Source organism: Desmodus rotundus, chromosome 9, assembly GCF_022682495.2.
Source record: "Desmodus rotundus isolate HL8 chromosome 9, HLdesRot8A.1, whole genome shotgun sequence".
NCBI lineage: Eukaryota > Metazoa > Chordata > Mammalia > Chiroptera > Phyllostomidae > Desmodus > Desmodus rotundus.
Window position 1 is genome coordinate 42,787,220 of NC_071395.1, and position 228,517 is coordinate 43,015,736.

Here is a 228,517-nt window from a genome sequence, read left to right on the forward strand (position 1 = left end):
GATCTTTCCAGAGCACAGAAAAGAGGCTGCCTAGAGGCTCGGGCCTTCACACTCAGAATAAGGCTTTCTCCCTCACTCCTTTCATGTCTTGACTCAAGGTCTTCTTCGCAGCGAGGCCTTCCCTGGCTGCCCCATTCAAAATTTCCATGACCCGCCATGTCTCCATCTCAACAAAATGTATTCTACTTATTTGTCTTGCCTCGCACCTGCCTGCTCCACTAGACCGAGAGCGCCACAGCGCCAGAGATTTTTGTCTGGTCCGTGCTGCAGCATCTGCGCCTGGGGCACAGTAGCCAGTCAATAAATATTTGCTAATAAATAGCACTAGGTACGCTTAGCAGAAAAGGCAGCCACGGTCCAGGCCCCTGAGCCCCGCCGACAAGACCCGTAATCACCCGACCAGGGATGAAAACGACTCCCAGGCCCACCCTTGGCTGCCTCTGGTCAACTTCAGTTACAGCCTCACACACAGCCTGTGGTCCTCACTTCCAAGTCTCGGGGCCCGTTGTCATCCATACCACCACCTTCCCGTCCCATCCCCCAACCTCCCACCGCCGCCATCACTGCCGCCGCCATCACTACCGCCGCAGTGGCGCCCGCTCTGCGCAAGCTCAGCGACGTGAAGACGCCCAGCGTCAGAAGACGAAGACCCCAGTGCGTTGGCGCAGGACCGTCCCAGACAGAAAAGGGAGGTGCGTCGGCTGCCAGTGCTGTTCCTGGCCCCGCCCACCTTCCCTGGTCCTGGGCGGACGCGCATGTGCGCTGGGAGCGGAAGGGCCGTCGGGCGCGTGCACTAGGCCGGACGGGCGGCGGAAGCGGGAGAAGCTGTTCCAGTGGGGGGGTAGTAAGGGAGTAGGCGAGTGCGCGCGCCGCGGGGGCGCGGGCGGAGTGTGTGTGGGGAGTGGGGGGAGGCCAGTGCGGGCGGGCGCGCGCACGAGGCTTAACCTCCCTCGTTGGCGGCGGCTGCGGCTTCTTTGTTTCGTGAGGTGACGAGACGCCTACTCTGCCCCCAACCCAGCAAGGAGGGGCGGGGGCGGTGTCGGGAACGCGACGGTGCAACCGACTCCCGGTAAGGAACGTGGGCGGCGGGGGGAGCGCGGCGCAGAGTTTGGGAGGACGGTTTGAATGGAGCCGGGGCGCCGAGGGGGGAGGGGGCCGCCGGCGCCCGGAGCGGGGCTGGGGTACGGCGGCGCCCGAGGGTCAAGAAGCCCGGCCGGCACCGCGCGCGGGGAAAGCTGAAGTGTAGCGAGGCCGCGGCAACTACAGTATCCGCGGGCCGGCGGGGTGGGGGCCGGTGCCGCGTGGAGGCCGCGCGACACCCGCGCGCGCTCTCGCTGGGTTCGCCGGACAAAGCGTGCCGCCCCCTCTGCGGGTCAGGGGCCCGGCTTCGATCGCAGTCTCCGCTAAGGCTACAACAATAGCCAGGCGTCGGGAATTTTCTGGCTACGTTATAACGGGTCCAACCCGAATGCTATCTTTTTGGGGAGGCTGCAGTCGTCGCTCAGTAGGAAAAATCCCTGATGTGTGCATTGTTGCCTGGACACGAGCATTCGCAGCCCCCTTGGGTTAGCCGACCTAAAATTTTATTTTAAAAATCACATATTCTTGATTTTCAAGGAAATGTAAATAACTTGCACCATTCTTTGCAAGTAGTGACTTAAAAATGTTTGCCCTGATTCTGGGCGTCGGCAGCAAGTGGGGTAGTAGTACTGGGGTAACTGTTGTTGAAAGCATTGTTTTTGTTGTGCATCCTTTTTCCTTCCTGCCAACCGATTTTCCAGATTAAGGTTTTTATTTAAAACGTGGACCTTTCAGGGGAGTGTTTTGTGCCAGTCTTGAAGACACTGGTCTTCATCCCCGTCCCCCGTCCCCCCTCCCCCCCGACCCCGGGTGAATTCTTGGGGAAGTAGGGAATAAGTGTAAGAACCACTTCCCAGGAATTTGAAACAAGTTTTCAGTTTGAATTGACGGACAGGATTAGTGTTTCATTCGTTGCTCTGTCACTGAGCTGTGGGACTTTAAGTAGATAGTTTAATCTCTCTGAACCTCTTAGTTACCTCCTTTGTGAAATGGGATAATGTTACAGATGGAGCTGATGAAAGCCTGTAAAATTGTCCCTGGCAAGTGGGAAGCAGTGTTACTGTCTGGTCCCATCTCCTCCTTCATTGCGGAGCAGATATCCATTGAGTCCATACTGGGTGTCAGATGGCTTGGGGTTGGATCCCCTGAGGAGCCTCTCCTATATTTGAAGTTACATGTAGTAAATGTGGGAACAGCTTCCCTTGGCCTATCACTTAATCCTCACAACTCTTTCTGTGAGAGGAATGCAGTGGATGGCCAGGAGAGGTGTGAGCCAAAGATTAGGAAGGCTGCATGGAAGAAGGGCTTTTACTCAGAATCAGGGGGGATGTCCAGTCTTATATTTTGACTTAGATTTGTTCCCTCTGCTACAATGGCACATTGCCTCTATCCTCTCCTGTGTAGAAGTTAACCCCAGTTGTAATTACACATTTGTTCTCTGAGGGCCATCAGAACAGGGATGGTGTCTCCCACAGTTCCTTGGGCCTGGCACATGGTAGACCCTTAGCAAACATTTGTGCAGTGAATGAAGGGCCCTTGGGGGGATTGGGTGAACATGTGTGTGAAGTGCTTGACACAGGACTGGGGTGGTTATAAGCAATAAACATTAGTTGCTATTGGGTTTTAACGTTCCAGGCCATTGTTTCCCAAACCTCATTCCCCTGGGAAAGGAGGGTGTGTGTTGGGGGGGGGGGATGGGGGGTGGTTAGTGTAGGGTGGTGGTGAGGAATGCTGGTTCTAGAATCAGACCTTCTGGATTCACACCCAGCTCTCTAAATTTTAACTTGACCCCGTGCAAGGTACATACCAGTGGGTTCCCCAACTTGTGAAACAAGTGTGACAGCGATGCCACCTCCAACAGTGGTTGTGAGGGTTGAATGAAATAACATCAGGATCTGTTTAACACACCTGCAGCACCTGGCATGAATGGTTATGTGTTTTCCTAATTTGTTTTAAAATCAATGCATACATACTTGTGAAAATAACAAATGTTTCTCCATGTGCCATCTAAAATCATTTTGTGTTCAACTATTCAGGAGATTTTTATTATTAGGTGTCTTTTAAAAACAACAACAACTTTATTTATTTATTTTTAGAGAGGGGGGTAGGAAGGGAGAAAGAAAGGGATTGGTGTGAGAGAGAAACATCAATCAGTGTCCTCTCCTGCACACCCCAGCTAGGAACCTAACCAGCAACCCAGGCATGTGCCCTGACCAGCGATTGAACCGCCGACCTTTTAGTTTGTGGGATGATGCCCAACCAACTGAGTCACACCAGCCAGGGCTCTTCAGGAGATTTTGATCTTGCAAGTTTTTGAGTCAGGCGTGGAAGGTGACATCAAAGTTGTTACATCATCAGTGTAGTGGTCTCCAGACTTTCTGTCTGTGAAAGCAAACATACACATTTTTATTTACATACCTTTGCCACTCCTTGTGGACCCATGAAACACTGGGAGGTAACCCTAGAGCAGATATGTGAGGGCAGGAGGAATTAGATATTTTGGGTGAATGTCTGGTGAGAACAACATTCTCCTGGTGAAGAAACACGTCCAGGGTATTTCCTCACCAGGGACTGTCCTGTCATCCACCCTGGTTTTGACTCCTGGTTTTGCCACTTTCCTTGGTGCCTCAGAGAAATGGAAGTGATAGTGCCTGATACATAATAAGTCTTCTGATGTGCTAGCTGATTTTGGCCTAGGTCATCATCCCTCGGCTGCCATGGCACAGAGAGACCCATTCACATTAACAATGGACTGGCCCTGACTGGTATGACTCAGTGGGGTTGGGCGCTGTCTCACAAACCGAGAGGTCACCTGTTTGATTCCCAGTCAGGGCACATGCCTGGGTTGCAGGGCAAGTCCCCAGTTGGGAGCGTGCGAGAAGCAACCAGTCAATGTTTCTCTCCCTCTCTCAATCTCTTTCCCTCTCTCTAAAAATTAATAAAATCTTTAAAAAGTGCAACAAATTTAGACTGAACACAATGTGAATGGCGCCCCCTGGAGTTGTGCAAGAAGCGGCTCAAGAGGGACCCATTCACACCAACCACAGACAGACAACAGTGTGAGTAGGAGTTGTGCAAGAAGTGGCCCAGTCACTCACTCCCCATTATATAGCAAACAAACGTGCATTGAGTGTCTGCCACAAGCCAGGCGCTGCTGGGGGCTGGCGATTCAGTAGGGAACAGGCAGACAAAGGCCCTGTTCTGGTTCTCTCATACCCATCTCCTTATTTGCAAAGGGGTACAGTAATAGTACCCAACCTGTAGAATTGCTGTAAGGACTAAACAACAACAACAACAGAATGACGTATAAGTTGCTTAGAAGGGTTGGTACATAGTGCTAAACAATTGGTAGCTGTTGTCATTTATTAGGATTCCTACAACATCTTGGTGGGTACAGAATATATTTTGGCCCAATTGTAATTGTTTTCAAGGTGGTAACAAAGGAATCAACCCCTCCATTTTTTCTTAATATTTAAAAATGGTATACTTTTCAATTTTACCATAAGGCATTGGGAAAAGGGGGAAGCATGTTTGGTGGCATGGCTTTTGACAAATATCAAACATTTATTGTTCATTCCACATATTTTCTCATACCTTGTAACATTGATTGGAACACTTTCAGAGCAAATTGAAATTTTCAGAAAAAATAGAGTTTAAGGGATGTGGGAAACCTACTGTAAAAGGGAAGTAACAGCTAGGGAAATATGAGGGGGATGTCTGAGGGGGAACAGGTGAGAACTGAGTCTGAGACCAGATGGAGAGCCGGCCTCGCTGTCAAATTTATAGATAGCCTCCCAAAGAAATATTAGGCTAATGAATATGATTAGTGATATCTTGGTTGAAGTTTTCTGTTAGTTGCATGTTGCTGTTAATTTTTCAGGATATGATTTTGATGGGAATGAAAGTGAAATTCAGCCTGTATTCATCTGTCTATACCTGGGCCCGGAGGGAAGCACCACGTGTAGCTGGGTTTGTGGGGAGATGAGATTTCACAGGGCAGGGGCTTTCTTTAGAAGACAGGTACATGTTACCGGGGTTAAACTTGTCCTGGCCCCTTCCTGGCTTTTGCACTCCCGAGTGGTTTCCAGAGCTTTGCTTTGGGACTTTGCTAAAGGAACATGTCTTCATTTTTGCACATGGACAGTTGTCACCGGGAGCAGCCTGAGTTTGGCTCTGTGTGAAGTTCACCAGCTGTGAGTGTGATAAAGGAGGATTGACCCTGTTTTTAGTAGTAATGGCCTTTAAAATGGTTCCTTGGGCTGGTTTAAGTTCTCCTTTAACCGGTAGGTTGCACCCCGCTGGCTCAGGAAGCAGGTGGCCGAGTGGCAGTTGCTGCTTCACCTGTTACAGTGGGAGTCTCAAGGAGGCAGGGTTTAATGTGTGCCACCCTGACTTGCCCTGAGAGTTCCAGTAAAGTGGCACAGTGGATGGTCTCACTGTCCTAATGGCGATGCTGAAGCACAGCAGGCTGCTTGCTACACCCTGGGAGCTGTATCTGGCCCTGGTGACGGCCGAGTGTGTTTCCGACCACAGCTTGGACTTCTGGCACTTCGAGCACCCTTGCACAGCCCCCCAGAACACCCCCTGCACAGCTTTGCCTGTCAGGGGGCTTTTCTTTACCTTCACTCTACACCCTTACAGGCTCTCTTCCTCCTATACCTTCTGATCCTCAGTCAGATAGGCGTGATGCAGGACTCTACTCCCTGCATAACTTTGGGCAAATGACTTAACCTCTCTGAGTATGCAATCCCCTGTTCCTCTCATAGTCTCTTCAGTTGTCAGTACTGAACCAAGGGGAAGCGAGTTGGGCCTGAGTTTAGCCAAGCATGTCTCTAGGGCTGGACAGCGCCAAATAAGGGGTGCCTTTTACATTTCAAATGGCGTGTGTGAGCTAAGGCCCTGCTGGTCTCCTTGATCATCCTTGACTCTTCTTACCCCCACATCTGTTCCATTAGCATGTCCAGAGAAATCTTCTAAAAGCATCATCAGATTGTGTCACTGCCCTGCCCAGAACATTCTAGTGGTTTCCTATTCTACCTAGACTAGACTCCTACCTCCTCACCATTTCCCCCAAGGCCTGTGAGTTACTCTCTCCACCCATCTCAGACCTCTCTGCCACACCCCCATCACCTGCTCCACTCCTGCAAGGTCCCACCTGCAGTGCCTCTGCACTTGTTTGTCCCTCTGCCCATAGAGAGCTACGTGGTTCCCCTCGCACTTCAGGTCTCTGCTCAGATACGTCCTTATTACTGAGACCATCCCTGGCCACCTTGATTTAAAGAGTACCTCCGATTAGCTTGAGTGTTAACTCTGATTACATTTTAATACCACTTTCACCTCCTATGTGATGTCATTTCATATTTGTGTGCTTGTCTCTATCTCTCAGTTGTCATTTCCACCAGACAGGGACTGTTTCTGCTGGATGCACAGTGCCTGGAACCCTGCTTAGCCCAGAGTCGGTTGGTACTAGGGTGGCTAGGAGGGTTTGTCCCAAGTGATCCTCAGCAGATGTAAGTGCCACACCTCCCCACCCACTCTTGCACTTTCTCATCTCCTTTTTAGGGGGACTTCTCTACAGCCCTCTCCACCAATCATGTGTTTTGCGCAGTGTTGAGTATATAGCAGGCCATAGCAGACCCAGCAGTGAGTCATGACCTCCATCCAGACCTGACCAGCCCTTAACTGGAGCAGGTTCAGGAAAGATTTGTAAAGCTTGATGTAGTTACTTGATGTACATTTGTGTTGGGCCAAGCTGTGCCTCTGGGTCATGGTCAAAAGACTAAAAAACACACATCTAGTATCTAGATAGGAGAGTGTTTGTATTTTTTTTTTAATTTATTTATTTTTAGAGCAAGGGGAAGGGAGGGAGAAAGAGAGGGAGAGAAACATCAATGTGTGGTTGCCTCTCACAAGCCCCCAACTGGGGACCTGGCCCACAACCTAGGCATGTGCCCTGACTGGGAATCAAACTGGTGATCCTCTGGTTCACATGCCGGCCCTCAGTCCACTGAGCCACACCAGCCAGGGCTGTATTCTTGAAGTATAGACATGACACCTCCCTGACAGATTAGAGTGTGAACCCTCTCGGGACAGAAAGCTAACCTGGCTGTCACATCTTCTGACATGTTATATATGGGTAGCTCTTCAGTGGTTTTCAAGTGAATGAAAAAACTTTTTGCCCTGCCTGGTGTGGCTTGGTTGGGCATCGTCCTGCAAACCAAAGGGTCACCGGTTCGATTCCCAGTCAGAGCACCTGACTGGGTTGCAGGTTCAGTCCCCTGGGGTGTGTATGGAGGGCCGCCAGTTGGTGTTTCTCATGTGGACGGTTCTTGCCTTTTCTCCCTCCCTCCCCCTCTCTCAAAAATCAAAAATAAAAAAGGTAAAAAATAAAGCTTCATACACTTTAAAAAACTTTTTAAAGGAGGAAGGGTAGATTCCAATGAATAAAATGATACATAATAACCAGTGCTAAAAATAACACCGGTAGGTAACAGCCTACCTTTTAGGTAGAACTAAGAAGATACTGTAATCGATCATGACATGACTTTTCCTTTCTGAAATGTATTCCCTTTTAAATGTAGGGCAAAGTTTTGCTACTTAATTGTTTTGCACGGAAAATGCTACTGGACGCACAGTGATGGGGAAGCCCAGTTCCAGAAATAAGCCATTTCCACAGGATCCTTAAGACCACAGATGCCCCTCCCCTTAACATCCTTCCAGGTTCCTGGACTAGAGCGCCCTTCACCATGAGGTCAGGTGTGGAGGGTTTTTCTCAGTGGATTACCAGGAGGGAAATGTTTTGTATTTTGAATGTAATGTGTGGGGCTGGTCTTGCCCAGCTCCCACTGATGGGTGTGAGCACCCTGCTATGACTTGACTGCAGTGTTGTATCTGCTGATGAAATACATCTGTGAACAACTTTCTCCACACCAAAAAAATAAACAGACCAAAAAAAATAGCAGATATCCTGAGCCAACCTGAAACATAATGCTGTTTTTCTGGCAAGATGAAAAAAAAACACCCCCAAAACAACAACAGCAAAACCCCCATAATTGAAGCAGGCAGATTATGGGGTGGGGATGGGGGTCCGGATTGCCTGTTAGCAGCAGGTCCTGCCACAGTGCCTGGCCTCCCGGGCCCTTTTATTTACAAGACAAAAAGCAAGGGTGTTAGGAAAGAAGAAACTAGACCTTTAATCCTCCAGCAGTCTGGTTCCACATTTGAATGGCAACAGCCTTTCTATTTTATTAAATTTTGATGAAGTTGAAAGTAGGTGGAAAATAATGCAGTCTTCAACCCTTTCATCTTTCTCTTTTATTTCCACAAAGGTACTTCCTGGGCATCTTTTCTGGGTATTTAGTTCCCAAGTATTTTTCTCATGTAGTTTTTTTCCCTTAAGAAGTGTTTTTTTAAAACTTGGTTACAAAAGTAATAGGTGGTTATTGTGAAAAACAAACACAAAGAAAGAAAACACCAGAAAACTCTGATGTGAAAAATGTTAGTTTCCCGTCATACGCCTCCAGAGAGAGTTGGTGCTTGCTGTTGACAGTTTGGTGTATGTTGGCTTCTATGCTCAGACTAACATGCATGTACAGTATGGGGTCAACCGCCCCCCACTCCCTGTACAGTCAAAAATCCACAGGTACCTTAAATTGTTTTTATTTTATTGAGCCTAGAGAAGAGGGGAAGGGAAGAAGAAAGAGGGGGAGAGAAACATCGATGTGAGAGAGACACATCAATCGGTGTCCTCTCGTACATGTCCCATTTGGGGACTGAACCAGCAACCTAGGCATGTGCCCTGAGTGGGAATTGAACTGGCGACCTTTTGCTTTGCCCTACCAACTGAGCCACACCATTCAGGGCTCCACGTGTAACTTTTGACTCCTCCAAAACTTAACTGCTAATGGCTTACTGATAACATAAGTAGTCAATTAACATGCATGTTGTATGTTATATGTATTATATATTGCATTATAATAAAATAACAGTGAAAAGGAAATGCTATTAAGAAAAGTATACAGAAGAGAAACTACATTTACAGTATTTATTGAAAAAAAGTTGCAGCCCTGACCAGTGGGGCTCAGTTGTTTGGGTGTCATCCTCCAAGACAAAAGGTTGCTGGTTTGATTTCTGGTCAGGGCACATTTCTAGGGTACGGGTTTGGTCCCCAGTTCAGGCGTCTAGGAGAGGCAACCATTCGAGGTTTCTCTCCCTCTCTTTCTCCCTCCCTTTTCCTTCTTTCTATTTAACAAAACTAAACGAACAAACAAAACTGCGTAGAAGCAGACCTTCATGGTCCACACCATGTTCTTCAGGGGTCAGCTGTGTCACTCCTGCCAAAGCAGTGCTCCGACCAAGCACTTTGACCTCCTTTCCCTGCTTCGTTTTGGACCATCCTCTGTGTCCCTGTGCACGGAGCTACCTTGTTCACTTTTAGTGGTGCCACCACTTCTGCAGCATGTATTGTGAGGGATCCTGATTGTTGGGCAGTTGGGGTCTTCTCAGAGAAATCGAGGTGATATGATCAAGTCACTTCTAGACACTTTGGCTCGGGGAAAATCTGGGAACCCGTTTTCATCTTGTGGCTTTTGAACGTCTTAGCTTTCAGCTTTTTGATTCTTGCACAAGTAGTTTTACTTTTCATCACATTCCTTCGGCTGCCTACTTGGATTCCCAGGCTCTTTGCCCTCCTGTGGAGCCCAAAATGCACCAACCCATGGGCCCTGCACATCTCCATTAGGTTCCCAGATACATATGACAGTGGTTTTGACACTTTTGGCCCTTGTGTCCCTTTGTCTTTTTTCTCATCTGCTTAGTGGTGCTGTCTGGTTTGAAATGGGTTTCAGTGTGTGTGAAGTTGCTCTCACTTTCCCAACCCAGACACCAAGTGACTTGTCAGAGAGGGGCTCGTTGTGGCCGTCCAGGCAGTGCCCTGGAAGCCACCTGAAACCCCCAAGGCCTTAGGATGGCCTTGGGGACCCAAGGAATTTGCTGGAATAGCCAACTGTTTAGTTTCCTATCTATATATAGGGCAGGGGTGTTTGGTAGTGAGGGAAGAGGGAACACCATCTCACCTGGCAGATTCTGGCCCCCCTGGATAGGCTTTTCCCTGGAGTACCCCTTTCCATATTCTTTGCAGCTCTCAGCAGGAACAGGCCCACCGCTGCCCCTTAGGAAGGGTTGGCTAGCTAAAAGGAACTTGATAAGGGCAAAGCACATTGCTTTTGTGGCAGCGGGAACCGAGAGGGCAAGGGAGAATTTGCAACAGCTGGAATCCTGCCCATTGATTGCCAGGCCGGACCTTGTTTGCGCAGGGCTGTGCTGGTCTTCAGGCAGCCACTGCTCCTCCAGTTCAGCAAAGCTTCCTTGTGTGGCCTCTGCTTTGGGGGGGGGGAGCAAGCCTGTTGTCCTGAGCACTGAAGGACGGGAGCATTAATCAATGTTTGTCCTGTAGGGAGGCTAAATTTAGGAAGCAAATTCTCCTGAATTTTTTTAAATTATATTTTATTGATTATGCTATTAGAGTTGTCCTGATTTTTTCCCCCTTTGCCCCCCCCACACACACCCAGTACCCCCCACTCTAAGGCATTTCTCCCACCATTGTTCATGTCCATGGATCATTCAGATAAGTTCTTTGATTACTCCATTTCCTGTTCTGTACTTCACATCCCCATGGCTACTCTGTAACTACCTATTTGTACTTCTTAATCCTCTCACCTCTTCACCCACTCCCCCACACCCTCTTCCCATCTGGCAACCATCAAAACTCTCCATATCCATGATTCTGTCTCGTTTGCTTAGTTTGTTTTTCAGATTCAATTGTTGACGGATTTGCATTTATTGCCATTTTATTGTTCATAGTTTTGATCTTCTTTTTCTTAAATAAGTACCTTTAACATTTCACATAATGTTTGGTGATGATGAACTCCTTTAGTTTTTTCTTGTCTGGGAAGGTCTTTGTCTGCCCTTTGATTCTAAACGACAGCTTTGCTGGGTAGAGCAATCTTGGCTGTAGGTCCTGGATTTTCATGACAGTATTTCTTGCCAGTCCTTTCTAGCCTGCAAAGTTTCTTTTGAGAAATCAGCCGACAGTCTTATGGGAATTTCCCTGTAGGTAAGTAACTTCTCTTGCTGCTTTTAAGATTCTCTCTTTATCTTCAACCTTCGGCATTTTAATTATGATGTTTCTTGGAGTGGGCCTCTTTGCACCCATCTTGTTCGGGACTCTTTATGCTTCCTGGTCTTGCATGTCTATTTCCTTCACCAAATTAGGAAAATTTTCTTTCATTATGTTTTCAAATAGATTTCTAATTTCTTGCTCTTTCTCTTCTCCTTTGAGTAGTTAGTTATTATGTGACTAGAAGAAGTGTGCCCTTTGTGTGGGCTGAGTACACCTTCCTCTTGTAGTTGAGCCTTGGTCGCTGTTGGCAGATCAGTGGGAGGAATTTACCCAGGCCAGTCAGCTGTAAGGACTGGCTGTGACCACTGACCACCAAACTCCGCCCTCCATGGAGGGTCAGCTCTGCAGGGGCACGGTGGTCGTTCTCTGATGTGGTCTGTAGCTGTCCACTGGCTGCGCTGGCCCTGGGGTTTCTGGGGTGGTGCAGGGCAAGGTCACCCCCCACCTGTGTTTTGCTCGGGGCTGCCCTTCCTGAGCTATAAAGCAATCTGAGATGGCTACTAGTTGTGCTGGGCTTCGAGATTCCTAGGCAAAGCCAAGCTGTGAAACTAGGCTGGATGCTGCTAGTGCCCGGCCTGGGGCTCATTGAGGCCAGCTGTTGCCTGTTTGAGAGGATTTAGGGAGTTGTGAAGCAAGAGCCAAGACCAGCCATTCATATTGAAAGGCAGCTTGGGTGAGGCCCTTAAGTTGGGTGGGGCGGAGTCTCTGGGGATCTCCAAGGTGGGTCAAACATTGTTAGCCAGGTTGATAGAATCTCAGATATGGCACCAGGCTACCAGCTCTGTCGGCGGAAGGCTCAGCAAAGGGATGATAGCATCTGCGTGCCCCAATGCCAGACACTTCAGTCTCTGCCTGTATAGCTTTGGTGCCCTTCAAGCCGCCAGCCCAGTGCTGGAGCCAGCGGGAGTGAGTCTGAGTAGGTGAGTCCATGTATGAGTTCTGTAAGAGGGACTGCTTGGGCTCCAGAAGTTTCTTCCCCTGACTCAACCCCCACTGGTATTGCAGCCAGAAGTTTTGGGGACTCCTCTTCCTGACCCTGGAACCCTGAGCTGGGGAGCCTGGTGTGCGCCTGGGACTCCTCATTCCCATGATATCCCTCCTGAATTTTCATTGACCACATGTGGGTTGAGGAACCAGTGCGTCCTATGCCTGCGTCCCTCCTACTAGTCTGGATGGATGTAGTTTCTTTAATTACATAGTTGTCAGACTTCCAATCATCTTGATTTCTGTTGTTCCTGAGTGATGGTTGTTCTACATTTTAGTTGTAATTTTGATGTGATTGTGGGAGGTGAGCCATGTCTGCCTATGTCATCATTTTGGCCTGAAGTCCTCCAGCATAATTACTTATTTTGTGGCTAGTTTACTCATCTCTGTATGGGAAAGGAGGGTGGAAGAACTTAATCTGTGTGACATTTCTAGGACAGTAGTGACAGGGAGTAAGCACCTGCTCAGTAAATGTTAGGACCCTTGATTTCACCAGCAGTGTGGTAGCACTTCCTGCCTGTATGTGCCTTGCATGTGATGCTGGCTGTGACCCCTGAGGCACTGGTCTCAGCTCCAGCCTACAGAAGAAGAAACAGTCTCAGAGAAGTTAAGTCACTTATCCAGCATCGTGCAGTTAATAGGTGATAGAGTCCATGCTCAGAGTCTGAGTTGCCCAGTGACCTTGGCCTTGTGACTGCATTTCGTCCACTGACCTACTGTGGGTCCCTGAGCCTCAGGGACCCCTCTGTCAGTGGGACCAGTGAAAGTCCTTTTGTAGGTAAAACTAGGTCTTTACCACAACACTGGCCCACAGTTCTGCCTCCCTCTCTGGCTGGATCTTCCTTCTTGTGATTTCTCTGTGACAGATACATCCTCAGCAGTTGTAAATCACAAGGGGCGGGGATAAGTCCCAGTCCCCTTGGATATTAAAGTATCCCTTCCCTTTCTCTACCCCATGTCCTTGAGGTAGTAGAGGAAGACCTGTTTTTTCTGCTCACACTTCTGCCATTTCAACCTTAGCTACGAGGTCAGAGTAATCCCAGCCCAGAATCCTGGTAAAGTGTGTCCTCAGTCTTTGTTCTGCACCGCATTCGGTACCACCTAGAATTAAACACTCATTTGAAGGAAAAAGAAAAAGACCAGCAGCAGCAAGTGTTGATGCAGATGTAGAGGAACTGGAAGGCTCACCACTGCTCAGGGGAGGCTGGTGTGTAGAATTGTGGTCCCAACTTGGAAAACTGGCAATTCTACCAAAGCTAAATTTGTGCCTGCCTTATCGTCAGTTCCACTCCTGGAAACCCGAGAAAAATGAGCACGCATGTACCCCAGGTGACTTTGTTCATAGCAGATTTATTCACGCCAGCCTAAACCCGGTAGCATGACGTCCTGTACGGGACAGATAAAGAAGAACGAATGCTATAACCCAGCAACGTGGGTGGCCCTTCCAGATGAGCAAAAGGACACTGCTGTGTGATTTGCTCTTCAGATGCAAATCACTGACAGATGCAGTTCAGTAACAAGTGAAACTAATCTTCAGTGAGAGTCAGGACAGTGGTTCTGCCTGGGAGGGTGGCTTCCACTGGGAAAGGAGTTGAGGGCACCTGGAATGTTGGAAATGCTATGTCTGATCCAGGATTCATCCAGATGTGTACCTACAGTCGGAGTACTTTAGGTATGGTACAGCTGATTACAGGTAAATGAAATAAAAGGCCCCTGCTCAGTACTATACTGTGGACCAGAGAACAGCTCCAGGTTCTGTTTTCCTGGTCTCTCTACCACGACGGAGCTTGTCCACACGTGGCACCAGCATCCTGATTGGTCTCCTTGGTGTTTGACAGAGTCTTACCCACTGTGCCACTTGGAATGGTTTTGCACTTTTTTGGGTCCCCATTACTGGCACTCCCCACGTGTCTGAGCTTTCCACTCCTCAAGTGAGTTTGCTGATGGTGGCTCCGTGCATTTGTCTGCTTCATTGCAGCCTGCCTTGTCAGAGGTGGCAGCTTCTGAAGCAAATACCATTTTATTTTTTTATTTTTAAAGATTTATTTATTTACTTATTTTTAGAGAGAGGGGAAGGGAGGGAGAAAGAAAGGGAAAGAAACATCAATGTGTGATTGATTGCCTCTTGTGCACATGCCCCCAAATGGGGACCTGGCCTGTAGCCCAGGCACATGCCCTGACTGGGAATCTAACCTGGCGATCTTTTGATTCACAGGCTGGCTGGCACTCAACCCACTGAGCCACACCAGCCAGGGCGCAAATACCATTTTAAAAAGTGTGTTGTGAAACCCTGTGCTTCTCAAAAGTGAATGTTACCATATTTTGGCACAAAAGTCTCTATTTTATTTTTTGATGCCTTCCAGTATCTGGTGGGTGCTGTGTGTTGTCATTGCTCCGTGGAGGCAGTTAATTCCTGGAGGTACCATGTCTTTTGATGGAAAGAAGAGGAAAGAAGGTCTGATGCTAAGTGTAAACTACCTTTAGAAGGGCCATCATTGCAAAGGCATTTACCAGTGTTTGCTTGTCAGCACGCCTGCCTTTAGGTAGGGAGGTGATGTCCCCTAGGTGGCACGGGTTCTATTTCAGTTGGCTTAGAAAAGAGACCTCCAAGTGAGAAGGAAACCCTGAGCTGACAGATGCCGCAGGATTCCTTAGGGATTTGCAGGACTCCTTTTTACTTCCCACTTCACTGTAGTGTTCTGTTGGCCTGAGAGGGCCTGTGGACAGGAAGGGGCCAAAGAAGAGCCCTGGGCAGCCATCACCTTTTGCCCAGTCATGTCCATGTCAGTGTTGCCTGGCTTCCCACCTGAAAAGTGTGACTGCAGGTGTGTCCTCCCCGTAGACAAACACCTGGCTGGAGGTTTCAGGCTCCAGAATCAGCATTTTAACAAACTAGATACAGAATGCAGACTGCTGTCAGGTGGCAGAGACTGGGGCTGTGGCTCAGGATCAAACATGATCCTGCTTCTGTGGCAGAAAGTGTAAACATGCACACAGAGCTGAATCAGGTCAGAGTTTGCTTCCAAAGGAATCTGCCTTGAATGTATATATATATTTTTTGTTTGTTTTTAAAAGTTGGGTTTGTTTTTCCCCTGAGCTTCTTGGGTTTGGATTTGTGGGGAAGGGATAGTGAGCAGACACTTAGTCTGCAGCATTGTTGCACAGTGGATTAAAATCCATCATTGAGGCTCCTTGAGCTTTGGGGGAAATCTGGGGTGCCCAGAAGACGGAGGGGCATTTTCTCGCATGTTAGGGTCTGTTCATGGTCAGGCTGGTGTGCTGGCCACTGGTTTCTGACCTGCCAAAGTTCCTGATCCTCTCTGCTCTAATTATTTGGTCATGAAACTGGCATAAAGACGTTTGGGCTTTTGATCTCTTATCAAGGAAGATACCTCCGTTTTTCAAATTAAACCTTTTTTTAATCAAGAGAATTAAAAATGTTCATGAACTTCCTAACAGAATTTATCCCTTAGAACCAGAAGTGCCCAGTAATGTCTAGGGACAATAAGACTCATTGTAAAAAACACCAACAAAAAGTCCACAGAAACAAAAACTAGATTTGTGACATGCCAACAGGATAGGGGCTTTTCAGTAATTCTGGATGCACAAATGAGAGAATGGGGTGGGACCACTAGAGCTCCTGAGGTTTTGAACACTGTTACATGGTAAAAATGGTCATAGGTATGATTATATGAAGAGAAGCTTGCCTCCAGTGTGCTGAGTGATTCTGTTGAGAGAGTTTGTGTGTGTGTCTGGACGTAGAACAGCCTAGACGAAGGGAGGCACTGAAGTGAGCCAGGGTCCCAGAGAGCACCAGAGCAGCTCTCCGTCCTAAGAAAGACCCACCCTGGATGTCTCAGGTTCATCATCACCACTTTGGGGGTTCTGAGGGAGCCTCCCAGCCCTCCCTCCTTACACACCTCCTCCTGCACTGGGTTGGGAAGGATAAGGAGGACAGAGTTGCTTCTTTCTCTCTGTAGGACCAGCAAGCACTTATTCTGTGTCTGGTGGGATGATGGGTGATTTTAAGCTTCTGTATGCCTTTTGTGTTTTCCAGATTTCACCACTGAGACTTTATTACTCCATCATGATGAAAGAGGTTAATAAAGAAAGTGTTATTTAAGGCTATATAACCACATAAAAGATTAAGAGTTACCTGAAAATTGAACTCTTATTGTAGAAAGCATTTATAAAATGTATCAGTTCATGGTCCTATCTGAGCAAGCATAATTTATCGGTATCATTGAATTTTTTTTTAAGATTAAAAAAATAAATTTTTAGAGAGGGGGGGAAGGAGGGAGAGAGGTACAGAAAACATCAATGTGTGGTTGCCTCTAGCGTTCCCCCCACCGGGGACCTGGCCCACAACCCAGGCATGTGCCCTGGCTGGGAATCAAACTGGCGACCCTTTGGTTTGCAGGCCGGCCCTCAGTCCACTGAGCCACACCAGCCAGGGCTGGATTTTTTTTTTTTTTTTTTTTTTTTAGCTTATTTGTGGACTTGCTGGAGGCCCTGGGTCGTAGTTCTGGGTGTCATTTTTTAGTTGACAAAAATATTTGTCAAACCAGACACTTGATTATTACTCTCAAAGTATTTGAGATGGCAGAGTGCCATTATTTATGTAATACTTTTTTTAAATGAACCTACTTTTTAAACTTAAATTCACTTATTTTAAAGGAAACTTGGTCTTGCCTTAAATGGAAAACCACTATTACTTGCCATGAATATTTGTTTTTGTTGAATTTATGAGGGTCCGGTCACATGCTGTTGCTGGCAAAGGCTTTGAGCCTTAGTCACGCTCTCCTTTTTGTTACATTGGAAGGCGAGCAAGCATTAGAGTGGTGTGAAGAGCGGATCAGCACCACCCTTTGTTGTAATCAGAAAGATGGCAAGAGGAGCAAAGCCCCCACCTCCTGAGTCCTACCCCTTCCTCAGGGGATTTTTATGATTTTGTGTATGGCCTCCTCCCAGAGCAATGGAGGGGAAAGGTCTGGGTAACAGGGGCTTGCATGTCAAAGGCACCATCTCCCTGTCAGATGTGTGCTTCTGATGTGACTCTGATCCACCCAGCCAATAGCCATGACCCCAGACTGACTCTGACTTCTTTCTGGCAGGAGACCACTGTTTGAAGCTCCTGTGAAGATGTCCACTCCAGACCCACCCCTGGGTGGAACTCCTCGGCCAGGCCCTTCCCCAGGCCCAGGCCCCTCCCCGGGAGCCATGCTGGGCCCTAGCCCTGGTCCCTCCCCTGGCTCTGCCCACAGCATGATGGGGCCCAGTCCGGGCCCTCCATCAGCAGGACACCCCATCCCAAGCCAGGGGCCTGGAGGGTACCCTCAGGACAACATGCACCAGATGCACAAGGTAGGAAGTCCCAGGCCCACTGCCCTGACTGGCTGGGTTCACTTGATCAGAGGCGGGGGAGGGGGGTGAGCCATTTATCCTGGCCCCTGCTGTGAGCTGGCAGTCACCATTCCACTTTTAATCCCTTGCTCTTGCCTGGCGCCCTGGTCTGGTTGTCTCCTTGCCTTTCAACCACTGGTCTCCTAGGTGGTCACCCTCTACTGGTTGGCATTATTTTATGTATCTGCTTGACATCTAAATAGCTGTTAGGACCTGTCTTGGACCTAGGCCACTTGGTCATGTTGGCAATTCTGCAAATGGCCTGGTGTTTTCAGTGACATTGAACTCTCAGGCAGTGCTTTGCTGTGCTACCTCCTCCTGTCCCCCCCTTGCTGATCCTGCCTTGTCATTACCCTTCTTGTAGCCAATGGAGTCCATGCATGAGAAGGGCATGTCGGATGACCCTCGCTACAACCAGATGAAGGGCATGGGGATACGGACAGGGGGCCACGCAGGGATGGGGCCTCCGCCAAGCCCCATGGACCAGCACTCCCAAGGTAGTGTTTTGTTTCCTTCTTTCCTCGTGTTTGTCACCTGCCAGGAGTCCTGAGGTCATTTTCCTGTTCGGGTCCCCACAGGTAGACAGGGAGCACACAGGACAATGGGAAACACCCTTGGAGGGCTGTTGAGCTTGGGCTTGGCTGGTGCCCTGTTCATGCTGTCTGTCTCCGAGCAGCCCCAGGACAGCGAGTACTGGTGGGAATGAACTGTGTTCAGTGCCAGGTGTGAGACGGCGGCTCTGGTGCCACCTGGGAGTGTGTTAGAAATGCAGAATCCTGGGCCCTGCCCCAAAACAGTGGGGTTCAGAATTTTGGGAGTTGGGCCCAGGCTGTGCTTAAGCAAGTGCTCAGAATGGCTTTTTCAGGCATTTGAGAAGTGATGGAACAGTTAACTTCTTGTCCCTGGGGCAGGAAGCTCAGGAGCTCCCCAGGTAACAGAACTGAGGGAGTGGGCCTGGCCAGGGCCAGGGGCAGGAGGCCAGGACCAGAGAACGCCTAGGCCTGTGTAACCTCTTGGTGTGAACTATCAGCAACTTACTGAAAGGTGGTTGCTGATACCGAACAAAATTGATCACACTGGCTGCCAGCGTGTGCCCTCTGAGTGCCTCATGTTTGAATCACAAGAATGAAAAAGTTTGGCCATCCCACGTCTCAGGGTGGGTGCCAGTAGGAGCTTGTGGGGAAGGTTACTGTCTTTGCCTTAAAAATCACTGGATGTGTACTGCCAAGTGACCACTCAAATCTGCATTCCCTGCAGGTTACCCCTCACCACTGGGTGGCTCTGAGCATGCTTCTAGTCCGGTTCCAGCCAGTGGCCCGTCCTCTGGCCCACAGATGTCATCTGGACCAGGAGGGGCCCCACTGGATGGTGCTGACCCCCAGGCTTTGGGACAGCAGAACCGGGGCCCGACACCGTTTAACCAGAACCAACTGCACCAGCTCAGAGCTCAGATCATGGCCTATAAGATGCTGGCCCGGGGGCAGCCCCTGCCTGACCACCTGCAGATGGCGGTGCAGGGCAAGCGGCCGATGCCTGGGATGCAGCAGCAGGTGCCAACACTACCTCCACCCTCTGTGTCTGCAACAGGACCCGGCCCTGGCCCTGGGCCTGGCCCTGGGCCTGGCCCGGGACCAGCACCTCCAAATTACAGCAGGCCCCACGGTAAGGCCCACCATTGCCAGCCCTTGGGGAAGGGAGGGGTCTCTCAGCACACTGACCAAGTGGGGGCAGCAGTGTCAGGCAGACCTGCTGGTCACAGGTTTCCCCTTGGGACTGACACAGCACCTGGTACTCAGGGTGCTCAGACAGGCAGGCAAAGCTCCTGTCAAGGTAAATGTTCTTTCTCCACCCCTGGCTGGTGTGGCTCAGTGGATTGAGGTTATTTCTAATCTGGCGGACCAAAGGGTTTCCAGTTTGATTCCCAGTCTAGGGCACATGCCTGGGTAGCAGGCCAGGTCCCCGGTGGGGGCACGTGAGAGGCAACTGCATATTGATGTTTCTCTCCCTCTTTCTGCTTCCCTTCCCCTCTTTCTAAAAATAAGAAAATAAAAATCTTAAAAAAAAAATGTTCTTTCCCCAGCTCCCTGTCTCCCCCTTGATGCCCACACAGAGGAGCCTGTTGTTGGGTGTGTTCCCTGGAGACAGGGCTACCCACTAGGGTGGGTGCAGGATGAACACAGGACACATTTTATCCTATTATTTGTCTCTCTGTGTGTGTAGGTATGGGAGGGCCCAACATGCCCCCCCCAGGACCCTCAGGTGTGCCCCCCGGGATGCCAGGCCAACCTCCTGGAGGGCCTCCCAAGCCCTGGCCTGAAGGTGAGTTCCCTCTGTCTTGGTGCCATGTCTGTAGCCTGACTCCCATCATGAGCTTACGCGGTGCAAAGACGGGGGGGTGTGCCTTACCAGAGAGAGAGAGGGCCAAAGACAAGCCCTCATTTCTTCTCCTGTCTTTATTGTGTCTTATCTGGCCCTGGTTATTTTCTGAAGGTTTAGGTTGGTTCCACTCCATGATTTCTGCCCACCCTTGTCCTGTGGGTCACAGAGATTCTGGGGCCTCTTAAGAAGAGAAGGATGTGAATGAACGAGTCCACTGTGACTCCAGTGGGAGGCCACAGGGAGGCACAGCTGTATACACAACCCTTTAGGACATGGTGCCTCTAAGCCTGGAGTTCACAACTGAGCTCCTTCCCTCCTAGAATACCCCCTCAACACTGTGGGAGGCCAGCAGGATGACAGGGCAGCTCGGGGTTCTGTCCCCTCGCTGTGTGCAGCCTCTCTTCCTTCTGTTAAATGTAGAGGTCAGCAAGTATTTGAGGGTCCTTCTGTTGAGTGGAAGCAGTAGACAAAATGGACTCAGTTCCTATTCCAATAGAGCCTGAGGTTTAGTGATGGGCATGAATGAGCTAATCGCTTAAATCAGATTTTGTCTGAGCCTTGGTAGGTGGAAGTTAGGAAAATGCTGTGCAGAAAGACCGAACTTTGATTCGGCATTTGGGTCAGTACAAGGCTTCAGGAAAGGGCATATAGGCCAAGATCAGGAAGAGGCTTAAACTATAAGGCAGGAGAGAGCAGACCCCTGAGTGAGAAGCTGTTTGCCATGCCAGTTGCAGTGAGATGTGGGAAGATGGGGGAGGTGTGGCCTGCATAGTTTGTACCCAGGGCAGTGAGCACCAAGCAGGCTTTTTATTTCCACTTCGAATTGACCTGCAACTAAATGCTGTACCCTTGCTACTTGACTCCACAGGACCCATGGCAAATGCTGCTGCCCCCACGAGCACACCTCAGAAGCTGATCCCCCCTCAGCCCACTGGCCGTCCTTCACCTGCGCCCCCCGCTGTCCCGCCTGCCGCTTCTCCCGTGATGCCACCCCAGACGCAGTCGCCAGGTCAACCAGCCCAGCCTGCACCAATGGTACCGCTGCACCAGAAGCAGAGCCGCATCACCCCCATCCAGAAACCCCGGGGCCTGGACCCTGTGGAGATTCTGCAGGAGCGGGAGTACAGGTGAGGGTGCTGCTGTGCTTCAGGCCACCCCAGCCGAGTCTGCCCTGACGCACACTGGTGTGGTTCGCAGTTCCAAAGGCTCGTGGGGTATGCCACCGGAAATCTCCCTCCGCTTCTGTCTCCAGGTTCCCTGGTTGCTGTGTATCCTTCCAGAAAAATGCTGTGCGTATGCAAGTAGACAGGTACAGGCAGCCATATATTGTCTCCAAATGGTTCATGATATATTCCGTGTTCCTCCTGTAGGAACATACTGTAGGGATCTTCCCCTGTCTGTCCCAAAGGAGCTTTTTGTTTTTCCGGTTGCACATAATTCTGCTTGTTAAAGATACCGTCATTTATTCAGCCAGTCCCCTGGCTGGGTGGACTTGAGGTTATTTCTAATCTGGCATTAAGACAGTGCCATAATAAATATACTTGTGTGTTTGTTTCTCATTTCACACATACGCACATATGTCAGAATAAATCCCTGAAAGTGGCATTGCTTGTGTACGGGGATGCACAAGGAGAATCTTGTAGATTCTTCAAAACTGCCCTTTGCAGAGATCATTCAGGTGTATGTTGGAATGAAAGTACCTGTTTCTCCTCGCCAACACTGTGTATTCAACTTCTGGTTCATCAACCCCTCCCACTACAAACAGACAAAAAGAAAACCCCGCGGGCTCTGCAGTGGGTCCTGCTCACATGTCACTAGTTGCTGGCTGCTTTGCCGAGGCCTCCTGGGTGCCAGATGCCATGGAGGATGCCTGGCACATAGCCTGTGTGATGGGGGCACCTGAGATTCACTCCCTGAGCACCTTGCACTTCCTGTTTCCCCACTGCATTTAGAACCTGCTCAGGGCAGGCCTCCCTTGGTGAGTGTGAGCTCCGTGAAAGGAGACTGTGCCTCATTCACTGTACGTTCCCAGAAGCATTAGTAAACCTTTGCCTGATGACCATCTCTAGAGTGCATCCCAGCCATAACATGCCTTGGAGCTCCAGCCTGTGTGGCCAGCTTGAAGATAACCTGTCCAGATACCTTCACGTTCCCCTGCTTTTCCCTTCTGTCTCTCTTCCCATGTACCCACTGTCCAGCAGCTCACTGGGCCACGGACACTGCAGCCCCTGGCTCTTGCTTGTCCTCCCTCATCCCCCTTTGTATAGGTGGTGCATGACCCCTTAACACATCATCTCATCTCAGCACCCTCCCCCCCACCGCCACTGTTAACTGCCACCTGGTCTGCACCTCTTCCCTGGGGCCTCCCTGCTTTCACACTTGGCTGTGCATTCTGTTTCCCACACAGCAGTTGGAAGTCTCTTTTTATAGTTTACTTATATCAGCTCTGTTCCGCAGGTTAAAACCTGCCATTGGTTTCCATTTATACATTCAGTAAACTTCTTTCTGTTTAGCCCATGCCCCGTGCTCTGTCCTCACCTACCCACCCCCTCTCCTTGTTCCAATTTCTGTTTATTTAACAAGTTAGGCTTATTTCTGCCTTAGGGCCTTTTTATAGGCAGTACATGACTCCTTGTGCTCACTTAGGTCTCATTGCTGAGGTCATCTCGTCATAGAGGCCCTGCCCACCTCCTCACCTCCAGCCCTTTCCTCAGAGAATTTGCCAATCTCTGGAATTAACATAGATGTTTAATTTTCTAACTCCTTTATGACCTGTCTTCCTAATAAGGCTGTGGGCACAAAGAAGGTGCTCAATGACTAGTGTGAAAGACCGAGTAAGGGGATTATCCCATCTGAACTTCAGACCCAGCCTGCAGGGATGCTCTGAGGCATCTCCCAGTTTATCGATGAGGGCACTGCGGCTCCCAGGCTAAGTAGGTTCCCAGGGCTGGGAAGGAGACCTGGCCTGCCTGACTCCAGAGGCTGGCTCACGCCACTGCAGTGCTGTCAGTCAGCTGTGCCCTGTCTGGTTTCCTGTTTGCTGTAGCTCTGAGTACTCCGTGGCTGTCTTCCTCTGTGTGTTGTGGCTGGCATCTGTTTTTGAGCCATCTGCTGCCTCATGACCTGGCATCTTCCTCCCACAAAGGATGGATTCTTCTGAGGCTCCAGCTTTAAAGAAGGGCATAGGAGGGCCCCTCTGTAGTCCTCTCATTGCCTGCCCCTTTTTCTGTTTTTGCACCCCAGGCTGCAGGCTCGCATAGCTCACCGAATTCAGGAACTTGAAAACCTACCCGGGTCACTGGCCGGGGATTTGCGAACCAAAGCAACCATTGAGCTCAAGGCCCTCAGGCTGCTGAACTTCCAGAGGCAGGTGGGTGCAGGCGCAGGCCTGGAGCTTTAGAAAAAGAGCCCTTTCTGCCAAAGCTAATCCTTAGATTCAAACAACTGCTTGCTGGGCAATTATTAAATGTTCCTCGACCATTGAAAGCAGCAGTGCCCATCCACACTTGATAGCTCACTGTTCCCTCCTTCCCCTCCAGGACCTGCACAGTGGCGGCACATTGGGTATTCTTGGTATGAATAAGCGTGGGTCGTCTTACGTGGCAATTACCAGCTTAAAGCAGGAAATTTAAATAGGTCAATATCTGAGGGTGCTGGACTTTTGAACTAGCTATGGGACATATTTTGTATGTGGTTGAGTGAAAACAGAGCTGGAGACCCTCAGGTAATAAGAGGACCTTCTGGGGTGTTCAGAAGCAGCTGTCTCCTGACCTGTGCTTGCCCCACCCTCATGCAGTTATCAGACATTCTCACACACACTTATTTGTGCTTATGGCATTTAGCGAGGACCCTTCAGGAGGTAGCAGCCCTCTGCGTAACTTGTATGGTGTAGTTTTTCATTCTGTGTGGACATAACCAAGATGTGCCCATGTTTCTCCTCTTCCTTCCTGAAGCTGCGGCAGGAGGTGGTGGTGTGTATGAGGAGGGACACAGCCCTCGAGACAGCCCTCAATGCCAAGGCCTACAAGCGCAGCAAGCGGCAGTCTCTGCGCGAGGCCCGCATCACTGAGAAGCTGGAGAAGCAGCAGAAGATCGAGCAGGAGCGCAAGCGCCGGCAGAAGCACCAGGTGCGTCCTCAGCAGCTGCACTGCTTGCCCTGCTGGCCCATCTGTGTACCTAGGTCCTTACAGCTTGCACATTGTTGAGTCTTGTTCTGTGTCTAAACACACTGTTTCTCTTTTCTGTTCATGATAATGGTATTCTAGGCACTAAAAATACATTACTGGACATAACTGAGTGGTAGGAGAAGATGGACCACAATCTGAAGGGCATGTAACATGTTGGGAGGTGATAAGGTGTAAAGAAACACAAAGCATCCTTTGAGAGCCATGGGGAGCTCTTGACTCAGGATGATTGGGGAAGTGTTTTCTGAGGAGGTGAGATCTGAGCAGAGCCCTGTGGACATGAGGGCAAAGAGCTTTCCAGGTGGACCGGGAGGTGCAAACACCCTGGGGCTGATAGGTGCTGTGTGTTCTGTAAAAAGCAAGGATCCATGTGGAGCAAGGGGAAGGACAGGAGGCGGGGACAGGGAGGGAATGGTCAGAGCATGCAGGGCCTTGTGGGCCGAGCGGACAAATTGGACCACTGCTCTGGGTGAGGGGGGAGCCGTGGAGCCTCCTGAGCAGGGAAGGGACTGACCCACGTTAGGGTTTACAGGGTCAGTCAAGGAGACCAGAATCTTTCTTCACGTAGGATTTGGGATGATTGTCTTTATTGTTCACTCATTTTTTCTGAAGCTTTCCTCCAGTCAGTGTCTATTACTGGTATAGTTTAAAATAACAGAAAAAGTCAATGCTCAGTGTAGACCACTGTTGGCGTTTTGGTATATATGCCATTCCAGTCTTCTTCTGTATACATTTAGTAATCAAACACTGGGATGGGCATTCTTGTTCTTGAATTTTTGGCCAATCTCCGCTATTTCCTTTAAAAAAAAAAAATCCTAGCAGTACAATAACTTGGTGGAAGGTCAGGAGCGTTTTGAAGTGGTTAACATTCACACCAGCTTATCTTGGCAAGGTTGCCGAGTCTGTTGTGTACACAGGAGGGCCTTTCCAACTACAGCCCCCAGCGCTGAGCTCCATCCTTACACAGAGAACACAGAACCTCGTAGGCAAACAGTTACGGTGTAGTTTGATTATGTTGTCTTGGTTTTAAACAAGCTGCCTTTAAAGTTTTGTGTCTCCCTGGGAAGTGTTGCAGCGACTCCTATTGAGTAGCCAATCTTGTCTCGTGTGTCCCTGTAGGAATACCTCAATAGCATTCTTCAGCATGCCAAGGATTTCAAAGAATATCACCGATCCGTCACAGGCAAAATTCAGAAACTAACAAAGGCAGTGGCCACGTACCATGCCAACACAGAACGGGAACAGAAGAAGGAAAATGAAAGAATCGAGAAGGAGAGGATGCGGAGGCTCATGGTAAAATTCTGCATTTGGGGCCGTTTATCCCTTTGTGTGCACTGGTGTTGCAGGGATGGGGAATCCATCACGATGCATTACACTGAGGCATTCTGCTGCTCAGAGTTAGAGGTGGAACAAAGAGAAACAGAGGGCTTGGGTTTGAGGGTCTGAAAGAACTGGCCTCATACTGGACCTGGTCACACCAACCATTAGACTGACTGCATGACCTTATTCAGGTAGCTGGCTGCTCTTAGGTCCTCCAGAAAGTGAAGGTGGCAGCCTCTCCTGGCTGTGAGCCACCAGTGGTACAATCCGGAGTCCTCGCCCCCTTCCTGTGTTTCTGCCCATTTATTTCCGGATGATTCTCTATTTGGGCAGATATTGACAGGCATTAGTGTGTGTACAGGGGCCACAGTATTAAAGACAAGGACACAGCCCCTGCCGTCATGGGCTCCCTGCCAGCCCTAGAGAGAGAGATGCCCAAGTAAGACAGTTTTGGGTGATTGAAAGTACACTTAAGAGAATGAAGCAGGACAAGGATGAGACTGAGTGGGTGGTACCAGAAGGGTGGGAATAACCCACAAATGTGGAAATTTGGAGGAAGTGTCTCCTAGGGATAGAGGAATCAATGTCAAGGGCCTGAGGTGGGAAAAAGGCAATTGCAAGGCACAGCAAGTAGCCCCTGGAAGAGAATGGTGTGGGGGAGGCATGAAGTCAGAGTCCCAAAGGCAGGTCACATGGGGCCTTGCAGGCCAAAGGGAGGGCGTGGTTTTACCTCTGAACATGAGGGGGAATCACAGATTATAAGCTGGGGTGATATGATCTGATTTATTCTTTTCTTTTAAAGATTTTATTTATTTATTTTTTAAAGAGGAGAGGGAGAGAGAAAGAGAGGGAGAGAAACATCAGTGTGTGGTTGCCTCTCGCGTGCCCCCCACTGGGGACCCAGTCTGCAACCCAGGCATGTGCTCTGACTGGGAATCGAACCAGCAATCCCCTGAATCACAGGCTGACACTCAGCCACTGAGCCACACCAGCCAGGGCTGGTTTATTCTTAGAAAGCCAGGAGGGGCTTGTGTCAGAGGGTCTGTGGGAGAGATATTGCATGGACCAGGTAGAAGAGAGGGTTTGGATTTGGGGCATGTTGTGAACAGAGGGGACAGAACTTGATAGTAGACTTTATAAATAGCTCTGGAGAGGACCGTGTCTGTCCAGCAGTTTTCTGCAGGGCATAGCTCTGGGTGAGAGTTGGGGAAATACTGAAGGCAGAGGTGATAGTTGTGTGAAAGGCCTGTATACAGCAGTGCTGGGTGTGACTAAGAGCTGCCTAAATGTGAGTCTGGTTGCTAGTTAACAGTAACTCCCAGCGGACTTCTTGACTCTGGTTTGCCTGTTCTGAGTGCTGATGGATGAGCAGGCCTCACAAGCAAACACCATAACGACACGCTTTTGCAGGCAGAAGATGAGGAAGGGTACCGCAAGCTCATTGACCAGAAGAAGGACAAGCGCTTGGCCTACCTCTTACAGCAGACAGATGAGTATGTGGCTAACCTCACCGAGCTGGTACGGCAGCACAAGGCCGCCCAGGTCGCCAAGGAGAAAAAGAAGAAGAAGAAAAAGAAGGTATGCTGGGGACTGGAGTGGCTTTCTTGGTGTGTGCTGCCTCAGCCTCCCCATCAGGGAGTGACTGTATCTTTCTTTACTTCCAGAAGGCAGAAAATGCAGAAGGACAGACACCTGCAATAGGACCTGATGGTGAGGTGAGGAACTAGGGGTTTCTTTTTGTGGAAATATCAGTGCAGCTCTGGAGCTTAGATCTGTTTCATTCTTTATTATTATTTTTTTCTTTAAGCTGTAAAACTGTATATCATAATGATAAGAAACCATATATGTCCCCTGCCACCATCCCACCCTCTCCTTGATCCTATACCGAGAGGAAACATCGTTAAATATTAGGTGTTTTCTTAGAAATCTTTTCTTATGCACATGCCACATTATTTATTTTTCACTTTTTACTTTAATGTAATTTTTGATTCCCAAGTGGTCCAAGAACAGCAAATATGTGTGTACTCATCACCCAGATTCCCTGTCTTCATATGTCATCATTTTCCCCTAAATCATTTGAGCATCAGATGCAGACATGGTGGCCCTCTTCCTCCATGTGTTTCAGTGTGTATTTCTTAAAAATGTGGTCGCTCTTTTCTGTAACTGTACAATTATCAAAAACCAGAAATGAACATGGATGCAATACTGTGATCTAATCCACAGCCCTTATGAAGGTCTCTCCAGTTGTCTCCCTAGTGTCCTTCACAGCAACGGCAAACCCTGGTTCACATGTTGCACTCAGTGGTAATCCCTTTTCTCTTTGATCTTAAATAGTTCCTCACTTTTTCTTTGCTTTTTATGACCTTGGAATTTGAAGGGAGCATAGGCCAGGTGTTTCCTACAGTGGCCTTCAATTTGGGTTTGACTGGTGTTTCCCTGTGATTAGATCAGGTTACGTGTTTCGGCAGGAAGACCCTGAAGTGATGCTCTACTCTTGGTGCATCACACTGGGAGTGTGTGGCACAGATTTGTTCCATCACGGGTGCTGTTGACCTTGATCCTTGATCTCTTGGTGTTGGCCAAGGCATCCCTGCTGTGGAGTTAATGTTTTTCCTTTTGTGATTAAGTGCCATGTGAGGAGATACTTGAGACTATGTACACATAATTGTAATTTCAAACACTTCCACCCAACGAATTCAACATCCATTATTTCTGCCTGTATCTGTTTTTGCTTCAGTGGTTATGAAATGGTAATTTTTTCCACATCATTCCTTCTCTCTTTTTTAGTTGGCTTTGTGCAGGAACGAAAGGCTTTTTCTTCTTTCCCATTTGGCCCATGAAACATAGCGCCATCTCATGGATTCTTACTGTATTTTTCGGACCATAAGACGCACCTAGGTTTTACAGGAGGAAAACAGAAAAAATATTTTTGAAGCAAAAAATGTGGTAAAATATTTAATAATATAAATAACAATATTTCACCGATGTAAATGTAAGCTACATGCTGACTATAAAACGCACCCCCATTTCCTCCCAAATTTGGGGGGGGAGTGCATTTTATAGTCTGAAAAATACGGTACTTAGTGTAAGGGATTACTTAGTTTAATCCTTCATTATCAATATTTATTTTCATGCTCAAATTGTTTCAGTTTGGGCCAGTAGGAGTCCCTTCAAATTTCTGCATCCTTTTGATGTGTCCCCACTGTTCTTGGGGCCTCCTGACTTCTTTGTACACCAAAATGGTCAGGCTCATCTTCTGCTTGCCTGAGCCCTGGAGTTGGTCATTTCCCCCAGGAGCCCTGGTTTCTTTCCTCGAAAAGGAATATCTTAAAATTAAAATCTAGGAGTGCGCATTGCTCCTTGGTGTCATTGCTTCTAGGCCTTCTCACCAAACAGATGTGGAAATAGGTGTATGTGTGTGTACACCCGTCTTGCTCTTCATGTATATGCATAGTAAACACCTTGAGGTCACACTGATACCACCAGTTCTAATCCAATGCCATGGTGTTATTTCTATCCTCGCTTTCCATATAGAAAACAGCAAAAACCTGGCTCCCATTAGCCATGATACCTTTCCCTATTTGCTCAATCCTAGAATAACTGGATGTACATTCAGAACTGCTAATGCATCCCCCTCTGTAAAAGGAACCTCCTAAGTAGAAGTCAGTGTGTGTTTGGAGTTCTTCATCCCAAGTCTGTTCTCCAAATATTATGTGCAGAAGTTTCTTGAATGAGTTCTCCCTTTGTGCCCGTCAGTGTGACTTCCCCCACCCTGTTGGTTTTACTTATTTACTCATTGTTGATTTAGTTAGGTTGTGAAACACTGGCTTGTTCCAAAAGTCAGAACTGTACAAAGTGGCCCACTCAGAGAGGGCTTGCTCTCCCCACATACCCATCTTTCCACAACATTCCTGCCCACCTCCTGAAAGCACCCATTCTGATGTACCACACTCATTTGGGAGAAAGATGTGTAACCGTGAGATGTATAAATAAGAAGCATTATCTTTACTGCCTCCCCTGACCCCTTCTTATCCCACTTCCCAGAGGGAAATCAGGAGTAATTGTTGGAGTGTTTGCTCCTTGTCTCTTCTGTACATGAGCCACTGACCGGATGGTTTTCTTTTTCTCACCTCACATTGTATCTCAGACAGTCTTCCCCGTGTTAGCTCATGGACACTTACCCTATTCTTTCTAATGCTGCTGAAATGTAATACTTCTTACAGAAAAAATTTTAGTGATAACATGAAAAGTAGAAGCCCAGGCTTGCATATTGATACCTGGTTGATGTTTTCTCTATACTTCCTGAAATCTTTATGCTTATCCTCTTTGTGTTATTTTGGGACTATTTGGGTCAATCTAGACATTTAGTTAGGCTTTTCCCACTTAGCCAAAAATCTTGTGTCACTTTCCATATCAAGTCATTAGCTCCGTTTTCATTTTATTGCATTGACATGTTAGAATCTATTTCATCATTCAGATTGATAGGTCTTTTGTTTGCTTCCCATTTGAAGCTATTATATTACAAAGATCCTGCACTGAGAAACTGTTTTTACCTCCTTCCCAATTGATAGTGATTTCCGTTGTTTCCTTTTTTCCTGTTGCACATGTTGCTGCAATGAGCCTCCTTGTGTGTTACCTTTGATGCTCTCTTAGCTTGGGCTGTCATAACAAAACACCATAGCACCGTAGCCTGTGTGGCTTAAATAACAAACATTTATGTTCTCACAGTTCTGGAGGCTGGAAATGCAAGATCGGGTGCAGCAAGGTTGGTTCCTTGTGAGGGCTCTCTTCCTGGTCTCTTTTGTAACAGAAGCATCACTCACTGGTGGCTGTGAATTGTCCTTTTTCCCAGCCAGTGGTTCTCAACCTTGACTGTACATCGGTATCACCAGGGGAGTTTTTATAAAACTTTAGAGCAATTAAGTTAGAATTACCTGGGTGGGTAGGTGCAGGCATCAGCATCGTTAAGTGTTCCCAAGGAGCACTCGTGGTGAAAGTCACCAATTGGGGGTTTGTGCCTCGGGTTGGTTCACCACTCACCCCCCCTTACAAAGGTGGGCCGGTTTGAGGGTGAGGTTGTCATGTGCACAGAGACTGATCTCTCTCTACTGTATGGATGGTGTTGTGGCGAGCGTAGCACTTTGAAGAAAGGAGAGGAGGATACAAATACCTGGAAGATCCTGTTAATAAAATTTAATTGAGTAAATTTGAAGATCTAATTGGTTTTAGGAGAAAAGGCATACAACTGTAATTGAATAACAATAAATTTTTTTTTAAAAAGATCTAATTGGTTTTATTTAATGATTCATGAGTTGGGTAGCAGCTCATCTAGCAAATGGGGGTTATGCAAGATGATAGGTTTTCATAGAAATGAAGATGAATCAGAAAAGTCATCAAGAGAAAGATGAAAACTTACTGAAATAGAGTTTAGGTGATGGTAGCTTCTCATTAGGTTTTAATTGGCTAGATTTGTTAATGTGCAAGAGGAATACCGTTCTCCTGCTGGGTAGTAAAGTGGATGCACTTTGTGTTGGGGCGTGCAAGGCAGCTCTCTTTCTGTTGGGTTTGTAATTGACTTCCTGTTTGGGGTAATTGGCTTAGAGTGGTAGAGCACAAGAGCTCCCTCTACAGGCCTTCCCACCTCCAAGTTTAGTTCAATTGAATTGGATCCAATTTAGTTGATCCAATTTTTTGTTTATTAATTTTCACAATGCAAAGGTTTACACTAAGAAATTCATTCTTATTTTGAATTCTTTCTCCAGGAAATTTGAAGGGGGAACTGTTCAACTAAAGTTGACATCTTAAAATGAGAAATCAAAGAATTTCATATTTGTTGCTAAGAAGTAGTTATTATATTTTTCAAATATTCCAGTTGGCGACTTAACTAAAAAGAATGTGGACCTTTGGTGAAGTAGCAAATAGAGTATAAATGGAAAAAATCAAGGGCCAGAAGAATGTGATTAGGACAATCATTTGTGTAAAAGTGAGGAGAAACCAGTTCTTGTTTCTGATGCATGGAATTGATCTGGAAGGATGCCTGAGAAACTGATAGCGTTGGGCATCTGTGACGAGAGAAACTGTCGGGCTCTGGGACAGGAGATCAGGGAGAATCCACTCTGTATTATTTTGAATTTTGAACTATGTGAATATATTACCCATTTGAAAATGAAAACAAGTATGTCAGTTACCTCAAAGAAACTGTTATTGTCAATGGGTTCTATATTTTCTTGAGTTATTAATATACAGGTAACCCATTTCACAGCCACTGGCCTTGGTGGTGTGCCATTTTTGGGGTATGGAGTTGGGAGCGCACTTCCCCAGTTGGCCATGGTTAGTGAACATCTGAGGTGAGTCGCCCATGTGGCTTTTTTTCAGCCTCTGGATGAGACCAGCCAAATGAGTGACCTGCCTGTGAAAGTGATCCATGTGGAGAGCGGGAAGATCCTCACAGGCACGGATGCCCCCAAAGCCGGGCAGCTGGAGGCCTGGCTCGAGATGAACCCGGGGTGAGTCGGGCCTTGAGTTCCAGATCCAGATGCAGCCAAGACCGTGAGTCAGCCTCGTTCCGTGGGAGCGGCTGGCAGCTGGGGATGATTTTGCTTTCATTCGGAAATAGCTAGTTTGCTGGGGTGAGTCATGCTGGTCTGGGGGAGATTTATGTTAAAACACTAATGTTTTTTCTAGGTATGAAGTTGCTCCAAGATCTGATAGTGAAGAAAGTGGCTCAGAAGAAGAGGAGGAGGTAAGAGTCCGTTTCCTTCTCTCAAGGCCCTTGGAGCTCTGTAGCGGTGACCTCTGTCCCTTGTGCCTCAGTCACCTCTGCATGCTGTGACCCTCTCCCACTCTGCGTGGGTGTCATGTGGGATGAGATGGACAGAGGACAGCCTAGGCCCCAGTCCTGAGGGGAAGTGGGTGCTTTGGAGACACGCTATCCAATACAGTAGCCTCTAACTGCACATGATTTTTAATTTCAACTTTATCAAATTAATTAGAATTTAAAACTTGGGAAGGATAACTCAGAGGGAGCAAGGGGTGGAGTTTCTGAAAGCAGCGTTCATTTCACACAGGGAGCATCCCGCAGGGTGTTCTTCACTCCCCCTTCAGCTGGGTGAGTGTCTTAAAAGGCTTTCAGGTGCCTTAAAAAGCTTTGCCACCTCCATATGTTTTTTAAAAAGGAAATTTTAATGGGCATTTTTTTAATTGCTTTTAAGACTGAACATTGTGGTGGGTGTTAACTGATCATTTAGGTTTCTTCTGTGAATGGTTTGATTCATTTGCTTATTTCTGATCAGTTGAGTATTTTTAAACTGAATTTTTAAGCACTCTTTTATATTTATCCCAGTCTGAAATCAGCTCACTGTTCCCCTAAATATATCTTTTCCTTTGTCCTGCTTTTACTCCCTTTACTCTCCTCCTCCTTACCACTTAGGTCCTCTGGAATGTATTTGGTGTAGGGTATCGGGTGGAGCTCTTGACTGCCCCTCACCCCGACCCCAGCAGTACTAAGTAAATAGGCATACTATAAAGGCTGTCCCTTCTTATTGACTGGTGATATTTTTAAAAAATGGTATAGTTTTTATATCCATTCGAGTCCTTTTAGGGCTACCTGTTCAGTTTCTTTTAACATTCTAATGGTTCTTCAACCAGTGTAATATTTTGTTGTAATTTTTTAACAGCTTTATGGAGGTGTAATTTACATACCATAAAAATGTGCCCATAGTGGGTGTACAATTCAGTAATTTTTAGTGAATTTACGGAGCTGTCCCATTATTGCTGCATACTAGCTTTAGAATGTTTTCCGTCCCCCAAAAATGCTCCCTCCTGTTTGTTTTTAGCTTCTTCCTGCTCCCTCCTCCAGACCCAGGAGACCACTGATGTACTTTCTGTCTCCATAGGTTTGCCTCTTCTGCATATTTCGTATAAGTGGAGTCGTATAACATGTAGTATTTTGTGTCTGGCTCTTTTCAGTTAGCAGGTTGATCCATGTTCTGTGTGTCAAGAGGCCTTTATTTTTTTACTTCTGAGTCACATTTCATTGAACACGTGTGCCGTATTTGTTTGCCCTTTCACCAGTGAGGCATTCGTGTTTCCATCCCTTGCTATTACGAGTAATGTTGCCGTGAACATTTCTGCACACGTGTATGTGTGGACATGTGTTTTCATTTCTCTTGGGTAGACAACCTAGGAGTGGCATTGCTGGGTCTCGTGGTAAGTTTATGTTTATCTTTTTAAGAAACTGCCTAACTAGAAACTGTCTTCTAGTTTGCAGGCCAGCACTCGGTCCACTGAACCACACCAGCCAGGGCTATTCTTAAATATTTTATACTTCTTGTTGTTGTTATGAATAGAATTTTAATTGAGTTTTTAGGTATTTTGTTGCCATTATAAAAAAATTGAATTTTTTATGTTGATGTTTTAAAATGTTGATCTTTTAGCCTATGAACTTGCTAAACTTCTATTGTTCTGATAGTTTTGTTTTGCAATTTCTTTTTTCCTGCCTTATTGCACTGGTTGAATAGAAATGTCAAAAGCAGACATCCTTGTCTTTTTTCCAGTCTTAGGTGTAATGCATTTAGTCTGTCAGTGCTGTTTGGTGTTAGCTGCAGGTTTTTTATAGATGCTCTTTATCAAATTGAGTAAATATTCTTCTAATCCTAGTTTATTGAAATTTTTATCATGAATGGGTTTGATTTTGTCTTCTCCTTTTTCTGTCATTAAGTTTGATTGTCTGGTTTTTATCTGTTATCTACTAATATGCTTTTATATAAATTGATTTTTGGATATTAATTCAACCTTGTATTCCTGGGATGAGTTCTGCTTTGTCCTGGTATACAGTCTTCTCTGTATATTGCAGTGTTGCTAACATTTTGTTGAGGTCTTTGGGGTCTGTATTCATGAAGGATATTGGTCTGTAGTTTTCTAGTGATATATCTGTGTGTTTTTGATAGTTAGATTAACATTGGCCTTATAGAATGGGTTGGAAAATGTTCACTCCTCTGCTTTCTGGAAGAGTTTGTGAATAATTGGTATTATTCTTAAAATATTTAATAGAATTTTCCATTTGAGCCTTTTCATTGTGAAAAAATTCTTGGTTACTAATTCAATTAGCTGTTACAGGTTTTATTCAGATTTGTTAACCTCGTTTTTTTTTTTTCGTCTGACACATGTCACTAACCTGGTGGCTTCCCATGCCACAGCACGGCCAGAGTCAGTGAACAAGGTCAGCAGTTGTTCTTCGAGGACTCTAGCACGCTATTAAGTGAACAAAGGTTTATCTATGTCTTGAGTCAGTTTTAATAATTTATGTCTTTCTAGCAGTTTGTCCATTTCATGTTAGTTTGTTGGCATAAAGTGATTTATAATAGTTCCTTATTAACATTTCTGTGGGGTTGGTAGTGATATCTCTTTCATTGCTCATTTTGGTAATTTAATAATTTGCCTTTTATTTTGTTTGCTGGTCTATCTAAGCTTTACATTATTCATTTTAGACTCTTTTTTTTTAAAGATTTTATTTCTTTTTAAAGAGGGGAACAGAGGGAGAAAGAGAGGGGGAGAAACATTAGTGTATGGTTGCTTCTCACACTCCCCCTTACTGGGGCCTTGGCCCACAACCCAGGTGTGTGCTCCGACCAGGACTGGACCCGGCAACCCTCTGGTTCGCAAGCTGGCACTCAGTCTACTGAGGCACACCAGCCAGGGCAGAGACTTTTTTCTGGTATAGGTGTTTAAAGGTGTAAATTTTCTTCTTAGCACTGATTAAGTTGCAGTTCATACATTTTGATATGTTGTTTTTGTGTTTATTCAGTTCAAAATATTTTCTAATTTCTTGTGATTTTTTTTGACCCCCTGGGTCATTTAGAAGTGTGTTATTAAATTTTAAAAATTTGAGAATTTCCCAGATTTTTAAAAATTTCTTACATCTCCTCAGGAAACACTGAGCGTCTATTACACCCTATGGAGAACCTCAATCTTAGGTCGCAGAGTTAAGAGCTCCCGGTTTTGATCTCATAAGCTCTCTTTGAAATGACCTGTTTTTTATTTGAGAAGACACTTTGTATGATTTCAATTCTTTCACATTTGCTGAGGCTAATTGTATAGTTTAGCATTCTGGGGACCGTTTCATGTTCACGTGGAAAGGATGCTGCAGTCTGTGGGTGGAGTGCTGGTGTGGCAGTTTGGCAGTTACACTGAGTTGGTGGGTAGTGTTGTTCCGGTCACGTGTATCTGCTGATTTTTCTCTGATTGTTCTGTGAGTTGTTAAGAATGAAGTAGTAAAATCTCCAGCTGTTTTTGTTGAATTGTCTGTTTCTCCTTTAAATTCTGTCAGTTTTTTCTTCATATATTTTGATGCTGTGTTGACAGGTATACGAAGGGGGGCCCCCAAAACAGGATTATTTATTAAAAAATTGTGTACTTTCTCTTTCACATTTAAACTTCAGTCACCTTCAAAGTACTCTCCGTTTGATGCAATACACCTATTGAGTTGTTTTTTCCACTGCTCAGAACAGTTTTTGAACCCATCGATTTTTATACCATCCAGTGCTTCTGCCATTTTTTATTTCACCTCTTCCACATCAGCAAAACATTTCCCTTTGAGAACTTTTTTCAACTGGGAAAACAAAAAAAGTTGCTCAGCATGAGTTTGGGTGAATTGGGAGAGTGGAGCAAGGGGGTCATACTGTTTTTGTTCAAAAACTGCTGGACACTCAATGTGGTGCGGGCGTTGCCCTTGTAAATCACCCGTGATGAAATGGGCAAACACGTTGAAAGAGTCTTCCAAAAAAATCACTGAAGCCTAATGCAGCCTGTCACAACAACGACAGCTGGCACACTGATACAGTTGTGTTCCTAGAACACTGACCTAGCGGGGCAGCCTATAATACAAGGGGTCCGCCTTCCGAAAGATAATTCCTGGTTTTTTGGGAGGTCCCCTCTTGTATTTAATTATTAATATACTTAACATTCTATCATAAAATACGTCTTTGTCTATAGTAATATTTTTTGTTTTAAAATTTATTTTGTTGCATATTAGTGTGGTCACTCCACCTTTCTTATAATTACTGTTTGCATAGTGTAAATGTTTTTGTTATGTTACTTTAAAGCTATCTGTTCATTTGAATCTGGAATAGCGGAGTTAGATCTTGCTTTTTTTATCTAGGATGCCAGTGTCTGCCTTTTAAGTTTTATACTGTTCACGTTAATTTATAGATATGATTTTGTTTACGTTTGCCATTTTGCTATTTCTTTGTCTCCTGTCTTTTTTTCTCTACTTCTCCTTTACTGCCTTCTTTTGGGTTAACTATTTTTTAGTGTAGCATTTTATTTCTTCTGTAGTTTTTAATTGTTGTTAAACTTTTTTTAGTTTTTTTTTAAATCACTTGAAGATATGTTTATTGATTTTCGAGAAGCAGGAGGGGAGAGAGAGAGAGAAACATTGATTGGTTGCTTCCTGTATGTGCCCCAACTGGGGATTGAACCCGCAACCTAGGTATGTGCCCTGGCCTGGAATTGTGCTTGCAACCTTTTGGTGTATGGGACGATGGTTCAACCAACTGAGCCACTGGTCAGGGCTGGGAAGGTATTTCTTTATTTGTCACAAATTCATTTTGGAAAGATAATTTAGCAGGACATAGAATTATTTGTTTGACAGCCTTTTTCCTTTTGAATGTCTTTCTCCTACTTTTTGGCTTCTTGTTTTAGACGAGGATTAGCTACTAATTGTATTGATGCTACTCTACTTTACCTGATAATTTGTTTTTCTCTTCTTTGCTTTTAAGATTTTCTATTTGTCTTTGGCTTTAGCAGTTTGTGAAACCTGTCTTTGTATTTATATTCTTTGGTGTTTGTTCAGCTTGTCTGGGTAGTTTTGCGTTTTCAATCAAATTTAGGGAGTTTTTCATTACTGTCTTCTATTGCGATTTTTTTTTTTTTTTATTCATTTGAGAAACAGAGAGAGAGAGAAAAACATCATTTGTTGTTCCACTTATTTCTGCATTCATTGGTTGCTTCTTGTATGGGCTCTGACTGGGGATCGAGTCCGCAACTTTGATGTACCGGGACAGTGCTCTAACCAACTGAACTATTTCTTGATTCATTGTCCTTAAAGATGATTTCCTTTAGTATATTTCCTGGACATATTTATAGTAGCTTTGAAGTACTTATGTTGGTTTCTTCAAAGTTATAATTCTAAGTCCAACATCTGGGAATAGAGACATGTTCAGTTGCTTTTCCTTGAGTACTTACCACACTTGCTCCTTTTTCTGGTACTGTAATGTTCAGTGGAAGCCTATTTTAGCCACTTTAGATTCTGACTTTTTCCCTGGAAATGATTGTTTTGATAGTATTGTTTGTTTGCTTGTTTAGTAATTTACATGGACTAAATCTGTGGAATTGTTTCCCTCTCAGTGGGCGCTGCCTTTGGTGTCTCTGCTCAGTTTATTGTTCTGGTTTTATTCTCACTTTTATTTTTAATCCTGGTTCTCAAGCAGTGGGACGTGTTTCTTCGTAATTCAGTAGTCACCCAGCGGTGGGGCAGAGATCGTGCTCACACACCTAGAGCCAGGAAGGCTTTTATTTTCTGCTCAGCCATTTCTTGTTTCCTCAGCACATGGGCACAGCTTCGGCCACTAATAGCTTTCCCCAACCACAGCTGAAGGCCTCACCCCCACCAGCAGTACCACTGGTGTGGGCGCCACCCACTGCCATAAAGCGACTGAGTCCCCATCAGCCTCAGCGGCCAGGCCTCGCGACCTGCCCGCCCTGGCAGAACCTTCATGATGGAGCTGGGGGGTGGGGGGGGTGGAAGTAGTCCCACGTAAGAACACTACCATTTCCCACGCTTCTTACCCGAAGGGCAGCGGTTTTTTAAGCATTAATACTTCTCAGTCTCAGAGAGATCTGAAATGGTTGCTCTCTCCAATTTTGTTCAGCTTAAAGAGAGGATTGTTGGAAGAGAGGATTTCCTGACAACCTCACTCAGACTTAGCCAAAAGTCTCACCCATATTTTAATTTCAGATATGATAATATCAGTTAGGGTAAGTCTACCAGTTATGTGGGGGGCGTTTGACCCAAAACATTTGTGCTGTTATCACCTATTTATAATAAAATCATATTGCATGCACCAAGAGAAATCTCACTGGATTTTTACTGAAATTATTTTGCAGATTAGTTCAATGTATTTTTTTTAGTTTTATAGCAGTTCCATTATACAGAAGATAATGACTGGGACTCTGTATGAGTTATATGGTAACAGAAAGACGGTTTACTATTGGCAAATGCATTCATGTATATTTTTTTAATATGTCATGCAAAATCCCTTCATTATCTCAGTAAATGCTGAAAAATCACTTTCATGAAACAACATTTATACTTAACTTACAGGTTTATAGAAAACCTCTGTCTGTCATCACCAGTATTATTTGAACATATTTTAGGCATTTTAAGGCATATCACTAAAGTTAGAAGGAAATCAAGAGGAGCAAATATTGAAAATTGACTAGTAAATGTTTTATACTGAAGCCAGACCTATGTGGCTCAGTTGGTTGGGCATCGTCCTGCAAAATGTAAGGTCACTGGTTCAATTCCCAGTCAGGGTACACGCCTGGGTTGTGGGTTTGGTACTCTGTCACAGCGTGTATGGGTGGCAACTGATCGATGTTTCTCACATTGATGTTTCTCTCCCTCTCTTTCTCCCTTCCTTCCCCTCTCTCTGAAAATAAGTAAATCTTTTCAAAAAATGTTTTATATTGAGGAAAATCCTAGAGATTCCAGTGTAAAACGTCTTGAATAGGTTAGACAAGGAATAAATGTGTAGAATACATGGTGTGATGGGGGCGGGGGCGTGAAGAATCTCTTAGTAGTAACTAAAGTACAGAGTACCCTGAGTTAGCCTTGAAAAGAAGTGTCTGGACTCTGCTGGGATAACTAAAAATAAAATACTGGTCAATTAAAAAAAGAGGCATGATACATTCCAAAAGTGTGTTTCCCCCCTTTAATCCCTGTGCCTGTCCCTATGGGATATCTTGAGGTGACACAGCCTTGTCTTTTGGTAGGAGGAGGAGGAGGAACAGCCACAGCCAGCGCAGCCTCCCACCCTGCCTGTGGAGGAGAAGAAGAAGATTCCAGATCCAGACAGTGATGACGTCTCTGAGGTGGACGCCCGGCACATCATTGAGTAAGGCTTCCTACCACGCTTCCCGGCTTCTCCCTGGACAGCACTCACATGGGCCAGCTGGCAGCCTCTGTGAGACTGCAGATGGCAGTCCAGTCTTGCCTTCCACCTCACTCTTCCCTGGATTAGCATTTGCTGCCTTGTCTATCCTTGGAGTGTCCGTCTTCAGTTTTGCTTGTCTTGGGGCTCGGGTCTCAGACAGAAAGGGCTGGTCCAGAGTCTTGTGTCAGAGTGCGTCGTCACAAATACAAATGTGTGTCCTCACCCGCCAACTCTGTCTTCTTCCAGGAATGCCAAGCAAGATGTCGACGATGAGTATGGTGTGTCCCAGGCCCTCGCTCGTGGCCTGCAGTCCTATTATGCTGTGGCCCATGCTGTCACCGAGAGGGTGGATAAGCAGTCAGCGCTTATGGTCAATGGTGTCCTCAAACAGTACCAGGTGAGGCTGGAGGGGGCCGTGCCTACATAGCAGTCTCGGCAGGTCAGTTCCCAGCTTGTGGGAGGCTGCTGAAGTTGGGCAGACTTCACGTTGGGCCAAGTTCACGTTCTACTCCTTGTCTCTGGTACCTCACTCTTTCTCTCTTAAGTCTCAGTTTCCCCCTCTGTAAAGTAGAAACATGATCTGTTAAGTCAGCCAGCAGGAGGGAATGAAACGGTACAATATATCGGTATCTGCTGGGTGCTTGATCTGTGCAAGGCAGGGTAGCATCATGTTCTGCACTGTTAGCTTCTGAATCCCCAGCAACTCTGAAGTAGGCACTCTTAGCCTCCGCATTTTACAGGGCGAGGGGGGTGCAACTGAGGAACAGAGAGGTGCAGTGATCCCTTAAAATCTCACAGCGTGGGAGTGGTCAGACCAGTACCCGACCCATGTTTTCTACAGAGAGCTCTGTGCAGCATGGGAGTGGGAGCTTAACTGTCTGGAGCCCGCAACCCTGGCTCTTCCGTCTGCGAAGGTGAAGTGTGAAGTGGCACTGGCACTAAAGCTCTTTCCTGGAACAGCCAAGAGTCAGTGCTTCCACAGTGAAAATTTCTTTTTCTCTGGCCCCTTATCCAAGCTCATTTATAAGCTCCCAAGAGGCAGCTGGTTTATCTCCAAAGAACACGTTTCCCTGATTTTCCATTTGGTTGTGGCCCCTCTACCCCAACTTCCCATGAAAGAAATCTCAGAACCTCCATGCCAATATCAAGGTCCAAAGAGGAGAAGCCTGTGACCAATGGACATTTCCAGTGGTATCCAGGGGTACCCAGGGCTGCAGGCTCCAGTGGCCAGTGTAATCAAAGGAATCAGAGCTTGGCCAAAAGTTACTTCCTTAATCTCTTATGACAATTTCCAAGTTTTTCTTTATAATATACTTTATATTCCATTTGAAAAAGTCTTTTATTTAATTACCTGTATTGTGGAAATTGTCCAAGCTTTGGAAAGCTCTCAGTTAATCTGGATACAGTGGTTGGGCAGTCATTGGCTGTGTGGTGGATTCATCAGCAGGTTCCCCTGAAGCCCTAATGATCCCCCAAATCGAGTGTCACATCGCTGTGGGCAGGTTTGTCCCAGTGTGATACATGGCTTGGTGTCAGGCAGTGACAGATGGACCTTGTAATGAACTGAAGTACAGATGTGCATCTGGAAAGGCAACTTAATATTCTGTACATACGTTATTAACACAGCAACCCTGTGCCTTCCCAGGGACGGTTGCCTAGGATGAGGCTAGAGGAAAAAGGAGTGGGGCGATTGGGAGCAAAACACTGGTGCTCAGGGCATTTGGTGGCTAGGGCCGCTCTTGCTCCTGGTTGTGCTAGAGGCCCGGAAGTACGGGTAGGGCTCTCCGACCTGACCTGGGCCTCAGTGCGGGCTACCCCTCTGCTTGCAGATCAAGGGCTTGGAGTGGCTGGTGTCCCTGTACAACAACAACCTGAACGGCATCCTGGCCGACGAGATGGGCCTGGGAAAGACCATCCAAACCATCGCGCTCATCACGTACCTCATGGAGCACAAGCGCATCAATGGGCCCTTCCTCATCATCGTACCTCTCTCGTAAGTGCACCCGCCCCTGGAGGCCTGGGAGCAGCTGACGCGGGCACCCTGCTGCCTGGCTTCAGTGGCACCCCAGGCTTCATTCAGACACCTGTGTGCCAGTTTATTCAGGCTTCCCTAACAAGGTACCATAGCCTTGTGGCTTAAACAACAGGCATTGTTTTCCCAGGGCCATAAGCGTGAGAACAAGGCATCAGCAGGGCTGGTTTCTTCTGAGGCCTCTCGCTCAGCCTTGCAGGTGACCATCTCCTCCCTGTGTCCTCACACTGTCTTCCCTCTTTGTTGCTTATATCCTAATTGCGATTAGGGCCTGTCCTAATGACCTTGTTTGAACTTCATTACTTCTTCAGAAACCCTTTCTTCAAATACAGCCACATTCTGAGGTTTTAGCATTGAGGACTTCAACACTTGGCTATTAGGGAGACACAACCCGGCCCCTAACAGCCTGCCCGTGGTTTCCAAGGGCAGGCTAGGAAAGGAACGGGTGACAGTGTTAGTTCATTGTCTCAATTGGGGAAGCTCTCACAGGATGTTCTTAAGGTTCTTTTCAAGCCCACAACCAGCAAATTTCACACGAGGAAACTAAAGATCCTCCTGTTAGAAGTCTGGAGTGGAGCCGTTGAGCAGACACTGTTTCCATCCACTACCAGTGGCACTGGAGCCCTGTCAGTCCCATCCCCACCCTGGTGACACTGATGCTCAGGGGTAGTGGGGGACCCGGGTACCCAGACAGCATCCTGAGGAGGCTCTCACTGTCCTCTTCCTCCTCGCAGACACCCTTCTGGGTCCATGATTCCGCCTGCCACTCTGGGCAGCCCTCTTCCCAACTCAGCCCATGTCACAAAGTGTCTCACCTGCCCCAGGGTGTTTCCAAAAGCCCTAGGGCTCCCTGTCATTGACCCAGCTCAGGTCACATGTCAGGCACCAGTCCAATGGGCCGGGGTGGTGGATGGTCTGCTCCATTGCCAGGCTTACTATGCTCTTGGCCTGGCCCTGGAGGGGCACCCTTTGTCTTGAGCCCAGTGCTCAGTGGGGTCCATGTCATCATCAGGTCAGTGGATGAAAGGAAGAATGGGAAGCCAAGTGCTTGTGCCCACCTGCCTTCAAGATAGCCAGGCCTCCAGGGGCCACACACCCATGGGTGGGGATACCAGAACCCCACAAAAATTTAACCTGGAGAAATTTATTTCTTCTTTCTGCCTTCCCTTCCTCAAGATGGTATAAAACGGGCCACCTTGGCAGGCTTCATGGAGAGGAATGTTTCCAGTGCAGTAGGAGGTCCCAGGCTGGCAGATGGTCTTGGCGTCCTCCTTTGTGGTCATCCCCACCTTGCTTCTCAGATTCCCACTGCACTTGCCTGTGCACCGTCTCCCAGCCCTCCATGGCTGCAGTCCACTCTCTCTGTTTGTTCCCCCGAGGTGTAAGTTAATCTTCGCAGAGCTTTCTCCAACGTGCTGCTCTGCAGCCTGTTTTTTTAACTTCTCGTTTTAAAATTATTTCAGCCCTGGCCAGGTGGCTGAGTTGATTGGAGTGTCGTCAGTGCACCAAAGGGTTGTGAGTTCAGTCCCTGATTAGGGCACATACCCATGTTGCAGGTCTGATCCCTCGTTGGGGTGCATATGGGAGGCAACTGATTAATGTTTCTCTCTCTCTCTCTCTCTCTCTCTCTCTCTCTCTTTCTCTCTCTCTCCCCCCCTCTCCCCACCCCCTTCCTCTCTTTCTAAAAATCAATGAACATACTCTCAGGTGAAGAAAAAATTAAAATTATTTCAGACTTACAGCGATTGCAAAAATAGTGTGAAGAATTCCTATACATCTTTCACCTGGCCTCCCAAATCATGCATAACCCCAGGACAGTCAACACCAGGAAGGCCACAATGACTTAATATTGTTCATGAGTCTAGAGACCTTAGTCAAGTATCTATTTCCCCAGTAATAATCTTTTTCTCTGGTCGCGAATCCCACTTTTCATTTTGCTGTGGCATGTCTGTGACAGTTCCCCAGTCCACATTTGTCCTTTATAATCCTGACACTTGAATTCTGGTCAGGCTCTTCTTCACATTGTGTGTGTTTGTGTGATGTGCCTATTTCTGAAATTCGGGCAAGAATTCCCCAAGAGGGGTGCTGTGCCCGTTTGGGGTCCTCGTGTCAGGAGTCACAAGGAAAGGGGAACTTTAGTCTTGGCTATGTGCTGCTTTGTAAGGAAGAACTATCCCTTCTGCTCCATTTATTTGTTCATGTAATTCTTTATATCACCATGGGTTCTATTACCATAGGAGCCCAGATTGGACACTGTTGTTATTTATTTTATTTCTTAAATTGTCCCAGGTTTGGTCTGGGGAGACCGTACCAGTAGGCTTTAACATGTCCCTGTCATTGTGTTGTGGTGGTTGGTTTACTTTAGGATACTTTCAGGTTTATGAAAATGATGTGAAGATACTACAGCGAGCTCCTGGATGCCCTCCCCCCATCTGCCCCGGTGTCAGTAATATCGCACATGGCTGTGTTCCCTTTGTCACAACTCAGGAGCCCGCCCTGGCACACCACTAGACACTGGACGCCCGACTTCATTTGTATGGCCCTGGTTTTTCCCTGGTGCCTGGTTTCTATTCCAGGACCCTATATTACCTTTAGTCGTCACGTGCCCCTAGCCTTCCCTGGTCTATGACTGTTCCTCAAATTATCCATATCGTTGGTGACCTTGATGGTTTTAAGGAGGACTGCTGAGGTGTTTTGTAGGGTATCCCTCTGTCTGGGTCTGCCTGGTGATTTTTCCTCATGCTTACATGGGACAAAGGACTATGGGTCAAGTGCCCCTCTCGTCACATCATGTCAAGGACAGTTACTGTCAACATGACTTCTCGATGTTGACATTGTCCCAATCACCTGGTGTGAGGGTGGATGCTTGTCAGCTGTCTGCTGTGAGGTTTCTCTTTTTTTCTCCTTTCCACACTGTATTCTGGGGAAAAGTCACTGTGCTCACCCCATACGCAAGGGGTGGACAGTTCAGCCCCACCTCCTTGAGGGGAAATAGATACGTAAGTTATTTGGAGTTCTTCTGTACAGATTTCTTCTCTCCCAGTTGTTAATTTATTTAGTCACTTCTTGTCAGTGTGGACTCATGGATATTTAGTTTATATTTTGGGCTATACTCCAATGCTAGTTTACTTAGTCCCTCTGAGTATTCCAGCTGTGGCTATCGGCAGCTCTTTCAGTTTGCTCTTCTGTCCCCCATCACTGTGAGGTGTTTTGAGCAATTTGATTTTTGGCAACCAAAGATGCTCCAAGCTCAGCTTGTATATTTTCCACCCATGCCTGGCATCAGCCTGGTTTAACTTAATAAAGAATGGAATTAGAAGCCAAGACCTGGGTGCTAGGTGTGTTTCCTTCTTCTGGGGTGTCCTTACTTCTAGCCCCTCTCTGTGGACATCACTAGGAAATATGCGTACGTGTACTAAGCCTTATATGCACACACATGCACGTCACTGCTCTGTCTAGTCACCTGTATGTATTAAACTAAACATACGCATACTGTAGTCTCCGATTCTTGGCTAGGACCCCAGGGTTCATTCTAGGGTTTTTGTTTGTTTGTTCCCAGTGTACATATATAGTACTTTCACAATAGTTAACCATGAGAGCCAACTCTACCGCGTAGAGTGCTGGGTTTAGATCCAGGTCCTTTTGTCTTTAGGCCTACAGCTTCCAGTTAAAACCCTTTTTCCGAGGTTAAGTCGGCTCCTTTTCCCCATTCCCTTCAGTGGGGTTATACCGTGTGTTGATCTTCAGCCTTTTATAGTATGTTCTACCCAGACAAGGTGCAGACTGTCAAATGTCGTCTCTTCCAAGCCAGAAGAGCTATCTGTGCCCTAGAGAATGTTATAGACTTTGGGCATTCAGCTGTCCCATCTACCGGTTGGCATGTGCAGCTCTCTACTGTGAGTTTGTTTGTCCTGCCTTCCTCTTGACCTCTGTCTTGCGTCTGTGTCCTCATACCCCCTCCTGCTACATGTGCTCCTCATACCTCAGGCTTTACTTTTCAGCTTCTGTCTCTTAGACTGTCCCCCACTGTTCCCTGCAACAGAAGCCTGACCTCAGTGACTGGACCAGGGTGATCTTGCTGATCCTCAGTAAGGTGAAGTCCAGAGCCAGGCCATCAGGGTGGGCCCGGTGGCTTTAACATGGCATCCCAGGCCCAGGCTCCTACAGTTTTCTGTTCGGTCATCCTTAGCATGTGACTTGTGCTATCAGGCTTCTTACCTCATGGTTGCAAAATGATTGCCCTGTTTCCATCATCTCATCTCCGTTCCCAACATAATGAGCATGGCAAAAGACAACAGGAACATGTGGCATCTGAGTCTCCCCACTCTCCACTATCCTTCAGGAGCCTCCCCAGCTTTCAACCCAGTAACTGGAGCTTTCATTTTATTGTCTTCTGACCGTGTCCACCTGGTTGGCCCTGAATGCGCCAGGGAGCCTGGGTTTAAGGCAGAGATAGCACCACCCTCGTGGAGCTTCTTGGAGAGAGAAGTTGGATGAACTGCGAGCAGTCTACCACTCGGCCTGTCTCTATAGGCCACCCAGTCTAGACTTTCTGCGTGGGTTCCCTCCCCCACCGAAAACTAGGTGTCTCAGTGTTTCTCTGAGAACTTGCCACCTTGTGAATTTGGCTTTATTGTTGCTGTCACCCTCTCATGAAGCTCTCTCTTATGATCCCAAGTGACATGCCTCCTTACCAACCTTCTCCCAGCCCCCACATTCAGTCACTGCCAGCCTCTCTCTTTTCCCCCTTTTCTTGGCTTTGGGCATCCCATGAAGAAGCAGCTACAAGTTCTCACTCCCACGCTGCTCCCACTCCTCCAGTCCTCCACCTGAACCCAGCATGGTCACTTGCTTATCATCGTCTTTTGTGTCTTGCTGGGCAGTTTTTTGTGAGGTGACATAAAGCTACAGGTGGTTTCTCTCATATTCCCAGGCCTCCATAGCCTGACCTCTAGCACGGTTCTGAAACGAAGCATCGTGAGTCTGCATTTTTCCTGGGAGCAGATTTGCAGCACATGGCTTATTCTCACAGAGGGCTGTGACCCCACATCAGTGACAGAGAACTGGTCTGTAAGGTCCAACTCTGGGTTTCGCCCTCTTTGGCCTCCTGGCTCCAGCCCAGGCTGACCCAGGCTCCTCCCTGTCCCTGTATCCACCGCCACACTGTGCCTGTTTTTCCTCACTTGGCCACCTTTGGAGACATTTGGTTACTCTGCCAGCTCTGAATCTCAGCCACGGTGGCCTCTCTCCGCAGTGTGCATTGGTATGAACAGAGAGCTGTTGTTGACCGAACTAGAACCTGACTGTTTCTTTCTTGTTTCCGTCAGGACACTGTCAAACTGGGCGTACGAATTTGACAAGTGGGCTCCCTCTGTGGTGAAGGTGTCCTACAAGGTATGTCACCAGCTGAGCAGGTAGACATTGGTGAGGGCAGGGTAGGAGACTAGGGAATGCAGATAAATGAATAGGAAAGTGAACTCGCAATTTAAGTGAAGTTATGGACTAGTTTGTGGGTGACATTGATGCAGTCCCTTGAAAATTTTGTTATTTTCACCTGAGCTTTGATTAAAACTCAGTCATGTACGATGACTTACCTAGATCAGTTCCCCCTGTGAAGTAGGGATTAATGTGCTTGTTGTCATGCTGGGGAAACTGATGCAGACAGGGCCTTATGCGGCCACTTAGTGGCGGAGCCAGATTATGCCTGGCCACTGGGCTCGTCACCCTGTGCTGTGAGGCTGTTTGCCCATCACGGGGAGGAGAACATGTTGGCAGCAGGGACAGCGTGTGCAGGGAAAACTTAGCACATTTGAGGAGTTAAAAGTAGTTCTGGCAAAAGCTTATGGGATCCAGTGAAGAGTCTGTGTGGATTGTGAGCCTGGAGAATGCTAGGGCCCTGGTCACATGGTTCAGGAGTTTGGACCTGGGAGAGGGACTGGGCAGATTTGCTCATTGCAAATAGGCTGGAGCCGCCTACAGGGAGTGATCTTAGTGCCTGGCACTCAGATGAGAGCTTTTTAGGGGGGGCCCTGGTTTCCAGCTTGGAGGCCTGAGCTGGGACCCAGGAAGAGTTTGGGAGCTTATTGGCCACTGGCATTGATGGTGGTGCAGGCAGCAAGCCTCCCAGAAGGCCTGGGCTACCAACAGGCCACAAGCCTTTCTTTGCTCCCTACAGTTGGCACTCAGCATGTTGGGGTTGAAGGGCAGGAGCCAGCAGCCTCACCCAGCTCTCCTGCCTTATCAGGGTGCTGTGGCCTGGCCCCCACGTCTCCTGGAAGCTGATGTGTGTGTGTCATCTGTTTTTCACAGGGCTCTCCAGCGGCCAGGCGGGCTTTCGTTCCGCAGCTCCGGAGTGGCAAGTTCAATGTCTTGCTAACGACATACGAGTACATCATTAAAGACAAGCACATCCTTGCCAAGGTAGCGTGTCCTCATGTAAAAGACCAGGCCCAGGCTCTCAGTACTGTCAGGGAGCCTGTGTCCTGTCTGTCTAGGTATGTCACACTTGTCATGTGTATGTCACACTTCCCATCTTCTCAAAGCCCCTTGTAAGTAATTTTTCACTGATTCCCCTGCACGTGTGTCTAGACATCTGCTGTGTGTGTGTGAAAGGTCTTGGTCGAGGTGACCTTGGATTTGCCTCTCTGTTCCCAGGTTGGCCCAGGGTTAGGTCCAAAGACAGGGTTGTCTACCCAGCACATGAGCTGGCTCCTCATGGGGCTTTTGGCCAAAGACCTGGTCGCACAAGATGCCTCCTGACCCTGTTGCCTGCCTACATTGTCCCTGGTAGGGCCACGGAGAAGCCAGCCTTGTCTTTACCTGTCTCTAGAGGCCTTTGCCCTCCCTCCCTGCCAGCACAGCCACGTGAAACAACCCATGATGCTCTCTGAGGCCCTGTGTGGTCCATCAGCTTTGGGCTGCTGGGCTGGGTTGCGCAGTGGTGGCTGTGCAGGTCTCTTAGCTGATGTAGTTGTGAAGGCAGCTCTAGTTAGGCCATAGTGAATTACTGAGAACATCCTGTGACCCTGATGTAAAACAGACACTCTCCCTTGCATGTAAAAAGCTTGTTTCCTGTTTGAAAAGGGATGGAGGCTGAAGATTATGCATCATTATCAAGGTTATCTCATCAGTAACCCATCCAGTAGAGTGAAGTAGAAGGTAGAGCAGTGGTGGAGGAAGTGTTTACAAGTTACCACGCCTCTGGGGCTTGGTCAGAGTGATGATACTGGGTACCTGATAAGGCGTCTGAAAGGCCCAGAGAACAGATGCCCAGTGTGCCTGTCACCCTCTGACTCAGTACAAAGCCATCTGTGTTTATCTGACAGTGGCTTTAATTAACAAACACTCTGCAACGGGGGTTCCTCGTGAGAGAAAGCTGCTGCGCCACTCCCCCAGCCAGATCTGCCTCCAACACAGCACTGCCTCACTCTGGCCGCAGTGTGTCCCCGGGGCGGCTAAAGCACAGGGCGGCCACGCACTGCTAGAATCAACTGCTAGCCCGTACCCACCAGATGCGTAGCCACCAGCAGGCTCTGCGGTGCAGCCTCGACCCCCAGGCTCATGCTCTGTACCTGCCTGTGTCGCTCTTGCCTTTGGAGACACAGCCTGCTGATTGGAAAATGCACTCATTACTGCACCACGTCCTCTCCCAGTGGGGCCACTTTGATCTGTGATGGGTGTGTTTGGGGATTATTCTATGCTGCATATCACATACATAATTTGAGGGGGAAACCAGAGTACTTTTGTGCAGCTTGCTGTTTTTAGCCAACATCAGGTTACAGGCATGTCTCCCTGTCCGTCCTCACCTCCTGCTTTATAAAGGCATGTTGTATGTCTGTCTCTCAGTGAGCTGCCCCCTTGTCAAGACATTGTCATGCCCACATTCTCTACCTCGATGGGCTCTTCCGCCTGGAGCCCTCTTGCCTACTGGCTGTGAGAGTGCGCTCTGCTGAGGGCAGCCCCGCAGCCTGTCTTCCTCTCAACACTTGCTGTTGGGCCTACAGATCCGATGGAAGTACATGATTGTGGATGAAGGCCACCGCATGAAGAACCACCACTGCAAGCTGACGCAGGTCCTCAATACACACTACGTGGCCCCCCGCCGCCTGCTGCTGACAGGCACACCGCTGCAGAACAAGCTCCCTGAGCTCTGGGCGCTCCTCAACTTTCTGCTGCCCACCATCTTCAAAAGCTGTAGCACCTTTGAGCAGTGGTTCAATGCGCCTTTTGCCATGACCGGAGAAAAGGTGTGTGGGTCCAGCCTTGTGGTGGTGGGGTGGGGCAGGGCACCATGGTTGTGGGCCATCCTCAAGGAGCTGGATGTGCTTTGAGTGCCCACCACAGTGGGATGGGATTGTGCTAGGTCCATGTCTTCATAGAATAAGGTAGCCTTGACCCTGAGGCTGGAGGAGCCATGAGAGCCCCAGAGAAGAGCAGTGATCGAGAGGGTGAACTCTGGGGAAACAGCTGGGGCTTCCCTGACCCTGAGGCCCAGACACAGGGCACAGTGAGGACTGTGGCCTTTGAGGCAGCTGTAGGGCCAGAGCAAGGGTGTCCAGACACAGCTGGAGGGCCTAAGGGGCTTTTTGTCCCTTTAAGGAGTTTAGGTTTCACCCTAAGGGTAGTAGGAAGCTCAAAAGTTTGTAGTCATAGGAGCAACATGGCCAGATTCTGTGCATTCTGTTTTTAAAGAGCTGTGTGGCTGGTGTACCTCAAGGTCTGTATGGCTGCGGTGGCATCGTCAGTCTGAAAACCAAACTGTGGCATGTGGCTGTTGGGGACCAGGTCTTCATCATTTGATGAACTCCCCACCTGGCGCTAGAGTGAGCCACCCAGCTGTTGGGGTTTGAGCTGTGTTTGTGGGCCAGCTGCATTTTTTGTTGAAGGAATAGGGTCAACTATAGAGGGTAATGAGGAGTGTCACTGCCCTCTAGTTCCTGACAATGAGGTTTTCCTTAGACAGGTGCAGGGCAGCTGGGGCCGCCCCATCATGTGTGCGGGGGCCTCTGCTGGCATCATCTACGAGGTGCCCCATCCTTGGCACCAGCTTAGGCTGAAGCCCTTGTGAAGGAGAAACTGAAGCCTTGTCAAGAGTCCCGGGGCCCCCAGCCCAAGAGCTGAGGAGCAAATGCTCTAGTTTCATTTATTTTTAAGTTGAGCGAAAACTTTGCCGGGAGATTTTTTAGGAGACCCATATATGAAAAATTCAGGTGTCACCTTATTTTTCACTTTGTAAAAATCTTTAAAGATTTAACGTTTTACCAGAGTAGCAGTCGCCCTGAGAGCAGTTCTTCTTCCCCTCCATCCCATCCCAGCTGAGATGGATCATCTCGTTAACACCGAATGTTTTCTGAATGTGGCCCCCATGGTGCCACTTAGTTTTCATTTGGATGTGCTGGTTGGCTTCCAAGCACTTGAGTTGGTATTACTTTGGGGAAAACACTCTCAGCATGAGGAGGATTTTTATTTTCTTCGAGTTTGTCTTTAGTTCCTACATTTTCGGCCATGAATGTAGTGCCACAGTGTGCTGCTGTGTCCCTCTTTATAAGACCTACAGAACATGGTACTCTGGGGCCTTTGGTTCCATGACCTGGCATTTCTAGGGAAGGAATCAGATACTAGCTGTTTTCCAAAGGAAGAGGGTTCCTTGCCAAGCCCCATAAAACAGGAGGCAGTCTGAAAAGGACGGGCTAGTGCTCAGGGCGAATCCAGGTGACCCTGTGTACCCCTCCCCATTCCCTGGCCCCTGCTTTGGAAGTGATGCTTGGTTTTCATGTCCCATGCACATCAGGTGGACCTGAACGAGGAGGAGACCATTCTCATCATTCGGCGTCTCCACAAAGTGCTACGGCCCTTCCTGCTCCGGCGGCTCAAGAAGGAGGTCGAAGCTCAGTTGCCTGAAAAGGTAACAGGAGGGTTTTATGTACCAGAAACCACAGTGCAGCATCGTGCGGGGCTTCCCCAGGGTGGGCCTGCTGAGGTGGCTTTCCAGTCATCCCTGGCCTGTGGTCTCATGGTCCTGGCCTTGCCCTGGCATTCTAGAGTTGATCCATCCTACGGACGGCCACTTACCCCTCTGGGCCGCTAAAGTGGAAGGCAGGGGTATCAGGTTAGAGTACAGAATCCCTCCTGCTGTCAGCAGGCCAGATGCCTGGGCAGGTCCTGCCCGACCATGTCACGAGAGCATGGAGGCCACGGGCTCTCTGGGTTGAGCTGCTCCCCACTGTGACATGTGCCTGAATTCTTGCTCAGGGAACCCGTACCACAGTGGTCCTCAGGGCCCCTCTGTTCCTCCATGATAGGGCTGGGGGTTCCTGGCCATAGTCATCCCTTTAGTCATACTTACACTGTGTTTGCTGGCCAACTATGGAGAGGCCTTCAGAAGGTGGCCAAGTGTGTCTCCAAACAACAGGGAGCAGCCCGTCATTTCCCCAGAAGGCCGGAGCCGGCTCTCATTAGGCTGCTGTGAGCCGCATGCTCCTCTCTCCACTGCCCAGGTGGCTGTGGAGCAATCACTGGTTAGTCCCGGAGCCGGAATCAGGCTTGTTCCTGCCGGAACCTTGAGCACTGAGAGTGGGAAAGAGAGGGATGGAAGCAGAGGCTGTAGGGGCGAGAGCAGCCCAGATCTCCCCCTCCGGGTTTCTCTGCCCTGGTGCATATACCATAGTCCATGACTTCCCTCGTGCCCCCAGCTGTTGGGGCTCTTCAGTGTGACCCCTTGTGTACCTAGATCAAAACACACATCCCAGGCCCAGAATGCTGCCAAGAAGCATCCTGCCTCAGAGACAGATGGGCCAGGGCAGTGGGGAGGGAGTAGGCTCAGAGCCCCCGGGCCCCCATTGATGGTGTCTGTGCCCCTTGCAGGTGGAATACGTCATCAAATGCGACATGTCGGCTCTGCAGCGTGTGCTGTACCGGCACATGCAGGCCAAGGGCGTGCTGCTGACCGATGGCTCCGAGAAGGACAAGAAGGTTGGCCTGGCCCCACATCCCCACCTAGGTGTTCGGGGGGTGGGTTTGGGACACCCGGGTGTGTGGGGCCTGAGCACACTCTGACCAGTGGGCCTTCCACCTCCTTGGAGCTTATTGTTGTGGTCAAGGCCTCATCTGGCAGTGATCTGCAGGGTACTGCAGAGCTATTGTTTAAGTCACAGCTGGTGTGAACAGGCTTAGTCAGTAATTCCGTGAGAGCAGAGGCTCGTGGCCCATTTCTGGAGCACACTTAGTTCTCCAAGACCCTCCCAAGTCACCTGTTGTCTTCTGTCCTCTCTACTGATAAAAATGTTAGCCCCACAGGGGTGACCGTCAGCAGCATGGGGCCCAGCACTAACTCCTGCAGAGTTAGACTGTCCTGGTGAGCCCCACCTTTCCAGCTGGGAAAAAGCTGCCTCAACGGTGATGACCACTTAGTCCCTTCACCTTGTTAACAAGTGGCATTGAACTAGAGACATAGGACTAGGGGTTGGGCAGGCTGCTGCCTTCTGGGATCTCTCTGAGGTCCCAGTGCCCACCTCCCCCAGCTCCCCTCACCAGAACTGAAATTATCCCCCCAGGTCTCTTGATTCTGCCACTAGTTCCTCCAGCTCAGCCCTGCCTCCCCATTTCCTTCTCTAGATGTTTTATTCGGGCCCTTTTTTTCCTGAGCTGTGGTAGCAGCTTGTTTCCTGGTCTATTTCTGTCCCATAGCATCCACTCATCCCTGAATCCTTCCTCCCCCCTGGAGCCAGAGACCCTCCTAAGTCAGGCCCATCTAGCTGCAGCCCCCCAGGGACTTGCCATAATGACCAGAGTGAAGCTGGCCTCGAGAGTGCTTGTGATTCAACCTCAGCTCTGTCACTCTTACTTCCCTTCCACCTCCCCAGTGCGCCAGGCAATCTCTGCAACCCCCAGAGCTGGCTTCAAGCCTCTGAGCCCCCACAGGAGCCAGCTCCTCACTTCTGATTTCTCTTCCACAAGCCATACCTGCCCCTAAAGCTTCTCCTTCCACAGTGCCCTTTCTACCACCCACCCCGGGACAAGAGCCAATCTATGAGACTCTCCTTCCTCTGCAGGGCAAAGGCGGCACCAAAACCCTGATGAACACCATCATGCAGCTGAGGAAGATCTGTAACCACCCGTACATGTTTCAGCACATCGAGGTGAGCCCACCCTGGCCCTGCCCTGAGCACTGTCACTGGGGACAGCAAGCCCAGCTGAACCCCTACACAGAGCTAGATTGCTTCTCCCTGAAACATTTTTTAAAAAGTAGTTTACTGTATTTTGAATAGGAGTGCCTATAGATTTGATTGTTGATTTTCATTTTGAAAGTGTTTATGGAAAAGAATCTGAACAGTGTAGGAAAATAAGTGATAGAAATGGGAGCCCCTGAAAGCCCACCCTCGGATAACCATGGAGTGTTAGGAAACTCTTCTTTGGGTTGTTTTCCACCTGTTGGGGTCACACTGTCTGTGTTCATTGACACACTAGCGTTTCCCCCTCAGTGACATTTGGTGCTGTCCTGGGTCATTGCCTCGACTCAGAGCAGCGTTTCTCTTCTTAAAGTCACTGGGTCATAACCGTTTGGGCCATGGGGCCCTTTGAGAATTGGGATTCCTGCTTCTGGAGAGCACACATATGTTCATGTTTTTTGGCATAACGTCTCAGGGTTGTTGGAATACCCCGGATGCCCCCAGGGTTTCGTTTCAGCGCTGTCAGGGTGGTCTCAGGCACACGATGTCCCTGTGTGACCATTTTTGTTGTTAAGAATGTTACCTCCTGGCTTCCTTTCCTTCATTAGAACATGAAGGAATGGACATCGTGGGATAGAAAAGTTTGCCATCTGTGTGTGGCCTCAGAGCCACTGTGAGCAATCCCTGAGCACTAGTGTGAGGGATCAGAGGTGTGCTGGGCAGCCTGTTTCTGTCCCCCTCCCCCATTGAATTCTCTCTCATTCCATTGCAGGAGTCCTTTTCCGAGCACCTGGGGTTTACCGGCGGCATTGTCCAAGGGTGAGACACTTCCCAGCTGCATGGGGTGGGCAGGCGGGCCACCAGGTGGTGCTTCTCACATGTTTTGTTGGCTTTATTGCATTGGTCCAATTTCAAAGGCACTATATTCATGGCAGGAAATTTAGGAACTATAGACAAACTCAAAGAAGAAAATAAAAATCCTCCTCATGTTGAGAGTTGCCCACCATTAATCCCCAGAGGCAGAAATTCTAAGGCTGGCCTGCTTTCCTGGCCTCACTCTGCCACCTCCCTCCGTGCTCTGTGAACCTTCACAGCTTTCTTAACCGCTTGGAGCCTCAACTCGAGGTTCTCTATACAGTGTGCTACCTGCCATGCTGTGGCTGTGTTTCTCTGTAGCATTGTTTATGAAGGGCAGCCCAGGCTTTTTTAAGCCCCTGGTGTTAGACATGGAAGCTGCCTCTGCATTTCACCATTGCCAACAGCCTTGCTAAAAACATTGTTACAGCTAAAGCCACCATTGTTTGTCTGGAATACTAAGCCACTTCTAAGAGCCACATCAAAGAGCGAAAAGGTCTTTTTGAGGTGCATTTTTTATTTCACATTGCGTAATGGTGTCCCACAGATGTGGGTTTGAGTCCTGGCCTGGGCATAGCGGCAGCCATGTTGAACTGTCCCCCCTCAGCCTCAGTTTCCACATCTGCAAACCGGGGTTTGTAGACCAGAGTGACTGAGAGGAGCTGCAGTGGCCCTTAGCCCTGCCTGTGACTCGCTGTGGGCCCTCTACAAATGCGGATGTTGTACGTGGTTCTTGAACAAAATGGATACGTTGTTGCAGCCTAATTAACAATAGCAGCTCTTCTCACTCTTGCAAGTACGTGGTCACCTTTGACCAAGGATGACTTGAGTTTTAGTTGGGTTGAAATGTCTTTGCTAAATCTTCATGGGCTTTGGGGGTCTGCCCAGGAAGCCACTTCTGTGCCCTTGACCCTGATGGCCAGCCCATGTAGGCTGGTTCAAGTCAGCCTGGAGATGGGAGTGTGCCTCCTCCTTTTCCCACCTGCAAGGTACCGTGGTTAACATTGTATATATTCTTCCCGCCTCCCTCCACTGACCAGGCTGGACCTATACCGAGCCTCAGGGAAATTTGAGCTCCTCGATAGAATTTTGCCCAAACTTCGTGCCACCAACCATAAAGTGCTGCTCTTCTGTCAAATGACCTCCCTCATGACGATCATGGAAGATTATTTTGCATATCGTGGCTTTAAATACCTCAGGCTTGATGGTGAGTATGACTGAGAGATATTGTTAAGGGGGCTCATGCACAGCTACCAAAGCTTCTGGTCAGCATGCCCTCCCATGCAAGGCAGGGCAAGGCCCAAAGACTCTTAAGTGTATGTACTGGCAGGAGTGAGCACAGCACCATGCTCGATTAAACAGGGCTCTGGAAGCATTGTGTCTAGATCCAGAGCCAGTGGCCTAGGAGGCTGGCTGGGTCTTGTTGAAATGTTGTTAAGGGGTACCCAGCAGTGTTCTTTTGGTTGGAAGTGACAGAAACTCATACCATGTGTGCTTAGGGAAAAAAGCCTTGATAGACTCATAACTGAACCCCAAATGTTATCTTGCTTCAGGCATTGCTTAATCCAGGTTTCCAGATTATATTGCAGGGGTTTTTCTGGAGTCTGTGGCTCCTTTATCCTCAGGCATCCTCTCCAGGTTTCCCTTCCCCCTGCCTTGCATCGTGAACAGGGGTAGCCCTTCATTTCCCCAGAAGTCCAGGGCCGGCTCTCATTAGGCTGCTGTGAGCCGCATGCCCCTCTCTCTACTGCCCAGGTGGTTGTGGAGCAATCACTGGTCAGTCCTGGAGCTGGAATCAGGCTCGTCCCTCCGGGAACCTTGAACACTGAGAATGGGAAAGAGAGGGAGAGAAACATGCTGTAGGGGCGAGAGCAGCAAGAACCCCAGGGAACAGCACTTGGCTGTGACTGCATTGTCTCATAAGAAGTCCTGCATTTCTGCCTTTTTCCCACCACGAGGAAGCTAGGGTCAGGAGTGGGCTGAGTGAGGTGCCGACAGCCTGCAGGACATGTTGTTTGACGTGTCAACTAAGCCGGGGGAGGGGGCAGTGCCAGAGGGAGTTGCCCTACTCTGGTAGATGGTGGGAGGGGACGGGGGTCATGAGAAAAATGAACTTGGGAGGCACTGGAGTGGACGTGGTTAAGCAGCTATCTTCATTCCCCACACTGCTTCTCAGAACCTTTGAGTGCATTGCCAAATCCGTCTCCATGGCCAGATGCCCCAGACCTCTGTACTCCTGTTTTGTCTTTCACTGTGCATCTGTGGGACTCTGGTTGCTGGGCTGGTCATCTGTTGGCCTCTGCCCTCCCTGCCTCCACCCAGAACTGCCCTGAATCTTGCCTTTTCTCATCCTGTTCTTGAAACTCTTTCCCCAGGCAACCTTTAAGAACACAAATCTGATCGTATGTCTCACTTCGCCCCTCCCTCTGTGCCTTGGCCTCTCCAGCGGCTTCCCCATCCTTTGGGAGAGGAAGAGGCCGTAGGAGAGGCCTCTTCCCCTAGGAGAGGCCGTATTTGGAGAGTGTATTCCCACCCCCGCAGTGCCCATCCACCTGCTCCCTTTTTCCCTTTTCCCCTTAACATGGGTCCTCTCCCTAAGGGTGAGGATTTGTGGGTTAGGCATGGTTCATCCCTAGTACCTCTCCTGGTCATGGCCACACAGGAGGAAAATCTGGTAGAGAAGGAAGGGTGGGCTCAGTGACACATTGAAAAATTGAACCTTCCACCATGGGAATAGTAAGAGTGAGGGCACAGGCCTAGCGTCTGGGAAGTCAGCCCCTCCTCTAGGCCTGTCCCTGCCCCACCTCAGATCTGGTGCAGCTGTGGGCACATCTGGACCCCAGACTCTAGTGGGCAGTGGGCCTTTGGTCTGTTCATTGGAGCATGTAGGTGAGTGGCAAGAAGTGTTTAATTTTTGTTTCATCACCAAAAATGACTCCTGAATTCGCCAAGGCACCTCTGCTCTGAGCTGGCAGCAATCTGAGGAGCTTGGATGCCTCTCTGACACTCATGATGTTGAGGATCTTGTCCTAGCTCATCCCCTGAGAGTCCCTATAACTCTGAGAAGGGGAAGCGTGTCCTGCCCAAAGGGAAACAAGTCCCTGATATAAGGTGCCTGTGTGCTTGCCTGCAGGAGGTTCTCTCTGTGAACAAGAAATCCCATTGCAGTAGGGTTGAAGGCAGGCTCTTGGCCTTTGTTCAGTTGCTTGTTCCCATGTTTGGGGGGTGCAGTGTTACCAACATTAGCTGGGTGGGCAGGGGTTGGTGGTAACAGCAGCACTGACAGGGCACCCTTGTTGCCTGGGTGTTGCCAGGGCTCAAGCCCGGACTTGCATCCCCGTTTTATACGAAGGAGGCACAGCCGTCCCTTTGGGACTTAGTCTCACCTTTGGGGTTGGGGAGAGTGACATTCAGTCCTGTCACTGTAAATCCAAGATACTGATTGCAACTCAGGGCCACGAGTTGAGCTAGTGTGGCTGTGGCTTAGGTGGCCCCTGTGGGCCACGTGTGGGTGTGATCTCTGGTCTCCAAAACAGGTGTCCCTGTCTCTCTCTCCTCACTACCACCCATCTCCCCTCCCAGTCACCCCACTAACCCTGTTCTCCTCATACCCGGCAGGAACCACAAAAGCAGAGGATCGAGGCATGCTGCTGAAAACCTTCAATGAGCCTGGCTCCGAGTACTTTATCTTCCTGCTCAGCACCCGGGCCGGGGGGCTCGGCCTGAACCTCCAGTCGGCTGACACTGTGATCATTTTTGACAGTGATTGGAACCCCCACCAGGTAAAAGCCGCTGGCACCCTGTGGGGAGAGGCTTGAGGCCACCGGCATGAGCGCTACCAGCCTCCTTGACATATCCCGACCGAGGAGCCACAGCACCTGCAGCTCCCGAGGCCCTTGGAAAGAAGCCCAGAGAGTATTCTTTTCCTCGGTTTCTCAAACCAAATGTAGATTTTTGTTCTGATTGTGACAAAAATATGTTCCATTGTCATGTATGTTAAACATCTTGGTATAACACAAACATGGAAAGGAAGTGGAAAAGGCCTCAATCCTATCAGCTGTCACTAATCGTCACTGTTTTTTTAATTGATTTTTATAGAAAGAGAGAAATGTGGATTTGTTGTTTCATTTATTTATGCACTCATTGGTTGTATGTGCCCTGACCGGGGATTAAACCTGCAACCTTGTCACTTCAGGACGACAGTCTAACCACCTGAGCTACCCGGCCAGTGCTGTCATCTAAGCTGTTAGTGGTGCGAGTCCTGCCAGGCTCTGTTCCAAGTGACCACTCACTAACTCATGCTTTGCAAAACATTTGGTATATTTTACGTACTTTATGTACCACTGCTCTGTTTCTTACCCATGTACCCTCGGTGGGGGGCATGCCACACAGATACAAGGATATGGTATTTTGTAGATACAAGGGTTTTAAAGTACCTAACTTTTTCCCATGTTTTGTTGTAAAAGTAACTTTTTACAAATGCAGATAGTAGTAACTCAAAAAGTAACGCAGAGTTTCTTTTGCTTCCCACCGCCCCACTCTGCTCTGGGAGCATGCCAGCATCTGATCTAGCTGTGTGGTCTCTTTTTTGCAAAAATGTAGCGTGTTCCAGGACACGTCCTTTCCCTCCAGCAGCTGATATGTTTTGCTTGTGTGAGCACACTGGGTCCCTGGCCAGCCATTAATCCGCTGCTGGCTGTCCCAGCACATGGTGGCCCTGAGGCTTCTAATTCAGACTGCAGTCACCAGGTGTCTGGGTTCTGTTTCTTGGCATGACCAGTGGCCCCTCCCAGGGGTCCCTGTTACTCCTCTCTCAGCACAGCAGCCGGGTCAGCCCTGAGTGGTGGGGTTGCCTGGTCCATGGGTTTGTCCTCTACATGATATGTTTATTTCTGCCCGAGTGGCCTCCAGAAGGCTCCCTAGGTTTTTCTCCCCCTGTCGGGGTGTGAGTATGGCCTTACCACGTCCTGGCGGCACCCATTATCAGCATATAAACGGTAGCCCAGCTGGTGGACAAATGCCCTGGGTGTTTGCTGCTGCCCCTTCCTGTGGTCAGCTTGGGGAGTAGTTCCTGCCTGACCTTGATGACTGGCAGTTTCCCAAGAGGTGGTTGGGGTGTGCCACTCCTGTCAGCAGGACCCCTCTCCTCCCACTGTCACACTGGAAGGCATCAGAAGCCACTAAACTCACTGCAGGGCTTGGAAGCTGTCATCACATGGTGGCACTGCCAGGAAGTGTGCTGGCCAAGCCAGGAGGCCAAGTGATGGACATGGGGCATTCCTGTCTCCAACTGGGTGTGGCCTCTGCTGCTTCCATTGGATGCGGATTTCGAGTTCAGCCCCACATAGCACCAGCCCTCTAGCATGGGATTTCGTGGGAGCCTTCCTGGTTCTGTGCTAGGGGTGATGATACAAATAGCATTGGCAGTTATAGCTCTCACTTTATCGGAGCTTGCTCCACACAGGCACTGGGCTGAGCACCTGGTGCTCATTCTCTTCTCCCACCCACACAATAGCCAGAGAGAAGGGTTCCTGTCAACAGAGTGAGTCCCAAGTTTAGAGAGGTTGGGGTTGGGCCTTGTTACACAGGAAGGAAGTGCTAGGGACCACAACCAAAGCAGGCATTGCCAACATGCTATCCAGCTTTGCCCCCATCCTGTAAATGATGCCCTCATCACGATACAGCCACGCTGAGCACAAGGGCCCTCCTGGAGTAGGCAAGGGGACCTGTGCGGCTGTTACAACAGCCGCTTGGGAATATAACCACCCCAGGGGTTGTCCTCCAAAACTATGCAGTCTTCCTGAGTATTTCTCGAATCTCACTAAGGTAGAAAGTGACACTTCTGCAGGAACTCATGGTGAAATCGTCCTGGCACAGGCTCCACGTCCTGTACCTGAACTCCTCACCATGCAACTGCTGGCTGGGGCTGATAGGATGGCCAGGCAGGAGGCAGGCATTCAATAATCAAGAAGGCCCCTACCTCTCTCGATGGCTTCACCAGGTCAACATCCCCTGACAACTCTAAAGAGCTTGCTTGGGAATGACCATTGTCTATTCCCTAGGACCTGCAAGCGCAGGACCGAGCCCACCGCATCGGGCAGCAGAACGAGGTGCGTGTGCTCCGCCTCTGCACGGTCAACAGTGTAGAGGAGAAGATTCTGGCCGCGGCCAAGTACAAGCTCAACGTCGACCAGAAGGTGATCCAGGCCGGCATGTTTGACCAGAAGTCCTCCAGCCACGAGAGGCGCGCCTTCCTGCAAGCCATCCTGGAGCACGAGGAACAGGATGAGGTGAGGGCAGCGCCAGCCCCGACCCCCTCCCCGGCGTGAGTGGTGAATGCATGAGCGGCTTTCATTTTTGTTTTTTTACCTTTTTTGCACTCTTATTTTTTTTGCATCCCTTTGGAGTAAAGGGAGTGTGGGCTGAAAGGAAAGAGGATGAGTACTTGCTTTTTCTTTGAAGTGGTTTTTTTTTTCTAAACTGCTGGTGAAAGATGCCGGATTGACAGCCCTGGAGACTGAAGTCCTCTATTTATCCACAGAGCAGACACTGCAGCACGGGCAGCGGCAGTGCCAGCTTCGCCCACACTGCCCCTCCGCCAGCGGGCGTCAACCCCGACTTGGAGGAGCCACCTCTAAAGGTGAGAGGGGTAGTTCAGTCTCCATGCCCATTCAATCCTCGGCTTCTCGGCTGAGATGGCCAGCAAGAGCCCTGATCCCACGGAGCGTGCGTGTGCGTGTGCGTGTGTGCCTTTCGCTGCCGTGTGGGTCCCCATCCACCGCAGCCGGACTGGGACCACCAGCTCATTTCCCATGGACGCCGCCGCTCGCCTCCGAGCCCGGCCGCCGCCCACCCTGGCCTCTCCGCCCTCACACTAATCATGTGAAATCTTGTAGGAAGAAGACGAAGTGCCTGATGACGAGACTGTGAATCAGATGATTGCTCGGCACGAAGAGGAGTTTGACCTGTTCATGGTAAGCACACAGGTTGGGGTAGAGGTGGTGTTTCCACCTTGCGCACCTTCAAGGAGCTCAGTTTGCCACCCACGGGAAGCTGGCAGCCTGGAGGGGTTTGCACACTGCACCCTGATGACCTCAAACAGAGCAAAACGTCTGTGTCAGCAGTGTCCCTGGAGGGTAATGGAGCCGGGGGTGGCTCCACAGTGCCTCCTAACTGACCCATCTTCTATGTCCTAAGTGAGTTGGAGGGGATAGTGGGACACAACCCAATCCTCTTATCATTTGTGACCCTCAGTCCCCAAATGCCTGTCCTCCTTGAGGCTCCCTTTCAGAGGGCTGGCAGGGACCTTGATCCCTGATACCTCTTGCTCCTGGGTGGGCAGCATGGAATTAGATGGGGCTCTTGGCCCTGGCAGGCCTTGCACCCCCCTGGCAAAGCTATACCTTGAAGCTGTCACCCCATTTGGGTCCCCCTTGTAGGACCTTCCTATCCTTTCCAGTTTCCTCTACCTCTAAAGCAGAGCTCCTAGCCAGAGCCTGAGGTAGGAGCCAGGCCACATTGGCCACAGCAGTGCCCAGAGCTGCTGTTCAATTACTATTGCAGTATTGGTCCCTGGGGCAAAGAAGCAGTCCCTTGTGAACATGCCCCCTTGAGTGTCCCACTGGCTCTTCCTGTGGTGACACTTCTCTCCCTCGGTTTCCCCCCTCTCCCTGCCCCCCAGCGCATGGACCTGGACCGCAGGCGTGAGGAAGCCCGCAACCCCAAGCGGAAGCCTCGCCTGATGGAGGAGGATGAGCTCCCCTCGTGGATCATCAAGGACGACGCTGAGGTGGAACGGCTGACCTGTGAGGAGGAAGAGGAGAAGATGTTTGGCCGTGGCTCCCGCCACCGCAAGGAGGTGGACTACAGCGACTCGTTGACTGAGAAGCAATGGCTCAAGGTACATGCCAGAGAGGGCCGGTGAGGGGCATGGCTGGGGGAGGAGAGGCTCAGCTGCTGTGACTTGGCTTTTGTCTGAAACCTGAGCAGGTTCCCTTCGGCCTTTCTTGGTTTTCATTCATGACTGCAACACTTCTACAGTAGGGTCAGGTTTATTCAGGTCCTCCTGACCAGATGCAGGAAGGAGCACCAATGCCAGCTCAAAACTCACTACTGGGTGTAATTGGCTTTTTCGGGTGTCAGCGTGTACCCCTTCGTGCAATTAAAGTAAAACATTGCCGATCACAGAATGATGCAGGTCTCCTGGGTGTCTGTTCATGGGAAACACAGTGAGAGATTAGTGAGCATCCAGTCTCCCTGCATGGTGGCGGGAAGTGCTGACAGGTCAGGCAGCCCTGCTTTGGACACATCACCCCCATACCACGTCACCCCTGGGGCCTGGACTCCTGGCCAGGCTGGGAGGAGGGAACAAGCTTCTCGTGAGACTGGCAGCCACAGCTGCTCATAGAAGTGACATGAGCACTTGTTTTCAGCAGGCAGCATCCCGCCCTTGTAGTTGCAGCTGCAAAATGCTCAGTTAGGGCCCCAGCCCAGGGCCCACTGCATCTACCCTGGGGTTGTGGGAATAAATCAGACCTCTCCCCATGTTCGGGGGCTCTGATTGCAGGGGTGACAATTAAAAATCCAACCTGGAAGTTGTTTCATACAAACGCCTCTGAAGCAGCACTTTCCAGAAGTAGATGGTGGCTTTTGCTGCACCCGGCTGAGTGCCACAGCCCAAAATGAGAGATGCTGCCCCTAGTCACACACCCCGCAGTTTCCCTGGATTAACTGAGACCTGGTTTCTGCCTGGGAGCTCAGATGACTCCAGACTTGCAAACTTGCCCACCAAGCTGTGTGTGAGGGGGGCTGTTGAATCATGCCAGGAAACCAGGTGAACCTTCGTGTGGCACGGGTGGAGTTCCTGTTTTCTGGCCCAGGGCTCCAGGGCCAGTAAGCAAACCCCTGACGCGGGAACTTGGGCCCAGTTACAGATCCGTAACAGCCTTTATGGAGCATCACATTTTTCAGACAGTCAGTGGGTGCCTTTTGCCCATATGCTAATAGTGTTCTGTACACGTCTCTTTTTTTTTTTTTTGAGGTGTAATTTATATACTGTAGAATTCACCCATTTAAGATGTGCGTGTCAGTGGTTGTCACTCTATTTACAGTCATGCAGCTGTCGTCATAAATCCGTTTTAGAATAGTCTCATCATCCCAAAAAGGACCCTTCCCTCTCTCACTGTCTCTCCTTTTCTTCACTCCTGCAGCCCTTGACGGTCACCCTATTCTGCACATTTCGTATAAATTGAATCTTGAAACATGTGATCTTCTGGTGTCTGGCTTCTGTAACTAGGCAAAATATTTTCATGGTTTACCCATGATGTAGCACATATTATTTCTTTCCAAGCTGAATAATATTTTATTTTATTGAATGGATATACCACATCTTGTTTATCCATTCTCAGTTGATGGACATTTGGGTTGTTTCCACTTTTTGGCTGTTGTGAGTAGTGCTGCTGTGAACATCTGTACGAGTTTTGGGGAGAACATATGTTTTGATTTCTCTCAGGTACATACCTAGAAGTGGAATTGCGAAATCAAATGGTAATTCTGTGTTGAAGCTTCTGAGGAATTGCCCAACTTTCCCAGAGCAGCCGCACCATTGTACATTCCCACCAGTGGAATATGCGAAAATTTCTCCGCATCCTTGTTAATACTTATTATCTGTCTTTTTTATTTTAGCCATTCTAATGGTATAAAGTACTACCTCTTCGTGGTTTTGAATTCCGTTTCTCTGGTAGCTAATGGCCTCGAGCATCTTTTCTTGTGCTTATTGGCCACTTGCATACCTTTTACACAGGTCTCCCTGTCTGATGTGTGATTCGCAAATACTTTCCCCTTTCTGTTGGCCATCTTCTTTATGATGTTCTTTGGAGCACAAAAGTTTTTAATTTCGATGCAGTCCAGTTTATCTATTTTTCTCTTACTGCATTTCCTTTGGTATCATGCCTGAGAATCAGTCCATCACCAAACGTAAGATCACAAAGATTCACCCCTGTGTTTTCTTTCAATAATTTTAGAGTTTCAGCTTTTACACTTATGTCCATGGTCCTCTTTAAGTTCAGTTTTGTATATGGCAGTAAGTCAGGGTCCAGCTTCCTGCATTTTCATGCAGCTGTCTAGTTGGCCCATTACTGTTTGTTGAGAAGAATATTCTTTCCCCGTCGAACACGTACCTTTTTGTTTGTCATACTCAATAAAATTTACATTAATAAAAAACACATTTGCCCAAAACGGGCACTCTCCTCTCTTAGTGGTGGGTGTGTAACTGGCACCATTTTTTTTGACAGCCACTCTGATGCCATATGTGCCCAAATTCTTCAGAATGTTCCTGGCTCTTGCCTTGCTGCCCATTGGACCAGAGATCCTGACATTAGGTAGTGCTTGGGCTGCTCTAACAATTACCACAAACTTGGTGGCTTAAAATAATACTAATTGATTTTCTCACAGTCCCGGAGGGCAAGGAGCCTGAAATCCAGGTGTTAGAAGGACCCTCTTCCCCCCGAAGGCTCTAGGGAAGGATCCTTCTTTGCCACTCGCAGTTTGTGGAGGCCCTGGCATTCCTTGGTTTGTGGCCATATCCTTCCACTTTCTGCCTCTGTCTTTACGTGCCTCTTCCCTGTGTGTCTCTCCATGGCCCTATCTGTCTCTCCTGAGGTCACTGTCTTTGGACTTGGGGCCCACCCTAACACAGGGTGAACTCATCTCAGTCAATTCTTGTGTAATTCTGTCTGCAAAGATCATAAATCTGTTTCCAAATAAGATCACAATCTGAGGTTCTGGATGGCTCTGAATTTTGGGGGACACTATTTAACCCCGCCCCCCAGGCTCGCAGTACACGCCCTCGCCGACCTTCTTTCCATCCCTCCTGCCTGACACACTCCCTCCATGCTGTTCCTTTGACTTGGATGCCTTTACCTCCCCCCACTCTTTAGTTCCCAGCTTCAGTGCCACCTTCTCTAGAAACCTCCCCCACCCCTAAGCAGGACACGTCTGCTTCACAGTCACAGCACCACTCACCCTTCTCCTGGCACTCGATACAGTCATCACTGCATTTGTGGGAAGTCCGTCGGATTAGGGTCCACCTGGCTCCGTTCAGTGCTGTGTCCTCAGTGCCCAACCCTTTGCCCAGCCAATAGTCACAGCTGATAAATAAGAGACAAGTGACCAGCACATCCTGTTGGATCCAGGCCCCAGTCCCTTTTTTGATTCCAAGCTCCCCTGGAAACCTGGCTTCCCTTCTCTTTTTTTTTTCAGGGAAATGTCCAGATTACTTAACCATTCGGAATGAATAAATCAGGATCGTTTTCAAGTTAATATTGTTCATGTTCATGTCCTTCAGCTCAGCAGTTTCATTTCCAGGATTCTATATAAAAAAGACATATTAGTCACAGCATTATGTAGAATAGCCACGCCCACCCTAAATAATGGATATCACCCAAATGCCCACGAACAAGTAAGGCCCTTTGTGCAATGAAATACTAAACAGGCATTAAAAATTATGTTGCAGAAAAACGGCAGGAAATATATCCAGGATGTAGTAAGCAAAATCATGAGTCATGGTGTGGTACGTGGATACAGTTCCTGCTCTCTTGGCCGTGCACATGTACGTGGGAAGGGCAGGGAGACCCTGGAGCTGGGTGTGGTGGTGGCTGCTCACGAAGTGAAGGTACCTCATGCCACTGAACTGTGCACTTAAAATCTGTTGTACACTGCACTTTTAAAAAAAGGTGCAGCGGGTCCAGAGCACACGTGTTAATTTAACAGTGTCACTTCTGGGTGGAGGGATTACAGGAGTCCATTCCATGGGCTCCACACAGTGAAGACTGACTCTTTAAAGTACAACTCTCTGTTTGTGAAGGACAGGCACGGGTGGGGTGCACTCTAGGGAGGCAGGGCCAGCCTTTCCTGGCCTTTCAGAGCCTGCGTGAGCCTCGGTGTGTGTGCTGCCCCAGCCAGACCCCACGGGTTTGGGCCGCGGCCTCTACTTGTCAACCTCGGTGCTGGCTGTCCTATTTTACCACTATTGACCCTGAAGGCCATCGAGGAGGGCACGCTGGAGGAGATCGAAGAGGAGGTCCGGCAGAAGAAATCATCGCGGAAACGCAAGCGGGACAGCGACGCCGGCTCCTCCACCCCAACCACCAGTACCCGCAGCCGCGACAAAGATGAGGAGAGCAAGAAGCAAAAGAAGCGTGGGCGGCCACCCGCTGAGAAGCTCTCCCCCAACCCACCAAACCTCACCAAGAAGATGAAGAAGATCGTGGATGCTGTAATCAAATATAAGGACAGGTAAGCTGAGGAATGGGGTGGATGGATGGATGGATGCTGGGAGTCCTCGGAGGTGCCTTGCCTGGCCATCCATGTGCCTGTGAGCCAGCCCATTATTGGCCCAGCCATTCTACAAACATTGATTGGATCCCTGTGTTGCAATGCCTTGCCCTCGAGGAACTTAGGTTCTGGGACCAGGAGGCACACAGGTGGTGTCGGCATGAGGAGGGGGAACTAAAAGCGTGGTGGGAGTGTAGGGGATGAGTACTCCAGCAGAGGCCACAGCGGGTGGAAAGGTCCTGGGATGAGGGGTGGCTGGCGGGTTTGAGGTTAGTGACGGGGCAAGGTGGCAGGAGAGGGATGCCTATCTCACTGCCACTGCACTGTGGTGGGGGCCAGAGTTGCTAGAACAGGGAGGGTGTGACTTTCCTTCTGTAGGCTTCCCCACCCTCACTCACTGTCCCCATAGTACGTGACAAGCAAGCCCAGTTTTCACGCTGGGCCATTGCATGTCAGCCACTTGTTGCCCCGACTGCTTCAGGCACCGCAGCCCCGGTCCTCAGAGGCACCAAATAGGAGATAGTACGTGCTTTCAGCTGCAGTGGATCTGTTTGTGGATCACAAGTACCGTTTAAATAACAGTAAGAAAATAAAGGTTCTCCTGCAGCCCTCCAAGGAGATGTGCACCTTCTGCCAGCACAGGGCGGGCTGTGTGGAGCTGCAGATTGTGGCCAAGGACACGAGGCCTGCACCTTGCCCAGAACTCAGCTGTGCTTCTGCTCCCCGATGCCTTATTTCACTTTCTGGTGCATACCGGCAGATATGGCTGTCCCCATAACAGAAGGGTATGCTGCTTGATTTTATCACACTGCTTTGCAGTTAGCCCTGAAGCAGAGTAAGGGTGAATTTTTATCTGTAGAAGGGAAAAGTGTTGAGCTGTTAGCTCTTGGTGCATCATTTGGAGAGACATTTACCAAGTGTGAAATTTGGGGGGTTGTTGACAATTGTGGTATCCAAATAAAGGGTACAGAAACACACTGACCTTAAAAAAGAATCTTACTATCAAAGAGGAACAAATGACGAACTAAAAAAGAGGCACATGTGAGTTCCAACTGCTGGACCTAAATGTAATTAGTGTCAGTATTAAGAAGAAAATATTACTTCTCAATACTAACATTACTTCTCTAATTAAAATGTTAATTTGCAATCTTGACCTTTGAGGCAAGTTCCACAAAGAAAAATGCAGAAGGTAAAATATGTCATGCGGAAAAATCCAATGGAAACAGTAGACCCCAGTGTTTTTTTCCTTAATGATGTTCTTGGGAGAGAAACTTAAAATTACCAAAATGTAGAAGAACCTGGAAGGCCAGCGGGACAAGATGGACTTTACAAAAGTCATGCTGGTCTTTCTGATATCCATGTGGAGAAGAACCTTGACACACCGTACACGTGTATTAATTTGAAATGGATAATAGATGTAAATGTGTAAGGTAGAACAAAGTTCTAGAAGAGGGCATGGGAGAAAATCTGCATGGCCTGGAAGCAGGCATTGACTTCCTCAACAGGACAGCAAGTCCACTACCCATAAAAGACTTCACTAAGCCCTGTCTGGTGTGACTCAGTGGATTGAACACTGGACTGCAAACCAAAGGGTCACCAGTTCAATTCCTAGCCAGGGCACATGCCTGGGTTGCGGGCCAGGTCCCCAGTAGGGTACATGGGAGAGGCAACCACACATTGATGTTTCTCTCAGTCTCTCCTTCCCTTTCCCTCTCGTTAAAAAAAAAAAGACTTCACTAAAAGTAGGAACAACTGTTCATCAAAAGACTCGCTCCCAAAGGCCGTGGAAACTCCTACCACAGACTGGGAAGAGAACACTCAGTTTTAAAATGGGCAGAAGGCACGAACACTCGGGCTCATTGCATCGACATCTGATGAGAGTCAAATGCCTCTGCACACTCCACAGGCTGGCTGCAGCTCCTTCAGGTGCTGACAAAGATGTCGAGCAGTTGGACCTCACACACTGCCCAGGGGAGCGTGCAGCAATTTGGTAGTGTCTTCTAAAGCTCAACATAAAGATGAGGTTTCTGACCCAGAACTCCAGCCCTAGTTGTAAACTCAAGAGAGGTGGGTGCATGTCCACTGAAAGAAAGACTTGTACGTCCACAGCAGCTTTGACACTAACTGCCCCGAACAGAGCAGCCTAGTGTCCATCCCCAGAAGAATGTGTTGATCGTGGCCCAGTCATACAGCAGAAGTCTGACAGCCACAATACCACTGCTCCTTGGAAGAATCTTGTATTTTGTTGAGTGAAAGAAGACAGACACTAACGAGTTCCTGTAGTGCGCTTCAGTTATATGAAGTTCAGTTATATGAAGAAAATGTTCATCAAGGTATATACATATACATCTTAAGTATATATACTTTAAGTATATGCACTTCCCTGTATAGGTTATATACCTCAGTTTAAAAAAACAAAACACTTGGAGCCCTGGCTGGTGTGGCTGAGTGGATTGAGCACCAGCCTGCAAACCAAAAGGTCACCAGTTCAGTTCCCAGTCAGGGCACATGCCTGTGTTGCAGGCTGGGTCTCCAGTGGGGGCTGCACAAGAGGCAACCATACATTGATGTTTCTCTCCCTCTCTCCTTCTCTTCCTTTCCCTTCTCTCTATAAATAAATAAAATCATATTTAAATAAAAATAAATAAATATCACTTGGAAATAGCAACCTGAACTTGTTAATGAGGTGTTAGATGTTTTCAAACTAAAAAAAAAAGGTCAAATATCAGTCCACTTTCTTACTCACTCTATAACTTACTGGAAAACTTTTGTTAGCCTCATATTTAGCTGTATATCATGTGCCAAAAAATGGCTTCTCCACTTGCTGCAAACTGTTGTTCTCCCAGCCTGTGTAAGGTTGGCTGGGACATCAGGCAATAAACAAAAACTAGCTTTCAGAGATCAGTGACCCCTTGTCAAGACTGTTCCATTGCAGAGCGCTGAGATCCTGGAGGGGGTCCTGAGGGCCTGTTCGATGAGAACACCACACTGGACTCACAGAGCGGCCCTCTGGATGCTGGCAGGCCCACGTGGCAGGACCCTTTGTTGGAGGGTGTGGTGCCTGGTTTACATATCATCTCCCGTCCTTGTGCGGATAGTGTCACAGAACTGGCAGTTCTCCACTGGACAGGGAAGAACTATTGGGAGATACAAGGGGGATGGCAAATATGAACATTAAAGGAAGCTTCCGTGTCCTGGTTCGCGGTTGATGCCAGGCCGTCCACTTGCTGTTTTTGCTGGTGGTCACACAGGAAGAGATCAGGTGGGCATGTAAACTCAGGAAAACAGCCACGTTTTCCTGGTTGAAAAGTTACCTCATCTGGCAGATACTTTCAAAGATGATGTTTGGCTCCAAAGTTGACCTATTTAATGTATATTTCTGGTGTTCTTAAACTGAATTTGAAACCATGGGGAAAACAACAATGTGGGTCACCCTCTTGTGAGTTTAAGTGGCAGTCCATGGACTATCCTCACTCACTCCTGTCACCATCTGCAGAGTTCCAGGGTCCTCAAGACCACCCTCAAGCTGGATGATTTTCTAGAAAACTCAGAACTCTCTGAAAGCTGTTACACTCCTGGTTATAGTTTATACGGCAAAAGGATACAGATTAAAATCAGCTAACGGAAGAGTGGCATGGAGCAGCACCTTGGAGAGGTACACGCCTCGAGTGTGCTGTTGTCCTCTCCCCACGGAGTCGCGGACGGCACCGGCGGTGTTATGAAACCGTGCGCGCAGAGCACTGCCAACCAGGGAATCCTTGGTGTCTAGAGCTTTTACTGGAGTTTGGTCACATACACACGACCAGCTGTCCGTGTGGCTGACATGTCTCCAGCTCCTCTGTATCGAACTGATACCATGTGATCCAGCACCCTTCCCCTAAGTCACTTAGACTGTCTGGGCCCATGGTACCCATCAGGCAGGACACTGGAGGGTTGAGAGATTGCCTCTCAGCAGCCAAGGGCAAAGGCCAGGCTTCTCTCCAGGCAGGGTTACATTTTCTGCAACTACATGTCACACATTGGGAGGTGCGAAAGGACTGGTCACCATGCCATGCCAAAGCACTGGGGTGGAATAAAATTGAAGGTTGCCTAACTTGCACTTGCTGTGTCTCAAACTTCCAATTGTTCCATTCCAGAAGAGAAAATGAAACATTTGGATTTTTTTTAAAGTTGGTTTCCAGTACCCTATTATCAGCTAAATTCTATATTGGAGTTGAATCTGGAGCCTGGGGAGAGAATGAACTGTTACAACTTGGTTCTTCCTAGACACCAAAGAATGATTTCAGGACATTGTCAGCATTTGAATTCAGAGTCGGGAGGATGTGGTGCTGCTGTTACTGTCCTGAGTGACCACAGGTGGGAGCCAGGGTCACGCTTTGATGTGGTGACTCAGTGGACAGCCTTTGCTGCATGTCTGAGCAGGGCCACCCTTCCATCACTGGCATCGCTCCAAGTGTTGCTTCTCGTGGTTCATTTCAAGATTTCCCCAGTCATATTTACATAGCAGTGCAGTCTGGTATGATATTCCCTTCATATCTACACCCTCGCCCATATGAAGGTGATGTCCTATCTTGGAAGCTTTGCTTCCTTCACGTGTGTTCAGATTCAGGCCTTGCCCCTCCCTCCCAAGGCCCTATGTGCCCTGTGAGTGGCACTTCTGGACTTGTGTGGCATCTGGCCTTCATAGCCACAGCGGTCCTCGGTCGGGTCATGTTGAAAATGCACTTTGCGCTGTAGGGCTGCCATGGGGAAAAGCTTGGAGAGTGTACAGTACCGTGCCTTTGACCTGCACTGGCACAGGCCGCCCCAGGGCCCACCAGGCGAAGAGGAGGGAACGAGTGTCACAGGCAGAGGCCTGGAGGCCAAGCGCACAGGTTTCCCAGAATCAGAGGAAGCTGAGGGGCCCCCACAGGGCCCAAATCAGCGAGCAGGGCCTCGTAGGTGCCTTCTCCTTAGTGACTGGAAATCTCAAATGGCATCAAAGAACCCACTGGTCAACAGCCAGAATTGAAATCTGAATTAGGTTGGAATTAGGAGTGTGTACTTCATTGTAACATAATACATAAGTAAGTTAGGCACAGGCTCCTGGGTCAGGTTGTGATCTTGTCGCGGGCAGTCGTTTCTTGATCCCTCAGAGGCATTCAGGCGCTGTCTGCAAATGACAGTCAGCAGGCACGTGCTCAGGGGCCCACCCTTTGGGCCTTGGGAAAGGCTTCTGAGAAGTGCTTTTGCTAGAGGCAGGCAGGCTCCAGAGGGCCCCACAGAACCTTTTCTGTGCTCCCCAGGCCGCAGTAGCTGTAGGGGAGTGTCACATCGATCTGGTTTCAACATGTATCTCTCTGCCTCAGTTTCTGTTGCAGCACAAAAGTTGGAGTCCCTACGTGGGGTTATGGAGACCCCCAGCGCAGGTGAAGAATGGCCTCAGCCAGATCTGTGGGGGCACCCTCTGCCCAGGGCTTGAAGGCACTTTTCCTCTGCCCTTGCACCTCCTTGATTAGAATCAAAAAGAAGGTGGCTCTTCAGAAGGGTTATAGCTTGATTTTCAAGAAAAACAGGGACAAGGTAACAAGCCCCAGGGAAGGTTGTCGGGTTGATGCATTCTCTAGGAGAGGTCACTACAGATGACTCCCAACACCCTTGAGACAGGGTGGGAACCCTACCCTGAGGGGGCAGAGAGGCCCCTGGCTTCTCTAGCCCAGCCTTTGGAAGGACACGTGGCCCTTCATCTCAGAATGGGTGTGCTCTGGACGGAGGAGGTGGCTCTCTGCCTGCAGATCCAGCGTGGGGTCAGCACTGTGTGCTTGGCTCCCAGCCCAGAGTCTCACATGAGAGGCACCGAAGAGACGTCTTGAGAAACATGCTGACCCCATCGTCGAGCCCCGGGCCAGCCTGCGTGTGGGTGTAGGCCAGGCTAAAGGCCCAGTGGGGCTCAGGGCCACAGGAGGGTTGGCCGGGTGGCCTTACGGAGCTGTGCTGAGGTTCTGAGCCTGCCACAGAATATGTTGGAACCTACTCCACCTGCCTTATTTATCAGACTGCTTCCATCCCCAAGCTTCACTCCCTGCTGGTGATTGCCGTGGTGGAGACAGATCAGGCAGATCAAAACAGGGCAGCAGGTTTAGTGGGGTCTGGCAACTAGAATTACACAGAGCTCCAGACAGGACAGGGACAGGCACCTGGACTCCGGAAACAAGTAGATTTGGGTGAGCTGGTCGAACCTTGACCCCCTCCCCTCTGCCTCCCTTGGAGTCCTGGCCACGTGAGAACCTTGTAAAGTGCGCGCTGCAGTTCGGCAGGCAGTGCTCTCGTGTGTGCCGGGCGGACAGAACGGGGTGTTCGTGAAAACAAGATAGTAAACAGGTAACACAGGAAAGAAAGACAGAATGAGGAAAAAGAAAAGCGGAGGAAAGTGATAGGTCTGAAGATAAGGTAGAGTAAGTGAGAAATCATTTTAAAAAATAGGTAAAATTTAAAGTTAAGCCAAGAAACAGCTAGGTAAAAGAATGGAAAGCTGAATTGAGAAATGTTGGACTTCCAAGGTGAAACTAGTTAGATTTGTAAGTGAACTAAGGTTAAAAATTACCAGGAGGGAAGGAAGAAAGTGGATATGAGGGTCTCCAGGTAGGAGTGGAGATGGGGTCCACAGCTCTGCACTGCAGCAGCAGTTTTCCAGCCTGCTGGCCCCCAGACACACCCCCACCCTTGCTCTGGAGAGACCCGAGGACCCCCGGGGTTCTCAGTGCCCAGTGTGGGGACCCTGCAGTCTTGAGGCCTCCTCTACCATGGACTTGCTTAGCACTCTGGGGAGCCGCTGACACTAAGTAATTCAGAAAAGCAAGCACACTTCTTGAGGTGGTGGTCCCTCAGCCCTGCAGAAGGTGGCCTTGGGCCTCCTGCACTTGCAACACCAACTCTGTCCACCTCTGAGAAATGCTGTCTGCAGTGCCGTAAACTGGTCGTGGGTGCTCTGTTCTTATCCTGGTCACCCACAGCTAATGCCTCCTGACCACATGATGCAGCAGAACAGCCCAGTGCCAGCCCTCGTGGCGCTCACGGTCTGCTTGAGGAAGCTGGCACGTGCACACGGAGAACGTGCCACGCCGAGGAGCTTGCCTGGATTATGATCCAGGTCTGCCACCTGCTCTGTGACCGGGGCCCTCTGCCTCTCCTCTAAGCTCAGGGTCTTGCTTCCAAGATGAGGTGTCAAACTAAGTGGTTTCCCCGATTGGGCTACTTGGCTGGGGGGGGGACAAAGGGGAGTTGGGGTTTTGTTTTTTTTAATGAGATTTGGAATTTGTTATTGAATTGTAGTAAGAGACATGTGCCCCTCCAGATGTGTCATTGGCTCGTTTGAAAGTGTCAGCTCATCAGAAATGTTGGCTGATTAGACACTTAGTCACCATTGGAACCTACAGCCAGTGTGGCCTTCAGCACGCGGACCCTGCACTGAAGCTCCCCTCGCCCTCTCTCTGCACTGAAGAGTGCTGGGAACGCCAGGCAACGGCCCACACCGTTCCCATTGGTAGATTCCTTAGTGAACATCAATTCCCTCTCACTCATGCTTAGCCAGAACTTTTTCTGTGTCACAGATCTGTAAATTCAATCCTGAGATTCATCTTTTAGGGTTGGATGGATGCCCAGCAGGTGGAGGCTCTTGGTAAATGGATCTGCCCCAGATTTCTTTCTTGTCTAATCTTCAGGATGTCCTTAACTTGGTAATGTGTCCAAAAATTGAGCCTAGGAAATAATTCTGTACTAGTACAGTTGTCTTTTAATGTGTTTAATTATATCATTTTCAAATTTTGTTTATGGAATACCCTTCTGAAAATCTGTTTCAGATAAATGTTTTGCCAAATCAGGTTTGAAAATACTGAGTGGTTCATATCCAGGACCCTTGCTGGCTCAGTTCACTGATTGAGGGTCAAAAGAGAAAATGGTCTCAGGGCTAGAAGATGTCATGGAGAGATGTCATAGGAAAATTGTCTGAACCGGACTCTAGGAGGGAGAGCAGGGCTGAGGGAGTCCTTCCAGGCAGATTGGGACTGCTTCGATGCTTGGCAAGTAGGACTTGTCTTGAGCATCATCTTTGATTGATTGCTTATGCCTGCCTGAGACCATGGGAGCTCAAAGGATAGTGCTGTGATCCATCTTTGATGTCTGTCCCATCAAAAGATGCAGAAGTAAGGGCATCAAGTAGTATGTTACCAACCCTGTTAACATTCTGTTGTTTTCACACCAGGGGTCAGCAAAGCAAATCTGCAAATCAGAAGAAAAAAGAATACGGCCTACCACCTGTGTATGGGTAGGCTGTGAATTAACGTTTTTTAGATGATTTTGAGAAAAGACTCTCTCATGATGTGAAATTATATGAAACTCAAATTGTTTATAAATGAAGTTTTATTAGAACATAGGCAAAGCCCATCTGCCTATGTAGACTCTGGCTGCTTCTGTGTAACAATGGCAGAGTTGAGTAATTGTGACAGATGTGGTATGGCCCACAGCCTAAATATGTACAGTGACTGTTTACAGAAAAGATTTGTTGACCCTTGATTTAGAGCAGCATATGGTAAAGGGTGGTAGAGTCCCTGATTTAGCCTAGGGGACTTCTTCTCAAGTCCTGCCTCCAGCTTTCTGTGCGTCCGTAGCCAGCTTTCATAGCCTCTCTGGCCTTTCCATCTGTTTAGCAAGGGCTACAGATGGATGACTCCTTAGATACTGCAGGCCCATGGTTCTGTCCTTTCAGGGCACTGTTCTCTTCTGATTTCTCTTTCTCTTCCGTGTGCTGTAATTTTATTTTAAGGCGAAACCCAATAATACACTCCAGGGGATGTGGCAGTTCAGACTTTGTGGCTTCTATATGTCAGGCACCCAATTCTGACCTCAGGCAGAGTGGGGATTCCTTTGGCCTAGAGGCCATGGAGGAGTAAGTGAAGACTAGTTCTTGGGACCTAAGGTCATCAGGCACCTCTCTGCTCTGCTCCCACAGTTCTCACAGCTGAACTGTGGCTATTACAAGTGACTGCTGCTTCCCCAGCTACTGGTAGGAAATGCAAGGGAAGAGCTGTGATTGGCTGTTTGTGAGGTTGGTCCCACCTGAGTCCTGAGAGAGGCTGGGGCTTGATGATGGTCAGCCCCACCAGAACCCCGAGGTGGCAGCGGGGAGGCACTTCTCCCCTGAGAGGTAGACACTGGGCAGGTTAAATAATACGGGTCCCCACTAGGGCTGTTTGGGCTCTAAGGAGAAGGGTTTGTAAAATTAGGCAAGGCTTTGGTCCCTCTCAGCCCCTCCTGCATATTGTGACCTGTTGTGATGGGGACTGGGCAGTGGCGAGATTGGGGAAAGTCTGCTCTGAGCACCGCCATCTAGAGACAGTACCATCATCGTCATCCTCGTAGTCATATGTCGTGTCAGTAAACAGCCAAGTTGCTGTTGCTGAACCAGGAGGCACCCTGAGCTGGAGGCATTCGGGCTGTGGCAGGCGCTTCCTTCCTTTGTGTCTGAATTGGGGTTACGGGGCTGCTCCTGACAGCCTCAGGATTCCTCCAGGCTCCTTCGTTTCCATCCGCACCCCTGCCTGCAGACGTTTTTCAGAGCAGGTCTCTGGATGGGAGGCTGGTGTGGTGTGCTCGTGTGCAGTGTGCCTCCCGGTAGCTGCGCCCAGTCTTTTATGTAACAGGATGGTGTACAAGTGACCACGCAGGGTGGGCAGTGGTGAGGTGCCCTAGTTAGAGGTGACCTTCTTAAGACCCGGGTGTAAGCCCTGCCCTAACACTTTCACCCTGAACACTCTCTTCTCCATTCATCGGGTGTTTATTGAGCATCTGCTGTGTACTAGGCTTTGTGCCGGCTGCCAAAGCCAGAGTGGTGACCAAACTACGCAATGTGTCTGTCCACATGGCTCATGTTCTGGTTGTAGTCAGGTGGGTGGTAACTTATGTGGACAGAAACTACGTAGGGTAACTGGCTTCTTACTTAATAACGTAAAAAGGTGAAGACACTGAAGCTTCTAGAAGAAGATGCAGTACTTCTGTGACCTTGGAGTAGGCAGAGATTTCTCTAACAGGCCAAGGAGAAGTACCAAATATAAAAGGAAATACTGGTTAATTAGACTTGGAATAAAACTAAAATCCATTCACCACAAGACCATCCAGGGAGTAAGAAGACACACCATAGACTGGAGAAGGGGGTCGCAATAAACGTGTCCCACAGAGTACTTCGGGTGAAGGAAAAACGTGAACTGGTGTGCCTGAAAGGCTGTCGGCCAATCAGTGCCCCTGTGAAAAGGTGCCCGTCTTCAGCTCATCAAGGAAATGTGAATCAAAACCACAGGGAAATGGCCGTTCTCACCTAAGGTGCAGGACACCTACATTGAGGAGGGGCGACGGAGCAAGTGTAGCTGCACGGAACCAGGACGGCTCACCTGCTGCTGGAGGTGTGGACACAGCCTGAGTGTCCCCCGCCCTGGGACCAAGCACTTCTGCCCTCAGGTAAATTCCCGAGAGAAACGCGAGCCAACCAGTGGGACACGTGTCCACAGCCACTTGTTTTGTGTAGGAGCCAAAAGCAGACACAGCCTGAGTGCCCCTCAATAGCAGATGGACGAGTGGACCGTGGGGGTTGCCTACGCTGGGGCACAAAGCAGTTGTCTCAATGGGCTACTGCTACACGCGCCACAGGGATCGATCTCTTGGAAGGCACTGAGGTGTGCTGCCGTCCCTGGGAGCTCCCCCACCCTGTGTGATCCTGTAACATCACGTTCAAGAAGAGGCCAAGCTCAGCCATTGTCCAAGGTCAGGGAGGCTCACAGGAGCCTCGGGCACCTCGGAGAGTCAAGCGCTGAAGATTTGTACCTGTGTCTCACAGCTCAAGCCTCCTTTGTGAGTAAGAGATGTGGGGCCAAGTTGGACAGGTGTCAGAACACTCAGAGGAGAAGGTGACATTTGTGCTGAGGTGAGGGCGGGAGCCTGGGTTTCTTGGGGGAACAGTGGCATTGTGGGGCCGGAGATGGGTGTGAGGGTGCTGACATCAGAGGCCATGGACAGCGCATCCTGGGAGACGTTGGGTTTATTCCTGGGAGATGGGGAGCTGTGGGGTGCCCACCTCTAATAAAGAGATGAGGAGGGTTGGTGAGCCAGCCTGGATAGCTTGTGGCCCCTGGTGTGTGGGGGCGGGGGGCTCTCCAGGGCACTGCGGAACAATTAAAATCTTACATCAGTGGCTTTCCAAGAGGCCTTGGTTGTCTGAGAAATGACAGTTTTACAAGTCCCCTGTGGTCCTGGCACCTCTGCCTCCCTCACACCCAGATTGAGGCCATCTGCACTGAGAGCTGGTTGTAGCCGAGAAGCGTTGTCAGGCCAGGTGGCTGGGTGGGCCTTCATTCCTCGAAGACTCAATTCCCCCAAAGTTGTATAGGAGGAGGCTTTGTTTCTTTGCTCTCGAACAGTTTCTTCGGCTGACAGAGGAGAGGGTTTTACAACGAAACTTTGCTGTATTACAGCACTGGAGTTCTGCCTCTGGAGCTTCCTGGAGGGTCACATGGACCCCTGAAGCTGACCACCTGTGAGCGTGTCCCAGACAATGAGGCGCGTGGCCAGGCCCCCCTAGCCCTGGCATTGCAAGCAGAGTTTTTTTAGGCTGGGAGTCTGTGCCTTTTAGTGGGTTGTGAAATGAATTTTGTGGGTCCCAACTGGTATTTCTCAGTGGGATAGAGTAGAAATTGGAGTCCATTGCACTTCACAAGGGAAATTATATTGCTCCACAGGGTTTGTTATTTTACGCCTGTGGCCCGAGTCCTGGGTCGGAGTGTAAAATGCAGTGCTCCCCGGCGCCGTGCCAGGATGTAGGATGACACTGCTGGGAGGAGGGAGGGTTTTTTGGTGTTCCAACCAGTTGCCTGTGGCCAAACCACCCACCAGCCTGTTGGTGAGAGAAAGGAAGCCTGTGCCTCCAGGGACAGGCTCCCAGACTGGGAATGACAGCCTCAAAGTGGCGTGCCCGCCCTTGTCTGTGACAGCTGGACCTAGCACAGGGTGGGATGTGCTGAAAGGAGGAAAGCAGGAGGTGTGCCGCTTGCCGGTGTCCCCATGAAACACTGGGAAGGAAGGCAAGGTGCCAGGTGGGCAGTGCCCAGCCAAGGCAGGCTGAACTTCTGCCTCAGTTCCCTCATCACAGCCATTAGATTAACAGGGTGTGGTGAGGACCCGTGTTCAAGTATGTCTGTCCCAGAGCAAGGACCAAGTGACCGTTGTCCGAGACAGCCGGTGCAGGCCCCACCTTTCGGGTCAGAAGCCCACTTCGTGATGCATAAAAACCCCGAGTGGGCAGAGGGCCTCCAGGGTTCCCAACTGGGAACAACCTCGGGTAGGCAGTCCGGACCTCGCTGCTGCTTATGGCCGTTATGAAATTGGGGCGTCCAGCTGCTGTCTTCCAGTGTAGTAAACAAGACTGGAGTGGAGTGGAGTGCTATATAGACTGCGGGACGGAGTGGGTGGGCTGCTCTGTCCTTTGAGAATTCTATTGAAAAGAAAAGCGAAGCCGAAGGGGCCCAGGCTGCTGGTAGCACTGGCCTGAATTGGTGGTCTCTGAGAAGTGACCGAGAAGCCTGAGTGGTAATGCAGCCAGAGGAGTGGGGGCAGCAGAGCGGGTCACACGTTTCAGCAGCAGGACCTGGGCGAAACCACGATGTGGGTGCCTGGGTAAAGGCAGGGGACCTGGAGAATAGGATCGCCACAGGGTCACCAGATCCCTGGACGGTGGCCCTGGGCCCCTGCTACCTGTTGGAGACCCTGTGAGACCCCTGTGGCAGGTTAGTTTCCTGAGACAGATCCGCCATTCACAAGGAATACAGCGAGGGAGACTGGCATTAGTGGGCATTGTTTTCTCCCTAGTCTTTGAGTCCTTGAGGTGCCTGTCCACTCCCTCCTCAGGCGGGCCCCAGGAGAGATGTGGCCTCTGGCTCTGTCCCTAGCACAGAGCCAGACCTGTGGGCCCAGTACACAGGTTCCTCCGAAAGAGACCCAGCAATGGGTGCAAGGAGGCCCGGCCACCTATTGTGGCCACACACGCACTCCCTTCCTCTGTTCCGTTGTGAAAACAGGTGCTTTCTCAGTGGGAAGAACTAGGAAACAGCTTTTGTCTTTCACTAACGTCTTGCTGCAGGACATCTTTTCTCTTGGGTTTTTGCTAAATTCTCTGAAGTTTCCTGCTCCTGAGTGCTGCCTGCAAGAGACGCCTGACACACTTGCAAAAAATTATCTCCCCCTGAGAATGCTGGTGCTCCCAGCACAAGCAGCTGCCCTTCGCATGGTGTGCAGTCGCAATCTTCCCAGTGCCGCCGCTTTTGCCTTTAGAGGCGCATGGGCTGATGGGGTCAGGGAAGTTGGTCGAACACAATCTTGATTGAAATGCATCCCTGGCCTCTCCATACATGGTTGCTTCTCAGGAATGTTCCAGAACTCTCAAGACAGCACGTGTACAGAAAATAATTCCTGAGTCGGATTTGACTTTCTCTCCCTCTCTGTCATCAGAGATAAAAGATAAGAAACAGTGGGGTGCCGGGCTCCCCCAGTTGGCAGGGCCTGTGAGTGATGCCCGCTGTGTCCCCTTACAGTAGTAGCGGACGGCAGCTCAGCGAGGTGTTCATCCAGCTGCCCTCCCGCAAGGAGCTGCCTGAGTACTATGAGCTCATCCGCAAACCTGTGGACTTCAAGAAGATTAAGGTAACCCCAGAGTGGGGGAGGAGCTATCTCACAGGGCCTGATCATTGGCTCTTGGGGTTCCTCATGTCCTCGAGTGTCCTGAGGGTGTGTCACCAGGGCTCCTTCATGGTTGCCTACAGCTCAGGCCACAGTCGTACAGCCTCTGTGTTCAGTGGGTCTGGGCTTCCGAGTCTACACAGAGGGGCCCAGAGTACGGCTGTGACCTTGTTATGCAGAGGGACTTCCAGCCCCAAGGTCTCCAGGCACAAGGTGGAGTCACGGGATAAGGTGTTCTTTGGCCTCCTGCAGGAGCGCATCCGCAACCACAAGTACCGCAGCCTCAACGACTTGGAGAAGGACGTCATGCTGCTGTGCCAGAACGCGCAGACCTTCAACCTGGAAGGCTCCCTGGTGAGGAGGCGCCCATTCCCACCTGGGCCGCCTTCACAGCTGGCCCCAAACCTCATGCCCCTTGCTCCCTTTTGAATTGACTACTTTAAACATAATTCCCAGCAACTTGGAGTATTTTACTAATTACAAAAGCACTATATGTTCATTACTGAAAAAAGGGCAGAAAATAAAGACAAGTAAAGTAGAAAAAGTAGCCTCAGTCTCATCCGTCTAGGATGGTCCTGTGAACAGTTCGTGTATATTTTAGGATTTCATTTTGAATTCAGTAGGGGACTCCCTTGAAAGGAATCTTGTGGATGTGTCCTTTCCTGTGATGAAAGGACACAGCACAGTCTCAGTGTAGCAGTCTCCCCAGGGTGTTTGGGACAGGTGCCTCCTGAGGAGGTCTGTCTGGAAATGTTCCATGACCTGGATGTTCTCCGGCACCGATGAGGAAAGGACTGTTGAGATGTCCCTCTGTCCCACGTGGGCTGCTCTGGCCAGAGCTGGAGCTGGGCTGGGCTGGGCTGGGTGGACAGCCCCCCACTGGACCCCAGCCCACTTGATCCCCATGTGTTTCTGCCCAGATCTACGAAGACTCCATTGTCCTGCAGTCCGTTTTCACCAGCGTGCGGCAGAAAATAGAGAAAGAGGATGACAGTGAAGGCGAGGAAAGTGAGGAGGAAGAGGAGGGCGAGGAGGAAGGCTCAGAGTCTGAGTGTGAGTCCTAGGGTGCCTGGGTGGGGGTGGCTGTGGCTTCCCAGGTTGGTCAGAATCTCAGGATTCACACCCGCCTGAGAGAACCAGTGGCCTTGCAGCCCACCCAGCTCAGGAGGCGCTGTGCTCTCCCAAGCTCATGTCTTCTTTTCCCCCTTCTCTGGTCCCCATCCCAGCCCGCTCAGTCAAAGTGAAGATCAAGCTGGGCCGGAAGGAGAAGGCACAGGATCGGCTGAAGGGGGGCCGGCGGCGGCCAAGCCGCGGGTCCCGGGCCAAGCCAGTGGTGAGTGACGATGACAGTGAGGAGGAGCAGGAAGAGGTAAGGCCCAGGGCCCTGGGATAAGCGGGAACAGGTGTCCAGTAGCATTTGGGTCATTGGAAGTCCGTCCTCTATCAGGCCCTGGACCCTTACACCTGGCCCCTGTGAGGGTGATGCTCTCCCACCCCCACTCCACAGATGGAAAAACTGAGTCTCAATGTCATGTGGCATGTACCTCAAGCCCAAGGCCTTTGGTGGTAGAACCAGTGCTCTTAGCACCAGTGGGCATCTGGGGGACAGGGTGGTGGCCCCATTCTGTTCCTGCCGCATAGCTGCCTGCCTGGGACCTCAGGGCCATCCTGTCACACCCTGTCAGCATCTGTCTTCCCTAAGCAGATACAGTGCCTGCCGTCTAGTCACAGCTGTCACAATGTCTGTGCCCCATGGGACACACACCATGTGCCCGGGCCTGCACTCGTGGCTCTGTTCTGGTCTGCCCAGGAGCATTTCCTAACAACGCCAGTGGGTTAAAAAAACAAAAAACAAAATCCCTGGCTCCCCAGTTATAAAAAGACATGGAGCAAACACCGTGAATGGGGCTGATGCTTACCCCGGTCGCAGGCTGCGGTCCCCACACACTGGCGAGAAGCCACAGGCTTGTCAAGCCCACAGTGGGCAGTTTTGGAGGTGTGGGTGGGCGGGAGCACACCTACATGCTGGATTTAAATAAGATTTGCCCCAGTCCCAGTCAAGACACCTGGCCCTTCCCTGCTGTGGGATCTGGCAGTTCGCTTCACTTCTGAGCCTCAGTTTCCACTTCTACAAAGCAGGGAGGTGGGCTGCATTATGGGACCAGGCTCCTGGCCACGCTCAGTGGGCACCGTTTTGGTGTTGTCCTTCTCTGGCCGTCTGCAGTAACAACAACCCTCAGTGCCCCAGCATACATCTGACCTCAGACACATGGCCTCCGAGGGTGTCAGCAATACCCTGACCACGGGGCAGAGGTCTGGGCTATAGCACTGCCTGCTCTGCCCAGTCTGGACCCAGCAGGGCCTTTGATGGCCCTTGCCAAGCTGCTTAAAATGATTAAACTGAAGGGCAAAGATCTTCTGTGGTCAGGAACAACCAAGGTGGTTTGTTTTGAAGCCTAAGGTCAGGGGCATGGGGCAGAGCAAACGGCACTGGGATGGAGCAGAGAGGGTGCAGTGAGCCTCCCGGATCCCAAGGAAGAGTCAGTGTGGGCACAGGGGCCAGTCCTCAGGAGAAAGTTGGGGTGTGGTGCAGCAGAGGGGGTCCCCTCCAGCCTCACCATACCTGTGCTACGCTCACAACCCCCCCCCCCACCCACCCACCCACTTGCCCCCAGGAAAACCGTCCCAGCGCCTGCATCAGTGTCTCAGTCTCGGGGTCCCCTGTAGGGTGCTGACTCCTGCTCTGTCCTCCTATTCCCCCTCCAGGATCGCTCAGGAAGTGGCAGCGAAGAAGACTGAACCTGACATTCCAGAGTCTCGACCTTGAGCCCCTCGTCCCAGAGCCGAGGCAGTATAGCCCTTAGCAGTAACGGGTAGCAGCAGATATAGTTTCAGACGTGGGGTAAAACCGTATAAACGAAAATCTTCCATATTTATACGACAGAGAAGATGTAGGGCTGTTTGTGTCTGGTCCTGTCCTGGCATCAGTAGCGTTTGTTAACAGCATTAACTGTTTAAAATGACAAAAAAGAATTATGAGTCGGGGAACACACGACACCTGTTTTTCTTTTCTTGGGCCGCAGTTTGGAATCACTGTAGTTTAAGCCGTGGATGCATGTGTGTAGCTGTCCACTCCTCGTACTGTATTTTATTGGACAGGTCACGCTCGCCGGAGCCCGGGGCCCGCAGGCCCGGCGGGGTATGTCAGTGTCACTGGATGTCAAACAGTAATAAATTAAACCAATAGCAAAACTCGTAACCTTGCCTCCTTCCGGCGGACTCATTCCCAGCTCCTGGTGCGTTGGCAGTGCAAAGTCCGGCAGCCTGGGCACAGCCCTGTGGCCTGCTGTCACACAGGGAGCAGGCAGCGCGGTCCCTTTCGGGTCTGCAGCCAAGATGGGGTAAGGGAGGTGGTCACATAAACAGGCAGGGGCCATACAGAGCGGTCAGTGCCGTGACACAAGAAGCCCAGGGCACGTGGGAGCCTCACAAGCAGGGAGGGCTTCCAAGTTCAGAACCTCCTTTAGGTTCTTTTCTCTGCCTGAGTCGTTGTCATACTTGCCTTTCATTCTTCAAACACGGTTTCGTCTAGTACCGTGGACATATTTATAATGGCTGTTCTGAAGTCCAGCGTCAACCCCCTCAGGAAAGGCCCTGTTGACTGCTTTCTTCCTCAGTGTAGGCCACACTTTCCTGTTTCTTTACATGTCTCAGAATTTTTTTGTTGTAAAGTGGACATTTTAAAAATAGTAGATGGTAACGACTCTGGATTCCGGTTTCTTCCATGGAGAGGAGGGGCGTTTTGTTTTTTGTTTGTTTAGTTGTTGCTGGACTAACTGTAGTCTCTGTCTCCCCCACAGTGTGCAGCAGCTGATGGCTCTGCTCAGTTTTTCTTTTTAATTCCTTATCTTTACTCTGGCTTCCTCTAGGAGTCACACTGGTCAGCCTGGCCTCGACATCAGCCAGTGACGGCTCAGAGGCGGTGCTCACACACCTGAGTCAGTGAGGCCCCGTGCCAGCAGCCTGGGCTGGGGCATTTTGCAAGTCAGACCTGCCTTTGCCCCCTGCCCGTCCCCGTTGCATTTTCTCAGCACACGGCCTCCCTTTGAGCAGGCTGGGTAGATTTGTGGGTTGATGGGGCTCTCTCTGGCTCTTGCGAGCATGTGTATAGACCCTCGGGATGTGTGGGGCAGCTGGGGCTGTCTCTTCCCTGCGTCTCCTGTCTGAGTATATCAGTCTGTTGCAAACAGGATCCCCACCTCAGGGTAGTTAGGAAACCTTGGCTTTGCCCATTCATTCTACTCTGAGATTCCTACATTTCCAGTGTCCCTGGCTCCAAATCAAGTCGGCTTCCTCCAGCAGTGAATTTTAAGGTGGTGGGAAGGAGCTGGGAGGCCCAGGCCGGCAAGCTGGGGGGACAACCCCAAGCAAAAAGTCACAATCTCCCACTGCGCTTCCATTCAGTCTGTTTTCTTGAGTAAACAATTTGCCAAATGCCTTTGATAAACCTCCAGAATCTCAGGCTGGTTGTTTATGACAACTTTGTCTAGTTTTATTGACACTATTAGGGATGAGATTTGCCAAGATTCTTGCTCCATCATTTTGGAAGTCCATATTTTTTTAATAGCTTTGACTTTATTTTAATATATTTTAATTTATTTCAGTTTTTACCAAAAAATCAGTTCACCAAACACTTGATTTCATGCTATTCAGGATGAGGCCAATTTAAAAATGAGTCCCTTGTCCTGGCTGGTCTGGCTCCGTGGATTGAGTGCTGGCCTGTGAATCAAAAGGTCACCAGTTTTTTCCCAATCAGGGCACATGCCTGAGTTGCGGGCCAGGTCCCCAGTGAGGGGTGCGTGAGAGGCAACCACATATTGATGTTTCTTTCCCTCTCTTTCTCTTTCCCTTCCCCTCTCTCTAAAAGTATATTTAAAAAAAAATAAAAATGAGTCCCTTGAGGAGGGAAAAGGTACACTTAGAACTTGAAAATGAGAAGAATCTGACAACAGGGTTAATGAATGGCAGCAAAATTCATAATATTGGCAAGTTAGACATGAGTTCATACCTCTCATGCCAGAGTCTGGCACTGTGCCTGCAAGGGTGGGAGAGCAGCTCCTGTCTTGTTGCCTCACTATGTGCCACCCCTATGTCCAAGGTCACCTCATGGCTCCATCTGTCCATTCCACATCTCCAGCTGTCAAGGAGGCAAGGGGAGGAGAAGGGCCCACTCTACCGTAACCTTCAGAGACGCTCTCTGGCCCTGCCTCTTCCCCACAGTGTGACCTTGGGCCGCTCTCTGCACCTCTCGGCCCACTGGGAGATTAAAAAAGAAAAAAAAAAAAAGATGTTCAGGAAAGTTTCTACTTCCTTCTTCAGGTACTTCTGTATTTTCTACTGTGACAATGAAAAGGAAAATAATTTTTCTGAGAAAAAAGTGAAGGGAATGGGGTCCTGGTCCGGTGGCTCAGTCAGTTGGAGCATCGTCCTTTACACCCACAGGTTGGGGGTTAGATTTCTGGTCATGGCACCTCACCTAGGTTGTGGGTCCAATACCTGGTTTCTCTCTCTAAAATCAATAAACATGTCCTCTGGTGAGGATTTAGAAAAAAGAGGGGAAGAATTGACTGGAAGACTGACTTTGGCTAAGCGTCCACATGTGCAAAGCCAAGTTTCACAGTGACCCAGGGACACGTGGGCTTGGGTGGGGGTGGGAGGTCAGGGCTGCAGGCCCCCTAGCCTGGCTCTCCCACATCAACCTTGGCCTGAAGTCCTGGCACCAACCTCATGTGGACACTGGCCATGAACCTGGGGCCTCTCCTGCTACTCCTGGTAACAGCTGCTTGCTGCCTCCCCCAAGCCCCACCAGCCTTCACTCTCAGCACCCGTGTGCCTGGTCGGCCCCTTCCCTCCATCTCTGCCCTGCTGGTCAGTGCCTTCCACCCCCACTTCTCCCACCAATCCTGAGGCATGGCAGGGGGGGAGGGGGGGCTTCATTCTCACTTCACAAGTGATACAAGCGGGACTTGGAAAGGTTGAGGCCCTTGCCCAGGCCCACACAGATTTCAGGTCAGGCTTGTGGGCCACAGAAGTTCTTGGGGGCTGGGACATGCACTGGGTCTGGAGGAAAGGCCCTGGCCTGGGGGAGTGGAAGGGGTTGAGCAATGGAATGCAGGTCTCCTGTGTCTGGAGGGGCAGAGGAGACAGCAAGTCACAGGTGGCGATTTCCATGGAATAGCTTCAGGCTGAAATGTCAGGTGTCAGGGCAAGACGGGAGCCACTGAGTGCCCTGGCACAGCTGGGCCCAGGAGGGGTGGTCAGGAAGACTGGGACTTCGTTTGTGACAGGCCGCCACCACGACATCTCCCATCCTACATGTGGCTCTAGAGCCTTGGAACTCCCCTCATCAGACAGAGTGCAAATGTATTTATTTTTGCTTGCTCCCTTCCCCTTTCTCACCCAACCCCCTGCCCCCTCCGCTCTGACAGCTGTCAGTCTGTTCTCTGTATCGATAAGTCTGTTTCTATTTTGTTTGTTAGCTCATTTTCATTAGATCCTACATACAAGTGAAATCATATGGCACTTGTCTTTCTCTGACTGGTTTATTTCACTTAGCATAATAGTCTCCGGATCCATCCATGCTGTCGCAAAAGGTAAGTTTTCATTCTTTTTACAGCCTAGTAGCATTCCATTGTGTAAATGTATCACGGCTTTGTTGTCCACTCATCTACTGATAGGCACTTGGGCTGTCTCCAGATCTCGGCTATTGTAAATAATGCTGCAGTGAACATTGAGGTGCATATATTCTTTCAAATTAGTGTTTCGGGATTCTTAGGTTATGCTCCCAGAAGTGGAATTGCTGGGTCATAAGGCACTTCCATTTTTCGTTATTTGAGGAAACTCCATACGGCTTTCTACGGTGGCTGCACCAGTCTGCATTCCCAAATTCTTCCGTTGAGTTTGGTTTGGGACTCATCGGTAATCAGCAGACAACAGTGGAAGTGACACTGTGCAACTGCCAAGAGTGGGTCATACAAGGCACCACAGCTTCCACCCTGCTTGTGGGAACACTCACTCGAAGCCACCAGCTGCCATGAAACAGCCCAGTTGCCCGGAGGCCGCTGTGTTGTGAAGAAGCCCAAATAGGCCCATGTTGAGAGACTACCCAGACCACGTGAGGGAAAGATGGCTCGCCAACCTCCAGCTGCTCCAGCTCTCTCCCTTAGCTGTGTGCACCCACCTAGCTGAGCCCTGCCCACATTTCTGATGCAGAAACCATGAAAGTGAAGCGTTTTATTAAGCCACTAGGCTGTTGAGTGATTTCTTAAACGGCAACAGCAACATTGGAACATCCTTAAATGATGGCACAAGGCTAATTAAACTCACAAGGAAAGATCTTCAGAGCACTGTTAAGGCTAGAGAAGCAAGGTGCACAGTGAAATGTCCAGCAAGATGCGATTTGGGGCACACACACAGGATCCTGATATTTGCTCTGTCTCATGTCACTGCTGTATAAATGTTTAGAGAAAGGTCTATCAGGATACACTTCAAACACACCATGTCCCAAAGCACTGTTATCCCTGGGGGCAAGGATAAGAGAACAGAGTTGGGAGCTTCTCCAATCTGGTGAGGCCTAGACCCATGTTCATACATTTTAAGAACCGTTTCTAGATTTCTCACCAATGTTTAATTCAAGAGAATAGTTGGGTTTTAGTTGATGTCACGGTTTCAAAGATTTCTGCAGCAAGGTCATTTGTATCTTCTGGAGCATATCTGCTTCCAAGGTGGCCAGAGCCCAACTCATCGTGTTCTACCCGCACCTGATTCTGCTCCCTGATTCTGTGTCTCCACCTCACAGGTGGTCCCATTAGCCCCCAGCAGTTCAACTCAGCTGTCATCCCTTCCCCTCAGGCTCCACCATCCAGTCAGTCCCCCAGTTCAGCCCACTCCCCTTTCTAAGGAATTCTTCAATCCGTCCAACTCTCTTCCATCCTTGACCCCCACCCGAGTCACCACCACCACCACTGCTGGTCTGGACCAGTGAGGTAGCTCCTCCCTGGTTCCCTAGCTTCCACCCTCATTTGCTGCCTTGCCGTTTGTTCCAGATGGCCAGAGGCTTCTAGACTTGAAATTCCTGAGTTCACTTGGGACCCTGATTATCTGAGCTTGGCATCTCTCCAGCCATATCACTAAACCTTAGCCACACTGAAACTTTGCACCGCAGACTTCCAGACAAGTGGGTGTCCCTCATCCCATAATGCCTCGTCTGGCCCATCTTTCCCTGGGCCTCTTCTCAAATGTCACTCTCCTTCCTCTTCTTGCCTTTGTTGACATTCTGGGGGAGGCAGCGTGTAGGCCCTCCCTAAAAGAATCCTACAAAGTGTGTTTTCAAAGCATATTCCATGACACCTGTGAAGGCTTGTTGATAAGTAACAAACGGGAGGGGGGTGTGGGAGAGAGGAATTGGTGGAAACAGAAAAATCCCAGCTTGTTTGCTGAGTAAATACTGGCACTTTGAGGAACTGACAGTGGAGGAGTCCTTCCGATTTTCTATTTACCTTTAGAAGCCCCACAAATTGGTGAAGATTTGTTAAATGATAACATACGGTGTTGGCAAGGTGATGGAAGGCAGGCCCTCATATCCGTGGTTGTACCTGGTTGCGGCTTTCTAAAAAGAAATTTGACGGTAAGAATTTAAAATGTTGATACCCTTTCCTCAGGAATTTCTCTTAAGGGTACCATTACAGATACGAAAATATGAAGGGGTATTATTTTCGTGGTTTTGGTGGGGATGCAAGTGCTCAGCAGTGATGAGGTGGCAGTGCCTGCCCAGGTTCGGCTGGAAGATACTGGTCAGCCGTTAAACATCATTTCATGAGTGTGAGAAAAGCCTTATATATGACAGAAAGGGAGGAAATGGGCTGCAAAATGGTGTCGGTCAATAAAATCTGAGTTAAGTCAATAGTCTTGTTAATTGTATTGTGCTGATGTCAGTTTCCTGGGTTTAATAAAGTACTATAGTTATGTGAGGTGTTACCAGCCATGGGGGATGCTGGGGGAAGGGGCCAATGGACCTCTCTCTACTATTTGTGCAACTTCTTGTGAGTCTAATTATTTCAAAATAAGGCTTAAAAAATGGTATCTGTCAGGACAGGCTGGTTATATGATGCTGTAACAAATATCCCCATCATCGAAGTGGTTTAAGTCAACTAAGGGTGATTTCTTTGCTTTGTGCACAGTGAGTTTGTGTTGTAATAGTCACTCAGCAACCCAGGAACTGGAGATTCTGTCTGGACATTTGCCTCCACAGGTTTCCAAACCCGGAAAATGTCTGTGATCTAATCAGGTCATATGGCCATGACTAACTTCCCTTGAGAACAAAAAGAACAATGGAAGGGGGGCTAGAAGAATACACTGACTACCACATTGCGTATAGAAAATAATCCCATTTCATAAAAATGTATAGTTTTACTTTTAAAAATGTTTATTTTAAATGGGTATATATGTAAATTTATAGGTTTTAAATATATACATATACATATGGGGGAGGAGACTAGAAGAAATAAAATACACTGATCATCTTGAATTGATTGTGGGTGTCTGTGGGTATTGCTTTCTTCTCAGAAGCTTCAAAGTTTTCTACTTTGTAAGGTTTTTAAATTGAAGTACATGCTATAATTAGATTTCCATCCTAGAACCTTGTCCCAATTTGTCAGTAACCTTACAGAGAAGGCCCCCAGGCTGGCTAATGCTGCTGAGACTTACCCGAAGCCTTGAAGCCTCAAGTGGCCACATTTTGTCACTAGGCCAAGGTTGAGCTGATTCCTCCAACCCCCGCTGAGGTCCCAACAGCTGTTCAGAGCTTGAAAAACACAGTCATCAGTGCTCAAACTGGTGCTGCAAACAGCTCACAGTTGAGGAAGCTCCGCTGAACTGTCTGGTAGCCACCGAGCTGTGGATGTGGTTTTATGTTGCCGAGACCATAGGCAAGAGTGGGGTCATTGGCTATGATGTCTGAACACCAATCTTTAACATTTGTTTCTTTTGGTTTAGTATTTGAATGTCCTAAGACCATGAATGATCAGAATCATATTTGAATTAAAAAAAATTTTTTTTCCAAAAAAAAAGTACCGTGACTGGTGTGGCTCAGTGGATTGAGCACCGGCCTGCTAACTAAAGGGTCACTGGATCACCGTTTCGATTCCCAGTCAGGGCACATGCCTTGAGTTGCAGGCAAGGTCCAACTGGGGATGTGTGAGAGGCAGCCAATTGATATTTCTCTACCTCTTTCTCCCTCCCTTCCCCCTCTCTGAAAATAAATAAAATCTTTAAAACAAACAAAAAGTATGGGGCTATAATTAAACAAAGATAACAATGAAAATACGTGAAATTCAGACAACCTCAGAGGAATGTTCTAAGTAGGAGATTGTGAGACCAAGAATTTCAGGTGACACAGTGGTTTTCCTAGCCCCAGACATAGGTTACTTCAGCTCAGTTTTAATCTACTAGACATTTTATCAAGTAGGTTCTTGTTTGCAGATGTCGCAAACCAGATTGGGTAGTTTCAGAATCAAAAGGACAATGGGTGCCAGATCCGCAGCCTGGCTCTGGAGCCAGAATCTTGGATGTGAGGATATAATTGGCTGAATCCAGATCACGTGCTCATGTTCTTGTGCAGTGAATGCTGGGAAAGTGAATATCTGGCCTTGGGAATATCTGAAGTGGGAGGCAGCTGAGAGACAGATTCCCAAATGCAGGAAAAGGATTGGTGCTGAACAGAGAAAATCAAGTGGAGGGGCATAGCTTGGGAAAGGGGAGACCAGTTCTGCACCAACCTGCTCTGTGACCTTGGGCAGACCCCTTCCCTTCTCTTTGCCTCAGTTTTCCCATTTGTTAAAGGGAGGGAATGAATGCTTTCCCCCATATTCTCCGTAGGAAAACAGACATTTAATATTAAAGACTCTTCTTATTGAAACCAAAGTTTACTCGATGAAAACATGTTCAAGCACTGGGTGTTTTATATAAGATGAGACACAACCAAATTCAGACTGAATTAATATATTGACCTCCACATCATAGAGGGATTTTTTTTTATAAGGCAGAAGTTGTAAACCTCTTATTCTTTGAGAATCCGATAAAAACTAATATTCCTCTCTCCAGAAAAATGCACATAAGACTTCATTTGGTTTCAAATGCACATAAATGAATAAAAATGCCAATTGTCATTCTTTAAGTAACTTTGAGGTGACTTTATGGAAACCCCTGCTGTCTACTAAGGTTTCTTAAGGAAGCATTGCATTTATCATTCATTCATTCATTCATTCATTGTTTATTGAGCTCCATTCGAGAGCTGGGGGTATTGCCATGAATGAGAATGAGGTCCCTGACCCTTAAGAAGGTCCCGGTCTAGTGACCATATGGATGCATAGGGTAATCATGGCAGAGCACAAGAGGAATGAACCAGCAGTGTGGGAGTAGAAGCTGGTGGGATCTTTGGGAGGAGGTGACACTTGAGCTGAGCCTTAGAGGATAAGAGTTTGTCATATCTGGCAGGAGCTTCAGTTGAGTGTGGCAGAAATTCAACCCAAAATGGCTTATGCAAAAAGGGGAATATATTGCCACACGTAACTGAAAAATCCAAGGGGTACCTTCAGACATGGCTGTATCTAGGTGCTCAGATGTAGCCATAAGTTCAGGACTCCATGTGTTGGTTCTCTTTCTGCCTCTCTGGGGGCTTTCCTCTTGGCAGGCCCTCCCCTAGAGGTGGTAAATGAGAAGATACCCCCATTGCTCCATCACCCTCAATCTATAGTTTGCTTTGGGTAGTATGAACATTTACATCATAGTAATTATTCTTATTCATGAACACAGTATATACCTCCACTTATTTGTATCTTCTTCAGTTTCTTCAGTGTCTTATAATTTTCTGAGTGTAGGTCTTTTACACCCTTGGTTGAATTTATTTCTAGGTACTTTTTTATGCAGTTGTAAATGGGTTTGTTTTCTTAGTTTGCCTTTCTGATAGTTTATTATTGGTGTGTAAAAACACAACTAATTTCTAGATATTTATTTTGTATCCTGCTACTTTACTGAGTTCATTTATCAGTTCTAGTAGTGTTATGGTAGAATCTCTAAGGTTCTCTATACACAGTATCGTGTCATCTGCTGGGAAAGTATTTTTAACTGGGCACATTATAGCCTGAAACAGGATTGGAATTCTATAAATAAAAAAGAAAAGGGATGCGAAGTGGTGTAGCTGCTTCGCAAAACAGTGGGAAGTGTCCACAAACAATTAGACATAGAATCACCATATGATCTAGCAATTTCACTTCTGAATACACACCCAAAAGACTTGGAAGCAGGGACTCAAAGAGATATGCACACCCATGCCCACAGCTTTATTCCAAACACCCAAAAGATAAAGTAACCCTAGCGTCTATCGCTACATGAATGAATGAGCAAAATGTGGTGAGCCACATTAATATTCCACATAATGCAGCGGAATATTATTCAGTTTTTTTTAAAAAAAGAAAGTTCTGGCACATGCTATCACATGAATAAATCTTGAAGACATTAAGTGAAATTAAGCCAGACATGAAAGGACAAATACTGTATGATGCCACTTACATGAGGTACTTAAAGAAGTCAGATTCACAGAGACAGAAAGTAGAATGGTGGACGCCAGGGGCTGGGGGAGGGGATGGGGGTGAGTGTTTGATAGAGACGGAGCTTTGGTTCAGGAAGATGAGAAAGTTCTGGAGGCGGGATGATTGCACAACATGAATGTGCTTCATGCCACTGAACCGCACACTTACAATTGTTAAGGTGGTAAATTTTGTTATGTGTATTTTGCCGCAATTATTAGTTAATTTTTTAAATCAGAGAAGAACAGGAGAGTGCCCTAGATGCAGGCGCTAGCAGCTTCCAGTTGCACCTGCACCCAAGGCCGGTCCAGGAGGCTGTGCTGCCCTTGACCCTGAGGCCTAGGCTCACCATGGCTGATGCAAGAGGCTGTGGGAGCCAAGGTTGAATGTGTGGCTTGCAGAAGCTTTGACCAAAGGGTTTTTTTCCCTCTTTCCTTTCTTTTTTTTTCTCTTTCCGTTTTCCCACCTCCCTCTCCTCTCCTTGCCTCCTTTCATTCTTTTTCTTTCTCTCTCTTTCCCTCCCTTTCCTTCCTTTCTTTCTGTTTTTTTTCTTACTTTTTCTATTTTTTCAAAAGATTTTATTTACTTATTTTTAGAGCAAGGAGAAGGGAGGGAGAAAGAGGGAGAGAAACATCAGTGTGTGTTTGCTTCTCACTCACCCCCTACTGGGGACCTGGCCTGCATCCGAGGCATGTGCCCTGACCAGAAATTGAACCAGCGACCCTTTGGTTCACAGGCCAGCACTCAATCCACTCAGCTACACCAGCCAGGGCCTTTTTCTATTTTTTAATTGTGGCAAAATACACATAACCATAAAATGTACATTTTAACCCCTTGTGAAGTGTCCAGCTCAGTGGCATTAAAGTACACTCACATTGCTGCGCAGCCATCACCCCCTGCCATCTCCAAAACTTGTTTTTCTTCCCCATCCGGAACTCAGTCCATCAAACACTAACTCCCCAGCCCCGGCCCCAGCCCCTGCCTCCCACCATCTACTTTCTCTCTCTCTGACTCCGACTCCTCTAGGGACCTCCCACAAGTGGAATCACACAGTATCTGTCTTTTTGTGTCTAGGTTACTTCACTTTTTCTTAATCACACAAGTAATAAGTCACACCTGGAAATGACAGAGCCTTTAAGACATCAAACATCATAGGAGGACATGGAGTGAAAAGCACTGGCCTGCTCAGATTGGAATGCAGGGCTATGAGCTTCCCAAGGGGGAAACCAGTTGCTACCCAGAGAATTGACATGCAGCCTTCACTGGACTAGAGTCCCGCCCTCCAGCCCACCTTCGTGCCCGCCCACCTCCACCTCTCAACTCAGCAGTCACAGAAACTCAGGTACGTAGAGTCTGTTCTCAGCTACGTGCAGAGACACACACTCAGCTCTGCTGCGCCAGGTCTTGTGCCTTCCGCCTTTGCAGAACAAGAACACTGCCTGCAAGTGAAACCCTGATCCTGGCCTTTGGGACCTCCTGTGGCATCTCCACCAAAATGTGAACAGAACCTGACCCTTCCTCATCACCTCCATGGCCCACCCAGGTCAGCCCCGCCATCGCTCCCCTGGGCCGGGCAGGCACCTCTTTCCTGATTTCCCAACTCCCACCCTGGACCCCTTCTTCGGTCTGTTCTCCCCACAGAGGCCAGAGGGTGCCTGTGGGCACTGAGCCAGGTCCCATCCCTTCTGCGCTCTGAACCTTCCACGGCTCTCAGCTTAGTTGGGGCCAAAACCAAAGTCTTCCCTGCTGCCCACAAAGCGCTGCACCACGTGCCCCTGTCACCTGCCTGCCAGTACCTGCCCCCACTCACTCCATCCAGCCACCTGGCCTCCCTTCTGCTGGAATGTTCCGATTTCAGTCCCTCTTCAGGTACTTTGTACCTGCACTTTCCTCTGCCCACAATGCCCTTCCCAGCTCCATTGTGTTATCCTGGTGTTACCTGAAATGTCTCTATTCTCGGAGAGCCCTCCTTTCCTTTCCACTACCTGAGGTCAGCCGGGTGGCGTGAGGGATGCTGCTAATATTCTCTATCTTGCTCCAGGTGGCGGCTATGCAGCTGTGACAGTATAAAACAAATCTCTGGAGCGGAACACCTGAGGCTTGTACACTTCATTGTATGTAAGTTGTATCTCAATTAAAAAGTAATAAAACAGGCCCCTCTCCCACCAATCACCCTCTTCGTGTTTTCGTGAATTTGGTTATCCAAAATCATCTTGCCGGTGTGTTTCCTGCCTGTCTCCCCCACTGGAGGAACATCAGCGCCGGGAGGGGTGGGATCTTTGTCTTGTTTCTGCTGTGTCCTTGACATCTAGAATGTTCCTGAAACAGAGTAGAGACTCAGGAAAGGTTTGTTACATGAGGAATAAGCAGGAAGAAAGGAGACCCAGAAAGGAGAAGTGATTTGTCCAAGGTCACAGCGTGGCTTTAATGGAGACGAAGTGCTGAGTCCTCCCGCTTCCAGCCAGACTTCCCTCACTTCCAAAGCTTTCCAGGGCCTTCGAGATCATTCCAGGGACATCAATACCATTCAGGAAGCTCTCCACCTGGGAGCAGTCTCCACCTGGTCAGCCGTGCATTTTACACGGACGTATTTTATAAACCATAACAAGGTGAGGACCGTTCATGCTGAACTTTTCATTTCGGGGTTTATGTGGATTAATAAATGAAGACACATGAACTTCCTGCTCTCCCCGCCCCCACCCCCAACTCCTGCCAAGGCCTCCTGTCACTCTCCCTTGTCCTTTCCATGACCTAATTGATGAGTCATCTGCCTCATTTATCACTTTGATTCTGCCTCTCCCAACCTTGATGGCCTCAAAGGCTTCCCACTTCCCCCCAGATAGTCTCCTCCTTTCAAGGAGCATGCCAAAGCCTCTGGTGTCTATCCCAATTTTATTTCCACACTGCCTACCATTCCACACGCGCACCCCACCCTTCAGCTAATGTCTCTCCCGGTCTCCACCTCAGCACCTCCCCAGCCTGCTGACATCCTGTCCACCGGTGGCCTGATCTCCTGATCCAGAGACATTCTTCAGGGGACGTTATGCAGTGAAAGCAGAGGCTGCAGAACAGTGCACAGGCGCTATGCTTTCCAGAGGAAAGGAAGGAGGGGACTATGGTGTGCTTACTTCCTTGTATGTGCTTAAAATTTTTCTAGAAGGACTCACTTGCCACTGAAGCAGTCCTAATTGTCAGCAGGGAGGGGAACTGGGGCCCTGGAGAGGGAAGAAGTTTCTCGCTGATTCACCTTCTGGACTTTTTTAAACCTAGTTTTTTAAAGTAAACTTTTTGTGTAAAACAGTTTTAGGTTCAGAGCAAAGTTGTGTGGCCAGTACAGAGATTTCCCATACACAGTAGTTCCCCCGTTATCCGTGGTTTCACTTAACTCAACTTCGGTTACCAGCAGCCAATATGAAGTGAAAACTTTAAGAATAAACAACTTACACCTTTTAAACTGTGGGCCGTTCTGAGTAGTGTGATGAAATCTGGCACCTTCCTGCTCCAGCCAGCCAGGCGTGAATCACCCTGTGTCCAGCGTCTCCACACTGTGGACGCTCTGGCCCCTTAATCACTCAGTGGTCATCTCGGTTAGCGGATTGTAGAGGTATCAGAGTGCTTGTGGTCAAGTCACGCTTTTTTACTAAATATTGGCCCCAAAGTGCAAGAGCAGTGATGCCGACAATTTGGACATGCCAAAGAGAAGCCGCAGAGTGCTTCCTTCAAGTGAAAAGGTGAACGTTCTAGACTTAATTAAAAAAGAACGAAGTCAGATGCTGAGGCTTTAAGAGCTACGGTAAGGACGAATCTTCTGCCTGTGAGACTGTGACTCGTGCTAGTCTTGCCGGCGAACCTCAGACTCAAAGGACCTCATCACACGTCACTGTGTTACCTCATCACCAGAAGGGTGAGCACAGCACAAGATATTTGAGAAAGACCACATTCACGTAACTTTTATAATATATTGTTAGAATTATTCTATTTTATTATTACTTATTCTTGTTAATCTCTTACCATGCCGAATTATAAACTTTACCATAGGTATGTATGTTTAGGAAAGGGACAGTATGCACAGGGTTTGTCCTATCCGCTGTTCCAGGCATCCAGTGGGGGTCCTGTGTAGCTAGCCTATCCTCTGCTGCTAATGGGGGACCCCCGTACCATCTCTCCCCACACAGCGACCCCCACTTTCCACGTCCCCAACCATAGTGAGAGACGTGTTACCATCACTAAACCTACGCTGACACACCATCACCCCGAGTCCGTATTTTACATGAGGGTTCACTCTGTGCCGCCCGTTCTTTGGATTTGGGCGACTGTAAGTGTGCGATGACGTGCATGCATCATAACAGTGTCATGTAGAGTATTTCCACTGTCCTGAAAGTCTTGTGTTCCATCTGTTCATCCCTCCCCGCCAGCCCCTGGCAACCGCTCACGTGTTAACTGACTCCGTAGGGGCCTTTCCAGAAGGCGAGCGCCGCGCAGTGCAAGTGTGCAGTACGTGGACCCTTCTGAATGGCTTCTTTCACTTGGTAATATAAATTGAAGGTTCCTTCATATCTTCGTATGGCTTGACACTCACCTTTTTAGTTCCGACTAAATATTTCATCGTCTGGCTGTACCACAGTCTGTTTATCCATTTACCAGCTGAAGGGCGTCTTGGTGGCTTCCCTGTTTTGGCAGATTGGAACCTCTTTGGTTTTGTGTGGACATAAGTTCTGTGTGGACAGGGTTTTGTGTGAACACGGGTTTTCAGCTCATTTGGGTAAATACCAAGTAGGGAGTGAGATCACTGAATCATATGGTGAGAATATGTTTAATTTTGTAAGAAACTGCTGAACTGTCTTCCCAAGTGGCCGTGGCATTTTGTATTACTACCAGCAGTGCGTGAGGGTTCCAGTTTTTCTACATCCTCGCCAACACTTACATTGTTTTATATATATAATGGCCGTCCTAATGAGTGTGAAGTAGTATCTCATTGTCATTTTGATTTACATTTCCCTAATGATTAGTGATTTTAATATCTTTGCATGTGCTTATTTGCCATGTTTACATCTTCTTTAGAGAAATGACGTGGTGTAAAACCTGACCGGGTTTTTTCTTTTCTGTGATGCGAGTGCCTGACTTAACCTTTGATTGCCAGGCTTCCACTTCAAAGATGACTATTTCGAATAAATACAGCAGGTCCTCAAATAACATTGTTATAAGTTGATGAAACCCTGTAGGAGCTTAACTCTTGTTTACATCAATTAGCCCACGGTAAAACTGGTTTTCTTATACGAATCCTTTACTTTAAAGTCACAGAGTGTTAAGTGAGGATTTTGTGCATTTGTACATTGTCAGCCACACAATCAGATAAAGAGCCAGGCTGCTTTCCCCTACTAGGGCTTCGTTGTTTTAAATATTTTGTTTATTTATTTTTAGAGAGAAGGGAAGGGAGGGAGAAAGAGAGGGAGAGAAACATCCATGTGTGGTTGCCTGTTGCAAGCCCCTGATGGGGGACCTGGCCTGCAACCCAGGCATGTGCCCTGACCTGGAATCAAACCGGCGACCTTTCCTTTTGCAGGACAAGGCCCAACCCACTGAGCCATACCAGTCAGGGCTGGGCTCTGTTGTTTTAGAAATCTTGGTTGATTTTGATAACTGACCATTTGGGCTACTTGTTTGTTTTCTCTTCTGGCACCTTAAATTCCCACTCTTATGTTTTAAATTCCCAAATAAAGAGGAGTGAACTCATACACCCCAAGGCCCCCAACCCAAGACCCCCAGGAAAGCAGTGCCCCAGGCCTGTGAAATCTTTCTATCTGTGACTCTGCTGTGTGGCCCCAGATGTGCTGTGTGATCTCCAGGTCCTGTAGATAATGAACGTGTACTTTTTTATTTTCCTAATGGATATTTCTGAAAAGCATTTTTGCAATCACAATAAGAACCACAGAGGCTGGCCCAGCCACAACACTGGTTATTGATAGGCTGAGACCAGCATTGAATAACTGAGTATTCAATTCCTTAGCTTATTGTTTAACTGAGCTGTTTGGTTTTGTTGTCGTTCAGTATTGGGGTTTCTTTGTGTGCTGGGTGTCACTCCTTATTAGCTACAGGATGTGCAAATGCTTCTCCATTCCATGTGCTGCCTTTTCACTCTGTTGACAGTGTCCTTGGATGTACAATGGTTTTTAATTTTTATGAAGTCCAACTCACCTATGTTTTTCTTGTATTGCCTATGCTTTCGGTGTCTTACCCAAGAAATCATTGCCAAAGCCAAGGTCATGAAGCTTTACCCCTATGTTTTCTTCTAAGAGTTTTATAGTTTTAATTCTTACATGTAGGTCTTTGATCCAGTTGAGTTAATTTTTCTGTGCGGTGAAAGGAAGGGTCTGCTTTCCCTAGAGTGGGCTGGTTGGCTCCTGTTACTGCAGAGGTGACTCACGCCATCCTGGCTTTTTGATACTTTTACATCTGGAGATCTTCGTACTTCTTTAAGCTCTTCTATCTTACCACCTAGCTCTTTGGGTTTTTCTCTCTCTCCTTCAACTCAGCAACGTGAGTGTGGATTCGGCTTCTCCCCAAAGCCCCTCTGCCCTGAGGCATCCAATTCTGGGAACCTTCACCAGTGCCGGAGATTTATGAGCCTGAAGAAAACTGTGCATCCTTGCAAATGTCACGTGCTGAGACACTCCGCACGGAGACTGTCTCTCCTCGTCCTTCCTCCATGGACCTGCTTACTCAGAACAGCCCTGATTCTCCCACCGTCCCAGTGTAATGCCCACTTCTGTAGAGGACAGTGCAGTAAAGGAAGAAAAAGCCAAGGTCAGGAGGCAGAAGATCAGAACCGTCTTCTCACAGACCCAGCTCTGTGTACTCAATGAGCAATTTCAAAAACAGAAGCATCTCAGCCTCCAGCAGATGCGAGAACGTGTTTTCTGGGATTGGGAGGCTTGTTAAAACTTCAATTCAGCCCTGGCTGGCGTGACTCAGTGGATTGAGTGCCAGCCTGCAAACCAAAGGATCACCAGTTCGATTCCTGGTCAGGGCACATGCCTGGGTTGTGGGCCAGTTCCCTGGTTGGAAGCAACCAATCGATGTATCTCTCACACATCCATGTTTCTCTCCCTCTCTTTCTCCCTCCTTTCTTCTCTCTAACAATGAGTAAATAAAAAACCTTAAAAAAAAAAAACCCTCAAGTCAGATGAATGGTTAAGCTATAATATGCTTCACTGATTCCTTCTGCCCCTTTTGCTCTTTTACTACAATTCCTAATTTATTTCTTACTTAAGTATTTATAAAAGGTGTTTTGTATTTAGCTGTGTCATGATAATACCAGTTCGTCTGGTTGGTTTATAAGTTTAAATACAAATAAATAAAATGTCTATTTTCTCATTGACAACAAAGAGAGGGTCTAACTTCATTCTTTTGCATGTGGAGATCCCATTTTCCCAGCACCTTTTGTTGAAAAACTATCCTTCCCCTTTGAAGGGCATTGGCACCCTTGTCAAAAACTATTTGTGTATGTGAGGGCTTCTTTCTGAGCTCTCCATTTCATTCCATTGCTTTGTGTCTGTCCCTATGCCAGCACACCGTTTTGGTTACTGTAGCTCTGTAGTAAGTTTTGAAGTCCGGAAATATGAGACCCACGATTTTGTTCTTTTTAAGATCATTTTGGCTTTTCAGGGTCTATTGGGATTCCGTAGGAATTTTAGGGTGGATTTTTCTATTCCTGCAAAAGACATCATGGAGATTTTTGTAGCAATTTCAGGGAATTTGTAGATTGCTTCGGGTACTATTGACATCTTAGCAATATTAAGTCTTCTGATCCACGCACTCAGCATGTCTTTCCACTTATTTGTGTCTTCTTTCTTTCAGCAACATATTTTAGGGGTTTTTTAAAGGTTTTATTTATTTATTTTTAGACAGAAGGGAAAGGAAGGAGAAAGAGAGGGACAAGAATATCAATGTGTGGTTGTCTCTCGCACTCCCCCATACTGGGGAACCTGGCCCGCAACCCAGGCATGTGCCCTGACTGGGAATCAAACCAGCAACCCTTTGGTTCGCAGGCTGGTGCTCAACCCACTCAGCCACACCAGACAGGGCCATATTTTAGTTTCTAGTGTACAAGTCTTTCACTTTCTTGGTTAAACTTATTCCTAAGAATTTTTTGTTTTTCATGCTACTATAATTGAAATTGTTTCCTTAATTTCTTCTTTGCTAGTGTATGAGATGTAACTTTTTTGTATGCGTTGCTTTACATCCTACAACTTTGCTGAATTCATGTGTTAGTTCTAACAGTTGTGTGTGTACTGTTAAGGTTTTCTACACATAAACCTTGTATGTCTCTTCTACCTCTTCCTTTCCTATTTGGATGCCTTTTATTTCCTTTTCTTACCTAATTATGCTGTCTACAACTACCGATACTATGTTATTGAATAGAAGTGATGAAAGTGGGCATCCCCACTCTTTCCAGATCTTAAAAAAAAAAATCTTTTTACTTTTGAACCACAGTGCTGTTTTCAGCTGTTTGAACTAAATGCAAATATGTTTTTTCATACCAGCAGTGGCCTCTGCATTCTCAGGCACTGTGCCGCCCTGTGTTTGAGACCCATCCTGCCTTACTCTCTCTCCTGAAGTCCTTCAGGACAAGGCGGTATCCCGACCAGTTTCGAATCTCCCCCATCTTCCAACTCAGGGCTCTCTCCATGTTCTTAATACAGGCTTCTGTTGAGCCCACTGTTCTATTTGAAAGGGCAGACTGACAGCCCAGGACAAAATTTGAATTCTGATTTATCAAAATCCCAAGGAGAGTGGAATTCAGAAACAGCACATCCCTGATGTTGCAGCCACGCCCATGATGCTTTTTCTTACTTCCACTTATTTAACCTTTACTATAGGCAGGTGCTGGAGATATAAGCCATGGTCTCTGCCCTCACGTGGCTAAAGGAGATAATTGATGGCAACAAAGTCAAGGCTGGTCCTTAATTGCACCTAATGAAAAGCCCAAGACACCTGCGGTTGCTTACACCTTCTTCCTCTGCTGATGCTGGGCCAAAGGCCAGACAGTATCTGCCATGGATCACCTCTGCCGATAGGTCTGGCTTCTTCCGCGGGAGACCTATTGCATTCTGAGCCGCCTGGTGAATTGGAGAGGTGAAAACCAGGACAAGGCGGGCTATCCATTAGAATGAGGAAACAACCTAGCCTGAGTTGTCTTAGATGACTTTGTGAGCCCAGAAACATTTTTTCATTTTAGTTTTTCTTTTATTGATTTTAGAGTGAGTGGAGGGAAGAACATCAGTTTGTTTTTCCACTTATTTATGCATTCATTGGTTGATTATATGTGCCCTGATTGGGGACTGAACCTGAAACCCTGGCATATCTGGATGACACTCTAACCAGCGGCCCAGCCAAAGCAAGCCCAGGACCTTTCAAATGAAGTGGATACCACGGAAAGATTACTTTTAAGTACCTAGGAGAAAGTCTACCCTGAAGAGAAGAAAATGATGCAGTTGCAACACAGACAGCCGGAAAAAAAAAAAAAAAGCAAACCCATATATGATGTTTATTATTCCAAGTGCAGCTCCAATCACTCCACACACACACACTTTTACCTCTGAGCTAATTGCAGAAAAACAATGAAGGCTCCAAGCAGTAGAAGTAGAGATGTTACCGTAATCAGTGTGACCCTGTCCTCTGGGCAATGTATGTCCATGTGTGGTGTTAGAGACAGAAGGGCCTTAGGATTTCCCCAGGCAGGTCGAAGGGAGACTTGGGGAGAGCTGTCCTAGAGACCCTGCTTAGGCCTTTGCACCCCAGGAATGGTTTTTGTTTGTTTTTTAGAGAGAGGATAGGAGAGGCAGAGAGAGATTGATTTATTGTTCCACTTATTGATGCATTCATTGGTTGGTTCTTGCATGTGCCCTGGCTGGGGATCAAACCCACAACCTTGGTGCATGGGGACAATGCTCCAACCAACTGAGCCACCCAGCCAGGGCAGGAATGTTCTTTTCAGAGCTTTTGTGGCCCTTTTCCAGGCCTGCCCTTACATCTACGTAGCACTAGATCTGGAGACGTAGTAAGCTAAGTTCCTCTCCCGAGGAAAGCCTCTCTCTTCCTGGTCACTCCTTCCAGGCCTGTTGAGAAGGGCCTCCGACCAGACAGTTAAGAGAAAGCTGGGCTTACAACAGCCGTGAAGCCATGACTGGGATTCCAGTGCTTTCCCAGAAGAAATAGAAGAAACAGGTCTTGTGATTTTTCTGAAGGGAAATCAAACCTATAGCCTTAAAATAATAAAAAGTAGCATCTGGTACAAGGAATGGAGTTTAATGGTGGCACATTCATAAATGTTGCAATAACTCCCAGAACTTGCCCATACTTGTGAATTTGCCCAGGTGAAAAAAGCTAGTTATCTCATTTGACTATGACACTGAACCTGCCAAGTAAGGGAAGAGGGCATTATTTTCTCCCCTTTCCAGGTTGTGCAAGCTAATCGACTCACCCAAGGTCCGTCTGATTCAAGCTGGGGCTCTTAAATGCCACTCTGCTTATACACCTCTTCCTCTGTATTCATCACAGTTTTTCTGAGGGTTCCATTGTCCCCTTTTGGCCTCTTTTCTGCCTTCTCTCATGAGTTTCCCATAGGCATGCTGAGAGCTTTAGTGTGCCCTGCCAAGCTCAGTTTGTAAACCCCAGAGAACTCCGCTTCTCCTTGGGGGCACCCTCCAAGACTGCCAGACACGCTTGCGTGAGCCTTTTTGGCAAGGGGCCACTGCAACCGCACAAACCCAAAAGCTGCTGTCCATCAGCCCTCTGTGGGTTAGGCCGTCAGGTTCAGCTCTGACAGCCCTGCTTTGTTGTGATCTTTCTTTGGGGGAGAGGAAACAGCCTGTTCATTCATCTCCTCCTAAAAGGATAAATCAGTATTTCAGTCCAGACTCCGGGCTTTAGGTCAGTTAATTTATGAGATGCTTTTGCTCATAATTCATCCAAGTGATGGATCCCACAAGACAAAATCAGTTTTTGGTTGTACTTCTGTAAGGATTTTATTTAAATGCCTCATTGATTACCATTTATACTGCGATTTGGAAGAACGATCTAAAAACTATATAGGACTAAACTCAATATACAATTCCTAGAAAGGAAAAGGCAAATATAGAAAGGAAGGGGAAATTTTTCCAACATCTAGTTTTGCCTTTTGAGGAAGAGGGGAGATTGCCATTAGACAATTAGACGTTTTGGAAGAACAGTTAATATTTGGACACCAAAGAGAAAAGTAGCAATGAGAAATTGAGGAGAATTTAAAGGACATCTTTCAGGAAACGCATTTCCAGTTTGGGGAGACTCGGCACGGGCGACCTAAATTCGACAAAGCAAGTAGCGGGCCCTGGAGCGGCATTGGAAAGCCCTGGAATCCCAGTCAGGGTTTCACGGGTTAAGGGGCCCATGTCACATCAGCCGTTCGAAACTCCTCCTCTCGCCTCGAGGTGAAGATATTTGAAAATCACCCCACTGCAAACTCCTCCCCCTACAGAAACTTCACATTGAAATGCTGCAAAGGACCGGGGCCCGCGTGCAGTCGCTGCCTGGCTGCGCGAAGCCCAGGTTTCCAGCGGGGACACTGCAAACAGGGGACAGCAGCCTGGGCCAGGCCGTTGCTGAGAGCATGAGGTTGTGCTGGTTGTTCGCCCTGCTCCTTGCCGCGGCGGGGGCTGCAGGTAAGGCTGGCTCCAGGCCCCCGCGCGGGGTGGGTGAGCCCCCGAATTCCAGAAGCCCCTTGGTAGTTTTTTGAAGGGGGCAGGGAAAAACCACTCCATCCTTGGGAGACGTCGGACAATGGCACAAAGTCCTCCAAAACAGCCGGGAGAACACCAAGTGGCGCGACGGTTTGGGGAGACAGGAAACGGGATGCGGCTTTCCCCACAAGTCCCGTCGAATGGGGATCCCCCTTGTCTCCCTCAGACCCAGGTACTGAATCTCCGGCAATGGGGAAGCTGGACCTTCCTCCCAGTTACTCTAGGAGCAAGGGTGACCCTTAGCTTGCCTGCTCAGCCTACAGGTCCTTGTGAGTGCTTCCCGGAGCCCGCCGCAGGAAGCAGTTACCGAGGCGGCCAGGTCGACTTTGTGCTGCTCGAGGGCGCCGCCGGCTCTCGGAGCCGAGCAGAAGGCATCCCACCCGTTCACTTCCAGCGAGCTTCTGCCCAAGGCCAACACCTCCCACCCCGTCCCCTCCGTTCCGCCCCCGAGCTCCCATTGGGCGCGATTCAAACAGGCGAGCCGCGAGCCTCTCCTCTTGACCAATGGGGGGCGGTAACTGTGCGCCGTGGGGGGCGGGGCTTGCGCAGGATTCGCGCCACACCTAGTTCTGCGTGAGGCAGCTGGAGGCGATCCCGTCGCTCACGCCAGCCCCGGGCTGCCATCACGAAGGAGGCGACACTTCCCAGACCCCTGCAGCCGCCTCCTGGAGCTCGGACAGGCGGCTCGCCTAGCGCCTAGTTCCCCTCGGGGAAGGCCGCGGTTTCCTCCGCGATTGGTGCCCAGGGCTTCACCCCCGCTTTGTCTTCGAGGCCGCCCTCGCTTCGCCTGCTTGGGACGGGACACAGACGAGTCTCCGGCCCACCTTCAGGGCCTCGGTTCCTTCCGAGACTGAAACGTTTCCTTAGAAACCCCCTCCCCTCCTCTGCCCGGGGACGGGAAAGGCAGGTGGGGCGGGGCAGGGACTGGGAGGCTGCGACACCAGACCGACCCCTCCGAGTTGCGTTGTTTGTTCAGAGGCTCTAAGTGGGTTCAGTTGAACTGCCTATGTGACGACTTTTCACTTTAGCGTGTTTCAAATTTAGATTTGGGCAAGAAGCTAGTTGGTGCACGATCCTGAGTGGCTTTAAATGAGCTACCAGAGGCATTTGACTTTGCTGGATAATAGATAAATATTGTCCTTTTACTACGTATAACCACCTCAACCCATAAAAGGATTGGGGTTACTTGATTAACAGGATTTCAGAAACCGTCCAACTCTTGGAATCCCTGCCTGTGACACAGGTTTCTGCCGGGAGGGGAGAAGGGGAGGCACCAGTGGGTTGCAGACACAGCAGAGGACTAGCGTAATAGTTCAGCCACCAGTTGTGACGTGGAGGGAACACGGCTTGGTCAGGAGACACTTGACTAACCTGAATTTCACACGCGGATGGACTCGTTCCCCAGCGGGAAATAATGGCAGTAAAGTGTTGAGCAAGATGCGTTCCTTACTTTTTCTTTTTCTCGCCCACTGTGTGGCTGGGGATCTAATGTATCTATCTCCTGTTCTCAAGGCCTTCATCCCCACTTTGCCTTCAAGATTGTCCTTGCTCGGCCAACCCAGGGCATATCATAAATGTGCCCCCTGGGCATCTGGGGCCTCATGTTTTCCCCAGACTCCTGGGAACTGGCAGCTACTTCTTTCTTCTGATGCAAACACGATGCTGAGCCCTGGTTGCTCCAGCTTGCTCCTGGGCTGTCTTCAGAGCATTTCAGGTGGGGTGGGGGGGTTTCGTCCATTTCCTATGGAAATGAAAGTCAGAATCGGACCTTCACTTAACCAGATCAGAAATCCCTTAACAGCTGTCTGACCATGGAGCAAAGGTATAAGGGCTACTGTAAGGAGAAGGTATATTAAGATCAACAAAAAAAAAGCAGTCAATTCCATAGAATATCACAGAATCTCTTTACTTGTGGGAAGATTGGGTCAGAATGGAAGAGAACCCAGCGGTTCTGTGCAAACTATTCTTTTCTAAAGACTCCTGTTACTGCACCTTTTTAACATTATAACTCAGGTACTAACTATTGACAAGACCAAGGGACAAAGAAGGCAGTAGTTCCAGGGGCCGTACATCCTGGTGGTCCATACTGTCGTTATTCAGCTGATGGTCATCCTGGTTAGTACTAACGAAAGTGTTTATGGTTAGATTTTAAGAATCACAGATACTCATTAACTAGAAGAATTTGATATGCTTACTAAGGGCAGTGAGTTTGGGCAAAGGTTACAGCATGAAAGGGCACAAAGGAGGAGATGTTTTTTTATTCATGTCTACGTCTATGTAACGGTCAAGGGCACACCCAAACTCAGAGAAAACAGAGTATCCTGATAAGAATTACATCTGCTTTAGCAACTTCTTCCCAAGCAACAATGGGAAAAGATAAGGAGAGCTTTCTTGAGACTGCAAACCTTTAAGGGAATTATGTGCCTCATTCTTTCTTTCCAGGCTAGTCCTGCTCTAGCTGCAGTTTCCTCCTCTAATGAGATTAAATTCTAGATGCCTTTGTTATTGGATGCTTTGATGGTCCCTTCACATTCCAGGTTAAGTACATTAATAGCATCCACACTTTGCCCACTTGTCAAGCAAGTGACGGTTTGTCGCTAAGACTCTGTGGAAGTAACCAGTAGTGCGCACTCCCTGCTCCCCAGTGTTGCTGACCACAAAATCTGTCGTTGCGATCACTCCTGGGGAATATACCTTGGCATCCGTGTTTGGAAAAGGCCACTGATAAATTGATTTCTCCTTCATTTGCAGCTGAGTCTGTCAGCTCCAGCCATTTCTTTTTTTTCCAGGAAATGATCCTCTCTACAGTTTTGATTTCCCTCCCCGCATCTATCTTCAGCATGTCCATGTATGAAATGTCCGTGTCTGCAGACATTTTCATGAGTTTGTTTGAGGCAAACTGACGACAACTGCCGGGAAGCAAAATCTCTGCGGACTGAGAAAACGTTCTAGAAAATTGCAGTTTGGCAGCTTATTTTATACATTAGAATCAAAGTAGGAAGCATAAGGAGGGTTACATGAAATCCAGTTAGTAGATTAAGGGAGCAGGAGAAAGCAAATCGGGGAAATCTCTGAGATTGGATAAACCAGAGGGACACATCTTTTACATTGGTGGGTACAGGGTAGTTAACAACTAGCATTTATAAAACATAGGGGTGGTATTCTGGGAACAAGATAACAATGAGGGGTTCTGTGGTCTCATGCGGTGGTGCAGAAGTGGTGCCCCAGCAGGTCTGGAAAAGCTGACTCTGACTCGTCAAAGCCGTGTTATCTTAGATGCAAAAGGACAATAGGCAGGTTCCCTTAAGGTAAAGATTAATCTGTCAAGGAAGCTACAAGCCTAGGACATGGCTACCGACCATGACTCTCTTTTAGTTTGGAATTTTTACTTTCCGACTATCCTATGTGGTTAATTTCAGTCTCTGAGTCTGTAGGGCCGCCATGCTGGCCTCCCCTGAGCTTGTCAGGCTTAGTAAGTGGCCCCTTTTTCACAAGGACAGCGAACACCAAAGGCATTTATTTAATACCTTATTTTTGTGCTGGAGAAAAAGGAATGTGTATTCCCCTTTTCTGTTTTGATAACTGTATTCCTGATTTGTCACTCATAACGAGAGATTTAAGGACTAGAATTTAGAGATATTTGGGGCGGGGGAGGGGTCAATGTTTGTGTAATTTTAGGCATCCCCAGCAGGAGGAGGTATGGAAGTGAGTGCTCCCTTTTGTTTTTCCTGAAATTTAAGTGAAACTGACTTGGGAAACCCAAACCTTGCTTCTGCAACAAGGAGGAAACAAGACAGATGTGCCTTTCCTTTGGGCTGTGGTGTTTAGAACAGAACTAGTTCCGTCCCCTTGCTCTGGACGGTCCTGTCTGCTGTGGGGACAGCCAGCTGATGTGTTGTTACTTAGAGCTCCCTGTTTCTGATTGCTGTCCCCACCAGCAAGACCCTAGGACTTTCTTCTCAGCTAACCACTCCCTGGCTGCACCTATAACAATAAAATCCATCCACCTGTCAAACATTGTCTGGAACTGAGCCAGCTGTTGAATGACCTGGTCTGATAGAAATAGGTTAATAGTGGGGTCTTCCTGTCAGTGAGGTCTTCGGCCATCTGTAACTAGCAAATATTTGGAGAACTGTTACCAGGTGAAGGCTTGATGTTCAGGAAAGGGGTTTATTGTTTTTTATCTTTATGTCTCTTTGAAGGGCCTTAACATGTTATTATTTCCAGCGGCACTTTTGGCGTGTAAGATGGGTCCTTATGCAAAGGTTGGGCAGCAAGAGCATTAGTCGTGTGGACAGAAAAGTGGTTCCACAGAAAGTAACCTCACAGGATGTTCTCATCATAAATTCCTAACTGAGCAGGTCATGGGGCATAGTCTCACCCCAGGCGTGAAACTACTTCAGTAAAAGGCCTGTCTCTGCCTTAAGCAAGCCCCGTCCATTGTCTCTGTGCAGCTAGGTTGGCACGCCTTTGAAGTAAGTGTGACCACCCTCAAGACAGCATATAAATTTAACTGTCCTGTAATCCGATCCCCACCTTGCTTTCTTCCACCTTCATGTAATTTTCCTTCCGTTCCCTCCTGAACCTCAAATGCATAAAAGAAACGGCAAAACTGTCAATTCTGCAGAGCATTTAAGATCTCGCTTCCTGGCACCTGTTGTCAGTTTGGCTCAGAAAACATCTTTTAAAAATTCTCCACAGGTTTGGACGTTCTTCCGTTGACAGTGATAACCAAAGCTTTGAGCACAAGGGGAGGAGGGGGATGAGGACAGAAGCTCCTCCTCCAAGACCCTCATTAGGAGGGCCCCTTGACTGAACTTCCTTTTCAGTTTTTTTTTTCCTAAGATTCCTAATATTCCCATTGCTTTGTGCCCACCCTGTGTCATTTCCTCTTTTCATCATGATGACGACTGTGAGTCATTTGGGAGTCACTGGGGTGTATTGCAGAGGCTTCTCTAAAAGAGACATCCTGTTATGATCCGTGGTCGGGACATACAGTTATCAGTACGTGATGCCTGATTCCAGAGCTCAACTCCCTCCCTCCCCTCTTCACCCCTACCCCCCTTCTACTCCTGCCTCTGTTACCTGGGCTTTGTAAGTCACACTTACCAAGTTCTGCTGATTCTTCAAATCACTCCTCTTTATCTCTTTATCACCTCTATCTTCCTTTGGGGCCCCCTATATCTCTCCTAATCTCAACTGAGTGGTTTCCTAATCTTTGTCAGGAATTTCAGCAGGGAATTGAACTTTGAAGACCCAGAGTTTTTATTTGTTTTCTTAAATTGTGGTATAATTAACATACAATAAAATGGACAGATACTAAGTGAACAACAGTCCAGTGAGTTTTTATACACACCTGTTTCCATGTAATCACCTCCAGTTTGGATACAGGCTATTTCTAGCTTCCCAGAGAGTTTTCTTGTGCCCCTTTCTCTAATTACTCACCACACCCTGCCCGGCACCAGAGGCAACCGCTACTCTGAGTCCTACGATAGATTAGTTTTGCCCGAACTAGAACTTCACATAAATGCAGAGTACATACCCTTGAACAAAATGTTCAGCAAGTCATCTGTATGGACATGTTTATTAGCTATTTGTCCCTTTTTATTGCAAAGTCGTGTCCCATTGGATGAACACATCGCCCCCCTGATTTTAAGCTGAGTTTATTAGGTCAGCCTCTGGGCAGGGCTCTGTTTTTATTTTTCATTTATTTATTTTATGCTGTGCCTCCTCCTCGTGGTTTCTGGTGCTCTACACGTTCAGAGAAACGTCTCTAGTAGTAAACTATAGCAATGATCCCCGAAAGTATAGTCTTTGGGTAGGGCTCTCTTTTTGTTCCAATCTCTAATCCTCACAACATTCTCTTAAAAATAGGGACCAGTCTTCTCCCTCATTTTACAGACAAGGAAGCTGAGACCTAGGATGAAGTCAGTTGCCCAGACTGGTCTAGTTAAATGGCATGGGAAGCCGTTTACACCCAGGTGTGTCTACCGACTCCCTCCCCTGCCTGTCAAAACCAGCATGCAAGTCGCTAGGGATACCATCAGAGTAGACACGACAAAGGACTCCCTTCCGTGGATCCCTTCGCTGGGAACGCCAAATCAGATTTCTCCTTCTGTCCACATATTTGAGAACTCAAATACATGCATACATACATAATGTAAGTAAATAAGTAAAATAAGTTATTTTTTAAAAAGTAATTTTTATGCCCTGGCTGAGTGGCTCAGGTGGCTCAGGAACAAGGTCCTGTGCACCAAAGAGATTGCAGGTTCAATCCCTGGTCAGAGCATGTGGAGAAGGCTTCTGACCGATCTCTCTCTCTCTCAAATCAATAAAAACAGCTCTGGCCCATCTGGCTCAGTTGGTTGGGCAGAGTCCGGCAAAGCAAAAGGCTGCTGTTTTGATTCCCGGTCAGAGCATGTGCCCGGGTTGCAGCCAATCAATTGGTGTTTCCCTCACATCGATGTTTCCCTCCCTCCCTTCCCCTCTCTCTAGAAATAAATAAATAAAATATTAAAATAAATAGATGAAATCCATAAAAACATATCCTTGGGTGAGGATTGAAAAAAATAAAATAACTTTTACAAGAAAAAAACAACCCAAATGTTGAACTGTGCTCCACAGACTCCAGGACAGTGAAAGATGGTCATTTTGCAAGGTCCTCCAGAAGTCCTAAAAAGGCAGAACGTTCCTTGAGAGCTGCAGTCAGGTCATAGAAAATTACAACGCATCTTACCTCTTCTTGGCATCTTATGGCAGTAGTAAAAGCCTGTGTGCCTAGTGTATAGAGGTAATACACTCTGGGTGGTGGGACAGTTTCCCAAAGCAGGCCAGAGGAGAGTAATCAACTAGAGCAAACAGTGTCCCATTCTCCAGGAAGGTGGTTTTCAAACTGATGGGCATTTAAAGAGAATGTCCAGACGGTGTGAGTGTTGTTCTGATATGCCAAGATTGGGGGTTGGATCCCCAGCCAGGTCACATACAAGAATCAACCAATGGACGCATAAATAAGTGGAACAACAAATCTATGTTTCTCTCTCTCTCTAAAAATCAATAAATAATTTTTAAAAATTTAAAAATCAATTGATAAAAGGAAAAGCCTTCTTAATCCTCTTATAAGGATAATAAAACATATAAGTGAAATATCCATAAATAAAAACTTATACTTTACATACTATTTGCCTACAGAATATCTGATTCATGAGGAAAATTCTGCTAGCTGCTTTTATTGGTTTTATCTTATTTCCTTATTTATTAAATATAAAGCATGCTGAGATAAGCCAGATCAGAATATTTATTAGCCTCATTGTTTTAGTTTATATAGGAAATCAAAGTTTATATTTCGAGCTTAAAAGGTTATTATTATCAGAGTCGCCAACTAATAAAAGTTGGTTTTCATTCCAGGTTACACATATCAATATATTTTATTTATTTTTCTTTAAGATTTTATTTATTTATTTTTAGAGAGAGGGGAAGGGAGGGAGAAAGACAGGGTGAGAAACATCAATGAGACAGAGAAACATCAGTTGGTTGCCTCTCATATGCACCCCGATGGGGTACCGATCCCGAAACCCAGGCATGTGCCCTGACCAGAATTGAACAGGAGACCTTCGTTTGCAGGATGATGCCCAACCAAATGAGCCACACAGTCAGGGCTCAATATGTTTTAAATTAAAGCATACTATCCAAAATGAAATTCTGTCAATATAATTTTGATGTCTTTTCCAAGGTGCAAAAATCATGTACTTGGCCCTGGCCAGTGTGGCTCAGTTGGTTAGAACACCATCCTGTAACCAAAGGGTTTCAGTCCCATCCTCAGTCCGGGCACCAATGAAGGGCAAACAATCAATGTTTTTCTCACATTGATGTTTCTTTCTCCCCTTCCTCTCTCTCTAAAAGCAAGAAAAATAATGTCCTTGGGTGAAGACTTAAACAAAATGGAATAAAATCATGTATTTAAGGATATTTCCCAAAAACTCCACTTACTTTGTCGTCTTCTTCTTTTTACATTTTGAGAGTATGTTTATTAAAAGCTGGGGACACTGACACAAGGAAGGGCTTAGCATAGAAGCAGCAACAGGAAGAAGCCTAGGCTAGGTTGCTTTAGCTCCCTGGGAAGTCAGAGAAAAGGGGGCCTTGGAGAGGGGTTCATGGGGCTAGCCTGGGATGAGCTGCCGCTGCCCTCACGAGGTCTCTTAGAGTTTAGGAGACGTGGGCCTGGGGGGAGAAATAGAGGAAGGAAAAGGCACGGGCATGCTCCCGGGAGTGAGAATGTGCTACTTTGTCTTCATTGTTATCTAAAAAATCTGAGTCTTTTTTTTTTTCTAGGAAAAATTTTCTCTTATTGCACTTAAGCCTACTGTTTCTGTTCCATTTCTTTTGACTTGACATTCAGGTGTCTGAGTATCTTTGCTGCTGGGGTTCTGCTCTCTGACCTCCACATTAACAATTTATCATAATTTTTCTATTTCCATTCTACCTACTGGAGAAAGCCTCTCCCGTTCTGATGATTTTGCAATGTCGATTTTCCTCAGTACTGTTTCCACTGCAGGTTTATAACATGCTAAATAATTTTCTTTATTGATGTGCATGAAACTCCTAATATTTTGTCCCCAGATCCTAATGGATTCATACTTTGGACTCAACAACCATTATGTCAAAGTCTTACGCATTGTTGACAAGTCTTACTTTTGGATGTGTTTTTTGCACTCTCCGCTATACTCTTGGTTCATCAAATTTATGTTGCTATGCATGTTTCATTTCCTGGGAACCTCACTGTTACCATGGGGTTGTATTGTGTGGTCAGTTTCTGACCCTGGTATTGAAACTTTCTTCCCCTTTCCTTCTCTCTCAGTGAAAGACAAATGTGAGAGAAACGAGTTCTTGTGCCACGATGGGAAATGCATCTCCTACAAGTGGGTTTGCGACGGGAGTCCCGAGTGCCCTGATGGCTCTGACGAGTCCCAGGAGATATGCAGTGAGTGCCCTTTGGGTGTGACACACATCCAACCCTTTTTTATGGTAGCAGGCGACAAATGAGGTGGATTTTGGCCATCAGACTGATACATTTAACAACGAGTTGGGAGATCGAGAGCAAAGATATCACTAAAACTTCCCTTGAACAGCTTTCTTTTTTTAGAATGAGAGGGGAAGGGAGGGGGAAAGAGAGGGAGAGAAACATCAATGTGAGAGAGAAACATCAATCAGTTGCCTCTTGTATGCCCCCAACCAGGGACCTGGCCCGCAACCCAGGCATGTGCCCTGACTGGGAATTGAACCAGCAATATTTTGGTTCACAGGCCAGCGCTCATCCCACTGAGCCATGCCAGCCAGGGCTGTTTTTTGTTTTTTTAATAGAGGTGAAATTCACAGAACACAAAATTAACCATTTTAAAGTGGCCAGTTCAACCCTGGTTCATGTGGCCCAGTGGATTGAGTGCCAGCCTGCAGACTGAAAGGTTGCTGGTTCGATTCCCAGTCAGGGCACGTGCCTGGGTTGCAGGCCACGTCTCCAGTTACAGGCATGTAAGAGGCAACTGGTGGGTGTATCTCTCTCACATCAATGTTCCTCTCCCTCTCTTCCTCCCTTCCCTGCTCTCTAAAAATAAACAAATAAAACCTTTAAAAAAAAGCTCCTGGAGGCTAAAAAATACTATTTAAAAAAAAAATGACCAGTTCAGTAGCATTAATACATTCACAGTGTTGTATAACAACCACCTCTAGCTCATTCCAAAGCGTAACATCTAATTTTTAATAAGCTCCTTTAAATTTTGACCCAGAAAGGTGGGGTTTCTGAAAACTTGGGATTCTTCCTTGCACAGCTAGGACTGATGAGGCAGATTGGCCTTCCCTTTGAGTTAAAACTCAGTCCTGTTTCTCCCACAGTGTCTGTCACCTGCAGGTCAGAGGACTTCAGCTGTGGGGGTCATGTCAACCGCTGTATTCCTCGGTTCTGGAGATGTGATGGCCAGATGGACTGCGAGAACGGATCTGACGAGCAAGACTGCCGTGAGTGTGGCCCACGTGCCAGGGCGGCCAGGCATGTGGCCCACCTGGGTTCCGGGCTGCTTGCACATTTGTTCTCCAGCAGCCCTGTCCCAAGTATGGATCCACTGCTCCATCTCCTGGGGGTTTGTACCAAGCCCCCTCCCACCCACTGAAGCCCACCTTGACTAGAAGGCGTTGCAGCAGGCAGTGACGTGCCCCTCTCAGGGTATCAGCACACTCAGCGAAGCTGTTCTTCCCGAGTGTCCGCCACATGGCACACCCTTCTGTCGGTGAGCCCTGTGAACACCGTCAGCCACCCCGGGAGGCTAAGAACACAGGAGGATCTCACCCACTGACTAACCTCTAACAAGGCTGAGAGTCCTGGAGGGGAGTTCCCTTTGGAGCTGGGTGTCTATCTTGGCTCTTCGATTTTATGTGTTATTATTATTGGGTTTTTTTGCAATAGTGTAGTTTTTTTATTTTTAAATGGAGTAAGGCTATCAAAAACAAAGTAACAGAAAAAATTAAATAACTAAGATGATGTTAAATCTTCAAGGTCACAAAATTTAAAAACCCTTAAGAGATTTTAAAAATATAATGGAATGTGTTTACTTACACGTACCTTAGAAATACACGTCTAACCATCATTAGTGGTCACCTGATGAAACAAGTTCCTGGAGAACATGTTAAAGTGAAATGGATAGTGTTCCTTTCCAGGTGTTCTTTTTTTCCTTCCAGTCTCACTGAGATAATTGCCACACAACATTGTGTAAGTGGAGGGTTTGGAGGTGGCTGTGGCACTAGGATGATAAACGCCCCTCCCGCCTTCAAGTCATTCTCGCTGTTTCAAAGCGAGACGATCACCATTAACATGGACACCAAGGTACCTAATGCCTGTTCGTTCACCATCAACAAAGATGATCGTGCACTAGGAAATATTAGTAAATCACAGCTGTCGAAGGACCCACAGGTGCTGTTTGCTGGCCACGAAGTCCCCTACCTCTTGGAGCACAAAATCATCTGTGTGCAGACCACGCCAGACTACAGCCCTAGAGGCCTGCACCGGGGCCATCACAGACCCCATCAGCAAGCTCTTCCTGCTGGAAGAGCGATTCCAAGTGGCCATCAAAGACAAGCAAGAAGGAAATGAACAGTAGTCTGAAATAGTACTCTTGCTTGGCTTATTCCTACCTTGCACAGGGCCCTCCTCTGGGCATGGAGTGAGGGAGAGCAGCTTCTCCCAGGTGGGGGCCTCGCTGGAGAGGCCCTCATCCCCAGCACCGATGTGACCTGTACATAGATTCTATTTCATCTTCCTAATAAAGTGTGTCAGGAAAAGACCTGGATGTGAGCTGAAGCAGAGGTCACACCTTATAGCAAGTGGGTTGTCGGACTTGGTGGCGGTGGATGACCTGTCCCAAGGCCACACTGGGGCCACATTTCAGAGTGGATCGGCCCAGATACCGAGATTTCTATCTGAGAGGGTGACAGGAACAAACCTGTTCTGGACCAACAACTGGGAACATGAGGGGCTTCCTGCGAGGCAGTCTTGAGCAGAAGGCCACCGAATACCTGTGCGCCTCCATGAGGCTCTGCCGTAGAAGCTTTCGCTGCCAGGTCAGCCTGCTCACTCAACATAACAACCCCAGATGGGGCCCACAAACAACTTCCCTTGGCTTCTCCTCTACAGTGGAGGGTTCAGTAAAAATATTCACCAATTAAAACAAACAACAACAAAAAAACATTGTGAAAGTTTAAAGAGTATGTAATGAGTTGATACTCATTCAGCCCTCTGTAACAGCAGGTTTCACCTCCGTGGGTTCAACCAACTGTAGATTGAAAATATTGGGGGGAAGAAAGTGCCAGAACGTTCTGAAAAGCAAAACTTGAATTTGCTGTGTGCTGAGAACTAGCCTGAATTTACCCAAATGAAATGATACATAGGCATAACCTGCTATGGCCTATATACAAATACAGGTTATATGCAAATGTAGGTTTTACACAAATACAAACAAAAAAGGGACTCGATTAAGCTTTGGATTTGGGTATCTGGAACCAACCCTCCCACCCCAGGATACTGAGAGATGATTATATTGTGAAAGGCTTACCAGTAGGTTACTTAACACCTCTATCAACTCACATAATTATCACTTTCTTTCGGGGGGGGGGGGGGGGAGGGGGGGGTCTCTTGTAATAATAATAACAACAAACCCTTAATTAGTGCCTTAGTGCCTGCCCAACCTGAGAGCTTACTCAGCAGTCCTCATAATACCTCCCTGAGGCCCAGAAGGGCCCAGGATGGAGCTGAAGGGCCCGAGGTTCCCGGACCACTCCCTCACCTGTCCAGGGCCCACCTAACCGGGTTCTGGCCTCTCTTGTCTCAGTGTCCCCACCTGCAGAATGGGCTGGTGTTGCGGGACAGGGTTCCCGGTGACCTGGTTTTCCCATCGGTCCCCACAGCCCCCAAGACCTGTTCCGAGGAGGAGTTCCGCTGCCACGACGGGAAGTGCATCGCCTCAGAGTTCGTCTGCGACTTAGACCGAGACTGCTTGGACGGCTCCGACGAGGCCTCCTGCCCCACGCCCACCTGCGGCCCCGCCCACTTCCAGTGCAACAGCTCCGCCTGCATCCCGGAGCTGTGGGCCTGCGACGGCGACCCCGACTGCGATGACGGCTCAGACGAGGGGCCGCAGCACTGCGGGGACCACAACGCGTCCGCCATACACTGGCAGCACCCGTGCGCGGCCCTCCAGTTCCACTGCCGCAGCGGGGAATGCATCCACTTCGCCTGGTACTGCGACGGCAGCGCGGACTGCAAGGACAAGTCTGACGAGGAGAACTGCGGTAAGGGCCCGGGGGCTGCCCCCCCCCCCCCTCCCGGGGTGCGGCTGCTGGTGCCTTTAGGTGGTTAGACGATTACAAATCACTTGCCCATTTAGTTCATCTCTTTTTTGAGAGGGGTGTAAGCCACAGCTCCTGAATTATTTTGATTCAGAAAGAATCCTGGGCTCTAGGCCCGGCTGGTGACGTGGAGCTGTGTGACCCTTGGCCAAGGACTCAACCTCGCCGTTCTGTGGTGTCCTCCCCTGTAGAGTGGGGCAACAGCGTTGGCCTTGGCAGGCCGGGGTTAGAGTCCATTGCCACCCTAGTCTGTGCTGCCCAGTGAAGTAGCCACTGGCCAGTGCGAATAGTGCAACTGAAGAGCAGGCTTTATTTCATTTGATTATTGTTTTTGTTGGTGTTTCTTTCTTTTCTAAAATTTTGTATTATATTTCATTTTAATTAATTGAAAGTTAAATGGCTGCCCGTGGTTAGTAGCCCCCGTGGTGAAGACAGTGCAGATGGAGGCTCTGGCCCTGCCTGTGTCCCGCTCCTGAGCCCACAAGCCTGTATCTCCAAGTTAGTTAGTGGTGTAGAGTCACTGCGAATCCAGAAGGTGTCTTCTTCTATTTTTAAGGACTTTATTTATTTATTTTTAGAAAGAGGGGAAGGGAGGGAAAAAGAGAGGGAGAGAAACATCAATGTGTGATTACCTCTTATAAGCCCCTAAGTGGGGACCTGGCCCGCAACCCAGGCATGTGCCCTGACTGGGAATCGAACCAGCGACCTTTTGGTTCACAAGTTGGTGCTCAGTCCACTGAACCACACCAGCTAGGGCTGCCTGTTATTTTTTTAATGCATAGATATATATGGGTTAAAAATAGGATCACTCCCCTTTTACATAATATGTCACATCAGAGCAAGTACCCTCTTGAACATACGGAGCTCCAAAAACTTGGATGTATAATTTGAAAGATGGAAAGAGGATCATTTTGCTCACAGATTTATTATCTTTTCTCGCTGACATCCTCAGTTTGAATTTTTAAGTTATATCCGTTTTTATTGTGAAATAGAGCCCACAGGAAGCATAAAATACAAACTTGCAGCCTCACGGCTGAGCGTAGAGCAAATCCTGTGTGAGGTCAAGTTCTGGACCATGGCCAGCAGTACCGACTCCAGCCACCACGAGCGTCCTGAGCTTTCACTGCATGTCTTTTGTCACCTGGCCTCGAGTCACACATTTTTCGGTCTGTGGCCTGCTCGGCTGTGCTGATCCGAGTGATCCGAGTGGCCGCGGTTTGCTTGGCCTGCCTCTGTCAGACTGCAGTCGCTGAGCGAACTGTGCAAACGCACGTGAGGCGACCCTGGGGACAAGTCCAGGAGACGCCTTCATAGTTGTGGATTCGGGGTGTTTTCCTCCCCTTTGCAATTCTCCCCGGACTTTGCTTTGTTACTTTAGTGATAATATTCCACGGTTCTTCTTCATTAAGGAAGATAGTACTTACTGCCATAAATGGAAGAAAATCTCCTAAAATCTACGCTGGTTACATCGGAGAGTACCAAGGCAGAGAGACACACCTGGGAAGTTTTCCCCCGTGGTGGGGAGGGAGGCCACCTCTTTCCTCTTTTCCCCTCGCGAAGAAGCAGATAAAATGGAGGATCCACTGTCTTCTGCTGGTGTAAGAGGCTGGGTGTGTTTTTTCACGTCTAAACCTCATTCATCTACGTGCCGTCCCCAAGGCCCAGGACAGCTGACTTCTGTTAGGCTGTCAGAAGATTGTTTCTTTGAAGGTGAGGGTTCTTTTGTCTTAGCCTCTCCTGAGAAAAACCAACGCATGCTGTCTTTCCCAGCGGTGGCCATGTGCCAGCCTGACGAGTTCCAGTGCTCGGATGGGACCTGCATCCACGGCAGCCAGCAGTGTGACAGGGAGTATGACTGCAAGGACAGGAGTGATGAGCTGGGCTGCATCAACGGTGAGCTCCGTGCCCGGAGAGCCCTTGGCCGGGGGAGGGCATGGGGGTACTAGCGGGGTAGATTCCAGACAAGGACAGCTGCTCCCGGGTCAGCCCCATACAAGCTGTGTGTTCTTGGGCAAGTTCCTTGACCACTCTGATCCGAAAAAAATGTGTATAATGAAAGCACCTACCTCAGGACTATAAGATTTCATGAGGTAGAAGTGTGCAAAGCCCATACCTTTGAGCGCAGAGTTACATGCACAATGCGATTCCATGTGAAGGATGTTCCTGAATTTACAACACAGCAACGCCACTCCTGGGAATGACCCAGGAGAAACGCGCGCCTGGGAGCTAGGAGCCGGGCTCGGGGACGTGGGGGCAGCACCGTGCTAGCAGCAAACCGGGGGAAGCCGCCCAGGTGTTCATCTACCAGACGACTAATTTAAAATGTTTTCACGTGGTAAAATACACATAACATAAGCATAATGCTTTTTAAAGTTTTATTAAGGTATTTACAGACTGAAACAATTTAGTGGACAAAAAGTTAAATTCTGGTAATGCACTGTCTTTTTTTTTAATTATGTGCTAAATTTAATTAAGTGCTAAAATACATACAATGTAAAATTTATCATCTTAACCATTTTTTAAAAGATTTTATTTCTTTATCTTTAGAGAGTGGGGCAGAGAGAGAGAAAGAGGGACGATGTGTGAGAGAAACATCATCAGGTTGCCTCTCACACACCCCCACTGGGGACCTGGCCAGCAACCCAGGCATGTGCCCTGACTGGGAATCGAACCAGCGACCCTTTGGTTTGCAGGCCAGCACTCAATCCACTGAGCCACACCTGCCAGGGCTTAACCATTTTTAAGTGTATAGTTCGGTGGCATTCAGCACATTCACATTGTTGTGTAGCCACCTCCACCATCCATCTCCAGAACTTCGTTATCTTCTCCAACTGAAACTCTGACCCTATTAAGCACAAACTTTACCCACCCTGCAAGTCCCTGACACCCACCATTCTGCATTTGGCTCCTCTAGGGTATAAGTGAAATCATGTAGTATTTGTCCTCTTGTGACTGGCTTATTGATGCCCTCCAGATTCATCCACGTCGTAGCAGGTGTCAGAATTTCCTTCCTTTTTAAGGCTGAGTGATATTCCACTGTATGAATGGACCACACTGGGTTTACCCACTTACCAGATGATGGACGCTTGGTTGCTTCCATCCTTGGCTGTTGTGAATAATGGTGCTATGAGCATGGCTGTATGAAAATAATGTTGAAGTGTTGACGTAGTCACACAGTGGGATATCAGCCCTGCAGCTCAGAAAGCGAGGCCGCAGGCCTCAGCTGTAGCTCAGCAGAACTCATAACTTCAGGACTGAGAGCAAGAAGCAAGTTGCAGGACATTACTGAATACATTTATTTTCCAAGACTCGAAAACAAGCAAAATTCAATAATACATTATTTCTTCATACATGTTTGATTGAACTATTAGTGAAAAAAATAAGGGAAGGGTAAACCCGAAGTTCAGCATCAGCCTCTGGGGGCGCAGCTGAGGGCAGCAGGATGGGACGGATAAGGGCTCTGGATGCTCTAGGTCGCGGGTCTGCAAACCTTTACCATAAAAAGCTGGAGAGTAAATATTTTTGGCTTTAGGGGCCATAGTCTCTGCTGCATCTACTCAACTCTGCTAATGTTGCAAGAAAATAGCCACAGACAGTATGTAAATGAGTGGGCTGGGCTGCAGGCCAACAAAAGTTTTAATATTTGAATATCTGAATGTTTGAATAAACAGGCAGTGGGTAGGTTTGGCGGTGGCTCACAGTTTTCCCACTCCTGCTCTCGGTGACCTTCTCATTCTTAAACTGGGTTCTCAGCGTTCAATGGTTATTATGTGTTATTGGTGAACACAACACTATATAACCTTGTGTAAATTATTACAGTATTAAAAAGCACCAAGCAGGATCCCTCCGCTCAGAGGCCCCTGACCCTCTTCTTTGGCTCTCGTAGCAACTGTGTGCGAGGGCCCCAACAAGTTCAAGTGCCACAGTGGCGAGTGCCTCACCCTGGACAAAGTGTGCAACTCGGTCCGGGACTGCCAGGACTGGTCGGATGAGCCCCTCAAGGAGTGCGGTGAGCCCGGGGGTGCGGGCAGCTCTCGGAGCTCGTGGGGAGCTGGAAGTGGGCCCCAGACCTGGGTGCTGTCGGGGTGCATGGCTTCAGCCCACCCATGCTCCCAAGGGCTCTGGCTCTGGGGTGAGACAGATGTGGCGATCTTAGGGATAAGGGGCTTTGCTTCCAAGTCTGTTTTCACATCTGTAGGAAGGGACTGTGGCTGCTCACACATCCGCGGGCTGCGGGGGGGTGACAAAGGCGATGCTTGTAGAGCCTCAGCAATGCTCTGTGACTCATGGCTGTGTAGATATTTGGGCTTTCCTGGGCATGCGGTCCCTGACAGCCTTTCAGCAGGAAAGCAGCCGTGGGAATGCTGTGCACGCGCGTGAGTGGTGTGGCTGTGCTGCAAGAACACTTCGTTACAAACACTGAAGTTTGACTTTTATAGGACTTGTATGTGGTGTGAAATAGATGTCTTTAGATTTTTTTAAATTTTTAACTATTTAAAATTAAAAAGCATTCTTAGCTGTTTGTCTGTTTAAGGACAGGCAGTGGGCGGGCTCTGGCCTGCGCTTGGTGTAGAGAGAGAGAGCGCCGGCTCTGGAGCCAGACGCCCTGGACTCAAGTCCAGCGGTGTGATCTTGGGCAAGTCATTTTCCTTGGCCGCCCACAGTGTCCCCAGCTGCCGTTAGGGTCGTTGGGAGGATGAAATGAGTCAATATGTGTAGGTAACTGTGGTATGTAGTTTTCAGTTTATATGTATATTTTTTCTTTTAGATTTTATTTATTTTTTTAGAGAGAGAAGAAGGGAGAGGGAAACAGAGGGAGGGAAGCATCGATCGGTTTCTTTTTGCCTACCCCAACCGGGGACCTGGCCTGCAACCCAGGCATGTGCCCTCACTGGGAATCGAACTGGTAACCGCTCAGTGTGCAGGCTGGTGCTCAACCCACTGAGCCATACCAGCCAGGTCCAGTTGTTTTAATTAAAAAAAATTTTAAATTGTAGTTAAAGAAAATAACAAGATTTATCGTCTTAAACATCCTTAACTGTACAGTTCAGTAATCTTTTTTTAAAAAGATTTTATTTATTTATTTTTAGAGAAGGGGGAGGGAAGGAGAAAGAGAGGGAGAGAAACATCGATGCGTGAGAGACACGTCAACCGGTTGTCTCTCGCACGCCCCCAACTGGAGACCCAGCCTGCAACCCAGGCATGTGCCCTGACTGGGAATTGAACCAGTGACCCCCTGATTCGCAGGCCAGCACTCAATCCACTGAGCCACACCAACCACGGCTGCAGTCCAGTAATCTTAATTACAGTCACACTGTTGTGTAGCCATCACCACCTGTTCCCATTAAACACGAATTCCCCTGTCCCCAACCCTTGGCAGCCACCCTTCTATTCTTTGTCCCTATGCATCTGACTCCTGGAGACCTCATGGAGGTGGGATCATCACACAGTGTTTGCCCTTTGGTGTCTGGCCTATTTCACTCAGCATAACGTCTTCTAAGTTCATCTACAGCACACGACAAGTCCTCCTAGGGGTCATGGTACTTCACAGGCCTCCATTCATTGTGGTGATTGTGATAAAAGTAGTGAAACAGAGATGGTGGCTGGGAAGGGGTGGCTGGGGGCCTGAGCATGACCGGCCTGTGTCCCCACCCGGCCCAGGGACCAACGAGTGCTTGTACAACAAGGGCGGCTGCTCCCACGTCTGCCACGACCTCAAGATTGGCTACGAGTGCTTGTGTCCTAAAGGCTTCCAGCTGGTGGACCAGCTAAGATGCGAAGGTGATTCCCAAGCAGGGCGGGCTCTGGGCCTCCTCAGCCCTGCCCTCTGACAAGGTGGCCGAACCCTCTGCGTCTTGGTTTCCCCATCTGCTGCATGGGCCCTCCCCACTCACGAGGCTGTAGGAGGATCTAGCAAGATGCCACAGGCATGGGGTGTCTAGCGCAGGCTTAGCCCACGAGGAGCACTTGGTTCTTGACCTTTGGGATTAATAATTAAAAAAAAAACCTCAGCTTACGTGATTTTCCATCTGAACCTCATAGTCACTGAGACGCCAGCCCGAGATCTTCCCCAGAGGAGCTGGCTGTCCCCCGTTTGCCATCGTGAGGCACAGCTTTGGGTTGGAGCCTGTCACTCTACCTGTGGGGAAGATGCTCCAAACCCCTGTCTCTGTCACGACTCTTAGATATCGACGAGTGTCAGGACCCCGACGCCTGCAGCCAGCTCTGCGTGAACCTCGAAGGCAGCTACAAGTGTGAGTGTGAGGAGGGCTTCCAGCTGGACCCCCTCTCCAGGTCCTGCAAGGCTGTGGGTGAGTGCTCCGAAAGCAGCCCCGTGGGGAATTTCATCATCTGAACTTTGCAGACTAAAATGCCCTGGGGACAGAGACCTCCGGCAGGTAAAGGGGCAGTGACAGGAATCGAGATTGCTGGAAGGCCGCCCTCACGTGGCCGGCTTCTCAGCGGACACAGGTGAACCCCATGGGGGATGGTTTGCAGCCCGCAAGGCCATGCCAGGGACTTCAGGGAGCACAAGGTGGAAACCATGGCCCCAAACAGCCCGCACCTCCTCCAGCTCTTATTAGCTAAAGGGACTTGCGCCGCCCCCCCTCCGCCAGAGCAAATGCATTTCAAAGACAACAAAATATAATGGCTCATAATGAAACGAAATAGTTGAGGTTTTCTTTCTATCTGAAGTTTAGGTTAGACCTGCCGTCGTGCACCAGTTCTTCAAATCACCTAAATGAAGGGACCCCGTGTGTTTGCAGGCGACGTTGTCCTGGCAGCTCTGTCTCCCAGCCCGGGCGTTCTTGGTTTTGCATCAGGTTCTGCTTTTGCAGTGGGAATCCAGCGAGGGTCAATTTTGTAGAAATATTTCAGAGCTGCTTCCATTTCCCCGAGTATCTTTGGCTTTAATTCCATCTTCCCTGTTGCCACCCTTTTAGACAGCCTCCTGTCCTCCCCCTGCCACACCCCCATGTGTGTCCTGGTTCTGGAGCAAATTGGGGGCTGAGTTCCTAAAACCCTCTAGGATTTGAGATTATACTTTCTTTCCAGCCTGTAGGGGTCAGTGTCTGTACAGATGCCACCTGACGTCTGGGGAGGGATATCCTGAGTGAGGCCAGTTGTAGAAGTGGGCAGTTTTGTTCGCGCATACCGGTGTCATGGTTACAGCACAGCCCTCAGAGTCAGAGAGACCCAGGTTCAAATCCCGGCCCTGTCACTCGCTAGCTGTGTGACCTTGGGCACATCACTTTCCCTCGCTGAGCTGCAATCCCTTTATCTGTAATAAGGGTTGACCACAGCACCTGCCTTATAGGAGTGTGAGAATCAGTGAGGGAAAACTCAGTAGGAAAAGCACTAAAAAGACTTCCTGTTCTAAGGAATCAATCGCTCTGTACACATTGACCATTATCACTTCTTCATCCTTCTGGTCTAAAATGTAAAATGCTGGGCCCCAGGTGTTTTCAAACTGCACCCATGCACCTATGGTGAGGCCGGCAGAGTGGGAGGTGGCTGCCACTGAAAGGACAATCCCAAGAGGAGGGGTCCACGTTACACCATGCAGGGTTCCACAGGGAAGCACCGAGATCAGCCAGGAAGCTGGGGGAGTGAGGGTGCCTGTGGGCAAGAGCCTTTGTTTGGTTTTCTTGGGAAGAAACAGGTGAGGCAGGGTAAACAGGCTCAGGATTGGCTAGTTTGCATACTTTCAGTGGGCTCTGCGGTATAGGGACTGTCCCTGGTTGTCTGATTCCTGATCTCGGGTGACCAGGGCAAGGCTGTAGTGGCCTGGAGTATGAGGAGGTGCGGGAGGTGGTGGGTGTGGGCTGCTTAGTTTGCATTTGAGGCGAGTGGGTGCTAGGGACTGGGAGGGGCCGACCCTCTGAGATCTGCGAGGCCCCAGAGTCCCAGCATCAGAACCACGTGGTTCACAAACAGGGAGGCCCTGTCCACTCCACATCCTGGGCGTCTCCTCCGGTTCAGCCAGACCCCGCAGGGCAACAGACGGGTCAGGGGTCCCTTCTGCTCCCCTGAGTGCCCTGCGTGCTCCACAGGCAGCATCGCCTACCTCTTTTTCACCAACCGCCACGAGGTGAGGAAGATGACGCTGGACCGCAGCGAGTACACCAGCCTCATCCCGAACCTGAAGAACGTGGTCGCTCTGGACATGGACGTGGCCAGCAACAGAGTCTACTGGTCCGACTTGTCCCTGAGGAAGATCTTCAGGTGAGCCTCAGCCTGAGCCCAGCCCAGCCCTGCGTGAGATAACCATCCCTGGCTCCCACTCCCGCCTCCCCCGCTCTGCCCTCAGCACCCAGATTGACAGAGCGCCCACCTCCTCCTACAACACCGTCATCGGCGAGGACCTCCAGGCCCCCGACGGGCTGGCGGTGGACTGGATCCACAGCAACATATACTGGACCGACTCCATGCTGGGCACTGTCTCGGTGGCCGACACCAAGGGAATGAAGAGAAAGACACTCTTCAAAGAGGAAGGCTCCAAGCCTAGGGCCATTGTGGTGGATCCTGTGCATGGGTGGGTATCCCCACAGCTGAGGGGTACGGAGAGAATGAAGAATCAGTGAGGACTCATGGAGGGGAGGGGAGGGCTCGTGTCCAAAGTAGGCTAGGCTGCATGGCGTCCTTCCCCACATGGCCTTTGGGGCCACGAGGGTTTGTCCCTCTGATGTCTGCTGCGTCCCCTGGGACAGAAGCAGACCCTGGAAACTCCTGCCCTGTAGAATAGAGTCCAAAACCAGAAATTAAAACACTGATTTAAATTGGTATTAGAAATTAATATTTATTAGAAATTAGAAAATAAAATTCAGATTTAGTCTTCTGTGCCAGGATAGGATTGGAGAGAAGGAAAAGTGCACATGTCCCAAGCTAACCGATGGACAGGCTTCTTGAGGCCATGACTGGGAGTGAAGGTCACCGCCACCGTGTGGAGGCCCAGGCAGGTGTCTGCGGGGGTGCACGGCTGACTCAGCACCTCTAGGGCCCACAGGAACAGGCCCCCTGGAGGAAAACGTGGCCCCTCGCCTACCTGTCAGACCACATCTGCCACCACGGCATGTCACAATTCCAGAGGGGCAGTGACATCGCCAGGATGGGCAGCTGTGATCAGAGGAAAGGGGAGCGCTTGGCTGTGGGCATGACTCAGAGGGGGCAGCCCCTGTGGTGGGGGTGGGCGGGCCGGCCTGCGCCCCACGGCTGGGCCTCCACTTCTTTTAACTGCTCCTCAGCACATGAAAATTTAGAGTTTTATCCCCCTTTTGTCTTTTACCACTCACGAAGTGGCACTACTTTTTTGTGGTGGTCTGGAACCAAACCTTCAATGTCTCTGAGGTATGCCTATATACAAATATATGAAAAACAAAAAAAATTAAATTAAATTAAAAAATTGCAAAAAAGAGAAATTGCCCCGGCTGATGTGGCTCAGTGGATTGAGTACCAGCCTGCGAACAGAAAGGTCACCAGTTCGATTCCCAGTCAGCGCACATGCCTGGGTTGCAAGCCAGGTTCCCAGCTGAGTGTGTGCAAGAGGCAATCGATCAATGTATCTCTCACACATCAATGTTTCTCTTCCTCTCTTTCTCCCTCCCTTCCCCTCTCTCTAAAAATAAATAAAGTTTATTTAAAAATTTTACAAAAAAGTCATAAAACTCCTTAGAAATTAGTGTTAGGGTACAGATTCCTGGGCCCCAGTCCTGACATTGGAATCAAATCCTCCCTTTCTTGGCCCTGGCTGAGCAGCTCAGCTGCTTAGGGCATCATCCTGCTACACCAAGGTTGTGAGTTCGATGCCCATACAAGAAACAAGCAAAGAATGCATCAGTAAGTGGAACAACAAATCAATGTTTCTCTCTCTCTCTCTGAAACAGAAACCTCCCTTCTTTTTTAAAAAAAGATTTTATTTATTTTTTTATAGAGTGGGGAAGGCAGGGAGAAAGGGAGAGAAACACTGACATGTGGGGACCTAGCCTGCAACCCAGGCACATGCCCTGACCGGGAACACCAGCCAGGGCTCCCTTTGTTCTTGAAGGTTCTAAAATCCTGCCGGGTCTTGTAAGGTTGGGGAGCAGAAGGAACCAATCTGGGGTCTCCGGGGACAGTTTTGGAGTCCTGGCCTAGCTGCTCCAGGTGGTTGCTGCTCTCCAGCGTCGGCGGGGAGCTGCCCCTGCCGTCGTCCGCATGTCTGTCCTCACCGCCCTCTCTCCAGCTTCATGTACTGGACGGACTGGGGGACTCCTGCCGAGATCAAGAAGGGAGGCCTGAACGGCGTGGACATTCACTCGCTGGTGACAGAGAACATCCAGTGGCCCAATGGTATCACCCTGGGTATGTTCGAGGCACTGTGGTCCCTGGGGGTCGAGCAGAGTCCAGAGGAGAGAGACAGTGGCCAGGCCACCCCTAAACACAACTGTGCAGCTCCCTGAGGTTTTTATAGCCTGCAACTCAATCCAGCACCCAGCCCCACCCCCCGCCCCCACGTCCCCCAGCTTTCGGGTCAGGCTCACACATGGGGGGTGTGGTCAGAGCGGCTTTCCTGGGCGCATCTCTGCTGGGTCCTTTGGGGGCTCCTTTCTGCAGCAGAGCGTCCATGCCAAAGGCCAGCATCAGCATGTGGTCTCTTGTCCACCTGTGGGTTCTAGATCTTTCCAGTGGCCGCCTCTACTGGGTTGACTCCAAGCTCCATTCCATCTCGAGCATCGATGTCAGTGGGGGAAACCGGAAAACAATTTTGGAGGACCAGAGAAAGCTGGCACACCCCTTCTCCTTGGCTGTCTTTGAGGTGAGGGCTGGCAGCACAGAGGGAGTTCGGGGCCAAGTGCTGTCTACTGCGTGCTGCCCCTGGGTGAGGCGCGAGCGCTCAGGCGAGCAGGGCCGCACACCGGCCGGTTCCTTCAAGCCAGGACTCGGAAAACTGCTCATGACTGAAGAGGTCTCAGAGCTGCAGTTGGCTCTGTCTCGTTCTCGCCCAGACGGTCTGGAAAGGTCTCAAGCAGCAGTTCTCAAGCGGAGGCCATCTTGCCATCCAGGGGACATTTGGAAATGTCTGGAGATTTTTTGTCGCATCTTCTGGTAGTGGGGGGCGGTTACTAGCGGTATCTAGGGGGTGAAGGCCAGGGACGCTGCTAAACAGCATACAGGGGGGGCTCCCATGAAGGGTTATCTGGCCCCAAATAGCACCCCAGTGGGGCAATTCTGCTCTAAGGAAATGTTTTATTGGTTCACCCACGTTCAAGCAGCCTGACTCACAAGAGCCAAGAGGTGAAAGAAACCCTGGGTGTCTGTCAAGGATGAACGGATGAACAAAACGTGCTGTATCCATACAGTGGGGTGTTGTTCAGCCTGAACAAGGAAGGAAACTCTGACACCTGCTACATGAGTGAACCTTGAGGACATTATGCTCAGTGAAATGAGACAGGCACAGGAGGACAGACACGATGATTCTACTTCCATGAGGTCCCTAGAGGAGTCAGATCCATAGAGACAGGAAGATGGGTGGGAGCCAGGGGCTGGAGGAGGGGGATGGGGAGTGAGGTTCAGTTTGGGAAGATGGAAAGTTCTGGGGATGGGTGGTGGCCGTGGTTGCACAACAGTGGACCTAATGCCATGGAACTGGACACAAATTACTAAGATGGTGCATTTTATGTTACAAGTATTTTCCCACAATTAAAAAGTTTTTAAGAAACAAGAAATGATGCTACTACCTACAACTGCTTCTTTCCCAAGAACCCCGGAGATTCAGGGGTTGGGAAGACGGTGGTCTGTCCCACACCAGTGGTTAATGGGCTCTGCCATCTTCCTTAATGCTCATGTAGGAGAAAGTATTTTGGACGGATATCATCAATGAAGCCATTTTCAGTGCCAACCGCCTCACGGGGTCTGACATTAATTTGATAGCAGAAAACCTGTTGTCCCCAGAGGACATTGTGCTTTTCCACAACCTCACCCAGCCAAGAGGTAAAGATAGAGTGGTTGCCCCTCCCCCAGTTCCCTGATGGAGCGCTGGAATTTTCTAGAATTTTCTGGCCTCGTTCTTGCCCTGACTCCCTGCCTTTTCCTCCTCAGGGGTGAACTGGTGTGAGAAGACCACCCTCCCCAACGGTGGCTGCCAGTTCCTGTGTCTCCCGGCCCCCCAGATCAATCTCCACTCACCCAGGTTCACCTGCGCCTGCCCGGACGGCACGCAGCTGGCCAAGGACAGGAGGAGCTGCCTCACAGGTGGGGGTGCTGGCCTGCTGCGCACGTGTCTTGCCTCCCCCCGGAGGGTCAGTCCTGCAGCCCTTCCTGAACCTCTCTCTGCCCGTCCGTCAAATGGGAGAGCAAGGCCCCGGGAGGCCGTTGTAGGGACTCCTCGCTGGGACACCCATGGTCTGCCTTTCTGGAGTGTTGGGCATATCAGCACTGTGCTGGGCGCTTAGATAGAGTCAGCTGACCTTTGACATCTGGCCCACTCTGTCCCAGCTCCCTTGGGAGGTGACTGACTTTAGACGCAGATGTCAAGTGAGGAATGGCCCTTTTCTATTCTTTTTTTTTTTGAGGGGCTAAAATAATTGATTTTATTTCAAATCTTAATGCTTTTCTTATGTCTTTTGGTATGTCCATTCTTGCATCCTTTAAGAGTCTAATGTTAATGAGGAAGTTTACCCATCAGCTTAATATACTTTAATTTTGTCCAAAGATCACAGGTTGGGTTATTCTGAGGAGGGGGGAAATCTCTCTCTCTTTCTATTTTGTTTTTTAGATTCATTTATTTTATTTTTAGAGAGAGGGGAAGCGAGAGGGAGAGGGAGAGAAACATTGATGTGTGAGAGAAACATTGATCAGTTACCTCTCAAACGCCCCCAACCAGGACCTGGCCTTCAACCCAGTAATGTGCCCTGACTGGGAATTGAACCAGCGCCCTTTAGGTTTGCGGGACACCACCCAACTCACTGAGCCATAACTTGCAGGGTGGGAAATCTCTTTTATATTTAGAAATTTGTGAAAACACTGTGGACTTTAATATGTGATTCTGAGCCTTCATTTGAAAAAAATGTTTCTTTTTGCTACGGCCATAAATATTTTTGTCTCTTCCTTTCATTTTGAAACCTTGTTTTTTGCTACTTTCTCTTTTTTAAGATTTTATTTATTTATTTTTAGAGAAGAGAAGGGTAGGAGAAAGAGAGGGAGAGAAACATCAAGGTATGGTTGCCTCTCAAGCACCCCCTGCTGGGGACTTGGCCCGCAACCCAGTCAATTCCCAGTCAATTCCCAGTCAATTTCCTGACTGGGAATTGAACCAGTGACCCCTTAGTTTGCAGGCTGGCGCTCAATCCACTGAACCACACCAGCTAGGGCTGTTTCTTACTACTTTTAATCTTATTCTTTAAACTCCTATGAAAATATTTTGTTATTGTGTGATTGGTTGTTTCATTTTATTTCTCTTTCTGCATATCTTGATTATTTTTGTATTATCTAATATTCAGTTTATTTTAAAATTATAAAACTTTCACAGAAAATTGGGGTACATTTTGCTCAAAGTTGTTTTTCCAGTTGTTGACCAGACCTGCCCGTTACCTCTGTGTAGGAAGAACGTGTAAAAGTACCTCCGGCAGCATCGAAAGTTCTCCCTCAAGTGAAAGCTTGTGTCCCTGAAAATGACAGACAGGGCTCTGTTCTTAAGGAACTTCTTGCTTGAAACTGATGATATAGTAGCCTTAGATCCTTAGATCCCCAAAGAGTAAGATTTCATTGAAAGAGAAGGGAAGGGGATGGGGGGAGAGAGAGACATCGATTTGCTGTTCCACTTACGTGTTGGTCGGTTCTTGATGTGCCCCGATCAGGGATTGAACCAGCAACCCTGGCGTAGGGACACAATACTCCAACCGACTGTGCTACCCGGCCCGGGCACGCGTGCTCTTTCAGCATCTAGCAGTCCAGTGTTAGTGCTAACAGTTGCTCCTTCTTGTCCATAACAGGCAGTGTGGAAGAGACTGCCACCTTCCTATCTCCTTTTTTCCTTTTTAATTCTTTCTGCAGAGGTGGGGTTATCCATCTTGTTTTCATAGTATTGTCCTTCTTCGTTATATTCATTGTTTTGCCCTTACATCCAGAAACTTTAAAAAAAAAATAAGAAGATCTTCAGGTTATACTCAAGGCTTATTGGCCATGGTTCTATGTGGTGCTCTCCTCACCTGGTGCCGAGCAGCTGACTGAGAACTGGTGCGGACTGGGGGAATCCGACTGTTTAATTCAGACAAAACCTGGAGCAGGCCCACAGGGGTGGGGGCAGCTTATGCAGGGTATACACCTCGAGGTCTCTCCTGGGGTCCAAGTCAAGCTGTCAGCCAGGGCTGCAGCCGTTTGCAGGTTTGCCTGGGGCTGGAATATCTGCTTCTAGGATTGATTCCTCAGATGGCTGCTGGTAGCAGGGCTCAGCTTCTTGCTGGTTGCGGGCAGGTCTCAGTTTCCCACTGCACGGGCCTATCCATGCGCGGCTTGAGTGGACTCCTAAGGCTACTCCTAAGGAGGGACCGAATGCTGTGGTTGCCTCTTCCCCAAAGGTCATGTGTTGCAAGTATATGTTGAAATATAATCTGCCCTTGTCAGTTCTTCTCAACCTCAGAGAAAGTCTCGATTTGGAGCCAGAGTGTTCATAACACTGCAAATCACCCTTTTTGAAAGTAGATGTTAGTGGGTTTGTATTTTCACTGCTTTTGTTCTCAGTTATTTGTTTATGGCCATGGGCACTCACTGGCACGTGTTGTCATAAGCAGTGCAGAGCTCTCAGAGCGCTCCTCGGGCCATAGGGCAGTTGGGAAATGTTTATTCTTTCAGACACTGACCCTGCGGTGACCACCTGGGAACCCACCATGGCTCGCTCAACTGTGGCCATTTCTGAGCTCACCACCTCCAAGGTGGTGCTTCACCAAGGTAAAGACTGGGACCACCCTGGCCCCTGGCTCATCCCGATGAGCATCCGGATGGGTTCCTTGGGAGGCCAGAGCATCTAGATGAAGAGCTAGAGAGTGGAGTTAGTTCTGGCTGACTCTCTCTGACTTGGCAAGTGTATCTCTGAAGCCTCAGTTTCCCTACCTATAAAATGAGGTTAGTAAGTGCCCACCACGCCCTGTAATAGTGGGCATCGCAGGGGCTAATTCTTGTGAAGAACCTGAGCACGTGGTGGCTGCTGATCCCAGAGTTTGCCAGGCGCAGGGGCCCAGGAGTGTGAAATGTTATCCAGGCCATTCACTGTCCTGGTTTCAGGGTGCTGTGCGCCCCAGCTGAGCCAGGACTAGGGTGAGGTAGGTAAGGTACTGCTCAGGACAACATCTGAGGGGCACCAAGAAACCCAGGACTCAGGCCCTGGCTGGTGTGGCTCAGTGGATTGAGTGCTGGTGTGCGAACCAAAGGGTCACCAGTTCAACTCCCAGTCGGGGCACATGCCTGGGTTGTGGGCCAGGTCCCCAGTAGAGGGCACACAAGAGGCAACCACGCTTTTTCTCCCTCCCTTCCCATCTTTCTAAAAATGAATAAATAAAATCTTTAAAAAAAGAAAGAAAAGAAACCCAGCACTCAAATAATACTTTAATCTGGTATTTTAATTTCATTTTAATTAATATTTTATTTATTTATTTTTAGAGAGAGGGGAAGGGAGAAGGAAAGAGGAAGAGAAACAACAATGTTTGAGAGAAATATTGATTGGCTGTCTCCCACACATGCCCCCACCAGGGGCAGGGTCCACAACCCAGGCATGTGCCCTGACAGGGAATTGAACCAACAACCCCTTGCTTTTCAGGACGTCGCCTGACCAACTGAGCCATACTGGTCAGGGCTAATCTATTTTTTAAAAATCAAATCGCCAAACTATAGCCTGTGGGACCAACCACCTGATCTTGTAAATAAAGTTTGATTGGAACAATGGTCCTAGTAAGTCAGGATCATTCAAGTGTAGTGTCAGATCCAGTTTTGCTAAAAATCTGGGTATTTTGTTTATCATAGAGTGTTGGAACTAATTTTGACTTTTATATATAACATTTTAAAATACTACTGAATTACTGTTTTAGGGGGGTGCCTTTCACTTTTGTGCCCAAGGTCAGAGGCCAGTGTCTCATTCTCCTCGCCCTAACGTGGCCTCAAGGTCACAACTTCCTTGGAGGTGGTCAGAGCTGGGCTCAGTGAATTGACCAAAGACCCACCATTCATATCTTTGTCCACCAGAGGGTGCCTGACCTGGTTTTTGAGCAGCTTGGAAATAGGTCTCACGGACTTTACCGGCCAGAAAAAAAATGTCACATCAGCACGTTTCAGACATTTTTTTTTCCCTTCGGAGTAGCTGAAGCCTTTGTTCAACCATAAACGAGATTAAAACAGGAACTGCTGTGCTTATGGGATGCCTGGAACCCTTCTCGCTTGGATGGGGGCAGGGGAGGGCACTGCTGGACAAACTGTTTCACAGACAGGCCCATCCAGGGCTCTGGAATTTGACAAAGGAGCCCTTTTAAGGGAAAAACTCCAAAATTCTGCTGCTGCCCTAAATCATTGTTGTGACAAGGTTTGTTAAATATGCACAAATGTGATATTGGGTATAAACTTCATATGCACATGTGCAACAGCTGGGAGGTAGAATTAAATCCTCGGTGGACAGGAATATAATTCATGATGGTAATCACGGCTCACGGATGTGGCGCATTCAGTCTTCCTGGCCCATTTGCCTCTTCAGAGACCTTTCAATGTTCCTCTGCATGGAGCCCTTTTGTTGTCTGGCCCAGGTGCATTTATGTGATTAGTGGTTATGTAATGAGGTCTTCCCTCACCCCAATATTTTGTATTATTGGGAAAATAATATTGGGAGAGTTGACACAGGACTATGGAGTTTGATGTGATCCAGCCAGTACTCTGGACCTGGTGAACCCCGTCCAGAAGAGGCTCATTGCCATCCAGTGCAGAGCTGGGCTGAAAAATTCCACCAGTGACCTCTGGAAATGTAACTGCAGGCTTTTACCTTGGAGACCAATGGTCCTTTCCCCTTTAGCTCGATGCTGAGCTAAGGAACGCTCTTAATACCACACTGAGTCCCATAATTACAACTACTAACGAACAAGGCTTTGGAGCAAGCCAGCGGGGCGCCCCTCAGGCCTGGGAGATGCTCCAAGTTCCTCTGCACTTTTAAGGGCAATGAGTCGTGTCAGGTGTTTTCCTTTGAGTGAGTCATCACACACCTGCCGTGCTTCCGAGGCCCTGACTGTGGATCTGAGCCGCACTTTCTCCCTTCTCTCGTGCAGCCTGGAACAACACGACTCAGGACCAGAAGAGGCCCAGGAGCGTGGGTGTGCTGTACATTGTCCTCCCCATTGGTAAGCCTACTGGTCGGCCCTCCCTCGGTTCCCTGACCTCCCGCTTAGCCAGCTTTTCTCCCAGGAATGGTGTGTCCCAGTTGTGCGTCCTATTCATCATTGCACTCCCCTTTCTAGCTTCATTCATTTAACAAATCTTGTTGAGCCCCAGTTGTGTACCAAACCTGCTTCTGGGCATGGGGGACACAGCTGTGAAAGAAATAAACACCCTGCCCCCTGGGAGCTGACAGTGAATAAAATGAGACAGCTGACGTGTCAGATGGGGAGGTGGGTCCAGAGTCCCGGGTGTGCAGTGATGGGTGCTGTAGGGAAGGCCTCCCTGACACCTGGGGGAGGCGAGGCGAATGGTTCCCTTGCAGGGGCAGTGTAGAGAGCTCCACTTTCCCTTCTTCAGCCTGTCAATCACAGCTTAGTTAGCACCACACCCATTTTCCCTTTTCTGAGGAAGTCCTCTTGAAGTGTCCCTTCAACACCCAGCCTACCCACAGATACCTGCCTCTTCAGAGACCTTTCAATGGTGCCAATAGTCGCCCGACTATGGGTTGAAAGACGTGGCAAGTGGGACCCTCTCCTCCCTGGGGGCTGCCAAAGGTGGCACCTGCCCTACTTCTTCCCAGCGGAGGCCAAGTCTCTCTCACCCTCCAAGAACCAGCCAGACTGTTTTATGAAGCTGGGCTGGGTAAACCCTTGGCTGTGCTCTGGATTATCTAAAAAAGCAGTAGCCCCTCGTGTGGGTAATCCAAGGAGAAACCTGGAAGAATCCACCGCAGTTGAGCATTTCTGGGGTGAAGCAGTCACGGTGGTCTTCAAGTGAGAGGCTGGTTGTGCTCATAGATTATTTATTATTATTATTATTATTTTTCCAAAGAACAAGTATTCCTTTAAATCAGAACAAAACCATTAACAAATAAAAAGGCTGGGGAGTTTGGGCACTGGGCGGGGCACAGGACAGGGAGTGACACCAGGCTGCCTGTCCCACAGTGCTGCTTACCCTTCTGTGCTTTGGGACCTTCCTCCTCTGGAAGAACTGGCGACTGAAGAGCATCAATAGCATCAACTTTGACAACCCCGTGTACCAGAAGACCACGGAGGACGAGGTCCACATCTGCCACAGCCAGGACGGCTACACCTACCCCTCGGTGAGTGCCCCGCCCAGCTGGGGGGGCCACGGCTGCCTTGTGAGAGTGTAAGATCCTCCAAAGCCATCCTCGTGCTTGGGGAACAGGGAGCATGGATAAGGAGAGACCATAAGTCATGGTAACGGAACAGAGGAAAGCCACTGGGGGCTGGGAGAGGGGAGAGGCAATTTTAGATAAAGTGGTTTGGGCAGGCTTCCCTAAGCAGGAAGTGTGTGGTGTGCAGAGGGCACAGGCTATGCAAAGGCCCTGAGGCTGGGTCCTGCCTGGTGTGTTTGAGCACAGTGGCCACATGGCGGCTAGCGTAGGAGCGGACAGAGGGGAAAGAGGGAGGCGACAAAGGCAGTGAGTGTGCCTGACAGATGCAGCAGAACTTTGTGGGCCATTGGGACGACTAGGGATTTGCTCGAGTGAGGTGGGAGCCATGAACGGCTCTGGGAGAAGGGACTTGGCCTGCCTTGTGCTCACGAGCTCCCCCTGGTGGCCACTGGGGAAGGGTGAGGGCAAAATCTGACTAGGGTGCTCACACGCGCCCTCTGGAGGCTGTGGGGGCAACAGAGTGGTGCCGAGGTCAGTATCCAGGAGTCCAGGGAGGAAGTGACTGTGCTGGTCCAGGCCGGTGATGAGGAGCAGGTGGCCTCTGGCCATGTTTACTGGGTGTTGGACTGATTATTTCCGGTGTTTATCGTTTCATTGACAGAGACAGATGGTCAGGATGGAGGATGACATAGCATGAGCTGCTGCCTTGAGTCCTGTCCCTCCGCAGGACCTGCTGCTGGTCAAGGGCAGGAAGAACACTTTCTCCCCAAACCCTTGACCTTCCCAAAACCCTCCTTCAGACCCCAACACCCTCCTGTACCACTCACAGAAAGAAGTGGTGGCCAAAAGTACTGCTGGCGGCTGCAACTCGACACTGGCATCCATGGGCCTGTCTGCCAGAGCTTTGTTTTATATATTTATTCATCTGGAAGGCAGGCGGCAGTGCACATGGACTGGGTTTTGACATTTTTTTCTTGACCTTCTCTCCTCGACTGTCTCCTCACCTGAGGAACTGGTGGACAGAGGGACACCAAGCCGGAGAAAGCAAGTGGCTTTGAACACCTAACTGCAGGTGCTGCCCCCAGGGTCCCAGGCAGCTGCTGAGCCCCTGACCTCAGGAGTAAATTATGTTTACCTCTGCCTGGCAGGCCTGGATGGACACAAGAGTAAGCTTTTGCTCTGCCACTGAAGATCAGGATGAAATCGGTGTTTTCTAATAAGCCAGTAGGTGCCCTCCCCTTAAGCCGGGAAAGGGACCTTGGCGTTGGTGTTGATATGGCTGAATCCAGCGCACTGGGGCGGCCCATTGAACCCCAGCTCATTCACCGAAACCTCATTAGTTACCCAGGGAAAGCCTGAGCCACCCATTGCCCTTAATATTTATTAAGTGCCTAAGACACCTGGGTACCTTGTGTGTAAAGTAAGTGGCCTCCAGCCTCTAGCAGTGTCCTTCAGCCCCTGAGGTGGCTGTCTGGCCCCCAGCCTTGTGCCCCATCGCCCGCCTCCTCTAGGTGCCCTTGCACTTTTCCAGTTCAGGCTTGTACATTCTATAACGTCTACATTTGTTGCTATTTTGCACTGTTTTCTGTTCTGGCTGGGACAGGCTCCTAGGCTGGAGAGGGTCTGGGAGTGGAGAGGGGATGAGGTGCTGTTTCGAGGCCTTTCTCCCAGGGTTTCAAAGCCAAGATCGTGATTATCTGGCTAGCATTTCCACTTCTAGGCACATGCCCCTGAGCTATTAATCTCCCCGACAGGCCAGCTGTCACGGATGGGTGTCCGTCTGACACGTGCATGATGTTTCTGCCCTAAGACATCCCCTAGGTGCGGTCATTGTATGGGCCTTATGAAACAAGAAAGACTTCTGAGATTGTCACACGTCGTATTTACAACCGGAGACCACGGAAGGAGCCCCCGTGGCGCCCTTGCCCACTGTGCACTACACAGCCACAAAGCCTGTGCCCCGCCCTGCAGGGAGCTGTGAAAGGAGTTGCTCTTTCTGAAGCCTGTAAATAAATCCCTGGACGTAGGAGCAGGGCATTTTATGTTTGCACTTTGTATGTCTGTTGAGACATTTATCATTCATATATATATGAAAACCAGATCTATTTATTTTTGCAAACCCTGGGTGCTGCATTTGTTTGGGGGGCCCCTGAGGGGATCTGCATTGGGGGTGACCGTCTGAGAGGCCTTGTCTTTCTGGACAGGTGATTCATGCAGCCTCTGTTCAAGAGCATCGTGTCCACGTTGCCTATAGGGGCTGCTTTGGGAGGGTTGGCTGTTGATTTTAAACCACTGTATAGAATGTTTTTATAGTCTGAATGTCTTACTTGGGCTGATTAACTTTCTTAAATGAACCATTTGGCTAAACCTGCCGCACTTTTGTCTTCTGTTCCCTCACTCCTTCCATCTGTTAATGGGCTCGCCTCAGCAGGGAGAAGGATCTGGAGAGGGAGCTTTTCCCCAGAGCTCAGGGCAGGCTGCAGTGGGGGTGATGTGCTCCGCCGGGGAACAACTCTGCTGGGTGCTTCCCTGAGTTGGGGTTTTGCTGTATCTCCTGCTTGTCCATTCATGCAGCATTTTTGGGCACCTATTGTGTGCCAGGCCCTGTTCTAAGCATGCAGGACACTGCAATGAGTAAAAAACAATAAAAGTGACTCAGGTTCTGGGCCCTCAAGGACGTGACATTTTAGAAGGAGAGAGATAAAATTACTATATTTTAGAAGAATGTTAAACAGGGCAATGGGAAAAATACCTGGCAGAGCAGGGTTCTCTAAGGTGACGTTTGAGCTGAGTCCAAAAGAACCAGCCATGTGAGGATCCGTGGGGAGGAGGAGTTACTGCGGCTGAGACATACATACAAGGCCCCAGAAAATGTGTTATTTCTGAAGGCCATGTCTCTTCGAACCTTTGGGTCCTAAGAGTGGGTGGTGTGAGGTCCTTAAAAGACAAAGGATAAAAATGTGATTCCATTCACCGCTGAGGTATATAAAATCAAGATTTCATAACACAGATACAAATAATAAGTTTGGCGAATGTGACTAGAGATTCCACATGGAAATATTGGGCTAGAACCTGGGGTGTCTGGTATGAGTGCTGCGGTCCATCTCAGTACTCTACACCCCCACTGTCTTGTGCATCCCAGGTTTACTTGAGCCGGGGCCTGTGGGCATTTCAGACCCCTGCCCAGGAGCATGGCAGTCAAGCCGCACATAGTCCTGGCGTATCAACTGGGTACAGTCAGCCCACGACAGGTCTTTGGACAGAAAGAACTTAACCCAGAGACCTAAGCATGAAATGCAAATGGGACAGACCGTGAGATGCCACCTCACACCTATTAAGATGACTGTTATAAAAAAAGATAAGCATTGGCAAGGACATGGAGAAATCAGAGCCCTTGTGCACTGTAAGTGGGAATGTAAAATGGTGCAGGCACTGTGGAAAACAGTGCGGTGGTTCCTTGGAAAATTAGAAATAGAGTTACGGTGTGATCCAGCGATTCTTCTAGGTATATACACCCCAAAGAATTGAAAGCAGGGACTTACAGAGTTACTTGTACACTGATGTTCACTGCAACATTACTCACAAGAGCCAAGAGGTAGGAACAGCCTGTCTGTCGATGAATGAAGGAAGGAAGGAAGGAAGGAAGGAAGGAAGGAAATGTGGTGTATTCATGCAATGGAATGATATTCCGTCTTAAAAAAAACATTCAGACATGTGTTACAACATGAGCCTTGCTCAGTGACAGGTGAGTCACACAAGAACAGATGCTGTCTGGCTGCAGTTAGAGGAGGTCCCCAGAGTCAGATTCAGAGACAGGAAGTAGATGGTGGGTGCAAGGGGCTGGGCGAGGAGAATGGGAGTTAGCGTTTAATGGGGACAGAGATTCAGTATGGGAAGGTGAGGAAGTTCTAGAGATGGATGATGGTGATGGCTGCACAACAATGTAAGTGTACTTAATGCCCCTGAACTGGACATTAAAAATGGTTAAGCCCTGGGTGGTGTGGCTCAGTGGATTAAGCACCAGCCTGTGGACCGAAAGGTCACTGGTTTGGTTCCCCGTCAGGGCACATGCCTGAGTTGCAGGCCAGGTGCCCGGCTGGGGGCGTGTTAAAGGCAACCAGTTAATGTATCTCTCTGGCATTGATGTTTTTCTCCCTCTTTCTCCCTCCCTTCCTGTCTCTCTAAAATAAATAAAATAATTTTAAAAAGTGGTTAAGATGATAAATTTTGTTACGTGTATAGGACCACAATTTAAAATAATTTGTGATAATTATTATTTTTTTAAAGACCAAATAGGGGACAAGGAGGCAACCAGAAATAAGCCACAGCAGAGGGAAGGCAGGGCAGGAATGGACCCCCAGCAGGCAGCCTGGTGTCAGGGCACTGGGGTGGGAAAGTGCTTGGGCTGGGCCAGGCCACCTGGTTTGGGATGGGTGACCTTGGGCCCATCAGAGCTCATTTCCCCAACTGAAAATGGGGCCAAGGTTAATCCTACCTCCCTGCCAGCTTTCTGAGTTGGGGATGCGGGCTCTGTGGTTGGATGTGAGGGCCAGGAGCTGCAGGGACTGTTATCACTTCTGTGTCCACAGGGTGGCACTTCCTTCCTTCTGCCTTTAGTCTTGGGAAGGTTCCAAAATGCCTCTAGGGTGAAAGCTGAACAGGCCGCACAGGAACCATGGGGCCTGCACACAGCGGGTCAATAATTGCTTGATTGACTGATTCCCTGCTCAGCCGTGTGGCAAACAGGACAAATGAACTTGAATGGCCGGGCACACAGAGGAGGGGATGGCCAGAGGGGGCCTTGAAGGGGTGGGGGCAGGACTGAGCGCATGGGAGAAGCCAGAGGTAACGGAAGTTTCTGGTATCTGGCCTTGGCGGTTTTGTTCAGGGGCTCCCAGCTGTGGCACTGACTATGACAAAGGCTGGAATTTGAGCTTTGTGACAAATCAGGATAAACATGTCTACAGGATTGACTCATCTGCTCCCTGCAATGGCCATCTAAGGGGAGCAGCGATCGACCCCCACTTCACAGAGGGAGAAGGGAGGTTCGGGGTCCCTGGGCCCAGACTCCCCTTGCCTTTTCCACCACCAGCCTGGGAGGGTCACCAGGGGGAATGACCCCCCTTTCTGGCTGCAGTTCTCTGGGCTCAAAACGGGGTCCCTCAGTGAAAGGCATGTCACCCAGGTAAGATTCAGCTCTTGGATGTGTGGCCAGCTCCCTGGTCCGTGGGATTGGCACACACCCCAAGAGCTGGCTCTGGAGGGGTCGGGGGGCGGCAGTCTGCAGCTTGGGGGCTACCACCCAGAGTATGAGGTAGAGGCTTAAGAGGTTGAGGTGGGTGGCAGAGGAAGCTGTTCTCCCAAGCCTGATGCCCCATCTCCTGTCCTCTGAGGCAGTCCGCCCCCAGCTCTGGCGTCCAAACCACAGCTGCCTGCGGTGAGTCAGGCTGGGGCCTGCGGGGCTGGGCCAGGTCCTCTGGAGGGAAGGAGGGCAGGGGGAAGACTGCCCGCCCCCCCACGCCCTGCCTGGCAGGCCATCCCCCAGAGGGAGGCCCAGTATACCCTCCCCCACCCCCAGGAAGTGAATCCCTGAGATGAAGGAATGAGGCTGAGGGTTGTGTGAGTCAGCACAGGTCATACCACCCACCCAAAGGAACAGGGAAGCCGGATGGGGGGCAGGGAATGAGACTAGTACAGCCCCCAGGACTCCTGGATCTGGTCCAGTCTCCCCTCCAGGCAGTTCAGCTCTGGTTTCAGTGTAGCTTCCTGCCCTCAGTGGAGGGGCTCCCTCCTCCCCAAGCCCCACCCTTCCGAGCCCAGCTGCTCCCACTCATCCTGTCCTCCTCTCCCACACTGCTTGGGATGAAGGAGGGGAGCTGGGGGCTCATAGTGAGACCAGACCCCTGGAATCTGAAGACCCTCCCCAGGTCTCACTGGACTGCAGGCCCAGCGTGATCAAGCCCTGTGACCTCAGGGTTCCCTCCACGCTGGCCTCTCCGTGGCCCCAGAACACCAGCCTTTGTATTTGCTGTTCCTCTGCCAGGATCACTGTCTCCACACTTTTGTCCCCTGGGGGCTCAGGTCTGGGCTCACGTGACACATCCTCCATGGTTCTCCTACGAAGTTTCCCCTCCCCCCCAAATAGCAATAGCATGTATCAATAACCGAAATGACTTCACTCATAGGTCAGGGTTAAATTCAAATTCTGGATCTAGTTCAGACCTCAGCTCTGATAACCATTAGCTGCAGACGCTTACACAAATAGCTTGACCTTTCTGCGCCTCAGTTTCCCTACCTGTAAGGGAACACGGAACCAGGCACACAGCACCTGCTCCTCCATGGTTTGCCATGGCCTCCCCTAGCATGTGGCTTCCTGAAGGGGGAGTGGTGGCAGGTCACAGGTGCACTGTCCGTATTTCTGAGTCAGTCAGAGAGGCCACTGGGAGGAACTGGGGCCACCGTGTGGATGGACCAGTGTGGGCCACACACAGAGTCCCTGGGAATCCAATCACCACCATGCTGATGCTCAGAGACCAGTCCTCCTGGCCTCTTCACAACCTCAGCCCACCAAGTTGTCAAAGGTCATGCGCTGTACACGCTTGGCCTCTTGCCCCAGCAGCACCACCTATCAGCCAGGTCGGCCAGGTGCGTGACTGCATGGCCAGCAATCACTGATACATAAGGACTTCATAAGGTTCTGGAACCTAAGCTTATTTTTGTCACCCTTTAGGGCTTGACCAAGTGCAGATGTTAGTCCCAGTTCCCTCTTGTCTCTTTCTACCTGTGTGACCTTGGACAAGGGCCAGATGTTTCAGAGGCTACTTGTCATCTGAGAAGCCAAGAGACCCTGGGGCCCCACAGTCCAGTGATTTTGTCAATGGACTGGTCCTCGCCTTGCCTGTTTCCCCATCTGTAAAATGGGTTCTCACCACTTCAGACGGTGCTAGGCCTGCACTGGACGTTTTTGGAGGTGGGGTTGCAGGATTAGGAATGGGAGTGGTGGTGTGGGGTTGGCCTACAGTCCTGCAGTAAGGTGACCTGGTTCCCCACTCCCTAGTCCTGGGGACATCAATCTTGCTCCTTCCTCTTCAGGACTGGGCCTAGTGCTCAGCATGCCTCTGGCCAACCTCCAGGATTCAGAAAAGAGCTGGTGGCTGCCAATGGAGCGAAGGCTGGAGACTGTGGGCCTGATCTATCCTACTGGCTGTCCAGGCATCCAGCCAAAACCAGGCAGTGAGTCAGGGCCCAGGCATGTTAGAGGACCAGGGCCTCTCTGGGCCCCTGTGAGCTCAGGCGCCTCCCTGAACCCACCCACCCACAGGGCTGGCCAGGCCATGCTTCCCCCACCACTTGCTGATTCCTTCAGGTCAGTCCCTAAGGGACCTTCTTCCTCTTGGGGAGACTGAGCTCTGGACAGGCCAAGCCCTCTGTGGCTCCCTTCTAGAACAATGCCAGGCTATTGCTTGGGGAAGGACAGCAGGCCCACAGGGGACTTAGGCCCTATGCCAGGGACACAGATAAGCCTCTTCTGTCATAGGACTCAGCTCCATGCCTCTCTCTCCCAGGCACTTGACGGCTGGAGGGAAACATGCTCTTCTCTGCCCTGGATCTATTCTAAAAAGCCCTTGGGGCCTACCAAAGCTGGGGTGCACTCCTGACACCTTCACCAATAAAGGTGAGCAGGTGGAGGCCAGCTGTGTTGGCAGAAATGGCCACCAGGGCGACAGCTGTTACTCAGCTGACCACGGGCCAAAGCCTGGCTTGTTTCTGGCTGAGGCTACAAAGCTGGTGGGCAGCTTCATGTGGGGCCTACCGGCATCTAGAGGGTGGAGGCCAGAGATGTTGCTGAATGTCCTGTAATGTCCAGGACTGTCCCACCACAGAGAATGACTGGCCTGATTGTCACTAGGTCTCAGGTGGGAAAACCCTGGTCTAGGTTGTGTCCTTTGCCCTTTGGAAGTTGATGGTACACATGGAGGCTCTGCTCCCACTTCACACTATAAGACCACTGACCTGGAAAACACTAGCAGCCCAGAAGGGCTGTGTGAACTTTTACTTGACTGTATAGCCACATGCTGCGGGCATTAAAACAGGGCCCCTGAGGTTCTTCTGGAAATCTTGTGATCTGAATAGGCTGGGGTCTCTTACACTCCGGGGACTACTGAGCCTTCTTTATTGGGTCCATTTTCCTAGAGCCCGACAGGCAGGTTCCTTGCCCAGGACCTCCAAGGGTCAGTGAAATGGACTGTTTTTAGTGTCCACTAGATGTGCTCAGATGCTGCTAGAACTTACTGTTCCCTCTGCTTAGAATGCCCCTCTCTGATTAAAACACTAATTGTGCTTATTGTAAACAATTCAGTTATACAGAGGCATACAGAACCCAACACCCAGATGTTCATGTAACCATCTACTGGTTTCAGGCAAGGCTGTAAACAGGGGGTGAGGAGGCAGTAGATATCAATGAGATTCTCTCTCTCTCTCTCTCTAGCTCTCCCCTCAGGAGGGCAGTCCACAAGCTTCCCACTCTCAGTAGTACCCAAATCACCAAGGACAAGGTTTAGATGAACACATCAGTCAGCCCTGGTCTAGGTTACATGTTTAATCAGTTAGGGTTTATTTTGGTTGTTTGTGATAGAAACATAAAAATAACAATGGCACACACAAAACACTTTAGAGTAAACCCCTCACCTCCTTAAAGAAATCTGGAGCTGAATCCAGGTTTACCATCATTACCAAACCAGTTTCCAATCATCCCTAGGCACTGCACCCCTCCTTATGAGTGGCATCATGGCTGCCAGGGCTCCAGCCATCACACCCAAATTCCAGGGAAAAAAGGGAGGGAAAAGAAAGGGCCTACTCCCTTGCCTTTTAAGGATCCTTCTAGAAGTCTCATACAACACTTCCATTTACACTGCACTGGCATGAACTTAGCTGCAAAAGAGGCTGGGAAATGTGCGCCAACCAGGCAGAGCTCCAGGGTGGCATCAGCTCACACTTGACCCCTCCATGGGCAAAAGGGATCCTTGTCGTCTTCTTCTGTGTCTTGGGTACCTAGCACAGTTTTGGCACACAGTGGCACTCAAAGATACCTCCTGAATAAATAAAAAGGGTAAAACCTAAGAAATAAATGACAAAGACCTAGAATTTGTCATCATATATTATAGTGTCATGTGTACGGTGTTGTCACAGATGTGAGGTCACAGGACTGGCAGTTAGTTCCCTGTGGTTACCTAGCCCAGGCCAGTCCAGTGTCTGAGGCCAAAATCAGGGGTGAGGGAGGAGAAATCCAATAAAAGTCCCATTTATGTATAAACATTTCAAGCTGATCTCACCACCAAGGCACCAACCACACACCACACATGGTTCCCGCTGTGTGCGAGACTCGGTCCACGAGGCTCCTGGCTACCACGCCGTGTCCACCAAACCCCAGAGATAGTCGCTGATGAATTTCTTGGAGAGCTGGGTGCTGTCCAGGTGGATGGGCTGGGCAACGCTGGGGCCACAGTGGACTGAGGGCACAATGTAAGGAAACCCGCCACACACAGCCATCCCCATGACCCCCCAGTGAAAGGATACTGCTTTAAACAACTTGTTGGCAAGATATTTAGAGACTGAAACAAATTTTTGTAGAAAATAAAACCCTCTAATAGTGCACTGTTTTTTTTTAAATTGTGGTAAAATGTACATGTAACATAAAACTTACCACTGTAACCATTTTTAAGTGTACAGGTCAGTAACATCAACCACGGTCACATTGTGCAACCATCCGCACCAGCACCAGCCGCCTCCAGAACCTTTTCCTCTTATAAAACCAAAACTCTGTCTCCACCAAATGCTAACTCCCCAGCCCCTGGCACTCACCATCTACTTCCTGTCTCTGTAGATTCGACTTCTCTAGGGACCTCATGTGAGCGCAATCTTACAGTCTTTGCCTTCTGTGTCTGGGTTATTTCACTCGGCATGCCCTCCAGGTTCACCCATGTTGTAACGTGTCATAACTTCCTTCCTTTTAAGGCTGAACACTACTCCATGTGTGTGCACTCCCCATTGTGTTTATGCAGTCACCGGTCAAGGGACACTTAGGCTGCTTCCACCTTCGGGCCACTGTGACCAATGCTAGTGTGAACATCAACATCTGTTGCAGTCCCTGCTTTCAACTCTTTAGCGCTTACACTCAAAAGTGGAACTGCGGGATCTCACGTGGATTTCATGTTTCCTTTTTGGGACCTGCCGTCCTGTTTTCCAGCAGTGGCCGCACCATTTTACACCCCCACCCCCAGTGTATAGGGTTCCTTTTCTCCACAAAGGATACTGCCTTTGATCATGCCCGGTTCACACTCATAATCCCACTCAATTTTACTAATTCGGTGATAAAGTTGAGCCACATACCTGTACAACAAGACAAAAAAAGAGCAAGAGAAAAGAAAGTTACCCCGGCGTCAACCTCGACAAAGAGCTGTGGGATTGAACATACTGGCATTTATGGGACCTACACAGCTGCAGGGATGGTGACCGTTGTGTCCTCATCAATTTCCTTCTCCTGTTTTTCGAGATTAGCCTCGATCTCCTTGAGGTCCTCCAGCTCCCTGGTGAGCTGAGTAAAGCAGGCTGTTAAGGATCCCTGGCTTTGGAGGGAGGGCTGCCTATGTGCTAACACCAGCCACCTGGGGCCCAGGATCTCTGTCTCCAAGATTGTTTCCTAGTGTGAATGACCTCACACCTCCCAGGTGAGGCTTTGAGCGAGCAGGAAAGGATATAGGAGGCTGGTCTTCAGATGAGTGTCCTCCTCGCTGGCCTTCTGGAGCTGGGCTTCAATCTGCTGCAACTCAGCAACGCCCTGACACGCCTGCTCCTTTGCATCAAGAAGGCTCTGGGCCACATCCTTCTCTGCTTCCAGGATCTCTGCAGGGGGGGGAGAAGGCTGAGCCCCCTCATCTTGGGATTCACAGGGTCTGTCCTTCCCCTGGGAGAGCCCAAGGAGCAGACAGTGGTTCATTGGTTTGTGGTGTCAACTACTCCCATCAACAATGAATGTTTCCACTTCCCCATCTGCAGCTCCCCAACCTGCTCATTCTATTTCCAAACACCCACTAAACAGTTCCACCCGGACCCTGCACAAATGCTGCCATTTCACTGAAACACATATGAATCAAAAAAACAAAACAAAACAAAACAAAACAAACAGGTCCTTCTTCTCATACCTAATCTTAATACACAACGCCAGAGTCCACCCTGTTGCCTGTGAAAGAAGCCTAGGGCTAACTCACTTTCTGTATCCAATTGGCCATCCAGGCCTGGCAAGTCCCCCTGCCTCCCTTGTGCAGGCAGGTACTTTGTCCTTCGGGGACCACCCTGAACAGCCTCCCTGACGTGGTCTCTCCTGTTACCAATCCTTTCTGCCTTCTGCCTTCAGAGTAGCTGCATTAGAGGCCAAATGTGAAGTCACTCCTTTGCTCAAAGACCTCCCATGGCTCCCCAGTGTTTCCAGGAAAAAGTCCAGGTCCCTTTGAGTATATTTACCATCCTTGCCAACTTCCTTTCTCCCTACATTTCACCCCACCACATGCCTCTCTTGCCACAGAGATGCCTCATTTCCCAGAAATGCTGTGATTTTCACAGTCCTAGACCTCTGCCTGCCTGTCCTCCATGGTACAAATCTGGATCTCCTGGGCAATGCCTGACTTAGACAGCAGAACACTCTCCTCTCTCTCCCTGGGCAGGACTATGCTCCCATACCACTGAATCACATATTCCTCGTCTGCCTTCCTTGAATCAGAGATTGCATCTTATAGTCACCGTGTATTGCCAACACCTACACAAAATGAACACGCGTTGAACAAAAAATCCAAAAAGATTAAAAACACCATAAAGCTACTGTATTCCTTCCCATAGAGTTGGAGGAACCTACCAAGCCAGAGAAAGCAGATACAAATGTTTCCCAAAGGGTTGGCATTTACATGTTTTCAAAATTACATTAATTTTTAATCAGAGTACATGGTGGTGAAAATTTAAACACACACACACACACACACACACACACACAGAGCCATCTCTAAGCCTCTCACCCCTCTGAAGCTACTTTCAACTCTTTACTATTTTCTTGGGCACTGACCTTCGTATTTCCCAATAATTTGCTTATGCTGCCTTTTCTCTATTTGTCTGTTTGAGATGATGCCTGTTGATTTCCTGTTGGGAGAGCTGAGGGTCTGGCTTTCTTATGAAGCTTTCCTGCCCCTTCCCCACTCACCCTCCTGAGTGTGCACTCACTCAGTGCATTCTCACAACCCTCTGAGAGAGGTGACTTAACCACCCTCGATTTGAGAGGTGAAGGAGAAGCCCAGAGTTGTTCAGGGTCTTGTTCACAGGCACAGAGCTCCGAAGCCTGGATCTGAACCAGATTCACTTGACTCAAAGGTCCAGCTCCCTAGAACACCGACTCTTCTCTCCAGCTCCAAATCCACTCATTCTGCTAAAACCCACACAGGCTGGGTGATGCTGATCCTCTCCCCAAAACATCCATGGAGATGGAGTTAAGTAGAGGGGAGTTAATGGAGAGGAAGGGGAGGAAAGGAGGGAAGAGGATGAGAAAAAAAGGGCAAGACCTTGACCAGGACATCCATCATGCGTAGATGAACATCCAAACTCCTGAGGGCTCACAGGCCAGCGGGGTGTGGGTGCTACTGACCTAATCTCTTTCTCTCTCCGCGTCTCCAAACTCATCCTCACGTCACGACCCTGCACTTCGTCCTGACTGCCAGGAATGCTCCTTCCGGGAGCCACCCCACGTCCAGCTCCTAGGGCATTCAAGTCGCAACCCACATGGCACCTCCTCATAAAATTTAACTGTGAAAAGGCATAAAACCTCCCTGGCATGGAAACCACTATAAAAAACTAGATGGCAGACCCTCAAAAAATGAAAACAGCAAGTTACCATTTGATCCTGCAATTCTATTCCTGAAAAACAGAAAAAAGAACTGAAAGCAGGGACTCAGAGAGATATTTGTCGCCTCACATTCATAGCAGCATGACTCACAACACCAAGGGACAGAAGCAACCCGAGTGTCCATTGACAGATGAATGGATGAAACAAAATGTGAGATATATATAGATGTAATAGAATATTATTCAACTTTATAAAGGAAATTCTGCCCTGGCTGGGTGGCTTGGTTGGTTGGAGCGTCATCCCTCGCACCGAAAGGCTGCAGGTTTGATTTCATGTCAGGGCACATACCTAGACTGCAGGTTCACTCCCCGGTTGGGGTGAATACAGGAGGCAGCCAATTGATGTTTCTTGCTTTCTCCCCCTTCTTCTCTGTCTCTCTCAAATCAATAAGCATATCCTCAGGGAGGACTAAAAGATATCTATGTGTATATATATTTATCTTTTAAAAAATAAATAAAAAGGAAGGAAATTCTGACACATGCTACAACATGGGTGAACCTTGAGGGCATTATGTTCAGTTAAACAGACCAGACACAAATGGACAAATACTGCACGATCCCACTTATACGAGGTCACTATCGGAGTCAAATTAAGAGGCAGAAAGTAGACCGAAGGGTGCCAGGGGCCGGGGAGTCAGTGTGCAAAGTTTCAGTTTGGGATAAGAAAAAAGGTCTGGGGATAGATGGTGATGGCTGCAAACAATGTGAATCCACTTAATATGTCCCTGAACTGCACGGTTAAAATGGCAAATCTTACGTCAATTTACCACACACACACAAGTTTTACCGAACACCTACTGTGTGCCAGGCCTAATCCCAGCCCTGGGACGGCAGCAGTGAATAAAACAGACGAAATCCCTTAGGGGAGTTGATATGCTAGTGGGGGGATGATGCGGAATAAACAAGAGAAATGGATAAATCAGGAGGTGATGGGCTACCGAAGGAGACCCGGCGCTTTGATTCCTGAGCCCTAGTTCAAATCCGGAGGCCCTCAGCTCCTGCTCACCCGAACGCTCAGAGTTGGGCCGGGCGCTCCAAGCTCCAATATTTACTACTAAATCCCTGAAGGTGGCTGTTGTTCTAAAACTCACCTCACAGGTGGAGAAACAGGCTCAGAGTGAGTAGCGCCCGCCCGCTAGTCCCACGGGGAACAAATAGGCCAAGGGACAGGGGCACCCGGGAGGGAGGGGGTTTCGAGGCCGACCTGGCCGCTCCCTCTCATCGCAAGGGCCTGGGTCCCGACCGCGCCCCAGCGCTGGCCCCGGCCCTCACCTCGCAGCTGCTGCTCGGCACTGCCTTGTGTCTCTAGCAGCCGCTCCATCATCTGCCGGTAGCGCCCTAGCAGCCGTCGCTGCTGTGCTTCGGCGTGGTTGGCGCCCAGCAGGCTCAGCAGCCCCTGACATAATTCCTCCATGTCGCGGAAGGCAGCCATGATTGCACAAGCGCCCATCCCGCGCAAATTTAACTGCCTGTGGGGCCCGCCCCCTTCCTGAAGAGTCCCATTTCCATTGGCTTGGTCCTCCAATCCGTCATCAGCAAATGGTGGACGGCCCTTTCTACTGTGGCCTAGTGCGCCTGCGCTGGATCTACGCCTGTCATTGACGATGGCCAATTGGCACAGGGGGCGTTGCCTCCAAGAATCCTTCCTGATGTTCCTATGCAGACCGGGCAGCCACAGAGAGCTTCAAGCTGTGTTTTCTAGTTTCCTGAAGCACCTGCTGCATGCAGGGCAGGGTTCTAGGGGCAAAGCAGGGAATTGCTTGAAGTGGAGCTAATGTTCTACAGTGTCCGTAGGAGACTCACAATAAATAAGTAAATTCTATAAAAGGCTGCAAAGCAAGATGGAGTCTACAACCAGATTTATTGGATTCCAGCCCCAGCTCTGCCACTTACTAGCCGTGATACCGTTGGCAGATAACTTCATCCCTTCGACTCTGTGTCTCATTTTCCTCCTCAGTAAAATGAGAGTCATCATAGTACCTACTTCAGGGTTGGGGTGATGAGGACGGTGTCTGTAACTCAGTAAGAGCTGTATAGGTGTTAAATAAAACATGAAACGGTAGCCGGTGAGGCGCGTAACGCCTCAAACATGCTATGTGCTGGGTTACAATAGAGGAAAGACAAACTACACCTTTTTGTGACGTGTTCCTCAAACTGAGGAGAAGGAATTAGTGCAATGGGTCATGACCAGTATTTTCTACGACCAGTATTTTCTACAGAGTGTAATGGAAAAATTCAGTGCATTGTGTATGGAAGGTTAGTTAAGTACCTGTATTGTTTGGGGAACAGAGTTTGGGGAACTCCAAACTCTGCATTTGTGTATTGGGTGTGGCAGATTGTGTTTTTGAAAAATGGCTCCAAAAATACTGTAGTTCCAACCTTGCCACTCCCTGTCAAAAGTTAGTCTCTTAATTCCTTTCCTTGAGCAGCAAGCACTCTGTGCAACAAATAGAATGTGGCAGAAAGGATAATGTGCAACTTCCAAGCCTACGTCAGAAACTAGGATACAGTACATCTTTTGCCTGGTGCTAGTTCTTTCTCTCTCTCTCAATTTCAGGATGCTCTCTCTCTTAGCCCAGCTAGCACACTGGGAGAGCCCAGGCAATGTGAATGTCCCAGATAAGTTCCCAGCTAAAGCCAGCATTATTAAGCACCAAACAAGTGAACAAATGTTGAAATGATTCCAGCTCCCAGTCTTCAGGCCATCCCTGCTGACACCAAGAGGAGGAAAAATGAGCTGTCCCCATCAAGGCCTGTTCAAACAGCAAATTTGCAAGCAAGATCAATGCCATTGTTTAAAGCCAGTAAATTTGGGAGTCCATAACACCTGGATTGGCTGGGTCACATGTGAAATCTATATTACTATAGGTCACAAAAATACTGTTGTAACCTGTGTGGCTCGGTTGGTTGGAGTGTTATCCCATAGACCGAAAGGTTGTGGGTTTGATTCCTGGTCATCAGGGCACATATCCAGGTTGCAGGTTCCATCCCCGGTCGGAGTGTGTACGCTGGTCGAGGCATGTATAAAAAGGCAACCTGTCAATGTTTTACACTCACGTCTCTCTGTCTCTGTCTCTCTCTCCTCCCCCTCTCTCTAAATGCAATGAAAAAATGCTCTCAGGTTAGGATTAAAAAAAATAAAAATATTGTCGCAAGTCACTGCTTTAATTGCAAGACCTCATAATAAGCAAGAAAACATGAACAGGACCTTTTTAGAAAGGAACTCCTGCTATGAAGGCAATTAAACAGGGTCATAGAATAGTCACTAGATCTGGGGTGGGGAAGGGAAGTGACTTTAAGTCCAGTAATCAGGGTTGGACTTCCTGAGTAGGGGACATATGAACTAGGACCTGAGTGATGAAAAGGTAATGGGATACAAATAGCCAGAAAGAAGGAGGAACAAGGGCAAAGGCTGCTGAGGTGGGGAAGATTTTAATTTGTTTAAGAAATACCATGGAGGTTGGAGTGGCTGGAGGGGAGTGAGCAAGAAGAGCATTGCCAGGAGCCTGGAAGTTTTTTCTGGTGTAACAGGAAGCATTGGAAAGAATTAAGCAGGGGTAAGCTAGGGAAGATCTCAATTCCAGATCTTCTGAAATTGAGAGAACTTTCAGAAAGACTGTATGTGTAGTAGGAGGAAGAAAAAGAGGATGCTTCCTGGGTGTTTGGCCTAATACCTGGATAGGTGGTGGTGCTAGTGGGCAAGGGGTGGGGGAGCAGGGTTGGAGTTGAGGGGCTGCAGGAAATGAACAGATTGGGGACGTTCCTAATGCCTAAGGGATGGCCATGTGGAGCTATCAAGAATGTGGTTGTGCCCTGACCAGTGTGGCTCAGTTGGTTGGGTGTCGCTCTGAAACTGGAAAAGTCAGTGTTCCTGTTGCCTGTCACTACCAGAACCAACAAGTAGAGACAAGGATTGAATCTTTATGGGTGCTTTTAATCAGACGGCCTGCAATCTGAGAAAATTGCAGGTTATGTGCCCTAAAAGACTGTTTTATATCTCATCTCAAACTGACCATGCTTATAATGAGAAGCAAAGTGTCGGTAAGGGGTTTGGAATTCAGGGGAAAGTTTAATCAGATAAAAGCTGTAGTCTGGGGATTTTCCTAGCATCCTTTTATCTGTCGACCAGTGATTCTTCATTTGCGTCCCGGGTGGTGGGTGGACATCTCTCTCTGGAGCACAATGGCTCAGATACCATCTTGGTCACTTGCAGTCCTCAGTTCTCATGAGGCACAAAGGTCAAATTGCTTATGGGTCTCCAGGAGTCAGGGTGAGTCTGGTCATCCTAGTTCCTTAGCAATAGCTTTCTACATGCATTAATTACTAAGCTTTTTAACTATAACTTAAAACTAAGAAAATTCCAACTCTTGAGTTCCCCCATCAATTCTGCAAAGCAAAAGTTTGCTGGTCAGGACAGATTCCCAGTCAGGGCACGTGCCTGGGTTGCAGGTTCGGTCCCTAGTCTGGACATATACAAGAGGCAACAGATCGATGTTTCTCTCACACATCAATGTTTCTCTCCGTCTCCTCCCATCCTCTCTATAAATAAATAAATAAATAAATAAAATCTAAAAAAAAAAAAGATGATTGCGTGGCTGCCTGAGTCTGCAGAGGCCTTTGGGCTGGGGATAAAAACCCAGGAGTTGCTCCAGCTGGTGTGGCTCAGTGCCGACTTGCGAACTGAAAGGTCTCCAGTTCACTTTCCAGTCAGGGAACATGCCTGGGTTGCAGGCCAGGTCCCCTTTTGGGGGTGTGCCAAGCCAACTGGTCGATATTTCTCTCACACTGATGTTTCTCTCCCTCCCTTCTACTCTCTCAAAAATAAATAAATTAAATATTTTTTAATAATCTAGGAGTTGTCAGGGTACAGCTAAGGCCAGATGAGACCACCCTGGGCGAGAGTAGGGAGAGGAGGTTCAAGGTCCAAGCTCTGAAATCTTCCAACTGCAGACACTGTAGAAAAGAAGAGAAGCCAGCAAAACAGAGAGGGTACAGCCAAGAAGAGAGAAAAGAAGCTACTAGAGCTGTCAGGAAATGTGTTTTCAACTGACCACCAGGAATCTGATAGGCCCTGAACCCCCAGGCCTGGGGCCACCTTCCTCCTCACAGCTTTCTTCCATGAAATAGTTTTTGCTAAGACCCAGGGGCTACTCATGTTTTGTATTTTTACAGTGGTCATGTAGCTGTGGATCCCTTAGTGAAAGGATAAAGTCAGCCCTGGTGGCATGGCTCAGTGGATTGAGCACCAGACTGTGAGCCAATAGGTTACTGGTTCGATTCCCAGTCAGGGCATACACCTGGGTTGTGGGCTGGGTCCCCAGTAGGGGGTGCATAAGAGGCAACCACATACTGCTGTTTCTCTTCCTATCTCCCTCCCTTTCCCTCTCTCTAAAAATAAATAAAAAATCTTAAAAAAAAATTTCTAACAAAGGATAAAGTCTGTGCCATTTGCTATTGTGACACCATTTGCCCAGCAGGCCTATGATCTTGTTAAACATGACTGCCATTTTCCTCTTCTGAGCTTATGTCCCCAGGACTGGAAATTACTGGAAAGCAAGAACAGAACGTGACTAACACCCCCCCCCCCCCCCCCCCCCCCCCCCCGCACAGCTGCAGACAAAGGAAAACATTGGAGCAAACCACAGCTCCAGGGAAACAAACTCCTGTATTACAATGTCCCCAACAGTCCAGGGGCCACACAACAGCAACTGCCCCCACCCTTTTTTAATCCAATTGTTATCCAATAAAAGCTCAAACCTCTCATCCTTCAATGTTGGTACACCTCTCCACACTATGCCCCTCTCCTCTCTCAGAGAGTGAATAAAAACCTTTACTTTCTGTACCTTCTTCCCTTTGTGAATTCACAGCCTGAAGCACTGATCACCCTAAGACTTAGGCCCAATGCATGTAATTAGTCTTCCTTGGGTCATGGATCCCTCTGAAACCTGATGAAAGCACCAAGAGAGGCTCTTCCTTGGAAAAAAAAAAAGAGTCTGGATTTTATATGACTTTTGAGGGTAGGACCCCAGAAGACCATCCCCAGATTTTCAGATTAAGAAGCTCCCCAGCCCCGGCTGGTGTGACTCCGTGGGTTGGGTGTCATCCTGCAAACTAAAAGGTCACCAGTTCAATCCCTGGTTAGGGCACATGTCTGGGTTGCAGATTTTCAGTCCCCAGTCAGGACACATACAGAAGGCAGCCAATCGATGTTTCTCTGCCTCTCGTACTCCCTCCTTTCCCTTCTCTCTCTAAAAAAAAAAAAAAATCAGAAAACAAAATAAAATAAAAACTCTTTAAAAAGAGTTTTTTAAAAACTCTTAAAAAAAACCCAAAAGCAGAAGCAGCTCCCCAGCCTTTGTCTCGTGGTGAACCAGATAGCAGATGTAGAAGTTATGACGCCTGAGTAGTTTCCTGCAGAATTATTAGTGTCTAGGCGTGGAGCCAGGTCCCCAGAGTCAGCACTCAAGGCCTGTGTTGCTCATCCTCCAGATGACTGAGCAGTGGATGCTGACAGTGCTGTCAGTACCAGCTGTGTGACCTTTGGTGGCAGGGGCTTACCTTCTGTGCCTAAAGGCAGTGGGGTGGATTATTTAACAATGCAGAGTGAAATAAAGAGGAGATAACACCTTGGGTTCAGTTCTGGCTCTGCAATTTACCTGTGACCTTGGCAAGTTCTTAACCTTTCTAAGCCAGGGGCTAATGATAGCTCTCTTATCAGCTGGGGGGTGGGGTGGGTGCTCAAGAGGTAAGCCATTCAAGATTGCACAACCATGGCCCTTCAGATATAAATGCTCTGGTCAAAAAAGGCCACTCATGTTCCTTCCAAAAAGCAGAGCTAGAACCACTTCACAGGCAGGAGAGTGGCTACTATTAAACCCCAGAAAATAACGAGTGTTGGCAAGGATGTGGAGAAGGTGGAATCCTTGTGCACTGTTGGTGGGAATGTAAACTGGTGCAGTCACTGTGGAAAACAATACAGTGCTTCCTCAAAAAATTTAAAAAGAATTATCATATGTCCTAGCAATTTCACTTCTAGGTATTTAACCCCCAAACTGAAAGCTGGACCTTGAAGAGATATTTGTACACCCAGCATTATTGACAGTAGTCAAAAGCCAGAAGCAACCCAGGTGTCCACTGTCGGACGAATGGATAAACAGAATGTGGTACATACCGTGGAATATTACTCAGTCTTAAAAGTGAAGGAAGTTCTGTCACATGCTACAACATGGGCGAATCTTAAGGACATTACGCTCAGTGAAATAAGCCAGACGGAAAGTTCAAACACTGTGATTCCACATATGAGGTCCCTAGAGCAGGTGAATTCAGAGACAGAATGGGGGCAGGAACAGGGGGAGGGGCAGGAGTTAATGTTTAATGGGGACAGTTTCGTTTTGGGAAGAAGAATCCCAGAGGGAGACAGGTGGTAGTGGCAGCTGCACAACAATGTGCATGAACTTAAAGCCACTGAACTGGACACTTAACAGTGGTTTACATGGTAAATGTTATGTGTATTTTACCACAATTAAAAATACATGTACGAAAAAATCAAAGCAAGAAACTGGGGGTGTTGGGAAATGGGTTCGTAAACCGTAGCTAAATAAGATTAGGCAAGGTGACCAAATGGCCCTGGGCAATTACTTGTGAGAAACAATAATTTTTTTTCTCCCCCAAACGCCCCTTGTTGTCTCTCAAGCCCTTCTGAAATACTGAAAAGCACAGAGCCTTCAGCTCAGAAATACACAACTTTGCCTGAAATTTCTTGGGATTTCCTAAACCCTCTGAAAGCCCCCTAATCTCCTGGTTGAACAACCCAGAGGTGAAACAGAGGAAGTGAGAAGTCAGGAGAGCCATCAGGGACCGTCAGTTACCTTTGCAGCGTGAGAGGAAGAGCCCCGGGCACTGGGGCTGGTCCAGGATGCTCCACTTCCTGTCCTGGTGCTGGTGACTGAGGGAGTTATTTGTGAAAAGCTGTGGAGCTGTACACGTTTGTACTGACTTGTGCATAAAATGTATGTATACTATACCTCGAAAAATAAAACAGCAGAACATTTTAAGACCCAACCTATTAGAAAAAGCTTTGGCAGGAGGTACTCCCGAGTGTCGGCAATGGTGGGTGTTTATACTAAGTGCTACCATGGCACCCTCCACTCTGCCAAACATTCCTGTATTGTCTGCATTTTGCCTTTTACCATCGCTATGCATTATTCCATCATGAGGAAAAAATAACCTGCAAAGATTTTCTTTGACGTCTTCACTGCAGGTGTTTGTTAGAACTTTCTGCCACAGTGGCAATGTTTTCTACCCCTGGAGCCCAATACCATAGCCACCAGCCCTGGTTAATGACACCAGGAACAAGTTAATTAGTTTACATTTCAATGGAAATAGACACGTATGTCTACTGGCCACAGAATGGGACACTGCTGGTCTAGGACAGAGCATAAGGCAGTTTATTTTACAGTCTTGTCACTTCTTTGTAGTTTTGAAATTCAAAGTAAGTACATTCTAAAAAGGGTATCTATTTTAAAGCTTAAAGAGGAATCAGAAAAAGATCAGACAAAGACCAAGATCAGACAGATTTCGGCATTATTATAAGGCAGCTTTATTAAATTCCTTTACCTTCTAAAAAATGGTTACAAAAGGGAATACTTCACTTAAGTGTAATACTGTCTGCATGGACGTACCGTGGTTGGAAAGTCAAGGCCATGAATACACGTGAGAAGAGAATGAGGACAAAGAACACCCGTAGCCTACCACGCCGAGCCCAGTGGGTACCAGGGGAGAGGAGAACACACGGATAAATATGGATTTATCGGTGCAGGGGGTGGTGTGTCAATGAGCTGTTTCTAGAAGCTTAAAATAAACACCCCTCCCCCCCACCCTGCTCCAGGCCAGGACACCCAGGCACACAGGTCCGTACCGCTTCCTAAAGCTGCCCAAGGCTGCAGCCTCCCATCAGACACCAGTGGTCATCCTCTGGCAGCTTTGGCTTTGCTTTCTCTCCAACTTACACATGCACACTCATACACACACACACACACTGGAGTGTCTCCCCCCTTTAACCATCCAAGCTCTTTTGTCTTAGGTACAAAGTCAAAGATTTTGACTCCTTCAATCAAAATCAAAGCAAGCCAGTTTCCATTCGGCCAAGAAAACCACTTCTGTAGGAGAGAGGCCAGTGTGAGCACTCGGGCCAGATCTGTCCTCCTGTGGTCTGGCTCCCACCCTGGAGGCAGAGCTGAGAGCTGGACAGAGAGGGCAGGACACCTATCAACTAGGGGTCTTACTCCCCTGCACAAAGGCACTTTTTCAGGATTGGAACCAATCCCTTTTCTTTTTTTGGTTCACAAAGGGAAGGAACAGGAAAGAGAACTATGTTGAGATTCTGGGGACAAAACAGGCCATTAAGGAAACTGTGAGTGTCTGGCGAGCCCTATTTCCAGCAGGCTCTGCTCCAGGCAGCTCCGGAAAGCCCTTAGGTTAAAAAAAAAAAAATAACCCAGCTGGCCCTTGTTTGGTTTTCGGCAAAGCCCTGCCTCTTTAAGTTTGTGCTGGGAGCCCTCCGGGGGCAGCCAACTTTTAATCGTGCACACATGGGGTTTCTGGAGCTGGCCCCGTGCTCTGCCAACAAGCACGTGGCCTGTGTTCTTTCCTTTGAAGAGAGGAATTCTGGAGTCTGGGGAGGATAAGGACGGCCTGTAACCCGGGTTCTAAGCCCAGGGACTCAGCAGCCGCTCTGGAAACAAGATTCATTGCCTGTGTCTCCAGGTCTGCGGGATTTTCTAGGAAAATTAATGTTTGCTGAGGCCTCCGTGCAGGGAGGGCTGGTTTTGGGGGTGACTTCTTGACGTGAACTGCTCACACATCTCAGCTCACACACCTCAGCTGCTGGGTCCTGAGGCCCCTGCCGCCACTTGAATGGGGGCGACATGGGCAGTGGCAGCAAGCAAGCGGGAAAGACTAGTTTTCCTACTCCAGGTGACACGGACAGAATCTGTTCTGTGAGGACACCAAAATTCCCCCAAAGAAAGCCGTTGTGGGGAGTGGACAAAAAGCTGTTATATACCAGACAATTAAATGTGGGCGGGAAGGGGGGCGTTAAGCCACTCCAGACGCCACCCATGCTTAACAGCATTCACGATTAAAATGAAAATATGCAATTCCAGTGACTTTCAAATTTGGCAACAAGTAATACGATTTCCCTCCTTCCCCGACGATGATTCAAAAACACAACATTCTCCCCTCCCCCCCATCCATCACTGCCAGTTGATTGTTCTCAGTGCTCCCCATGGAGCCACGCCCCAGCATCAGCCGCTGGCGCCACTTTATATGAGAATGGAGCTTCGGTCTGCACTGTGGCTGCTTTGAACTGGGGTACTGGGAAAAACCCACTTTAAGCTGCAGTCTTGTCACTGTTGGGGACTCCTGTGGGAAGCAGAAGAAAAACCCACTTGCCTTTGAGACTTAGGCCTTGGTGGGTACGAGTGGGGGCTGGCCAGGGAGGGGACCAGGGACGAAGAAGAGGGGAGGAGGGACGGTTCGCTCTGGGGCTGAGCGGCCCTTGAAGGTAGGCACCTCAGGTTCCCCCTCACGGCTACTCTTCTGCCGAGGATGATGCAGGACTTTCATCATCTGACATCGGGGCGAACTGAAATGAGAAGCAGAATTCCTTGTTGGGCATCCTTGCCTCCGAGGCACTGGCTCCGCTGGCTAGCCCCGTGGCTGTGGTGAGTGAACCAGAGGCTGGGACCCCTTGGCTGCAAGGAGGTGACGTTGTGGGGGAGATGCCTCAAAGCAGCAGATAAATAAATGCAGCAGGGGATTTTCATCAGGGGTAAGGGACGGAATGGACTGCAAGTGGACAGCGGGTGGTCAGGGAGGGGGATTTCTGAGCTGAATTATGCTGAGGGGCCAGCCAAGGGGGCAGAGCAGGGCATTTCAGCAGCGGCCAGAGACAGTGCCAAGGCCTTGAAGCGGAGCAGCGAGTGACTGGCTGGCGTGGCTGGAGCTTAGGGAGCAAGGGGAGAGGACAGACAGTGGGGTGGAGGTGAGGGCAGTTTACAGGGCCCGGCGGGAGCCACAGTGGGCTGTGAGTAGAGGTGCTCTGACTCGGGGGTCCACAAGGACCCGTGGCTTCTGTGAGGAGACCAGACTGGAGGGGGCAGTAAGAGTGGGAGCCAGGGGTTGGGGGGCCAAGGGCAGAGGCAATGGCAGTGGTCCAGGCAGACAAGGATGGAAGACTGGAGTCCCTGGGGGCAGCAGCACAGATCAGAGAGCACAACATCACCAGCCCCATCACCCCCATCTTCCAGTTGAGGTTCAAAACCGAGGTCCAAAGCTGACCTCTAGGTGACCCTGAGCATCACCACTGAGGCCCAGATATCCTAAAGCCAGAACCACTTGGAACCTCAGAAGAACCTGGGAGGCAGGCGGAGAGGGACAGCATATGACTGCCACCTTCCCTCTTTTGGACCATTTGGTGAATTGCTGTGGTCCACACCCACCATGCCCCCCTTGAACCCGGCCCCACATGTGCCTCGGGGAAGCCAGGGCAAGTGTAAGGTGGGGGTGAGGAGGAGAGGGCAGCAAGGCTCCTGCCCAAGGTCTGGAGGCAGACAGACCCCAGGGCTTCTGCACCTTCCTGGCTGTGAGACCTTGAACCAGGAATGTAACCATTCTAAGCCTTAGCTTCCCCACCTGAAAAAGCAAATAATAATAGTACTTAATGCAAACAAACTGGATTATGGTGGAAGGTTCAAGAAATCACACCCAGTAGGCACTTAGTGTACTGTCTCCTCCATCACACATGAGGATTGTTTTGAGGACCTACAGGGAGTGCGCCTGTCACCCCCATCAGAATGGCAGGGCCCGTCTCCTCTGTCAGACCAGGTGATCACTCTGGAGGCCTCTGAGGCCCCTGTTTCTCCCATCAGACTGGAAGGGCTTTTCCTCCATCGGGCACTTAGGACACAGCTAGTATCAATATTATCCTTCTATTATGCTTCCAGAGAGTGCTTAGCTAACAGGCAAGATTTTTTCAAAATCTAGATTACTGCAGTTAAATACGAGAAATGCTGGGTTAAACCCAGATCGATTAGGCTTCTTTATAGTGAGACTTCGCAAGACCTTTAATACCCTGACAGGCTTTAAGTAAATGCCAAAGTCCTTGCTGCAGCCCACAAGGCCCTGCGTGATCTGTGGCGTCACCTCCCTACCCTCATCTCCTCCCTCAGACACACCAGGAATGCGCCTGCCTCAGGGCCTTTGCACTGTTTGTTCCTGCTGCCTGCAGAGCCGCATAACGTGCTCCCATACTTCCTCAAGTGCTGGCTCAAATGTCACTGCTTCATCTGTCACTCACTGTCCCTCATATCCTGTTTTATATTCCTTCCTAGCACTTACCACCCTCTGGCTATGACACAATAATCTGCTTATTTTGTCTTTTATTAGAATGTCTGCTCTGCGAGGGCAGAAACTTCTGTTTTGTTCTGTTCTGTTTTGTGACAGCCAGGGCTGAGAATAGGGCCAGAGACAGTCGGTGCTCTGCACATATTTCTCAAATGAGTAAGTGGTGACTAAGAATACGCATCTGGAACCAGAAAGATCTGGGTTCAAATACTGTTAGGCTGACTGTGACCATGTCGTCTCAGCTCTCTGTGACTCATTTCCTCGGGGGCACCATGAAGGTTCAACAAGCAGATAACTATTAAGTCGCTGGCTCGGACCTGTACACCATCAGCTCTTCATGGACAACTGCCCCCTCCCAGAGCCCCCCGCCCCTGCCCTGCCAGGGCTGACACTCACCGAGCACTTGATGTTCATGCGGGAGTACAGCATGGATGCAATTTCACTCTGCCCTGCGTCCAAGGCCACCATCAAAGCTGTGCTCCCATCCTGTAAAGCATCGTTGCTATCACGACATCCGGCAATGAGCTCTCGCCCTCCCCGAGGGGCACCCGAGTGTGGACTCACGCGGTCAGTGAGCGAGATGTCGCAGCTGGGCACGGCCAGCAGCAGCCCCGTGATCTCCTTGTGGCCGTGCTCGCAGGCACACATGAGGGCCGTGGAGCCGTCATCGTCCTGCACATTGACGTCCGCCTCGCAGGCCAGCAGAGCTTTGACCACGTCCACCCGACCGTGGCTGACCGCCAGCATCAGGGCTGTCTGCCCTGCCTGGGCAGGGCAGGGAACAGGCTGATGAACCACGCAGCCCCGAGGTATGTCACCCCGGCTCGGGGACCTTTCGCGGTTCCCGAGTGGTCTGATGCTAACAGCACCGCCCCTCGCTGGCCTACTTCTGTGACTCAGACCGTCCTCCCCACACCGGCCTTCTTCCCCACACCGGCCTTCACACTCGCCGGTCCCTCCCCCACCTGCTGTCTCATTCGCACCCCTTAGGTCTCCACTTCAACGTCTCCTCCTCAGGGAGAAGCCACTTGCCTCTTCACCCCCACGCCCACCTAAAGCAAGTGCCTAACTCACAGGTGTAAACGTATGTAAAAATTTATCGAGCTAAGGTTTGTATACTTTTCTGTATGTCAGTTGAACCTCAGTAAAAATTAAATCGGTGTTCATCAGTAGATGAACAGATGGACAAACTGGTAAATTCATACTACAGAATGTTCTTCAGCCTTAAAACCAGCGAGGGACTAACGCGTACCGCACCATGGGTGAGCCTTGGAAACACTATGCTCAGGAAGTGGAAGACGACGGACACTAAGGACACCCGCTACTTGACTCTGTCTGCATGAAATGCCCACAACAGGGAAATCCATGGAGGCAGAAGGCAGACTGGTGGCTGCCAGGGGCTGGGGGTGGGGGGTGGGGTGTGACTGCTCACGGGCGCAGGGTTTCCTTTGGGGGCGGTGGGAATGTTCTGGAAGCAGATACAGGGGCCGGATGCATACCACTGTAAATGTGCTAAAAGGCACTGAATTGTGCACTTTAAAAGGATTAGTGTTATGTGAATTTCACCTCAATTAAAAAAAGTAAACCACTAAAAAACCATTTTTACTTAAAACAATGAAATCAGTAAGAAAGGCAAGCAGGTTCTGCTGCCCTCATGCACCACTGCAGAGCCCCGCTTCCTTCCTCACTGCGTTTGTGCCGTTGCAATCCCCTCTGCTCTGCGCCGTCCCCACTGGGTCCTGGCTGCCCTGCTCCACAAGCCTGTTGCTGTCCTAGTCTCCCACCTTCTGCTCCCCAGTGCAGCTGAAGGGAGATTTCAAATCAGAGAGTGGGCCGAGCCAGTGCCCGGATGAAACGCCTCTAGTGGCTTCTGGCAGCCCGAGTCCAACTGCACAATGAACCTCGTGCTGCCTGAAATGCTAGTGGCTCCCCGAGCCCCCAGCTGGCTAATGAGTTTCAGGAGTGTGGGGACTGTGCCTGCTTGCCCACCGTTTGAGCCCTGGCAGCACTTGCTGCCCAATGAATTACCAAGTGGCGTGTGGGACGGTGTCAGGTTACAAAGGATCCCCTTGTCCTCTCCCAGCCCCCACCTGTTTCCACCAGAAGGTCCTGCATCAGAGGCAGCCTGGAGGGCAGGTCGTAAGAACAGGGCTCTGGAGCTAGAACCCCTTGGTTCGAATCCCCCCTCCTCTAATCTGACCTTGAGGAAATGACTCTGCTTCTCTGAGCCTCAGTGTCCTTGCCTGTGGGGTGGGGACTCTGCCCTGGGCATGGAACAAGATCGTGTTTGGGCTTGGTGCACAGCCAGGACTGAGTACATGGGAAGGGCTGCCCACGTTTGTAGCTCCAAAGTCCCGTACCTGGCTGGCTTTGGCATTTACATCTCCAAGCCGTAAGAGCTGCAGGAGAGTCTCCATGTCATCCTGGTTCTTCAGCGTGGCCAGGGCCGTGAGCATGATGGGGCTGTAGCCAGCACGGTTCTGCTTGTCCACCTGGCAGACGCCTGTGGGGAGGAGGGAGGGGAACATGAGCCCTCAGACCACGCTGGTGCCGGCCAGGCCTGCCTCCAGGCTGGGGGAGGGTCCCCAGGGACCAGGCCACATCTCTGCTATCAGACTGAGAGCTTTGTTTCACTCTGCTGTAATGAGCACTGGGCATCACGTCGCCTCCATCAGTCTGGGTGTAGCCTAATTCTTCCCTTCTCTCAGACTGAGGACGTCGTTCTGCCCCAGGGTGTCCGTCTCCACTCTGACACCCTGGAGGTGCGTGGCTCCTCTGAATGGGCCCACTCCACTTATAAGTGGACCCATTCCACTCCTCCATCAGAATGGGGCCCTGACACTGGCACCCACATTTAGGGCTGAGAGTAGGAGCTGTGTCTCCCTCATTAATCTGAACAGCCAGTCCCCTTCCCATGGCCTAAGTCTCCTCCATCAGATTGTGGGCTCCACCTCCTTCATCAGACTAGGAGTCTGTGTCTTCCCAGGCAGACCTGGGAAAGGAAAACATTTTCCTGTTGAACTGAGAACCACAGCTTCTTTCCAAGCCTCAGACTGTCTATCCCGCAGCCTAGGGTTCCGGAGGTGTGACTCCATTATACAGGGGTCCATGTAGACGGTGGAAGGGCTGCATGTTCTCCACAAGATCATGGCTGCCCTTTCCAGAATTCTGGGGCTGTAGGGAGGGCTTGCATCTCCCCCATCAGACCACCAAACTGAGGTGGCAGCTGGCCCGCTCCCCCAAGCCCTTCGCCCTGCCCGGCTGGGCCTACCGCTGTCCAGCAGTTGCCGCACCACCGGGAAGTTGGCGTGCGACACGGAATAGTGCAGCGCGGTATTGCCGTTGCTGTCGGCGATGTTGACCACATAGTCCAGCAGCCGTGAAGACATGGCCCGGAATGTGACCAGGTGGCGCCGCACAAGCTCAGGGTGGGCATCGCTGCGGCAGGCCAGACGCAGCCACTCCTGAAGCACCGTGGTGTAGGCCACTTTCTGGATGCAGGTCAGAGAAGAGAGCAGTGTGAGGGTGGCTGGTAGCTCACCCTCTCCAGGGCTAAGCCACAGAAGGGGAGTGTGGATACCCCTATCCTGAACCCAAGTCTTGAGGGGGAGCATGGGCACCCCACCCAGACAGGTCCCTGGAGTAAAGCGTATCCCTATCTCAGACAAGGACCCTAGAGGGAGGTGTAGACACTGTAATCCAAGATCTGCCAGACGTTTTGAGGTCTCCATCCTGGATATGGCCTTCATGGACAAGTGCGGACACTGGGACAGGGAACTAGGGTAGCCCCTTCCCTCAAGCCCCCGAAGAACCAGGACCAAAGCCAGGTTTGCCAGCAGGTAATCATCCTTGGGCCCTTCCCCACAGCCCGGACCCCTCTCTAGAACCACGACTCAAGCACACTCCCCTGAACTCCCAGGGCCCCTACGGCTTGCACAGGGAGGCACTGCAGATGAGGAGAAGCCAGGGTGCAGGGGAAGGAGGACCCTCCCAGCCCCAAGGCCCCGCCGTACCAGCTCCCGCTCGGTGAGGGCGTTGGGGTTGTCCAGGTACTTTTCCAGGGCCAGGCAGGCTGAGATGAGGTCAGGGCTCAGCTCCATCCTGCCAGGGAGAGGCAGTTTATTTCAGCCCTCTGGTTTCCCTGACTTACCATACCTGGCTGGAGCTCTCCAAGAGGGCCTCTGTGGGCTCCACCGTGGCACTCACCCAGGCCCGCCAGGGCTCACCTGAGTGGTGGGGCCTCAGAGGCCCCCTTCCCCAGGAACAGACTTTTGTAATACTGTATACCTCATGTGGCAGACATGAGGAGCAGACTACAAGGGAAAGGGGATGCACAGGCTAGTTTACTTCATGTGGTCATGAGCAGATGGAACATCTTTTCCCAATGTCAGATTTTTCATCAAGGAAAAAAAGGAATAAATAGAATGAACAGCTGGGGCAAAAATGTCCCCAAAATATGTGTAGCTTAAGGGCTTTACCTGCCCCCTAAATCTTAACCCAATAGCCCAAACTGCCTCCACTGGCCCTTCATCAGTCTTTAGACCTTCAAGATACTCAGAAGGAGAAAGGTCTTCTCTGCTAGTTTAGACTAAGGTGTGCATGACTGATAGGATGTTCATGCAAAAGGCTTGGATGATAGGATTTGAGGTTATCCCATACACAACCCTGGCCCTGCCTCCCACACAGACAACTGACCGGATCTCCTCCTCCACATTTGATCCTGATGCCCCCTCAGCTGTAGGCACGTGCTGAGACTCTCGAGATAGATGGCACTCCTCCCGGGTATTCTTGGTCACTGGTGTCCCCATGGGCCTGAGTCGGGGAGCTTCGACCGCACTCGGCACACTCGCCTTGGGCTCTGGGGCCTCGTTCTCTGTGCTCTCATTGTCCGAGAAGTTCTCTGCTGTGCTGGAGTCCTCAGATGAGGACTCACACCTGGGGAAGGGGGATGGGCAGGTTGGGAGAGATGCTGTAGGTGGGACAGGGATGGGGTGGGGTGGAGGAGGGGCATGGGGCTTGACTACTGGACCTCGGTTTCCTCATCTGTTAAATGGGGTTAATGTCAGTATGGACCTCATAGATCTGCAGGAATGTGGCTTACAGTGCCTGGCACAGAGTAAGTGCTCACTAAACACTAGCTGTGCCTGAGATCACACTGTGGGGGAGGCGGGGGTGGGAGGGCCTGCTTTTCCCTTCTACCCTTTGGTTCCTCTCCCATGCTTTGCTGCTTACACAGATGTTACTGATTCAGACTCTCACCCCACCTCAGATGGGACCCTCGTGCTTCTTGCTTCCTCTGGAGGAAGTCTAAGTTACCTGGCACTTGAGGTTCCATGTCACTCTGCTTCCTCTCACTTCTGAGCTCTTATGCAGGCTGTGTGCCCCAGCAGGAAAGCCCCCTCACCCCCCTCTTCCCTTTGCTAGCTCTTGCTGTCCTGCAGCACACGTCCCCCTCCTTCAGTGACTTCCTGGCAGGCATCCATGCCTAAGATCACACATGGCCTGAGTGTCCCCATCAATCATTGCTCCAACCACCTTGCTGCAACTGCCCATCAGGGTCTGCGGCCTGGCCGGCCTGGGCCTGGCCACTTCATCAGGGCAGGGAGCTGAGTCCGGCACCTTCCAAGGGGTAATGCAGTGCAGTCCTTACAGCACCAGCTCTGGAGCCAGGGCACCAAGGTTGATTGCTGATCACCAGGTAAGCTCCAGCGAGGCACTCAGCCTTGTTGTGCCTCAGATTCTTCATCTGTCTATTGTGCTTTAGTTAAACGAATGAATCAAAATGAGGGGCTGAGACCAGGTCTTTGGTACGTTCTTGGAACAAACAGGGGCGTGGAAGCTGGGGAGTGGGTGGGGGCTCCTCTCACCCTCCATTGACTCCCACGCACTGGAGGCTCCGCTGGTGGGCCTCGGGCTCTGCAGGCTCCTCTTTCCGCTTCATGATGGACCGCATGCCTTCCTGGAGCCCACCTGAGGGGAGGGGTGGCGTTACCAGGGTATCCTAAAGCCAGACCCCGTGCCTGGGCCTCTAGTGCTCCATCCCTCTCGGCGGCCACCCCCACTTACCTCCATTTCTGGCCTCCTCTGACTCGTGTGGGGCTGCTTGCCTGGTGGGCTCCCTATTGGTAGTGTCGCCAGTGGGCACCCAGCCTGCATTCTTCTTGGGCTGTGCCAGGGAGGCTGCCGAGGATGACTCTGCAGGAGCCTGGGGGAGACCTGAAGGCGCAGGAAAGAGGCACTCACTGTAGGTAATAACAGCAAAGCAAAACCAGTGATAATAACTGTCTCCCAGAGTCAGGGGCTCTGAGGGCTAATTCTTACATGATTTCATCAAATCTCTCCAGCCCATGAGGAGAAGTTGGATTATTACAGATGAGCAAATTGAGGCCCCAGAGGGTTGCCCAGCGACTGAGCAGCAGAATCTGATTCCAACCCTGGTTTGTTCCCTGCCCCATGCCGGTCAGGGACAGGGAGACCCTGTGACCCCACAATGCTGGCTCATGCCTCTCCGACAACATATTAAGTATCGTCTGGAAACCAAGCTTGTTCACAGCTGAGTCTGGCGGTCATCGCAGGGAATCACGTCTTCTAGGAGCGAGCTGTGGGACCTCAGGCAACTCGCTTAACCTCTCAGTGCCTCAGGAGCACGATATTCCTGCTTCCTGGCGTCTCATGCAGGCTCAAGACAGTAAGGTGGGATGGAGAGCTTAGAACAACGCCTGTACTTCGAGAGTGCACAGGAAGCATCTGCTAAACCCTGGTTTGGTAGCTCAGCTGGTTATAGCATCATCTCAGATATGCCAAGGTTGTGGTTCCATCTCTGGTCAGGGCACACACAAGAAGCAATGAATGAATATGTGAGTAAGTGGAACAGCAAGTCAATGTCCCTTGTTTGTTCTCTCTCCCTTCCTCTTTCTCTCTCTAAAATCAACCAATAAAAAAAAATTTTTTTAAATCATCTGTTAATTCAAGAGAATTGTAAATGATATTTTAATGAGACTTAATATTGTGTTTATTTTTTTAAAGCAGGATTATGCTATAGAAAAGGAGGGAGAAGAGAAACATCAATGTGTGGTTGCTTCTCACATGCTCTCTACTGGGGACCTGGCCTGCAACCCAGGCATGTGCTCTGACTGGGAATCAAAACAGCGACCCTTTGGTTCACAGGCTGGTGCTCAATCCACTAAGCCACACCAGTCAGGGCACTTTTTCTCCTCCTTTACTTAATTTTCAGCAGGTGTTACTTTACTAAAAAGGAAAAGGAAACAATAGAGCTACTGGAAAATGACAATTAAAACACCACCAGGCAGAGTTTCCCTGTGGGACGATGAAAAGGTTTTGGAGGTGGGTGTTGGTCACAGCTGCACAACAGTGTGAACGTGCGGAATGCCACTGAACTGGCCACTTGAAAACGATTAAAATGGGAAGTTTTATGTTATGCGTTATCACAGCTTTTTAGAAAACCCACCTTGCTTGGTCTAAGGACAAAGGTGACACTGTGGGCGCCAGGCCCAGAGGGTGCCCACTGTCCATCTGGGAATGCAGCTGGCAGGGAGCTCCAGCCCCAGATCACCAGCCTGGAACGAGGAACAAAAGCCCAGTCGCCACTGAGTGGCTGTCCAAGTCTTGGAACAGTTCGGGGCCCCCTACGCCACGTGTGGCTTCCTTGTCCCGCTTCCCCAGGAAGTCTCCTTCCTGCCACTGGCCATGGACTCCAAAGAGCAATCCATCTGAATTCTTTTTAACAGTGAAAACTTTTCTTGACATACACAGTAACTACTTCCTCAAGTCCCTAGGCAGCACTCAGCTCAAGAACAGGGAGTAAATACTTGGGACGAGCACATAGGAAAGAGGAGACACTTGGCCACAAATGCGCCAACAGCACTCCAGCCCAGGGCGTGGCTGGGGCTGGGCCCATTCCAGAGCTGGTTTTTACGTGAACCTCTGATTTTTTTAAGGAAACCTCGTCAAAAAATCCACATGAAACAAACAAAAACAGTTTGCGGCCGAGTGAAGCAAGTCAGGAGGCAGATGGCCAGTTCACAGCCCCTGTGTGCCCCACACTCACGCCCCGGATCTGAACACCTGGGAGGGTCAAAAAGATCAGGTAAAGCAATATTTTGCTGAGTGACATAAACCGGGCACAACAGGATAAACCCTGTGTGATCCCACGTACAGGAGGTCCCTAGAGCAGTCAGACCCACAGAGACAGGAAGCAGAACGGTGGGAGCCGGGGGAGGGCAGGGGAGCCAGGTGTTCACTGGGGACAGAGGTTCAGTCCGGGAAGATGGAAAAGTTCTGGGGACGGGTGGTGATGGGTGGTGACGGTGGCTGCACATAAAATGTGGCTGCTGAATGCCACTGATCTGGACACTTAAAAATGGCTGATAGTAAATTTTATGTCATATGGGTTTCAGCACGATTTAAAAAAAAAATGAAAAACATAAAATGGAGTAGCACCATGGCCCATTCTGCCCCCAGGGAAAAGCAGGCACTGCCTTCAAAAGCTTGGGTGGCTCCTTCCAGTGTGAGGTCAAGGTCAGACACTACAATGCTAAAATAACAATAACAGTCATAAAAATGATGATATTTATTGCTATTATTTCACTGGGAGACGGGGCAAACTGATAGCAAAGTTTATACGGAAAAACTAAAATCCATGACTAACTCAGACAATTTTACAACAATGGGCAGAGATGGGGAACCCAGCCTAGGAGCGTAAAACATATTCCAAAGCCAGAGCCGTCCGAACAGTGGGGTATTGTTACAACAGGAGACGGGCCAAAGGAACGGAGGAGAGCGAGCCTCCCAGGGACCTGGAGAGAAGACAGAGTGGTTTCCACAAACCAGTGGGTAAGGGTGGGCTCTGCGGTGTGGCGTTGGGAAAGCAGATTACTCTAGCCAAGAAAAAAAAATCAAGCTGGAACCCTACCCCAGGCCTTACACAGAAGATAAACTCTGAAGGAACGATATGAAGGTACAACTACAAAGCCACAGGAAGAAAATGTAGAATATCGGGGGCCTCAGGAAGGGGCAAGATTCCTTTAAAAATTCCTCAATGGCTAACTACGCGGTACACCTGAAACTAATATAACATTAAATGACAACTGTAATGGGGAAAGAAAAACTCAACAAATGAAACTGCAAATACAAAAAAAATTCCTCAAAACACAGACCACATATGAAAAATACAAAGTGATTTCACTTATTTGTGGGATCTAACAAAACTGAACTCAGATAAAGAGAGCAGATCAGTAGTTGCCAGGGTTGGGGGCAGGGAATGCATGAAGGGGGTCAAAAGGTATGAACTTCCTTTTTTTTTTTTAAAGATAAATCAGTCCTGGGGTGTAATGTCCAGCATGGTGACTCTAGTTCATGATACTGTGCTGTATATTTGAAAGCTGCTAACAGAGTAGATCTTAAACATCCTCATCACAAGAAAAAAACAACTGTAACTCTCTGTAAGGTGATAGATGTTAACGAAACGTATTGTGGCAAGCATTTCGAGATATATACATAAGATTTCTATTTGATAAAAACAAACCAACAATAAAAATACCAAAAGACTCATAGACAAAGTTAATCAATAGAAGAATAGACTGGAAGTGATAATCTTCTAGAACAAGAGTCAACAAACTTTGCCCTGGCAGATGTGGCTCAGTGGACTGAGTGCCGGTCTACAAACCACAGGGTCTCCGGTTCGATTCCCAGTCAGGACTCATGCCTGGGTTGCGGGCCAGGTCCCCAGTATGGGGAGCATGAGAGGCAACTATGCATTGATGTTTTTCTCCCTCTCTTTCTCCCTCCCTCCTGTTCTCTAAAAATAAATAAAATCTTAAAAAAAAAAAGAGTCAACAAACTTTTTCTCTAAAGGGCCAGGCAGTAAATATTTTTTGCTATGTAGGCCGTAAGGTCTCAGTCAAAAATAGTGCAAAAGCAGCTCTATCCAGTATGTAAATGAATAGGCATGGCTGTGTTCTTATCAACTTTAATTTCATATAATTTTGCTCATGTCACAAAACGTTACTCTTTATTTCCTATTTGTTCAACCATTTAAAAACATAAAAACCATCCTTAGCCTGTGAGCCATATAAAAACAGGTAGCGGGCTGGATTTGGCCCACAGGCCCAAGTTCATCACTCCTATTCTGGGACATGCCAGGAACTTCTCAAAACCGATCAAAGCAAAAAGGACAAAGGCAACAAAAAGCGAGCCACAGAGGAATCTTATCAAATATATATGGTGACGCCCAACCTCATCAGAAATCAAAGAAATGCAAACGAAAACAAGGAGATACCACTTTGTACTAGCAGATGGGCAAAACATTGGAAACATGTAAAACTGTGCACTGGGGGGAATGTGGAGAAACGGGCGTCTCAGACCGAGTGTGGCTGGTGCGAGTGTGCGCAGGGACAGCTTTTCCAGAGAGGACCAGACAGAACTCCGGGAACTCTGCATGTCCTGTGGCCCAGTGAACCCGCTGGAGGGAACAGGGGAGGATGGTCCCAGCACTGTTCACAGTGGCAGGAGCTGGAAGTAGCCCGGGGGGGCCCTCCAAGACGGGGATCGGATAGGAAAAGTGTGGCACACACTAGGGCATTAGAAGTGACAAACCAGATTTATAAACATCAGGAAAGTTCAAAAATAGTGTGTACAGAGGAAAAAATGTTTTTTTTTCCTGAAGCACAATACCATTTTAGGAAATTAAACACGCATAGGGCATGTTTTTCAAGGACACTCAAATGTCTAAATAAGCTTCTGGAAGGTGGATTGCCAGGAATGATACTAAGTGGGGTGCGGGTGGAAATCTGTGATGGGTGTGAGTGAATGACATAGGGCAGACATTAGCCAACTATGGCTTGAGGGCAGTTTTTACATTTTTAAATGGTTGGAAAAACAATTAAAAGAAGGATTCTATTTGGGACACATGGAAATTATATGAAATTGACATTTCAGTGTCGACACATGAAGCTTTCTTGGCACAGAGCCACGTCTGTTCACTAATACCCGTATTACTTAGGTCTGCTTGCATGCTATGAAGGCAGAATTGAGGCTGCAAGTTCATCAAAAGGTATGCATTAAAAATCTACATTTTTCGTATATAATATACCTTAATAAAGCTGGAGGAGGGGGGAAGAACTAAGCAGAACTGAGTCATTGCAACAGAGATCATGTGGCCCGCGAAGCTGAAAATACTTACTGATCCTCATCATAGAGGGTGGAGAAGAAGGTGAAACAAAGGTAAAGTTAAAACAATAGCAGTTTGGTTACCATGGCAGAAGAAATGTCACTGACTCAGGTTTGGGTCCCTAAGTCTAAACGAAATTGTCAGCCCTGGCTGGTGTGGCTCAATGGATTGAATGCCAGCCTGAAAACTGAAAGGCTGTTGGTTCGATTCCCAGTCAGGGCACAAGCCTGGGTTGCAGGTCAAGTCCCCAGTTGGGGGTGTGAAAGAGACAACCCATTGATGTTATCAATGTTTCTCTCCCTCCTCTCTAAAAACAAATAAATAAAATCAAAGAAATTGTTAAAAATATAAATTACTCAGCCACCCACACCCAATGCTGGAAGGGAGTTGAAGGAGTTGAAGCCATGGGGGTGTAAAGCAATTTGGCAGCAGACATCAAGGTATTCAAAATGCCCTTTCAGAAACCTGTGCTGAAAAAACAGATCCCTGGACATGAAGGGTTCCTTTAAGGAGGTCTACATGGCACCCCTGAGTGTAAAGAATGATGTGGCTGTTCAAAAATAAACAGCACACCCCAAGAATTCTTTTTTTTTTTTTTTAAAGATTGTATTTATTTATTTTTAGACAGAGAGAAAGGGAAGGAGAAAGACTGGGAGAGAAACATTGTGTGGTTGCCTCTTGCATGTGCCCCACTGGGTACCTGGCCTGCAACCCAGGCATGTGCCCGACCGGGAATTGAACCAGCGACTCTTTTGTCACAGGCCAGCACTTAATCCACTGAGCTACACCAGCCAGGGCAAGAATTCTTAATAACACGAGAAAATGTCCCTGCGATAATGTTAAATCAAAATCAAAGGAATTATAAATCTTGACTTTGAGAACTGTGGGCAACTCCCTTAACCTGCCTGTGCCTCAGTTTCTTCATCTATAACACGGGGATTAAAAACACCACCCCACCTCACAGAGGTGCTGGGGGGTTAAATGAATTACATAAAATATGAAAAAAGAGTCAAATAATGCCCTGGTCTATAGCAAGGGCTGCCTAAATGCTTTTAAAATAAAGAGAAATGACAAATTCCACCACCTCTGCATTGCCAAAGTTGAAAAATACATATTATTTTCTGTGTTAAAAAACTCAGAAGGAAAGAAGCAGAAGTGTTGGTGGCAGCTGTGTTTTGGCGGTAGGAGGTTTATGGGGTTTTATTTTGCATTCTAGATTTTTCTGTACTTCCCAAAGCTTCCACAAAGAATAGGAATTGCTTTCATAGCAATAGGTTTCGAACAAGAGTAGCGGAAGTTTCTAAGCCTGGGAGAGGCCCCAGGGATACAAGTGCCTCGCTGCCCCTTCTTCCGCTGATTGCTTTGTGGTGACTTTGCCAGGCTGGGGGACAGGACTTTGGGGTTCTCTAGGCCTCTTCCCTACCTGCCTTTCCCAGCCCAAGGGGAAGACTGCCACTCACCGTCCCTCCCCTTCAACCACAGTGAGTAAATTCTACATGGCAGAGAGGCTGGGTTCCTCCATGCCTCCTCCTCTAGGAAGCCCTCTCTGTACCGCGCATTGAGCTGACTCACCTAAGCAAATACATGATCCAAACGCTTGTCAAATCCTCCTGGTATTTCATTTTATTTCCTATATTGCTCCTCCCCAGTCTGCGAACCCTGTAGGACCCACCCCTGCTGCTCAGGCTATCCTGGACCTTGCTTTGCTGGCCCTATCCAATCCCAGTTTGTTTAACATTGTGGATGCACCCATGCCTGCCCTCACCTCAGGGCCTTCCCGCCTGCTGTGCCTGCCTCCCAGAACATTCTTCTTTCCACCTCTTTGCCACCTGGCTGCTCCTTTCCTTTCACATCGTGGTTCAGAGTCGATAGCTAACCCGTGATCACCCACTATGTGTCTGGTGCCATGTTGAACACTTAATATGAATTGACACACTTAAGCCTCACATTAATCTGGTGACATTGGGATGTCAGGACCCCCAATTTGCAAATGAGAAACAGATTAAAAAATTGCTCAAGGGCACAGAGTTAGGGAGCAGGGAAACCAAATTGGATCCCAGGCCACCACCCCATCGAATATGTATCTGCTTCAAACACATATTCTCTGAAATTATATTTCTTATTTATTGCGGTGTTTTACTTGTTTATTGCAGGGGCCTTTTTGTCTGGTTTGTGCACTGCTGTGTCCCCAGTGCCTAGAAGAGTTTGGTACATTACAGGCACTCCATAAACATTTGCTGAATGAGCAGACATTGAAATAAATTAGCACATTGGGGCTGGCTGCAGCAAGATGGAATTAAGTGAGACACAAAGAAGAACTGTGGGGGAGGCACTTTGCTTAGGGTGGGGACATCGCTATGTCTTTGTGTCCTGAAGGCAGGAGGCCCTATGGCTGCCCCAGGAGGCACGTCTGGAATGGAGGCTGCCTCTCAGAGATCCCAAGGCTGGGCCAAGCAGGACCCCTGGCTGGAGGCCAGAGTTGCATGGCTGGATGTTTGGAATAGATACAGAACAGAAGGGTGGTGCCCAGAGCTGGCCAGGAACAACATGGAAAAGCAAGAAAACACAGCTGGGTCCCCACCCTCCAGCTGTGCCCTCGGTCCCACCACGAGGCTCTGGGCACCTTAGATTTGAGGCTGGGGTAAGAACCCGAGCTCCATCTCTGATCCCTGCTGCAGGTTCAGGCCACCTTTGACTTGATCCTGGTTCGGCCACTTCCCGGCTGTGTGGCACAGGGTAAGTGCAGCTTCTCCCCAAGCCCCAGTTTCCCCAACTATACACGGAGTTGACCTGAAAATCATCAGCAGACACAGAAACAAGCACTGATTGAGTACTTACTGAGTGTGCTAATTTACAAGCATCCTACAGGTGGGGACTGTCATTGTGGCATTTCACAGATCGGGAGGCTGAGGCCCAGAGAGAAGTTGCTCACTTGGGGACACACAGCGGGAAGTGGAATTTCAACCCAGGCTGCCTGGCTACACAGCTCCCTGTCTTTAGCTCCTCTGTGGGTGAAACACTTGAGCACAGCACCCAGCACCAGGCTGGTGTCTGATAAAGAACAGCTGTTATTATTATGAATCATTCTATCAGCTTCGCCCAGGGCCCTTAGAGTGGCAGTGGTGGGGCAGCTGTCATTCTGTACATCCCACATCCCCTTTCTTGGCATGAGGAGTCAGCATTTCTCCAGGGAGCACCCCTCAGGACTTGGATACAGGAGTTGGGTGGGGCTCCTTCACCCAGGGGCTAGGCAGTGAGGCACACAGTGATTAAATCAGCATCAGGCATATGACCCAAGCCAGCCAATGACTGCCCCCCGTGGCATTTTTATTGGCAATACTTGGAATGGGGGGTCTCCCTTTTCAGAGCTGCAAGTACTGATTCCCACAGAAGTGGGGCCACCTTTGCTGGGATGAGAGAGAAGCCTCCATGGTGTACAGAGGAAGAGAAAGAGAAAGTTAGAGATTCCAGAGCACCAGGATCCAGCTATGCCTGAAGCTATCCCTAAGTTAAATGAACAACACATTTCCTTTTCATTGCTTAAACCAGTCTGAGATTGGTTCCTGCCACTTACTGAATAAACAGGGTGGGTGTTTTGCTCAGCAAACCAACAGTCTTGGGGATCCTCTCCCCGTAAGATGTTCTGTTTTCTGGACACTTATGATGTGCTAGAGATGAGAACATTGATTTAACAGACACCCAATTTTTCAGCATGATTCCCTATAGCACTGAGTTGGTGGCACAATTTTGCCCCCTTTTTGCAGATGAAGAGACAGAGACTCCCAGATGGGGGAGTGATCTGTCTGGTGGAAGGCCAGGGCTGGGGCTAGACCTTGCTGTTCAGACAAACAAAGGGGAGCCCTCCCCTGTCCTCCCCTGCCCCTTACAGCTCACCTGCTGCCCCATCGCAGTTTCGCTCTGTGATGCTGATCTTCTTCACCAAGTGGATGTTGCCAGTGGGTGCAGCGGGCAAGGGCAGCACTGTCTCCACCACTTCATGGCTTCGGAACACAGAGCGGCTCTCTGTTCCTCCAGAGGTCGCCAGGGCCCGCAGCCCCGCCCCATAGGGCTCTAGATTCTGGGCCCGCTGTGCAGGGGCCCCAGCAGCTGTGCTGGCTGCCACTTCCACCTCCCGAGGCCCCTCTACCACCCTGACGGTGTCCACACGAACTGGGCTGTCTGTAGGTGGCCAGGCCTGGGGTTGGGGGTCGGGCTGGGGGCCAGCCTGTCGGGCCTGAGCTGCCTGCAGCTCCTGGAGCGCCTTCTTGAGCTGGGTCTCCAACACCGCGACCTTGGCAGCAAGGGCCACCTCCCCATCGGGCACACCCAAGTCCCGCTCACGAACCCAGGTGCCTACGCTCCGGGTCTCCAGTGTTACCGGGTCCTCTGGAGCCTCCGGGAGGTCAAGGCAAAGCTCACTGCGGCCCCGGGCCCCTGAAGTATGGCCCAGGAATTTCTGGCTCTTGAGCTGCACTGTGAGCTGCCGCTTCTCCTCCTGCAGCACCGACAGCTTCACCTGGAGCACAGGGATCAGCTTCACCTGCTCCTCCAGCTGCCGCAGCTTCCGCAGGGCACCCGCCATCTGCTCCCTAACGTGGGCCAGGTGCCCGGCGCTGGGTGGCACTGGCGTGGACATTCCTGAGCCCCGGGGTGTCGGGGGCGGCAGCCCCACGCCCACCAGAGAGTTGGTGGAGCTGGCTGCGCTGGGGGTGAGGGAGCCCAGGCCGGTGGGAGCAGCCGCCTGGTCCTCGAGGCGGCGCCTGGCGTCCAGCAGGGTGCGTTCAACCCGAGGATTGAAGCCGCCACGGGCCTCCAGGGCACCGTACTGCGGGTAGAAGCCGCGGCCACAGTAGGAGTAGGCAGAGTGGCGGCTGTCCCCGCTGGCGTTGGAACACAGTGACTCGGTGGAGGTCCACCAGGAGCCAGGGCCGCGGGGTAGCGAGCCGAGGCGAGGCCGGCGCTGCACGGCCACACGCCGCAGCGTGTGACCCTTCTCAATATCATCCACATACTTGAGAAAGTCCAGGTCCAGGCGGTAGCCATAGGGCGTCTCCACGGAGTAGGGAGGGTCGGTCTCCTTGGCAGGGAAGCCGGGAGGGGAGGCCGGGCCGGAGGTCCCTGGGGCAGGGAGCAACGCTAGTACCTCTGATCACTGGTATCATGGGCGGGGGTTCGGGAGCGACGGATACCCCAGGAGAGTCAAGATTTATTAGCCCAAGGGATGAGAGCCCACTGGGCCCTCAACTGCGTCTCCAGTCTGCTCCATCCCCCACCCCCACCCCACAGGACAGGGCTGGGTCTGCCTCTCAGACCCTCCAGGGCAGAGCCAAGTTGCTACGTGCAGGCCCTCAGGGAGGGCTGTGTTCCACCCTTAATCCCACCCCCACCCCACACCCACCGGCCATCACAGGTAGAGCCCTATCTTTCCCCCCAACCCCAGACCCCTCTCTCCCACCTCAGGTCTCCAGGACAGGTCCATCTCCCCACCACTTGCCCTCTAACCCCTGGGCAAGGGGCCCTGTTCCTCTCCAGAGGTCTGACCTGGAAAGGGGGCTGGCACGTGCAGGACTTGGGCCATCCTCCCCTCTGCAGATGCTCCTCAAGAGTCACTGGGAGGCCCTGAGTCAGACTGCTTTCAGCACAGGCTGAGGCTTACCTGGGGAGAGGGTGCGATGGAGACCGGAGTCAGGAGGGTCTGCAGGGGTGGGAGAGGAGATGTGACTACCACCCTCCACAGCTACCCTCCCCAACACCCCTGATCTTCAAGTAAGGACCCTCTCTCTCATAGGCGCAAACCCAGCCAAGATGTGGAGGGGGAAGTGGGGGGGCCCCCCTGTGGTCTAAAACAAAGAAACCAAACCTCACAGCCTGCCCGCACATCTGTCCAGCCCCTGGACAAGCTCCAGCTGTTCTCACAGCCCTGCCTCCACAAGGCTCCCAGGCCAGGGGCCCCAAGCTCTACAGGACCCATCCTTCGTGCACCCCCTTCCCTCAGCCCAGGCCAGGCGCTGGCTATTGGGACAGATGGGGACTGATGTGGGTAGGGGGCTGGAGTGCTAACAGGCGGTGGCTATCCTGCAAGGATCTGAGGAGACCCAGAGACAAAAAGAGGGCTACAGCTTAGGGTAGGGGACCCCAAAACAAAACTGAGTCAGGGCAACTGGGGTAGAAGGGATAGGGAAAATTGTGGGGAGGCAGTAAGGAGCAAAGCCTTTCCCCTTTATGGAAACAATTTTCTCTAAAAATAAACAGTTTCACTGCAGGGCTACACGAGAACTTCCTGCCCCCCCATGTCCGGCTGGGGAGGGGGGTGCCCAAGAGCCAGGCGGCCCGGGAAGTCATGGGGGTGAGAGGAGGAAGTAAGAGGGGGTGCCTGGAGGCTGCAAAAGGGAGGGACAATCAGGGCCTCTCACTAACTCACCCACCCAACCCTGGAGTCCAGCCAGGGTCCTTTCATCCCAAACACTCTGCCTGAGCTTAGCCAGTCCTTCCTGCAGTCTGACTTCCAGCTACCCTGCTGCAGAGGCCTAGGCCCATCCCACCACCAGGGAGGACCCTTTCTGGCCTGCTGGTGCTAGAGCTGTGGGTACCTGGGAGGATGGGCCAGGTGGGGCACCTGCTGGGCATGAAGGCGGGACTGCCGAGCTGTTCCTTCTCTCACACCCCACGTGTCTCTTGCTTAGCGTCTTGCTTTATCTCTCTCCATGTCTCTGCGTCTCTCTCTCTCTACTTCTCTCTCCCTGTGTCTCCATGTCTCTATCCTCACTTCTCAGTCTTGCAATGCCTGGAACACACGGTCCAAAAGTAGGTCCAAGTAGTCTCCACCTGCCTGGAGACTCACCCCCTGTACAACAAGGTTAAAAATTTCTGGGGACCCAAGACTGGAGGCAGGGAGCAGGACTGGAATAGTCTGTAGGGGCCCCTGCAGGTAGACAGGGATGAGGTGAATAACAATAGTAATAACCACAATAATGATCCGGGTACCAGACAACACGAACAGATGGGGAATCTTGGGGCACAGAAATGCGCAGTGACTTGACCAGGGTCACTGGACAGGGAAGTGGCTGGTCCTGGATCGGAACCTAAGCCTAGCAGACTCCCCCACTCCCCACTTCCAAGACAGAGACTGAGGTCTGGGAGGCTCCAGCCATCTGACCCTCCTCAGTGAGGTCAGGTGACTCCAGGTGGAGAAAGGGGATTGGAGGTGGAGATGTCTAGGGCTGAGGCCCCTCTCCTCCGGTGGAACCCGTGGGGACCAGGGAGTGGACACAAGATGGAGTCAAAGTTAGGACACTTAAAGAGGGGACAAGGTAGGGGGCTCAAGGAAGGAGCTCAGGGTCATCAGGGTGGGCCCCAATGTCCGACAGGTTCTCCCTAGAGCTCCCCTTGCAGACCGGCCTGAATGTCTCTGGGGTCTTCCCGCCTCTCTCCCCGCCCCGAAGTTGAGGGTGAGGAGAACCCTACCCGTGCAGGGAGGGGCGGGGCCTGCGGGGACCCCGGCTAATGGCAAACAGCTGCCGCTCCCCACGCCGGCCCAGCCGCCAGGGCAAGGCCCGGCCCAGCCCAGCCGGACACCCGGTCGCCTTCCCGCCGCCTGGGGCCTGGCTCCGGCCTGGCCGCGCAGGGCGAAGGGGATAAGAGCAAGGGAATATGTAGAGAGGGGGTGGAGGTGGAGAATAGGGACAGAGGGGGAGGCAGTGATGGGGCGAAGGGGTAGGGCGAGAGATACAGATGGAAGAGGAGGACAGGCTTGCGGGAAAGAAGCAGGGACGGGAGTCAAAGATGAGAATGGTGCAGAGACGAAGGGACCGAGACACTCAAAAGTAAGTAAAGTTTGGGCTGAGATGGTGGAGTTGCAGGCAGCGGCTGGTCAAGACCTGCGAGGTCACGCCCCGGAGTTGGGGGAGGGGTAGGGACCACGCTCGAACCCCGATCCACACTCGAACCCCGACCGGACCCCGGGTCCTACTCGCCTCCCGCGCTCCGGCCGCTGCTGTCCCAGCGTCCCGCCGCCCGTGCGTCCTCCGCGAGCAGCTGCCCGGCCTCCCGGCCCCAAGCTGTAGCCCCGCCCCGCCCGTATGACCCCGCCCCTCAGGGCCGGCCCCGCCCCCAGCCTCTCTCGGGGAGGGCAGCGGTGAGGAGATGCGGTCCTGAGGCCATGGTCACACCTGGACAACAGGTGTGTGTACGTGCGTGGGGGTGTCCGGTCTTGTCCCCTAGCTTCCCCTCCCCAAGTCCCCAGGGCAGGGCCCCCATAGCTGTCCCGCCCCGCCTGCTGCAGCTGGGCCGCTGCAGGGGGCGGGACTGGCCTGGCCGAGGCTCTCGGAGGGCGGGCGCGGTGGCGGCGGGAGGTCACCCCTCCCCCCGCGAGCCCGGAGCTGGAAGCGGCCCAGCGCAGGCCTGGTACACAGTGGCGTGACCGCAGAGGCGGGGAGGGGACTGGGTCAGTTCAAGGCTGCACAGGCCATGGCTAAGGCCTGGGCTCCCTGGCCAGCCAGACCTTGCTCCAGTCCCAGCCCCACCATGCCTTTAAGTGCTCGGTGACTCAGTTTCCCCATCTGTAACATGGGGTTTAAGAGTGTGCCTGACACCACTGCTGAGGAGACTCACTAACTACGAGGCAGGGGCCTATTGGAGTTGCCTTGGGCAAAAAGACCCATAAATGGAGCAGTGTCTTTCTGGGAGCCTTTTAGTACAGGGCTGGGCACTCAGCAAGGGTTTAATAAATGTTCCTTTAAAAATAATAAGTGTTACTCTTCCCCAAGTACACATGGGACATTTTGTGTGCTGCCTTCACCCACAAGGGCAGGCATTTGTGTCTATCATCACTGCTCCGTCTCGGGCACCCAATATGGTCTCAGTGTCTGTCAGAGATCAGGGTGTGTGGATAGACTGGGCACCCAGCCCCCCAGGGACGACACCACACAGGCTGCTCATAAAAAAAGTTTTAAATTAAAAAAGGTAAGAAGTATCAGTGCACAGACAGGAACAGAGGGCCCAGCCCCACATGCACTGTGGTCACCGCCAGTGGGTGGTGGGACAGACTCCCAGAAAGGCACATAGCTGAGGCCAGGGTGCGGGTTCCTCTGGGTGTGGTTTCAGGCCATGAGCTCAGAGGTCGGCCTTCCGGAAACTTGCTCTGTTCAAGGAGTTCCTGGGGGAGGAATGAGGTGGGTCAACATGGACGTAGGGCCCCAAACTCCACAATGCTCTCAGTCCTCTCTCTCCCCTCTTCCCCCACAGCTCCTTCTGGAGTCTTCCCTGCACCTTTCACATCCATTCTGATCTGGCTGTGGATTCAGATTCTCTCCTGGAACCCTCCACCAGAGAGTCATATCATGCCCATTTTACGAATGTAGAAACCGAGGCTCAGAAAGATGAAGCTGCATGCCTGGGAACTGACCCACCAGGATCCAAAATGGCTGCCCAGAGAGTACATCTGTGCACACGTCCCAGTAGTCACATCCTTGTGTGCAAAGCCAAGTACACATGTTGATGGGCACAACAACCTCCAAACTGCAACTGCCTCCTCTTGCCCTCTCTGGGTCGGGGGGGAGGGGGGGGGCCCAAGTCAGGCACCTGAAGCTGGCTGTGGTTGGTGCCAGCAGCTGGGGCAGGCGCTGGGTGAGGAGAGGCTGCAAAGCCTCTCGTAGGCGGGTGTAGTTGCGCTCTAGCTCACGGTGGTACTCTTTCTGGTCTGGCCCAATCAGGGCCTTGTTCTTCCGCAGTGCGTCCTCACACCTGAGGGCCAGATGGCAGGGTGCTCAGAGACTGGCACTCGGGAGAGAAAGCAAGACCAGAGAGGCAGAGGAGTCCATGAGGTGGGGTCAGGAGCTAGAATGGTGGGTAAAGTAGGCAGAGAGCCATGATGGGGGTTGGAGGGGCTCTAATGGGCAAGGTCAGGCCTACTTCTTGCAGAAGTCCTTGAAACAGAGCCGTAGCTTGTTGTGATGCCTGAAAAGCTTGGGATCTTCCGGGATCTCTGCCAAAAACACCTGGGCCACCTCCAGGGGACCCTGTGGGGTGAGAGGGCCTTGTGAGGGTGTCTGCATGGACCCTGGGGGACCCTGGGCAGCCTGCATCCCCTACCAGCCATGCCTGGTTCACAGTGGGCCCCACAGAGCCCTGTAGCACCATCTGCAGCATCTTGGCATCAGGTGGGTCCTGCTCAGTGGCAAAGGCCAGCTCCCGTGTCTTCTTCTGCATGTCCTCGATGGCCACCTCCACTGGTGTCAACACTGTCTGCAGGGTCAGGGGCAGCATACAATGGTTGGGGTCTGAAGACATCCTGACCCAAGCCAGCCGAGGGCAGCTGGTGTGGGAGGGAGTCTAAGTGGCTGTGTAATGAATAGTGTGTTGGGGTTCCTGCCTGCCCAGGTCTGCCAGAGCCAGGCTAGGCTGCCTTTGTTTGGCTCTGGTGCCTTTGGTCTGGTTGAGATCCAGCCCTGGATCACTTGGGTCTGGAGGTAGAGATATAAGGCTATAGACTGAGGTCTGGAGGTTGGAGTTGTGAGTCCCCTCACCTCTCCCAACCCGGGTTTGGGGCCCCCACCTACCTCCTCCCGGTGGCACACACGAATGCGTGTCTTGATGTAGGGGAAGGCATGGTCTGTGCTCAGCAGTGTCTTGCGCTTGTGTTGCTCATGCAGCTCCCCGTGAGCACGGCCATCGGGTGTGAAGGGCGTGCAGAACAGGAAGGTGCGCAGCCCATAGTTGCGGTCGAAGTAGGTCACCCGGTCCTTCAGCTCATAGGTGTCGAAGTGTGGCTCCACATACGTGATCTGGATGTAGGCCTGGAGCACGAGGCTCAGGTGTGAGGTTCCCACAGTCCCAGCACACCCCCCTGGGGCTTGCCAGCCTCCCAGCAGGGCTCCGTCCCTGGAGAAAGGGGATTTGGGCCTCCATGGGTCTGGGGTTTTCGCATCTGGGAGTCCCAGGTCTCCTTATGTTTGAGAATTGCCTGAGGTTAAGAATTTGGGGGTCCTCCAGGGAGAGATAAGCTTTGGAGTTTCCCAGAGAAATAAAATTTGAGGATTTCCAAGAAATATTACTTAAAGTCTCCCTGACTGTAGGATTTTGGGGACCCTAGGGGGACAGCTGGAAGCCCTCACCTTCTGGGGGTCAAGCTTGGTCTTGTCAACAGGATTGGAATCTTTGACAATCTCGACCACATCTTCCCCAAACCTCTCTGTGTAGAACTCCTAGGGACATGAGGCTGAGTCGGGCTGTACAGGTACAGCCCCCACTCCACCCCAGGGCAACCTGTGCCCCATCCCTCTCCCCACCACCCAGACGTGCCTCTAGCCGGTGTGAGATCTCAGCCAGCTTCGTGATGGATGGCTCCTTGTATACAAACTCCTGCTCGTCCAGGTCTCCAAAGCGGGTACCATAGAAACCCACACGGAAGTATGTTCCAAAAACACGCTGGGGCTGTGGGAAGGGGTGTTGTTGCCCAGGAGGCCCTGCTGGAGGTCCCCCTGTCCCAGATGTGGAAGAGGTGGACACGGGCAGAGGGAACCCAGAGAACTTTGGGTGGGGATGTGAGGACCCCAAGAACATCATATCATAGGCACTGGAAGGGGGGACCTCTTGAATATTGGGGCATGGACCTAGATGACTGCCAACTGCCCACACCCTTGCTGTCTCTCCCTAGCCTCTGTCTCCTACTCCCCCAAATCTTTCTCTTCATTTAACACAAGTCCGTACTTTCTGCTTCTCCCTCTCACCCCATGCAGTCCTTCAGAGTCTGGATCCCAACGTGAAATAAGAACTGGGGCTGTATTGATCACAGCTGTGTCCTCAATGCCTACAGGGCTGGGTATGCAGCAGGTGCTCAACAAATGCTTGGGCAGAGGCTCTGCCTCCTTTGTTCCAGGGCATCCCTCCCCTCCCCACCCCCCAGCCCTAAGATTGGAAGGAGGGACCCGCCGCCCCAGCCACCAGAAAGGAAGGGGGGCTCCATGTTCACTCACCAAGGCAGATCCAAGGAGGGGTGGGCACCAGGAGATGGAAGTGGGGAGCAGGGGGCAGAGACAAAGTCATGGGGGAGGTCAGAGGTCAGAGACCCCAAACCCCCAGGGTCTTGGTTATGCTACCCCAGAGAACCATGCCAGGGATAGAGACCAGAGATCCCGGGAGGGAGGGGACTTGCCTGCCCCACCCGGCCCCCACCCAGCCCTCGGCTCTGGGTGCCGTCTTAGGCCAGAAAATTCTCCCCAAACTAGGAGATGCCTAAAAATAGACTCAAGTGAGGGAGAGGCGAGAGAGGGGGAGCATTAAGTGGCAATGAGGAGCAGAGATCCTGGGGAAGCTGGGGAGATAGGGAGAGACAGACCAAGAGAGACAGACGGAGTGATCAAGACAAGGAGGGAGACAGAGACAGGGAGAAAGGGAGGGAAAGAGACCAAGAGATACCAAGAGACAGACAGGAAAAAGAGAAATAGAGACAGGGAAGGAGTCAGAGCCCCCTCCCAGGCAGTGACTGAGCAGGCCCAGCCGGAGGGAGGGGTGTCTCTGGAGTGCTCCCAGCTGGGTGAGTCACAGGCTGCCCTGGAGATCGGGGGCAGGGAGGGGAGGTCTAGGGGAAAGTAGTGGGGGTGTGTCATCACCCACGGAGCCCCAACTCCCCTGTCCAAGCAACTGTGCACCTCCGGCGCCCCCTGGTGGTTGTCCCTGGCCACTGCTGCTGACTAGCTGTCTCGGGAGCCCCAGAAGTAGATGGCCACCAGGCTGACTTACCTCCCAGCCAGAGCTCTGTGGGGTAGAGAAGAAGGGTCAAGATCAGTAGAGCCTGGGAAGGAGGGCGCAGGGCCAAAGGCACAGTCTGGGAGGGCTTCGTGGACACACCTGGTGCATAATCTTGGTGAAGGCCTCCTGTAGTTTGCCATGCACGGCTGCCAGCTTCTTATAGTCACGGTGGGCTTCCAGGATGGGGATCAAGGTCTTGTATACCTCATTTACTGCCTCATAGAGCCCACCCTGGAGTGGGGGTGGAGCGTGTCAGGATTCCCAACACCTTCCCTGGTCCTCTCCTTCCTGGGACAGCCCTCCCCTCTGTGTTCCTACCTACACTCCAAAGCTCCATCCTCCATCACCTCCTCCAGGAAGCTCACCCTGACCATCCCCTCCTCCAGATGGGGCACTAGCCTTTCCACTTGGTCCATACAGACCCCTCTGCAGTCTCCACCATGTTTATTATGGACTAGGAACTGTGTACATCCTTTACCCATGTTCCTTCATTGGTGGGAGGAGATGCCAGTTGTTCCCCCCATTCCTCAGAAGGGAAGCTGAACCTTAGACATGGAGAAGCTCTGCAGGGCTAGGACTCAAACACCAGCCCACCTGGCCTGGTGCCTAAGACCTTCCTGACCACAGCCTCCTAGTACATGGTAATGATCACTCATGGGTGCCCCTTATCCCTAGCTGGTGCCAGCATCAAACTTGACATATAGCAGGTGCCCGGGGATGTTTGCTGTCTGTCAGAAGGTCTATGTCTATGGCTTCTTCCCTTGAGGCCTCTGTCTGTAAGACTCCAGCGAAGTGACAATAATGAAAACAACATCACTAGGAGGCCTGGCACCCTAGGAAAAAAATTTCGTGAGGCAACCCGACCCTGAATTTGAGTGGGGCCCCAGATGTAATGACCACATTCCAGAAACGCAGCAACTGAGAAACAGGTCAAGCAACAGCACAGGGACACAACCAGCCCCAGGCAGGCCAGGGAGCCTTTTGGAACAAGGTCCCCATCGCCAGCAAGTATAATGCAGAAAAAAACAACTGCTTTTACACAAACAAGCAAACTGGAGGAGAAACCCCTTTAGAACAACAAAAACTAAATGCCCAGGCATCAACTCATCAGGAAACGCATGGCTCTGGCCAGCATGGGTCATTCCGCTGGTTAGAGCATCAGCCTGATACACCAAGGTTGCAGGTTTGATCCCGGGTCAGGGCACGTACAAGAATCAACCAATGAATGCGTAAATAAGTGCGACAACAAATTTTCTCTCTCTCTAAAAATATCAAATAAAAAGCAAACGAAGTGCAATAGGGGTATTGCAAAAAGAGGGGAACTGAGGCCCTGCTTGTTTTTGTTTTCTTTGTTTAAAAGAGACTTAAGAGACCTGCCATCACCCTTCGTGGGTCTTATGTGGAAACTGATTTAAACAAACCAGCTTTAAAAAATATTTTTTAAAGATACTTAGGGACATCTAACCATGGACTGGTATTTTAGAATTCCTGTTAACTTGGTCATGTGGGACAAGAGTTGTAGAAAAGGGACTTTCTCAGCGGGACCAGCACACAGGTACTCGTGGGTATGACAGTGTGATACCAGATTTGTTTTACGCAGGAATTTCTCCAGCTCCAACTCGCACAGGAACCTTGGATCTCTTTAAAATGCAGGGGTCAGAGGGCTGGGCAGCCCAGGACTCTGTATTTTAACAAGCCCTGGGTGGTGTCCACACAGCTGGTCCCCTGACCATACACACCAGTTAGCAAGGGCTTATAAAACTCCAACTGAGTGATCACATTGTCTCATCGATTTGTGAAAATTGGGATCTTGTTTTTTCAGATGTCAAAAAACCCTGAAAACACAGCCCAAAATAGTTAGAGGTAAAGAGGAAATAAAACAAGATGGGCCCTGGCTGGTGTGGCTCAGTGGACTGACTGCCAGCCTGCCAACTGAGAGGTCACTGGCTCAACTCCCAGCTGGGGCAGTGCTGGACTGTGGGCCAGGTCCCCAGTTGGGGGCATTTGAGAGGCAACCAATTGATGTTTCTCACCCTCTTTCTCCCTCCCTTCTTTCTAAAATTAAATAAATAAAATCTAAAAAAAAATTTACTAAAAGAAAAACAAGATGGTAAATACAAATGGTTGATAAATTTGAGTGCTGGGTATGGGAGTGGTAAGGGTACAACTTTCTTCTTTTATGTGTACTTGAAATTTTCTATAATAAAATAAAATTTGATACTACCTAAATGTGTTAAAGATTTACAACATCCAGCCTGCCTGTCAAGGGTTTTAACAGGAAGAAAGGCAGACAATGGGGGGCTTTGAGGGTCCTCACTCTCCTTCTTTGCAAATCTCCCCTTGGCAAGGGCCAAGCAGCAGCTTCCCCTTGGTAACTGGGAGCAGGTACTGGCCACCAGCGACCTGTGATGCCACCCCGGCCGAGCCCTGTGTTCTCAGGCCTCACCATGGTGAAGTAGGCGGCTGCCTGCTCCAGTAGTCCCACTAGCCCCAGTTCCGTGAAGTGCTTCCCGGAGCAGAAGCCCTCCTCGTCGGGCGACAGAATGTCGTCGGAGATGGCAGACTCCTCCAGCACATTGGACGAGATGTTCTGGGGTGGGAAGTAGTGTCAGAGCCTGGTTCCTGCCCCACATGTGCCACGCCCTGTCCTTGCCCACCACCCCTCCGACCACTCACCTGGAAGGAAACACAGCCCACGGGCAGGTAGCGGCTATCCTCGAGCAGGGCGAGGTACTCAGCCACCAGTGCGGCCGCGTGCACCATGCATTGCGCAGCCTCCGCGTGGTTGCCCAGCTCTGCGTGCTTCCCGGCCATGTTCTGCAGCCATGTCAGCCGCAAGTCTGGGGAGCCTTGGTAGCCACGGGCAATCCTGGTGCCCAGGTGAGGGGGGTATGAGGAGGATGGGGACTCACTTTGCCCACCCTGCCTGCCCCTTATCTGTCCATCCAGTCACCTACTTCCTCACTGTCTGCCCTTCACCTGTCTCCTCACCTATCTCACCTGCCCATCCTTGACCTGTCTCAACTGTCTTACCTGTCCATCCATTCTCTTGTACCCCATTCACCAGTCCATCTTCTTACCTGTTTCCTCACCTGTCCAACCTTCCACCCTTTCACCTAAATCGCCTGTCCAGCCCCTTACCCCTTAACCCACCTGTCCATCCCCGCTTCTATCCCCTTACCTGTCCATCTCCTTACCTGTCTCACCTGTCCAGTCCTTTACCTATTCCCTTGCCTGCCCAACCCCTCACCTATTTCCCATTTGCCTGTCCATCTTCTCCCTTTTTCCTCTATTCACCTGTCTCTCCACTTATCCAATCCCTCACTTCCAATCCTCACTTTCCCTGTGCTCACTAATCCCACAAGTATCATTCTCTCACTTTTCCTGCTCCTCCGTGTACTCCACCTGTGGAACCTTGGGCCACGCCCTACTCACTAATCCTCTTGCACATGCACCATTTCACCTACCTACCCAGGCCCATCCTTCCCATGTGTGCCCGACTTCCCCGTCTGCATCATCTGTCTCTCCACCTCCCACTCCCCAATTTCTTATTAAATGCCCCTTACTTACCTCTTCCCCAGATCACTTATTCCCCTGACCGGTCACCCCCTTACCCATTGTTTGCACTTCACCTGTCTCTCCCACCTGTCCCCTCTCATGTCTTGTTCTGTAGGTTCATCTGACATCCTTTTCATCTACTCATTTATGAGCCCTTAACTGTCTCTCACCTGTCTGCCCATGCGATTATCTTTATCTGTCTGCTCTCCTGGCCCCTCTTCACCTGGCCTCCTTACTTGCCCTTCGTATCACCTGTATGCTCATCTGCTCCCTGCCCACGTCCTCATGTATCTACTCATTGTCCCCTGACCTATCTTGGTGTGAATGGCAAAGGACCCCCAGCCCTGCTCACCTGTACATGAGGTCGATGAGCATCTCGGGGTCCTCCTGATGCTCCTTCATCTTCACTGTGTCTGTCAGGATCATGTGCAGGTTGAACATCAGGTCCTGGACCTGGAATGGGGAAGTGGCCCTCATTGGGAAGTGACAGGGCCGAGATGGTGAGGTCAGGGGTTGAGCAGGGCAGATTAAAGACCCTTAGGTTGCTGAGGGTAGAGCTGGGGCTGAGCCGGGTCACCTGCTCTGCAAAAGTGCTGTCCCGCAGCCCCACGTCCTCCTCGGCATAGGTGAGGATGGTCTTGAGAGATCGTCGCAGGTGCTCCTCACTGAAGTTCTGGGTCGTTCCCACCAGGGATGACAGCGACATGGTCACTTGCATCTTCACACGGGCAAAGTTCTACAGGTGCAGAGAGGGGGAGTGCACCTGTGGGCCTCGGACCCTTATACCAGCACTTGTTTGATCTGCCGACATCACCCCCTCCCTGCCTACCCTCCATCTATTGCACCCAACCCCTGCTCGGCCGCCTCTACTTACATGGCCAATCTCGAAATTCTGGCGCATGAGGAGGTAGAGGGAGGCGCTGGCATGTGTGCGAATGGTGCTGATGCGGCTGCCGCAGTGCCTCAGGAGCCTCAGGCAGAGGTCGGCACACAGCTCCGTGTCCTCCTCGAACAGCAGCTCAGGGAACTGCCCCCAGGACCAAGACAGGTGCCGGTCAGCCCCTCCGTGTGTCAGATCAGAAGGTCCCCTGTGCGGACTTGGGCAGGGGCACCTGTCTGTTCTGCCTTCGTTGGCCACGCACAGCAGACTTTGGAGTCAAACTGGAGTCAGGCCCTTGCTGTGACACAGGGTGAGTGACTTTGCTACTCTGACCCTCAGTTCTCTCCTCTGTAAACTGTGGCTAAGGAGTGTGTGCTTCATGGACTTGTTGAGCACACAGTAGGTACTCAATGACTGGGCTGTCACTGTGACTCTGAGCTATAGCTGCCGAGTGGTGCTCACCTTGGACACCAGGGTCCGCTGTGTGGCCAGGCCGTGCTGCAAGAAGAGGGCACTCTGGGCAGTGCCCAGACTATATAACACGACCTTCAGTACTGCACCCAGGACACTCTCCCGGGCCTCTGACAGCATCACCGTCTGCGGGGTCAGAAACCCAGCTGTTAGGAACTGGTTTGGTTAGGGAATCAGGAAAGGTGAGGGATTCTGGAGTCAAAGATCACAAGGTACGGCAGGGTCAGAGGTCAGGGAGATGCTGGATCAAGCCCTACCTGCACGATGATCTCCAGTGTGTCCAGAACTATCAGGCTCGCCTCAGTTGCTAGGTTCCCATCCACCAAGGCCTCGTGTTCCATTTCCTCCTTGGTCCTAAGGGGAAAGGAGGGGATTGGGGAGTCTCTTGAAGCCAGACTGTACTCCATGGCTGAGTTCTCCCCCTCCCTCAGGTGCCCCTGAGTGCCAGTTCTCTGGAAACTGCTGTCCCTGGAGAATTACTTCTGGCCCACACCCACTTGTCCACACGGTCCGAGGTTTGTTTCCAGTGTGTGACGCTCTTCCGCCAGCGTACGTTGTCCTGGTTCCCAAACGGGCTCCTTTCTGAGATGCACAGGTGCATGTTCACAGATATGCAAAGACATAAGGACACACGTGACTGAGGGGTACAAACACAAGACACAAAGACACACAGGCAGGGTAACCTGTGAGAACACCGGGGGGTATGGACGCTTGCTAAGTGGATGCGCACACAGTTAGACATGAATGACATGTGAGAACAGATGGGGGCAGAGACACCATGCATACGGGAATGATGCATGGACTTCTGGGAAAAGTGAGCCAGCCAGAGGGGTGGGCCCTCTTGGGGTCCCTCAGACACAGGGTGGGAGCAGCTGGTGGGGACAGGCGTGGGCGCCTCTCCCTCTCACCACGGCTGCGTCGCACCATCTCCTGTCGTGCTCCAATGGTGCCCAAGATGGCTTCTTCCAGGCGAGCCTTCATGTCTAGTGACTTCTTGAATGTGAGGCTGTTGATGCGCTCAAAGGCCTTTTTCCCCTGGGAGGTCAAAGAACAGGTTCCAAGTTGACTGCCCTTGTCTGTGGGACCTAGGCTAACATGGTCGCACCTCTCCTGGCCCTATCTGACCTCTGGGACCCTGTGCTTGAAGACCCAGCTCTCCTCTTTACTGCAAGCTCTCCGCACCTTCCAAATTCTATTCATGAAGACAATGCTCCCTCTTCTCTTTGGCTCAGCAGAGAAACGGTCCACCCCTTCACCCACAGGAACTGGCACACCCAGGCCACGGCACCGAGAGCCCTGTGTGCATACTCAGCCTGCCGCCAACGCCCCAGGCCCCTGCCTGCCCCCGAACCTTGTACTCGAAGGCAGCCAGGCAGAGGTACAGCAAGTCCAAGAGACGGCCCAGCTGAGGCAGGGACAGGTCGGCAGCCCAGTGCTGCAGGAGGGCTGGCTCTGCATTCTTCAGGACCCACAGCACACACACCAGCAGGGTCCGGCTGGACTCGGCAGAGAGGGGACAGCTTGAGCGAGAACCCTGGGGCCAGAGAGGAAAGAAGGTGCTCAGAGGAGACAGAGTCATTTTCCTTACCCCATATAAGATGAGAACTGGCTGATTTGAATCTCACTGCGTAAGTTCTATCACCAGATTGGATGGTGTCTCAGGAGACCAGCCCCACACTCACAGTCGCTGGGCCCTGGGAGATGCTGGCCCGGGAGCCAGGGGCCAGGGGGCCACCAGCGATGGCCATGGCCACTGAGGGATTGATGGTGCCTCCAATGTCCCCTTCCCCTTCTGTGTCTGAGTCGAGCATTGAAGCTAGCCTTGACCGTTGACCTGGGCCCTCTGGGGGGAGAAGCAGAGGGAGAGAAGAATGAGTCCTTTTAACTGCTGTCCCTCCACCTCAAATTTTAGCTCAAAGGTGACTTTCTCATAGAAGCTTTTCCTGATACCACCCCCCAGGCCAGGGTGGAACCTCCAGTTATCTACTCCTGGAGCTTTCTTCTTATGCTTGTAACCAGATACATTCACTGTGTCCACAAAGACTTGGACTATAACATCTACTCTGGTCACTGCTACATGCTCAGCACTTAGAACGTGGCCTAGCCCACAGGAGCAGTAACTATAAAGATGATGGCGGTGATGACAAAAACATAGGCTGCTGCTATTATTACAGCATCAATCTGCACTTACACAGCATCTCCTATGTGCCAGGTGCTATTCTAACTTGAAAAATATTAACGCCCACCCTGGTCAGTGTGGCTCAGTTGGTTGGAGCATTGCCCCGTAAACCATAAGGTTATGGGTTCGAATCCTGGTCAGGGCATGTGCCTAGATTGCCATTTCAGTCCTGTCAGGGTGCACTCGAGAGGCAACTCATGGGTGTTGCTCTTGTATCAGTGTTTCCCTCTTTCTGTCTCTCTCATCTCCATCTCTATCTCCCTTCCCCTCTCTGGGATTAATGAATGTATCCTCGGGTGAGGATAAAACAATATACATATTAACTAGTAACCTTCAAAAAACCCTATGAGATAAGGATCTTTACCACTCCTACTTTACAGATAAGAAAACTGAAGTTATCCTCTCTGTAGAGGTTAAGTTACTTGCCTGGGTCACACAGCAGGTAGGACATAGTAAAGCTAGGGTTTTAACCTAAATGGTTTTGTTCTAAAAATCTATGCCCTTAGAAAGAATACCCCACACCTCCCCGCCCCCCCCAAGTCTCATCATAGAGAGAAACAGCCAATAAATACCGAACAGGTCTCACCCTAGAGATTCTTGAACCAAAAGGTCAACCTGGTCTGACTAGCTCCAGCCCAGCTTGACCAAGCTCAATTTTCACTGGATTGAGGTGAACAGCCCCTTAACTCATCTGCCCGGGGGAGGGACAGGGAAACCCTCACGAGGGGAAAATGGATCACTTCAGTCCTGGTGGTTCTTTTACATGCCTTGTCCAAAACACAATAAAAAGCCGCCAGGCATGCGAAGAGGCGGCAAACTATGATTGATCAGAGAGAAAAAGAGACCACAGAAGCAGGCATGTAGATGACCAAAAGCAAACAAAGACTTTAAAATAAGTAGTGGAAAAGATAGACTAAAATGAGCAAAAAGATGGAGGACTTCAGCAGAGAATTGGAATCCACATACAAAAATCAAATAGATATTTTCTGACTGAAAAATGTAACACCTGAAATTCAGAACTCAATGGATGGGGTTAGGAGAAGACTGGACACAGCAGAAGTCAGAAGCAGCGACCTCAGACACAGGCGAGCAGAAAATCTCCCAGGTGAAGCAGAGAGAAGAGAGAACGGAAAGCAGATGGGAGCACAGGAGGCCTGTGTGGCAGGACCAAAGGTCTAAAGTCCGTGTAATTGAAGTCCCAGAGGGAAAGAAGCAGGAAAATGAGGCAGGGAAAAAAAAAACACTGAAGAAATAAAGACCACAAATTTCCTCCAAATGATGAAAGGGATCAACCCACAAACTAAAGCCTGTGCTTCCAACCACTGTGTACGCGTCCGTGAGCGGTGCCAGTGAGTGTGCACGTGAGTGAACGGCGGATTCAGGGCTCCAAGTGCCCTCACCCTGATGTTCCCCGCCTCCCCTCCGCACGGCCTCTCTTAGAAGAAGCTAACGAGTGTCATAATATCTGTCATTTATGGCGGGCTAGACAATATCCCCATGCTAAAGCTCCGCAAACTGGAATGTAACTATAGGGAGCAGCTGTGCAACCACTGCCCCTGTTTTAGAGGTGAGGAACCTGGGGCTCAGAGAGGTTAATGGTTTGCCAGGGCCCTGCACCAGCACTTGAACCCAGTCTCTGGACCCTAATGCCATGCTTTTACTCCTAACTGTGTTCTCCCACCTTCCCATCCTGAGCCTTGTGCGTCAGTTAAGTCCCTGGATTGCGTGACTCCATCCTGCCCTGGCCCACTGACCCGCAAAATCATGCAGCCGTGGCAGCGTGTCCCGGGCAAGCGACAGCAGTGGCAGGTACAGCTCGGCCACACGGGCCTTCACTGTGGCCTCAGCGTAACGGGGATCAACATCATGGCCACACAGCAGGCTGTGGACAGCACTGATGGCCTTCTTGTGCAGCTGGGATGCCCTGTGGAGGAGAGAGGTACTCAGGATGGAGTGAGCACAGCGCCTGGGCCTGCCCATCCACTGGAGCCAAACAGGGCCCGTGCTCACCCCTCGGCCTCAGGGTCCAGGGCCAGGGCCAGTTCTGTCAGCAGGAGCCCAGCCAGGAAGTGCTGCTGTCGGAATGGCCCGCTCAGCTCAAACATGCTGGTCACTTTGGGGTCTGGGGCCTGGCTGGAGAAGGTGGAACTCTGCAGAGGGTGAAGGGGGGTTGGAGGGAAAGCAGGGATGTCAGGGGTCCAGGTTAAGGGTCAGAGGTGAGGGGTTAGGATTAACTCTTCTTAAGTTAAGAGCCAGAGGTGAAAGATTGGCATTAACTTACACAGAGGTGACAGTGGGCATGGAGTTCAGGGTCAGAGGTGAGAGAATGACATTAACCTGTCTGTGAGGTGAAGGGAATGGGGTCAAAAGTCAGAGGTCTGAGAAACAGCAGATGAAATGCAGGTCTGTGAGTCAAGACTTAGGGTAGAAAAATAAGAACCTGGTCCCCAGTAAACTGCTGAGCATGCGGGGTCAGAGGTAAGGGGTTGGTCCCCCTGGGCAGTGGCCCACTGTGAAATGCACAGAGACTAGGGAACGCCAGAAGATAGGCTGAGGTCAGAGGTCAAGGGAGGAGCCAGAAGTGAGGCCAGCCCACCTGGGAGGTGGTGGAGGATACCGAGGGTGAGGGCGAGGCTGGGGGCGACAGGGGGCAGCAGGGGAGGTTGAGGATCACATAGTGCTCGTGGCTGCACAGGATGCGGGTGAAGTCCATGCGCAGGGTCAGCAGTGCCCCGGGGTTGGGGGCTGACTGCAGCCGAGTGGCCACCTGTGGGGGGAGGGGATCAGCAGGCAACATTTACAGTTTCTCCGCCCATCACGCCCACCACCCGCCATGCCGCCCACGGGTGGGTGCGTCGTTCTCCCCGTGCCTACCCCTACCTGCTTATAGTGGGACCGGACCAGGCTGAACACAAAGCCGCGGTCCGCCAGGGACAGTAGGTCGCTGAGGAAGAAGGCCAGGCTGGCATTGAGGCGCTCGGCCAGCTCCATGTCCTGAGAACACACGGCCTGTCAGCCCACGTGCACCCCTCCCAACGAGCTTCAGTCCCCACATAGGGCCTGGCTGCTCCTGAGGCCACCAGGGACCTCCGGGAGCCACATCACTGCCCCAGACCCCTGGTCTTCCTGACACACCCGCCTGCTCTCTGGCACTCCAGGCCTTCCTGGTTGTCTCCTTGTTTAGGACTGTATTTTCTTTCCTCTCTCACAAGATTTAAATAACACCACATGGATGGCAGAGACTGGCTGCTGACTACCCCCCAGATACTCTCCTCCCACCTCTTGGATTATCACAGAGTTCAGAAAGGGGTGAAGACCACATTTCCTAGCCCCTCTGTAGCTGAAAATGACCATGTGATCACATTCTGGCCAATGGAGTTAGAGAAGGACCGTGGCCACTTAAGTGGAAGGGGCAGGTCTTCCCGTTCCCATAGTCTGCCAGCCTGACGCGGTGGGCACTGCGTGAACCCCAATGGCCAGGTTCATACTATTGAACCCCCACAGCCCACTTACACTCAGAAATAAACTTTGGTCACCTTTAAACCACTTGTGATTATGTCTGAGCAAATTCACCTCTGCCCTAATGAGCATGTACTGCTTGTACAGCTCAGTCTCGTGTGGGGGGAGACACAGTAAACCAAAGGATCCCAGAGGACTCTGTGTGTCGAAGACAACTGAACAGGGTGCTGTTTTGGCAGATGCCCGAAGAAGGGGAAAAAGGCATTCTAAGCAGAGGTAAGAATAAGGCAAAGGCCCTGGGGGCAGGAGGGGCCGCACAAGTGTGAGGAACAGCAAGGAGGTTGCTATGGTACAGGGCCCAGCTGGTGCTTGTTCCTCCCTGGTGCACTCATGAGCCACTCTGTGGCCTCACAAGTCAGCCTCAGTGGCCCTTAGTTCTCTGCAACCCAAAGAAACAAAACTCAAAACCCGCTCGAGCTCCGAGTCCACGTGGTGCATGGGCTGGGTTGGCCCTGTGCACGGAGCCCAATACAGCTGGTGCTCGACGAAAGTCAAGGAATGAAACCACGGTGACCTGTCACCGATGCCCCACTGGCAGCTGTGACGACAGTGCTTCTCAGGGGCACTGGTCTTCCCTGCAACCCTGTCTCAGGGTGGTTTCCTCACAATCTGGGCCAGCCCCTGGGAATGTCAGGCCCCGGGGAGGCTCCAGTGGAGCAAGGCTGAGACCTCTGAGACCAGCCCAGAAGTTGTGGGGGATTGCACAAGGGCTGGCTGGGGCCAGACTAGTGTTTCCAAAATCCGAAGTTTCCGTAAAATGCAGAAGCCCCATTTCACTTTAAAAATCAGCTATTCCAGCTACAGCTAACGAGCACATGCCTCTGGTCCTCCATGCCCGCCGATGGTAGCGGTGTGGGCTCTGCACCTGGTAGCTTGGGTTCAAATCCCCAATTCTGCCTCTTCTCAGATGTATGGTATCAGGTTGTTAGTCATTCTCTGCCTCAGTTTCTCCACCAGTAAAATGGGAATAATGATACAAACTTCACGGGGTTGCTGGAAGAATTTAATGATGTGACTCATCTGAAGAGATTAGATACGCAGTAAGTGCTCGATATTATTACTGCCATTATTACTATTGCCTGCTTAACTCCTGAGGGCATTGGAAGTAGTGGTCCAGGGACTGAACAACTGTCAAGGTCTCAGAACACCGGTGCCCACTTATTGAGCACTTACTGTATACTGACACTCTGGTAAGGGCTAATGGATCTGTCACTTCTCTGCCTCCACCAACTCCCAGTCCTGGTTTGCTCGCTCCTCTCCAGCTGCATTCTTATTTCTTTTAATTAAAAAAGAAGACTTTATTTATTTTTTTTAGAGAAGGGAAGGGAGGGAGAAGGGAGAGAAGCCTTGATGTTCCAGAGAAATATCGATTGGGTGCCTCTCACACCCCCCCGACAGGGGACCTGGACTGCAACCCAGGCATGTGCCCTGACTGAGAATTGAACCAGCAATCTTTCAGTTTGTGGGACGACGGCCAACCCACTGAGCCACACCAGTCAGGGCATCCAGCCATATTCATCGCTTCACTGCTCCTCGAACAGCCCAGGCACGGCCCAACTACCTCAGGGCCTTTGCACTTGCTGTTCCCCCTGCAAAACACTCTTCCCCTAGATGTCGCATAGATGGCTCCCTCACCTCCTTCAAGGGCAAGGGTTTGGGTCTGTTTTGTTCACTGTTGTGTCTCTAGCGCCCAGCACAGGGCTGTACACACAGTAGGTACTCAAGAAATGATATTGAAAGAACAGGCCCATCCAGCAAATCGGATTTGTGGTCTCGTAGCCAGGAAGCACTGGGCAGGATTGGTGCCCCTGCCTGGCAGGTTCTATGTCCTCCCTCAAGCCCCTCCCGCTTTGAGGTCTCTTCCCCTTTACCTTGTGGACCCGGGTGATGACCTCCAGGCCCACAGAGCCCACCAGGGCTGCGATGTCGTCCAAGAAGCGCCCAGGGAAGCGAAGCTTGCGGGGCGTGTCCAGCCGCTGGCTCAGAATCAGGTGCAGGGCCATGCTCTTCACCTGGGGGCCGGGTGAGAACGGGGGCAAGGCTTCAGGGGCTCTGGGGTAGAAGGGACTTGCCAGATGGGGATGGGGCTTGAGGGCTGCAAATGGTGTTTTAGCAGCAAGGGAGGTGAGGTGAAGGTGGGCATAAGGGGTCCTGGGTGGGACTTGAGCCCCATTGTAGTTCTGAACTGAGGGCAGGGCCTCAGTGGGTCAGTCCCAGGCTGAGCGAACAGTTTAGGTTATGTCTCAAATAGTACCACAGGGGTTTCCTTCTCTCTCTGAGGATATCTCTGGTTGTGTGTCGGGGGGGGGTGTCTTTTCACCGGTTAGGGTCTTCCCCAGTCTCATAGGGAAAGTGGGGGGGGGGCTCTTCTCTCTATGGAGGGGGACTTAGGGGTCCTCTCTCCAGGGAAAGATCCTCTTAGGTGTCTCCTCTAACTATACGTGGGGGTCCTCTTGGGGCCATTTCTCAGGGCTCTCAGGTACAATCTCAGGGGCTTCCTTCCCAGAGAGTGAGTCTCCCCTGGGGGCCTCTTGCTCGCAGGCGGGGAGAGGTTGGCTCACCATGAGCTGGAAGAAGAACCAGGCGTGCTGCAAGACGGCCTCACGCACGGCACTGCCGCTGACCACCCACTGCAGAGCCAGCTCCTCGTGAAGCAGCTGGAGGCAGGGGCAGGGGTCACAGAGAGCAGGGGCCCACCCTACCCCCCTCTGGAGGGCATGAGAGGGGAAAATGAAGCTGGAGGGCTTGGGGTTAGAGCAACAGGAGGCCATGCAGGAGGGAGGGGGCAGGAGTCACATGTGCCCTTTCCCTGGGCTCTCCAGACTCTGCTGGGCTTGGACAAGCACTCTGGACCCCTTTGCCAGGCCTAGGCCAAAACTGTGTTCCCCACCCCCTGCCTCCCACTACCTTCTGCACAGTGGGTCTCGGCTGGGTGGCTGGTGGGGCCGAGGAGGAGCTTTCGAGGTAGGAGGAGGTTCGGCTAGAGTTGCAGTCGATGGCCTATGATGGGGTGGGGTGAAGAGGGTGGGATGGCATGGAGGGTTAGTGTGGGTCCAGGCAGTGTGCACAGGAAGAGAGCTTGTTGGCATGGACACAGGAAAGATGTGTCCGTGTGGAGGTGGCAGTGGGGGCATGGATGGGGAAGGAGTGTGGCAGAGATGAGGATAACAAGAAAACACAGCAAAGAGGGGACAAGCAAGGTGAACAGAACACATTAGAATGTGGACCAGAGAGCCAGCAGGCAGGGAGTGGAGGGGAGCAAGGATGGAGCAGGACCCAGCAGCGACATAGGTGGGAGAATGGATGCAGAAGTATAGGTGGAGAAGGTGAAATCACTGCAGGTGGGGAAGACAGAGTGTGGACAAGGGAGGAGAATGTAAATGAGTCAGTGAGTTCAGGGGTGGGCGGAGAAGGAAGAGGGCACAGATGTGGAGGAGGGAGAGTATAGACAGAGGAGGCTAACATGAGGATGGAGGAGGAGAAAGGAAGAATTATAGGACAGAGGTGGTAGATGGTGATGAGAAGCCCTGGGTTCCAGGCCTGGCCCCACTCCAGCCTTGCTTGGGGCTTCACTGCGACTCAGTGTCCCCATCTGTGAAATGGGTATGGGGATGCAACCACTCTCCCCTCCTCCTTTGTTGGTCAGGAGGTGAGGATGCTAGCAGGAAGAACAGACCCAATGACGGAGATGGCCCAGCCCAGGGACCTGCCCAGGCCTCTGCCTTGGCACTGGAGGGCCCCCAGCTCCCACAGTCCCAGCCACACACCCTGGCTTCTCAGCACGCACCAGATGGGCCATTTACCACCAAGGCCAGCCTCACTGCCACCTCCTACCTGGTATGCCCACCCTCTAGCCACCTCATCACGTTTTATGTGATCTTCAAAGCTGACACCTCAGAGATCTGAGGACAGTGGGGGAATCCTGTTAAAAATGCCTGGGGGCTGGCAGAACCCACGAACCCCGTTCCCAACAACCCTGGGAAAAGCCTGTCCAAAAGTCCCTCTGCCCCTGCTGCTAATAGTCCCCTGGACCGCCATGCAGTGCAGGTTGCCTGGGTGACAGGCACAGAGCTAGAATAGGGCCTGGGACACTTATGCACCGTCAGGTCCTAAGAAAAATGTCATCTCTCTGGAGAGAAGCCCCAGACCACCCTGAGGGAGGCCGGTGGCCCAATTTCTGTCCGTTTCCTCAGGCATTTTCACACTGCACTCACACACCGGTGTGTTTGTTTGATTGGTGCCTATCACCCCAACTAGCCAGCAGCCCGAGGCAGGGCTGGGCCAAAGATCCCCCTGCCAACAGCAGCCCACCTGCAACGCCCCAACTCCCTCCCAGGCTCCAGACTGCTGCACCGAACACTTTACTTTGAATCTTTACATCTGAAAATTCAGAGCCTGGGATGCAGGGTGAGCCCGTAGTAGAGCCAGGATTCAAACCCAAGTCTGTCTAAGTCCCTGGGAAGGGGCAGAATAAAGGGAGCTGTGCCTCTTTGTCTGACACAGGATGGGGGAGCCCAGAGGTTCAGTTCTGTTTCCTTGGGGCCATTCAGACTGCTATGTCAAGGGAGCAGTTGAGTCTTCTGAACAGAGTGGATTAAAGGGAGAGAAACAGGCCATGCGGGGCAGTGAGGTTATAGTAGTTGGGTTTGCATATCATTTACATGCTATTTACATACCACCCATCCTTTCTGTCTCTGCCTGAGGCTGTGGGTCCATGTGGCAGTAGAAGGCTGGTTAAGATAACCCTGTAATGCCTATTACATGGACTCCACAAACCCAAACAAAGGCAGGAGGGGTCTGCTGCCTCCTTCAGGAAGCCCCCCTAGGTTAGTTGGCCACAGCCAGGATGTAGGAGGAGCTCATGCTAAGGTGAGGTCACACGCGTGCAGGTGCAGGGAGGGAGGACACCTGTCTGGGGTCGGCCCCACAATATGGGGGTGCCCGGCGCAGCACAGCCTTGCTGCCTCCTGGAGCATAAGCAGAATTCACCCAGGAGTGTGAGCGGTCGATACCCTGGAGATACACGGGTAAGTGGTAGAATCCATGGGCACACAACAAAGAAACCAGCATGAAAAACCAAGTGTGGCCCTGGCTGGTGTGGCTCCATGGGTTGGATTCCCAGCCAGGGCACATGCCTGGGTTGTGGGCCAGGTCCCCAGTAGGGATGCATGAGAGGCAACCACATTGATGTTTCCCTCTCTCTTTCTCCCTCCCTTCCCCTCTGTCTATAAATAAATAAATAAATAAATAAGAAAACCAGGTGCGAACACTGCCTTGGACCATATGCCCAGTAGGCGCCCACATAGAACCCTGGGAAACTGGTGTGTGTGTACGTGCACGGGGTGCATGAGTATATGAACCTGTATTTGCATATGCACGGGACACACACACACCTGTGCCCACATGTTCATGGATGTGACAAACACACATGTACACTCGTGCACACACATGTGTAGGACACACAGAGACGTTCACCTGCGATCATACACATATACAAGTGCTCCATGTATGCACAGTCATGGGGCATGTGCACATCTGTCCCATATATGTGTGCACACACGCGCGGAACACACATGCACCCCCAGGGTGTACACACCTTTGGCGCGCACACATGTACACTCACGTTTGTATGCATACAGGGCACACGTTTCATGCCCCGTGTGTGTGTATACACAGGGCATGCATGTAATGCACCCATGCTTGTGTGTGCATGGAATACATACATAAATGTGCCTGTTGCACTATGTTCACACTGCTTTTAACAAGCAGGCCAAGCTCTAGTAACCCAGCCTTGGGTCAGCCCCAGGGTGTGGAGCCCAGTGTAAACCCCACAGCTCCCACCCACCCTGTGACAGCCACAGCCCGGTTTTGCCGCCCAGGGTCCAGCCTGTGTCCATGCCGTTGCCTGTTGTTTCCTGCCGTCCATCAACACTGAGATCCTTCATCCACCCCCTGGCCACTGAGGCTAGAGGCTCCAGGGTCCCACCCTTCCTACCTTGCTGGCCAAGATGCGGGAGACCTCGTCGTCCACAGAGCCAGGGGCCACAGCCAGATCAGGATTGCTGCTGCTAATGCTCTTAGAGCGAGCCAGGTAGAGGCTCGCAGGGCGGCCAGGGCCACGGGCCAGCGTGGCAGGCTGCACTGTCACTGGAGGGGCCCCTGAGCATGGACGGAAGACGGTCAGCCACCCGCCTACCTGCCCTGGTGACCCGCCCCTCCCCAGTGGGCTGCCTTTGAGGAAGTCATTTTCTTGTTCAGAGACTCCAGGTTTCTCACCTGTAAAATGCCTCATAACAATTTTGGGGAGACTAGAAAACACTGAGAACAGTGCCTGTCACATAGTAAGTGCACAGAGAAGGTAGTGGTTATTATTAATTATTTAACAAATGAGGAAAAAAATCCAACTTTATTGAGTACTCACTGTACCCAGCATTTTGCATGGACTACTATGTCATTTACTATTAACAGCACCCCCAGGAAAGGGGGACACATTATTGCTGTTTTACAAACAGGAAAACAGACTCGGAGAGGTGAAGGCACTTGCCCCGGGTCACAGAGCTTACAGGAGGCAGAGCTGGGATTCAAACCCAGGTTACCCTGCTTGAGTACCTTGCTGATTGGCTAAGTCACCTGCCAGCAAGTATACATAGACCACACCACTCAGGATGGAGCAAAAAGTTACATCTCTTGCAAGTTGCCCAAACCAACCAAGACCTATGTGGCTTCAGGACCTCTGCACATGCTGTTTCCTTTGTCTAGTCTGCTTTCCTCCTAGATATTTCCTGTTCTCTAGATTCTCCCACCAATACTCACCACCCAGGAGGCTGGACTCGGTGCCAGGCAGGCGGAAGGCATAGTAGACATAGGCAGCCAGCAGAAGGCAATGACCACGGGCATCCTGGGCAGCTTCCAGACTCCGATGGATGAGGCTGACTACATGGGCCATTGCTTCAAAAGCTCCACGACCCAGGTTCACTGCCGGGCAGAGCAGAGGTCAAGTTTCTTCCTGACAGACTTTATGGTCCAAGGGATCATGCGGCCAATCAAAGGGTCACAACCTAGTGAGTTGGGGTCATTTTCTAGATGGGAAAACTGCGTCCAGAGAGATAAACGGTACAGAGGAGATCACCCAGGACCAGGGGAGTAAGGGGCTATTTTGCAGATGGGGAAACTGGGGTCTGAGGCCGTGCCTGCTCACCAATCTGGCCGCCGATGATTGGAGGCCGCACGACCAGACGCACAAGCTTGTCCAGCACGTGGTGAGAGAAGGCGACGAGGAACTCAGGGCTTGTGAGGCGCAGGGCTGCCAGGCTGGCCCGCAGCTCCTGCTCCACGGTGCCCTCACTCAGCACGCCGTCCTTGAGCCGGAATGGGAAGGCGCCCTCCTCCAGGACATGAACCAGGGTGAAGAACTTATCCAGGTATGGGTCCTGGGTGGGGGGGTCAGGGGAGAGTGGGGAGGGGCCAGGGCCCCTGGTTCAGGGGACTGAGCTGGGGGCTGAATGGGCAGAGACACTGAGGCTGGGGATCAATGAATCGATAATAAAGAAGGACAGGGATGAGACACTAGATGAAGGAAGAGAGAGGGGCAGCAACCACAGAAGTAGCAGGGACAAAGGTGGGAGCAGAGACCACGCACAGGGCCAAAGCCCCAGCTGGGGTGGCCACTGGCACTGCTGCTCTGCCTGAGTCAGCAGCTTCCTGGGAGACAGGTCCAGCTGACCGAAGTCATGTCCGTGGCCCAAGGCCAGGCCTCTCCCTGGTCAGTGGGAACTGTTGCCCAACTCCTGGGTTCCCATCCCACCCCCTACCTGGGGATGCACGGAGGACACAGCCATGAGCTCCACGTTGAACACGCCCTTGTGGCCATCCACCCAGCGCATGCCCGGCAGCGCCACCTGTGGGAGGGACACACTGGTGGGCACTGGCCGGCCACCCCCCACTGATCAGGCCACCAGCCCCAGGCATTTCAGCTATTGCGACACCATAGCCCGAGCACAGCCTTGCCTCAGGGAGCAGCTGTGCAACCTGGCCCCAGTCCAGCCCAGAGACGGGGTGCGGGGGGGCAGTTGGGAGGGAGCACTATGGGGTTACACTGAGCAGGCTGAGAATGGAGACCCAGGGTGAACATTAACTGAAGGGAATGAATGAGGAAATAGCATAATGGAAGGCTTGAGGCCCCAGGGGCATTAATACACAGCTCAAGGATAAGTGGGAGGGTGACAAAGCATGCGTGGAGGGGGTGGGGGTGATTGGCCCTGAAGCACTCCTGGGGACAGTGATCAGGGAAGCAGGCAGGGCTGCTAGTGCGGGACAGTGAATGCAGAGGCAGGCGCACTAATGAGGCAAGGACAGTGGGGGACAGGGAGGAACACAAAGGGCAGTAGGACACAGAGGCAGTAGTAGGGCTCATGAGGCAGCTGGGGGCCCTGGAGGCCCTAACAGAGGACAACAAGGCTCCAGGGGTGTTTGTTGATGGGAAGGAAGGCAGGGCATGAATGGGGGACCATGAGAAGAGTGGGGAATGCTAATGGGGATTGCTGAGGTGCCAGGTATTGGTGGGAAAGGTGGGTAATGAATGTATTCCCAGGGGCCCAAGAAGCAGGAGCCTGGGGAACTAGGGGCCAGAGTGGGGGTGTGGGCCGGGGCACATACATCAGGTGTGAGCACGGAGTAGCTGGGCGGGGGCTGGTCCACAGACACTGGGAGGCAGAAGGGGCCCGTCCTCAGGCGACCGTGCTGCAGCAACGGGATCCACTAGGAAGAGGCTGGGGGTCAGGGTTGGGCTGTGAAGGGGCCAGGAGGGCTGGGGTGGGGGCGTGGGGGCTGGCAGGGGGGCCTCACAGTAAAGCCCACAGGAGTCTCCAGGGCTGTGCCAGGCCGGGGCTGGCAGCTGACATGGTAGAAGGTGAAGAGCAGGTGGTGGTTCTCAGTCACACATGCGGGAAGATGCAGCTTGAACTCCTCGTAAAACTCAGGGGACCTAGCAGGACCAGACTGGGGTTCAACTGGGGGCTAGGATCCTCTTTGCCCACCCCACTGCTCAGTCACGGGTTCCCCCAGTGCCGTAGGCCCCAGCCTCTCTGCTCTCCGCCACAGGTTCCCCCACTAGCACTTCCAGAACCTGCCCTTCCTTCCCCTCTTCCTGCTCCTGACCCCCCCCCATGAGTGTCCCTGTCCCCACACCCTGCCTACTTGTTGTGGTAAACCACCGGTGTGAAGGCTTCTCGGGTGAATTCGCTGCAACTGGACTTGCCAAAGATGACCTGGGGGAGCAGGGCCATGAGGACCCCACCAGGGACACCTCACCCCCCTCTCGCGGGCCCAGGCACTGACCGGCAGGGCCTGGCTGGGGTCCTCGCCCGCCATGTACTGCACTCGCACGGTGAGGTTGCGCACGGAGCCCTGGCGGCTGCTGAAGTTGAGGCTATGCGGGTACACGTAGAGCAGGTTCCTGTGGGGACGGGGTGGGGGACATCAGAGGGACATCAGAGGGACAGAAGAGGCTGGGCCACTGGTCTAAGCCTGGCCTGGGACATGGGACAAAAATGACCACATGGCACTAAGGGCTGGGTAAGGGACGACTAGGGGCACAGTCCGGAAATGTGACTGGCAGAGGGTTGGAGACAGATGAGCACCCTCAGAGCACAGGTGGGGAAACTGTGGCAGGGGTGGGAACACAGAGGTCTGCAGAGGTCTGGGGGCACTAAGAAGGTGAGGTGAGGTAGAAGGCAGGAAGACAAATGGGTGTTCAGGGCTGAGGCTCCAAGGTGCCCCAGTTGGCCAGGGGTCAAGCATAAGCCCTGCCTGGGCTGACCTGCCCCTTACCCACTCGGGGGCCTGTCCACCCTTTGCCCCAGGAGAAGCCACTAGTTACATGACCCATCTCTCAGGTGGAGAAACTGAGGCTACAGTCAAGTTAGGGGCCTGGCTGGGGTCAGAGGTCTGCCTCCCTCCCTGGGTAACTGTGGAAGCCCTGACCACGCTCTGGGCTTCAGGCTCCCTATCTGTACAACGGGAGCTCTGAGCCCCCAGATGAGCCTCCAGCTGAGCCTCCTTAACTATACCAATGACAACAGGAACAGCAATGATGGCACAATCACTAAGGGGGCACCTGTGTGCCAGGTTCTGTTCTAAGCACTCATCGTGAAACAACTAATTTACTTCTCACAGGCAGTTTGTGGCACAGGACTAATGCCACCCCCCTTTTATAGGCAAGGGAAAGGAGGCACTTCCCCACACTTATCTAGGGAGAAAACGGGCAGTGAGCATTCATCAGGGACACGTGTGGGTCTGGCAGTCGGGCTGTGTGACCTTGGAAGTCCCTGCCACCTGCACCCACGCCCCTGGTTCTCAGCCAGGCCACCAAAGGCCCCTCGGCATCCCAGGCTTGTGGGGAGGGTATGTGATCAGCTACAGGGATGGCAGTGGAACAGCCCTGAGCAAACTGGCGGGACTCATAAGACTCACTGATATTACCGCTACTGCTATGCCTATCCCACAGGCAGGGAAACCAAAGCTCAAAGCCTCAGAGGCCCCAGCAGAACCTGGGCCTGCCCTCTCCCAGTGCCCCCAGCCCACATCTGGCCCTGAGCCCCGGCCAGCATGATTCCAGAATGGCCCAGCTGGACATTCGCCTGATGCAACCATCGTGCCACTGCCAGGCCCTTGCACAACACACACACCCGGCTGGCTGGTTAACGATTGACCGGGGGTTAAAGGGGTGTCAGGGCATAAAAGGAGGCAGCGGTGGTGCTGTGGCTACACCTCGAACGCCTCAGCCATGCCTGTGCTCGCGCTGTGTCTGTGTGCCCTAGCAATGGGGGTCTGGCCTGCCTCTGCAGCCCCCGTGGGCACCCTGGAGCCAGCACAGCATGAGGAGCTGACCCTGCTCTTCCATGGGGCCCTGCAGCTGGGTCAGGCCTTCAACAGTGTGTACAGTGCCACAGAAGCACAGCTGGTGGAGGCCAGGCATAGCCTAGGCCTCTACGGCCGTGCACTGGGGCTCCTGGGGCAGAAAGTCAGCCAGGGCCGGGATGCAGCCCAGGAGCTACGAGCAAGCCTGTTGAAGATGCAGGTGGGCACTGCAGTTGGGGTGTTGTAGGGTGGGTGCAAATCTGCAGTGGAGTTATGACTAGGGGGTGAGAAACTGGGTTTGCCTAGGAAGAGGTTCCTATAATACAGTACTTTCAGTGTTAAAATCAGGAATATCCTAGGCAACCAAAGACAAGTTGGTCATCCTACTAATGTCTAACTATTGATCAGATGGAAGAGGATGCTCTAAAGCTGCAGGCAGAAGCCACAGCACAGGCGCTGGGAGAGACGGCTCAGGGGCAGCACGTGCTGCGGGAGAGCATGCAGCAGCTAGAAGTCCAGCTGAGAGGTGCTTGGCTGGGCCATGCCCGGCAAGAATTTGAGGCCTTAAAGGTAAGGAGCTCCCAGCCCTGGGAGAGTCGAGACCCTGATTCCCAGCCAGAACTTGCTTCTAGAGCAAGTCCCAGAGATCCCCCTGACCCAGGTCAGCCTCCCAGCACCACGGCTTCTATCCTGTGTGACCCTGGGCAAAACCCATATCCCTCTCCATTGCTCAGTTTCCCCATCTGCAAACAAAATCAACAGCTGATGTCTCAGAGTGGAGCCAGGGACTCAACGCAGATAAGATACTCAGCACGGGGACAGGAAGATGCTAGGTACTCAACAAGTGAATACTTTTAGAGTAACTGGTAACATTTCTTGAGCATCTAGAGAGTACCCAGCACTGTGCCCTTTAATAATTCCTATCATGCTCATAATTCCACCAAGTGAGTCCCATTTCTTCCCCATTTTACAGATGGGCAAGTTGAGGCCTGAGAGTAGCAGTGACTCGCTGGGTCATACCAATGCAATGGGGAGGAGGGGCCGGGTAAGATCTGGGTATGGGAAGTGAGGCAGCCCCCAGCTGAGGTTTCTTTCCTGACCCCACAGGCCCATGCTGACAAGCAGAGCCACATCCTGTGGGCCCTCAAGGGCCACACACAGCGACAGAGACAGGAGATGATGGCCCAGCAGCACCGGCTGCAACAAATCCAAGAGAGGTGAGCCTGGCAGGGCTTGGGCGTGCAGGGCAACTGGATTGGGGGTGTGCAGGGTGGCTGAATGCAGGTCCTCCCGCCTTGGCTGAGCCTCATCTCCTTCTCAGACTCCACACGGCGGCGCTCCCAGCCTGAGCCTGACTGGCAGAACTGAGGATGAGCCGTGCACCAAGGGATGCTCCCATGCCCATGTGGCCCCTGCACAGGGAGGAGAGCTGCCTGTCTGCTGGGGTCGGCCAGGCTGCCGCGCCCCGCTTCCAGCCATGGAACAGACCCAGAAGCAGGTGGGGTCGAAGGCAGAAGACATGGCCCCAATGAGGAGGGGTGAAGGAAGACGTGTGTCCCTTCATGCCTACATACATACCCATTAAATCAAGTAGTGGCATCTCACCCTGGGTGTCTTATTTGTGTTTGGGAGAAAGGGGGCCTTGATTTGCATGATGCCTGAATACTCCCCATTCAAGTGCCCAGCTGGGTCCTAGAGGCTGTACCTGTAGCCTGTGTGGGGAGCGTAGACTTCACGGGTGGGGAACTCCAGGATCTCCTTGGTGGGCCGGCCCCTGGGGTCTGGGTAGGGCTTGACATGAAGCAGCTCCGGGGAAAGACAGAAGTGGGGGTTCTCGGGGGCCGGGGAGATGTCGATCTTGAGCTGGGCTGGGGAAGGGGAGCCAGTTTGCACCTGCCTGGGAGCCTCTTGGCTGGGCCCCATCCTCTCTGGGCTTTGGGGTGAGGGGTCGAATTCTCCCCAAGTTCCTTCTGGTGGCTGCCCTTCAGGTACTAAGGCCAGGAGTCACCCTCAACTCCCAACCTCTTGCCCCCATATTTGATCAGCTCTGCCCCTCAGCAACTACATCCCTCAACTGGCCCAACATCTGTCTTATTTATGCTGTTTCTAATCTGTGGCCCCCACTGGAAGGTCCAGCCCCTGAAGTTGGGATTTGTCTACCATGGTCACTGTTGTGTCCCCAGGGTCACACACAGCAGGTGGTCAGCGTGTGTTTGTTGAGTGACTGTGTGAGTGACACCTCTTTTTTACGGGTGCGCCACGCACCAGTCACTGGCCGTAGACGCCGCAGCAAGGATGACGGGCGCCGCATGTCAGCCAGGAACTTGAAGAGATCCTCATCACTGAGCCGCTCGGCTTCCTGCACCAGACCCATCCCCATGAGCTGAGTCCCTGGGGCCTGTGCGGCCACCAGGGGTGTCCCTTGGCACCCCTCCCCTAGCCCCCTGCCCTGTGGCCACAATACCTGCTTAAAGAAGTTGGTGACAGTTAGTGTGGCAGGGCGGAAGCTGGAGAAGCTGCAGGCATCGTCCCCGCTACTCATCCGGTCTGGGGGTCCCCGACGGCGGCGGTCAGTCCAGGAAGGTCGGCGCTCTAGGGTAGACAGTGACAGTGATGGATGGAGGGGACAGAGAGGCGGTGACAGGGCAACTTGGGAGACTCTGCCTAGTACAGAATACGGCCAGCAGAGGGCGCCCCTTCCTTTCCCCAGTAGCTAGGCCCCCCGCCCCCCCCCCCCCCAACCACCAGCCCCGCCTCCTCACCACCCTCTGAGTCGGAATCTCGCTCAGGCTGCCCAGCGCTGCTCACGATGTTGGCTAAGTGCACAGCTGTCCAGGCGAATGGCATGCGGTAGCGGCCCAGGCGGGTGCAGAACTGCTCGGCCGCCAGGCGCAGCTTGTCCAGCTTCTCTTTGTTCTGTGGGAAGACCCTCCGACACCCACAAGCTCAGTGCCCCAGGCCTGCTGAATGCAGGATCTGCCCTGCCAGGTGGCCGGGTCACCACCAGGACCAGCCCCACCTGCTTACCTTGGCTGCGTCCGCCTCCTTCATCACCATGTAGGGCTCACAGCACTCACTGATGTCCCCCTGCTGTAACACCTTCTCCAGCTGAGGGGCAGGCAGGTGGGCCCAGGGCCCAGTGAGACACTGCTGGACTAACCTCCCCACCCTACCCCTAACTTCCTGAACCTGTCAGGAGCCCCACAGACACCTCATCCATTAGAGCTCTTGCTCCAACACCTCCCATGGCTCCCACTGTCCTTAGGATTCAGTGCTAGCAGTGGACTTGCCTGGCCAGCTGTCCCCTCCCCACCTTTTGAACCTGCCCCAGAGCCTAGGCTCCATAGTTTCCCTACATCTACAATTGTTTACTGGTATGAACAGAAGCCACTCCAAGTATGGCTCTGGCCACAAGAACTGGACCTCAATCCTGAACGTTCCTGGGTTGTAGGATCCTGGACCAGGTCCCTTACCTGGTCCCCATCTGTAAAATGGAGCCGTGGCAACCACTACCTCCCAGGACTGCTGTGAGGGCTAGAGGAAGGACTCCCTGAGAAGCCTGACTGACTGTGAGCAGTGCCTGCCTATAGCTGCCCCACTAATATCACTAGTATAACCTAAGGAAATGTTTGGAAGAGGAAATTTGAGCTTACTCCTGGAAACAGAAAATCCCAAATACATGTGCCAACTAGGTCTTTCCTCCCCTAAAAAACTGAAAAACTCTCCACTTTAAAAAAATATTTTAAATGCCTGGCCCCCTATGCCAGGCTTCCATTTCTCTACAGGCTGCTCACTCATGGGTCTTGGCTCTGCTGTTGCCTCTCCATAGAAGCCCTTAGTGATTTCTCTCCACCGAGGTCAGGAGCCTCCTCCGGGCTTGCCCCACTGCCTGTGCTTTCCCCACAAGAGGCCTGCTCATCCTTCTTGGGACATGTCTGTGTTCTTCCACGAGAGCAGGGACTGCACCTGTGGCATTCACCATTACCACCCCCTCGCCCAGCCCCAGTGGGCACCTTGATGACCAAGAAGATGTCAGGTGAGGGATAAGTCACAGAGAAGATGGCGGAGCGGGCCAGGGTGGAGATGGCTGGATGAGTGCCGTGGGCCCGCAGCAATCCCTTCATGGAATCTGAGTTCAGGTCAAAGTAGAAATTCTCCGAGATCTGGGGGCACAAGAGGAAGCTGGGCCACCACCTCTAGAAAGCCTACAACCCTGCAACGAGGAAAGGAGTGAGGGAGGAAAGGGAAGAAAGGGGCTCCTACCTTCTTTTTCTCCCGCACATCGTACAGGGCCAAGATGCCAAAGATGGGCTCAATCTCGATCTCAAACCTGTGGGTGAATGGGGCGATCTGGCAGAGGCTCTCCCTGACTCTCTCACCATCCACACCCCCTGCTTCCTCTCGAGGCCCAGCTTTGGCGCAGCATGGGGGGCATCGAATTCCCACTGGGCCACACAGAACCACCACTTACGGGCTTGCAGAAAAATACCTGTCCCATGTTGCAAGAGGAAACTGAGGCACTGATTTTTTTTCCCCTCCTCTGTCAGTAACTCACATAGTACCCCTGCCCAAAAATCACGGCCCTTGTTCAGCTGGCACAGAGTCAGCTTTGGGCCCAACAATCTTCCTCCAGCTTGAAATTCTCAACTCTTGGGCCTCCCTGTCTCCCCTCTCTGGGGTGTCCTCTGCCACCTGTGCCACTCTGGGCTGAGTCCCATCTTCGCTAGCCTGAATGGCCACTGTAACCGCCTCCCTGTCTTATTCTGCCCTGCTGGCCCCCACTCACCACCTGCCTTTTAAGGAGGTGTCTTAAAACTTAAATTTTGAGGCTCCCCACTTCCCCGAGAACAAATCCCAGCATGGTGCGACCCCGCCCCACCTCTTGGCCTTTCCTCCCCTCTCCAGAGGTCTCCCTGCCTTTGGGTGTGCTGTGTGCCCCACCTAGAGTCCTGTTTGGTCATCCCACTATTACAAGCCCTGTACACAGTAGGCACTCAATGAGTGTTGAATGACTGGATGAGCTCACAGAGCCTGTTCCCAACTCTTGTGCTTGGGACAGGCAGCCCACCCAGGCCTCAAGCCAGACAGGCCTCCCTTTCCTGCCCCGGTCCAAGCAGGAACTCAGGATGGGGGGGCGGGGCCAGGCTAGGGTCCAAGGCCACATCCTGTTTAGCTCCGTTCCCACACATTTTTGGCTGCTCCCTAGGGGGCTGATGTGGAAGGGGCCTCAAGCCCCAGGGTCACCAGCACCCCCTCCACCTGGGTTCATGGAGTGGGCACGTGCTGGACCCTGGCCTCACAGGTTGTGGGCACCATGACTTCATCACGCTGTGCCTGGGTTTTCCCACTTGCGTCCACTTCACAATATTGTAGTGAAGAATAGAGTTAATGTATGTGAAGGGCTGAGAACACAGTCTGGCACACAGCTAGCACTTAAGGATTGGTGGCTTTGAATAATAAAAAAGGAAGCCTTATGTCCCACCTAAGAGCCCATGGCCTCCCTGGTCTCGGGGCTGCACATGGTAAAGGCATGGCTCTCACAGTGAGCCCAAGTGGATGCCACGCCGTACCCTATCCGGTCCCCTTGCATGTCTGAAGACACGGGCAGGTAAGCACACTCACTTGAGAGACAGACACTTGACCAGGATCCTCTGTCCAAAGTGTTCGTGGGGCGGGTCCGGGTAGCTGCAGCGTTCCACAGCCTCATCCTGCCAAGAACCCAGGGGCAGCTGGGACATGTCCTCCTCCAATGTACGGCCTGGGACCAGCTCTACCCCAGCCTGACTCCCTTGCCTCCTAGCCTTTGCACATGCTGTCCCCAGCCTGTCAGGCCTTTCTTCTCCCCTCCTCTTTATCTGGCCAACATCTGCTCATGGCTCAGGTCACAGCTTAGCTGGCACTTCCTCCAGGAAGCCCTCCCTGACCCCTGAGGCCTGGGCAGGCACCTCCTCCAGGTGCTCATGATGCTCTGCTGCAATGGGCCATGTGGCTGGGGTGTCGAAGGTCACGTGAGGGACAATTACCAACACCTCACTGTGGTATTCCTCCATCTGGGCTGTAATTTCCTGGTGGGAGGTTCTCTCCTCCACTAGACTGTAAACTTGGGTGGGAAGGGATTGGGTCTATCTAGCCCATGGCTGTCTCCCCAGTGCCTGCCACACAACAGGCACCCAAACATGTTGGTTGACTAAATACAGAGATATACAGTAGGTACCTACTAAAAATTGGATAAACACAAGTGTATACAGAAAGCATTCTATTAAGCTAACTGGAGGTGTATATATATATATATATATATATATTAGGTGTCTAATAAATACTGATTGAATAAACACAGGAGTATACAGTAAAGACTCAATAAGTCATTGAATAAAAACATAGGTATATATATACTAGGTAACCAATAAAAGTGGGTTGGATAAATATAGGGGGATATAATAGGTGTCTAATAAAAGCTATGAATAAAAATAAAGCATATACACTAGGTGCCCCACCAATAAGCACTGGTTAGATAAATAATATGATCTCAATAAATTCTGTTTGATTACAGGACTATATAGAAAGTATACAATAAGTATTGGTTGAATAGATATAAAAGTACATAGTAGGCAACCAATATAAGCCACTGAATAAAATACAGGGTATACAGTAGGCACCCAGTACAGGTTGGTGGGGTATTATATAGGGATACGTGTCAGTGGGATGAGTATTGGCCTCAGGGTCTATGTGGGCCTGCAGGCACCCACCTCGTCAGGCGCCGGATAGAGGGTGAGCAGGGTGCGGGGCCGGTGCTGCCTCCGCAGGGCCTCGTTACGCCGGTCCACGTCCTCAGGGGCCACACGCTCCAGCAATGAGGGCAGCAGCGAGTCGGCTGCCAAGTTCCTCAGGTCAAAGATGCCAGAGGCGCCACTGCTTCGTGGAGTGTCCTCTGGGGAGCCCGAGGAGTGCCGGGGGTCATCCTGTCAGTGCAAAATGGTCTTGCACTAAGTCACCACTACAAGGGTCACCTGATGGCTTTGCTGACCCTCTTTCTAGAAGCTTCTTTGGCAAGCCTCCCTCCTTTACCATTGTTGGCAAGGTTATTCCTATCCCTATGTTCTGGGCTTCACATGACCCTCCTCTGGCTAATCAGAACACAACGTCTACCAAGTTCCAGAGATTGGCTGCAAAGTAAGGACATAACTGGACTGGGCCAATGAGAGCCTTCCCTGGGACTTTGCTCACTGTTGCCAGGAGAGGGAGAGTTCTTTTTCCTGGAGCTGCCACTGGCACAGGATCCTGCCTGACCTCCCAGACAGGGCAATGGTCAGAACCAAGCTGCCCTGGTTCAAATCCCAGCTTAGCACTGTAACCTCGGGTCTGGATCCCAAGTCTAAGGGCCTCAGCTTCCCCAACTACATCTATAAATAGGAACAATGAAAACAATACTAATCCGTGGTATGATCCTCATTGTGATAAAGTAGCTGCTCAATAAATATTGGCTGACAAAATATAGGCTAGGGACCCGGTAGGACAGTAAAGGCCTTCTAATCACCTTGCTGTGCCTCAGTTGTTTTACCTGTGAAATGGGTGTATCGGTTGCCCTGCCTTACAGGATGAAAGATGCAGACAAGTATTAAACATTCCATATACACTAAGCACTTAATAAATGTTTACAATTATTACCTTAACTTTTCACTCATAAGGCCAATACATTTCCTTTTGAATTCAAAGCTCTTCGGGTCACTTCCCACCACACGGGACTGGGAGCTGAGGCCCGAGGCCACACACATACCCCTGCAGTGACCCCCATCCAGGGCTCCCTCACCGAGTCCTCTGGGCCGCACTTCTCATCCCCAGGAGCATCCTGCTCAAAGACCTGGCGGGTGAGGCCCTTCTGCCGCTCTCGCTGGGCCTCTGTGGTGATGGGACTGTGTGCCATACTCAGATGCTGGTACCTAGGAGGAGGCAGGGCTGGGCGGGTAGCAGGGACCAGGGATCCCCCAGGCTCCCCGATGCACCCTGACACACCCGCAAGGCCCAGGTGATGCCAGCAAGGCCACCCACCTATGCTGTACTCTATCACTGAAGTCCAGCCATCCTTGCAGGCACAGTGGGCAGACAAGCAGGAGGACCAGCCGCAGACAATGGGCTCTTCTGCGCTGAGACCTGGCCTCCTGACCCTCCACCCTGAGCTGCCCCCAGCCAGACCCACCTTCTGTGGGCAATGATCCAGTCCTCTGTGTACATCTCCACCGCGGCCCTCACCTGGGCATCCAGTTTTCTGCGTAAAATAAACTCAGGGTAAACAGAGGCAGGGAGATGGGGGCTCAGAGAGGGCGTGACTTATCCAAGGTCACACAGAGGAGGCAGGATATGAATTCAGGGCTGCTGGGAGTTTGATGGGAAAGGGGGTGTTGGTGGGGGTGGTGCATGGAGACAGTGGAGTTACAACAGGGAGGGCATGCGGTTGAACGCACTCATCCTTGGGAATCCCGAGCTCCGTGGTCCGGCATTCTCGGGGCTGCAGCAGCAGCTCCAGGTCATCCACTGGAAACTCAACCAGGTCTCGGAGGGGCCCGGGCTCAGCATCTGGCGGCCAGCTCAGTATCACATCCTCAAAGTCCAGGGGCTCAATGACTTCAGTCAGTGGGACCTGGGTCAGAGGAAAGTGGCTGTGACCCCTGTCCTGGGCACCAGGAATGGGAGTGGAGGGTGAACGTGAGCACAGGTGGGCCTCAGACTCGAATAAGAGGGCAGTGGGAGCCATAAAGGGTGCTGGAGCTGCAGAGGTTCCATGAAGGGCAGTGACCTCAGACTCTCCTCTTCCACCCTAGCTCAGCCAGCCCCGCCCCTCCTCCCAAGCAGGAAATCACACCCTGTGCCTGGAAGCACAGGGAACTAATGCTGGAAGGAAAGGCCTGTTGACTGCTGCAAAGAAACAGACAATTCCTAAGGCCCCAGGGCAAGATGGCCCCACCCCTTCCCTGCAGCTGGAGGTACCTCCCATCCCCTAGGCTGCCCTCCCTCCATCTTCATCTGGGTGGTCCAGGCAGCAGGAGGTGGGGCTACATTAGGCTGGAGCTTCTCCTACCCCCCACCTCGACCACCCACTGGGATGCCCCCCCCCCCCATCCCAAAGAAGCAGCTGCAGAGAAGGGGACCACCCTCCCCACTCACAGGGAAGCAGGAATGGGGACAGCGCTGGGGCCAGGCCAGGAACCCCTTCCCTGCCCCGGCTAGGTCAAAGCGCCTCTGCTTCTCCACAGCGCGGGGCACTGAGTGGGGCAGTGAGTGAATCAGACCACAGCACAGGCCTCTGTCAGAGGCAGGGTCAGGGGCACCTCCCAAACACTTACCCCCAGGGAACTGCTGCAGCGCCTGCTGGAGTGGGGAGAGCCGCTGCGTTCCCGGGACACTTGCTTCCGCACCTCAGCTGCCACTGTCCTGTGGGGACAGGAAGGGGGCCGTTGTGGGCAGGAAAACTTGGGCAGCAGGGCCCTGAGAACCGGGGCTTCGAGGCCAACAAACTCATTGTACGAGAGGAAAATCCAGGCTGTGGCAAGAAAAAAAACAGGCAGCGTGGCCAAGAGAACGCAGGCTTCCAGATCCAGGTCGCATACTGTGGGCCCTTCCAGTCCTCCCCTCCAAGCACAGATCAGGCAACTACCACTGGGAAGGGCCCGAGGCCTCATACATCCCTCTCTGTCCAGTCCCCCACCCCCACCACACCAGCCCTCTGGTCTCTGCTTTCTCATCTTGGGGACGTCTGTCTACCCTGAGGTCCCTCAAACACATCCCCACCCCAAGCTTACTAGAGGGCCTTAGGTCACTCTTGCCTCTGAGCCTCAGTTTACTCATTTGTAGCCACCCTGCCCTCACAGGGCTGCTGTGGGGAGCTAAGCAGGGGCCTGGCAGTCAGAGGGCACTCCACACATGTACATTCTCAAGGAGTTTGAGGTCAGGCTGAGGGTGCATAAGAGGCCAGCATAAGTCTCAGAGTACACCCTGCAAGCAAGGTCAGGGCTGTGGCCTTCCTGAGTCCCTAAACCTGCACTGCCCTTCAAAGTCAGGGAGGGACAAGACCCACGGGGAGAGGGCCAGCAGGGGAATTTGGGACAGACCCAGCGGGGGCAGGGATCCCCCAGGTCCTCAGTTCCTTCATCAGAGCTTGGAAGCAGGGGAAGGAGAGAGCCACGCAGTTGTCTGGGGAAACAGTGTGCCAGGCAGAGGGAACAGCAAGTGCAAAGGCCCTGAGGCTGGGCTCTGTGCTGAGCAGGGACCCCCACTCCCTGAGATCTCTGTGAAGCCGGAGCCAGGACTGTGTGGTCCCCCTGGAGGCCCCAGCCTTGGCCCTGCATATATTAGATGCTCGATGGAGTGAATCCCTCCCAAACTCCCACCCAGTCCAACTTTCTTAAATCCACTGTAACTTGGGGGAAGCCCCAGACCTTTAGGCTGTGTGGCTTTGGGCAGTTGGGACACCCTTTCAGGGACTCAGTCCCTCTGAAACTTTGGAAGGCAATTGCCTGAGTGTGCGGGCCTCCTTCTGCTTCCCACTTTTCTGTGTGCTTGGTAATTTTCATAATGCAAAGTCGTGCTCCCAAAAAGTACTACCCTGAGGACTGCAAACTTGATAGATGGCCCACCGGCCCACAGGCCACCAATGAGCTGGACGTGTGCCGTGGGCCCAGGTAAGACAGGGTAGGAGTCGGGGAGGCTGGGGCCAACTGAGAGCCTCAGCCCCAACCAGAAGCCCCTGAATTCAAATCCGAGTGGGTCAAAAAACTTTGACCACGACCCTGACCCAACATGGGGGTTTCTGGTTTGAGGCCCCTGCCTCACTCTTTTCCCGTCCCTGTATTCTATTTTTCTGCCAACTGTCCCTGAGTGTTGCTTCTATCAGCTTGTGTGTGTGTGTGTGGGGGGGGGGATTCTAGGAAATTCAGAGGATGTTCAAAATTAAGGATTTGTTCTGGAATTCCCAAAATTGGAGCCACCTCCTCGGGAAGCCTGGGCACACAAGAACTTTGGGGATAATGTACAAAAGACGCTGGGACAAGGGACCTGTCTGTGTCCGGGTCCCAGCTGTTCTGCAGCTGCTGCCCCAGTGCGGGGAGGGGGCGGGGGAGGACTGGAGCTCTAGCTTTGGTTTGTCATTAGGCTCAGAGAGAGGCCCCAGGAGTGGGAAAAGGATGGGCCCACAACGCCATGGCCATGGGAGCCAGTTACTGAGCCACAGGGCTCCGTACTTGGAGCTGGGTGAGCGACCTGCCCGCGGCCCCCGGCCCTTGGGAGACCGCATCCACACCTTGGGGAGCAGTGTTGGTGGCAGGGCCTGGCACACGTTAAGCACCCAGTTAAGGCTCGCTGTTACTGTGTTGCCTCAGAGGATCCTGGGAAACTGGAATTCTGGCCCTGTTCTTTTTTCCCCCCTTTTCTTGATTCTAGAGAAGGGGGAAGGGAGACAGAAAGACAAGGAGAGACACATAGATGCAAGAGAGAAATATCGATCGGATGCCTCTTGCACGTGTCCCAACCGGCAACCCAGGCATGCGCCCTGATGGGGAATCAAACCAGCGACCCAGCGACCGTTCCGTTTGCAAGACGATGCCCAACCGAGCTATACTGGCCAGGGCCTGGCCCTGTTTATGACACCAAAGGTGAGAGAGTCTCAGAGAAGGGTAGTAACCCACCGAGGGTCAGCAGCAGAACACAGCAGGACCAGCATTGATTCCCTGGCGGCCGGAAGTCTAAGTCTGTGCACTGGGCACTAGGCACTCCGTGTGGCCCATGAGGGGAGCAGGGCCAAGAACAGGGGCTTCAGAACCTACCTCGTCCCTGCCCACACGCACCCTGCACACCACTCCTGTCCAGCCTTGGGGCTTCAACACCTAAGCTCTAACGAATCCGCAGGTCACCCTATGTGATACCTGCCTCCTTCACGTGCCCACATGGGGGTCCTGGAGGCGTCCTGCGGGCAGCACGGCCATCATCTGCTCTACCACTGTCTCCCTGTCTCACTAAGGGCAGCCCTAGCCTCTTGGGTGTTTGGAACCCACCCCTGGGAGGTCACCCCCACCTCTTCTCTCTTTTTATCTCCCTATCAGACACCCCTGTATAAAGCACGTTTCAAAAAGGCAGGCAAACTGTTGAGCTGAATTAAGTGATTTCCCCAGGAAGTGATCTCACCATCGCAATGAGGGAAACTGTAAAGATCAGGTGGCGGACCCTGGCCGGGTGGCTCAGTTGGTCAGAGCATCATCCCATACACCTAAAGGTCTCTCTAAAATCAATAAAAACATATTCTCAGGTGAGGCTTAAAAAACAAAGATCAGGTGGCGGTTATAGCTATCGATGAGATAAATCCTCTTAAGGTGTAAAAACTGACAACCCTGAGTGACACTGAAGAGAAGCTCAGAGGGGAAATAATGGAGCACTCCCAGGGCTGGCTGGATTAACAGAGGTCTACCCTCACAGGGAAGGAGGACAAAAAAATCAGAACAAGAATGACAGATGCCGCGAATGCTGTGTTCCCACTTGTGCAAAAAGTGAGGGAAGGAAGTGAATCCAAATAAAACCACAAAGAGATTCCTATTCTGACCCCACACCACCCCCCTGAACTGGCAGAAAATTTTAAAGACAAACAATATGAGTGCCAGTGATGAGGCAGAACGACGGTGACTCTCACTCACTGCAAGTACAACCCCCTTGGAAAACCATCTGTGATTACCCCGGGAAGTCAAAGATATGTCCATCCAGCAATTCCAGTTGGAGGCGCAGAGACTCGGAAGGACACACATGGCCAAGAGTGTTCTCCGCAGCCCTGACAGTGTCAGCCCCAGAGCGAAAACAACTCACGAGTCCCTTGACCAACAGCAGAGAGTGAACAGGCAGGGGAATACCACGCAGCGATGCAAAGGACAAATGTGACTTCAGGCAAAGGGACAGATGAGCCTTCCTCCTGATATTGCGCTGGGGGAAAGCACAGTCCACGCGATGCCATTTATAAGATGCTCTCAACAGGCAAAACTAACCCATAGCAGACGAGGAGCCACCTTGGATGAAGAAACCATAATCCAAGTGAGGAAAGAGTGGCAGAATGAGGTGCAGCTCAGGAGCGGCTGCTGGAGCGGGGAGGCCCAGGAAGAAGGAGCTAGCCCTGCTCTTGACCCAAGTGACTTTTCCCTTGGTATGTGTTTTATAACTACTCTTTAAACTTTGCACTTTCCTACGTGCATGTCTTGCCTAACAGCTTTTTAGAAAGGTAATGACATATGCAATCGCTCATATTCACAGATGCATTTCGGGACAGGGCAGGAAGGAGCCATTTCCTTGAAATCCTAGAGGTACCTTTGGAATTTTGTCAATGTCTGTTTCATGGCCCTCCACCAGTCCTACAAATTGTCTTTAAAGGAGAAACACAAGCTGCCCTGTGAGACCGCTGAGGGGCAGAATGAAGACGCTGCTGACAGAGGCCCAGGAAGAACAAACAGACTCACTTAGGGATATGCGGTGGCAGAGAGAGGCAGTTTCCAAGATTGTTCTGGACTCTGAGGCCACACACTTCTGGGCTCACTTCCCCACAAGAGACCCTCAACGATGACCTAACCAGTTTCAATAGTTATGCTTGTATCAAGGGCTCTGGTGACAATCAAACAATTGACATCCCCGAGGGAGGCCAGTGTGTGATAAGCATATTATAAGTGCCGGCCATTTTCACCATTCTATATTGTATTTTATTTTAAATAGTACAAGTGAAAAAGATGAACTAATTATACTGCATACAGTAACATTTGTCTATGTTATTTAATTCATTAGAGTTGGTACTTTTAAGTTGTCCTCTCAAATCTTGTTTTTTCTGGAATCTGTTCATTAGGAAACTGGGGGACTATCTCATGTTCAGGTTGATGTGGTATCTGTGGAAGGAATGAGTATGTGAAGGCCCAGACCCGAGCATGCAGACACCTGGGCTGTCCACCACGCAGCTCTGGAGACCTCATCAGAGAGCGGCAGGAAGGCTTGAGCCTTTTTCTTGTGCTTCACTGGGGCCCCAGGAGCTTTCTCTGTTCTTCTTACCCTAGGCTTTGTAGCATCTGTTCCCCAAGGTAGGACCCAGGACTCCTACTCACAGGGTAGAAGCCAGCACTCAAGGGCACAGGAACAGGCCCAGAGACGCCAGAGATCTAAGACAGAGAGATGGTTCAGAGACAGAGCTGACAGACATAAAAATTGCCCCAGCCACCAGGTCATGTCTTTGTTTAGAACCCTTCCTGGCTCCCCCCTTGAATGGGGATAAAAGTTAAAGTCCCCCCCACACCCGCAAGGCCCTGCACCATCTGTTCCCACTGTCCCCTTCCTCACTTGAACTCTCAGATGATCTGTGGCCACATTATACATTTGTGAACACACAGGACCTTCACACTGGCCCTTTCCTGTGTTTGCACCCTCCTCCCACACACGGGCATGGACCCCTTCCTCACCTCCTTCAGATATTTGCTCCAACATCACTTTCTCATCCAGGCATCCCAGGCCCACCGCCCATATCTGCAACAGCCCCACCCTCCTTAAGTCCCTTCTCTGCCTGGGTATCCCCAGAGCACTCGTCACTAACAAATATTCTACTTTACTGTGCTTCTCATCCGTCTCCCGCACTGTATCTGCCCCCAAGGATAGGACCTTTTCTTGTGTCTCCATCAGGACAGTGTTGGACCCACAGGCTGGCTTTTTCACCTGGGGGTGGGCAGGCCAGTTCCCCTGTTGAAACGACCATAAGCAGATTCTGACCCCTCTGTGGAGACAAAAGCCCCCACGGGGAAGGGGCTCTTCATCCCCAGAGAGTCTGACATCCTTCTCCCAGGCCACGGAAATGGATCCCCCAGCGCCTGGTGCCTGTCCCCTCCCCCGTCTGCCCACCAGCTGGTTCTGTCCCCAGCCCCCACTCTCTCCATTCAATCATCCATCCATCTCCAGCCCGTCCAGCCGGTGCTAGGAGAGCCTGAGCAGGGCGGGGGGACATCCACAGCTGTCCCCTGCCCCCCAGACAGCTGAACCCGAGACTCTGGTGCGAAGGGGTGGGGGCGTGGAAAGCATGGGAAACTTATCCATAAGGTTCAAAGGCTGCCAAGAGTACTATCCCTGTTCCCAAATCCCGGCTCCCCAAACCGGGCACAGAGGATGGGACGGGCTCGGGGATCGAGAAGGGCCAAGAGTTTGGGAGGGGGCGCAGATGACGCCCGGCTCCAGCTTTCCCTGCACCACCACCTCCGGGAAGGCCCCCGGGCCACGCCCCCACGATCCCACGCTTCCAGCCGCCATCGTACTCGCGGCCGGGACGCGACCCCCAGCCCGGACCCCGCCACTCTCCCGCCTCCGCCGGCACTGGCGGACTTGGAGAAGGCGGAAGGGGCTTGAATGGGGGGCGCCCAGACAGGGTTGGGCCGGACCACCCTGGGGCGGGGCTCTGGCACGTGGGGCCGCCAGGAAGGGATCCAGCGGCCGCGCTACCTGTTGATCTTGTGCGCGAAGGCGCGGCGCTCGGCGGCCGCCATGGCGCCCCACGTCCCAGCACAGCCACTGCAGCGCGCACCGTCCGGGTCGTGGACACAGTCACTGCCGCCGCCTCCTCCTCCTGGTTCTGGGCAGCCGGGCTGGGTGGGGCGGGGCCGGGGCCGGAGGCGGGGCCCTTCCGGATGTCCCCGGCGGCTCTGTGCTGCCCCTGCCGGCCAGAGAGGCACGGGTCCCCCAGCCGCCCCTGCCCCCTCGGGGCTGGAGTGGGGAAACTGAGGCTCCGAGGGGGGAGGGGAAGAGGGGCACCAGAATGGAGGCCAGGGTCGGGGGGGGGGGTGTTGGGGAGTCGTTGAACTCCGGGAAGGCTCTTTCTGCCATCTGACTAATAATCACCATAATAAGTATAATCTCGAGCAGTTATTCAGCATAACCCTGCATTCACCTATGCGACAGGAACTCTCATTTCTCCCATTTACAGGTGAATAAACTGAGGCACAGAAGTGTTCGGGCACTTGCCCGGGCCTGAGTGATCACAAGGGTCTCTGAGGCATCCATGAGATGTGCCCCAGTCTGAGGTAAAGGTGGGGGGCGGGGTCCAGCTGCCCTGGATGCGCCAGTTGTGACTCAGGACCTGGTGGTGGGACCTGAATGAGTCAGTCAGGGAGGCTGGACTGGCCCGGCAGCCTCCTCTGGGACAAGGATGTGGGGATGTCAACCTGTGGTCTCAGCTCTCTCCGGGAGACCCCTGTTCCAGCCCTACCTCAGCAGCCTTAGAGAATTCTCCAAACCCTACCCCACTCCTCCCCTGGCTGAGCCAGCCTGTTGCTCAGCTCCAAGCCTTTGCACAGCCAGATTTTTCCTCTTGATGGCCCGGTCCTAGGGAGAATTTCAGACTGAAAAATGCTAGGGCAGAGCTGTACCTCGGGGCTTTTGCCTGTGTTATTCTCTTTCCAGGGTATGGGTGCTGTCATTATGTCCCTTTTACAGATGAGAAAACAGGCTCAGAGAAGCTTGTCCCTGTTGCCCAGTGGATCAGTGTCAGATCCTGAGCCACAGCAGGGAGGCCTGGACTGCAGGGGAACCCTTATACCCGGCCACTGCGCCCCAGCCCAGGGAGGGCTCAGCAGGGTTGCTCCCAGCTGGGTATGTGACGTGCACACGTGTCAGCAGCCCACGCACCTGCCCAAGTGGTCCAGCCACTTTGGCGCAGGAGCTGCCAAGTGTGGCCCCGCCCATCACTCCCTGCTGTGACCCGCCAGCAGTCACCCTCACCTCAACCTTCAGCCTCCTGGGCTAAAGCCCCGCCTCACCTCTCGGGCTGCTGGGAGCCAGTGTGGGCAGGAAATGTGGAGATGAGCAAAGGCTGGTGGACTTCTCCCCTCCCCTCTGCCTTGTTCCAGTCCAGCCCCACCACACCTTGTCTCCTTGTTCCTACACTCACCCCCCACAGTTTGTTACCTGCTCAGGGGACAGACGTAGCCTGGAGACACCCAAGTCAAGTCAGGTCCGTCCTCTGCTTAGAATCCTCCATGGCTCCCCCCTTGTTCAGGATAAAAGCCAAAGTCCTCACCACAGCCCACAGGGTCCTGCATGATCTGCCCGTCACTTCCCTGTCCTCCCCTCCTCCTCCCACTCTCTCCCTCAGTCTCTCCACTCCAGCTGCTCACTTCCTCAGTGTCCCTCTCGGCACTAACACACAGCTCTATCTCAGGGCCTTTGCACATGCTGTTCCCCCTCCCCACTCGGGTGCCATCACCATCTCCCTTTTACAGATGAGGCAATGAGGCCCAGAGAGGCAGAGTGACTTTCTGCATTTCACCCAGTGAACCAGTGTCAGATCTGTGACCCAGGGAGCCTGACCCAAAGTGGTATCTCTGAACACCAGTGGGTCCCAATCCAAGCCAGGCTGTGTAACCCAGGGTAAATGTCTCAACTGCTCTGAGTCTCTGTTTCCTTGTCTGCTTCTTGAGGGCTCATGGGCAGACACAGCGTGAGGTGGACATCGTGAACACCATGTTCCAGGCCTTGTGGGGGCTGACTCCCCACCTGAGCCAGTGGGGGCTATAAGCCCAGCAACTCCAAGTCCTGTCTTGGTGGAAACTTGGCTTCTATGATCCCTCCAAGTGAAGGCCCTGCCCAGGTGCCTGCCAGACCTGATTGGTGAGTCAGCTGGGCGGGGCTGAGTGCCTTGACAGCTGCTCAGACAGAGGCCAGGCTTGGTGGGGACTTTGGCCTCCTTTGGCCATTGTGGGAGGACAGATGGTGTGTGAGGATAGGAACCTGCAGACCTGGGAGGAAGGACCGCTCTGGTCCAAGTGGGGAATGACTGGGCAGTGTGGGAGTGGGGCAGAGGAGATGGCCAGAAGCGGGTGGGTTCCTGGAGATCAACTTGCTGGCAAGTTGAATGTCTGTGTGATCAGTGGAGTTGAAGACCATCCCTCTTCACACCAAGGTCCAATGCTTTCCCTCCACCTAGAATGTTGTTCCACCCACTCCCTGTCTGATTCTTCCTCCATCCCATTAACCTCATCTTGGACATCCCTGCCTCCCACAGCTGCCTGTGCATCCCCCAGTATAGCCCCGATCATGCGGTGCCCAGGTGGCTAGGTTGTCTGTCTTCAAGATGTCCCCAGCACCTTGCACATAGTTGGTGCTCCATAAATATCTATTCCTGGCCTCTCCTGTTTTCCTAATCTGCTGTTCAGAGCTTGTTCCAGGACCTCACAATTTGAATCAACGTAGCATTATAATGTGCTTTTTTATCTTTCTGTGTGCGGGGGTGGGGGTGGGGGTGGGGGGGATTGTATCCACTTCCAGACCTTTCTCAAGCCACATCCTCTGCCTAGAGCACCGTTCCCCTACTCTTTACCTGAATGAACTGCTATTCGTTTCTCAGGTTTCAAGCCTCTTAGAGGCCTCCCTTGACCACCGCTGTCCCCTGCCCAGGCTGAGTCAGGGAATGCCTCGAGCCCCTGGGTTTCCCCATCACAGCCCTGACCACCCTCAGTTGTCACCTCCTGGTTCCATGGCAGCCGTTTTCCACTGGAATGTCACTCCATTAGGGCAAAGGTTATTCTGTTTTATTTGCTTCTGTGTCCCCAGCACCCACAGAAGGCTATGCATACCGTAGGCGCTCAATAAGAGAATAATGAGGCAGGGTGGGAACAGAGGTCCGGTGGCCAGAGGGCCGTGATGCCTTCCTCTCCCCTGATGCCTCCCATTTCCACCATCAGTGTAGTGGGAGAAACCAGCCTGGGGGCAGAGGGATCAATTCCTCAGCTTTCAAAACTGTGGGGCATGGGCGCCCTGAGGATGGGGAATGGGGGCTTATGGGGGGTGCCCACTGCCCCCTGGTGCCATGGCGGGGATGGCAGGACCAGCCAGACCCGGGCACTTGTCCTGCCCCCAGCTTTCCTGCCCAAGCACAGGGAATTGTCTCACCAGAAATCGAGGTAAGAGGAGGAGTAGTAAACAGATAAGGTGGGGTGGGGGGCAAAGGGGGCAAGGACATACATTCAACAAGCATCTCTTGAGCCCCTGCTGTGGGCAGGCTCCGACCAACCCCGGAGGGGGCATCATCACCCAGCAACCTACAGGCGCTGGGAACTGAGACTAAGAGTGGAGCAGCCACTTGCCTAGAATCACACAATGTTGGAGTCACAAGACTTGAACCGGGGCTGCTGTGTTCAGGGAAACCTCTACCCTGTTCTTCAGATGCATTTTGACAACTTGGTGAATCACTTGAATGAATGAATGAGTGAACGAATGAAGAGTCCAAAGCGACCTGGATTCCATTCCCGACTTAGCGGGGAGGGCTAAGGCGAGCCCTACAGGGGCTCTCCCTACAGGGCTGGGCGAGCTGGGCCATTCTGGGCCTAGGTGTCCTCCTCTGTGAAGTTTGGGCGGCACTCCCTGAGCCTGCCCTATGGGTCTGTGAGGGGGACGCAAGAGGTGTTTTCAGGACAGCACAGAACCCAGGAGACCTGAGCACAGAACCTGGGGTGATGCTCCCTTGTCAGATTATTCTTTCTGCCGCTTCCGCTTCCGGAGTGGGTCCAGGGAAGGAAGCTAGAAACCAGCTGGGTGTCCTGCTTTCGGGAGTTTACATCACAAAGGCTGGGCCCAGGGAGGCCGGAGGGGCAGGCCACAGGCTTCCTGTTTGTCTTTGGACAGACGGCCCAGCTGTCTGGGCCCTGACGCTGGTCTGTCTGGATGCTTGTTCATTATCCCTGGAAATCACTTCTTATCCCTCTTGTTTATACCTCTGTCTGGTTTGCTCATTTTCCGGGTGTTCTTACCACATCACCACATCCCAGTGTTTGGGGAGTTTTCATCAAGGTTCCCAGACACCCAAGGGGTCTGCAAATAGAATTCAGAGGGGTCCATGAACTTTGAGGAGAAAAACTTGTATCGCTCACACTTACCCTACTTCTAATGATATCAGGCATTAGACCGGCCACTCCCTCTCACTATTTAGTATGTTTAGAAAGATGCACATTTCCTCACAATTAAAACATATTTAGCCCTGGCTGGTGTGGCTCAGTGGATTGAGAGCTGGCCTGTGAACCAAAAGGTCACCGGTTTGATTCCCAGTCAGGGCACATGCCTGGGTTGCGGGCCAGGTCCCCAGTGGGGGACGTGAGAGAGGCAACTGATTGATATATCTCTCGCACATCGAAGTTTCTCTCTCTCTCTTTTTCTCCCTCCCTTCCCTTCTCTCTAATAAATAAATAAATAAATAAAGTCTTTTAAAAATTTAGATAACTGTATCCCAATATAATGGGTTTGTAACAGGTTTCCTTTACTGTTGAAATGTTTTATTTTATGCACTTACAAACTTCCACTGTTAAGGGCCCCTGGCACAAAAAGCTGCCCCTGTAAATAAGAGTAATCTTTCCAACATGCCCCTACCCTGCTTAAAGCCTGCTACTGTTCCACATTGCCCCAGGAGGAGACATGCCCTTTTCAGTGGCCTACAGACGCCTGCATCTACTCCATAAGCCTGTCCCTTCCCCTGTACCCCCTCATTCATTCATTCATTCATTCATCCTACCAGCATTTACGAGCACCTACTGTATGCCAGGGAAAGGGGCTTCTAGAAGGCAGTGAGGGCTAAAATTCAAGTGGGAGCCAGCCAGGCAGAATCAGAAAGGAAGGAGTTCCAGGCAGAGGGACGGGCAACACAAAGATTGAGAGGAGAAGTCACCCGTGTGGGGGCCAGGGAGGAGAAGGTGACACTTGAGGGTGGTGGGTTTTCAGGCCCAGGTCTTCCAAGACCTCCCACTGGGGGCCTGGGCACAGCCTTGGGGTAGTGGGGGACCAGTAAAGGGGCAGTGGGCAAGGGCATTCTCTGGTTTGTTCAGGAAGATCTGGCTCTCACACCCAGAGGTGTCAAGTAAATGTCCAGTGGAGAACAAATTGGCTGGGTACTTCAAAATTACAAACCTCTACGCCCTTGGACTCAGAAAGCCCACTTCTAGAAATCTAGTTTTTATATAGAAAATGAGAGGACATTGGTGGCAGTGTCAACTACACAGCTAAGACTGGTAATGACTACCCACTGGG

The 228,517-nt window shown here is 50.6% G+C and overlaps 6 protein-coding genes and 4 pseudogenes across 31 annotated transcripts; 5 read left to right on the forward strand and 5 right to left on the reverse strand.

Moving 5' to 3' along the window:
• The first annotated feature begins 791 nt into the window (after positions 1-791).
• On the forward strand, positions 792-84,137 carry SMARCA4 (SWI/SNF related BAF chromatin remodeling complex subunit ATPase 4). 5 transcript variants are annotated; one of them, XM_053910381.1, is made up of 35 exons: positions 796-1,069; positions 17,359-17,608; positions 18,012-18,144; positions 18,905-19,309; positions 19,868-19,966; positions 20,895-21,153; positions 23,270-23,396; positions 23,980-24,153; positions 25,330-25,503; positions 26,941-27,108; positions 27,195-27,245; positions 31,906-32,036; positions 32,215-32,272; positions 39,583-39,704; positions 39,990-40,140; positions 41,573-41,736; positions 47,103-47,169; positions 48,085-48,195; positions 49,779-50,021; positions 51,566-51,679; positions 52,639-52,746; positions 53,826-53,912; positions 54,715-54,761; positions 55,838-56,004; positions 58,416-58,579; positions 60,860-61,087; positions 61,339-61,437; positions 61,694-61,771; positions 62,479-62,697; positions 66,838-67,091; positions 80,744-80,849; positions 81,138-81,239; positions 81,806-81,938; positions 82,112-82,254; positions 83,652-84,137. In XM_053910381.1, exons 2-35 carry the CDS (start codon positions 17,387-17,389, stop codon positions 83,682-83,684), a joined length of 4,941 nt encoding a protein of 1,646 aa, XP_053766356.1. In that variant the 5' UTR covers positions 796-1,069; positions 17,359-17,386; the 3' UTR covers positions 83,685-84,137. The 5 variants fall into 5 exon arrangements, with proteins under 5 accessions (XP_053766357.1, XP_053766356.1, XP_024412568.2 ...); XM_024556800.3 differs by having other exon boundaries at positions 797-1,069; positions 80,741-80,849; XM_024556803.3 differs by lacking the exon at positions 61,339-61,437 and having other exon boundaries at positions 797-1,069.
• Positions 35,443-35,560, reverse strand: LOC112301597 (small nucleolar RNA SNORA25; annotated as a pseudogene).
• Positions 84,138-89,676: 5,539 nt separating the features above from the next.
• Positions 89,677-90,903, forward strand: LOC112301406 (ATP synthase subunit g, mitochondrial pseudogene; annotated as a pseudogene).
• A 14,141-nt stretch (positions 90,904-105,044) lies between these two features.
• On the forward strand, positions 105,045-139,084 carry LDLR (low density lipoprotein receptor). Of its 2 annotated transcripts, XM_053911674.1 has the most exons (18): positions 105,045-105,228; positions 114,161-114,283; positions 115,192-115,314; positions 117,754-118,137; positions 119,965-120,087; positions 122,081-122,203; positions 123,856-123,975; positions 124,380-124,505; positions 126,249-126,420; positions 126,506-126,730; positions 128,417-128,535; positions 128,850-128,989; positions 130,023-130,164; positions 130,273-130,425; positions 133,024-133,119; positions 135,471-135,542; positions 136,524-136,681; positions 137,379-139,084. In XM_053911674.1, the coding sequence occupies exons 1-18, from the start codon at positions 105,060-105,062 to the stop codon at positions 137,412-137,414; spliced, it is 2,604 nt and encodes an 867-aa protein (XP_053767649.1). In that variant the 5' UTR covers positions 105,045-105,059; the 3' UTR covers positions 137,415-139,084. The 2 variants fall into 2 exon arrangements, with proteins under 2 accessions (XP_053767649.1, XP_053767650.1); XM_053911675.1 differs by lacking the exon at positions 133,024-133,119.
• Positions 110,981-111,121, reverse strand: LOC112301592 (small nucleolar RNA U3; annotated as a pseudogene).
• LOC112301588 (DNA-directed RNA polymerase II subunit RPB11-a pseudogene) lies at positions 116,099-116,450 on the forward strand (annotated as a pseudogene).
• A 6,226-nt stretch (positions 139,085-145,310) lies between the features above and the next one.
• SPC24 (SPC24 component of NDC80 kinetochore complex) lies at positions 145,311-151,101 on the reverse strand. Its single transcript, XM_024557063.3, has 5 exons — positions 150,932-151,101; positions 147,475-147,619; positions 147,211-147,315; positions 147,030-147,106; positions 145,311-146,226 (listed from the first exon to the last, which is right to left on the reverse strand). The coding sequence occupies exons 1-5, from the start codon at positions 151,089-151,091 to the stop codon at positions 146,120-146,122; spliced, it is 594 nt and encodes a 197-aa protein (XP_024412831.2). The 5' UTR covers positions 151,092-151,101; the 3' UTR covers positions 145,311-146,119.
• Positions 151,102-158,234: 7,133 nt separating this feature from the next.
• Positions 158,235-181,327, reverse strand: KANK2 (KN motif and ankyrin repeat domains 2). Of its 7 annotated transcripts, XM_071219196.1 has the most exons (14): positions 181,226-181,327; positions 179,843-180,036; positions 178,909-178,947; positions 177,147-178,370; positions 168,131-168,280; positions 167,932-168,034; positions 166,760-166,999; positions 166,078-166,165; positions 165,336-165,555; positions 164,425-164,567; positions 162,629-162,829; positions 162,461-162,550; positions 160,232-160,304; positions 158,235-160,081 (listed from the first exon to the last, which is right to left on the reverse strand). In XM_071219196.1, the coding sequence occupies exons 2-13, from the start codon at positions 179,877-179,879 to the stop codon at positions 160,251-160,253; spliced, it is 2,589 nt and encodes an 862-aa protein (XP_071075297.1). In that variant the 5' UTR covers positions 179,880-180,036; positions 181,226-181,327; the 3' UTR covers positions 158,235-160,081; positions 160,232-160,250. The 7 variants fall into 7 exon arrangements, with proteins under 7 accessions (XP_071075297.1, XP_071075299.1, XP_071075296.1 ...); XM_071219198.1 differs by lacking the exon at positions 178,909-178,947 and adding an exon at positions 178,794-178,908 and having other exon boundaries at positions 158,235-160,304; XM_071219195.1 differs by having other exon boundaries at positions 158,235-160,304.
• An 861-nt stretch (positions 181,328-182,188) lies between these two features.
• DOCK6 (dedicator of cytokinesis 6) lies at positions 182,189-223,086 on the reverse strand. 15 transcript variants are annotated; one of them, XM_053930504.2, is made up of 51 exons: positions 222,950-223,069; positions 222,122-222,199; positions 221,522-221,628; positions 216,802-216,889; positions 215,923-216,098; positions 215,658-215,726; positions 215,271-215,400; positions 214,210-214,422; positions 213,086-213,171; positions 211,727-211,793; positions 211,477-211,626; positions 210,491-210,571; positions 210,226-210,379; positions 209,928-210,055; positions 209,729-209,822; positions 209,169-209,331; positions 205,943-206,060; positions 205,802-205,872; positions 205,451-205,589; positions 205,262-205,363; positions 204,418-204,504; positions 203,805-204,036; positions 203,420-203,581; positions 202,602-202,765; positions 199,514-199,606; positions 199,168-199,263; positions 198,478-198,618; positions 195,968-196,081; positions 195,684-195,854; positions 195,098-195,237; positions 194,842-195,011; positions 192,591-192,751; positions 192,260-192,442; positions 191,817-191,943; positions 191,406-191,490; positions 191,166-191,262; positions 190,900-191,034; positions 190,432-190,584; positions 190,135-190,293; positions 189,910-190,010; positions 188,676-188,868; positions 188,446-188,589; positions 186,099-186,230; positions 185,991-186,005; positions 184,551-184,676; positions 184,364-184,453; positions 183,809-184,045; positions 183,351-183,494; positions 183,162-183,268; positions 182,832-182,993; positions 182,189-182,406 (listed from the first exon to the last, which is right to left on the reverse strand). In XM_053930504.2, the coding sequence occupies exons 2-51, from the start codon at positions 222,137-222,139 to the stop codon at positions 182,364-182,366; spliced, it is 6,318 nt and encodes a 2,105-aa protein (XP_053786479.1). In that variant the 5' UTR covers positions 222,140-222,199; positions 222,950-223,069; the 3' UTR covers positions 182,189-182,363. The 15 variants fall into 15 exon arrangements, 14 of the variants coding, with proteins under 14 accessions (XP_053786479.1, XP_053786478.1, XP_053786483.1 ...); XM_053930503.2 differs by lacking the exon at positions 199,514-199,606 and adding an exon at positions 201,515-201,619; XM_053930508.2 differs by lacking the exon at positions 199,514-199,606.
• On the forward strand, positions 207,360-209,067 carry ANGPTL8 (angiopoietin like 8). Its single transcript, XM_024556954.4, has 4 exons — positions 207,360-207,683; positions 207,872-208,033; positions 208,571-208,680; positions 208,785-209,067. The coding sequence occupies exons 1-4, from the start codon at positions 207,390-207,392 to the stop codon at positions 208,810-208,812; spliced, it is 594 nt and encodes a 197-aa protein (XP_024412722.3). The 5' UTR covers positions 207,360-207,389; the 3' UTR covers positions 208,813-209,067.
• Positions 223,087-228,517: the final 5,431 nt, after the last annotated feature.

What these genes read in the sequence shown, in the direction of transcription:
- SPC24 (XM_024557063.3), bottom strand. Translation starts at nt 151,091, where the DNA reads ATGGCTGCCTTCCGCGACATGGAGGAATTATGTCAGGGGCTGCTGAGC. An exon ending in GTCACCATCCCTGCAGCTGT is followed by an intron (nt 147,107 to 147,210) that starts GTAGGTCCCATA and finishes CTTGTTGTACAG; the next exon opens with GTATGTGGCTCAACTTTATC. An exon ending in ACCGGGCATGATCAAAGGCA is followed by an intron (nt 146,227 to 147,029) that starts GTATCCTTTGTG and finishes TTGTGCCCTCAG; the next exon opens with TCCACTGTGGCCCCAGCGTT.
- ANGPTL8 (XM_024556954.4), top strand. Translation starts at nt 207,390, where the DNA reads ATGCCTGTGCTCGCGCTGTGTCTGTGTGCCCTAGCAATGGGGGTCTGG. An exon ending in AAGAATTTGAGGCCTTAAAG is followed by an intron (nt 208,034 to 208,570) that starts GTAAGGAGCTCC and finishes CTGACCCCACAG; the next exon opens with GCCCATGCTGACAAGCAGAG. An exon ending in CTGCAACAAATCCAAGAGAG is followed by an intron (nt 208,681 to 208,784) that starts GTGAGCCTGGCA and finishes TCTCCTTCTCAG; the next exon opens with ACTCCACACGGCGGCGCTCC.
- KANK2 (XM_071219196.1), bottom strand. Translation starts at nt 179,879, where the DNA reads ATGCCCAGCAGGTGCCCCACCTGGCCCATCCTCCCAG. An exon ending in AATGTGGAGGAGGAGATCCG is followed by an intron (nt 166,166 to 166,759) that starts GTCAGTTGTCTG and finishes TCTCCCTGGCAG; the next exon opens with GATGGAGCTGAGCCCTGACC. An exon ending in GCGGCAACTGCTGGACAGCG is followed by an intron (nt 164,568 to 165,335) that starts GTAGGCCCAGCC and finishes TCCTCCCCACAG; the next exon opens with GCGTCTGCCAGGTGGACAAG.
- LDLR (XM_053911674.1), top strand. Translation starts at nt 105,060, where the DNA reads ATGCTGCAAAGGACCGGGGCCCGCGTGCAGTCGCTGCCTGGCTGCGCG. An exon ending in CGAGTCCCAGGAGATATGCA is followed by an intron (nt 114,284 to 115,191) that starts GTGAGTGCCCTT and finishes TTTCTCCCACAG; the next exon opens with TGTCTGTCACCTGCAGGTCA. An exon ending in CAGGTCCTGCAAGGCTGTGG is followed by an intron (nt 124,506 to 126,248) that starts GTGAGTGCTCCG and finishes CGTGCTCCACAG; the next exon opens with GCAGCATCGCCTACCTCTTT.
- SMARCA4 (XM_024556800.3), top strand. Translation starts at nt 17,387, where the DNA reads ATGTCCACTCCAGACCCACCCCTGGGTGGAACTCCTCGGCCAGGCCCT. An exon ending in ACATGTTTCAGCACATCGAG is followed by an intron (nt 53,913 to 54,714) that starts GTGAGCCCACCC and finishes ATTCCATTGCAG; the next exon opens with GAGTCCTTTTCCGAGCACCT. An exon ending in AGCACGAGGAACAGGATGAG is followed by an intron (nt 61,088 to 61,338) that starts GTGAGGGCAGCG and finishes ATTTATCCACAG; the next exon opens with AGCAGACACTGCAGCACGGG.
- DOCK6 (XM_053930503.2), bottom strand. An exon ending in GCTGCAGCAGTTCCCTGGGG is followed by an intron (nt 216,099 to 216,801) that starts GTAAGTGTTTGG and finishes CCTCTGACCCAG; the next exon opens with GTCCCACTGACTGAAGTCAT. An exon ending in TCCGGTCCCACTATAAGCAG is followed by an intron (nt 195,855 to 195,967) that starts GTAGGGGTAGGC and finishes CTCCCCCCACAG; the next exon opens with GTGGCCACTCGGCTGCAGTC.